We start from the raw sequence: 288,358 nt of genomic DNA on the forward strand, positions 1-288,358 counted from the left end.
GGAAGAAAGAGCATGTTCTCTTGTTTCTTCATCTTGAAGCTGAAGAACCATGGGTTGCAGAGCTTGATGCACGTTCCCTAGCATTTCTTGATTTTCTTGGTGCGCCATTCTATTGATTAAACACTTCTCTGAAAGTTTTGAAGAGACGAATAGGAAAGAGGTGAAGAGTGATGTACAGGATTTCTTTATTTAAAGAGTGAGTTAGTCAGAGCGGGGCAGTTAAGTAGTTATTTCGTTATTCTCCCACTCAAACTAACCGACTGCTAGTAAGGCTAGTTACGGGATTTCAAACAATGAAAAGTGCAGAATCTTTTTTTTTTGGGTAAGCCAAAAGGGGTAAATTACTAATTACCCCCTGTAATTTAATCTATTGCCACATAATTTTCTAATTTTTCAAAATATGCACTTGACTCCCTATGATTTCACATAAACTGAAAATTTAACGAAAGATAAGCTATGTAACGTTAATAGTTGAAATATCAGCATTGTCCTTATTTAAATGTTATATCAAATGACAACTTAACCATTTTATACAAAATTATAAGCGAATTATGTGGATAAATGCAAAAATCACAGGAAAGTAAAATGGATATTTATACAAATCGTAGGGAATTAAGTGGACATTATGATCTAATTGCTGTATCTGGTTATGCATTTTGTTCATTTTTCACTTTATATAAAACCATAGAGGGATTATGTGACTATTTTTAAAATTTTAAGAGAATCATCTGACATTATGCAAAACTACAGGGAGATTATATGTAATTTACCCACCAAAAAAGGAAATGTTGCACGTTGTTAGATGAAAGTATGTTATTTTAGTTAAGATCTTAACTCGAAATTTATTGTTGTTTACTTGTAAAATATATTTTATCCCCTCGTGATTTAGCAATTTTCACATAATTCCTTTATAGTTTCAAAAGCTATACACAACCACTCATGATTTGGATTAAAATATCAAAATAATGGAAATGATCCTCTGTAACAAAACCCACAACAATATTGAGATTATCCTTGTTTAAAAACTAAAATGGTTGAAGTGACCAAAATATATAAACATAATATGTATGACACTTTAACACCATATGGTTTTATTTATCATATATTCCCCTTATTATTTAGTGCATCGCCTCTTAACCCCCTTATAGTTTGCAAAATATATACACACTCTCTTGTGGTTAATAAATAATTTTCAACTTCATATAGAGGTACTTTTGATAGTTTAGTTAATTTCATTAACAGTTTAGTCTAAATTATGTGGGAGTTATGTATAGTTTTTAAAACTACAGGAGAGTTATGTGAAAAAGTGCAAAATCATATGAGGATAAAGTGTAATTTATCCTACATTTTTTTCAAACTGCAAAAATGACACTTTGCTAGTGAAAACAATGGCTTCTCTTCATCAACTCCGACCCCTTTTTGCCCTCAACCATTCTTTTTTTTTCTCATCTTCTGATCGTACCCCATTGGCCATTGCCATGGAACTGCTTCAAATACTGGTGATATTGCAGTTTACCGGGGTTAAGGCGATACCGAAGGCACTTGGAGAGAAACTTGTGACACCAAATTATGCCAAATCGTCATAGTTGCTTTCCTGAATAGATTTGGAGACAATCAGAAACTAGGATTGAACCTTAATAATGGTCATTGTCGTCCCAATAATTGCCAAGCTACTGGCCTCAAATTTCTCATCCCAATTGGAGGCTCGGGTGCAGCCTATACTGTTTCCTCACGTCAAGATGCTTTGTAAATATTCTTTCTTTTTAATTATATTGACATTCAGTTCAAATTAATCAAGATTAGATGAGTTTGTTTTCCTTTGTTGACGAAAACCCATGAAATTCTTGATCCACGGACTTGACTCTAATCAACTCTACCATTCTTTATTCTTGAAAATGGAGAAGAACCCTTGTATCCCATGAAGCTTATCTAATTAGACAACCTAATTAGGCCTTGTTTGATAACTCAATTAAATATTTAAACTTAATGGATTCAGATCTTAATATATTCAGTTGCATTTGATAGAACATCTAAATTAATTAAGTGACGTTAAATTTTCTAGGCAAAACTTAGTCCCAAAAATATGATAAACTATTCACTTATCGTTTAATATAATATACATTTAAATGTATCAAATTTAATACTTAACTATTCAATACCTTAATGAATTTCCACTTTAAATTTTAAATTTCAAATTTCAGACAAAAGAAGAGTGAAAAATTGTTGGGGAAGTGCAGGAAAAAGGACCAAAAGATCAAGGGAATGATTAATTGTTTTCTACACTAACAATGTAGACAATTCTTTGATTAACGTTGGAATGAATTACTTGGCAGGAATGTGGCTAATGATATATGGAAGAGTGAATGACTCAAATGGTCACTCAACTATTCAAAATGGCATCCTTTGGTCATCAACTTTTTTTGTAACTAAAAAAGTCATTAAACTCGCATAAACGCACCAACGGAGTCATTTTACCGAATTTTAGCGGTGAATCATTCGGTTCCAAGGGTCTTGAGTTGAATGAAAATTCTGATATGTGTAAAAATGTCCAAAAGATTATTGGAACAAGTGAACTCATAGATTATTTCGTTCCCAAAGTTGACCAATTGATCACTGAATGGCCGAAATTGATCACTCAAATCTGCCCAAAGTTCCCAAAGTTGACCAATTGATCATTTCCCCAGATATCACCTTCAAATTTGCAAGCCCAAATATTAAATCCTAAAAAATGTCAATTAATACTCACACTAACAAATCTAAATCCACCCTCCGTCTCTGTCTCCGCCTCCGCCCCATCTTACATCTTTCCTTCATTATTTTCCTCCTATTCATGGTCCCCAAATCTGTCACGCCAATCCCCGAAGCGACATCATCCACTAAAGCTTCGACTCGCGGGAGCATCCGAGATTGCACTGATGTCGGTTCAAGATCCGAGTGCTCGTTGAACGCTAAATGCAGGTGGTGCCATAGCGACACCATCGATGACTTCTGCTTCTCCAAATCTGATGCCTTGTGGTTGCCCTCCCAAGTCTTCACTTGTGATTGAATTTCTTCCTTTTTCTGGGGAAAAAAATATTTCCCTTGTCCAGCATTTTTTCGCTTTGAGATGGAATTTTTTTGCTTCCTGTTGAACCTTTTTTCTCTATTCTCCGCTTTTTTTCTTCAATTCCACAGGTTGAAGGAAGATTTGTCTGAGATGAAGGAAGATTTGTCTTTGCATAGATGAAAAAAAGGAATCAATGAACTTGCAAATAAACGCATGGCTTGCGAGGAAGAAATAGGATTGTTATATTTTGTTGGACATTTTTGCCCCCTCAAAAATATTCCTCCACGAGTGAATGCCTTGTAACTGGACAATTAACCGCTAAAATTCGGTAAAATGACTCCGCTGGCGCGTTTAGATGAGTTTAGTGACTTTTTTTGCCACAAAAAAGTTTGATGACCAAAGGGAGCCATTTTGAATAGTTGAGTGACCATTTCGGCCATTCACTCTATATGGAATACTTTCCTAAACAGAGCTTCCGGAGGTTATCGTCCTCTAGGACCAACAGAATTGGATGGAGTTGATTTGCAAATTGATCAAGTCGGCCCACAAAATTTATACGGTTACCATGCAAGTGAAATGCAAGATGCGAGTGAAGGAGAAATAATTCTCACAGTAGCCCAGGATGACACTTCGTCGAGCCAATTCTCGGTCCAACAGTTGAAACCTTCAAGTTCAATTACATTTGGATTCGATTTTCTATATGTGTACGCACGTGTGTATGCGTATACATACAGACACACGCACACATACAAATGTGTGTGTGTTATTTGTTAGGTTTTTGTCGTTAACTAGACAAAAAAATTTCAATAGGTAGTCACCATTTAACCTAATCAATTCTTGTTATTCCTCTAGAACAAAAATACAATTGTTAAATAGAAAAATTAACAATAGTTATAATAATAATTGTAACAATTATAAAATTAACTATAATAAAATAGTTAAAATAATAATATAATAATGCACAAATGTGGATGATTGAGATATGGATATCTTGCTTTCTTTAAGGTGATTCAAGTCTCTACCGAAAAATCAACTCCGGCAATAGAATCTCTTACTTGTCACCCCCAAGATACAACAGCCCAATCACACTTGCTGTCACTCTCATTAATCTGCACAACTAAGAGAGTATAGTTTCACTAACACCAATTTTTCTTGCCAATCTATGATAGAAAATAACAAAAGAGTGAATAGTTTTTCCCTTATGAATTGTAGCTCACAAAACATATATAAGTTCTTGTAACACTTTTTTCTATCTCAACTACATATATTTATAGGTAAAGAAAAGTTAGACAAACATAACCTACGCTACTAATAAGACACCAAATTAATGCTGAAATTATTGGCCATTCAAAACACATTCAAATTTGTATTGTAGGTTACATGGTAATTGAAAAGACATAATTTCATATATTAAGTCTTTAGTCAAAAACATTCAAAGACCAATACATTTCAAAAACATTCGCCAATTTAGTCTCCTTGTAACTTACACCTTTAATTGAGAATTTAACTATTTTATTAAAATACTCCAACAATTCTGACACAATTTTGCTTGCTTAGTCAATTAGTTCTACATAATCCACTTAGCCAATCAAATCTACTAATAATATAGCAATGTCATTTATTAGGACAAGTGATCCTAACATTTGTGAAGTAAGCATGGTGTGGTTGTAATATTTTTGGTCCAGCAAAAATAGATCTTCCCATAATTTTATGGAGATAACAACATATATGACGACATCTCAGATCTTGTATGCTATTGGACTATAAGCTTACAAAACTTGAATTTGATTTTCAACTGGTTTAACTGCCTATTTTAATACCAATTCTTTTCATGACAAGTACCTTTTTCTCTAACCAAAGCCAAAAAGTCTCAAACTTGCCAAGCCTGTTCTTTACACCATCCCCCTCCCCTCCTCCAATCACCGGCAGTTCATGAGATCAAGAAGTAGTTCGTGCAATAGAATTGTGTGTCATGAAGAGCTACAATTTATTCAGTAAACATGGAAAGTACATTCTCCGCTTTCCACCATTCATGCAATTAATGTTGATCTAAAATCACAAGGCTGAATTACTATTGGAAGATGACTATAAATCTCTTTAGTCCTTGAGCATTTTTCAACTACTAAAAAAGACAACGGATGATATTGGAAGATGACTATAAATATTTTCAACTACTATTGGATGTTGATGGACTAATACGTTGACAACTCTGCAACCTTGAAAATATCCAGTACATGCATCAGACGACGGCATGATCTTGGACTGAGAATGAGAGCTTCTAACGTTGCGATATATCTCGTCACTTCCTGTTTCAAGGCATGCAAACCAAACTCATCACTTAATTACGCTTTTTGTCATATATAAGAGAACAGACAGAGATTCTCAGTTGAAATTAATATTTGGCTTCAATTCTACAAATGTGGTTATGATATCCCTTGTTCATTTGGATAGAAAATACAAACTAAACTAACAACGAGGCACTTTCAGATTAACTGTTTCAAGGTTCTTTCAATTCCAACATCAGAATATAGGAAAGCTGAACAAGAAATCTCTTGCTCTGCTAATAAACATATCTGCAATTTCTTGCATCTTGGTGCTTATCCAATGTACTCTATAATTTTTATTAGTAAAACCTACAAGTCTCATTGTCATAACTCATAACTAAGCTTATTCTTTACAATTTAACGGAGAAATTGATATGATCACAAAGAAAATGAAGCATGCATTGAATATTGATCGGGGGAAACGGTTGTACCTTTTTCAAGATACCCTTTGTCGTACGAGAATGGTGCAAAAAATGACTAGTAAGAGAGTACATTTCTGTTTTTGATTAGCATGAAGCTGTAAGAATCAAAATTCCAATCAAAAGCAGATTGAGTAGCAAAACGCTCCCACTTAATTCAACAAGAAAAAATGATGGTAGCAGAAGCAATTTTGAATCGTTCAGGTCAGGGCAATGCCTTACTTTGGAATGAGGCAGGGACGATGGTAGCACAGGAATATGTGAAGTAGGAGTTGAGGAGGGATTCTTCTGGTGAATGCCAAAAAAGTCTTCACGTACAGCAGTGGAAGATGATGAAGGATGAGTTACTTTAGAGTTTAAACCATGTAACCTAAAGCCATTTATGGAAGGAACACTATTACCATATGGTCCCAAATACTATTGAATGAGTAAAGTAGAAGCGGCTTATATGTAAAGACGTAGAATGCTGCTGCATGCTCTTCCAGTAATACTTCAGGAATCCGCGTTCCATGCTGTGATATAGTAGATACGGTTGATTGCATTAAAAGCAAGGAAAACTTAATTAATGGCTTCAACTCTCTTGTGATGTTTTGAAAGCGAGCAAACTGCTCAAAACATGACATGAAGGTTTGAAATTGCTCGTTAATGGCACGAGCATATGTGGTCAGAAATCAGAGGCTCACAAGTTTGGAGGACTCACGTCCATGTCTCATGCCAACCTCAATACAATCTATCACTTCTTTTTTGAGTAGCAAAACGATCCCACTCAATTCAACAGGAAAAGACACAGTGCAAAATCAACCAAGAACACGTTACTAATTAGTACAAAAGTTCCATAAAACCCATATACTGATGAACATCACTCTTTAGGTAAACAAATGAGACGATACCCAACAAATGAAATTCCATTGAAGACAACAACAATGAGTTTCTTGAGCTACAACCCCATATTCTGAATCCACATGCAAACATTTCCCTCAATATTTGACGGTTAAGAGAAGAATATTGGAACTTGACGAAGGTAATAAGACAAGGAAGAAAGAGCATGTTCTCTTGTTTCTTCATCTTGAAGCTGAAGAACCATGGGTTGCAGAGCTTGATGCACGTTCCCTAGCATTTCTTGATTTTCTTGGTGCGCCATTCTATTGATTAAACACTTCTCTGAAAGTTTTGAAGAGACGAATAGGAAAGAGGTGAAGAGTGATGTACAGGATTTCTTTATTTAAAGAGTGAGTTAGTCAGAGCGGGGCAGTTAAGTAGTTATTTCGTTATTCTCCCACTCAAACTAACCGACTGCTAGTAAGGCTAGTTACGGGATTTCAAACAATGAAAAGTGCAGAATCTTTTTTTTTTGGGTAAGCCAAAAGGGGTAAATTACTAATTACCCCCTGTAATTTAATCTATTGCCACATAATTTTCTAATTTTTCAAAATATGCACTTGACTCCCTATGATTTCACATAAACTGAAAATTTAACGAAAGATAAGCTATGTAACGTTAATAGTTGAAATATCAGCATTGTCCTTATTTAAATGTTATATCAAATGACAACTTAACCATTTTATACAAAATTATAAGCGAATTATGTGGATAAATGCAAAAATCACAGGAAAGTAAAATGGATATTTATACAAATCGTAGGGAATTAAGTGGACATTATGATCTAATTGCTGTATCTGGTTATGCATTTTGTTCATTTTTCACTTTATATAAAACCATAGAGGGATTATGTGACTATTTTTAAAATTTTAAGAGAATCATCTGACATTATGCAAAACTACAGGGAGATTATATGTAATTTACCCACCAAAAAAGGAAATGTTGCACGTTGTTAGATGAAAGTATGTTATTTTAGTTAAGATCTTAACTCGAAATTTATTGTTGTTTACTTGTAAAATATATTTTATCCCCTCGTGATTTAGCAATTTTCACATAATTCCTTTATAGTTTCAAAAGCTATACACAACCACTCATGATTTGGATTAAAATATCAAAATAATGGAAATGATCCTCTGTAACAAAACCCACAACAATATTGAGATTATCCTTGTTTAAAAACTAAAATGGTTGAAGTGACCAAAATATATAAACATAATATGTATGACACTTTAACACCATATGGTTTTATTTATCATATATTCCCCTTATTATTTAGTGCATCGCCTCTTAACCCCCTTATAGTTTGCAAAATATATACACACTCTCTTGTGGTTAATAAATAATTTTCAACTTCATATAGAGGTACTTTTGATAGTTTAGTTAATTTCATTAACAGTTTAGTCTAAATTATGTGGGAGTTATGTATAGTTTTTAAAACTACAGGAGAGTTATGTGAAAAAGTGCAAAATCATATGAGGATAAAGTGTAATTTATCCTACATTTTTTTCAAACTGCAAAAATGACACTTTGCTAGTGAAAACAATGGCTTCTCTTCATCAACTCCGACCCCTTTTTGCCCTCAACCATTCTTTTTTTTTCTCATCTTCTGATCGTACCCCATTGGCCATTGCCATGGAACTGCTTCAAATACTGGTGATATTGCAGTTTACCGGGGTTAAGGCGATACCGAAGGCACTTGGAGAGAAACTTGTGACACCAAATTATGCCAAATCGTCATAGTTGCTTTCCTGAATAGATTTGGAGACAATCAGAAACTAGGATTGAACCTTAATAATGGTCATTGTCGTCCCAATAATTGCCAAGCTACTGGCCTCAAATTTCTCATCCCAATTGGAGGCTCGGGTGCAGCCTATACTGTTTCCTCACGTCAAGATGCTTTGTAAATATTCTTTCTTTTTAATTATATTGACATTCAGTTCAAATTAATCAAGATTAGATGAGTTTGTTTTCCTTTGTTGACGAAAACCCATGAAATTCTTGATCCACGGACTTGACTCTAATCAACTCTACCATTCTTTATTCTTGAAAATGGAGAAGAACCCTTGTATCCCATGAAGCTTATCTAATTAGACAACCTAATTAGGCCTTGTTTGATAACTCAATTAAATATTTAAACTTAATGGATTCAGATCTTAATATATTCAGTTGCATTTGATAGAACATCTAAATTAATTAAGTGACGTTAAATTTTCTAGGCAAAACTTAGTCCCAAAAATATGATAAACTATTCACTTATCGTTTAATATAATATACATTTAAATGTATCAAATTTAATACTTAACTATTCAATACCTTAATGAATTTCCACTTTAAATTTTAAATTTCAAATTTCAGACAAAAGAAGAGTGAAAAATTGTTGGGGAAGTGCAGGAAAAAGGACCAAAAGATCAAGGGAATGATTAATTGTTTTCTACACTAACAATGTAGACAATTCTTTGATTAACGTTGGAATGAATTACTTGGCAGGAATGTGGCTAATGATATATGGAAGAGTGAATGACTCAAATGGTCACTCAACTATTCAAAATGGCATCCTTTGGTCATCAACTTTTTTTGTAACTAAAAAAGTCATTAAACTCGCATAAACGCACCAACGGAGTCATTTTACCGAATTTTAGCGGTGAATCATTCGGTTCCAAGGGTCTTGAGTTGAATGAAAATTCTGATATGTGTAAAAATGTCCAAAAGATTATTGGAACAAGTGAACTCATAGATTATTTCGTTCCCAAAGTTGACCAATTGATCACTGAATGGCCGAAATTGATCACTCAAATCTGCCCAAAGTTCCCAAAGTTGACCAATTGATCATTTCCCCAGATATCACCTTCAAATTTGCAAGCCCAAATATTAAATCCTAAAAAATGTCAATTAATACTCACACTAACAAATCTAAATCCACCCTCCGTCTCTGTCTCCGCCTCCGCCCCATCTTACATCTTTCCTTCATTATTTTCCTCCTATTCATGGTCCCCAAATCTGTCACGCCAATCCCCGAAGCGACATCATCCACTAAAGCTTCGACTCGCGGGAGCATCCGAGATTGCACTGATGTCGGTTCAAGATCCGAGTGCTCGTTGAACGCTAAATGCAGGTGGTGCCATAGCGACACCATCGATGACTTCTGCTTCTCCAAATCTGATGCCTTGTGGTTGCCCTCCCAAGTCTTCACTTGTGATTGAATTTCTTCCTTTTTCTGGGGAAAAAAATATTTCCCTTGTCCAGCATTTTTTCGCTTTGAGATGGAATTTTTTTGCTTCCTGTTGAACCTTTTTTCTCTATTCTCCGCTTTTTTTCTTCAATTCCACAGGTTGAAGGAAGATTTGTCTGAGATGAAGGAAGATTTGTCTTTGCATAGATGAAAAAAAGGAATCAATGAACTTGCAAATAAACGCATGGCTTGCGAGGAAGAAATAGGATTGTTATATTTTGTTGGACATTTTTGCCCCCTCAAAAATATTCCTCCACGAGTGAATGCCTTGTAACTGGACAATTAACCGCTAAAATTCGGTAAAATGACTCCGCTGGCGCGTTTAGATGAGTTTAGTGACTTTTTTTGCCACAAAAAAGTTTGATGACCAAAGGGAGCCATTTTGAATAGTTGAGTGACCATTTCGGCCATTCACTCTATATGGAATACTTTCCTAAACAGAGCTTCCGGAGGTTATCGTCCTCTAGGACCAACAGAATTGGATGGAGTTGATTTGCAAATTGATCAAGTCGGCCCACAAAATTTATACGGTTACCATGCAAGTGAAATGCAAGATGCGAGTGAAGGAGAAATAATTCTCACAGTAGCCCAGGATGACACTTCGTCGAGCCAATTCTCGGTCCAACAGTTGAAACCTTCAAGTTCAATTACATTTGGATTCGATTTTCTATATGTGTACGCACGTGTGTATGCGTATACATACAGACACACGCACACATACAAATGTGTGTGTGTTATTTGTTAGGTTTTTGTCGTTAACTAGACAAAAAAATTTCAATAGGTAGTCACCATTTAACCTAATCAATTCTTGTTATTCCTCTAGAACAAAAATACAATTGTTAAATAGAAAAATTAACAATAGTTATAATAATAATTGTAACAATTATAAAATTAACTATAATAAAATAGTTAAAATAATAATATAATAATGCACAAATGTGGATGATTGAGATATGGATATCTTGCTTTCTTTAAGGTGATTCAAGTCTCTACCGAAAAATCAACTCCGGCAATAGAATCTCTTACTTGTCACCCCCAAGATACAACAGCCCAATCACACTTGCTGTCACTCTCATTAATCTGCACAACTAAGAGAGTATAGTTTCACTAACACCAATTTTTCTTGCCAATCTATGATAGAAAATAACAAAAGAGTGAATAGTTTTTCCCTTATGAATTGTAGCTCACAAAACATATATAAGTTCTTGTAACACTTTTTTCTATCTCAACTACATATATTTATAGGTAAAGAAAAGTTAGACAAACATAACCTACGCTACTAATAAGACACCAAATTAATGCTGAAATTATTGGCCATTCAAAACACATTCAAATTTGTATTGTAGGTTACATGGTAATTGAAAAGACATAATTTCATATATTAAGTCTTTAGTCAAAAACATTCAAAGACCAATACATTTCAAAAACATTCGCCAATTTAGTCTCCTTGTAACTTACACCTTTAATTGAGAATTTAACTATTTTATTAAAATACTCCAACAATTCTGACACAATTTTGCTTGCTTAGTCAATTAGTTCTACATAATCCACTTAGCCAATCAAATCTACTAATAATATAGCAATGTCATTTATTAGGACAAGTGATCCTAACATTTGTGAAGTAAGCATGGTGTGGTTGTAATATTTTTGGTCCAGCAAAAATAGATCTTCCCATAATTTTATGGAGATAACAACATATATGACGACATCTCAGATCTTGTATGCTATTGGACTATAAGCTTACAAAACTTGAATTTGATTTTCAACTGGTTTAACTGCCTATTTTAATACCAATTCTTTTCATGACAAGTACCTTTTTCTCTAACCAAAGCCAAAAAGTCTCAAACTTGCCAAGCCTGTTCTTTACACCATCCCCCTCCCCTCCTCCAATCACCGGCAGTTCATGAGATCAAGAAGTAGTTCGTGCAATAGAATTGTGTGTCATGAAGAGCTACAATTTATTCAGTAAACATGGAAAGTACATTCTCCGCTTTCCACCATTCATGCAATTAATGTTGATCTAAAATCACAAGGCTGAATTACTATTGGAAGATGACTATAAATCTCTTTAGTCCTTGAGCATTTTTCAACTACTAAAAAAGACAACGGATGATATTGGAAGATGACTATAAATATTTTCAACTACTATTGGATGTTGATGGACTAATACGTTGACAACTCTGCAACCTTGAAAATATCCAGTACATGCATCAGACGACGGCATGATCTTGGACTGAGAATGAGAGCTTCTAACGTTGCGATATATCTCGTCACTTCCTGTTTCAAGGCATGCAAACCAAACTCATCACTTAATTACGCTTTTTGTCATATATAAGAGAACAGACAGAGATTCTCAGTTGAAATTAATATTTGGCTTCAATTCTACAAATGTGGTTATGATATCCCTTGTTCATTTGGATAGAAAATACAAACTAAACTAACAACGAGGCACTTTCAGATTAACTGTTTCAAGGTTCTTTCAATTCCAACATCAGAATATAGGAAAGCTGAACAAGAAATCTCTTGCTCTGCTAATAAACATATCTGCAATTTCTTGCATCTTGGTGCTTATCCAATGTACTCTATAATTTTTATTAGTAAAACCTACAAGTCTCATTGTCATAACTCATAACTAAGCTTATTCTTTACAATTTAACGGAGAAATTGATATGATCACAAAGAAAATGAAGCATGCATTGAATATTGATCGGGGGAAACGGTTGTACCTTTTTCAAGATACCCTTTGTCGTACGAGAATGGTGCAAAAAATGACTAGTAAGAGAGTACATTTCTGTTTTTGATTAGCATGAAGCTGTAAGAATCAAAATTCCAATCAAAAGCAGATTGAGTAGCAAAACGCTCCCACTTAATTCAACAAGAAAAAATGATGGTAGCAGAAGCAATTTTGAATCGTTCAGGTCAGGGCAATGCCTTACTTTGGAATGAGGCAGGGACGATGGTAGCACAGGAATATGTGAAGTAGGAGTTGAGGAGGGATTCTTCTGGTGAATGCCAAAAAAGTCTTCACGTACAGCAGTGGAAGATGATGAAGGATGAGTTACTTTAGAGTTTAAACCATGTAACCTAAAGCCATTTATGGAAGGAACACTATTACCATATGGTCCCAAATACTATTGAATGAGTAAAGTAGAAGCGGCTTATATGTAAAGACGTAGAATGCTGCTGCATGCTCTTCCAGTAATACTTCAGGAATCCGCGTTCCATGCTGTGATATAGTAGATACGGTTGATTGCATTAAAAGCAAGGAAAACTTAATTAATGGCTTCAACTCTCTTGTGATGTTTTGAAAGCGAGCAAACTGCTCAAAACATGACATGAAGGTTTGAAATTGCTCGTTAATGGCACGAGCATATGTGGTCAGAAATCAGAGGCTCACAAGTTTGGAGGACTCACGTCCATGTCTCATGCCAACCTCAATACAATCTATCACTTCTTTTTTGAGTAGCAAAACGATCCCACTCAATTCAACAGGAAAAGACACAGTGCAAAATCAACCAAGAACACGTTACTAATTAGTACAAAAGTTCCATAAAACCCATATACTGATGAACATCACTCTTTAGGTAAACAAATGAGACGATACCCAACAAATGAAATTCCATTGAAGACAACAACAATGAGTTTCTTGAGCTACAACCCCATATTCTGAATCCACATGCAAACATTTCCCTCAATATTTGACGGTTAAGAGAAGAATATTGGAACTTGACGAAGGTAATAAGACAAGGAAGAAAGAGCATGTTCTCTTGTTTCTTCATCTTGAAGCTGAAGAACCATGGGTTGCAGAGCTTGATGCACGTTCCCTAGCATTTCTTGATTTTCTTGGTGCGCCATTCTATTGATTAAACACTTCTCTGAAAGTTTTGAAGAGACGAATAGGAAAGAGGTGAAGAGTGATGTACAGGATTTCTTTATTTAAAGAGTGAGTTAGTCAGAGCGGGGCAGTTAAGTAGTTATTTCGTTATTCTCCCACTCAAACTAACCGACTGCTAGTAAGGCTAGTTACGGGATTTCAAACAATGAAAAGTGCAGAATCTTTTTTTTTTGGGTAAGCCAAAAGGGGTAAATTACTAATTACCCCCTGTAATTTAATCTATTGCCACATAATTTTCTAATTTTTCAAAATATGCACTTGACTCCCTATGATTTCACATAAACTGAAAATTTAACGAAAGATAAGCTATGTAACGTTAATAGTTGAAATATCAGCATTGTCCTTATTTAAATGTTATATCAAATGACAACTTAACCATTTTATACAAAATTATAAGCGAATTATGTGGATAAATGCAAAAATCACAGGAAAGTAAAATGGATATTTATACAAATCGTAGGGAATTAAGTGGACATTATGATCTAATTGCTGTATCTGGTTATGCATTTTGTTCATTTTTCACTTTATATAAAACCATAGAGGGATTATGTGACTATTTTTAAAATTTTAAGAGAATCATCTGACATTATGCAAAACTACAGGGAGATTATATGTAATTTACCCACCAAAAAAGGAAATGTTGCACGTTGTTAGATGAAAGTATGTTATTTTAGTTAAGATCTTAACTCGAAATTTATTGTTGTTTACTTGTAAAATATATTTTATCCCCTCGTGATTTAGCAATTTTCACATAATTCCTTTATAGTTTCAAAAGCTATACACAACCACTCATGATTTGGATTAAAATATCAAAATAATGGAAATGATCCTCTGTAACAAAACCCACAACAATATTGAGATTATCCTTGTTTAAAAACTAAAATGGTTGAAGTGACCAAAATATATAAACATAATATGTATGACACTTTAACACCATATGGTTTTATTTATCATATATTCCCCTTATTATTTAGTGCATCGCCTCTTAACCCCCTTATAGTTTGCAAAATATATACACACTCTCTTGTGGTTAATAAATAATTTTCAACTTCATATAGAGGTACTTTTGATAGTTTAGTTAATTTCATTAACAGTTTAGTCTAAATTATGTGGGAGTTATGTATAGTTTTTAAAACTACAGGAGAGTTATGTGAAAAAGTGCAAAATCATATGAGGATAAAGTGTAATTTATCCTACATTTTTTTCAAACTGCAAAAATGACACTTTGCTAGTGAAAACAATGGCTTCTCTTCATCAACTCCGACCCCTTTTTGCCCTCAACCATTCTTTTTTTTTCTCATCTTCTGATCGTACCCCATTGGCCATTGCCATGGAACTGCTTCAAATACTGGTGATATTGCAGTTTACCGGGGTTAAGGCGATACCGAAGGCACTTGGAGAGAAACTTGTGACACCAAATTATGCCAAATCGTCATAGTTGCTTTCCTGAATAGATTTGGAGACAATCAGAAACTAGGATTGAACCTTAATAATGGTCATTGTCGTCCCAATAATTGCCAAGCTACTGGCCTCAAATTTCTCATCCCAATTGGAGGCTCGGGTGCAGCCTATACTGTTTCCTCACGTCAAGATGCTTTGTAAATATTCTTTCTTTTTAATTATATTGACATTCAGTTCAAATTAATCAAGATTAGATGAGTTTGTTTTCCTTTGTTGACGAAAACCCATGAAATTCTTGATCCACGGACTTGACTCTAATCAACTCTACCATTCTTTATTCTTGAAAATGGAGAAGAACCCTTGTATCCCATGAAGCTTATCTAATTAGACAACCTAATTAGGCCTTGTTTGATAACTCAATTAAATATTTAAACTTAATGGATTCAGATCTTAATATATTCAGTTGCATTTGATAGAACATCTAAATTAATTAAGTGACGTTAAATTTTCTAGGCAAAACTTAGTCCCAAAAATATGATAAACTATTCACTTATCGTTTAATATAATATACATTTAAATGTATCAAATTTAATACTTAACTATTCAATACCTTAATGAATTTCCACTTTAAATTTTAAATTTCAAATTTCAGACAAAAGAAGAGTGAAAAATTGTTGGGGAAGTGCAGGAAAAAGGACCAAAAGATCAAGGGAATGATTAATTGTTTTCTACACTAACAATGTAGACAATTCTTTGATTAACGTTGGAATGAATTACTTGGCAGGAATGTGGCTAATGATATATGGAAGAGTGAATGACTCAAATGGTCACTCAACTATTCAAAATGGCATCCTTTGGTCATCAACTTTTTTTGTAACTAAAAAAGTCATTAAACTCGCATAAACGCACCAACGGAGTCATTTTACCGAATTTTAGCGGTGAATCATTCGGTTCCAAGGGTCTTGAGTTGAATGAAAATTCTGATATGTGTAAAAATGTCCAAAAGATTATTGGAACAAGTGAACTCATAGATTATTTCGTTCCCAAAGTTGACCAATTGATCACTGAATGGCCGAAATTGATCACTCAAATCTGCCCAAAGTTCCCAAAGTTGACCAATTGATCATTTCCCCAGATATCACCTTCAAATTTGCAAGCCCAAATATTAAATCCTAAAAAATGTCAATTAATACTCACACTAACAAATCTAAATCCACCCTCCGTCTCTGTCTCCGCCTCCGCCCCATCTTACATCTTTCCTTCATTATTTTCCTCCTATTCATGGTCCCCAAATCTGTCACGCCAATCCCCGAAGCGACATCATCCACTAAAGCTTCGACTCGCGGGAGCATCCGAGATTGCACTGATGTCGGTTCAAGATCCGAGTGCTCGTTGAACGCTAAATGCAGGTGGTGCCATAGCGACACCATCGATGACTTCTGCTTCTCCAAATCTGATGCCTTGTGGTTGCCCTCCCAAGTCTTCACTTGTGATTGAATTTCTTCCTTTTTCTGGGGAAAAAAATATTTCCCTTGTCCAGCATTTTTTCGCTTTGAGATGGAATTTTTTTGCTTCCTGTTGAACCTTTTTTCTCTATTCTCCGCTTTTTTTCTTCAATTCCACAGGTTGAAGGAAGATTTGTCTGAGATGAAGGAAGATTTGTCTTTGCATAGATGAAAAAAAGGAATCAATGAACTTGCAAATAAACGCATGGCTTGCGAGGAAGAAATAGGATTGTTATATTTTGTTGGACATTTTTGCCCCCTCAAAAATATTCCTCCACGAGTGAATGCCTTGTAACTGGACAATTAACCGCTAAAATTCGGTAAAATGACTCCGCTGGCGCGTTTAGATGAGTTTAGTGACTTTTTTTGCCACAAAAAAGTTTGATGACCAAAGGGAGCCATTTTGAATAGTTGAGTGACCATTTCGGCCATTCACTCTATATGGAATACTTTCCTAAACAGAGCTTCCGGAGGTTATCGTCCTCTAGGACCAACAGAATTGGATGGAGTTGATTTGCAAATTGATCAAGTCGGCCCACAAAATTTATACGGTTACCATGCAAGTGAAATGCAAGATGCGAGTGAAGGAGAAATAATTCTCACAGTAGCCCAGGATGACACTTCGTCGAGCCAATTCTCGGTCCAACAGTTGAAACCTTCAAGTTCAATTACATTTGGATTCGATTTTCTATATGTGTACGCACGTGTGTATGCGTATACATACAGACACACGCACACATACAAATGTGTGTGTGTTATTTGTTAGGTTTTTGTCGTTAACTAGACAAAAAAATTTCAATAGGTAGTCACCATTTAACCTAATCAATTCTTGTTATTCCTCTAGAACAAAAATACAATTGTTAAATAGAAAAATTAACAATAGTTATAATAATAATTGTAACAATTATAAAATTAACTATAATAAAATAGTTAAAATAATAATATAATAATGCACAAATGTGGATGATTGAGATATGGATATCTTGCTTTCTTTAAGGTGATTCAAGTCTCTACCGAAAAATCAACTCCGGCAATAGAATCTCTTACTTGTCACCCCCAAGATACAACAGCCCAATCACACTTGCTGTCACTCTCATTAATCTGCACAACTAAGAGAGTATAGTTTCACTAACACCAATTTTTCTTGCCAATCTATGATAGAAAATAACAAAAGAGTGAATAGTTTTTCCCTTATGAATTGTAGCTCACAAAACATATATAAGTTCTTGTAACACTTTTTTCTATCTCAACTACATATATTTATAGGTAAAGAAAAGTTAGACAAACATAACCTACGCTACTAATAAGACACCAAATTAATGCTGAAATTATTGGCCATTCAAAACACATTCAAATTTGTATTGTAGGTTACATGGTAATTGAAAAGACATAATTTCATATATTAAGTCTTTAGTCAAAAACATTCAAAGACCAATACATTTCAAAAACATTCGCCAATTTAGTCTCCTTGTAACTTACACCTTTAATTGAGAATTTAACTATTTTATTAAAATACTCCAACAATTCTGACACAATTTTGCTTGCTTAGTCAATTAGTTCTACATAATCCACTTAGCCAATCAAATCTACTAATAATATAGCAATGTCATTTATTAGGACAAGTGATCCTAACATTTGTGAAGTAAGCATGGTGTGGTTGTAATATTTTTGGTCCAGCAAAAATAGATCTTCCCATAATTTTATGGAGATAACAACATATATGACGACATCTCAGATCTTGTATGCTATTGGACTATAAGCTTACAAAACTTGAATTTGATTTTCAACTGGTTTAACTGCCTATTTTAATACCAATTCTTTTCATGACAAGTACCTTTTTCTCTAACCAAAGCCAAAAAGTCTCAAACTTGCCAAGCCTGTTCTTTACACCATCCCCCTCCCCTCCTCCAATCACCGGCAGTTCATGAGATCAAGAAGTAGTTCGTGCAATAGAATTGTGTGTCATGAAGAGCTACAATTTATTCAGTAAACATGGAAAGTACATTCTCCGCTTTCCACCATTCATGCAATTAATGTTGATCTAAAATCACAAGGCTGAATTACTATTGGAAGATGACTATAAATCTCTTTAGTCCTTGAGCATTTTTCAACTACTAAAAAAGACAACATGTGATCTTTCATGAGATGTTTGCTAAAAATTTTGATTGGCATTATAGAGTTTTTCTTCAAGTTGATGAATCCAGAAGCTTTTTAGTAATGCTTTTGTGGGAATAGAGTATGTGTGTTTCTCATCCATTTCTAATTCAGTATTTGTGATATTTGTGGAAAAACAATTTGAGATGCATGCTGGATGCTTAAGCTTTATTTCTAATCTTGTACGAAGATATGATAAAAAATGTCACAATGTTGTTTAAAGTAGCATAATTAGTTCATTCCTCTTAGATTTTCTCAACCAGTGGATTACTAATACCTATGATTTGTTTCAGCAATGATAGTGATAACATGTATTTTGGGAGAAAAATGTCTAACTCATATATTTTGAGCGACCAACTAGTATTTATAATAGTACAAATCTAAAAAATTATTTACAAGAATACCCTTACTAATTTATTTATCTACAAAAGTACTTATATTCTCTTAAAACTCTCTCTCGAGTTAGAGCATATATATCATAAGCGCCCAACTTGTTACAAATGTATTTCGCCCTAAAGCCTCCTAAACTCGTTGTAAATAAATCAGCCAATTGATTTGTAGACGGTACATGAGATGTCTTGATGATTCCATCAAGTAATTTCTCTTGAATGAAATAACAATCAATTTCAATATATTTTGTTCTTTCATGAAACACTGGGTTAGACGCAATTTGAATAGCCGCCTGATTATCACACACTAAATCAACTCACACATATTCTGAGCCATAACGCGGTATTTAGATTCTGCACTTGATCTGGAGACAACTGTTTGTTTCTTACTCTTCCACGACACTAAATTACCACCAACAAATACACAATATCCTGTAGCTGATTTTCAATCTGAGGAAGAACCAAGCTAATCTGCATCACTGTATCCTTTAATATCAGTGTGTCCATGATTTTGATACAGCAACTATTTTTCATCAGCACTTTTAAGATACCTAAGAATTCATGTAACAGCATCCTAATGACTAGTACAAGGAATCTCAAAAAATTCATTCACAACACTTACTGCAAACAAAATGTCAAACCTCAGTATAGTGAGATAATTTAATTTACCCACAAATTTTCGGTATTGCGCAGGATCATCTAGTAATGCACCTTGATCTCCTACTAATTTTACATTAGGATCCATAAGAGTATCCACAGGTCGGCAACCTAACATTCCAATTTCACTCAACATATCGAGCACATATGTTTTTTGACATAAAAAAATTTCATATTTAGACCGAACTACCTCAATACCCAAAAAATATTGCAAGTGATCTAAATTTCTTTGTCTAAAAGTTTACCTACAGATTGGACTTAAGCTGCTGGATCTCCATAACATCATCACTTGTAATCACAATATCATCCATATAAACAACTAATAAAATCTTACCAGCATTAAAATGCTGATAAAATACAGAATGATCTACTCCACATCTTGTCAGACTGAACTCCATAACAACACTACTAAACCGGCCAAACCAAACCCTAGGAAATTGTTTCAATCCATATAACAATTTTTTCGGATGACAAACCAATCACGAATTCTCCCCCTGAACAACAAATTCAGGAGGTTGTTCCATATATATCTCTTCTTCCAAATCTTCATATAAAAACACTTTTTTTACATCCAACTGATATAATGGCCAATTATAAGTTGCTGTCAAAGAGATAAGAAAATGAAAAGATGTATTCTTGGCAACAGGAGAAAATGTCCCTAAATAGTTTATTCCATACACTTGAGTAAATCTTTAACCACCAGACGAGCTTTCAATCTATCAATAGAACTATTAGGCTGCACTTTTATAGTGTACACTCATTTATAACCAACAACAGGTTTATCAGAAGGAAGAGGGACAAGATCCCAAATACCATTTTGCTCCAAAGCAAACATCTCTTCTTGCATAACTAATCTCCAATCAGGATAATTGAGAGCATGGGTAATAGATTTAGGAATGGACACGGAATCAAGTGAAACAACAAAAGAAAAATATGATAGAGAGATACAAGAATAAGAAACAAAATTAGAAATAGAATGAAAAGTACAGTTCCTCTTACCTTTGTGTAAAGCAATAGGAAAAATAGAATGAGAAATACAGTGTCTCTTACCTTGTGTAAAATAATAGGAAGATCTAACTCACAGGAGGGCGTCATACCCAGATTTGAAAATTGAGAGTTAATTGATAAAATGCGTGATGTATCAGGAGGATCTAATAGCACGAGAATCTAATTTATCCACCTCGAGAGTAAGCTGATGAACAAAACACACACATCCAAAAATACGAGAAGGTAATTTAAACACAGATTTATGAGAAAAAGGATGGAGTGAGGTAACTGGCCTCCAAAAATATTAGATGGAATGTGATTAATTAAATAGCATGTAGTTAAAACTGCATCATTCCAAAACTGTTTAGGCACATTCATGTGCAACAAAAATGTTTGAACAGCTTCAATTAAATGTCCAATTTTTCTTTCAGCAACTCCATTCTATTATGAAGTGTAGGGACAAGAGAACTAATGAATAATACCGAATTTAATCATAAAAGAATGAAAAAATATTGTTTCGCATTATCACTGTGAAATATATGTATAGGTACACCAAATTGATTCTTTATTTCTGTAGCAAATGCACAAAAAATGGAATATGGTTCTGAACAGTCTTTCATTAAATAAAATCATGTAATTCTGGAAAAGTCATCAACAAATATTACAAAATATTTAAAACCTTACTTTGAAATGACATGACTAAGACCCCAAACATTAGAATGAACTAACAAAAAGGGTCCAGAAACCCGTTTATTGACTCTAGGGGCAAAAGAAACACGATGATACTTTCCTAACTGACAAGACTCATATTCTAATGAAGATAACTGACTCAAACTAGGAATCAACTTCTTCAAATTTTGTAGAGACGGATGACCTAAATGTAAGTAAATTTCAAGGGAAGAAACAGTAGTAGGACACGCAATCGAACCATTGGAGTTAAGAAAATAAAAACCATTATGCTCATGCCCTCCACCAATCGTTCTCATTGTTTTCAAATCCTAAATAACAACAAAATCAAGAGAAAAAGTAACTAAACACTGTAGAAATTTAGTAAGTTTACTAATAGACATTAGATTAAAAGGCAAATTGGATATGTAAAGAACAGAAGACAGCGGAAGAGATAGGTTAATTTCTACAGTGCCTAGTCCTTTAATTTCAGTTATAGATCCATCAGCTAAAGCAATATGAGAAAAGGAAATAGACTCTTGAATATTAGAAAAATATCTAGAGATATCTGACATATGATTAGTAGTCCCTAAGTCAATAACCCATGAGTCAGAATTAGAGGATGTGGGGAGACAAACCATAGCATTACCTTTTTGTACTAAAGAAGCAGAAGGAAGAGATGCATAATTTGTAGTTTAGTATTGTAGGAATTTAACATAATCTTTCTCTAATATGGCAAAAGTCTTCTGGAACCCTTGTGCTGAAGAACTTGATTCAACTTGGTCAGTGGTAACCGTATTAGCAAATCGAGAAGGTTTTCCAACTAAATCCCAACAAGTAGCACGAGTGTGATTTTTCAAACCACTATGAGTGCACTCATGGGTGCCTTGACCTCCACGAGCCCCATGACCTCCTTTAATTGTTCCTCCATGAGAGTCACATCCAAAATTAAGTTGCTCACGTCCAGAATTAAGTTGCTCTATCTGATTGTTGTTAGCAACTAAAATAAACTTGTCATTAATTAGAGCATTATCACCCTATGCATTATTCTTAGATACAAAACGTAAGACATGAGCATATGCTTTTATAAAGGATGGTAATTATTCACTTGCTAAAATTTAAGATTTGATTGATTCATATTCTAGTTTAAAGCTAGCCAAGAATTTGAGTACAAGCAGTTGTTCTCTTTATCTCTGCATAACTGTAATATCATTTGAGAGAGGCATTACAGCATTTAATTCTTCTGAGATTCGCTTGAGATCAGCAAAGTATTCAGTTACTATTTGTTATCTTGTTGCAACTGAAAATACTCCAAAAAAATATCATACATCTGTGAAAGATTACTGCAGTATAATAACCGGACATAATCCCAAACTTATTTTATTGTCTCACAATGAGAACACATGTAAGCAATTCGTGACTCCATAAAATTTCATAGTGCTCCAAGAATTTGGGGATTCTCTTGAATCCACATTAGTCTCTTGTTATCCTTCATAGGAGAGTCATCTGTGAGATGTTATTACTTTCCTAAACCTGTCAGATAAATCTTAATAGCTTTTGACCATTGTTGATAATTAGTGTCATTCAACTTCCAATTTGTGATTTGAGGTGTCACCATTGTCATAACATTAGTGGTTGTCATGACACTTTAGATAAACTTTCAACCATAACGAATAGCACTTCTAACAAAAAACAATCAAAATTTGTGATAAACCAATACGCGTGAACAGTAATGCGATGAACAGCATCGCGTGAACAAGACTTTTGTTAGATATTTAACCATAACCCTTGGACTTTAGCTCTGGTACCATGATAATATGTATTTTGGGAGAAAAATGTCTAACCCATGTATTATGAGTGACCAATTATTATTTATAGTAGTACAAAACTAACAAACTATATAAAAGAATACCCTTACTAATTTATTTATCTATAAGAGTACTTATATTCTCTTAACAGATAGCAGCACCGGAAAATCAAAGAACCATTAGAGCCACCAAGAGCTGATGAAAGCTGCAGAAAGGCTAGCTAAAACATTGAACGAAGCAAAGATTCGTCTTCTGGTTGGTAATGCGCTGTAGAAAAATGAGGCTGAAGGGTATGTGGCATCCATAGTTAGGTACCATTGATTGTTATAGAGATGGTTTTCCCTTATCTTGGGGTGATCTTGTAACGGTTGAAGGTCATTAAAGGAAGCAAAACAAGAAGAAAAGCTGTTAATTAAGCAGTTGGAGAAAAACAAATGGTAGGAGGCGGAAGAGAAGAGAATGATGGAGCAGGAGCTTCTGAAGGAGAAGTTGCAAAATGTAAGCCCCTGCTTTCGAAGTATTTGTCTTTCAATAACTGTTGTTACAGGTTTAACAAGTAAAAACACTTTTAACGACCATTTGATTACCTATTGGACTGGTCACCTGAATAAGATAGTAACTAAAAATTTGGTTAGTAAGTTTTACATAAAAAATAGTAAATTAACTCGATTTGGAGAAAAACAAATGGCAGGAGGCGGAAGAGAAGAGAAGGATGGAGCAGGAGCTTCAGAAGGAGAAGTTGCAAAATGTAAGCCCCTGCTTTCGAAGTATTTGTCTTTCAATAATTGTTGTTACAGGTTTAACAAGTAAAAACACTTTTAACGACCATTTGATTACCTATTGGACTGGTCACCTGAATAAGATAGTAACTAAAAATTTGGTTAGTAAGTTTTACATAAAAAATAGTAAGTTAACTCGATAAATTAGTAACTTTTATGTCTCAAAAAGTAAATTGGAATAAATATGGAACTTACTTTTTTTTGAGGTAAATTACTACTCTATATCTGAAACTTACTTTTTGGAGAGTAAACTTAGTTTAAGTAATAGTAAGTTTTTATAGATTAATAGTAAATATTGTTGATAGAATAGTAAATTTGGTTAGTGGTCAAAACCTACTAGTTTGTGGTATAAATTTACTATTTTACTTAAAAAACTTATATGAAACAAGTATTAGGAAGTTTATTTGAAATAATGTTAAGATTTTTTATTAATGATTGAAACTTAGTATTATAGTTAGTAATTACTCGTAATGTAAATGTATGATACACAATTGTAGGTATCATTTATAAATGTTACATGTTTTAAGCATTTTAAATATACTATGAAAACTATTTTTTTTGCACATGACCTTACAAAATATGTAAGAATAATTTGTCATATTATAAATTTTGAATTATTTTTGAATTTGTGAAAGGTTAGAAAGTTTGGATGACAATAACAACAAATCTTTCGAGTTATATATAGATTTGCACTTATTTATAAGTCACAATTTCCATATATTAATACCTATGAATATAATAAAATGGTAAAGTTTTAATAAATTTATTTACTGGGTCACAAGTATAAAAGTTAAAGTTGTATTATAATAACAACAAATCTTTTGAGTTGTATATAAAATAGCACTTACTTATACATCACAATTTTCATATATTAATGCCCATGAATTTAATAAAATGGTGAAATTTTAATAAATTTATTTTCTAGGTCACAAGTATAAAAATTAAAGTTGTATTAACGTAGCATAATCTTTGAAAATTATAGTAAAATTACCCATATGTTAAGTTTTGTGACTTTCAAACGTACGTTGTATCATTTACATTATGGATTTGTATCCATATTTTTTTATAATCAAACTCATTTTTTATTGGCAAATGGCATGTAAATTATTATAAAATGACATGTCATTTTATAATAATCATAATTTTTTTATAGATGAATGTTATGTAAACTGTTAAAATTATCAATTCACAAATGACTAAATCTGACTACTTTATGGCATATATTAGTCTAATTGACTAAAAAATTACTATAATGATGTGCACGTTGATTGTTGAATTGAAATTTCCTTTATTAGTAGTACAAGTTCTTCTAATCAAAGCAAAATAAAATAAAATATCTTTTCCTTTTGTATGCAGTAGTTATGCTTAGCAGAAAATTGTTAAACCATTTTTACAATGCATAATTTCTCCTAAAATTAGTAACATTTTCTAGACCTCTAACTTTGTCAATAATACTAACCACCGACATGTAGATAATCTTAAAAGCAAAAGCCATCAATATGACGAAAAAAAGAATATTTTCGTGCTAAACGAAAAAAATTGCAATTCTATGTGGAATCGAAGAAATTCATCATGAATGATAATGAATTGCAAAGTTATCACATTTCTAATTTTATATGCATCCAGAATTTCACGCAGCATTACTTTAGAGGAATTTTCCTTTTTTACACTAAGGATCCAATCCCAATCTCTATGTCTCTTTTTTTTTTCTTTAATCATTAAATGGGGTCAAAGTTGTTAGCAGTAAAATACTAAATAAATTTAATTCCATTTCAAGCTCTAATTAATTGTATACTAATATTTTACACCACAATCAATTGAGCATCAATTTCCTTTTTTTACATAGCTATTATTTATTTTATTACTTAGGTTAAATATTTATATATAAAATAATAGCAATAGAATGCCAATCCTTGGATCAATGGAACTTCAATTATTGTTAATAAAACTAATTTTGCATTGATAAAAATTAGTCTACAGGATGAAAAGTCAATGGCAACAGTTGCTAAAATATAGCAATTTTTAATTATGGGAAAATAAACAACTAAGTTCCCAAAATATTTCACTTTTATTGTTTAAAAAATCTCAACTTGTTGACTAAATTCAAAATAATTCTATTGTCATAAATATTTTTCCTCAAATTAACTTTAATGATTAGATATGAGATACAAATATGGTAAAATATCCCTCATACGTATGTCATGGATATTTGAGACTTTTACTAAAAAAAAAAAATTTGTTGTTAAAATAACATTGTATCATAGTGTACTAATTATTTTAGGACCATTTTATACGTGAACTAAATTTAATTTAAATTATACAATAGATTATATATGCATGTGATTGTCATTTATAATTGTTGGATCCCATTTTTATGAACAATCTCCCAAGGAGAAAAGTCCAGATCATACTGATTTTCTTATATTAATTGTTATACTAATTTTGTCATTTTTATTATTATATTATTTCTCATGTTGTTTGGGCTTTAACTCTTGTTATTTCTTGTGTCCGAGATGTAAATTTATTAAAACTTTATCATCTTATTATATTCATAGGTGTTAAATTATAAAAATTGTGATATATAAACAAGTAATATTCTATATATAACTAGGAAGATTTGTTGTTATTGTTATCCAAATTTGCAAAATTTTCAAAAATTGAAAATGATTAAAAACTTATAATACAACAAAATTTTATTGCATAATTTACGAGATTATGTTGAAAAGTCAAACTATTTTTCATAGTATTTTAAAATATATAAATAAAAAAATTTTAATTATACCTATAATAATGTATTATACAGGTATATTATGAGTACTTACTAACTAAGGTACTAAGAATTAATCATTAATAAAACATCGTATCGTTATTTCAAATAAATTTCCTAATTTATTACTGTTAACTTACTATTTTAGATGGAAAACTTACTTTTTTATTTTTAAATGTTATCCTATTTAGGTGGATAGGAAGTAATCAAATGGTCGTTAAAGTGCAACCACCTATTATATCTGGTAAAAAATTGTTTTGTTATCATAACTGTCGTTACTGAAGCATTGTCCGAATTATTTATAGTAGTACAAAACTAACAAACTATTTATAAGAATACCCTTACTAATTTATTTATCTACAAGAGTACTTATATTCTCTTACCAGATAGCAGCACTGGAAAATCAAAGAACCATTAGAACCACCAAGAGCTGATGAAAGCTGCAGAAAGGCTAGCTAAAACATTGAACGAAGCAAAGATTCGTCTTCTGGTTGGTAATGCGCTGCAGAAAAATGAGGCTGAAGGGTATGTGGCATCCATAGTTAGGTACCATTGATTGTTATAGAGATGGTTTTCCCTTATCTTGGGGTGATCTTGTAACGGTTGAAGGTCATTAAAGGAAGCAAAACAAGAAGAAAAGCTGTTAATTAAGCAGTTGGAGAAAAACAAATGGCAGGAGGCGGAAGAGAAGAGAAGGATGGAGCAGGAGCTTCTGAAGGAGAAGTTGCAAAATGTAAGCCCCCGCTTTCGAAGTATTTGTCTTTCAATAACTGTTGTTACAGGTTTAGTTTTTATACCAGTTGATGGGTTTGTTAGAATTGTGATGCTGTATCTACGCAATGTTTCCCTGGAGAAAATTCATATTTCATTTTGAATTTGATGGAACCTTCTGTAATTGAGACTCTTGAGATCTTCTGTATGTGATACTTGTTATCCACAAGTCTCTTACTCTCTACATCCTCCAAAGGAAAAAGAGCTAGAGCGGTCTCAAGATGAGGCAGACAAAGAGGAGAAGCGTCGTGAGAAAAAAGAATCTGAAATGAAGAAACAGATAAAAAGGCACCAAGAGGAAGCTGAAAAAGATCAACGGCGCAAGGAGAAGGAAGAAGCTGAAAACAAAAAGAAACTTTCTCTGCAAAAGCAAGCATCACTCATGGAGCGTTTTCTTAAACGAGGTGCAAATCCATTTTCAAAAAATGATTAGCCTCCAAGAAGTGCAACTGATCCATCTCCTAAGATGGACAAAAAGAAAACTGACTCAATTACTCTGGCAATGGACTCTGTACTCTCCATGGACACTGAAGTTAAGGTGGAAGATATATCGAAGTGAGGCTATTTTTCCTCATTTGTGCTCATGGAATGAAGCAACCATTGTTTTTCCAAAAGAATAACTAGTTTTGGTTACATTTTGCAGCCTGCATCTAAATTCTGGGCACCGCCTAGGTAATTCAATTCGTTCAAACAGACATGCATTGGGGCATTCGTCAGAAACCTAAGACTGAGCTTGTCAAGAAACTTAAGCTAACTAAAGGACTGGCTCGTGAGGAAGAGATGAATATTGAGAACCTTGTTGGTGGATGGGTTGGTTCTAGTACTGATAGTAGATTGTCTACTGCAAATTCAGACAGCATAACTGCAAGCAGCCGAGCACGTGTATGAGGTAAACAGTCATTGCAATTTGATAAGAGTCATAGGCCTGCTTTTTACAGGTTTAGGTTGAAGAAAAGGTAAGTTTATTGCGGAATAGTAGCCATTACGTTATTTGGTTCTGTGGCTATAGCTGAATGTCATCCAGGAGATTATTAGGTTCAGAGTGGCTCTAATTTCATTTATTGCTCTCTTTTCAGTCAAGTTGTAAGTGCACGTCACCCTTTTGTAAAGGATCCAGAATTGGATTATGAGATTGATAGTGATGAAGAATGGGAAGAGGTATGGTGCATATTTAAGCTTAATTATTGCTTGATTGTCCTGAAAACTATCTGTACAAAATTGTTTGCACAGGGGTGAAAAAGGATGAGAAGAGGAAAGTTTGGATGAAGGATGCTCAAGGGGTGATGGTGATGATGAAAGTGAAGATGGCTTCTTTGTTCCTGATGGATATCTCTCAGAAGATGAGGTATTTCCATGAGCTTTTGCGTAAAAGTTGCTAGTATCTTTGTTGTATTCATTGCCAGAATGATAATCACTAAATAGAGATGATCCTTAATTGGGCATTCAACAAAAGAAATTGAGTATGTTTGTGTGACAAATTAAGAAGTCGTGTTTAACTGACTTGTGAACCAAGAATATCATGCAAGTCGTTTGTTACATTTAGTAAAGAGAGTTTCACCATGATTGTCCAAAGCAATTTTTAACATAAGATTTGCCTACGTTCCCTAAATTCTCCAGTTATTTTTTAATTTTTTTTTGTTTCTTCAGTTTCATTGTTCTTTTATTTTTTATTTGCCATTTTTTTTTTCATTATTCAATTTTGGTGCTTTCATTTGTATGCTTTCAAGGTCTTATCTTATTAAAATTTAGCACTTAGCCTTCTCCTTCTCTCATAAGCAATGAGGAAGTCACCTACCTGTCTTTTCGTAGATCTTCATAATGGAGTTTTTCAAGCTTTGAGATGAGGCTTTTTTTTTAAAAAACAAGTTATATATTATATGTTATTGTATCCCTGAGTTCCTGTGTTGTTAACTGTCCAGTACAGAAATGCCCAGCAGTGGTGTTAATGTATCATCCTTCTTGTATTGAGCTGCTAAATGCTGGTTTTAAGTGTGATAAAACCGGAAAGATGTGAACCAAACTTGCATGGTCAAACAAGGTCACAAGATGAAAGAATTATCAGCTGTTGTTGGATTTTGTTTTTTTTTTCTTTATTTCTTTTTAGGAAATGCATTAGTTTTCCTCCTCCGTCCGAATTTTGACACTCCGTCTTGCAGGGAGTAGAAGTTGACAAATTGGAGGCTAATCACTTGGTTGAGGAGACAAGAAGTTCACCCAGTTCCAAGGAGGCACTGCCGAGTGAGGCAGTAAATCAGCTGTTTCGACAGCAAAAGTGTCTATACAATTTAACAGAGCATGCTCTTCGGAAAAACCAGCCCTTAGTCGTTCTGAATATAATGCATCAAAAAGCCCCTTTGCTTTCTGCTGATAACGTCACTGGTGCAGAAAAACATGAGCAAATGTGTTTGCAAGCTTTGAGTATATGAGCATTCCCAGTTGGCCCATCTGTACAGATTTCAATCTGTGATGACACAGAAGATCAAGGGGCTTGCACCTCAAGTACAAAAACCAACTCCACAACTTTGGGAAGTCCACCAAGCATATTGGACTCTGAATTGGCTCAGATTGGTTTTTTGTATGCCTTTAGCATTGATGTTTTCATTCAAAAGCTTCTAATGCTTTGCTCAAGTATAGTTACCAAGGAGCTCTTGCTATTACAATGGAGAAAGATTGGCCTAATTATGTGGATTGGAGTTTTCTTTCAGAAAATCAATATGTTGATAAAGCTTGCAATGCCAGACTAATTTTCTACTGAATTTTCAGGTATCTGTCATTCAATCATGTTCCAATAGCATAAACAAAGTGGTGGAATGTTTACATGAGAAGTTTCCCACCATTTCCAAGTCTCAATTGAGAAACAAAGTGCGAGAAATATCAGATTTTGTTGACAACCGGTGGCAGGTTGTTTTCAATTATTCATTCAAGCTTAGGAGGTTAAAATTCCCTTTCTGATGATTTTGTCTGTTTAGTTTGAGACCTGACCTTTCAATCTCACAAAGTTTATTGACCTGAAGTGGTAACCATGATTTTCTGTTGCTCTATATGACAATAGATTGAAAAGCTGCTTTACTCTTAGCATGTAACATAATCTTATGGTTACATTAAACTTGTGACTTTTCAAATTTGCTGAATAATAAACAGGCATCTTGAATAATAATAGTTTCTTTTTTAACTTCCGAGATATTTATCTATTTTAAGAGAAATTTCTAATTTTGTGATGAATTTTAAAAAAATTCTACAAAAGGGGTGATTTTGATTGGGTATTCCGTAGGGGGGGTCTTCGCATTTTGCGAATGCGAGCTCAGCAGAGCTCGCATTCGCAAAATGCGAGCTCTGCTTATTGAGCTCGCATTCCACGAATGCGAGCTCAATAGAGCTCACCCTGATTTTTTTTTTTTTTTTTTTGGGCTCTCATTAAATTTTTTCCAGAAAATAGTAAGAGCTAAATAAAATTTTTCAAATAGCTCGCATTTGATAAATTTGACCTCCAAAAATTGTATTTAATTTTTTTGTTAGATTTCGGATTTATAAGTATGACTTTCAGAAAATTAAATTCAAACTTGCTAGAAAAAAAATTTAAAATGAAATTTACGAGCTCCCACCAAAATGTATCTTTTTCAGAAAATGTTGTTTGTTTTGTAGAATTTGCCTTTACTAAAATGCTGTCGGTAGTAAAATCTTATTTTAAAAGCTCTACCAAAATCTTATATTTCGGAGAAATGTTAAAGAAATGTTATTTAAAATCTGTAATTAGCAGAGGAATAAATTTTTTTATTTTAAAACTTGCACGTGCCTAAAGTCATCAAATATGTGTTCTAAAAAAAATCATATTTCTTTTATATTAAAAAAAATTGGTAATTGTACGGTTGAAAATACGTTATTTTATTATAATACATTTAAATGGTGGAAAAAGTACACATGCATAGTTCTTTCTATTTCATATATCAATGAAAAAATAGAATGAAATTGTTAACATGTAAGGTATTGACTATATTTTATGAATAAAATACTAACTTTTTTTCCTTTTTTATCAAATAAATTTTTTTATCAAATTCTAATTTTCCTTTGTTATTAATGAATCGTATTTATTTGTTGACACCGACGAATTTTAGTTATAAGAATCTAATAGTTAATAGTCATTAATATCTGTTACAATTTCAACTGTAATTTTAGAAATTTCATAACGCAATGTTATTTAAAAAAATTATATAAGTTATTTTTATGAAGTGCATGTTATTTGTTTTCTTTGTTTTGCTGTTCGACAATTCCGAAATCTTTGTTTTGATGTTCGGCAGCTATGTTTCGATATTGCGTTCTGCTTCTCCCACTCACTTTTGTCTTTTTTTTTTTTCGAAATGGGTCTTGGCGGTATGTAGTGCGAGAATGCGAGCTCAATGTGAGCTCGCATTCCCGGAATGCGAGCTCAGTGAGCTCGCATTTTCAGAATGCGAGCTCAATGAGCTCGCATTTCCAGAATGCGAAGACCCTCTTTTGTGGAAACAAACCCAAGAACCGCCCTCGTTGTAGAATTCTTTTTTTTTTCCATCATAAACTGAGAATTCACCCAACATTCATGGGAGGAACGGAGTAGAGCAGGGAAAAGCATCTTTTCAATGCTCTTGTGCGGTACCCTCCTGTTGCTGAGTAGAAGATGCAGGTTTCTGGGATGTTTGAGGGGAGGTTTCGTAAGGATTAATAGATTTCGCAGAGGGAGGCAGGCACCTCTTGGAAAAAAAAATGTGGCAATGCTTTTTGTCCTCCCGCTGCCTTTTTCTGCAAAATATCAAGAATCTCGGTCAACCAAACAATACAATGCTGACTACTGGTGCTCTCAAATGCAAAAGAATAATTGAGTTCACAAATTGAGGAATAAGTAACCATAAAGTAACCAACTACCTGGTGATATTGTTAAACCAAGCTTCGCCAATACATCTTTCTTAACCTGCATCAGAAGAGTAGACCAACAAAAACAACAAATTGCAGTCTGAGAAACAAGCTTCAGATTAATTACGCATGTCCCACCAGAGGTTCAAGGACTAAAGTCCAGAACAAAGGTACAAAGTCATCCTAAGGAAGGAGAGAATGAAGCTTAAAAGAACTGTAGAATTGTGTTGCAGTTCAGATTAGACATGGAAGCTTAATGCTATGGACAAACTTTTTTTTTTTGTTCACAACCAGATGAAGGTTGATTATTATCAAAACTCTCTGTCATGCAAAAAACAATTTGGAAAACAAAAAAACAAATATAACCCCATATCTTCTTATTGGCAGGCAGCTGGAGGTGTGGGCAGGCAAGCAAAAGAACCTCCAGAGTGCATGAACTTGCCTTTGTAGTTACCTATTTTTCTTAAACTACTCCACATTAATTATGCAAAGGGATTAAAATAGGAGAAATTTCCAAGTTTGTGATGAAATTTAAAAAAATTCTACAAAAGCGGTGATTTTGGTGAGGTATTCCGTAGGGGGGTCTTCGCATTCCACGAATGCGAGCTCACCAGAGCTCGCATTCCCTCACCAGAATTTTTTGCAATTTTTTTTTTGGAGGGCAATAGAGCTCGCATTCGCGGAATGCGAGCTCAACTTATTGAGCTCGCATTCGCGGAATGCGAGCTCTCCCAAATTTAAGCTTTGGGAATTTAATCTCTCCCAAATGACACCTGCACTGGCTCATGGAGATCTTTACATGTTGCAGCCACTGCCTGCAGTCCTTCATCGCATACCGAGTCAAGCACCTGCATAAATCAAGGGTAAGGAAAACCAAAAGATTGACAGAATCAACATTCAAACGGAAATTCCATTTACTTACCCACAAAGTCTGGAGCTTATGGCAATGATAGATAAAGGATTTCAGTTGTTCAGTACTGATTGTGGCGTAGCTAAGATTCAGAGAGGTAAGGTTAGCACACACTGGAACTATTGCAGGCAGATAATGAGCATTGATTTCTCTGAATCCAGAAAGGCAAACTAGAGATTTGCATGCAGCAAAAGCAGAAACGTAGTCTGGCTCCTGTTCACCCTGAGCAACAATCTCTCCGGGGCCAAATGAACCAGTTCCCAAGTGGGTGAGCTGTGGAGCTCGAACCATCAAACGATAGAGCTGCACAATTGTTACATGTCGATTCAATCTAAGCTTCTTCAAAGACGGTGACTTAACCACAAGTCTCTCCAATGCCTCAAAATTAATAGGGGAGTCCACACAGTCAAATATCAAAGACTCGAGACAAGTTCCATTCTGTGGAAAACATGAAATCCAGTCCACTTCATCTTCTACCAACTCTGACTCAATCAAATCGAGCACTCTAATCTTCCTGAGATCACGTAAAAACAACTCACATTACACAAAAGAAGATCACATTAAATGCGAGCTCACTGACCTCGCATTCCTAAAATGCGAGCTCAGTGAGCTCGCATTTTGGGAATGCGAGGTCAATGAGCTCGCATTCCGCGAATGCGAGCTCACCGAGCTCGCATTTTGGGAATGCGAGGTCAGTGAGCTCGCATTCCCGGAATGCGAACACCCTATTTGTAGAACCCTCTCCAAGAAACGCCCTCGTTGTAGAATTCTTTGTTTTTTTCATCATAAACTAAGAATTCACCCCATGAATGTTCAACTGTGTTTGTTTCGTCCGGCCCACCCCTTTTCCACAGCCTGAAATATTTTAGTATGTACATTAAAATCCAGATCGTATATTCGACATTGGTCATATATATAAGTTTTGCTTTTGGATTAGGATTGTAATTTTGGTTTATCTTATGAATACAAAATTTACTAGTTTGTCTAAAATTCAGTTGACTATTCTTTCTGTTATATTAATGCTGCAATGCATGGCATGTCTGTCTTAATTGTGGGTGGGAAATGTGTTCCTTCAGTCTGTGAAGTTTGAGCATTTTACCATTTTGTAATTCCAGCTTTGAATCCGGATTCTTCATATTAATAAAGTTTTTACTTTCTTAAAAAAAAAGGCAAAAAAAAAAAATGCATAGGTGTAGTTAAGATTGACACCAAGACTCATAAAGAACTATTTCAGATATGATTTCAGGTTTTAACATGTTTAGATGATTTTAAATTTTAACTTGTTCATAGATGCGTTTAATAATAAAAGATAAAATATTTGATAATTAAATAGTACAGAATTTTGAAGCAAAATTTGTTCCAAAAAATAAGTAATAACATATTCATTTATCATTTTAATGCGATCTATACTAAAATTTAGTATTTAACAATTTAATAACTCAATGAATTCAGATTTCAATTTTCAAACTTTAATTTTAACAAATGCACCCTAAGTTGTGGTTTTTTCGTAATCTTATCAAAAATAGAAAATTTGTTAAAATAAATTTTAACATACAAATCAAACCCACTCTTTTGAGATTGGATTTCCCTCAAAAGAGTGGGTTTGATTTGTAAAATGGAGGTTGGGGTAGTCGGCATCCGATAGCAGGTATGTTTGATTGAGGCAAAATTTAGCAGGTATGTTTGATTTCCAACCTTAAATTCTGCCTCAATAATTTTTATCATTTTTTTAGAAATAAAAATTTGAAAGAAGAAAAGTAATTTGGAATAAAGAAAGAGGAGAGACAAAGAAAAAAGAAAAAAAAAAACTTACAGAGTAGAGGGGTATTTTTTGTCTCTCGAGATTTAAGTGATGCAAAATAAAGGTTAGGAGTTAAAGTGAGAATCAGAGTATATCTTAAGGAGATAAATTGCAATTAACCCTTAGTTGGGAGAAGACTTGAATACTAAATAGCTAAATCTAACCAGCCAAGTAGGTAGTGTCCATAAATTCTTTTAATTAGTAATGTCATAGAAAAAAATTAGTCACTTAGCGGAAAACTTTGATGTGTATATATGTACAAGATGAGGCTGGTTGCACAACAAACGGCCACTGCCTGCTGAACTCTAACCTTACTCCGTCATTCTAATTACTCTCGGTATTGATGGTAATCATGTGTGAAGAAGTCCAACAATTTTCGTTTTTGTGTTGCTTTGATATTAGGATATAAATATATTTGTTCCAAATGTGGTTTTGTCAATTTATATGGTACTTTGATTGCAATTGACTTCAATAACTAAAGCTGATAAAATTGACAAGATTTTCAGCTTCAGGTTTCAGCTTTCTTTCTGATCTCTCTTTCTTCCAAGCTGCAGTACCAACTGATTTCTATAAAAGCAAAGCAACTTTGGCACCTCTTTGTAACAAAAATCCCAATAAAGGTGAACTTCACTAATGTAGACTGTAGAGAAGGTGTGCATGCCTAAACGCTTGTTCTCGGTTGATTATTTTAATTGATCATAGATTCTCATTTTGCATAATCAATTTTTGTAATGTTTTCAATTATTTTTGTATCTTGATTATAGAGATTATTTTTAACGACCTAAAAAGTTAAAATCTATAACGACCCAAAGAGTAGCTTTTGCTAATTCCCTAGATTTTGTAAAATCTAAAGCAACAGAAAATCTAAGAGAAACAAAGACAGTTCAAGTTGCCACAAGTCCCTTCTCACTGTTTTTAGCTTGCTCTTGCGTATTAGTCAATAACACTGGACCAAAATTCCTACAGGAGATTTGGGTAAGTAACTAATGTGGACACACACAAATACTCTAACTTGGGTAGAGAAGGAAGTAGAAAAAAAATCCTCATGTTCCCCTATTCTGGGACTTTCTCTACAACATCAATTCTATTATCATTGAAACTTTTGACAATTTCTGAGATCTACTTGACCATTTTCTTGTTCATCTACTTGTAAAAGATTAATGTATCAAAGCATGGATCGGGATTAGCAGCTAGCTAAACCTATTAGATCCAGTATCAACAGCTGCCCACTTTACCATTGTTCTTGCGCGTATCCAACTTCCAACCTTGAGGTGGATAATGCATCCAGAGTTCTTTCTTCCAACTTGAAATTCAGTTGCTGGATCAATGCATATGCCTATTTGGTGGTATTTTGCCACAAGTCCCAAACCAAAGAAATGAAGTTTGTTTTGTTTGGTTTCATCCTCCAAACTGGATGGTAACAAAGTCATTTGTTGTTGACTTATTGGCTCAATAGCCACAATTGTCCATTGTGCAAAACTACAATGGTTGACAATTGCGCACAAACTCTATATCCTACATCGTTAGTTTTGTTAGGAATTCTTTCATTTGTAAACTATAAATAGAAGGATCCTTTGATAGGATAAGATATACCAAGCAAGAGAATTATAACTTGCTTCCTTCTCTCTCTTTGTAATATTTCTTCTAGTGAAATATTAAGTTGTTAGTGGTGTCCGAGAACGTAAGCAAATTAGTCGAATCTCGTTAAATTCTGGTGTTCTATTTTATTGTTTATTTAGTAACTATATTTGTAGGTATATTTGTAGTGAGTTATTGTGCAATTAATTGCATATATAGGTGAATCTATCTAGGAAATTGGTACTTAAGCAGGCCAGTGTCTCACCAAACATTTTCTGGGAATTACCATTTTGCAATTTTAAGTACCATAATTTACTCGTTATACCATAATTTGGTAGAACTTTTGCAACAATTGGTATCAGAGTTCAAGATTTCTTAGTATGCTCTGTGGTTGCAGCATAGTCTGATCTTCCACATCAGAAAAGATTTCTTGGGCTATTGTTATTCTACATTTATGAGCTACTAAATATAATTTGTAGAGATGGCCGAAAGTAGATTTTCATCTACAATGCAAGCATCGACAAGCTCGTCGTCATCTATTATGGCGAGAAATGCTATGATAAATGTAAAATTAAATGTGGAGATATTTGATGGTACTGGTCATTTCGCTATGTGACAAAGTGAGATTTTAGGCGCGTTCTTTAATCAAGGTCTAGACACTGCCATTGAAGAAGAGAAACCAAAAGAGATTGAAGAGAATGAATGGAGGACGCTAAATCGTTTAGCGTGTGGTACAATTCGATCGTGTCTTTTAAGGGAACAGAAATATGTGTTCTCAAAAGAAACTTCTGCAAATAAATTGTGGACTGGATTGGAAGAGAAGTTATTGAAGAAAAATTATCAGAACAGGCTCAATATGAAAAAGCGTTTATTTCGCTTCACTTATATTCCCGGCACAACTCTAAGTGATCACATCACTAATTTCAATCAGTTAATCACTGATCTGATGAATTTAGATGTGACATTTGAAGATGAAGATTTGGCTCTCATGTTGTTGGGATCTCTTCTTGAGGAGTTTGAGTATCTTGAAACAACTCTACTCCATGGGAAAGCTGAGGTGTCCCTCAGTGATGTTAGTTCTGCCCTGTACAGCTACGAGCTCAGAAGAAAAGACAAGCAAAATAGCAGAAATGGAGCAACAGAAGGTCTGGTAACTAGAGGATGCTCACAAAATCAGAGAAAGGGGACAAGAGATAGATCCAAATCGAGAGCTAGACTAAGTAAAGATGAGTGTATTTTTTGCAGAGAGAAAGGGCACTGGAAGAAGGACTGTCCAAAACTGAAGAGTAGACCTGACAAAGAAAAAGCTGTTGCGGATTCAAATGTAACTGAGTGCATTGATCAAGATTCAGACTTTTCATTAGCTGTCATGCCTACTAGTCATTCTAGTACATGGCTATTGGACTCAGGTTGTAGTCATCATATGAAGTCCAATAGGGAATGGTTCTTTAATTTCAAGGAACAAGAAGATGGAGTCGTCTACATAGCAGATGAGACCACATTAGCAACAAATGGGATTGGTTCAATTCGGCTGAAGAATCAGGATTGATCAATTAGGATTCTAACTTATGTCCGATATGTGTCAGAATTGAAAAAGAACCTCATTTCTGTGGGAGTACTAGAATCAATGGGTTATAAGGTGTCAGTATATAATGGAGTGATGAAAATCATTTCAGGTGCATTGGTGCTGGTGAAAGGAATCCGAAAAAATAATAACTTGTATTACTATCAAGGTAATGTAGTTGTTGGAGTAGCGGCAGTGGCTTCCAGTGATAATAGAGAATTGAAAATAACCAGATTATAGCATATGCGCTTAGGGCATGCTGGAGAAAAATTCTTGAATCTTTTGATGAATCAGGAACTATTGAAAGGAGCTAGTGTTTGCAAGTTAGATTTTTGCGAGTATTGTGTCAAAGGGAAGCAGGCAAGGGTAAAACTTGGCACTGCAATTCATGATACCAAGGGTATTTTGGATTATGTGCACTCTGATGTGTGAGGACCTTCCAAAACAACTTCTCTAGGAGGCAAAAATTATTTTGTTACCTTTGTCGATGACTTCTCTCGAAGAGTATGGGTGTATACTATGAAGGCAAAAAGTGAAGTATTGGAAATTTTCATCAAGTGAAAAAAGATGGTGGAAACTCAAACACAAAGAAAGATCAAACGCCTTCGAACAGACAACGGAGGTGAATACACTAGTAATCCGTTCATGGATGCCTGTGAGAATGAAGGCATTGTTCGGCACTTCATAGTCAGGGATACATCACAGCAGAATGGGGTGACAGAGCGTATGAACCGGACATTGGTGGAGAAAGTTTGGTGTATGTTGTCCAATGCTGGGTTGGGCAGACAATTTTGGACTGAAGTTTTAGCATATGCAAATCACCTCGTCAACTGCTTACCATCAACTGCTATTGGCGAAAAAACGCCATTAGAGAAATGGTCGGGAAAACCTACTACAAATTATGATTCCTTACATGTGTTTGGTTCTACTGCATATTATCATGTTAAAGACTCAAAGTTGGATCCAAGGGTGAAGAAGACGCTCTTTATGGGGATCACGACAGGCATTAAAGGTTATCGCCTTTGGTGTCCTGAGACGAAGAAGATAGTTTTCAGCATGGATGTCACCTTTGATGAATCTACCATGTTAACAAAGGTAGATGTACAGCAGAATGATGGTATTCCACAACAGGTGGAGAGCACTCCGAAGCAGGTAGAGTTTGAAAGAAGCATTATCAGACTAGCGATGGATATAGGGGCAGATGAAAGAACTCCTATGGTAGAAGAAAAATCAACTGAAGAAGATGTTCCAGTTGGAGAGTCTTCACAGCAACTTGAATCAATTGCATTGAATAAGCCAAAGAGAAATATCAAAGTACTTATTCGATATGTTAATATGGTGGCTAATGCATCTGCAATTGCAATAGATGAAGTTTCTACCACTTATCTTGAAGCTGTCCAAAGTTCAGAGAAAGAAAAATGGAGGACAGCCATGGAAGAAGAAATGCAGTCCCTTTATAAGAATCAAACTTGAAAACTTGTCAATCTGTCAAAGGAAAAGAAGGCAATTAGGTGCAAGTGGGTATATACAAAGAGAGAAAGATTTCCTGACAAGTTTGGTGTTCGCTACAAAGTAAGATTGGTGGCTAAAGGCTACGCTCAGAATGAGGGAATTGATTACAACGAAATGTTTTCTCCAGTCATGAAACATTCCTCCATCAGAATTTTATTGGATTTGGTTGTACAATTGGATCTAGAACTTGTCCAATTAGATGTAAAAACTATGTTTTTACATGGTGACTTGGAAGAAAAAATCTACATGACTCAGATAGAAGGATTCAGAGTTGCTAGTAAAGAAAAGATGGTGTGCAAGCTTGACATATCGTTGTATGGATTGAAACAGTCTCCAAGGCAGTGATACAAGCGATTTGACAATTTTATGATGGGGCAGAAGTACACAAGAAGCAAATATGATGAATGTGTATATTTGCGCAAGTTACGAGATAGATCCTACATATATGTTCTTCTTTGTGTTGATGATATGTTGATAGCTTCCAAGGATCAAGGTGAGATTGAAAACTTGAAGTCTCATTTGAGTCGGAAGTTCGAAATGAATGATCTCGACGAAACCAAGAAGATTCTCGGCATGGAGATAAGCAGAGATAGAAGATTGGGGAGACTTTATTTGACTCAGAAAGAGTATCTTAGTAAGGTATTAAAGAGGTTTGGCATAAATGAAAAGACCAAACCTGTTAGTACTCCACTTGCTCCTCATTTCAAGCTCAGTGCATCTTTATCTCCAAAGAATGATGCAGAACGAGAATATATAGCAAAGGTACCGTATGCAAATGCAGTGGGTAACTTAATGTATCCTATGGTGTGTATAAGACCCGACATTTCACAGTCAGTTGGAGTTGTAAGCAGGTACATGCATGATCCTGATAAGGAGCATTGGCAGGCTGTGAAATGGATTTTACGGTACATTTTGAACACCGTAGATGTTGGATTAATATTTGAACGGGATGAAAGGATTGGTCAAGGCGCAGTTGGATATTGTGATTCCGACTATGCAGGTGATCAAGATACACGTCGATCAATGACTGGGTATGTATTTACAGTTGCTAAGGCACCAGTCAGTTGGAGGTCTACCTTGCAGTTAACGGTTGCTTTGTCTATTACAGAGGCGGAGTATATGGCAGTTACGGAGGCTGTTAAGGAAGCAATTTGGTTTCATGGGTTGCTTGATGAATTGGGAATCGAACAGAAGTCTCTCAAAATTCATTTTGATAGTTAGAGTGCTATTCATTTAGCAAAGAACCAAGTCTATCATGCAAGGACGAAACATATCGACGTACGGTATCATTTTGTGAGAAAGATTTTGAAAGATAATACAATACTACTTCAAAAGATTCAGACTAAGGAGAATCTTGCTGATATGCTTACGAAAGTTGTGACAACTATCAAATTCCAACATTGTTTGAATTTGATAAATGTTGTGCACAACTTGAAGATTGGCGCTTGACAGCGCATTTGAAGACACCACCAAATGTTGGGAGAAGAGTGAAGCATTGAAGATATAGAGATTTCGCCAAGGTGGAGATTTATTGACTTATTGGCTTAATAGCCACAATTGTCAATTGTGCAAAGCTACAATTGTATTTGTTGACTTATTGGCTCAATAGCCACAATTGTCAATTGTGCAAAACTACAATTGTTGACAATTGTGCACAAACTCTACATCCTACATCGTTAGTTTTGTTAAGAATTCTCTCATTTGTAAACTATAAATAGAAGGATCCTTTGATAGGATAAGATATACCAAGCAAGAGAATTATAACTTGTTTCCTTCTCTCTCTTTGTAATATTTCTTCTAATGAAATATTAAATTGTCAGTGGTGTCCGAGGACGTAGACAAATTAGCCGAATCTCGTTAAATTCTGGTGTTCTATTTTATTGTCTATTTAGTAGCTATATTTGTAGGTATATTTGTAGTGAGTTATTGTGCAATTAATTGCATATATAGGTGATTCTGTCTAGGAAATTGGTACTTAAACAGGCTAGTATGTCTCGCCAAATATTTCCTGAGAGTTACCATTTTACAATTTTAGGTACAATAATTTACTCGTTATACCTTAATTTGGCAGAGCTTCCGCAACATTTGTATGTTACAAAATTTTCAAACGTTAATTTTAGCTTTTGAGAACATCCAAATAATTGCTCACCGAACTGTTAGGAACCATGAATACATGACACCAAAAGGTTAGGAACCATTAGGGGTGTATCAAGTTTGTCTAAATTCTAAAACATCGATCATAACGTAACGTGATTGAGAGAAAACTTTTCACATTGGTATGTTGGAAAGTGTCACTTTATTGCATATGAAATGAGGCCTGGGAATTGATGCCCAATGCTTTCAATTTGGGTAGTGGTCTATTAAGTACTTCAGAGGCCACAAAGTTTTCATGCCCCATTGCCCAAAGTCCCTCTTCAGAATGATGGTTACTGCTGAGACCCTTATTTTTCAGCTGGTTTGTCTACTAATAGTGCTGGTTTTCAGGTAGAGTGTTATTTGAAATAAGTATTAGTTAGCATTGCTGAAAAGTCGTGCTCAGTGGCAAAGTTTTTCTGGGCTTGCTTGCTTCACATGATGCAGCTAGTACTGGCTTTGTTGTTACTGAAACGGTTAAAAGAGTTTCTTGCCAAGAGTCAAGGCGTTCAAGAAATGCAGAGGACTGATAGTTTGGAATAGACAATTTGACAAGCAATCTGGTTGAAATGACTCTAGAGATTGAGTCGAAGATGTTCCATCCAGCCATGGCCGTTAATAAGTTGGAAGTGGAAAAGTAACTGGGAAAATGATACTGAAATGTTGTTACTGTTTCATTGCCAAGTGTTCATTTAATTTTCTCTTGTTTCTTTTTTCTTCAATTACGGGATTTTACCTATCATATCGGTGGTGACTTGAATAATATATCAGCTATAGATCTTTAATTATGTGAAATTTCAGTGGAAATTTCGTACGTGTTCCAAATCGCCATGATTGAAAAGTGCTTCAAAAGAGATGAAAATAAAAACAAGAAATAGCTAGCATGGATTTGAAATAGGCATGGAGTGGTTATAATTCTCTTTTGGCCTGGCAGAAGTATACCTTCCCTCAACTTTATAAAGATTGCAACAGGAGACTTTTCAGCTGCATGATTTCCTATTGATTTCCAACAGCAATCTGTTTTGGGGTGTGCCTCTTCCTTGTGAGTGGTGACTGCTTTTGGCTACGGAGAAAGCTGCTGTAGTTGAGAGGTAGTGCCCATTCTCAAATTATTTTCGATTGTCAAAACGGGTGAAAATGCTTTTCTGTGGTGGATCATTGGCTATCTCAAGGGCCTCTGCTTGATAGATTTTGGTACAAGTATAGTGAAGCAATTTGGAAGCAATCAACAAACATATGAGGGTAGTCAGCCTGCAAGATTGAACTTTTAACTGTTAAATCTGCAATTAATTAAGTTTTTGCAGCCAACTGCTGAGATTGTTTCATGGTAGCATTTCGTTTGATTTGAGGGATGTATTCCTAGACACGCTTTCAATAGTGTGGTTATTATGTATACATCGCTTGAGCGCAAAGGATGAAATATTAAACTGAATTGACTGATATATAGATGGTCTATTCTGGTTATATTCTGGTTCAAGCACGCTTTATGTCATAGAGGAGTTTGGGATGGCATGAGGAATTGGGAATCATTTATTCTTCATGTGCCCTTGTTCTAGTTATATTTGGTCAAGAGTTGAAGTATGATCTATGTTATAGAGGAGTTTAAGGATGGCAGGAGGATTTGGCTTGGCAATCTCATCATTTGAAGCAATATTAATTGGATACATATTATTTGAAATAATATTCGTGCTTACGTCACAAACATATTTGTCGACCGTTTTTTTTAATTTTTCCAATTATCTTCTTATCTCACAGATATCATGTCATAACAAGTACTACAGTACTTATTTTAAATAATATTTCAAATACTATCTAAACAGTTGTTTTGGGTATTTACTAAGAAAACTAGCTAGCTTTGGGAGCTGTCCTCTATCATTTATGGAAAGGAATTGATTAAGGCGGTATTCAAAGAGGTCAGAAATTACATTGCATCTTGGAAGAGGGTCCCAAACACTTCTAAAAATTGGGAACTAAGCCTTGAATGAGATTTTCCCTAATCTATTTTTGAGAAATAGTAGTATGCCTATTTGTGAATGGTTTGTTCTTTCTTATCCATAGTACTATTTGTGCTTGTAAGGCAGCTTAATTACTGCTTATGTAAACTTTCTTGCTGATCAATAAAGAAGTAGGGTAAAGGGCCTTCTGTTAATTCCTAAACACTATAATGCATTGACACGTATCCTCTCTTAACTATCACAAAAAAAACCCTATAAGTGCAACTCTCGTTTAATTAAAGAATCGAAAAACTAAAGTGACACATACTAGACAGGAAAAAAAATCAGTTCCTTCTCTCTCTCCTTTTCGATCCCATTTCTCCTCCTTTGTTGCTTCCAAAATCCTTTTCATAATAAAGAACTTCAGAAAACTTTGCCTTATTGTGATTGAGAGAACCAAAAATCTAAAATTAGAAAAGAAATCTTGTGCTTGTGGTTTCATATTCACAAGTGCAATATGATACCAAAACTTTTTGTCCCTACCAGATGTTAGATAGAATGTTGAACTACAAAAATTTGGAGAAACAGACACAACCTGCGAAGGTTACAAGGCTAAAAGTCATGTATGATGTTTGGATTGTTTCAATTATTCTGTATTAATATAATAGGTGTATTAGTGTAAGATATATAGAATACTCTACCAATTGTACACAATTTCATCTCTTCTAATGATTAATTCAAAGTTAGAGGATGCAATTTGACATCAGAATGAGGGTTTCTTCATTTTGCTTTGATTTTTTTTTGGTGGGATAATTCATCGATCCATGAACTGACTATATGAAACGAAGGCTAGTACTCTAAAGAACAGTTGAGCAAAATTTTGTCGGACCATACTACTGAATTTTGTTGAGAAATTTCCCATTTGGGATAAGAGGATTTGTGACAGAAGGAAGTAGAACCTGAAAAAAAGAAGAAGAAAAGAAACAAGTGTATTCTTTTCTTAATGATGATTGTTTAGATTCACTCAAGAATTAAACTTAACTAGAAATCTTTATTGTGGTAGTTGAGGGAGGACATATATCCAATCATTAAAGTGTATAACACGGTACGTGTCAATGCAGAAAAGAATAATTCCTATCTTATATACTAGTTTACTTTATTTGATATTGTACTTTGCTCTCCTAAAATTCTTTCTACCACCAAAACATATTACAAATCATATACCGTTCATGTCAACTGAAATAAGATCACAAACTTGTTTAGTTAATTATTGTGTGAAATTTCTGTGTTCGTCTTTTGCAATACGAAAATCAAATAATGAGTGAAGAAGGATGTGGCAAAGCATCTCGGCAGTGAGGAAGGAAGTATAAAAGGAAACTACAAGGAAGATTGGTAATGGGAAGAGCACGAGGCTTTGGGAAGATAGCTGGATACCAGATAGTCCAAATAGGAAACCATCAGTAGCCAAGCCACAGGGATGTCAGTTAAGGATGGTCTCTGAGTTGATAAACAATCACAGATGGAATAGAGTGCTGATTCTTAAAACTTTTTGCTCACAAGATGCAGAGAGAATACTGAGAATATCAATCAGTGTAACAGGAAGAGAAGATAGCTTCTACTGGACACATTCACAGCATGGCCAATACACAGTCTAGTCAGGCTATAAGGTGTGGATGAAGGAAAAGAACCAGAGGGACTCTATGACAAGGAACGAGGCAAGAACTAGCTACGAAGAAACCATAAGCAAATCCTGGAAAGTACTATGGAAGCAGAATGTCAATCAAAAGCTGAAGGTTTTCATGTGGAAATCCTTACATGGTGCACTCCCAGTAAGGGAACTGATCTTCAATCGAACAAAGCAAGGAAACCCAATGTGTGCAGGTTGTGGAGAAAGGGAAGAAACAATAGAACATATGATGTTCCAATGTAAGAAAGCAAAGGAAATATGGAAAATGGCGCCTGTTCAGTGGGAAGGACTGGAGCATTTGACTGGATGCTTCATGAAATGGTGGTCAGCAATTCTGGAAGCTCAGGAAAGTAGAGGGGAGGCAGTTCAGGTGAATGTAACCATTAACATCCTCTGGCAGATTTGGAAAGCTAGAAATGAAAGAGAATTCAACCAAAAGGAAAGAGAGCCTCACAAAGCAATTGAGAAGGCTCAAAAAGAATGGAGGGAGTTTGAGGAGGCTAACAAAGGAATGGAACCAAGGAAGATCACTCAGGAAACAGAAGTGCAATAGTGGATTGATCAACACCAGAACGAAGGAGAAATGAGAATGCTACTCAAGATTCATACTCAGCAAGATCAAAATCAGTCAATAGTGGGAATAGGAATCACTGCAACTGATAATGTGGGGCAATTACAAGGAACCTGGGCACTCAGAGAAAGAATGTCGGGGAACCCAGTGCAAGACCAAGCAGAAGCAGTGAGACTAGCTCTACTTAAAGCTGCCAACCAAGGATGAAGGAGAATCAAAGTAGAGCTGGACAATAAAAGACTGGTGGAAGGTATAAAGGAGTCAAGATATAGCAACTGGCGAGTAGCTACTCTTATTGAGGATATCAAGTCTATTTGTAATTTGTTTCATCAGTGCTCTTTCTCTTTTGTGAATTTGGGAAAAGTTGATAGCATTAAACTGAGCATGCATGCTCTTAACATTTGGGTAGATGAAGAGTGGATTAATCCCATTTTTAGATGCTAACACATCAATGACATATGTAGGATTGCTGTCCTTTTGATTGGACCTTTGTTCAGTTACTGTAAAGAATTGAAAATGAAATACAAAGCTAATGTTTCAACAAAAAAAAAAGGTGAAGAAACTTGCTTTTCACTTCCCATTTGTGTCGATTTAAACAATCAACTATTCCTTAGGTCATTATCGTTATTTTGATTTAACACTTCCATTTTACACGTTGCATTGCTCCTTGTTAGTGTGCTACTCAATGTTTCAATAGCTCAAGACTAGCCTGTCAAAAACATAAAATCTTTGTCACTATAAACTTTCTTTTGATCCGTTTGGATTGCTATTTTTAAAAATTTTTATTAAAAAAAATATATTATAGCTATTTGATATATGTGAAATAAAAAAAATAATTCACAAATGTGTTCACGAAAAATATAAATTTTTTTTATAGAAAATATCAATCCAAATATTTTCGAGTAAAAGGCACCAATGGTACCTAAACCTTTCGTGAATGGCAGTTTGATACTCCTCCTTTCAATTCTATCATATCTATTAAAATTTTGGAATTGTGTCTAATTGGTTCCAAAACTCAAATCTAGTGGGAATTGGACGAGCTGGCTAGATGTGGCGAAGAAGGGGTAGTTTTTAGAACAAAATTTAAAAAAAAAATTTAAAAAAACATATGGAAACAAACAAAAGCATATTGCTGTAAATGGTTTACAATGATGAAAGATTCCCTTAATCACAATATGTTGGAGTAATTTTACATGTTCTAATACCGTAAAACCTTTATAATTAACAAATTTTTAATCGTATGTTTCACCATTATAAACCATTTTGTCCAACATGTAAACTGATTATAATCTATTAAAGATGTAAAACCTTCGCAACTGATGGTTAAATTGTATGTATCCCTATTGTACATCATTGTGTGCAACATGTAAATTTTACCACACTATTCTTTTGTTGGTTTCCTTGACCACATAGGATAGACAAACGAGTAATCCGTTAACTTTCATTATCATTTGTTATTTTAACGTTATCTAGCTTTGCAACTTAAAACTTTCTCTCTTCCCTCTCTATACCCTCAACCTTCTCTCTACTCTTCTTCCTCTATAGGAGGGAGATATTGGCGTTTAAGTCAGGTCTTTCTTCCTCTTCCTTTGTCCTATTCCTTCGTTTCTTACTTTGATTTAGTAAAGTCTCTCTCAAACCATCCAGGTGAGAGTTTTTCTTCTCTCTTAAGCTATCCTGATAAGAGTTTTGTTTAGTTTTTTTTGTTATTTATTTTTTCAGATCTAAGAATTTCTTCAGATCTATATGTTAAATCTAAAATTTTTTTGGTCTTCTCATCAGATCTCAATATCAGTTTTGAACTTGAACAAGTTGGATAGCAGATCTAAGGGAATAGATATGCACAGATATCTATGGAGTGGTTCGTTCAATATGTCAGATTTGATGATTGATGATTCACGGTGTAATCTTTTATATTTTGTATCTCTGTTAAATCTTATGATTTTTTAGATCAAATGTATCTATGACATGTTCAATGTATTTTTTGCCATTAGTGCAGATTACTTTGTCAAGCAAATTGTGCTGGCCAATTTCCAGCGAGATGATTAATAATATTGACTTATATTTTATAAAAAAAACGCTTTGCAACTTTGACTTTTAAGAATAATGGCACTAGATAGCCATCACTAGTACTAAAATATACATGAAAGTCCAGAAGAAATTTCAAATGATAAATTGTAGAGAAATATTAAAAAAAAATCAAACTACTGTGCGATCATAAATAAATATTGTCAAATCAAGATTTGCGCTAATTATAAAAATTTACTACAATCAGACATTTGTTGATCTAGTGAGTTCTTATCTATTGGCAAAACAATCAAGGTTGACACCCAAAAAAATTTAAAGATTATGAACTGGAGTCTCACTATATCTTCTAGGTGGGTTTGGATAGGCATTACTTGAACAAAAATTATTTGCTTGCATTACAAATATATTTTTTCATATTTTTTAAATTACTTTTTTTTGGTCTCATATATATTATATCGTAAAAAATATAATAATAATTATTTCAAATAATATTTCAAATAAACTTCTATCTAAACTCACAATGTTCAAAACGTCAAAGATCAAAGTTATTTAAAATTTGAAATGACGCGATCAAGTCAAAAATGACAAAATTAACACGTACAAGAGTATACAGGTCAACAATATTAAGATAGTTGAATGTTAACGTCAAGCCTTGTTTCAAATTAACGAGAAAAGGCTTTGGAGGATCAAAATAGAAGTACCATAGCTTCTCATTAACAACATAAACGTCCACATGGACGCACGACTTCGTTCTCCTCAACAAGTTTTTGAATTGACCAAGTTTATGAATTGACTAATGCTTCGTTCGACCTCCTTGAAAGTGATTCAAGATTTCAAGTGGTCCTCCAACTGAAAATTTTTTTATTTGGTCCTCCAAAGCGGGAACTGTCTCAATATGATCTCTTAAACTGAAAGTGTCTTATTTTGGTCGTCCAAACTAGCAACAAACTTTCTAAAGTTGGTCTTCGAAGGTTACATTGTTAAAGGAATTAACAATTGGCTAGCTTTTGAAGGATTTAACTGCAACAAGAGGAAATAAAAAAAAGTAATTTTAATTATTTTACACAAAACTTTCTCACCTTAATTTCTTTAGTGATATGTGTACTAGAGCTTTTGAAGTGACTTGTGATTTCAATAGCAAATGCTATGGAGGTCGTACAAAAGAAAAAAAAACTACACATTCTAGTTCAATAATAAATTTATGAGAGAAGAAAAGCGCTATTAGCAGAATAAATGCATAACCTAACATGATTTTAACTTTTTTGTTGCTTGATTGTTCTATGATTAGTCAGTCATGTAAATGCTTGGAGGATGAAATTGGAATAGTATTCTCAATTTGGAGATTCAAATTCAAATTTTATACTACTTTGGATTACTTTGGATTGGAGGGACCATATTAAAATATCTTGCTACCTTGGGGGATTACATTCAGTTTAAGGGACCAAACCAATATTTTTAATCATTTTAGAGGGCCAAAATAAAATTATCCCTATTTATGTAATTTTAAACATTTGTAATCCAATCCAAAACAAAAAAAAAAACTTACAATCCAAGACAAATTTAAGCTATAATCACTAATCTTCCATTACTTTTAAAACAATTAACACAAGAAATAAAAGGTTTCATTCTCACAACCCCCTCTCTATTTCCAAAATACCATAAACAAGAAAAAGTTATAAAAAGGAAAACATAAAATCAGGGTCATAAAGGAGATCTAAAAAAGTTTAAAGTACTCAATGAAATAGGAAACAATAAAAATGAAAAAGTTGAAGGGCATTTGTTAAATTACCACCAAAGATTGTCGTTCAAAGGGGTCCCAACTCCCTGATTCACACATCTCCTTCCTCTCAGAACAGAGCGAGAGAGAGAGAGGGAGAAGGCACAAACACCTGGTTGGAGAAAGGTAAAGATTTCGATCTGACAAAATTCCCATTTTGCTTCGTGAATTTCAAGGCGGTGTGACATCACATCTTTTGTGTGTGGTTGCGTGTCCTTTTCTTGAAAATTCTTTAAATGTTCTGTGTTTACGTGAAAAGACCTCCATTCTTTCTTCTCTTTTCTCTTGGTCATATAAATATCTCTTTCAAAACACGCGTTTAGGGATAACCCTTTTCCCCATTTTCCGTGTGAATCTCGTGTTGATCATTGCTTACTCGTTCTGCATCATTTCTGTTTGTAATTTTCGAAATTTTAAGGATACAAGTCGAAAAAGTTGTGTTTTTGGAAGTCACTTGCAGGTTTTCCAGCTGGATTTGAAGATAAAAGGTGAATTAAAGTGGATGTTCAAGTATGCATTTGTTGCATAGTTTGTATTTAGATTTGCATTTGCTAATTTATGTTGAAATTTGGGTTGGTTGGCTCAAATCTTGATCTTTATGAAAGTTCAAGATTATACATCTTTAAATTTTTGTTTCTGAATTATTGGGTTTTTTGGTTCATGATTTATGACTTTTTTCTGTAAAAAAGTCACATAAGTTTTGTGTGTTTTTTTTTTTAGATATATTCCTGTCTATTTTCGCCTCAAAATATTTTTTTCTCGTAATTTATGATACCCATGTCTGATCCAAGCCTGTTTAGCGAATATTAGCGAGCCCTTTTGCGATTTCGATCTAATTGTATTTGCTTTATGGATAATTCGGGATTTGATTAATTTGTGTCCTGTTATTTTTGGTTTTGATTGCAGGGTTTGTGTCTTCTCTTGTAGTGTATAAATACAAATAAATAGACCTTCAAGGAACTCCTGAAATAAAGGGTGAGGAGGTTATAATGGATTACGAAAGTAATAATTGGATGTGGGAGGGGATGTATTATTATCCCCATTTGTTTGGTGGGATAATGTTAACTGCTGCTTTGCTTGGGTTATCTACAAGCTATTTTGGTGGGATTAGTGTTCCTACTTTGCCATATTTGTTGCCTGGTTTTGGGATCTTTCATAAGAAGACACGCGGAAAGAAACCAGTTCGTGTTTATATGGATGGTTGCTTTGATCTCATGCATTATGGCCATGCAAATGCGTTGAGGCAAGCGAAGGCTTTGGGAGATGAACTGGTTGTTGGAGTTGTGAGTGATGAGGAGATTGTAGCCAATAAGGGTCCTCCTGTCTTGTCAATGGAGGAGAGGTATGAGTGCGTATATTGTTCTTCTTGTTGCATATCTGTTTGTGAAAATTTTATTATTTACCATTTATCTTTCAAATGCTTCGACAATTTTCTAAAACTAAAACCTCTTTGCAGACATGTTGTCTGTTAGCTTTCCACACTTTTTTTGGTGTATGTATCATACTCCACTTTGTTGATTAAAATAGTGTATTTTATGTCACGCAAATATATTTATTTGCGGAGTTGGCGTAGTACGTTGGTTGATTATCAACCTGGATGCTTTTGATACCAATTGAGATGTTGAAGATTGGAACTAACATAGTAACGTTCAAGGTAGATGCATCCAAAACAGACCATTTTGAGTTCTTTAAGCCATTATGCAAGATAAGCAACTTGGAAATTTTGAAATTGTGAGGTATAGGTTTCAGAGAAAAATATACGATCTTGACATCTCTCCTATACCCGCGTCCTCTTCTTTTCATTTGCTTCAGTTTATAATTTTCGTACGCGAGAAAGTATACGACCATTTTGAGTTCTTTAAGCCATTATGCAAGATAAGCAACTTGGAAATTTTGAAATTGTGAAGTATAGGTTTCAGAGAAAAATATACGATCTTGACATCTCTCCTATACCTGCGTCCTCTTCTTTTCATTTGCTTCAGTTTATAATTTTCGTACGCGAGAAAGTATAACAGAGGGGGAAGAAAGAGAAGGGAAAAGTGACGAGAAATATTAAGACAGAAAGAAAATAGGTAGTGACAAATTCATTTCTAAGCTTTTTCCAGAGCTAAACTGTCTGATCTGACCTAGGACACTTCTGGAGGTTACCATTACTACAGGAGAATAATGCATTAGGATTCTTAGCTATTGATTATCTATCTACCTTGAAATTGTGAAGTATAGGTTTCAGAGAAAAATATACGATCTTGACATCTCTCCTATACCTGCGTCCTCTTCTTTTCATTTGCTTCAGTTTATAATTTTCGTACGCGAGAAAGTATAACAGAGGGGGAAGAAAGAGAAGGGAAAAGTGACGAGAAATATTAAGACAGAAAGAAAATAGGTAGTGACAAATTCATTTCTAAGCTTTTTCCAGAGCTAAACTGTCTGATCTGACCTAGGACACTTCTGGAGGTTACCATTACTACAGGAGAATAATGCATTAGGATTCTTAGCTATTGATTATCTATCTACCTTTAAGTTAATAGTGTGCCTTAGAAAGGGGCGGCTCCTTTGAATGGCCTAGCTATTTCATTTGCTTACCAAGTCCTCAGGGAATCTTGCTGGATCCAGCTATTTCTTCACTTCATTCATGCCTTCTCCTTTTTAGATTTCAGTAAAGAAGTTTGGATAATAACAATAAATTGAAGATTGGCTTATCAAATTCTCGACTCACAAAGGTATTCAAACGTGTAAACTAACTCCAGAACACCCAAAATAGAATTTTTAGACTCACTAACTTGCGTAACATACACAAAAGGTATTCAAATTGAAGATTGGCTTATCAAATTCTCGACTCACAAAGGTATTCAAACGTGTAAACTAACTCCAGAACACCCAAAATAGAATTTTTAGACTCAGTAACTTGCGTAACATACACATAAGTGGACATGCTGTACTTCAGATTATTATGTCTCTTATTTTAGTTGTTCACAATTACATAATTATTCGATTGTAGATTAAAAGTTGGTAAGCAACCTTTTGCACTGCCAGAAATGGTTGAATACCTTCTTAAGTTTCTCATGATGGATACTGATGAGGATTTAACATGTTTTAGCTGTCAATGATGTCCTGGAAAGATTTATTTTCAAATTCTTCTTGACTGAGCAAAATGGGGGAACTAACAATAGAGATCAGGCAATATTTGTAAACAATTTGCTGTATCGCATAACTTGTGGTTTGCAACAAACTAGAAGCCGGGCGAAGAACAATTTTATTTTGCTGTGGGTAAGATATGTGCAAGGATCAATAACTGAGTGTTCTGTTTAGTTGGAGGGGAGTTGGGAGAATTAACAAAAATAAAGACTTGTTCTATATAAGAGGACTTAAAGTGATGTATTTGTATAGCACTAGATGATTTTTGGAATTTACATCACAGACCCTGGAAATTAATGTCAGTTATGTTTTATATTTTCCTGGACTACTTATCACTCCATAGTATTATTATGCAGATGATTGTTGAATTTGTGGTGAGCTAGCTAATTTGAAGTCATTTCCAGGCTAGCCCTTGTAAGTGGTTTGAAGTGGGTGGATGAAGTTATTGTCAAGGCTCCTTATGCAATCACTGAAGAGTTTATGAACCAGTTATTCAACAAACATAAAATTGACTACATCATTCACGGTGATGATCCTTGCTTGCTTCCAGATGGAACTGATGCTTATGCTCTGGCTAAGAAAGTAGGTCGCTACAAGCAAATCAAACGCACTGAAGGAGTCTCCAGCACGGATATTGTAGGTACTGTTCTTCTATACCTTCTGTGTCTATCAATGTCATGGCCAACTATTTCCTGAAATTGATTAGTCATTCATAAGGTTTGGCTAAATTGTCCTATATGCATTTTGTTTTGTTTTTCTTGGTCAATATTAACTGCACCCTTGATTGCTTTGCCCAAATAAGTGCAACAGTTTCAAATATTTATTTGCTTTTTCAAATAAAAAAGTCAATATTTTAACTGTACCATTTATGAGTTACCCCAACTAAATATTTCGTAACTCTGATATCTGTCCAACTATAGGGAGGATACTTGCATCTGCTAAGGCTGTTAAAGTTCTTGAAGATGGCTTCATATTATCTGACACTGAAAAATCAAATAATGCAAAAGAAATCCCCGTCCAAGCAGGTCAGGCCAAGGTTGGCTATGTATCCCAATTTCTTCCTACCTCCAGAAGAATAGTTCAATTTTCGAACGGCAAGGTACAGCCATTCTTGTGCCTCAATTGTTATCACACTTCACTGATGCATAGTAGTGTTTCTCTTTACAGTTCACAGAGTTATCTTTGACTTGTTTACTTTCTTAAATACATATTTATTACCAAATTGAAATAGCTCAAGAAACAATGCAAAGATAAAAACATGGTAAGGTTTATCAAGCTATGACCACAGAAAGAATGGTGTGGTCAAACCACTGAGGATGAAAGCTTAAATCAAATGAAGGACAATAGCTTTCTTCAGTGATGGGGTAATTTATAAGTACCCATAGCTAGAAAGACAATATAAACCCAGTATGTTAGAAAACCATTTGAACTTACAAAGGCAACAACTTTTTTGTGTTAAGTAAATTAAGTTCATGATAGTTCACCACTACATGAGCTCTCTATGGTCTCCTTTAAAACAAATGTAAGGGAGCTGTTATTTAACTCATCACTTCTAGCTGTATTCTAGATAGTATGACGCTAGTATCTTTCCTGCAGATATGAGAATAATTGCAAACTAATATGAAGTTAATGACTAAAATTTCTTTAGATGGGTGAACTGCAGATATTCCTTCATGTTCTCCAGTGTGACTGTGAAATCAGCAGATAGTAAGATTGGTTGGACTAGCCCACTTTTCTGTAGGTTATATATTTTCTTATGCGGCTCTTTTAGTTGCCTCTAAGTCAGGCAAATTTGGTTAATTTTTAAATTCATTTTTCAATGTGTTGTATCTGCGAAAAGATCATTTATTTTGATGAAGAGGGGGCCTGCCTTCTTATACATCATCATCTAGGATTTGACTTGTACTATGGATACTAATAGGAGCTGAACCATTATGGCAAGGAACAGTGTCTTTTCTTTTGGGCAATATAGCTTGAACATGTCACATCCATTGATTATAGGAATTCAGGCTTCTCTCTGTTCTGTCTGCAATCTGTTTATAGTGGTCTCTGTACTTCAGTAACTTAGTACATTCTTTTTATAATATTTAATTTTAGGGACCTGGACCTAATGACCGTGTGGTATACATTGATGGAGCCTTTGATCTTTTTCATGCTGGCCATGTCGAGGTAAATCCCTAGTCCAAAAGGAGCCTGCATCTTTTACTTGCATAATTTTATTTGCAAGTATCTGTCTGCATGTATTTTTTGATTCTGGATTTTACTCCTGTCTTGTAAAACTTCTCTGGTAGCATACCAGTAGTCCCTTTTCCATTTTGGCTGCTGCAACTGAGAAGTGCTATTTTGGGAGTTATTCAGCAGCCTTCCATTTTATTTGATCAACTTAGTCAGGATGCTCCATGAAGGAATTATTCTCATCATTTGCACTAATTTGAGATCTTTTTCAGCAGAGTAATCTCTATTTCGTTTATCATTCAAGCCAGGGTCATATTGCTTTCAAAAGTAAGATTAAAATCACTAAAATCTCATTGGGTACTGTTGTAGAGAATGTATTTGTATGTGTCCTCTGTGGTTCAGTTTTAGCTGCTAGGACAACTGTTGATGAAACCATGAAGCTGTTGATTAATATTTTGGACTATGCTGCCGGGAAAAAACAGATTGGTTAATGTTTGGCTAAGATGACTTGAATGTTATCATCCTTCAGTATTGTTAGATTCGCAATCCTGCAAGATATGAAGCTTCAGGTTTAATAGACTATGCTACAATGTGGTTCTCTAATTTACTAAGTGAGCAGAGCAACTGAAACTGTAATGGACAATTTGTGTCAGTAATTTATTCACCAGATTAGATTTTATGATTCACATGTTAGGTAGGGTGCCCAACTAGATAGACTTGTATTTCTCATTTCTTGACTATTTATATCTGTCCAACTACCTTTAGAGTAGTTGGCCACCAGGGACAGGGAGAGCCTTGAGGCTCTGCTTGGGTGCAGGTCAAGGGATCGAATCCCTTGACTTGCATTCATCTCCAGGATTTTCTGGAAGTTCCATCAGCAGGTGCAAAGGCACCCGTTTGGTCCGGTGGTTGTTCAGTTCCCTCCGGGTTCTTCCTTGGCCCATTTGGGCCCACCCCTCCCCCTTAGGATAGAGTAGGAGTAGGTAAGAACAGAAACTATTGTGCCAACCAAAAAAAAAAAAAAGAAAAAGAGACTATTTCTATCTGTCAGGATTTGTCCTGTATCATATTTCCTACTCAATGAATTCTAAAGTTTGAGCTTCTCTTTCTGCATGTACAGATTCTCAAGACTGCCAGGCAACTTGGAGAGTTCCTTTTAGTTGGTATTTACTCGGACCAGACTGTTAGGTAAGTTTAATCATCATAAATTGCTTTGCTATCCATAAAAACAGATATTGGTTCAGAATGAATGATAAAGGGGGGTTTTGATGGCATCTTGACCATTATCATACCCCTTTCTTCTAATGAGGACAATATGTAATTAGAATACTCTACTTTCCGAAATTTTATTTAATGAAAAACAATACTTTGATATTGGAGATCTACCATTGTATCCTGCAGTGAACTTCGAGGAAGTCATTTTCCACTTATGAATCTGCATGAGCGTAGTCTTAGTGTGCTGTCTTGCCGCTATGTGGATGAGGTCATCATTGGTGCGCCATGGGAAGTAACAAATGACATGGTATGTTTTGCTTTACATTTTCTAGAGGACTCTGTAGCTAAACCATCAGACATCTGTAGCCATTACGTGTTTTAAAAGTGACACTCTTATCAAACAACAGAAAAGATGAGAACCCATCTCTATTGATCTGATTTAAAAGTCTGAGCATGATTTAGTTTATTGTGGTGATTGTCAACATTAAAGATGTGAACAAACCACGAATAATTCAAGCATGCAAGAAATCACAGTTCTTTATCCGTCAAGAGTCAATAATGATTTGTTTAGATGAATATTTACATGTTAGAATGCTGAACATCCCTTTTTGCTACTCCTTCCCGCTCTTTTGCTTTTCAAATGTTATGTGCAGTTGATGTGTGCTATTCTTTTCTTAAGATTAGAGGAGCATTGGCTTAGTTGAAATTCTAATGTCCAATTTCCAAGTGATTTTCAAAATATGCTGCAACACAAAGATTGTCAAGTGTTTGTATCCTATTTCAGTTTTCATTTTGCAAGAAATAGATACTATTTATCAACAGAACTAATATGAAGGATATTTGGAGACTAGTTGGTCTCTGAGTCAGTGCTTACTATCTCGTTAATTTTAGCTCCATTGTTATTCCAACCTGCTCTTATTCATCTTAGCTTATTTATTACCCCAATCTATTTTGTCAAGGCTTGCTAATCTTGTTTACTTTCTGTTGGATACTTACCTTCACGGCATTGTTATTGATGAGTTTATTAGCTATTAACTATCTTGTTTACGTGATTAGATCAAGACTTTCAACATATCTTTTGTTGTGCACGGGACAGTTGCTGAGAGCAGCTCTGCATTGAATGTGAGTACATTCAGTATGTGCAATGTGGTATTTGCCAACTTCTGTTTGATAATGATATCTTAGGAGAATATTTTCCTCGTGCAGGGAAAATCTGATCCATATGCAGTTCCCAAAAGCATGGGAATCTTTCGGGTGCTTGAGAGCCCAAAAACTATCACTACAAGTTCAGTAGCCCAAAGGATAATTGCCAATCATGAAATTTATGTGGTACTTACTTTTGCTTCTTCACATGCATGACTTTAAGATTCTTTCCAAGTTATTTCATGACATATGCTGAATCATTAGATTTTGCATCTTTTCCTAAGGTAATACTGGATTCTGTTTCACCTTTTAATTAAGAAGCGGAGTAAAAATGAAGAAAGAAAAAGCAAAAGAATGAAGAGAAAGAAGGAAAATTGGTCCATGGAAGATCTTTTACTTTCCCCAAAAATCTATTCCTGTGTGCATGCGCATGAGAGAGAGAGACTTTCAGTTGCAAAGAGAATAGGGTGTTGGCAAGCATGCACACGTCTTTGTGTATGTTTGAGAGAGAGAGAGAGTTTGGATTATGAGGAGAATAGGGTAACGGAACTTATGGAGGCAATTCTTCCGCTTTCCTCTCTGGTTGCAGCTGGTCAAAGAACTAATGACAAGTTCTTTTGGTACATGTAACTTCTTAACAATCTGGCTATTGCTGTCAACAGGCCATACCGAAGAGTCATTTCTTGGCTGTTGGATCTCGTCATTAAAGACTTTGTTCCTTTCCTCCTGTCATTGAAGGCTTCGCCATTTATTAGTTGCTGCTCACAGAGCCAATTAGGAGGGAAATTGAATAATAAATTTGTCCCTTGCTGTCTTTAGAGACTTTTTGGAGATTGACATTGTATCTCATGAGCCAGTTATTGTTGTGATCTTCTATTTATGGTTTTTTCTCTGACTCACGAGCTTCATGCCATTTCCCTTTTCAGAAACGGAATGCAAAGAAAGAAGCAAGCGAGAAGAAATACTATGAAGAAAAGAAATATGTTTCGGGAGACTGAAGTAGCTTGATCATGTAGATAGCTTCCTTTGACAGCTCCACGACAGGAGTGACACTGATGCCATTCACGATAGAACTCAGGCCATTTGCTCTTGAAGGGTATGTAGAAGAGGGAAAAGAACAAGACATAGAAAAGAAAATTAGTTAGAAAAGCAGTATACCATTCCTGTTCCTGTATTTAACAACTCTTAGATTAGGGCGCAGTTCGTCAGCCATCAACTACTAACCTTGGATACATTGCTACGTGAGTTATGTATAATTTGAGAAATGAAGTATCCCAATTAGTTGTATTTCTTACGAAGGCATATCATTAAAGTAGCAATATTTATTTCCATTGCTACTTGACTGTACCTGAATGTTAAATTAGTTCCCAGCGGTGGAGCATATAATCAAAATTTTTGCAGGATGGAGTTGTGATGTTTTTCCTTGCATTCATCCTTTTCTTTCATTGCTATTTTTTTTCCTTCCGGTGAGAAAAAGCATTAATCATCAATGATACTGGAATTATGCAACTGAATCAGACTATTTGGCTACAGATGAGAGCTGAATCCTGAGTAAGGTCCGTTTCATACACCTAGGCTTCCATAGAGAATAGGGCTATCAGGAAAGCCTAGGAGAAGCTCAATCCAATGCCTAATGGTCCTTCGCATTGTACGAGCATAATAGGGCATTGACCCTTTGCAAATAGGAAAACACGTTCAACTGGCACTCTTTCTTGAAATTTGTACAGATGGAGGCTATCTCCCACTGTACTAAAGAGATCAATCTTGCCTTTGTATATTTCAAATTTTCAATCATCCATAAAAGCATCTGCAGCGGAATATCATGGGAGGTATACGGGTCCATTACACGCATCTCACTATTCTAAAGAGATCAATTTCGCCTTTGTATATTTCAATCATCCATAAGATCATCTGCAACGGAGTGTCATGGGAGGTATACGAGCCCATTATACGTATCATTCTGATGATGCGTGTAATAGTGGTCCAGTGTCAGCAACGAACAAATTTTTTTGAAGCTGCAACAGACAAAATTTTTACCAGCAAGTTAAAGTTAGCAACGTTCATATAATTAAGTATGGATTATTATGATATCTTCGCATTTGAGATATCACATATTTGTTAAATAATTACATAATTATTTTTCAAAAAATAACAATATATTATTATTTTTGAGAGATAAAAAAAGATATATTGTTCAAACTTAGAAATTAACAATATTATTTTTTAGAAAATAAAAAATCCAAAAGGTAAAAGAAATATTTTATTCATTTATGGGATATGAGTTGTGCATTATTAAAATAAATATTTGATTTAATTATGAACCTATGCTATTATACCTTGTAGAGTGTAATTCATTGAGAGTGGGAGTATAATAAAAGAAGATAAAGTAAAATGCTGACGTGGCATGTGGATTACACTCCAAAGAATGTAAACCACTATGGATGCCCTAAGAAGGGGTTCTAAAAAAGAGGGGCAAGAATAAAAAACAAGAAGACCTAACTGCTGCTGCTGCTTTTTTAGCCAAAGATCTTGGTGAAATTCCACTAACAGCCCCCCGCAATCGGGTTTGATAGGTACAATTTCATGCGAGTCAAAATTGGATTTACGAAGGAGCGAGATTGCAGTGTTTTGAGTCTAATTTAACTTTTGTGTGAGACATATGTTTTTGCTTTTTCCATCATCAGAAGCCTACATCTTAACCTCCTCCCAAGTCCAAGTTTGCTATGGCTCTTCTGTAACACGCTAATGTGTAACACCATGTTACACATCCTCATGCATTGACATGGATCCTTCTTAAGTATTCAATTTAATTAGAAGAATAATTGTAATAATTTAAAGAGTACACATGTCAACATATCAAAGTATGTAACATGGATGTTACAAAGTTGCCACTTCATTAAAGGGTGAGAAAAATCTGAAATCCCCTTAAGGCATTGTTTTTAAACCCAGGTTTGATCGGTCGGATTGCGAACAGACCATGGCTATAGTTCGGTTCTTACTTTGGATTGATTAGACTTAAGAACCAGTGACGATTGTGTGAACCATGCAAATCACTCGAATTGAAATGAAACCGTTAGGCCGGCGATTTTTTTGTTTTTATCTATTAAACTGAAAAAAAAAAAAGAATAGGTTCTTCTTAACTCTAAAAACTAACCACTAGGTGCAAAATCCGTTCACTTTTTTCTCACATTTTGCCTCTTATCAAGTTTCTTGACTTCCTCCAGGCTTCAAGTTTCTTTATTTTTTTTTATTTAACAAATTTGCAATGTTTAATTCCTAAAGACATGGTTTAAAGTTTAAACTCACAATTTCCAATTCTCATAGACATGAATTTTGTTTAATTTTAGAATAATATGGTGTTTTTGGGTAGGATTTAAGATTATTTTTTAGTAGATACAATTGAGGTAAATTTTATTTGTTTAAACTTATAATTTAAAAATTTATTTGTGAAAATCCAAGTTCTTTGAAAATATTAAACTTTTTATCAGATAAAATCTTAAATTGGTCCATTAAAATGCCTTATTTTGTGCACGTATATTTATATAATTTATTTTTAAAAGAATTCATTAAATTAGGGTGAACCAATCCGATTGATTGAACCACAATCCGAACATCTCACCAGTTCAATTAATGGTTCGAGTTTCAAAACATTGCCTTAATATTTCTATTTACTTAAATTCTTTATTTCAGGTTATTAGAGTAAATGGAGAGTATTCTCATAATACAATGGTGTTTCTCTTTTAACTTTTTGTATTAAATTTTATAGCTACAAATAGCCATCATTCTCACCACGCAAAATTGTGCATGTATTATGCATTATAGAAGGAAAAGTGTGTGTACATATACATATACATATATACGTACATACATACATATATATACATGTATGTATGTATAGAGTTAGGAAGTGTGTTGTAGTCGGACTGTCACTAGTTAAATTGTTAGTTTAAGTGGTAGAATCAATCATATATAAACAAAATATAAAAACAAGTTAGTAAGTTAGATCAGGCGGTATAACCAGCCATGAATTGTTAGTATAAACGGAATAAATAAAACAAGTAAATGAATATGAATATCAGGCGGTTTAACTGACCATTTAAGAGAATTAGATTGAATATAAAAGTTTGTAAGAGGACTTACAAAGTTTGAGAAGCATGCTTGATCTTGATTAAAGCTTGCTCCTAATTTAAAATCTAAAAACTAAAAACTAGTTTGTATTCTAGAGAGAAAGAGGAGAGAATTCTTTAATTTAGAAAGAGAAGTTGAAGTGTAGAGAAGTTGTGTGTTTTTGTGTTAGGATTGAGGGGTACTTATAGCAAATTTTTTTGTGTTGTTACATTACTCGTTACAGTGATTTTTACTGTTTGTTATAATGTACAGTACCGCTACAATGTACAGTTTGTCTTTTTGCTGTCGTGTTTGCAGGGTAACTTGCCGGACAGCTATAGTGACTTTCGGTGCTATAGTTTTTATTTTGTTGTTCTGGTTGAGTTAGTTTGAATGTCCTTAGAAGTATCTGTTTGTGTATTTAGCAAATGGTTGCTGATAATTTTTGTTTTGTTTCCTGAATCATTTCGTCATATTGAAGTGTTTGTATTCTCCATTCCTTAAGCCAATGTTTGTTAAGGATTAACCTCTGAATTTTTCTTCGTTTCATGAAGCTTTGATCTTTCAGGATTCGGATTGTATAGTTTGTTGGTTTTGCCGCAAAGTTGTCATGCTTATATCTAAGGTGTGGAGGGATTCGATCACCAGTTTCTGTGTTGTACAATACAACATCAAAGTATCTGATTATGTCTTCTCTGCATTCCTGTTTGTAAGAATAGTAGTTTTTCGAAATGTGCAAGATTGTATCATCAGCAAGTTTGGTTGGGATCCAGTTGCTGATTTTTCTGGATACTGAGCTTGTCATCTTCCTGCAAAATAGAAGTTGTTAGTTTTAATAGTTTGGAGAAAGGTAGGAGGGCATTAGGATCAAGGAATTGAGATATTATGCCCTCATCTGTGGTTAGTTAAGGAATTAATTGGCGAATAAAAGATATTCCTAATATAACATTGTTAGTTAATTTTTTTGGCTAGAAAAAAGGTGTCTGGGATGGATAAGGAGGAGAATTGGATTTGAACATCTGACAGTTTGAAACTGACTTCAAATTTAGAGCCATTGACTCCCCTAAACCCTTCCTTGATTTTTTCAAAGAATTGGGTGGAACAAGGTTTCCAAGAATAGACCTTTGGTCTGCTCCAGTATCAAATAAGACTTCAGTTTCGATTACATAATTATTTCTAATTAGTAATCGAATTTGGACCAAGTGGTCTTTATCTTTCTTGGTTTTCTTAGATAATTAGTTTAAGAACTTAGTGACATCCTGAGTGTTTGAATTGGTAGGTTCTTCAGCTGGTACTAGGTTTTGAAGAACAAGGCTGTCAAGTTCTTGCTTAGCTTTGATTGCTCTGATATCTTCTTTCAGAAGATCAATTTCTTTTTGGAGATTTTGAAGGGTTAATGGCTTAGTAGGTTTAGAAGGAAACCTATCAAGAATGTCTGTGAGATTATAGATTTTGAGGAGTTTTGAGTCTTTAGTTAACGGGGTTGAAAGGGGTTGAGATTTGGTTCAAGGATTCTTTGAACTTGTTCAAGTAGAGTTGTCTTTTTTCTGTTTCTGGAATATGTTCAATGATGTCGAGAAGAAGATTTTGGTCTTTGGTCAACACATTGACTGTAGGACCTTCTTTTTCATCTTCATCACTGGTGGTTTAGGAAGAAAATGTTGAAATCTCATCATCTAACTGATTAACATAATCTTCTTCTCGTTCAGAATCATCAGTATTGATTCGATCAGAAGATTTGATATTTGGGCTTTGATCTGGTCTTCTAGACCTAAGATATTGATTTTTTAGTTGAATTTGCAATATCGGGCTATATATCCAGATTTATGACATTTGTAGCAAATGATTGGAGGTAGGGCTGGTCCTGTGATTTGAGGTGGTTGTATGGGAGGTGGTTGTTTATTGGACTGATATCCCTTTTTGGAAAAAGAAGGTTTTTCAAGATGTTTAGTGGGTTTAGGTCATTTATGAGATTTTTTGCAATAGTTAGATAGCCTAAATTGTTCATAGAAGAATCCAAGATCTTTTCTTCTCTGGGCTCAATCCTTTGCAAGTTGTCTGAGCATCTTGTCTTGTCGTCATACTTTGAATGCAACTTATTGAATCTGGCTGATTAACTGTCCATAAGTTATTGTTTTCCATGATACAGTCTCGTTGTATTGAGTCCTGAGTTCTTCTCCAACTAGGTCTTGTAGTGATTTGGGAAGGCCATTAAGAAAATTTTCTTTTCAATAGGCTTTGTTGCTGTCTGATCTTGTATATATTTTGGTTAAGAATGTGTCTTTGTACTTTCTGAAGTCTAAGAGATTTTTGCATTTGAGGTTGTTTAATAGCTCTGAATATTTTTGGGTCACCGACGAATGTCTTTGCGATAGTGAATATTAGTGTTGCTACTGCATTTGAGATGGTGTTTTCATCTTGAGGAATTGGTTCACCATTGATATCGATTTTGACTGCATTGAGAATGCTGTCCTTGTCTTCTGTAGTGAAGTGTTCATCCCACCAACCTTTGAATTACCCGGTGAATCTTGTTATTAGAATATGAGCAAATAATTGGTCAGTAAAACCATGTGTTATTCGATAGGTTTTTGCCACCATTGTCATTTGTTGAAGGATTGTAAGAATATTGTATTCGAAATCTCCATCTATGTTCCATTCATAAATGTTGTTTGCATTATATGAATTTTGCATAATATTGAGTTTTTCTTTAAGAAGAACATCTGGATAGGTAACTAAGGAGTAGTATATTGATTTTGCGGCAATGTTGTCATGCTTATATCTGAGGTGTGGAGAGATTCGATCACCAGTTTCTGTGTTGTAGAATACAACATTGAAGTATCTGATTCTGTCTTCCCTACATTTCTGTTTGTAAGAATAGTAGTCTTTCAAAATATGCAGGATTGTAATCATCAGCAAGTTTGGTTGGAATTCAGTTGCTGATTTTTCTGGATACTGAACTTGTCATCTTCCTGCAAAATAGAATTTGTTAGTTTTAATAGTTTGGAGAAAGGTAGGAAGGCATTAGGATCAAAGAATTAATATATTATGCCCTCATCTGTGGTTAGTTAAGGAATTAATTGGTGGATAAAAGATATTCCTAATATATCAGATTAGCAATAAAATAAAGAAAGTTTTTATAGATTATAGTCATACTTGTTTTTCATCTTCTTAAAACTAACCAGGCTAGTTTTTGATTAGACCAGAAAAATCTATTCAGTCAGAAGATATGGATATCTAATCATCCAAACCACCAGTGATGAAGATAAAAGAGAAGGTCCGGCGGTCAATATGTTAACCACAGACCAAAACCTTTTCCAAGACATCATTAAAGATTTTTTTGTCAAAGAATCCCTAAACCAAGCTCCAATCACTTTGAATTCCTTTAACCAAAGATCAAAGTCCCCTCTTTAATATTCCAGAAAAAGACAGCTTCAAAATTCCCAAACCAATTCCTTGTAATCAAAACCCCATAATTTCTTAGAAATTCCTGACAAATTTCCTATTCAACCAACGACCTTCCAAAATCTTCAAAAAGGAACCAACCTTGCAAACCTAAATAATAATTCTCAATTACTTTAGGATTATTCGGTCCCAATACGATTACTAATTAATGACAATTATGTAATCGAAACTAAAGCCCTATTTGATACAGGAGCGGACCAAAGTTATATTTTTGAAAACCTCATTCGAACCCAATTTCCTGAAAACTCTACTGAAAAGAGGTTTAGAAGAGCCAACAATTCCTAACTTGATATCAGAATTAAACTTTCAAATATATCAAACCCATTCTCAGATACCTTCTTTTTAACCAAGTATCTGACCAACAATATCATACTAGGAACATCCTTTCTCAATCAATTAATCCCTTTCCAAATCATCTGTAAAGAATAATATCTTTTAAACTAACTAATTCTTTTTTGCAGAAACATGACAGTAGAAGAAAGCAGTCCATCAGAAACACAAAATTGTTTCTTCGACGGATATTCTAATTGGGTACAAACCTTTCTCGAAGAAATATCCAACAATCAAACTAATGGAGGCCAAACATCATCAAATTGGAATCAAGCCAATGAAGGCCAAACATCAAATTGGATTCCTGATGAATCAACTTCAAATTGGATTTCTGATGAATCAACCTCATATTAGATCCCTAGTGAATCAACTTCAAATTAGATACCTGATGAAGCAACTTCAAACCAATTCCAAACAATTGATGAAAACTCGACAATAAACTAGATTCAGGAAATTGAAAGGAATAAAAATTCATTTTTAATCCCTGAAGATCCTGCTACTCAATCCTTTCAGATCATCATTGATCTATCAAATTTGATTTGGACAGCTCCGGAGGCAAACTGTTGGATGCTTGAGACTATCGTATTTTGTATTGGTTCTGCTGGTGCTACTTCAAGAAGTATCCGACTTTCGAGGAGTGTGATCTAGTTCCATGTGATAGATTTTGTGACTATAATCCGAGATATAGCTAGATCTGTTTGAAATATGATTGTTTCTTCCTTTTGTAATGTTTTTAGGGCATCATCTTCATCAAAAACCAGTATAGATATGCCTAGACACTCAACAACAGGAAGAAGATCAGTTCAAAAAGATCACTAACTTCTTCTATCTCAACTCGACTCCAAGATCTAGATCTCTCTTCCAAAATTTCACAAGTAAGGTATGCAACCAATAGGTCTATTCCTTCAGAAATTCAAGATGGATTCTCAAATGATGCAGATCAGGAAGGACTTCCTAAATCTCCTATATATTCTTTCATAACGGATAGTTGTCCTCAACTTGATGAGTTGAGGGTACTTACTATAGAATATCAAATTGACAAACAAAATCTCATGACAGAGTTTTATGCAAAATTCAACTATGCTAGAAGGACATGATTTTTTGACAAATACAAGGGACAACATCGACAAAAAATATAAGAAGAATTCTATGAATTCTTGATAAGAACAAGACAACACATCTAATTTTTCGATTGCTTTGAAGTATATTCTCAGAGAAACGGAATTGATTATCCCTTCTCCCAAACAGCAAATGTGGTAAAAAAGTGGCTGACAGCTGCAGAAGAAATTCAAGCAAAACTTTTACCACCAAAATCAATCACTTTTTCATACAAATCGACAAAAATAAATGCCAAACCATTAAAACTCAAAACTGCTCAGGATGAAGGAACAGTCAAACTCAAGAATATCCAGGGAATCTATGAACAGAATAACTACACCAACAAGTATTTACAAACACTCGGAGAGTATATTTTGACCCGACCTATTCCCAAAACTCCTTCCATAAACACTTCTTCATCAAATCCACTTTTCAAACCTCACAAAATACCAGCCAAGTTTCAGAAAGACCTCCAAATCAAACCTTTGACCCAACTAGAAAAAAGAATAGCCAAAATAAAACAATCCTTTTCTACCCCAATATCCAAACAAGGATCAAACAACCAAGGATCCACAAGTATTAGCCAATTAGCCTGCACAATAACTAAAGAAGAATTCCAAGAGTCTTTTTGACTTTAAACAAATTACATTAAGGGGGCGTTTGGTAAAAGGGTTTCGGAATGAAGTTATGGAATAAATCCCATGATTCATGTTTGGTTCACTACTATCGGAATTGAAATTTTGGAATGATGTCTAAAAATTTAGCATTCCTCCATTCCTTAGTAAGTCGGTGGATTTTGTCCAAAACCCAAGTCTGATTCCCAAATCTTATAATTATATAATATTAGTATAATTAATATTTATATATATTATATATTTATATTGTAATATATACATATATATAATAAATTATAATTATAATATTTTATTATAATATTAGTATATTATATAAATATATATTATAATTATTTAGTATAATTATAATATATATTTATATAATATATATTATAAATTTATTAATATTATATTATAATATATTTATAATATATATGTATATATATAATGTATATTATATGTGCATATAATTATAATATATACATGTATATAATATTAATAAATTATATAATTATTTTTATTTTTATTTTTTTAAATATAATAATATATAATTATAACTATATTTAATATGTAACATACATTATATTTATATAAAAAATTAGTAAAATTAATATTTATACATTATATAATTATAATTATATATTTATATTATAACATTTGTATAATTATATTTAATTTAATTAGTCACAAACTTATAATAATGATATTATTATATTATATAAATCTATATTATAATTATTTATTTCAATATAATTATAATTATATAATATATATTATAAATTTATTAATATTACATAATAATATATGTATATTTATAAATGTATATTACATGTGCATATAATTATAATATATACATGTATATAATATTAATAAATTATATAATTATAATTATAATTATTATTTTATATATAATAATGTATAATAATAACTATATTTAATATGTAATATACATCATATTTATATAAAAGATTAGTATAATTAATATTTATATATATTATATAATTATAATTATATATTTATATTATAACATTTGTATAATTATATTTAATTATATATAATATTTAATTTAATTAGTTACAAACTTATAATAATGATATTATTAGTTATATTTATTATATAATTTCTATTAATCTATGTAATATAATTGATATTATCAATTATACTAATAATTATACATGTTTACTAATAGAAATTATTAATTAGTTATACTAAATTTACCAATACATTTATACTAATATATTTAATTAGTAAAAATTTCTTATATCCCATTTACAAAGAGCCAATGAACCAAACATCAACTATAGTAATGATATACATTCCTGGCACTGAACCAAACAAATGTATTGTAATGATTGATTCCATTCCAAATCCAGGATGAATGATTTCGAATCCGAATCCGAATCCGATTCCAACATGCGAACCAAACGCCACCTAAGTCTCTTTTTCACAAAACCAAATTTTTAATTGAAAAAATTCCCAAAAGTTATACTACTCCCGACTTACCTATCCAGATATCCTTCTTAAAGAAAAACCCAACATTATGCAAAATTCATATAATGCAAACAACATCTATCAATGAAGTATAGATGGAGTTTTCGAATACAATATTCTTATAATCTTACAACAAATGACAATGGTGGCAGCAGCCTATCAAACATCACATGGTTGTACTGGCTAATTACCTGCCCATATTCTATAACAGGGTTCACCAGGTAACTCAAAGGTTGGTGGGATGAACACCTCACTGTAGAAGACAATGATAGCATTCTCAATGCAGTCAAAATCGATATCAATGATGAACCAATTTTTCAAGATGGAGACACCATCTCAAATGCAGTAGCAACACTAATATTCACTATCACAAAGACATTCGTCGGTGACCTAGGAATATTCAGAGAAAAATCATCAGAGCTATTAAACAACTTCAAATGCAAAAGTCTCTCAGACTTCAGATAGTATAAAGACACATTCTTAACCAGAATATATGCAAGATCAGATGGCAATAAAGTCTATTGGAAAGAAAAATTTCTTGATGGCCTTTCCAAATCACTATCAGACCTAGTTCGAGAAGAATTCAGAACTCAATACAACGAAACTGTGTCATGAAAAACAATAACTTATGGACAGTTAACCAGTCAGATTCAACCGGTTGTACTCAAAGTATGGCGACAAGACAAGATGCTCTGACAACTTGTAAAAGATCGAGCCCAAAGAAGAAAAGATCTTGAATCCTTCTATGAACAATTTGGACTACTTAACTATTGCAAAAAATCTCATAAACGATACAAACCCACTAAACACCTTGAAAAACCTTCCTTTACAAAAAAGATATCAGTCCAATAAACAACCACCTCAAGTCACAGGACCAGCCCTACCTTCAATTATTTGCCACAATGTCATAAATTTGGACATATAGCCCAAAATTGCAAATTCAACCAAAAAATCAGTACCTTAGGTCTAGAAGACCAGATCAAAGCCCAAATATCAAATCTTCTAATCGAATCAGATACTGATGATTCTGAATGAGAACAAGGTTATGTCAATTAGTTAGATGATGACATTTCAACATCTTCTTCCCAAGCCACCAATGATGAAGATGAAAAAGAAGGTCCTACAGTCAATGTGTTGACCAAAGACCAAAACCTTCTCCTCGATATCATTGAAGATATTCCAAAAACAGAAAAAAGACAACTCTACTTAAACAAGTTCAAAGAATCCCTGAACCAAACCTCAACCTCTTTAAACCTGTTAACCAAAAATCCAAGACTCCTCAAAACCTATAATCTCACAAACATTATTGATAGGTTTTCTTCTAAACCTACTAAGCCATTAACCCTTCAAATCTCCAAACAGAAATTGATCTTCTCGAAGAAGATATCAGAGTAATCAAAGTTAAGCAAGAATTTGACAGTTTTATTCTTTAAAACCTAGTACCAGCCGAAGAACCTACCAATTTAAATACTCAGAATGACACTGAGTTCTTAAACCAATTATCTAAGAAAATCAAGAAAGATAAAGACCACTTGGTCCAAGTTCGATTACTAATTAGCAATAATTATGTAATTGAAACTGAAACCTTATTTGATACTGGGACAGACCAAAGCTGTATCCTTGAAAACCTTGTTCTATCCCAATTCTTTGAAAAAATCAAGGAAGGACTTAGGGGGGCCAGTGGCTCTAAACTTAAAGTCAGTTTCAAACTGTCAGACGTTCAAATTCAACTCTCCTCCTTATCCATCCCAGACACATTTTTTCTAGCCAAAAAATTAACTAACAATGTTATATTAGGAATATCAATTAGTTCCTTACCTAACCACAAATGAGGGTATAATACCTCAACTTCTTAATCCTAATGCCTTTCTACCTCTCTCCAAACCATTAAAACTAACAAATTCTGTTTTGCAGGAAGATGGCAAGCTCAGCATCCAGAAAAATCACCAACTGGATCCCAACCAAAATTTCTGATAATACAATCCTGCATATTTCGAAAGACTACTATTCTTACAAACAGGAATGCAGGGAAGACAAAATCAGATACTTCAATGTTGTATTCTACAACATAGAAACTGGTGATCGAATCCCTCTATACGTCAGATATAAGCATGACAACATTGCCACAAAATCAATAAACTATACAGTTCGAAACCTGAAAGATCAAAGTTTCATGAAACGAAGGAAAATTTAGATGTTAATCCTCAACAGACATTGGCTTAAGGAATAGGGAATACAAACACATGAATATGATGAAATGATTCAGAAAACAAAATAAGAATTATCAGCAACCATTTGCTAAATACCTAAACAGATGCTTCTAAGGATATTCAAACTAGCTCAACCGGAACAAGAAAATTAAAAAATATTCTCATTGTATCATCGAAAGTCACTGTAGCAGTCCGAAAAATTACTATGCAAACACAGCAACAAAAAGGTAAATTGTGCATTGTAGCGGTACTGTACACGGTAGCAAACAGTAAAAATCACTGTAACGGGTAGTGTAGTAACACAAAAAAAATTTGCTATAAATACCCCTCAATTCCAACACAAAAACACACAACTTCTCTACACTTCAATTTCTCTCTCTAAGTTGAAGAATTCTCTCCTCCTTCTCTCTAGAAGACAAACTAGTTTTTAGTTTTTAGAATTCAAACAAGGAAGTAAGCTTTGATCAAGAATCAAGCAAGCTTCTCAAACTTTGTAAGTCTTCTTACAAGTTTCATATTCAATCTTATTCTGTTGAACGGTCGGCTGAGCCACTTCATATTCATATTCATTTTCTTATTCTTGTTTACTTATTCTATTTATATTAATGATTCATGGCCGGTTATATCGTCTGATCTAACTTACTAACTTGTTTTTATATTTTGTTTATATATTCTGTTTATATATGGTTGGTTCTACCGCCTAAACTAACAATTTAACTAGTGACAGTCCGATTGCAACCCACTTCCTAACTATTTTGCTCTGTATTTCCTTTACTTTCTTTATTTTCCTAGTTTAAGGGGCTAACCCCTCATCCCGTCTGGTATCAGACAACTCAGCCGACAATTCAACATTATGCAAAATATAGTTGTCTGGTTTAAGGGCATAAATAGTACAACAAATTTTAAGTGGCAAAATATTTTAACCCTAAAGTATATAAATATACATATACATGTATATACATACATAAGATCACCAACATATATACACACACAAGAATACTAATACATACATACATACACATACATACATACTTATATATACACACACACACCTACTATATAAGGAGGAAGTGAAATTATTGTAGCAACCCCAATGAATGTCAAGTGACTCCCTTTCATTTTGACACCTAGAATATTTCTCTTTTGAGAAAACTATCTTCATTTTTTCTTTTCTTCTTTTTGCTTTCCTTTTTTTTTGTTCACCTTGTTTCTTTTCTTCAACGAAAGACAACTAAACAAATCCTCATATACACTGTTGCTTCCTCATTTAGTTTCCACTCTGTACACCTTTATTTTTTTCCTTCATCCTAATCGTTTACTCTACTTTTTTTCTCTATGGGATTAGTTGATACATTTTCTTTCAATTTTGTCCATAATTAACCAAATGAATGGTTTCATTGTAGGAGATCAAGGATGGGTTTGATATTTCCTTTTTTGCTTAGTCCAATAATTATCATTCATGATCTTCTACTCTTACCGTCTCTCTTTGGTATGTACTATTTAATATTTTTTGTCATTTTTTGCCTCCTAATTAGAAACCTTTGCTTATTTCTTTTCTCGTCGCTTCCTCCTTCATCTGACTTTCTTTTTCTCCCTAAAAGAGGCAAGTTGAAGTTTGTATGTGATGCTGTGAATACCTTTTCCCCCTAAATATAAAGAAATGTGCTTTTATTTTTCCATTTTATAATTTTATTTATTCTAAAATTACTTTTTGGCCTTTTATTTTTTTAAAAAAATTCCCTAAGGTTGACAAGAGGACGGGTGGTGATTACATGAAGAATCTTTAGATTGACAATGAAAGAATTGTAACTACTTTTCCCCCCATAAAATAATAAACATCATTGCACATATTCATTCCAATTTTAATTTTTTATTTATTAAAATGTTATTTGATAATAGGGTGATAATGCTAGAGTGGAGGAGGAAGAATCTGACAAGTGAATGTCCAAGGTAAATGATGATCAAGAAGGAAATTGTGAGGCATGTTGAATTAAAAATTAATCAAAATCTCTTAATTTATGGATAAATAATTATATTTTGATATTTTGATTTATATAAAGTTTCTTAATAGTGAAAAGTGCTTATTTACTAGATAAGGTGGATGATATGTAAAATAATTATTGGGGCTAGAAATTTAGGGTGTGAAGAAAATATTTCATATCTCTTTATTTTGAATTACTAGCCTTGTTCATGATGAGTAGTTTATTTTCATAGTCTCTAATTTTAGCAAATGATAGCTTGAGATTAAAAGAAGTATAAAATTAAATTTCAGAATCTTTTGTTTAAACTGGTTCTATATGACTTTCTAATTTTAGCAAATGATAGCTTGAGACCGTTAATGAAGGATTCTCCCGAATAACATTGGATTTTCTAGGCTTCTGGTAGAAGTACAATTCGATTTGCCAAAGTTTGGTGAAAGCAGGGACTTTTTTCTTTGGGATTAAGGATTGGCAGTGGCTTGAGCAAATTTGAAATTTATATATATTAAGATTTGCTTGCGTGTCGACTTTGTATTTGACCAGTTAAAGCCATTTTCTCATGCAGTTGTGGTTACATTAGGCAAAATTGATCTTTACAACTTGCATTTTGACAAATTCAATTGTCTTGAAAGAAGTTGGGTATACCTTTTCTCATCCAATAGAACATGTATCATGAATACTACTTGACATCGACTCCTAAATCATCCAGAGTAAAGTTTAACTCTGATGTTGCACGAATTCTTCTACGACCTGCAATGTGAATTGGCAACGACGACTGACGCCGCTAGCCATGCTGTGGCTGCTTCAAAATAGAGTTGTATAAGGTTTGTATTCCACTATCTGTCAGCCATTTGAGGAATTTGCATAAAAATGTGTTCTTGAATCTAAGTATAATTGCAGAAAAGTTGGTCCAGTACAAGCAGCCTGCACTGCAGAAGAACTCCGTGAAGTTCTTGGTAAATGCCCATCCATACTATTATCATGCAAGAGTAGTACTCGGTCTCTCTCAATTTGAATTGGATGTCTATTGATTTCATATTGCCTCCAGCCTGGATTACCATGGTAAATCAGAAAGGATTAATCTGAATGCGTTGCCAGTATAATGTTTCTTTTGCACAAAAGATCTAGATTTGTGCCACGTTCAAGAATCTCCTAGCACCTCACTTGTGGTCTTTCTTGTTATTTGTCCACTTCATGATATCAATTGAGGTGTTCAAAGAAAAGTTAATTTCTTTCAGCATGATTCCCTTGACTCTCTAGGACATATTTGATAGTACTATATATATATATATATTTAACTCATGGTTGCAGTCTCCTTAATATCTTGTATGTGAAAGGTGCACCTGAAAGTGATTATATCTCAAGTGCTTTTATTTACATAGTTTAATAGTTTTTTTTTTTTTTGGTCAAAAACTTAGTTTATTAGTCAATAATGAAAATGTGTCATGATTCCAGTGTTGTTAGTGTAAGTAGGATTACACTATCCACTATAGCAACCTTCTTTTTTTTTTTACTGACACTGGAATATCTTGACTTATATCAGACTAGTCCCCTGTGATAGTGCAGAACCTGCTCCAAGGATGCATTGTCAACCTAGTGACCTCAAGGTAAAGACCCAAGAGAGGCGCCATCCGAGCTACCTACTAGGAGCCCACTATAGCAATCAGGTGCAGTACAATTTGCATTCAAGCAGTCTTGGACATGGTTTAGCGTAGTGTGTGATTTACCATGTGTTAATTCTGACATCAAATGAGCATATGAAATATGTAACAGCTTTTGAACCCCAATGGCTAGCTTAGATGGGAACAGTGTTTTTCACTGGGAGGAATCAGGTACAATAATATTACAACATAGAAAGAGGCAGAGGAAATACATGTATTCCAAGAAAGAGGAAGTGACAAGGACAATGAAAGTGTAAGGGAGAGAGTATAAAGAATGTAAGTTAGAGAAGACAGTTTGGCAACAGCAACAAATTTCAGGGCCAGGCTGCAGGCAAAGTGAAGCACTTGGTTCAAGACCCCAGAAGCTTGGTTTGTAATCTTTAATTGAATATAACAGACATCTATATCATCTATGCATTTGAAATCTGTCTTTCACAAAAATTAGATCTACTAATTAGGATATGTCATTCTTTCCATAATTCTGTTTTATCAGTCTTACAGGAGATTTGTTCTTCATTCTCTTTGGATATTATGGATGCTGCAACATACAATTACTTTGCTTTTTGAATAATTCAGCTAGATGTATAGAATCCATCACAACTACATTTAAGCATATTCATGAACAGATCTCCCCACCGAATACCTGCAAAGTGTGATCTTGAACATTTCCTTCACATTTGATCACTCCATCTAACTCAACTCATCACTTATGGCACATTTTGTACACAAAATCTGGGCAACCATTTGGCTAAATGTGTGCCTTAGTCAACTAAAACTATAAATCTACAAAAGAAAGTTCATAAGGAAGTTGGCTGATTACTGGACTGCCCGCTCAAAAGTAATCCACCTTAATTCACAAAGAAGATAATCGTCTTTGCAATCCTATGTAATAAAAAATGTTGCAGCCTCTGAACTTTCTGCAATGACCTTAATGCACAAGTTCTCTCCTTCATTGAAATTTTCTTACAAAACTTTCCTTAGCAGGCATTTTCTGCTGTTTAATTTCCAAAATGAGTTTGCTTCTAATCGCTTTCCAACGTAGTAAATTCTTGAGCACGAAAGGGGAACTGAAGATTTCTGAGGCAGGTTTAAGCAAAAAGCAGCGTCACTCAGGGGCAACCAGTTCAATCCTTTGGGTAATCACAACCAGACCAAAAATTAATCACCTAGAGCAGTATAATTACAAATAATGTTTACATACAAAACCAGCAACTGAGAGCATAAAAAGCTCTCAGAGATCAATATGTGGCTGACAATATAACGTTAGAACTGTGATTAGAAATCGCATGTTTTCTCACATCTGAAATTCATCTCAGTTTTAGACACCTTGCCCAAAGCTCACAGAATAATTCCCATTAAAACTTTAGACCCAGTGCAAAGAATTGATATCATACAGCTGCCAATATACATAAACAGATCTGGATCTTTTAACATCAGAAAATGTCTGCTTTTCCTTGGACCCATAGAGCATATTACATGATTCAGTATCAGATGCCTTGGAGACTGTAACTGGCCTCATAATCCAGTTACAGCAGAACAGAATAGCGTACAAAACCAGAATTAGGAAGGAAAACAACTGCGTCCATGCACCTTATCTAACTGCTCTAGTCGAAAGGGAAGCCAGAATTGGGGTAAACAACTGCTGCAGCTATAAGCTAACTGTGCTACTCTTAAGGAAGGATTTCAATTTCTTTTCAAAATCCATGCATACGAGATCACCATTTCGGTGCAAAGTACCAAAGGACTATCCACGCCCACAATAATAATCTGACATTTGGAAGAGGCCACTGCCAGAAGCACTGGATCACAAGTCTTCTCGAAGGAAAATAGAAAGCACCGAACTTTTATATCTAAGTCCTAATGCCTGCTGAGGCATCCTAAAAGGGAACAAGGCATCAACAAAAAATTACGAACTGCCATAGTTCCAAGAACCCAGCCTAGCTCCATTACATCATTGGAACCATACAATGGGAGTTGATATGTTCTGGGGAGGCTGTGGAATCATGCAATGTTGTTGCTGCCATTGTTGTAAACCCTCATTCACATTCATCCCCACTTTCTGCTCGGAACCAACAGTATTATCTTCAACATCCATAGTTGATACCTCCACGTCATCAGCTTCCATCATATCAGAAACATCTATTTGGGGAACAGCTTCATCTCCACTGGATGAGTAAGGCTGAGGTGGTGGCACCCAAGGAACAACCGCTAGACACTCATTTTGTGGACCAGACTTGTTATCATCAGTTCTTTCTTCACTATCTAATGCTCTCCATTGACTAGAGTAATTGGACCACGGGAGTTGATCTGCACAATATTCGCAAACTAGTTATTGATTATTGAAACTTCTATTCAGGGGAAGAAAAAGAAAGAAAATCAACAGCGCAAAGATTTAATTTATCATCAAAATATTTCCATGCATTGAGAAACAGAACGCAATAAAGAATAAAGAAAAGATAACAACTTTACATAGCGCAAGATCAATGACGAACTCTGCTAAAAGCCTATAACTCAAAACAGTCCCTTGTGCTCAATAAAAAACGAAGCAGTCTAACTTGATCCCCTGTTAAGTCAGCTCAAAATTCCTTCTGTCCAAGCCCAGAATTACTACTACTCCAATAAGAGAGTGCAGCAGTAATATAAGCAGACCAAGAAACAAGCAAGTCATTAAACCACTTAAAAGTTCCATCCAAAGCAACACACTACCAAAAACGCATTCCAACAATGAAAGTTCAGAACCCAGGCTCAACCCTCTCACAAAATCAGGGATACTATAAATCATTTCAATAGTAATATTCATGTCGTAATAATGAAACGGAAAAAAAATCCAATCTATCTAAAATATTGCAAAGAAGTATACCAACCTAAAGATGATCTAGCTTCAGAAAACCACTAAACAGCCTAAGCCTAATGCTCCTCAACACCATTATCGTAAATAAATATCCTGCAACAGACCTGTCGGTACCCCAATACTCAGCCCCTAAACAGACTATGAATATGTCCATTTTCTCGTACTTTATATTTACATTTTTTGACATCTTCCATAGACTAACAAACTAGCACTTCAATGCCACACCTCCGTTTTATTCTTCATTTTGACCATTGTTGGGTGATCCTTAACTTCCCTTGAAAACGTATCACAGTCATATCAATTAGGGTTCCCATAGTCATCAATCTAACAAGTAGCAAAGCCAGCACCATCTTCTTAAATTTGCTTTCGTATTTTATTTCTGGCCCACTGATCAAAAAAATTCTCCACAGAGGAAAACTCAACATACATAATACCGAACTCAAGTATTTAAGCATTAATACTTACTTTTCAACCCAGAAATCAACTGAGGACTGACTGAAATCGAGTAATTCGAGGGCGATTGCAACAGGGGTGAGTTAACCGGATTAAAAACCACAATTGCCCTCTCCTCATTCTCCACCCCATTCGGCAATTCTTCAATCAAAACCCCTCCTCCTCCAACTCTGCCATTCCCTCCGCCAAAGCTCCCTTCATTCTCCGGCCGCTCAAAAACTAAAGGAATCTCAGGCTCTTCTTCTGTTATCGGAGCTAATTCAGCATCCTATGCACAAAAATAAAACTAAATAAATAAACAAAAGGATCAATCCTAATTAGTTCACTCAGAAAAACTCCACACTACCATATAAATGAATAATTAGCTGGAAAAATAAATTAAAAATAAGATTGAAAAAATGAGGTAACAAACTTCATACCAGAAGGCGAGTTTTATGAGTACACAAAATAAATTAAAAAAACAAAAACAATCCTAATCCTAATTAGTTCAAAGAGAAAAACTCCACACTACTACACACATGAATAATCAGCTAAAAAACGCCAGAAATTACCCAAAAAAATAATATAAAATGAGGAAACGGAAATCATACCAGACGGCGAATTTTACGAGCGGGAGAAGTAAGGGAGAAATCGGAGAAGTCCTCGTTAACTTGGTCAAGGTCCTTTCTCTTCATCTTCAGAACTGAATTGAAACCTTCAGGCATATTTCTGTTCTTCTTCTCAACCTTTTTCCGGAGAGGAAAACAAAAATCGGAGTGAAATTTACTACTACCAGAACAGGATAATTGGAAGAATCAAGAGAAAAAAGGACAGTGCCACTAGGTGTTTAGTGCGTGTATCTGGAGGAGGAAGAAGAGGAGTGGGATTTATCGAGGGGGGAAGGGGACAGGGGAAGTTTCCGGTGAGGGGTCTGGATGTCTCCAGAAGTCGCACGATTTGGCCCGGACGGTCTTGAGACTCTTTAATTGGTTAAGTAGGCCTTAATAGTGTTTAATTAAGTAAAGGTATGGAAAAGACACGTGGACAAATGGATTGTGGAATTGGGTGTGGGACCCACAGTTGATTATGCTGTCCGATTAGGGAAAAGACATGTGGACAAATGGATTTCAACTAATTGGATTTTTTTTAACAACTTCTTTTTTGTTCTAAACTATTTCCTCTGTTCTAAACTTTTACATAAACTAGAATACCTTAGAATATACAATTCAATCAAACGCCTTGTATTTAGACATTTTATTCTTATTTCAATAATTAATAAATTGGTAATTTATTGAATTTATATGACATTAGTGTTTTTTTTCTTTTACATTTTATGCTACTTCTTATTTATTTTTATATATATGTATAAATATATACATATATGGACACACACGCACACATATTAAATACTAAAAATGAAGAAGTTTAATATTGAATATTTTTTATTAATGAATACACTAGTCAATCTTTCCGTAATCTTACATCATTTTCTTGTTAACCAAATACATGTGGAAAAGTTAGTTTCCTTTTCTTTCGTCTCACTCTTCCCACGGCACACTTTCTTACACGACTTTCCTATCAAACAAAGAAAGCCCAATATGTGTGGGTGCAAATTATAAATTTATGTTTGTTGTAAAAAAAAAAATTGGTTGTAGAGATAAGTGGTTTTATTCTTTAAAAACTTTTTCTTTTGTCTAAGGAATTTATGAAAATAGAAACATATAGATGAGTTGCTACATGATAGTTACGTAAAAGGAAAATGTTATTTGCACTCACATGTTTTGCTAATCAGACTCTCACTATAATTTAATCATATAATTTTCATTTATTAGATTATAAGTGAGATTGCAAATAACAAAAAATGGACTACAAATAACATTTTCCTTACATAAATCGCGGGGGACTTATCAATGTCATTGAAAATTTGAAAAATAATAATTTATTTGAATATAATTAGATCATTTTAACTTTTATTGTAAAGGTAAAATAGGTCTTTCCAAAAAAAAATGATAAGAAAAACAACATCGTAGAGACATTACATAAGAGGACAGGAGAAGTAGAATTTGTAGGTGACAAATAATACAAATTTTTTGTCTGTGAAACTTAAAATTATTACTGCAAATGTGTAATGCAATTTAATTGCTTAGATATTTTGTGTTATCCCAACAAATTTTTTGAAGAGCTCATGAGATACTAAGTGAACAAAATTTACCAGATATAATGATTTACTTGGTGAAATATAATTGATGCTAGTGCACATCATGACAAGATTACATACCGAGCAATGCTTGTGCCTAAAAATGTGCCTTACATAAAGAATTAAACATGCAAGAAGAGTTATTACTTAGTTTTGATTAAGGTCAAGTCCAACTTTGAAGTCGGAACGATCTTGAAAGCCATTCATGTTTCTTTACACGGTACCCCAAAATTCCCTCGGGCACCCTCTTTTTTTTATGCATGTTGGATCCTTTCAATTTGGCATTGGACCTAAATTTTCTTACCCCATTCTTCAAAACAAAAAAACAAAAAAAAAAAAAAAATTCTTACCCCAAAACTGGAGCATGATTCAAGAGAAGAACATTAGCTAGCTCTTTCTTTTAATATCCAATTTTTAATTCGCCAAGCCAATTCCAAGTATATCCATCCGCTTGCTGAAAAATTTTACGTGCCCAGCACATGAAATTCATGCTATCATTTCACAGCATCAAACATATCTTATCTAGAATGCACTATATACGCAGACGCGTTTCAAGGATGAGTTCCTTTTATTCGAGAAGATGAAATACGAATATTTGTTACCGATTCTGTTTTGCAACCATATGTTTTTTAGAATCTTTACCAAGAATGTCGAAAAAATTTCATTTACTTCATGTTGTTTGGGAGTCTGAATATTTATTGTTTACCTTCCAATTGTTTGTGCTCTAACACATAATAATAATAACAACGCACACAAACACGTTTTTGTGTGTTTGTGTGTCTCTCTCTATATATATATATATATATAGCTATCCGATTTCTATTCTGCTTCAAGTATTTGTTTGGATAGAATATTATTTGAAATATTATTTGGAATAATTACTGTAGCACTTTTTATGATGTGATGTATGCGAGATAAAAAGGTGATTGAAAATATAAAAAGGTGAATTGGAAATTATGATGCAAGCGAAATATTATTTGGAATAATTTGATATCCAAACACTCCTGAGCTGCAACTCGAGTTTACCTACACAGAACCACTAAAAGTAATGATATGTGAAGTAATAGACACAAATATAGGAATTCCTAAAATACAAAATATGAACCTTGATTTAATTTATATTTGTTGTGTATAAGTCACATATCGCTTAGTATAAAATTTTTAGATTGATAAATATTGGTTTCCAATTACGGAGACATATTCACACAAATTAGTACAAGAAAATAACAGAAAGCCTGGTCCTTCTGATCTAAGATCATATAAAATATCCTATGGTTAGACAATGGTTAACTTAGACAAACTTGAACTCTGATGAAAAATAGAACAGTCTCCGATTCATAATAAGTGTATTAATTTGTTTTAACAAAACCCTTGCTTGCATTTCCCATCTAGGATTTCTTAAAACATTTCCCGAGATAGTTTAGTTCCCTCCGAATTCTCAATAGCTTAGTCAGATTCATTCCCATCTCCCTCCCCCCTCCCCCCTAGTATAAGGCCAGTTATAAAATGCTATACTCAAAAAATGAAAAAAAAAATTTTTTGTTCAACGAGGTATGTTTGTTCTGGCAGCAACAGCACCCAAAGGTCAAAAGTTAAAAAACGTAGACATCTTATATATAGTGCCCTAAAGAACTGTTTTCTTCAATTTCCAAACAGATTCCATCCATAGGGTTAAAAATGGAACATATATCATCCTCAATCCATTCGATTTTTACATCCATCTGAATGCTTTCCCCAATTTATTTTCTTCCAGTGCTGCAAACGAATTGTGCAGGTCACCATCTCATTCATCTATATATCAAATGATTAACGAGTTCTGCACTGGCTACATCATCTATCCATTAGCTATAAAGATTCATGGACACATGAATATTATACGCGGACGCCACTTACTTGGACGTACCTAATTTCTTTTCCAGCTGCAGCACTACTCTCTCTCTATATACATGTACCCATTTTGAGGGCCTGGAACTGCATCTCAGGACTTACCAATGTTGTTGCTATTTAAGGTAGGAGCTTAGAGTGACTCAAGCACTATCATCAGAAGATAGTAACAGAATAACTGAAGAATAACTAAGCATGGGGTATAGATTGGAATCAAGAAAATGAGCATACTGTTGAATCGCAGTTTCTCTCTCTGGAAGATCATTGGAGAGAAAGTCAAATGGTGCAGGCTTGGCAGCGTCCACCAAGGGTTCCCACCTATAACCCGGCCGTTCTGGCAATGCAATGGTGACAGGTAAATGGCTAGCATTGAAGGCAACATAAAGTTCTCCCTTTACTGAATCAGTCTGTACATCAGAAGAATCAGGTGACGGTTCAATATGAATCCTCAATAAAATCATCTTTGGAAATTCTCGATGATAAAGCTTCAAACCAACGATTTAGTAGCACTTGACACTATGAACCAAATCTCGAGTTTTATGAGCTTTCATATTTAATAAGTTCAGAGACTAATGATTGATCTATGAAATCTACGAGTTTTAAGAATTAAATTCCAACTATTGCCCGGAAAGTAAGAAATTTGTGTTTGAGCTACCATTTTAACTTGAATTTTTCATACTATCAATCCTTGAATTACTATTGCCTATTAGGACCCAATGAAACAACTTTAGCTGATGTACTTCTTTTCATTTTTAGTTTTTTACTTGAGAAGGCGAGGGAGGGAGGAAGCATGCATGCATCCTCATTAGGATGCAAGGTACAAAGGCCCTTAGCCATTGGGCTTTATCTGAACCTTGAGCTCACATACTCGGTAATTTAACAACCCGGCAAGCAATTAAAGAGATTTAAAGCCATTATCTTATCTACCTCTATACTTTCGATTTATAATGTTAAATAAAACATATATAACTGCAAACTCAAAACTTTGATATAAGCCTCCATTTAATTTCAGCAAGAGCTAATTGGAGAGTTATACAATGTTATTGCTATTCACTGGTAGTCTCTTTTTCTTAGCTTAAATTACTCAGGATGGTTTTTAGAAACTAAAACACTCTGAAAGTTTTGTAGTTGTTCATTTTCTTTAATTCAGCAAGGGCAAAGTGTATGGATAACGGCCTATCCTTGTGGGTCAGTTCAGGATCCATATTGAAGGAACAGGACACAGCAATTTGAGCCACAGACCCAGCTTAAGGAACTTAAACCAGCCAAATCCTTTTCTCACACACAAACACATCCTAAATTATGTAAACCCAGAAAATAGCTAGCACGATAGACAGAACATCAGTTTCGGGAGATGGCTGTGAACACAGTCACACTAGATCACGAAAAAAGTTAATAAGGTGCAATTAAATGGCCATAGGAGCACAAACCAGTGTAAAAGCAACGAATCGGCTTGTTTCTGACCAGTCTGGTAATCCAGGAGCATGACCATGCCACTGCAGCCGCTCTGCTGTTGGGAAATTGTTCAAGCCAAGTGACTCACATTCACTACAAAAATTGCAAACACAAAATGAGCTGACCTAGAACCACTTATGCTGCAATAGACCAAAAAGTACTATTTACATCACGAACTTACTGGCGAAACTTGGTTACAAGGCAGCAAAATCTGAAAAAGTCAGATGAGGATTCTTCTTTTTTATCCCACCGGAAGTAATTAATCTACAGCAACAGCCACAGTTGGTCCATAAAGATCAAAAGGTTAACAGAATAAAAGTTTCTATATCAGAAAATCACTATACATAATTGTCATGGCAATATGTGTTGTTGTTTCCTCCTTTAGTGTGACCATACTCATCACCCATATAGATCATTGGAACACCCTGGTTGACAAACAGAAAAGTGAATCATAGTTGCATTAAAAAATTGCCAGAGATAATCAAAAGATGGTCCCAAGGACACAAGCAACGTGCAAGCCCAGCACAAAACTGGATAACAGGCTGGAAAGATAAGTGCTTAAACTAAATGCAGCTATATCTACATCTCTTACGTTAGGACAGGCTGATTGTTGGCCAATTGCTGATACAGGAGGAAATCAAAGAACTCAGATATCCAGTAAACAGCCAAGCCATTTTAACTTGAACTAGTGCTTTTGGTTGCTTTTTTCAAAATATGTATGATTGTAGTTTTTCCACATTATGTTATTACATATCATGGTAAGACATGTACATGTGTATATGAAAAATATATAATTACTACTTTTTCTTTGGAGGAAGTTATTGTATTTAAAATCATGGTGGAGAAAAAAGAGTGGATAGTTTGAAAACTAACTTTAAAGCATATTTTTGGTATAACATAAAGTGATATAAATTGTTTACACCAATGCAAGCTCTCTCCCTCCATATATAATAAGATAATACAATATTGGTCAAGAGGGTCATGATAAACTTTCTTACTTGGGAAACCATAAGACAGAGGAAGAAGTTCCGCATCTGCCGTTTCCTCAGTTTCTTTACAGAGATAGTAGCAAACTCTCCTTCCTGCATCCAGATAAATAAGGAATTTAGGAACTGTTGTTTCAAAATATAACTTATACTACTAATCTGAGAATGCGTCTGATAGAAACCAGACATTAATAAAAGTACATGAATAATTACACAAATATGTCAGATTCTCAAAATTTTTAGATTAGTTGGAGATTTACAAGCCTAAATACATCCTACAACTCCACCCAACAAAGACCTTGGCCCAGTTAGTAAAATGAAATAAGATCCTCTTTCCTGCAAAAACATTTTCAAGACGGAGAGGGGGCAAAAAAAGAAGACAAAGCTGTCTATCCTCCTTAGAAACCAATCAAGCTCTCATTTTTCATTGACTTTCTCGACCCTTATAATTTCAAGATTTGCAAAGTCACTTAACTAACTAAATCAGGCTTGGAAGAATAAAATCTCAATTAGCAAAAAACATTTTCAATAAATTGCATGATTAAATTACTATCCATCTCCATTGTTACTTAGCATGACATTTTTCTCAAAATATTGTGATATTCTCAATAATCAAAAGGAAAGAAAGATCCTTTATCAATTCTTCCCTGCCCCCCCCCCCCAAAAAAAAAAAAAAAGAAAAATGACAAAGTGGAAGAGTAGTTTATCCGATCCAACAGAGACATTAACTAGGGATGTACCAGAATAAGGCCAAGAAATGTCATGATGAAAATTTTTCATTACTTTCCACTAAAATTCAGTGAAACGTATGTGGAAAAATCTTAACAGAGAGCAAAAAGGACAGCTAGACACAAAACGGTTATAAGGAATCAAAAGATTATAAGGATGTATTGCCTAATATTGTCAGCAATGTTGACTGCCGAAGTGATTGAGGCGTGACAAGACAAGGAGTAATGGACATTTTTTTTTTTTCAACCCAATAGGATGACTTAAGGAGTCTAATTCAGATGCAAGGTTATCACTTGCTATTAATTTTATTAAGGAAGGAATATATTGATGTACTAAGGACAAGAGATATGTTGCCTAAATTACAGTTGACAATATATTCTTTCCCTGGTTGTTCTCAGTCAAACCACATTTGACAATATATCCTTTCCCTGGTTGTTCTCAGTCAAACCACATCCAGAAATAACCCTATATGTTTTTACCTAGATCGATATCAACCACGCAGACAGCTACTAACTTCTTCAAAGGGTGTGGATATGGTGCCTATGACCCACCTTTTGAAGTTCAACTATATCTTAAATCTGACTTCGCAAAGATACTTGAAAGTGATTAACCAAGCAGCACGAAACCATTTTCTGGTCCAGCTTGCAATATTAACCTAAAGCTAATCTAGAGTCATTTTTCATCCCCCAAGGGGTGGCAGTCAAAAGATGCATAAACCATTCTAATTAACTCAAAATGTCCAAATTAACCTCAAAAGGGCATCACCTTTGATAAAATGTTATACTTTCACAAGAAGCTGCAAGCTGCTAATGATGAAAATTTAACTTGATAACACATCCTTTTGATACATACTTTACAAGTGAATACTTCGTGTAGTTGTATGCTTTAACTACACATTTGGAAGCCAAATAAACCAACTGCTAAGCACCAATTTCTAATATAGTAAACTTTCTGACATAAAGAAATGAGCTATTGATAAACTAAAAGCAAAACAGGAATAAGGCTCCTTCGTGCTCCCACCCCAGCGAAAATAACTTAATGCATGACAAGATTTATCATCAGAAAAAACATCATTTCAGTGTATTTGAGTAGCCATTGTGGGCAACGTATATCTATTACTATGAGAATATAGACAAACCAATCGTTTATCAGAACTTATAGCAAAGCGCAGCAATCATTTTACAAAGATAAATATGTGAAAATAGACATTTACCTGACCACAGTTCCAACTGTTATTGTGATTCTCCCCATCTTTATTATCTTCTCCATTTGCTGTGTTGTGTTTGTTATTATATGTCACTAAATCAGCCAAAGTAAAGCCATCATGAGCACATACAAAATTAATACTGTTCCATGGTTTCCTTCCACCTTCCTGTTTCAAAATGAATAATGCATGTGTTTAAGTCAGAAAGATTGACAAGATATGATGAAACTTTTAATAGAACTGTTGAGTTGTTAATTGACCATTTAAGAAAAGTATATCAAGTAAGATATCACGGTAGTTGATATTAGATAAGTTTGACTATAAGGTCACAAAAATGCCTGACATGAACTGCATACTGTGACTATGAAACTATTACCATGAATCGAAACAATCCTATAAATACATACCTGATATAAGTTAGGGCTCCCACAAAGACATTCAGCAAAAGCTCCTGCAAACCCATCTGTACCCTTTATGAACTGCCTCACAGTGTCACGGTACTGAAAAGGTTACATTTTAGCTCCGAATTCAGATCAATTGTTCAAAAATCAAAAGAATGACAAAAGGAAGAAGAGAAACAAAAGAAAGACAGAGCACAGGTACCAAGCACAATAGGATGCTAAAGAAGAGGTCCTTTATGAGATTGAAATCATTAACTACAAAAACGAAAATAGATAACAAGAAAAAAAAAACACAAGGATGCTTCGCAACATAGACTGCCAAATTCACTCAACTGCAATATAGGACTTTCACAACTAGATTCAACATGTCAACTAGCAGATCACTTTAAGCTGTCCAACCTTTTGGACCTATTTATGAAGTAGATGAACAAAGACATAAAAATAAAAATAAATGGAGCACTAGTACTTGTTAATGCCAAACATCTGTTGCTATCAGGGTAACTGAAAAAGCTCTCATGTGCATTCCCAGAATTAGGTTAATGTGTTACACTTTGGATTTCAGTTGTTTCCAATTCTTGATTCTTGCAAGAAGTGAGCTCTGCCCATTCTTTAACCAATCCTCATGTGAATTTGGGCCGACTGCTAATCGCTACCCTTTACTCTCAATGAAGTCACACAGAGGGCTATAGTTCTTAAAGAGAAACAAAGCATTTGTTTAACCAGCAGTCTGGAACAGAGATAATGTGTTAGAAGACTAGAAACCCTTAAAACATGGCAACGATTTTCCAAATATGCAAGTCTCTTTTCAGACATCATCCTTGTGCCCTTCATTCCCTAAACATAGCAACTTTAAATTACTTCCAGGTGAGCATATCATGGAAACCAGTTATGGTCATAGTATTTATTTTTTCACCGAAGAACTATGTGTATAACCCAAATCTTCTTTAGAGTACATCAATTAACATAATGAGCAATTAATGACATACAGTATCCACTAACCTTCCCATTCCACTCTGACCAAATACCCCAATGAGGAAACTTGCCAACTTGGTAGAGTCCTCCACAATCCCATGCTTCAGCTATAAGCTGATCAAGCAGACTGTTAGTCTAGGATTAGAAATTGAACATGCTGAAATGCATGTCTATGAAAATATTAGCAGAAATGGAACTACTTAACCTTAAAAAACAATTAAGTAAAACCTATGCCACATAAAAATTTTCAGTTTCCTTTTTTAGTCATGACCGTGCAGGAAGCAAATATAACTAAAGCCCATTAGTTTCAACCAGTACTTGTTTGTTATTGACAAATTTCATTTGTTTGCTCTCAACCTTGTCAAAGAAGCAAAAGGAAACTAACAAACAGAATAACCCACATTACCTTTACTCCACGTAGTATTGGATCGTTACTAATCATATCAATCAACGGAGGGCTGCTGAGAGGAGAACCAGTTGTGAGAGTATCACCTTCAACTGACTTTCCATACACATTAGCTGCATCCCCGAGGCTAGGCAGATCACAAGATGAGGGCAAGAAGATACTAAATCAAACTGATACTCCAAATAAGTTAAACATTACATAATGAATAGCAGAATACCTGCTGCTTCTTGTCAGGATAGAAGCAAGATCAAAGCGAAAGCCATCTACATGCATCTCTGTTACCCAGTATCTGTTGAAATATCAGAATTTTGAAAAAGATAAAGATAGAATAATCATGGGAGTATACTGGTACAACAGACGACATGCAAAAAAAAAAGGAGAGAGAGAGAGAGAGAGAAAGCACGTGTTCCACAATGAAGCTAATTCTAACCTCCCCAACACTAGCCAGGGAAAAAAAATAAAGGGAGTACTTCTAAGTAGGAGATCTACAAAACATTAGCAATTTCTTCTCCAAGTAAAAGGGAAAATTTGATCTAAAAACATAGGTTACATAATTTCTTGGATATGTTTTCCAACTGTGGGGTGGTTGCTCAAGCCAGATTTGTTTCTTCATTTAGCTGAAAACAAGCCTTGGCGAGAGTTAATTACATAAATTTAAGGCAGCAAAAAGTCAAGGTAATGAGCATCCAAAAATGAAAAAGCAAACAGCAGGATCCAAATGAATATTAAGGATGAAAGAGCACAAACAACTGATAAACAAGCTTTATATTCATGTTTAACTTCAGCACTAAAATCATAAATTGTTGCAAAATATAATTCCATTGATGATTTAACAGGATACAGCATCTAACTACATAGTACAAACATGCAGTATCATGTCTTAAAATCTTACAAGAGGCAAGTGCCCCATCTAATCTGATAGGGGTTCCATGCTTCTATGTCTATGAATGTATGAGTTGGTGATGGATCCCTAAGGTTATAGGCCAAGCAGCCTTCTGATACATAAGGAAAGGAGACAGCAGTGTTAAACCCCGCACCTCGCAGTTAGCAGTAAGCAAAGCTACCAATAGCACACTTGACCAGTGACAAAAGACTGACCAGCCTTATAAGCCCTTTGAATTATTGTTCTAAATAAATTTGCTAGCCATTGGTTCAGCAAACTGCGATGGATTTGGCAGAAACGTAATAAAATTCAAGAAAATCTGAAGAACCACTTTCCTGCTGGATATTTTCAATGGGTTTACAAACAGTCTGAGAAAATCAAACAGGAAATCAGATGGAAAGACAGATCAATCTCATACTAAAAGTCTTTATTGCCACTTTTATCCCAAACAGGTACAACAAATCTCATTTAGTTCCAAGTAACAAAAGAAAAACAAACACAAGATACCATTAAACCCAAATATCCACTACTAGCTACAAAATCGAGGAAATCAACACTTAGGCATCTCCTGGATCAATTGTTATTCAGATCCAAGATACTTTCATCCTGCTTTGACATGAAGCCCAAAGGAGAATTAGGCATCAGCATACCGACTCCATACTACGAGGCCCGAACCCAACACATATGAAAAGCCAAAACCATTTAATTCATGTGTGTGCATGTTGTCGTGGATGTATCTGTACATGACAACTAATAAAAAGAAGAAACATCCTTTAATGCAATTTCATCTAGTATATTACATTGTTCAACAAATATTATCTATTAAAAGTGGTTTTTGAGAACACTAAAACATCCTTATTTTTGTTTTCTTTACATGACTTCCAATAGAATAATTTCCATAAGATATACAAAACACAAGATCACAATTATGCTTTTGAATAATCCTTGAACACAGAATGGTTCTGTTATTCAAAGGCATTGCTTCTATTAGATTTACATAGAAACAAAGCTTATATTTTCACGGTTCTCATCTATGTTCAAACAATTTTGAAGTTCTTATAATTTACTAAGACAATATTATTGACACTTGTGGATACACAGTAGGTATCTAGAGCCCTACAAGTCTGAAATCACAGTCTTGAATTGGGTCAAAGTAAATTTTATGGCTCCAAATCTGAGGGTGTGTTTGATAAAACTGAAGTCTGAAATCTGAATCCATTAAGTTATTGAATTGTTAAATATTAAATCTAATACATTTGAGTGCATATCACATTCAGTGATAAGTGAATAGTTTCACTTAATTTTGGGAGCAAGTTTTGCCTAGGAAATTCAGTGCCACTTAATTAATTAAGATGTTCAATTTTTTATTATCAAACGGTCTGAATATGTTAAGATCTGAATCCATTAAATTTAAGTACTAAACTGGGTTATCAAACAAGGCCTGAGTCTAGTACTTCTAGCCAAACCCTGCAATTGACATGCCAAGGTACAATCTTCAGCTTCTCCAGGCCTTATGCTGCCATCACAATGTAGATATGATAAAAGCTAGTGCTTATGCGAGTCCAAAATTTCTGTTGTCTTTCTTTGTTATGCAAGACAAAGATGGTTTTACAAAATTGTCACTACTCTTTTGCTGCCCTCAGTTTCAATCTCAATATTCAATTTTAATTTAGTGCACATGGGGCAAAATCTTAGACCGGTTTATGCTCGAGGATGGTGTCTCACTCGTGACCAAACACACACAAAACTATTGATACCCAAACAGATATGCAGGTAGCGACTTGTTGAATCAACTGTAGAGGAAGATTCATTGCAATACACGTAATCTCATTGCACAAAGAACAAATTAACTAATTTGCAAATATAGACAGATAAGGTGCAATGCATAGTAATATTACCTCAGGCAATCCAATATAAATTGACGGACAAGGGGATGGTTGCAGTTGAAAGTGTTTCCACAACCTGAATAATTATAGAACTCTCCCTGCATAACCAAATATTACAGTTACTTCACAATGATCTTGCTTTTGCAGACAGACGCTTGCTTATTTTACAACAGAAAAGCCAGTAAGGTATAATCCTGTAAACAAAAATCATATATGAGCAAAACAGCACAAAAGAGCCCTAGAGCGAGATCTTTGCAGAAGCCAAACCAGTTTTAAATCTGATGAGCTGCTTTCCAGTATAATGGTTCTGTCATGAATGCAATTCAGTACACTAGGTTTTGACAAACTTAGGCAGATTGCCTTCTTCGTTATATGCTGAGAAAGTAAAGAAGCTAGCAGCCTTTTTTGCAAGATTAACTAAAAATGCATCCAACAAGCTGCCACCAAACAATACTAGCATGAAAAGAAAGCCATTGTGTAGCAACTAACAAAAATCATGAGAAGGTCCAGATCCACCCAATATAAGGCACCATTCTAGTGAGCTGCTGTGTTGTTAGATTATTGGAACTTATCCTCTGATAATGGGTGGTGTTTTACAATATACATTGCATGAATAAGTGAATTCATGACACAAAGTCAGGCATTGAAGAATTCCAGACAATGTGCAATTTGACCTTTTCTTATGCACAGGCTTAGAAGCAACTTAAAGGCATTGGTACTTGAAGTCTACCAAGGCAAAGAAACAAAAGTCTTCTTATGGGCATTAAAATCAGAAAACAATCGACAAACAAAATTAATGCTCACGCATACCTTTGGTGCAAGCATATAAAAGACACTGTTATCTACACCTCTAAAGGATAATATGGGACCATTCTCATTCCCTTCAGCACTGTGGTTAAAAACGACATCCATGATCACCTGTTAAACTAAAGTAAGAGAAAAAGCAGCTAAAAATCAATAAAAAAAAATGCAATATCACACTAAGTAAATTAAGTTGTCACCTCAATCCCACGTTTATGCGCTTCTTTAACAAGGCACTTGAATTCATCTATGGCACCAAGACCACAATTAAGGGCACCAGCCGAAGAATATCTTGTCATCGGTGAAAAGAAATTGACAGTTGAGTACCCCCAGAAGTTCATCCTGAATACGAAATCAGATGAGGACGCAAAGCTAAATGTAGACACCCATGTTTATTTCTCAAGAATTCAGATCAAGCAGAATCTCACTAAAGACCCAAAACAGGTGCTCTATCCATTAAGAAGATGCCACTTGCAAATGACACTAAATTCAAATAGAAAAACATGATCCAAAAGTATTCAGTACCTCAAAGGTAAAACTTCTCTAATTGAAAAACATTTACTCAACAGCTTTTACAATTATAGAAGCCATTTTAGAGTATGACAAGTAAATTTGAAACGGCAAAAGTCAACAACCTTTTTAGTAAATTTAAGGCTACTAAAATCATTGGTTAAAGTTCTCATTTATCCAATAACAAAAGAAAAAGAAACCATTCAATTTAGCAAGATCATACACAATTATATCTACTTATTATCAAAAGACACAATTCCAGGGGGTTCTGCATCCATAAATCAAAATCTACAAAGAGGGAATTCATTCTTAATCTTAATCCATCTTTCTCTCACACAAACTTCACCAAGTGACATGCATTAATAGGATCATTCACATCAAATCATACTGAGAAATGAAAATCTCATGAACATTGAGAAAAAAGTATAAAAACAATGAGATGTGCATAATATTGAAAAGAATTGCAAAAATTTTTTACTTATAGTCGCCTAAGATGGAATTATGGCTGTAATACTCCAACTCATTGAACTCATGACATGGCATTAACTCTATACAATTGATACCAAGTTCCTGCAAGAAAGAACATGAAGGCATATTCAAAAAAATGCTTGAAAAGATTGTTTACCAAAAGATTTTAAGTTCAAATAATACATAAATAGGTAAAACAGATGCAAGGTAGATAAAAGCCATGGCGAGTAATCATAAAGGTCAGATCTTCAAAAGCTGTGTACAACATTATGAAAAAGATACCAATTCATCAGTTCATATCTATTGTTTGCTAGAAATTAGGCAGACTCCTAGATGTTTTGAAAAAATTCAGAGACCTGAATGAAGTGCTTCCCCTAACGATAAATTAATGCTATTTCTGATACTACATCTACAATATCAACAAACAAAACGTTTTGGTAGTTCTCACCAATTACACAGCTCAAGCTACTCTGCAGAAAACCAAACATCTGCACAACTCACTCTTTTGTAGAGTTACAAGTACATGCATACAAAAAATATTGATCAGTCCTTTGAATTTACAGACTTGCAACCATCCAAAACCAAGGATTCATGCCATATTAGAAGCTTTCTTTAATGGCAAAAAATGTAGTATAACTAATTGAGTTCCACAACAACCTATCCTTCTTGTTTTCTTCTTGATATGAATGCGAACCCCTTAAAAAATGCACTAAAAAGCATTTTAATCAGTTTCTTTTTTCAGCTTCCAGTTTGTCTAGATTAACAGGACCCAAGACAAGTGAATGGATTCCCTGCCATGGGTATCTCCAAAGTACTCAATTTCCTCGACAAAATTGACATTCTACAACTAATGCAAGATTCTATCATTTTATCAACTTCAGACAGAAATTCTCTAACCAAGGAATTGGGGACACCTAAATGATTTTCGCCCAAAAACAGTGAAATCATAACACAGTCTGTGTAAGCCCAGTATAGTATTCAACAATGGATAAAAATACAGCAATCAGTTCTTCCTTGATCCCAGAAAAACATCTTTGCCCCAAAAAAAAAAAACATAAGTAAAGCAGCAAAACAGTTTCCATGAAGTCCAAAACTTTCTTTCTGACCTACTGCTAACTTGTATCAACTGCAGCAAAGGCCACATCAATGCTACCCATCTGTCATTGCTTTTCTAGAAGGTGTAACACTTGAATCAATTCAGCAGTTTTCAAATCAATCAGGATCATTTGATTGCTAAATATAATGTCCGATTATTAATATGTATAGTTTGATTACTTTCAGCATATGTTTTCACCTGATGTCTAAAAGTCTGATGAAACTAATCCTCAACGTCCAAATCAAATACTATGATAGGAGATGCTTTAAGAATAAATTAAAAAAAAATTAAATCAAACAAATTGAAGTATCTACAGAAACACAATGTATTCTCAGGTTAAATATAAGTTAGCAATTAGACACTGTAAGGATAGGAATTATTTGGATCTCAACAAAAGACCTTACGTTTGATATTATCAAAGAAATCCTCAAATTTTATAGTTTTTCGTTGACTCATGTTTGTTTTGTCTAGCAACTTATATTATCTTTTTATTCTTCCATACAGAAAGAAAAACCATTTCTTTCTCATCTAGCTTACTATGATATCCTTGAAGGGCACACTATCATGACTAGATGAACATATACCTAGTGCTAAAATTTGTATGTTGATTCTCAATCTCTATTTCTGGAGGCGAGAATAGTCAATCAGAATAGACAACGATACCTGTCTACCCCATTCACATCCAGAACCACCCAACCTAGATTCCACCAGATGCTGTTTCACACTGGACTGAACATGGCAACATATCTAGCTCATCCACAATCATGAAAGGAGAGAACCACAGATTCCTTCACGATAAACGAATTTAACATATCAGCTTTTACCCAAAAAAAGTGTACATTGGTTGATTAGCAAAATTTTAATATCAAAGCAAGATTCACATGTTTCTGGCAACACTATGCACAATTTATTCACTTTTGCTGAATAAATTTATGTGAAGAAGTAGAAGAAACTTGGAGCTTCCTTAAACCCTAATTTCTTGGAAGGATTCAAGACTTAACAATGTAATCCAGTGGTATCTACCTTTAAGTAATCTAGTTTTTCAATGACACCAAGGTAAGTACCAGGAAATTCTGTTCCACTTGACTCATGCCTTGTAAATCCTCGAACATGCATTTCATATATTACCAGATCTCTCTGAGGAAACTTCAGGGGTAAATCACCTTCCCAATCAAACTGAAAAAACAATTTTCAGATAAATGTCAACATCAAAATGAAACCAGTTCTTTCTGATATAGAAGACAACATAAGGAAATAAAGAGAAGAAGGAAAAATGGGATAAAGGAAATCTGCCTATAAAATTTCGATTGCAGAGCAAACAATTTGCTGTCTCAATCCCATCTAAAACAAGAAAAGACGAAAAAGAAGCAAACACTCACAGAAGAGAGTAGGAAAAACGCAAACAAAATAATATAAAGTCCTGAAATCAAACTATGGGCACTTGGGGAAAAACCAAATCATGACCTTTGGCGCACACCCTCAATCCTCCAATTTCTGACTTCCACCAAGAGTAGTTGAGAGCATAGGATACGCAAAAAGAGTTTAAGAGTAAATAGACTAGTTGTTACCATAGTGTGATACTTAAAGGGAAGGGCAATACTAAACCTACTCCATCAGAAAACCACAAACATTTTCTGATTTGACCCAAAGAATAATGGTTCAAATGTTTGAAGGATATGAAGAGGGAAGAGCCCTTTCCACCTTCTGTGGAGTGTAATGCACCTGCACTTTGGTGAATCAAATACACATTTTGGTGATTATGTTGCGCAAAATTGGCATGTATGCTTTTTCTTTCAATCTGTTCTTCTTAGTCAATGAAACAACTACATGAAACTGACTTATATCTTGGAACACTGGTTTCTCTGGTTGTCTGATTATAATCTTAAACAAAAACATGGGAACAAAAATATATGAGCTGTAAAGTTGACATCTGCATTCCTTATTTGCTATCCCCCGCCTCCACTTCTTTTCTCGTTCCTGTTACTATTCCCCCTATAATCTCTTCCTTATTTATTATTTTGAATTTCTCATCAAACTGGGAGTCTTTTGATGTACAAATTACTCATTGCTTCTTTTTGAAGATTGCCATGAACTTTGTGGCATTAGACTTGGAATATTTACTAGCATTTATAAGTATAATTTATGACTAAACATGTGGAATTTAAGTGAAAGCCCTTTTTTATGTAGAATTGCACAATACTATGGAAAATACACCATTTTGAGCTAATTGGAAATAAGCTTCAAGAAACGCATCTAAAAGACCTTGCACTTTGTCACACCTTGCTCTTCTAAATATCGTGAAAAACGCTTCATAGATAAAGGAATGAATCTTCAACATCATGGTAATAATACAGTTTGCGTCCTATAACCATAATTACGCAGCTCAGGTTGCAAGATACAGAACTGGTCAGTTAATTACATTCAGTAGTATAACCAAAGTTGCAGGGTTAATAAACATCCTCGGGTGTTGCCTATCTAAGTCATATCATTACAAGTACAAACTAACTACCTTGTCAGTAAGAGAAGGCACCATGCAGGCCATTGGTGGCCAACATTCATCCTCAAGTCCAAGAGCACCATAGTCCCCTCTACTTACAACAGCCTGAAATGAAATTGAAAGCCACTCAGCAAAACATTAGCACAAATGCCAACAAAACATTAGCACCATATTCCACTCAAAGAAAAAATCATAGACAAAGCTATCTTATGTACCATGAAAGCAAAGTGCAATAACCATATCCACATTCGCCGCAAACTAACCTTAGCATATGGATCCACTAATATTTGAGAAGAATCAAAGTAATGTCCTTCTTGAGGAGAAAATTTCCCATCAAATCTGTAACCATAGAGCATGTCTTGAAAATCTCCCTTCAAGAACACATGCCAGACATCTCCAGTCCTATTCGTTATCGGACTCAAAAAGATTTGCTCAGTAACTCTTTTCTGCAACAGATACAGTAATCCAAGTTGCAATACCCAGCAGCATATAATTTAGAAACTATAAATAATCAAGTGCAGCATCTAATAAACATAATTCACCAAAAAAAAAAAAACAGAGACAATTCTAAGAATATAAAATGAGCAAATTAATTCAATAAACACAGCCATAATTGCAACAATTGGAAGAATTACCTCAGGCAGATCAGAGAGACGAATCAAGCAAAGTGTAGCTGACGTGGCACTGCCAGAAGCAACCGCAAAATTCACACCACCATCCCGAGAAGTGGCACCAAACGGCAACGGATAGCCATCAAACACCTCAAAAAGACTCGGTTTTGCCGGAGGCTTCTCCACCACAACGGCAGTATCCGCTCCAGTCTCTAAACCACCGCCATCACCACTCCTCGCATTAACCACAACCCCTGCAGAACACCTTCCCGCATTTTTGTCCAAAATTTTCCCCAAAATACTACCCAAATTCACCGAATTTAATCTCTTTCCGAACAAATTCGCGCAATTCTTCGAGGCGTTCGTGAATTTTGGGGTGCAATTGTGAACTGGGATTGCTGAAGGGCAATGGAGTAGCTCCATTCTGAGAATTTCAGTGATGCTTGAATTCGTGGTGGAATTTCAGAGTAGAATGCGAAATGCAGAAATGGTGTATTTGTCTGAAGTGAGAGTGATGATACAGTACCGTTGAGATGGGAAAATGGCGTCTTTTTCAGTAACTGTAAATTGAAAGGATTGGATCACGTGCCAAAATCATTAGATCTCTGACTCTGACGTTTTTTCATTTGATTGATGGATGGCTCCGTTTTGGATTTCTCTATGGTGCAAAACTGAGTCAGCTTTGTACGGTAGGAAGAACGAAAGGAACGAGGACAGCACATGACCATGAGCCAAGCAATGGACGGCTGTGGGAAACGGGAGTCCTAAACATGGGACCCACTATATCATGCAAACTATGGCTCCGTCTAGACTATTAATTGTTTTTTAGGGTATTTTTAAAATATTTTATTATAACAATTTATATGAAAAACTATTTATTATAAATATTTTACAAAAGAGATTATATATGGCAATGATACATAAATTAGTCTAAAAAAATCATATGTATGATCACAAATCAAGATTATTAAGCTCTAAATGTTTACCTAAAGAAAGAGTTATGCTGATTTAAACTGCATTGTTAGTTGATGCAGGTGAGTGAATATATACATAATTGACATAATGGCTTTTCAACAAGAATCGAAATTTTAGATAAGTAATCATAAATATAATTAACATAGTATTTAAAGTAATCAAAATTCGTGATTGTGGATAAGTAATCACAAATTTAATTAACATAGTGAATTTCATTCACAAACATAATTACGCAGTTGACATAATGATTTTTAAGCCGATATTGAAAATCAATCTGGAGTCCAATGTACACCTTGCAATGGCAATTGTCCAATTCCAATTTAATTAAGACTGTTACAATTGTTTGATCACTATTGTAAACAAAACTACACTTGTAATTGTTACTTATCAACAGTTTTAATCTCAACTCCTAATTGAGTGACAACATCTCACCTTCATGATGAATAACATCTTAAGCATGTTTTGTCTCGCACGTGTATTAAACATATCCAATCTCTCTTCCGGTTTCAAGTTCATTATGTCAATTGGATTTATCATTAGTCATCTATCATTTTTGGCTCAGATTGAAAGGGACATTTTACATTCTCCCTCAAACATATATTCAAGTTCTCTATGTCAATTGTGTTTATGATCATGCACCCACAATTTTAGTTTTGTTTTTAAAACAAATTTTTCAATTATATTTGCGATTACTCATCTACAATATTGATTTTGGTTTCAAAGCCATGAAATGAATTGCGATTGTGATACATCTTGTAGAATCATAATTCTTGGAGTACAATGTTGATTATAATTTTAGTTTCTTGGTGTCTAATTTAATAATGGAATGAAGATTGTATTTTTTTAAATTGAAATCAATGTAATCACACAAAACTCTAGAACTATAGTTTTGTACAACCGAAAATTATGCATGAATATGAGTAAATGTGAGTTAGAAGCGCAATAAATTTTGGCAAATGGCACAATGGTGAATTGTTATGTCCAGACCGAAAGGCACATTGAATGAATTTCCCGAATGGAGATGAGGAGTGGTAATAGATATAATTACGCCGATTGTAAAGCATGTAGTAAATGTAGTAATAAATAAAATTGTGCTGAGTATTGTTCAAGAAATTTAAAGTCTTCCTGTCTCCTCATTTAATTTGAAAATATGCATGATAAAGTAAATGTGAATGAATGATAAATAAATTCAGTTAGAGGGGCAAAAAGATGAAAATTTATGTGTGAAGGAAAGTCCCAAATAAATTAATATCCCCAAACAGGAAAAAGTGGGGGACTTATGCTAGAATTGGTTAGTCATCTAAATTGAAGCCGATAGTAAATAAATTATTAAAGACCATGCGTTAATGATAGGGTAAAAAAAAAACCGACAACAAGGTGCAGTGACATTTTCTTCCACTATAAATTGTAGTTGTTACTAGGAAGAAGGCAAGCATGGGAGGTTATCAATCTGAGATCGATACTGGTAGTGATGGATTGGCAATGGAGTTGGCGAACGCACTGTGGAAGAGTCTAAAGAGAGGTAACTAGCAAATGCATTTGATGTCTTTTTTTTATTTGTGCATTCATGCTTTCTTTTATGTAACATAGTGCTGAGTTTTGTTTTTTTAATTTAGTATTTGAAGCTGATTACAAGAAGTCAACATATTGTGAAAACTAGAGCAGTGGGTTTTGTTAAGTCCAATTTTATATGATATATAAAATAATAGCGTATCAAAATCATTAGGTGTCTACCTCTCTGACGTTTTTCTATTTGATTGATTGATGGCTCCGTTTTGGATTGCTCTATGGTGCAAAGCTGAGTCAGCTTTGTACGGTAGGAAGAACGAAAGGGACGAGGACAACACATGACCATAAGCCAGGCAAGAGACAACTGAGAGAAATAGCTACCGAAGACCGGGAAGAAGGAGTTCTAAACATAGGACCCACTATATCATGCGAACTATGGTTCCGTCTAGATTATTAGCTGTTTTTTGGGGTATTTTAAAAATATTTTACTCTAATAATATGCATGAAAACTGTTTGTTGTAAATATTTTTTGAGATATTTTTAAAGGTGTTTTTGGAATATATTTTGGGATATTTTTAAAGTTTAAAAACATTTTAGAATATTTTTTAAAAATTAACACTACCACCCATCAACTCCTCCTTCCTCCTCTCTCTTCCTCTTCCTCTCCTCCCTCTTCCTTCCTACTTCCGTTTCCCGCCCCTCTACCCTTCCTTTTTCCTGCCATACCCCGTTCCTCCTCTCCCCGATCTATCCTCGACTAGATCGAGGCCTCTGGTTAGGGAAGGAGGGGAGGAGGAAAGAGAGAGAGGAGGAAGGGAAAGCGAGAGGAAAGAGGAGGAAAGAAAATAAGGAGGAAGAAGGAAGGAAAGGAAAGGAAAGAGGAGGAAGGAAGAGGACGGTGGCTATGGTGGGTGGCGTTGGGGGTGGTGTGTGGTGGTGATAGATGGAAAAAGAAGATGGTGTAGATTTTATTTTTCAATTTTTTTGTATATTTGGAATTGTTTTTAATATATTGTATGGATGTGGTGTTTTTGAAATTATTTTATTTGTGCACTACTATAGTATTGTACACGTGAAACTTGTTATTCAAAAAATGGGGAATCCAAACAGAGTCATTGTAAATGAATATACATCCTCGGACAAGTTGCGGGCGTGTTCTATGAACCCAAAAAATGAGGGACGCACGGGAGTAGACGCTGGATGGCAAATTGGCGCGAAGAGGAGTAAAAAATAGTGGGAAGAATAGAAAAAATAGGACCGAATTTGTTCAACAAAAAACCAAATCAAAATTATGTGTGGGAGTTATCAATCTGAGATCGACGCTGGTAGTGATGAATTGGCAATGGACTCGGAGAACTCACTATGGAAGAGTCTAAAGAGAGGTAACTAGCAAACACATTTGATGTCTTTTTCTTGTGTGTTCAAGCTTTCTTTTATGTAACATAGTGCTAAGTTTTGTTTTTTTTTTTAATTTAGTATTTGGAGCTGATTACAAGAAGTCAGTATATTGTGAAAACTAGAGCAGTGGGTTATGTTAAGTTCAATTTTGTATGATATATAAAATAATAGCATGCTTAGTTGCTTTTTTTTTTTTGGTGTGCATTCCCGCTTTCTTGTATGTTACATAATCCAACAAAATTTAGGTTGTATTTGGATCACAATTTTCTAGAGTTTTTGTAGAAAATAAAGTATAGCGATTTGATGTATGTGAAATAAAAGGTGATTGCGAAATGTGTTCAATGAAAAAGTAGAGATTTTTTGGTAGAAAATCCCTTTTCAAACAAGGCTTTAGAATTTGAAGCTAACTAGGTACATTGTGAAAACTCTAGCAGTGGGTTATGTTAAGTTCAATTTTGTTTGATATATAAAATAATATTGGGCTTACTCGTGCATTGGAGGGTTGAAGCACTATCGTAGTGGGCCAGAGAAGTATGGGAAAAAAAAACTGTCCAAGGGTGGACCCAAGTCTCCATAACAACTAAAATTTGGAATAAAATAATAAGTATTTTTTTATCTATTATTTTTTGTTCACCTTAGCTCTTAAAAAAAATTAGAGAGAAATACCTTATTCTATCCACGAGATATCAACAACTTTATCCATTCAACAATATATAGTATTTCATCCATTCAATAATTATCTTTTCAACAACATATTATACATGCAGACTAGATTATAATTATCTATTTTTAGTGGATCTACCCATCCTAACGATAAGTTTCTTTGACCTATGGTACCTTAATAACATTTATTCACTTCATTATGCATGTTGATTTCTACGAAACTTACATTTTATCCACAAATGTTTCCTCATCTACTGAGATTGCTTATTTTCTTTGTTGTTCTAGGAGTTCATGCTTTCTATTGCAACATGAAATTGCTCCTCACTACACACCATCTACATTTGACAGACGATTCCCTTCATCAAATCTATCAACATTGCAGTGCCATTGCTTTCTTTTGCTATTATATCATTCACCCTCTTTCTATCACCGCCATGGGTCTTCTTTTATTATCGTAGTAACCCTAGATTACTTTGTGAACATTTGGCAACTTGTATTAGGGGTTTTGATTTTTAGTACCTTGAATTTAGCATTACATTGGTGCCCATCATATTCTTGTATTTGACAGTGCAATCCTTCATATTATTTTATAGGTACTTAAACGTACGCTTTTGTATATGCTGATTATCTAGCCTCACTGATGTCCTAGAATCAATTAAGGTGGCCCTATGCTGAGTTGTCAACCTTCTATTGGTTCTATCCATTATAAGCAGAAGATTCTTTCTTTGCATAGTAGAAGCATCCCTCCGTTTAGCGCCCGTGTTTGTTTGTCCGTTTGTGTTAGACAAAATATTATTTTTTCAAACTTTAGGCTTTGTTTGGAAGTCTTATTTTTGGCCTATTATTAATGAACAAAATTTTTACAACTTTAATCTACAATAATCTTTTAAAAACATTTCAAATTTTTATAATACATATTCCAAAATATCTAAAGACACAAAATGTTTTTTCTTTATTTCCTTTCTTCTTCTTCTTCCTCTTTTTTTTCCTCTCCCTCCATCCCTTTTTCTTCATTTCCCTCCCTCTCTTCTCTTCTTCTCCTCCCTCATTTCCCTTCTTCTTGGAAAGGAGGAGAGGGCAGGGAGAGAGAGAGAGAGGGTAATGTAGCAGTAGTCTGTGGTTGACTATGGGTAGGGATAGAGGAGGAAGAGCAGCGATGGTGAGGGGAGAAAGAAGAAGAAGGAAAGAAGGGGAAAAAAGAAAGAAAATGAAAAGGAAAAAGAAAATAAGAATTTTTTCCAAATCTTTTAGATATACAAGAATTTTTCTACAAATTCTATAATAAGTTACAGTAAAATTTTAAACAAACACTCAAAAAACACACCATCCCAACAAACCCTTAGTTACAATAACTTGCTAAAACATGGTGATACTTTTGCACTTCATGACCTGAGAAAGTTGTTGATGTAGTTTAATCTTAGTTTGGTTTGGATTTCTTTGATAAACAGAATCTTGGACTTAGGATTTGTGTTCTTGAGCTTTGAAGCTTTAATTTATTTGAATCTAGTGGTTTGGGGCTTGGTTTTGATGTTTCAAGTCATGTTTAAATGTCGTGGGTAGTCGAATCTTGTAGGAATAATGAGGAAAAATTGAAGATAGCTATCTTCCGATTAGTTTCCCACCATTTTGGCCAGAAAATTTGTGTAATCTAGCAAGAACTCTCACATTTGTCTTGGACTGATTTATTTCTTGATTTGAGTCAGGTTGATGCTGTATATTTGCATCAACCTAGTTCAAACTCCCTTTTTTTGGTTAATTACATCCACCTCCTTTATGTTTCAGCCAAACTATACTAGACCTCTTGTGATTTCAAATATTACAGCGTACATCCTTTGATTTGATAGTACACAACAAAAAGCCCCTTGACATTACTAAACTAATATCTGTTACTATCATTAAGCTAGCAAATTGAGTGAAAGCCTAAAGTTGTCCCTAGAAACTATTTTATTTTAAACTTTTAAAAATTATTAAGGAGAAAAAAGTATGATAAAAAATTAAGGGGAAAAAAATGAAAAACTCATGCTTTTCACAACTCTTAACCACTGTCATCATTTTCCTAAAACACTAGATGTTCTGCCAACTCCACCAGCACCAGATTTCAAGTTCCAAACACCTCAAGGCCAATATCCTTACAACCACACCACTCCTTAGTTACACTACCACTAAACCACAACTATGGCTCCAGATTTGATTTCACAATTTTCCCCCATATAGGCCAAAAGGTTGTAGACTAACAATTCAAATCCACTAATTCTATAACCAAATCATCCTTCGCTTGTCTCATCCTGACCACTTTTTCTTCCTTATTCTCTTGAACTTTTCCTTAATGGTAAGGGTACTTCTTGTTAGCATCTTTCGAAAAAACATACAACATGCAAGGCTCTTTCAATTAACATAAAGCACAAGAAGCCCAACTCACTCAAGTTTGCAAGTACACAGAAATTAGTAGTGTTATCGAAAGTGGTGTCGGACCGCCGATGAGGTATAGGGCTATTCATTTTCCCTATCTTGGGTGGTTTGACATGTAATTAAGTGTAGGTTTCTCAAGTAGGCTGTTTAACTTCTTTCTTTGTTACTATAGGAGGCAATAGGGGAATGGTTTGGATGGTTGAAACGAGCAGTGGAACCGGTTTGGGAGATTTTGAGAAGATGAGAACCTCTTGCAAGTGCTCTTTGGCAGTGGGCTTCTTTGAGAAGATAATTATTAATTTTATCTTTTTGTCTCTCCAAAATTCAAGTAATTTTTCCAATAACAAATATTTGCTGTTGGTGGCCATAGAAGTAATAGTGGGCAATTGATATCACTTGTACTCCTTGTTTCATTTTTTGTTTTTGCTTAGATTGCCAAAGTTTACTTTAGTAATTGCAGGTTAAGATTTAACACCATTTGAAGTGTGTTAGTGATTGACGAATTTTTGCAAACGAGCAGGGTCAATCGTAGTAATAAATCACTTGGAGTATTCCAGGGTCGAACACATAAGGACGAGTTAATTTTCTACTTTAATTATTCTAATAAAGTTAAATTAAAGGAATTATATTTTCTAACTAGGCAAAATAATAATCAATTTAAATAAAGTAGTGATGAGAAAACAATAGACGCAAGCCTAGGGTTTTAGGTTTTAATCCAGTTTTTGAGTCAATTATCTAATTAATTTCTTAACAAATTATAAACGCATCACACAATCACAATTGTATTTTAAATTATCTTTCGATACATCTAAAGTGTGCCTAATTAAATCCTATGTTTCTCTTGAAATCACAAGTATTCAATTAAACCCTTTAAGAACTTTAGTGATATAAGTGCATAATACAAACCCTAACCTACTCTCGTGATTAGACTAAATATGTTTATCTATCTAGTGCATGGCTGTAGATCCCTTTTCAATTCAATACAAACCCTAAGAGCATGTTTATGGTGGCCAAGCATAAGTACATAATTAAATTTGAAATAGATAAATCATAGCAAAAAACAAGAAATTAAGCTAGAAAAATTAATCAAATTCCTTCATAAAAATTCTCACCCTAAAAACAATTTAGGTCAACATGATTAGGCAATTAAAACCATGAATTAAAAGAATTGCTACAGAGATAAGAAAAAGAGTAAGAAAACTTCTCAGCTGCTTGCTTCAATCTTCTCCTTGCGTGCTCCTTGATTCACCTCTATTTGATCTTGATCTCCCAAAAATAAACTATGAAAAGATGCTAAAACTAAGTAAGACTAATGTTTTTCACCCCTAAAAACGTCATAAATAGCCCCTTTATAGTTTCTTAAAGTAGTATCCGAAATGAGGTATGATTGGGCTTATTGGAGCTAAAAAACGATAATTTCATATTTTTCTGATGAAAACTTGTGCAAACACTGGCCTAAACTCTGCCACCTGTGTTTCATCGGATGACTTGACTAGAAAAGCTCTAGTTTCTATGCAAGCTATTAAAGATCCGCGGACAGACCGCTTTGAATCCACGCGCAGATCTACTTCAAGGCCAAAAATCTCCATCAACAAGGCCTAATTAGCTCTTGCTTAAAATATGAAAGCTATAGTCTTTGAATTAGCTTTCCAATGCCATAAAGAACATGTCATTAGACATACCCAAAATACTAAGAACTGGTCAGAAGAACATCGCAGCGTAACTATACTTCAGTATTTTGAATATTTGGCTACGAAAATGTGAGAGCTGGACTTTGATGTCTCATAATAATTGTGGATCGTTATTTTAGCTTCAAATTGAATCAAGAATCATCTCAATCTGATATAGGTAGCTCAAGTTATCACCAAAATACTAAAACATGTCAATCCTGCCACGCCTCTGACTCATCATATTTTGTTCTTCCATTGTTTCTTCATGCCATGTTTTTTGGTTCATTTTCTCTCCAATTGAGTTTCTCACCTATTAGAATAATATAAGAGCAGAACCAAGTAGTTTCTATTCGAGACAAAGCTCAAATAACATAGTTAACTAACAAGTTAGGTCAAGAGTATTTACAATAAAGCCCCTAAACTTTTAAGAATTGCATAAAGGCCCAAATTATTTCTAGAACCCAACAAAATTTCTCCATGACTCCTTAACTTTCTTTCTTGTGTTCATTTACAGCTTTAATTGTTTTAATTGGCATTTGTTTAATTATAATTAGGTCTTGAGTTAAACATATTAGTATTAAAACTTAATTTCCTTATTTTGGTAAAAACTTGATGAATTTTAGTAATTAGTTCTCACTTAAGTTATGCTTAATTTTAGTACTTTAGGAATAAAACTGGCTATTCAATTTAATTTTTTAAATTTGCATTCTGGTCCCAATTTTACAAAAATTGCATCTTTGCCTAAAAACTAGGTCATTTTGCATTTTGGCTCTTAGTAGATTTTGTTCTCTTTAATTAGGATTTTTATTTTTCATTTGATCATTATTTGTGCTTTGTAATGTTGAGTTGTGGATTATTTTTAATTTTGTATTTGTATGCACAAGTAGTATTTATGTCAATTACTTTGACACCTTTATATGCTTGAAATAAGTTTTATTTTTCACTCACTCTAGATTGCCACTTCAAATGGAGATACTCCTAGTATCCTTACAACTCCAATTATATGCTCTTATGTGCTTGTGTGTTTTTTATGTATCCTATGTACCTTTCTTTCGTCATTTTTAATGCTTTCCATTAATTTAGATTGTATTTTGTTTGTCAATGTAATAAATAGAATTGATTTCTTTTTTTTTTTTATCAAATTAGACTGTATTTGGCTAGCAAATGTAATCAAAAGGTTACATTTTCATTTCAGCCTCTCTTAATTTAGGTTCTATTTAGGTACTCTAATGTAATAGATATGACTATGAAGCTTATGCGGCTTACATAGTTACATGTTTAATTGCTGTCAATAGGATTTTGCATCTAGATATCATGATCTATTTGTTATATGTTCAATGTACTTTTATGTGTTTACTTACTTTATCCTATAATTTATTTGCTTTATAATGATGATGAAAGGCTTGTAGAATGAGTTAGTCCAATGCTATTAAGGGCTTGTAGAATGGGTCAGTCCAATACTACACTTTTAAACCTCTTTTCATAGTAGAATCATGCATTTTGTTATGCTAATTTTGCTTTCATATATTTTCCCCATTTTTTAGGACTTTTTTCTCATTTGCATGCCATGATGCCCTTTTTCTTATTCTGTAAGTGTTAATGCATCTCGTTTAGAATAGCACACCATGCAAGAACTAGGAACTTATTCATTTACTTGAAATTAAGTTTGAGAGTCACTCTTTAAGTATGAAAAAATGGTGAATTTGGCTTAACATGCTGTTATCCCTCTTCAAGAAAGAACATTTTATCATAAGGCCTGGCTACTTTGTATTCACTATATTGCATCCTCTTCTTTGTTCATTTATAAATACATGTTTTATTCACTTTTTCTTTGACTTTCATTTTATATTGCTTGTGTCCCCTTTAAGTTGATGCCTCACAATTCATATGTTGTCACCAATATTAGGTCTGAAACTAAAATCTTTTCCCTATTTGATACTCCATACATCCTTATATTTTGCATCTATGTAGACAACGTCCAAAACACGATATACACACACACACACATGTATGTATGTACATACATACATACATATATATATATATATACACAAACATATATAAGGATTATTTTTAAAAAATTTGAACTAACTATTGCACCCAGATTTGGTTAGGTGTGAAAGGGTGTACAAGGTTTGAGCTATCAAATCCTAGTCTTACCTCTCCTTAATTGTGATTCTAGAACTTTGTATTCTTGGTTTCAAAGAGTGAGTTTTTTTAATATTTGAAATTTAAAAAGTCTGTTTAAAATATTTTAGTCACTTGATAAATTTAAATCCAATACCAAATATCAACTCCTATTTTTCAAAGCTCGTTTTTGGGGACAAATTGTCTCAATTTTAAAAATCTTATTTTAGGTCCTTTATATTTTATTTCCAAATCGACAACCACTTTTCAAAAAAATTGATCATTTTTTATTTATTAAAAATCGGGTGCGACATGGTCCACATTATCCTTGAGTTTGCAAATAAATTCGTTAATTTTCAATTACATATGATTAAAACAACAAGATATGCAAAAAATTCGTAATTAATACGTTGGTACCACTTAGATCTTGAAGGGATATTTCATAAAAAAATGCAAAACAATACTAATGGAACTCGTAATATTACCTTTAGTTAATATGTATTTGATGTATGTTAATGGGGTCACAAATATTTAAATTACTAAAATACTTTTAAATCTACCTTGTATATAAGAAAGAAGGGAGGTTTAGTATTTTCCCTCTTATCTGGCTACGTGGCTTCCTTAATTATTTGACAAGTGGCAAGCTCAAATATTTCTTGCAAATTGCCTGAAGCCTTTGTTTCTTTTGCCATTGAACTGTTTCTTTCAAAAAGTCCCGTTGAAGCCTTTTCTTTCTTTCTCTCTACCAAACAGCTATTCTGAGTAAAAAAATTCAAGCGCCAATTCTAAGTAAATCCAATTCAAAGCACCTATTCTACCAAACCAAATTCGAAACGTTTGTTCTGACCAAAAAGTTTGGATTTTTACATGATTTGGGAGATGGGTTTTTTATGAAGATTAGTGAGTTCTTTCTTCAAACGAGTAGGTCAACTGCTCTTGCATACACTTGATTTCATGTTGCAGGGATTGCTGGTCACTCACATGGAGTTTGTACTTCAAAGGAGGGAAATTAGGAGCAGGTGAACTACTCTTGCATACACTTGTCGTGTTTTCCTCTTTCTTCAATATCAAATCAATCCACTTCTATATTGATTTCATGTTGCAGGAATTGTTGGTCACTCACATGATAATTGTACTTCAAGGGAGGGAAATTGGGAATATTTTGTTAGATTAGGTTTGCCATTCTATTCTTATCAGCTTTGCCATTCAATTTTCCCCTCAAATCATTCTTTGCCATTCAATTCTCATTGGTCATATGGTAATGATAAGAAATATCTTTTCAGATATGATATTTTCCTTATTCCAGCTATGATGAGAAATAGGTTTCCTAGCCATTTAGCCTATAGCTTTTCCAGAGAATTACGAAATCAAAAATGGAATAGAGGTATTTATCAGTGCATGGTATTGGCTTCTCTGCCTTATGAATTGAGCTTTCTAAGTGGGGAGATATTGTTGCAAGAAGAAGCATTGTGGTCTTTACACCTTCTTCTTTGGAGTCTCTTCGATGAGAAAAAATCTTTCATTTTTTTGTCAAATTTTGCATGTATGAATAATAGACAGATTAACAAATTCTAATATACACATATGCTTCAATTGATAGGTTCCTTTTTCTACGGTTCATATCATCAGTCAAGGAATCATTTAACTTGAAGGTCAGTTTGTTCTGTTTCTTGAATCTATGAGCAGTTTTTCTTCACTAAGTTTTATTGGGATTCATTTATGTGACTATATTTTCATAAGTAACATTTCGCATTTCCTTTTTCTTTTTAGTAGTTTTCCTTCAGTCTCTACGTCATTTAATTTAAGTTTACTGCTGCTATTTGTTTTGTGTGATCCTTTGTGAAACAAATGGTTGTTTATTTGAGCAGCTAATTGTGTTAATATTGACAGTAGTACTATTTTTGCAAATAAAGCACAATAAATAAAGGGCAAAATTGGTAAGACCTTAAAGCTTGATGTAAGCATTCTTGATCATCCACTCCAAACTCCAGTGGTTGATGACATTTTTAAGAGTCCAATGAGCCCGTCCAAATGTTGCTTACCCATACACTTGCAATTGTGCTGCTGCGACCCTTTGGTAATCTTCTTTTGTGTCCTGCTGCAACCCTTTGCCAATTGTGCTGTTGCAACCTATTCAGCTACCCATTCACCTAAAAAAACAAGTCAAAAGTGGAAATACCAATCTAGCTCCCAATTTAATAATCCTCATTTCGAAATTTGGTGAATTCCTGAAGCAATATATTATTAGTGGCATACTTAGAAAAAGAAGAGATCTATTTGCTTATGTGATTCTGGCCAATTGAGCTGTCCTATTGGTTTGTATATAATCAATGTTCTGTCAAGCAGTCAAATTGCTATATGTACTAGAAAAAGATTGTAGTAATGGATATCAATAACAGATTTTGTGAGCCAAAGTCATTAGCACTAAATAGTTTAAGAATGACATTTAGATCAGTTATACAATCTGTTAAGACAAATGCCATCACTATAGTACTTGAATGATGGTGTAGAAGTAGAACTTCTATGTGTTCACTGATCACAACTTTATGGTGCAACAGTTCATATAGCAAATTAATGCAGGAATTAATATTTACTGTTTTTCTTTGGCCCTTTTTGTCCATGTTCTTTCCCTGATATTTCTTTTTCCCTTGTGTTTTGTTGCTTGGATAATCTCCACTTCATCCTAGACACAGAGCTTTGTGTGTTTCCCTCTCTGACTTATTGTTACTGTTGTTAGGTATGTCTAACACTTCAATGTGACTTTTATATTATATATAATAAGTTTTGCTTTCCTTTTTTTTTAAAAAAAAAAAACTCTTTAGTTAGCTATATTGTCTCCTTAGTTCAAGATTTTTTATGCTTTTATTGTTAGACTTTGTTTGCTCTTTATGTTTAATTTCTTTAAGCTTTTATTAGTCATATGTTTAGTTGGTTTTACCTTTGTTCCGCAGTTGTTTTCTGTCCATTTGGTTGCCTTATATTGTTTGTGTAAGAGTATATAAACAACCATATAATATAGAGCAATTATATGGTTGGCTAAATAGTTATCAAAACGTCTGATAGTTAGCCATTATCCTAGAGAAGTTCTTTTAGCTATTCTATCATGTCTAGCTTGATGGACTAGCATCCTTCTTTTCTTATGTATTTTGTCATAAATAAGGATTTTGACAATGCTACTGCCATTCCTCCATTTGAGCTAACTGAAAAATATGGATAAAGGTAGTTATAGAAAACAAGCTATTCAAAGATGGAGACAAAAACGGTTAGATAGGTTGTCGTGCCTTCGTATTCCGAGAACCTCAAATGTGATTAATATGCCTCATTTGCTTCCTGTGAGCCCAAATAGCAGCTAGCTATCCATGAGTGCATCACTTCCATTTCTAGAAAATCAATTTCTTAGTATAAGAAATAATAGAAGCCAAAAAATTATGAGATATAAAAGCAAAAAATCTCAAAGAGATAGCTTGCTTCACTCCATATCTTTGGAATCATATCAGCCATTTTTTCTTAGACCTTCCAATGTTTATTCTATCCTACCAGTCAATTCCAATGACACGCAAGCATCCATGAATGCATTATTTGGATTTGCAGCGCTAGAGACTTCCAAGTTTTTTAGCATATAAAAGCTAAAAATGCTAGCTCTTCTAGGTTTGTGACTCACTCTATTGAGCCTGGTATGACTCAGCCTGTGAATCCATCTACTTTGCTATTTGCAAGTTCAAATATGGTGCATTCATTTGTCAATGCACCATCTGAACTCTTGGCAACAAAAAATCCTGCTGCAGCAAATAATAGAAGACAGAGATCTGTGATACTAAAAGATAAAAGATGCCAAAAAAAAAAAAACAGGCATCTGAAAGTGCACCTGCCAAGCCTCAACTTCATCCTTCTACAATTGTTGACATTCCTATAGTCGGTATCATGCAACCACAATCAATTCAATATGAATCTATAGGTTCTTGACTTAATCACCCTCATTAATCTGCTATTAAAGTCAAACCAACTCATACATTTTGATAACTATATTTTTTCCATATCATTATCTTCACCAAGTTTTGCATATTTTCCAAGTTAACCATTTTTTTCTTTCTGTAAAAGCTTATGATTTCTATTCGATGAGAACCAAAATAGGTCCATAACATAAAAAACATCATGTAATTATTGTACGCGATTAAAATTTCAAGTCTGCAAACAAAACAAGAAATATACACGACAAATGTGTAATATAAATTTAAGAAAATATGTGAGTACAATCTCTGAGGTTTTCTCGAACTTGTGGAAAGTTTTCCTCGATTCTCCTCCTCGAACGCCAATCCAAGGGTTTCGCAGCTTGTTCTTGGATCCACTACCGATTCGTTCAAATCTTGATATAGAAGATTTGAAGAACTTTAGAAGATATTTGAAGACTCAAGTCTTGATATATGGGAGACTTGGAGAGCTTGAAGAGCCGGACCTTTGTAGCTTGGAGTTTCAATGCTTTGAACGTATGAGATGCCTCTTGGTATCTCTGTGCGTCTCTGTATGTCTGTGTGTCCTTGATTTGGTTGAGAGACCTCTATTTATAGCTGTAGCAAGAGGTAGAAGTTGAAGACCTGTATACCACTTTACTTGGCTTGCAAGACGTGCAGTCATATTAGAACTGTGCTAGCCAAATATTATCTCTTCATTTTAAAGAGATAAGTAATTCCTCGATTGGCCAAACTCGTGGGGACACGTGACGTGGCGCCGTTTGACTGGTCAGGCTATTGCAGTACATAAGAAATATACTTGGATTTAAACAACTCTAAATATTATCCCTTTAATAAGAAATAAATATTTAGATATTTATCCAATAAACATGTGATATGATATGATTTGGTTGGTGGAGATATCCCTGCAATTTGAATTGATCTGGAACACCTCGCCTTGACACGTGGCAAAATATAATTGGCCATTTAATAACCAATTTTTCCAAGTGTACATGCCATATGGCAATATCCGATTGGATAAAAATATTTTATAGACCAATGGTAATTTTAAGAATTAATTAAAATTTCATTGCCTACAATTATATTTTAAACTCATTTTTTTAAAGCCATTTTCCTAAACTTGAGTTTCCTATGACTTCAATTTTACAATTAAATCATATACTCTAACTTGTCATTTTATAAACTATAAAATTAATTTTATACATTTTTCACGACCTTTCATATTTGCAACAATTCACTTGGCTGCTGGAATGATTATCCTTTTACAAACAGTGTTTTCCAAACCTTTAATATGGTATGAAAACATTTAACCTCCCACACCTTAGCCTTTTTGTTTAACTTATACTATGTTCTATCCAATTTCAGTAGCAAACACTGAAGGAATTAGGGGTGTGCAAAATCAAAAAATTTCGATTTACTAACCGAATTCAAATTGAATTCGAAATTTTTGAAATCAGTAATTCGGAATTCGACACTGAAATCGGAAATCGAAATCGAAATTTCAATTTCGTTTTATAATATATATATATTAATATTTATTTATTTATATATATAATAATATTTTTTATTTCAATTTCATTTTATAATATGTATATTAATATATATTTATGTATATAATAATATTTTAATAATATATTTATACATAATAATATTTTTTATAATATATGTAATATAAAATTTATATTATATAACAATACATCTAACAAAAAAGAAAAAAAAAGGGAAAAAAGGTTTATGAATTTGGTGAATTCGGAATTTACAGAATTTCAAATTGAATTCGGAATCGAAATCGAAATCGGAACTGGTGAATTCAAAATCGAAATCGGTTGGTAATTCCTATACCAAAATTTTGAATTCAAACTTCCAAATTACCGAATTCCAATTCGATGCACACCCCTAGAAGGAATAGATAGAGACATACCCCAACCAAGCCAATTAAAGCCTAAGAGAAAGCATACAGGTTTTGTCAACTTTTTAATGTCTTACTAGCTTCAGTTTTTTAATCTCTGTTGGCCTGTGCTGGACAAAATGAATAACTAAATATCTTTTTCTTGTCGATTATAGCAAGAAAGCCAAAAATAGGTCGGGAGGTCTTAAATCACATTCTTGCTGCTGCCAATCTGCTTCCTCGCCAACCAAACTGTCCCCATTGTGGTGTAAAAAAAATTTGCTGATGAAATAGCAAATTTCTGTTGTTCTAATGGGGATATTGTTTGAACTAAAAATTCAATCCCAACTATTCTAAAAGAACTTCTTACCTCATCATCTAAGGAAGCTCAGCTGTTTAGGACCTGTATTAGAACAATTAATAACATCTTTGCTTTCACTTCCTTTTGGAGTAAAATGTGATAAAAATTTGGTTAAGAGAAATAAAGGCATATATACTTTTAGAGTGCAAGATCAGGTTTATCATTTCATCAATAATTTAAAGACCTCAAAAATTTTGCAGTTCCATTTTCATGATAGTGAAAATGAATTAGCAAATCATTTAAATGCCTACCCAAGATTAATTGAGAGTATTTACCAGAAAATCATGAATGTCATGTAGCAAAATCCTTATGCTAGATTCTTTTGCGGCTTAAAGGAAGTTCATAACCTTGACACATATCGCATTGTTTTGCGAACACACTCTGGTTTAGACCAAAGGGTATTTAATAAACCTACAGTGTCTCAAGTTGCTGCTTTATGGATAGAAGGAGAAAAAAATGGAGAAACAAGCCATCGAGATATTCGAATGTACATCCATGGTGGCTATTCACATAATATCAAGTATTACTATGGCTGTCATGACCCTCTCCAATATCCTCTTTTGCTTCCTTTTAGTGAACCTGGTTGGCATCAAGGGATTAAAAAACAAGGAAAAAAGCTGCACAAATAAAAAGACTAGGAAAAAAGATGCTCAAATTTTTATTTCTCCAATGAATGCTTCTATTGTCGAAGAGTTAATACAGATGGAACAAGATTGTAAATAGAATAAATCTTTTCCACCTGTGTTCAATTAACTTTACAATGCCAGCCTCATTAACCTTTTTTCTAAATTCCTTCAACCAGTAATGGCAGGAATAGATGGCGATCTTGATTTCATTTCCATCCATGAATACTATGCCTATAAATTGCAAATGAGAAATGATGATGAATCTTTCTTATTGCACTTTGGTAGGCTGTTTCAGCAATATGTTGTTGATATGTATGTTAAACTTGAATGACAAAGATTAGATTATTTAAGAACCCAGCAAGAGGAATTTAGAAAAAAATTCTTACAAGGCATGGTAGACTTAATAGGTGTTGGTGAAGTCCGAACAGCAAATATCGGCCAAAAAGTATTTTTACCAGCTAGCTTTACTGGGGTACCAAGAAATATGAGAAGAAAATACATAAATACAATGACCTTGGTTTGGTCCAAAAATTTGGCAAGCCGGACATATTCTTGATTATGACTTGCAATCCCAATTTGCCAGAAATAAAAGAACATTTACTGCCAACAGAGGAAGCCCAAAATCAATCAGATTTGGTTGTAAGCTTTCGTGCTAAACTAGAAGAATTAAAGAATAAGCGTTTAAAGAAAAATATTTTTGGAGAAGTGGCAACCTATACTTATGTGATAGAATTTCAAAAAAGAGGCCTACCACATGCTCATTTTCTTTTAATCTTAAAGCATCAACACAAAATGTTCATCCATGATGAATATGATAAAATTATTAGTGCAGAAATTCCAGATAAAATAAAATATCCACATTTGTACAGGATGGTTAAAAAGCACATGATGCATGGCCCTTGTGGTGTGTTAAACCCATCAAATGTTTGCATGACTAAGCATGGCTACCGTAAAAATTCTTATCCAAAAGAGTTCTTTGAGCAAACAATCCAGACACTAGATTCCTATCCAAAATATTGAAGAAGGAACAATGGTGTTAAAATCAAAGTCAAAAAACAAAAGTTTGATAATAGATGGATCGTCCCTTATAATGCATATTTACTTGTTAAGTTCAATTGTCACATTAATGTTGAGATCTGCTCAACAATTTAGTTTGTCAAATACATTTACAAGTATATCTGTAAAGACCATGATTGAATTAGTTTCCATATCAATTATGATAGTCCAAACAATCAGATTGATGAAATTCAGCAATATCAAGTAGCTCGGTGGGTTTCGCCACTTGAGGCTGTTTGGAGGCTATTTCAATTTTTCATGAGAAAAATAAAATCAGTTGTCATTCACCTACAGCTGCACCTTCCAAATTTTGAGCCAATTCACTTCAAGAAGCATGAAATTTAAATAACAAAGTAAAAAATCCAAGAAATAGGAAGACAATGCTAATTGAATTTTTCTATATGAATAGAACAGATTCAGTTACACAAGAGCTAAATTGCACATATGCTCAATTTCCAGACCATTTTGTATGGTTAGCTGACGCAAAACGCTGGAAAATTAGAGATAAGGGAGATTCTGTAGGTTGAATAAATACATCTCATCCATTTGAGGGAGAAAGATATTACCTCAGGCTTCTTTTGTCTAAAGTCCATGGTCCAAAGTCTTTTGAAGACTTAATGACTCACAATGGAGTGCAAGTCATCACCTTTCGTGAGGCAGCTCTTTTGCGCAGCTTACTTGAGGATGATAATAGCCAAGAAATTTGTCTACAAGAAGCGTCTCTATTTCATATGGCTTATGAAATGAGACGACTTTTTGCTATGCTATTAGTTTACTCCTGTCCTAATAACCCCAAATAGCTATGGACAAAATTTGAGGCTGTCATGTCCGAAGATTTCATGAGAAATACAGATTTGTCTCCTAGAGAAATCAAAAGAAAAGTTTTAGAGCAAATAAATGGTTTTCTACAGTCAATGGAAAAAAATATAGCTTCATTTGGCTTACTTCCTAATAATTTCTTATTCTCAGATATAGAGAACCAAACAAGAGAGGTATTGGTTGAAAAAAGCATAAAAGTCCTTAAAGAGGACTTAAATGTGATTTCTTTACTTAATCAAAATCAGAGGCATGCATTTGAAGTTATATTTAAAAGAATTTATGAAAATAAGAGTGGTGTATTTTTTGTTGATGGCCCTGGTGGAACTGGAAAATCTTTTCTTTATAGAGCTTTGTTGGTTGATATTAGGTCAAAGGGTTATATAGCATTAGCGATAGCCACATCAGGTATTGCTGCATCAATACTACCTAGAGGTAGAACCGCTCACTCTCAGTTTAAAATACCAATTGATACCTCAGAGGGTAGAGCATACAAAATTAGTAAACAAAGCAGTTTGGCAGGTATGATTAAGGAATGCAAATTAATTATTTGGGAAGAGGCTCCAATGTGCAAGAATCTGCGATTGAAGCTCTAATTGATTTTCTTAGAGATCTTATGAATTCAGATAAGATCTTTGGTGGGAAAATGATTGTTCTTGAGGGTGATTTCAGGCAAACCTTTCCAGTGGTTCGTAAGGGAAGCCAATCTGAAACCGTTGTTGCTTCTTTGATTAATTTCCCTATTTGGCCAACTCTTGAAAACTTAGAGCTCACACAAAACATGAGGGCTCGATTTGATCACTCATTCATTGATTTCTTATCAAGGGTTGGCGATGGCACTGAATTAGTTGAAGACAATAGTCTCATACAACTGCCTTCTTCTATTTTAGTTAGCAATGGTTCACAAAATGCATCACTTCATGATCTGATAAGATATGGTTTATCCCCACATTCAACATAGATTAGAAAATCCTACCTTGCCATTAAATCGAACAATCCTCACCACAAAGAATCACTTTGTGGATGAAGTGAATGACATCTTAATTGAAAAATTCCAAGGCACAACAGTAGAATATCTGAGTTTTGATCGAGTTTTGAATCCAAACAATCAAGTTCAATATGAAGATTTTTTAAACACATTATCTCCCAGTGGCCTTCCGCCATATAGACTAATCTTGAAACCTGGTGTTCCTATGATATTGCTTAGAAACCTAGACCGTCTTTGCAATGGAACAAGATTAATTTGTAAAAGTTTGAGCAAACATGTCATTCATGCTCAAATAGTTGTGGGAGATTTTGCTGGAAAAGATGTGTTCATTCATAGAATTCCCATACAATCTCCAACTGATGAATAATATCCTATTCCATATACAAGAACTTAGTTTCGAATTTTCTTGTGCTTTGCCATGACAATAAACAAAGCTCAAGGACAAACACTGGATTATGTTGGTATCTACTTAAAGGAATCAGTGTTTTCCCATGGGCAGCTCTATGTTGCATTATCATGAGCAAGAATGGCTTCTCAAGTCAAAATGCTCATTAAACCTCCATTTTTTGACAAACCTAGAATAGATCAGACAAAAAAAATTGTATGTAGAGAAGTTCTTGAAACTTCTAGCATAGCTGCCAAGTAAATATGTCGTTCTGTGATTTAGTTTCAGTTTTGCTGAATGTTCCAGAATTTCTTCTCTTTTAACTTGAAAACTAATTATATGTCTTTCTTATTATTGTAAATAACAATGGCAAGGAGATGCCTTTCAGTGCATGAAGTCCAAGACAAGATGAAAAGGTGGACAGTGCTTGTGCAAGTTGTTGAGAAATCGTATGTGTTAACCAGTAATGGATCACCGCTTGTCAGATTTCAGTGTTTCGTCTTAACAGATTCTGAGGTAATATAAACTGAAGCTAATCTTAGCAATTTAACGTTTCCTAAATCATCAAGATGTCCAGATTGTTAATTTTCTTTTGTGCAACTTAATTTTCAACTAATTACTTTTTAATATTGGTTTCTTTTTATATTTCTTGGGTAATATCGTTTCATTGGAACTTAAAATAGCAACGCTTTCAAATTGACTATAGTGAAGTTCTGATTTAGCTTACATGAATCTGCCTTACAATATTCCAATATTTACTATTAACCAATGATACATGCCTAATCAGTATAACCTTCTACATGAGAGATCATAGATAGTGATTTGAAAATGTTACAGCTTGGGTGCATTTGAGTGTCTCAATTTGCATTCAATGGATGAAACAAAGTATAGAGGACATACGAAAATTCTATTGCTTACCTCCCAAAAAATGAAATTTTCAAGGAGGAAAAGAATTTGGAAAATTTCTACTGCTAACAGGACCAGTAGCTACTAAAGTATCTATACATTAGGTTTTATATACTTGTAAATGACATCCACTCAACTTCATGGAGATTTTTGATATTTCAAATCCTTTGAAAAGTGCTGTGTTTTCTCCTGTTACATATCCCTGCATCTGAAATGCATTTTTTGACTTTAAGGAAAATTGAAGCAAAGGATAGCAGTCTTTTGATAACATTAATTACTTCTATGACAAATCAAAGGGTAGTTTACAGCTGATATTAATGAAATTTGCCTGCTTCCAAAGAATTATTGTTTAATTGTCTAATTCTTTTGTGATTTTTCTACTATTTTTCTTCATACATGTCTATGGTTATTCTTATTGATTGGCTTCTTGCAACTCAAACATTGTTGTTATATGTTTTCTTCCCCCTCTCCCTCCCAAAAAAAAAAAAAAAAACTCTACATACTTGCTGTTGTATGTTTCTTACCTTGAATGTTCTGTTTTAGCCTTTTGGTTAATATTGCCTAGCTTGGTTTTTTCTGTGAACAGGGGACTAAGGTTTCAACAGTCATTTATGGGAACGACATTCGTTACTTTGCTAATCTGCTGTAGCCCTTTAAGCGATACTATATCACTAGTGGGACTGTCAAAAAACAGGATGCAAAGTATAAAATTAGCGACTATCACTTCTCATGGGTAATTCATAACAAGACATTAGTTGAAAAGTATGTGGAGCCAAATCCACCAATGCTACCATGCACTTTTGAATTCACCAAATTTGAGGACCTCTTTAGGTTCGCAGACACGGAAAATGTTCAGAGTAAGTTATATCCATGCTTTACTAATCGAAATATAAATTCATTTTCATAGTTCCTTTATTATTGAAACACAGCTAACCTCTTCTCTTTTAGTTTGTACAAAGATTTACAGGCTATTGTTGTCAATGCATTTGTGACAAAGGAACAGAATAGCGGCTCTACCACAGGAGACTTCATTGTTGTGAATGAAGAGTTAGTTATATAAACCTTACTTTTAATATTTCTATTCAATTCATAAAACTGTTGCATTCACATTTTTTCCTATTTTCCCCCTTCTTTGTAAAGGAAAAGGCCAATGCTTCTTATTCTTTGGAATGAGTTTGAACAAAATCAAGAAACACAACTTGCAAACAACATTGGGAATGCCAATATTATCATTGGCATGAAGCTGAAAATCACAACTTTTAATTGTAAGTGAAGTTAATGTACTTTTAACACCTCATACTTCTATGATAGTCATCCAGTTAGAATAACTTAGCCAATCACTATCCTAAAATTGCTCTATTACTTAACATAAACTATTACTTTTATTATTAGACTTATCCCTAACAACCAAGCCTAGGAGTGGCCTTCTGATTGTTCCTCCCACTTCTAAAGCAAATGCACTCAAAGAATGGTCTGTATGTTCTTCGACCATTTTAGTGCAACTCTTACAGATCCCTTTGACATCTTATGGTCCACTGCATTGATTTTTTGTATAGGTATAATACAAATAAAAAAGAAATTGTAGAGTTGATTCAACAAATGGCATACAAAGATTCATCTAGGCTGCTACCACCTCCAAGTGTTAATGATGTGATCAGTGTAGCTAATGCACTTAACACACTCAAAGATGTAACCTCCTTTTTTGTTTATAACCTGATTTATATGTTTTAGATATCCAAAATAATGCAAAACTTAGGTATTCTTCTTTCTGTTCAAAAAACATCTATTAGGCGAAAACAACTTGGATAACAGGAAAAACCAAGTTGACCCTTGGATAGCAAAAATTCTGGTTTGAAGCATGTGAGAGCTGCCAAAGGGCTATCAATGTTGATGTGGGATGGGATATGAGATGCCCATCTTGCAAAGAAGAGAGCAAAGTTGTAGCAAGGTAATTACCAAATTAAGTTTCGCTCTCATATAATGAAAAATTAGAATATCATGTTTTGTTCTCAATGTGTATTAGGACCCGAATTGGAATTGCTGTGGATGACGGTACAGGCTCCATAAACACTGTTATCTTTGGCCTTGATGTTGAGAAGCTTATACCATTTACAACTGTTCAATTCTGGGAAGCTCATAATGAGGTAAGCTAACAATCTTGCTAACACAAATTTCTACTACAAGTTTAACTCTTGCATGATAATACAACTAGCATCTTAATACGTCTTGCTTAATGTTGTCGATTCTTTTTTTCCCTTCATAGACTTCATCTATTCTTGTTTGAAATGCTTGGCTTGTGGAACTCCAGTCTTCATGAATATTATCAAACAAAGAACAATCACAACTAATAGGTTTATCGCATATAGCTAATAATGACCAAGTAACAAACTAAATGCTAGCCTGGGCTTAACTTTATCAACAAAGTACGAGTATCTATTCTTATATCATTGTTTGAGTATTAGAACAAGTAATAACTAACTAATATTCTGATTTTTATGCTTCTTTTCTTGGATATAAATGCTGCTCTCACCATGTAAAAGTGTAGTGACTATAATCATTAGAATGACTATGTACAAAATTTTAAAAAAATCAAGTACGAAATATATTAATGATTTGTTTGTACTTCAAATTAGTAGTATATTATGTGTTTAGTTGAAGATTTTTTTTTTCAAAAAAAGAAGTTCATCACTGCTCTTTATGACTTAGTTTATTCTCCAGCTTTGATCAAACAATATATCCATTTGATTTTAGCTTTGTTTTAAAGTTGTTTCATTTGTCTTATATTATTTTTCCGGGACCAGTACATATAGAATGAATGCTCTGAAATTGGGCTATATCCATTCTTTTTTTCCTTCCATAACTTATGCTTGGGATCCAATTCTTTTTGCACAATATGAAGTTACTTGTAATTTGCATATCATTGCCCAAGTCAAAATCTACAATAAGAACTTCTACTTCCAAACAAATAGATAATGTTTCAGGATACCCTCAATAATTATTTATACTTTAAAACAAAAAATTGCAGGAGCTTAACTTTTCTCCTAAACTAGCATCTGCAATCGAAAAATATTCGATTGTGTGTCTCATCCGCTACTATGAGGCAGATTATCAAGGCCAGAAGGAAGGCAAGTATAGTATTGTCAAGGCATACACTACTGAGAAATTAGCTCACATTCCAATAGCAATCACGACTGTAGAAACGAATGAAAAAATTCCAGACCTTCATGCTCCTGCAGTCTGCTAAGAAGAATGAATTTTTCAGTCGATCAACCAAAAAACTATTTGTTACCATTGCTGAATCTTCTGCTACTGCAAACAAAATGCCGCCTCTAGTGGCCATAGCAAAGAGAGCCTTGGTTTTTGGAAGTGTGCCTCCTGAAATTGGTTCAAATTCTGTTGAAGTTGATACATCTGCCTCACTATCCACCAATGCATTCTCAACTTTTGCTCCAACTAATATTGCACCTGGAAGTCCTTTGAAGAAGCAGCGTGATGATGAACTCTGAACTTGCTTGAAGCCTTTTGAATTGCTAATCTTGCTAATTTTGAAGCACTTTACAGCTGAATTGCTAATCTTGCATCTTTTGACACAATATTGACATCCATTAAAAAACTATTCTTTTGTGCAACTTAATGGATCTCAATATATGATATTTTGTAATTGTAACTTATCATTCACTTTATATTAGGCAATCAACATGTCATCTCCCATCTCTGTAAGATTGACTTGCACTTGAAGATGTCAAACTGTTTGTAAAACTACTTGCCAATCTTTTGTCATCTTCTCTTATCTTTTGCAACAGAGACGGTTTCCTGGTTTTGTTTAGTCTTATTTGTTAGACACATGCTTGATTGGTAATTTATGATTATAAGAATGCTATTTCACAAACATTACTGTTAATCTTATCTTATACGAAAATATATGACAACAGATTATAGGGGGCTGCTGTGCTTAGCACAGCCGAAAACCTCTCAGTCTTTTACATAAGAATAAAAAGGGCGATTTCCATCCTAGGACTCGTTAAAAGGCCCTCCATTCAACCTTTTGCCACGTGGCCCAAGTACATTGTTCCCACGTGATAATCTTATACTCTGTTTGGTGCAATAATTGCAAACTTCATTACCTTTAATAAATAAATAATTTCCTCAGATTAATATCTCTAATGTCGTGCGAAAGATTCCAATAGTGACAAATCGGTGAAAATTGGTAAAAATTAGGCTGTTGAACCTATTTCCACCCAAATTTCCTTTTTATTTTTTAACTTTACTCCAATCCAAGTTATTCAACATTAAAATAAATTTAAAAAAATTAAACCTTTGACCTAGATAGTTGAATCGATTGGATCATGAACTACAAATTAACGATTCACTTGTCGATTGAGGTATAAGAGGAAGAGGACACATTTATACAATTATCCGCTGTATTGTTTAGCTCTTTTCTTGTTCCATTATATAAAAACAGAGAGACAAAATAAAAACAACCAAGATAGCAACAAATTGATTTGTAAACTTGATTTCATGTTTAATTTTTGGCTAAAGTTTCAAAAGAATGATTATTATATTTGTTATTAGCACAATATACTTAAAAAATAAAATTATTTTTCTTACATTGACAGTCTATACACTGTCAATATTAGATGAATAATAATTATATAAAATTTGAACTTGAAATCTAATTTTTCACATGCGTTATGAATTCAATAGTGATAGCGTCTGAACTTCTAGTATATATAAGATTTATAATTAAAAAAATAAAGTTAAATGAAAAAAATAAAACATATAATAATTGCTTACGTGGATAGTGGAGTGGGGCGTAGAGTGGGATGAAATGATGATGGAAAACTTGTGTAATAAGGGACAAATCGGAAAGGGGTGGTGGATTCGGAAAGACTATTATATACCTTCCAAACCGTCCCGTTGTCATCCTAATCCTAATTGAATTAGTTTGCAAAAGTCTCCTGGTTTGACAAAGTCTCCAGGTTTGACTTGTGATTTTGTAGGTAATAAATAAGATCATAATAATAGAGATAACTGGATAAGAATGATCCTACCGTTTCGACAAAAAAAAAGAATAAGAATGAAAAATAAGATACTTAGATAATAATAAATCTTACTGTTCCAACCATGAGGGTGCTCTCATACGATCATGACTTCTCAACCGACAAGTCTTTCCCGGTTCATTTCAACCGCACCACAATCACAATGATTATGGTGCCCATTTCTTTTTCTTAAACTGCACTCATATTTCTTAACATACACTTTTTACAGTTTATATCCGTATATTTCCAAGACATCCCATTTTAAATAAGCAATCATATTGGACAATCACGTGAAGAGTTATAAAAGAAAAAAGAATCAAATCTTGAAAGATGGATGGGATGTCTTGGCCTTCTCAGTCGGAGGTAATTCTGGGCCTTTTTTTTTTCATATTGTGGTTTGTGTTTGACATATTGTTATTCATTGTGTTTTGATTGAAAGATTTTAGTATAATGGTCATCTGTAGCTGATTGAGTAAAAATGGTAATGTGGGTTCAATTCTTTGAATGATTTTATCCTGATATGCAAATGGGATTTTGTAATGATATGCAAATGATTTTTTCCCATTTTAAATGTCTATAAATGTTTCTGGTGATGGTGAAAAAGTGTTGGTGCATTGAAGTTTGGTGTTGCAATGTTGTCTTTTCTTTGAAATTTTCTACCAGTTTGTTAATGAAATTAATAATGCGGTTGGATGGAATGAGAGAGAAGGTTGCTAAGATGTCTATAAATGTTTCTGGTGATGCTGAAAAAGTGTCGGTGCATTGAAGTTTGGTGTTGCAATGTTGTCTTTTCTTTGAAATTTTCTACCAGTTTGTCAATGAAATTAATAATGCAGTTGGATGGAATGAGAGAGAAGGTTGCTCAGATGTCTGGTGGAGATGCCAAAGAGGTTAGATTTGTCGTATCTCCATACCGGATTTGTCCTTTGGGAGCTCACATTGATCATCAGGTGAGTCCACAATTCTTCCTTTTACATGCTCGATTTTTCTTGGATTCTTGGCCTAGACGGTTAGGGATCAGTTTAAGAGAGTTTTGTAGAGAAGATGTTGCGGTCACTGAACTATCGCGACATGCTTTTAAAAGCATAACAAATGTGCAATTAAAAGCTTTAGGGGTGGTTATGGTGAAGGGACTTTGCCATTCTTCAATGGCAAGGTTGTTTTGTGCTATGCAGGTCATGTGGTTGACGTATAAAAGTAGCTGGCCTAAGCCTTTTCACATTGGTGTTGCTTCATCAGGTTGTGTCAGTCATGAATTGAACACATGGAATTAGCATATTTCTGGCTGTATATGGACATAGCCTGCATTGAGCTTCCCTTTCCATGATATCACAAGAGGTGTTGCTCACTTGCTTGTGTGCTGAAGATGACTTTTAGCTTCTATGAGTTCCATTGGTAGATTCATATGACCAAATGATGGTTTTGGCAATGACTGCTTGGAATTATGCATCTATGGCCTCACTTGGCTAGCCATTTCCCAGTCTAAACCCCACCCTCCCCTTACCCCTATCTGCAAGGCAAAAGGAACGGAAATGAGAATATATCCAATTGCTGAATTTTGAGTTGACTTATGCATCTGGTACCATTTTGCAAAATGTCACATGTTGGTTTTGATTACGTAAAGAATCCATTAATGCCCTAGACTCCTATAAAACTTGTATATCTGATTTTTAACTTTTCTCTTGCACTTTTTAATTAACTTACTGATTGTACTAAGTATGCTAATTAAAATTTTAGTCAACAATTTGATAATCTGTGAATAATTTTATCTAACAGGGTGGAACAGTTTCTGCTATGACAATAAATAAGGGCATTCTGCTTGGTTTTGTTCCTTCTGATGATTCTCAGGTATGATTGTGTCACATGCAGACTTGGTATTTGAACTTCTGACCAGACTCATGTACCATTTGGCTTGATGCTTTCTTTTACTTCTATAAATTTGTTTTGAGCACATATTTGGGTACTGGGACAGAGAAACCTTTTTTTTACATTAAACAATAAAAAAAAGTGCTAGGTAGTTCGTAAAGGAGAATAATTCATATACACTAACATAGACTTGATCATTAGACAGACATGTCATTAATTTCCTGCAGTTACTAATGTTGAAGTCCTGTAATTTAACCATTTATAAATATTAGGTGAATATAAGTTTCCCCTTGATCAAAATCCTATAATTGTTTGACCAGGTAAGTTTATTAGTTTAAACCGCAGGTAACAGGTCCAAGTTTATGAGTTGCTAGTGGTGTACAGTGTAACAAGGTAAATCTCTCTTGTGTAACGGGTTAAATGGCTTTGACAAAAATCGTGCAGCTTTGAGAGTAAGTTTCAAACATGGTAGACCATTCCTTGAAGATTAAAGAACTACATGCAGATGACCTTGTGGGTATAACCATTGAGGACATTAAAAACAAATGTGAAAATATAGTTCTGGTTTCATATCTCAGTTCAATGAAGACTCTAAGCATTACAAGGGGAACGGGCAAGGGGAGGGCTTACGAGTGGAACCAGGGCTTAATGGGGCCCAGTTAATGTACCAAGAAGCTAAGGTAGTACTGAGGGACAATATAGAAATGAAGTTCAGACAATTTGTCGTTTGTTTGCATTTCAAGCTCTGTAGATGGAAGATTTATTCATGTATAGGCCTTGAAATGCGGTGAGAGTTGATTTGAGTGTCACCTTTTTTTTTTTACCTAAATTGAGTCTCCTGGTTTTAAGAAGAGGTCCTATGTCACTTGGCTGCTCCTGGATATCACTTGTTAATCACCTTCTCAGCTAATCCTCGATACGTAAAGCCACGTTTTTATCTTTTCTGGAGTCAAATGATTGTTGAGTTAAATTTAACTCTAATGAGATCAGGTTACAGTCCAATTGAATTTTAAACGCCATTTGGGCAGGTTGGATTACATTTCTCGATTTTTAGTATTACCTATCTTTACTTTTCTTTCTTTTTTTTGTCCTTCTTTCTCTCTTTTTAAACAGCAATAGCCCCTTTCATCTTCTTTTAGGAAAAAGAACTTTTAGATTGTCTTATGTCTTAGCAGTTGGAAGCAAGGGAGAAGCTTTCTTCCTTTCCTTCTGCCACTATAGTGCAAATCTTTTCTATGCTGATGTTTGAGAGATAGATGTGCTAGCTAGCATATGTACCAAATTAGTGGAGCATAACTGAGTTACTAATTACTTAATTTGAACCATTCTCTTTTTTTGACGGTTGCTGAAACTTCTTTTGTAGGTCGTACTCTCATCAGGGCAGTTCCAAGGGGAAGTTAAGTTCAGGTTGAAAATTTGAATGACTTCATTGCAGAGGATCACTTTCCATGATTGAGCTGAAATGTATTTAATCATCAATTTCTTGTCTATTTTTTCATAGGTAAGTTGTGCATAATACAGGGAGATCGATTCTGCAGGATAATGCTGATTACGCTCGTCTTAGTTTTCATTTTCCCATGGTAATATGAAATACTTGAGTTCCATCTTGGTGTTGAGGTCAATCAATATAATCAGGTCTTGGCCTTGTAAAATATATACCAGCGGTCTATTAAAGATTCTTTATGTGCAGGTAGGGATTCTGAGGTATTGATTTTATGTCCAGGAATTGGTAAAAAATCTTTCTTCATCTGTTTCTTGAATGATGATGTCGTCCAATAAAGAAAAAGCTTTCTGGGACTAAAGATCCTAGACAGTTGCCTAGTTGTTGATTAGTCTACATACAAAGTCTTACACTTGTTATTGTAGACATGAAGCCCATATTTCTTCCAGTCAAAATAAGTTTTATATACGTATGTTTCCATGAAATGACTAATGCACTAATTATTAATTTTCAGAATTGATGAAATCCAGCTTCCAAAGTTCAATAATGGTTCAAATAATACAATTCCAGTAATGAACTCATCCAAATCGGAGGAAGAATGTAACTGGGGAAGTTATGCCAGGGGTGCGCTCTATGCCTTGCAAAAGAGAGGAAACTTCCTGAGAAAGGTTACTGATTCTGTCCTTTTTCATGGATTTAAAATGTGTCTGAACTGAGTCATTTAACGTAGTTTTTAAGAAACTGATCGGGATCTGCATGTTTGGTTGAGTTTCTGCAAGATGGTCAATAATCTTTGGTGGAAGCTAAGGGGAAACAATGAGTTCCATAATGTTCGATTTTTTCTAGGAAAAGATGGGTGCTGACATGTGGAAAGATGTACTCCTTTAAGGACAATCTAAGCCTCATTGATAGATACATAATTTAGAGTAATGACATCAGCACTCCTCAAAGGCTTGAGGCACTCCATAAATGAGATTTTTCTCCCTTTTATGACAAAACTACCCTCAAAGACAATTAAATGACCACCTATTCCCACAGAATCGATTAGGCAATGCTCCATTAGTAGCCAAGAATTTCTTCCCCTACAACTCTCACGTCTTTTCATAGCAATTGGTGCATAAACTCTCTTTTGATTTTGAAAAATCATGTACTTCTGCAAAAGCAAAGTAAGAATCCAATGAGTTCTTCTTGCTTACGTTTAAGCTTTCGCTTAGGCAATTGTCTTCCCTCTCTTCACTTACCATAAAAATCAAGGTTTGATTATGTTGTAACGTATGTATAATTTATGCAACTGTCATTCTATGAGATGCAAATTAACAAGTAAATGTCAACTTTTAAGCAATAGAGTAAGACATCAGGTGCAAAGTTTAGTGAGAAAAAAGAAACAAAAACTGATTGATGATTCATAGACTGAACTTTTCTCTACCAAATCTGCAAACTATTGCTCTAGGTTCCAGTTTTAAGATTTTAACGAGAAGACTATGGAGCAATAGAGGTTGAAGTTAAAGCCAAATGAGCCAAGGGCAATTTTGTCATGAAAGGGAGAAAATTTTTCAAGTGGAGTGCCTTTGGCCTTTTTAGGAATGCCAACATCATCTGCTGTGATTTAAGGGTGCATAAAACATCATTTTTGATGACCAGATTTATCATTGTACCAATGGAACTTAGTTGGATATAGATATTGGAAAGTGTGAGTTTAAGTTTCATTCGTATTCTAAAAAACAACTGGATAAGTGAGTTTAAGTTTCATTCGTATTCTAAAAAACAACTGGATAAGGATTTCCCTAGTGTGTTTGTGACTCAAAGCTTGTCCTTCCTGTTTCATCTCATTTGCAGCATTAAAAGTTAAAAGTTCTATTGTTTTGTTAATTGTGTTTAAAGAATAAAGGATTAAACATGGTTAATGTAGAGAAGACATGCAAGTGCTTTCTTAGACATCTTCTTGGCTGGTAGAGTTCTCTTTTTTCTTCTTCTAATTTTTCTTTCTTCAAAACTTTTGAAGACTCTTGAGCCATGAAATGGGTTCTACCTTGCTGAATTATGCGTTTAAATGAAACCAGTGAAGAAGCTAGTAACCAATCCATGATTCCTGATTGACAATTAGCTACTAGGTGGCAATGCATTATCACTGCTGGCAACTTTAATTCATACTGAATGCTTGAATCTTTTCGTGCTGGTACTTTCCTCTTTGAATCTAACTGAAGGAAATTAGTTGGATAATGTAATGTCATAGAAACAGTGAGTTTCAGCACTTCCTCTTGCCACGGCACTTGAAATTGCCTATTATTAGAAAGTAATTTTAGGCCCTTACGCAAATCGCTTTCACTATTTTGTATCTTTTCTTTATAACCTCAAATGAATTTTGAAATGTTATATTATGTCATATATGTCTGGCACTGTTTGCTCAGGATAAACTTTCAATGAAAACCTTGATCATATCACAAAAAGAAGAAGTGTAGAATTTGATTCTAACCTAGAAACCTATATGCTTTGACAGGAAATTGGAAAAAAAAAAAATTCAACAAGGTCACAAGGACCTTCAGTGTTCCACAAAACAGAATATTTGACTTTTTGGGTTTGTCCCGGAATCTGGATTTCTTTCCTGTCTTCTGAGCTCGCCACTTGTTTGAGAAATTATTTTCCATGTCTTTGGTCTTACTTATGCTAAAACGCTCCTCACTCATCTTAAATTATATTTGTGATTTAGAGGGGAACTGGAAATACTTTGATTTGATTGTTGTTTGAACTCAAAGATGTCATCTGTTTGAAATGATTCACAAACTCAATGCTAATTTTATATGGCCTATGTAGTATGATTTAATTCCATATGATCTAAATCACCAAGTCAAATACACTTAAGTTCGAATGATCCTTCTCTTTCACTTTGCCTAGTTCTTACGCAGACAATCTCTCTTGTTTCTTCTATACAGATAAGCACTTTTTTTTATTGGGGTTCTGCATACAGCTGTCTTTAATATGAAACCAGCATGACAATTTTGCAGGGTATCATTGGGTTCATTTGTGGTTCTGATGGTCTTGATAGCTCAGGTCTCAGCTCCTCTGCAGCTGTAAGTTAGCTTTCTTTTTATAGTCAATTTCTTGCATTGTATTTGAAAATGTTGTGGATTCCTTTCTTTAAGTTAAGCCTGCTGTCATTCATCATTTTCTATGTAATTGATTGTCCTGTCATATACTTATATTTTGGTGGTGAATGTGATCAATCTTTTTTTTCCCCAAAAAAAAAAGGTCCTGGTCATGTTGACATACTCTTCTGTTTTACTACCTATTTTAGTTCTACTGCAAAAGAAGTGAGTTGTATCAAGATCTTCATTCTGATTTGCCCCTTGGAGTCCTCTCCAGAAGCCCCTTACGTACTCTTAATAATTTCTGTGTATTTCTCAAATTTCTAGTACAATTGGTGCTTTGATGTATTCCTTTCTTTCCTAAGACCACATCATCAGGATGTAGTCTTCTGTTACTACAATCTTGAAGGACACTTTGTTCTTTGTAAGTTCTTAAAAAATTCATGTTCCACTGGGAATTATTTTCAAGTAGTAAATATTGTTTGTGGAACTTGAACTTTTGTATGTTCATGTTTCCTGGAAAAAATCTCTTAAGATTTCTTACATCACTTTCATGTGTAAGTGGACCTGTATCCTTGGATTTTAGTTGATTCAATGTTGGACAAGGCGCTTCGTTGGAACTTCAGAGCCTCAAATCAATTTAGACTACTACTTAAACAGGACCCAAATCCAGGATGTGAATTAAGTTCCCTGGTGATCTTTAGACACCAGCTGCTATAATGATGATAAAGTCATACCCAATACTAAATCTGCTTTTTCTTTTGTACTTTGGAGAAGAGAATAAAGCTGTACTAACCACATTATAGTAATTCCTGTATCTTTTGTAACTACTGAGTTGTTCAGTTAAATATTGACGCTATTTGTTGTTTGAGAAGATCCTGAGGAAAGGGATTTTGTTTCCACTGAGCTAAACGAATAGAATAGGTTGCTGTCTCTAGTGAACCAAAGTTGTCTTTCAATAGCTACTTGCTTCAATTTTTTTCCTACCAATAAAAAATTGAAGATTTTGTTACAATTCGAAATCTAATCTCCTATCTTCATCCATGGACTCTTTACTCATACTTATGGAAATATTAATCCAATTCAAAAATTATGTTTTGCAATTTCTTAATCCAACTTCTCACTTTCTAAGTGACATTCGGATCCACAACGTATATTTTTCTCAAATCTGTCATTGAGAGGTAAAGGATTAAATCCTTTTTTAGTAATAAATTTGTTACATTATTCAATCCATACTGCAACTTCCTTTAATTTAATCTTATCTGATTGATTTTCTATTACATTATTAACAGGTCGGAATAGCTTATTTGATGGCTTTTGAAAATGCAAATAATCTCGTAATTTCTCCAACAGAAAATATTGAGTATGATAGGTATGCTTCCTTGATGTCAATCTTCTTCTTTCCTTCATCTTATGTATTAGGCCTGTAAGCAAATATGTGGGATATAGCAATTCTCATTGTGTTCAAATACTGTCTTTTCTTAGTTGTCTGATATTAATGGACTGCGAGATACATGTTATAAAGAGTATTAGATGATATACAAATGGAAGTCCATCACATGCATATGCCTAACCAGCAGAAGGCAGCCAACACTCTCTAGTTTTTATAACAAGGTCTCTCAAATTCACAAAATTATTGCATAGGAACTTATAAACCAGAATATTTTAGCAGCCGATGTATCGTATCTGCTATAATCTTGTGCTGGTACAGAAGCCAACAGGTTGTGCACAGGTTGATTGTTTGCAATCAACCAGAATAGTAGGTTTTCTCAGGACTGGTCAGTTGGTTGAATTTTATTTTTGTCATAGAGTTGGATGAATGGAAGATAGTTCGCTAAAGATTGTTTATATGATAGATGTATAGTGTCAAGCATTTGTTTCCCGGAGTTTACAATACTACATTTGGCACATGCAGGCTGATTGAGAATGAATACTTGGGTCTGAGGAATGGAATATTGGATCAATCAGCAATATTGCTTTCAAGCTATGGCTGTTTAACTTGTATGAACTGCAAGGTTGATCACTTAACTCTAGTTATTTTCTGTGTCTAAGTTTTTTGAAGTTACTTCCTTTGATTGCTTCCTTTCTAGTGCCTACTGTTGTTTGGGACCTTGGACATTTACTTTTCCTAGTTTTTTCCATTGCCTAGATATTGTTTTTCTGCATCTTTGACATGAATTTCTCCCTGTTTCCAATGAGTTTGATATGTTGTTCTGAAGCTTTGACATGATTTTTCCTGGTTTGTCATTTCCTTCCTATTGTTTATTGCTTATTTAAATTGATGGGACTTTGTGAAACATTGTACGTCTTTTAACTTGGTACAGGAGCAATAATGTGTGGACTGGATGATAATAGTGCATAACTATATGTTTAATGGATGTGATCATGCTGGGTAGCTTTCCTTTGATGGACCAAGAAAACTTCTTTGAGATCATAGCGCACTATTTTTATTATCTTCTTGTTGTTCTTACTGCTTTGATAGAGTAACAGGGAGATAGTTTGCAGCATTTTAAGGATTACAAACATGTACACTTCTGGGAAGTAGGTTGCTTTTGTTTTTCTTGAAGTTAGAAAATTTCATATTTTCCCCCTCTTTACAACCTCCTTTATATTTCCTTTCTTAATTTCTCTGTCTGTGCTCTTGTTCTGTTTCTTCTTTTCCTGTCCATTCTTTTGTTTCATTTCTCTTTGATTGCACTATCACCATCTAAATTGAATGCATTAATTTATATAGAGATGAGTATTAAGGAGCAATTGGACACATTAATGTTTTCAGAAGTGAAACAATTACGGGCCCTTATCTTGTTTGACTATGCAAAATATCATTGCATGTCATATAAAAACAAAGTAGACATTATTTTTGGAAAAATAAAAGAAAACACCATTAAACTTGGGATGGAGGTATATCATGTTCATCTTTTAAGATCTTTTATTACTAATATTCTGGTTATTGCAAAATTTATTATAACCTATGACAGTCTGTGCAGACCAAAGAATACCAGCTCATACACCCCCCAAATTTGCTCGATGGCCAGAAGATTAGTATGAAGAGTTCATATAAGATATTACTGGCACCTTCGGGCTTGAAGCAGGCCTTGACAACCAATCCTGGATACAATCGTCGAGTCACTGAATGCCAGGAGGCAGCAAGGATTCTATTGCAGTAAGATTTAATAATCCATTATTCTCTATGGTCCATTATTCTCTATGATACTTGTCCCCATTTGTGTCTAGAATAGACTGAAACTACAGGCCCCCAAATTTATGAATCCTAAACTAAGCTGCCACCTTATAAAATTTGAATAACATACTGGCATATTGTAACCTTTGAAGCACTTTAGAAGAAACAACTTAGGCAAAATTAGAGACAGTTTTATGCTGAAACTTTTGATAGTGATTTGTGATTTCATGTAGTATGTCATTGTGGGTATCAAATTGCATAACATATTGGATTCTGATGAGCATCCCATTCATTAGTTGTTGAAAAACAGAACTTAGTCAAATGCCGTATGTATTTTGATTGTTGTGTTCTAGTTAATTAATTTACCAGCCATTTCAGCAAGACTGATTTATATTGTTTTTGTCTTGCTCCTAATAAAAAATTACCTTCCATTTCAGCTATAGGATGATGCACAACCGAATGATGCTTTTTGTGCTCCTAATTGGCTAATTGCCAGCATTTGAGTTATACTATAGAGCACAATTGCACAAGTGCTAGTATCTTATAAAGGAAGTGAAGGTTGTTAATAAATGATGGATTTTAGTTTTTCTCATGAATTTTTCACTGGTTTTAATTTTATATTTTGTAGTTTTGTCATTTCTTTTACCCTATGATTTTAATTTATGTAGACAATAGTCAATTTGTTTATGTAGACAATAGCTGAAATATCAATTTTCACACATTATGTATATGTTAGCTAAGGATTTATTATTTCTTTCTTTAAAGTTTTACAAGGATGAGTAAAGTATAATTGTCATGTTCATTTCGTCTCTCATTTACTGTTACACAGAGCTTCCGGCAAGGAAGGACTGGAGCCTCTGCTGTCCAATGGTCAGTAAATTTCATATATCTGTTTGGTCATTTATAGCCTACGTAATGAATCTGAGATTTTTCTTTTTCTTTTTGATGTTTGTGCAGTTCAACCAGAAATCTATGAGGCTTACAAGGTATGCTTAAAAACAATGCTTTTTAAAATAAGGTTACATTTCTCCTGTAGAATTTCTCAACCATGTTTTAATGGTTTAAAGACTTAGTAATTATTTCTAAATTTATATATCCATTTTGACAAATAGGACTGGTGTTTGTAGCTTTAAGCATGGAAATCTATTTTTATTGATCTCTGGCTTCTGTATATAGTATATTTTATGAGTTGGAAGTCAGCATTTCTTTTGATTATTGTGATATATTATCTATTGTTACCTTTTTAATTTGCCGCTTCAGATCATGTAGTGAATCCTATGAAACATTTGATTGCATTAGATGCTGAACTTGTGAAGTTACTTTCTTGCTGCTATTATGTAGCTCAATATGAATTTATTTGTTGAAATCTTGCATACTCTATGACCTTCTGCAAATAGAGACATAATGACCTGTCCCATTCATTCATCAAGTATTGCAAGGTAGCACAAGGATAGAGCAAAAGAATCTATCTCTTAATTACTCAATAAAGTTATGAACTATATCAGTAACTTTTCTTTTCTACGCACTTAGAAGTGCATTGTTGTGACTTATAGTATTTTATTGTGTTTGTATATTTAAATCTTCTTCATGTTGATGCAGCATTGACTGAAATAATGAGCTTGGCTGTTCTTTCTACTTGGTTTTCCTTCTGCACTTGATCTCATGCTGTGAATGTTGAAAAATTTATGCAGAGCAAGTTGGAACCCAGTCTGGCAAAAAGAGCAGAACACTACTTTTCAGAAAATAAGCGTGTTATGAAGGGTACAGCCTTTTCTATCATGTCATTAACACCCTTATGCTTTGCTGTAATTGAATCTCCACTTTTGAACATTTCCTTCAAATTTGCTTTTCATGATAGACTACTAAAAATCTTTTCTCTGATTGAAGGAGTTGAAGCATGGGCTTCTGGCAGTCTGAAAGATTTTGGGAAGCTTATCTCAGAATCTGGTCTCAGTTCGATAAAAAACTACGAAAGTGGTATGATTTGCTTTTGTTGATATATGTTTTTGTCCAAATTTAAATTTAGCATCCAAATGTATGCTCTTCTAGAGTTGAATTTGTTATTTTGTTCCAATATGTTGATTGTGTGACAATATCTACACGATGTAAAGGACAAGATTACCATAAAGGGACTAGACTTTATTAAAGGTTATACAACCTGCTACAAGTTAGAGGTAAAACTGTAGGTTTTGCCCATGAATTCCTATGACCAAGAGGCAAACTGCCAGATCTTGTTTTTGTGTTGTTCTACAGTATTCTGGACTCTTAAACACCTGATTATTTACCTTCTAGCACCAAATGTAGAAGACAATCTTAGAAAGATGTGAGCTTACTAGAAGTTAGAGAGGAGCTTGCTGCAAACCTAATTTATTAAAATGGAAGTATGAATAATTTTGTAGATGTATAGTGTCTATGTTGGGTTTTTATGGTACAATAGCCTTAACATTTTGACATTAAGGGGCCACACTCTGTTTGTAGGATGAGGATATGAAAAATAAAGATTTGGGACACTCCTAAATTTGGCATATTTGGATGAATTTGTTCTATTTTAGTTGACGTGGGCTGAAGTCAAATAAAATAACAAAAAAGAAAAGGGGAGTTTTGACTATCTGGAGCCCACCCCCCTTTCTACAGTTTTGACCGCATTTTGTCTGCTCTCTAGAAATGCAGTAACATTTTCTGCTTTACAAATCACAACTCTTATTGAAAATTTTTATCTTATAGGTGTTGGCACATTATATCAAAGTTTTATCGAATTATTAGGGAGAATCTTGGAGCTGATTGGATGATCTATAAGCAAATTTCCTTCTTTTTGGTATTTTTGATGATTAAGTGCAGTGATCATATTCCACAACATTGTTTGCAAAAGAACCAGTTCTTGATTTTTGATGTATTGTGTTACCTGAGTCGAATTAACTTATTAGTATTTCTGAAATGCATTCTATTTGTGTTTCTTAATTGTATTTATCTTGTACACTAAGCACTCTTATTTCATGTAATCAAGACACCTTATTTCTTTTGCAGAATTTTCTTATTTTGGTCCTATATACTAGTCAGTATACAATGGTTTTATCCTGACAGAATTAGCTTAAGGTAAAACAGTGAAATCATTATGTTTAAAGGTCACTAGAAGTGATTTGCTTCTTGAGCAGTGAGTGAGTGAGAGAGAAAGAGTAAGCGGGGTCAGCGAGTGAGAGAGAGTGTATTAGCGAATAAATAAACACATAGTGCCCCACCCCCAGCCGCCACCCTCCCAAACCTAAATACAAATGTTGTAGACAAGATTTCTTTCTTGACATGGTCAAAGTTTTCATATCTTCACTGAATGCATGGGGGAGATTGAGTACAGGTGTCGGCCAATGCAATTTTAATGCGCTTTACTAACACTGGAAATGTTTTCCTTCTCTTTAATGTGGATTATGTTGACTTGTTGAATGTTTCATATTCTGCAAGAATCTTAAGGATTTGAAAAGTTCTGCGAGAAACAAACATTACTCTAGCTTTTACTGATTCAAGTACCTTATGTAAGTCTCTATCATCTAGTTTGGCTTGTTTTATGCTTAAGATTATATCAATGGAATGAATATCCAGCTTGATTTGGTCGCTCTGTTTGCTATGCTCGCTTAGAGTTGCATGATCAATAGGCATCTAATTTTCTAAAAGCTAGTAGTCTGTAGGAACATATGAGATTAACTGGATCTGACAATAGTCAGAGTAAGCATTCTAAGATGCAAGTGTGCCAGCTTGCCTCAAACTCACTTGGGGCTTGGTTAATACCTGTCATGAGGCGTGAACCTGCGATTGATCTTTGAAACTTAATCATGAAAATATAAGCTCCTTCTGAGTCTCAATCTGTTAAGGAGGTTTTGCTCAACCTCCTGATTATCATTGAGCTGAGTTGTGCTGACTGACTTCAAATCAACTGATTTGTTTTTGGACTTAACATCAATGGCTTTATACATACACGTACCTCATGCATAATTTGCACTATTGTCATGCCTAGCTGTTAAAGGAAATGGTAGAAACGGAAAAGGAAACAAATTTCATTATTCTCTCCTGTCCAGGTTGTGAACCATTGATACAACTGTATGAGATACTTTTGAGGGCTCCTGGAGTTTTTGGAGCACGTTTCAGTGGTGCAGGTTTCCGTGGTTGCTGTATTGCATTTGTGGATGCAGACTGCGCATTAGATGCAGCATCTTTCGTCAAGAATGAATATCGTAAGGTCCAGCCAAAGTTGGCAAGTCAAATCGACCAAGAACGGGCAGTCATAATATGTGAAGCAGGCGATTGTGCTAGGGTCATATGACTTCTTCTTCGTTTATTATTTGATTCATTCTTCCGTTCTTTTGTACCCAGAAAAGGACACCACTGCATAATATGGTGTTGTATCAGGTCTGTAGCCCAAGGAAATAAAGAGAGGGCACGAATGTGCCTCACCTGGTGATTAAATTGAGCATTATTGGTTCAGCAATGAACAATTGTAAGATTTGTCTCAAGATTTTTACAATGCATGTATACTAGCAAATGAATGAACTGTGTACCAAGATGAAATATAAAACTAATCCAATGATTTTGTTCGACTAGCATGGCAAAACTCTGTAAACCACCCAAAAAAAGGTAAAGAAAAACCGTGACTGGGATGTTATCTCTCAAGTCTCATATTTTATCTTCTTTGCATATTATTTTGTCCTCAAGATATATTCTGTCATTTTTAGTTTCTTGGACCATTTAGACGTGAGGGGAAAGAAAAACAGAATTTGGTCTCTGGCGTATTTCACCTTTTCAGAGAGGTGAGGGGAATGTATCATATTCCAAAATCAGACAAGGTACACCAAGGTCTTAATGTTCTTTCCCTTAGCTTAATAACTAGAAAACCAAAGTGATACCATGAAAACTTCAAGACATATGGTAATAGGAAATCATTTCAAAATCGTACTTAGCCTCTTCCTATTCCTTGCATAGGAGTTTCCATGAGTTTGTGGACACAAGAAGATCATCACCACCATCATCATGCTTGAACATCGGCCTCAATTCATGTAAATCTTTCATCCCCTCTAAAAATACCTCCGAGTTTTGCCTAGATCATGGCAAAGGAAGGACGAACAAACAGTGGAGTCTTGGGCATTTGATGAAAACCCTTTTGGAGAAGAAGGATGGCTTAGCTGGAAAAATACTCACTAAGGCCGGAATCGACACGGCATTGATTTTGTATGCTACTGAGTAGTTTATGTCAAAACAGCCATCAGTAAAGGGCAATACCAGGGTAGATTGTACTGCAGGGAACTTCAGTATTGGTGTTCTTTTGGTTGCTGCACGAAAGAATAAAGAAGCAATGAAGGATTCTGTTGTAACCGCAGAGGTTTTTTTTTTGGTTAGCATTCGCTTCAGAATTCAGATAAGAGATTTAGTAAGCAGTTGTGCAGTATTCTTCGGCTTAGAGAGAAAGCTTTGGGGAATGCTGTTCATGCTGTTAGCCAAAATCTTCAAGTAAATACTGATATTTATCCGACAGGTAACCATGAAACACACTAGCAATATGGCAATGACTCAATTGAATCACCTAGACATGGAAAACTCGATCCTGTTATAGGTAGTGAAGATGAAACAAGGAGATGCATTCTGATCGTATGCCGAAGAATGAAAACAACCCTATTACTAGTGGCGATCCAGGAATGAATTCTGTACATGTTATGGTTCCGTGGACTATAGAAATGTATTCTGTAAACTTTATACATTAAGTGCGAGACGTCCCTTGAGTTAGCCAAGATGGTAGAATTGGTGTCATGCCTTCCTACCAATTCAGGTTTGAACTTCTCCTGAGACATCTGCCCGTCGCACAGGACTTGCCTAGTACGGGTTACGCCTCCGTGTGGTTGACGGGCTATTGCACGATACAGAGTTTTTTCAGTGCGCATTTTCAGGTAGTAGCTGCGGGTTCCCTTGTCAACAAAAAAAAAAAAAAAACAAAGTGGCTAGATATTTGTTAGCAACAATTGAATTCTGCATAAGCTATTGGCAACAGAACAGTATTATTCTTATATCTCATTAATGACTCTTTATCAGAACAATATCAGTGCGTTGTTCAACAGACAATACAGCAAGAAAAGGATTTTCAAAGGAAGTCCACACTTACAACATCTGCATGAGCTCAGGAAAAGCCATCTGAAATGTTACTATTGCAAGTTGCACAGTAAGGAACACCATTGTCCAAATGACTCTGAAGCTGCTTGCTAATTGCTATTCCCATTTAGGTGTAGTTTACAGAGTTCACCACCTAATGTTTACTTGGAAATTTAGCTTCTATGTTTTTAACAGCAAAAATCAGTAAGTGAAGGGTCATTTAATCTTTTTAAAAATGTTGAATGTAGTAATTGATTGACTTGAAAAAGTATGAAAAAAATACCAAAAGAGCATCTTTATCTCAAGCTGGTGAAAATTGTGGACATAATCATCATATATTGCAAGCTACTGAAACAGGAAAATCTCCCCTTAGAGAACATTAGCATGCACCTGTAAGTTTGGTTTGCCAAAATAAAATAAAAAATAAAAAAAAAAGCGTGACGTGGGATTGAGAATTGGGTATGTGTCAATTTTCCCACTATAGTTTATCTCTCTAGATTTCCTATTTTTCTCCTCTTTCTCTCTCTCCATTCATTTTTCTTCCTTTCAATCCTGTGGTGTATTTGAAAATTTCTCTGGAAAATAGTCGTACTTTTCATATAATCTTATAAAACACATAATAAACTTTTTGTTTATTATGCATTCTGAAATATACTTCATTTTTGCAAAATTTATGTAACAATTATTAACATATTTTTCTAGTTGTATACAAAGGGTAATGTAGTAACGTCACATATCACAATTATTAACATATATATATATATATATATCATAATTTCTATATATTTATACATGTAAACCTAGTAAAGTAACAAAGTTTAATAAATTTAATATCTTATATACAAAAATAAGAGTTAGAAAGAGTAATGTAGCATAATATTTGAAAATTTTAATAATTTTATCCGTATTTTTAATGTATTTATATTATTCACATACAAATTTATATGCGAAATTTTGCGCATTTTTACACCAAACTCTTAATTAAAAAAAAAATTGTATAATGCAAGTGCGTAGTACGTACTAATATGTTTCGCCACATGGACTCTTCTATGTTGTCTGCAAAAGTTTCCATCCATAGGCTGAAGTTTTCATAATTCAGTGAATAATAATGTTTGAAATTTATAATGAACTCACCTTTCCTATTTTGCATACTTTCATGTACTTAAGGGTACAAAGTATGTAATAAAAATTAAAAAAAAAATCATTTTGTATTATACTTATCCTACGGATTGAGTTGTGCGTTTGATAAAACTGAAGTTTGAAAATTGATATTTGAAATCTGAAGTTTAAAGTTCGAATCCATTAGATTATTGAATTATTAAGTACTAAATTCAACACATTTGAGTGTATATCATATTATTAAGTGATAAATGAGTAATTTATCATTTATTTTTTTGAAACAAATTTTATTTAAAAAATTCAGTACTAACTTAATTAAATCAAATATTTAATTTTTAATTATTTAAATTTTTAATTATCAAATACATTTAAATATATTAAATTTAAATTTATTAAATTTAAGTATTGAATTAAGTCAACCAAATTCATCCAATCGCAAGTGATCAGGGAGAGACTTAAAACTTTGGTGCAGGCATTCAGCGTTGACCTTTTGGATTCACGCGTTATCCTTTTTCGTTTATCAATTTTGGAGAGGTCCCTTCATTTTTTTCCTTTGTTTATTTTCTCAAAACTCTCCTGCACGGCTGCACCTTTTCTTTCTTTTTATTTTCCCAACTCTCCTGCTCCCAACTCTCTTCTTCTACTAAATCCCTCAGTTTCTAAAATTCTACACTGTCGTGGGAGATAAACTTTTACGCGGAGTTCTAAACTAGAGGTATACAATTGCCTTTTCTATCCTGTTTTCGTCTCCCCGTTAGAATTAATTTTTGTTACAAGTTGGAGAGAAGGTTAATTGATGATCATAAGCCCTAAGCTGTCATGATTTTATTGTTTATTCAGTTGATTCTTATAAATCGTTTTACTCGCATATATTGCGACGGATGAAAATTCTGATAGATGGTCTTGTTTTGATTTTGGAGATTTCTTCGATCAATCCCTCTATTTGAGTTAGGTACTGATGTTTTGGCAAGCTAATTAACCTTTTTGTTTACAGGATTCTCAGGCTAAGGTTGACTGGAGAGCAGTCTAGATTTGTCAGCAGCCCAAGATGGCGAATTATTCGATGATCTCTTGCCTTGGAGATTGCTTATGGTGATTGTTAATTATATGTACTGTGATTCGTTCAAGTCTGGTTACTAAAATGCATTCAGCAGACTCTATTAGTTGTAATGAAAGTCTTGATATTGATCTTATATTCTGGTATGCTGGAATAGGATTTTTTTTTTTTTTTTTGGGCAGATGATTATAGCTTAATAAATTAATTTGCTGTGTTTAATTTGTTTTAGTACTTTTACTTTAGATTGAAGTTTGCAATACTTTGTTCAGTGTTAATTTGCTTTAAATTTGTTCACTCTGTTATGTGTTTATAACTAACTCTAATTTTAAATCTTAGATATTGCATATCCTTTCCACTATTTGACATATTTCAAGTTTTAGACACAATATATATCCTTCTAATCTTGAATAATTTCTCAATAATTATTCATTAATAATTATTTATTTACTTGAATATATATTTGAGTTTTCAAAGTTTGTGTTGCTGTATTTAATTGTACTATGCAGTGCAAAATAGTTCCGTGCATTTGCCCTGGAAAGAAACTAGTGGCATAATATTTTCATGAGTTCTAAGAATCTGACTTTACCTGCACCATAAAAATCTAGAGTATGAGTTCTGTAGTCAACCAGAGCAATGGTTCAGATCGAATTAGTTACAATGTTGCATAATTAAATGAGATGGACAGTCCATATTCAATTTAGTTGGCTAAATGTCCGGATTTCAATCTCATCAGGGAAGAAGATGAAAACAAACAGTACAAGATGGTCGATTTCTGCTCTGTTCTAAATTCTCCAGCTGCAAAAGCAGAAGATGACTTGAAAGTGCATAATCATTCCTCATCATCAGAACCTCCTTCACAGCAACCTCTTCTGGTGAGCTTCCTATAGTCTTAATTGTATCTGTGGTTACAACTGCTGAGCAATTTTTAGTTTTATTTCTTGTGTATTATTAGTGTTTGTATATTAGAACATGTCAGTTCTTTTACTGAATTTGGATTTCTTGACCTGCACTCACTTAACCCTTTTGAAATTTTACACCTTTGCTGGTTGTCTTACTGAATTTGGGGGTTTTTTTTTTTGCTTGAAATCAATTGACCCTTTTGAGGAGAATGCACAATATTCAATATATGTAGAAAAATTGTGGTTTTGGATGGTAAATTATTGCTTTTGTGTGTTTAGCATTCATTTGATATTATGTCTGTGTATATTTGTTGTAGTTTTTCGAAGTTCTGTGTAAGAGGTCAGGGAAGATTAGGCGTTTTTCGAATGGAACAGAAGCTGGTTTTGCAGTGAATTTAATAAACAAGAAACTTGAAGCAGAAGGTGGATTGGAGATTTCATTGGCATCCCATATTGAAGCTGTTAAAGAAGGAGAAGAACCTGTAAGCTTTGGTCCTAATTCACTTCTTGTAGATTATGGGCCTGGTTGGAAATTGCAGACAGTTAATTATATTCAAGGTGCTGATCTTTTCCTTGGTTTTAATTTGTTTGCTAATGATTACTTGACATAAAATTTTGATAGTTATTTGTTTGTTATTTGTGAAGCAGCAGTTGAAAAAGGTATAAATATTGCCACCAGAAAAGTGAAGAGACCAGATGATAAGGTATGGGGTAAACAAACATCTTTTAATCTTATTTTTGCTGCACAGTTGTGGGTATCGGTGTATGAAATTCAATTACAAGCAGTGAGGTTATATCATTAGCACATGAAAATGGCAACTGAGTAGTGGAAAACTTCTGCTAGAGATTTGATGAAGTAATCTATATGCTTGTGGTTTGTGGACAACAGCCATGGGACTGGATCTTGTAGAATTTAGATTCTTTAGTAGCAAACTCTCATGGATGGTTTCATGGGGTGGGTCTTTTCCTTATCATAGTGGCCTAAATCCCTAGGTGGCTTGCTTATTTAGATGGAAGGACTTCATGGAAAGTTTGCAAATAAATGAAAATTTTTGGATCGGTCTATGGCATGATCAGAACTACAACTGATTTGGCAAGTTAAAATTTTACTTGTCAAAGTACATAGGATGCATCATGGTACAAATCAATCCAACAATAGTATTTAAACCAACTAAGAAGGTTTTGTCAGCTAGACCATGCTAAAGATGCATGGCTTATTTAACTTCACAGCTCATTCACAAGAACCACATAGGAACACGAGAGTTTACAGAGATATAATGTCTTTCATGCCCTTAGATGGAGCCCTGTAGAGGAATGCTTGCATTAAAATGCTTCATCCCGAAGTAGTAAATCATCCACAAATAAGCTGCAGGAGTGAAAAAAGAATTATATGCATTCTTTGTCCAATTCTTAAACAATTTACTCAGCTTGGACATAAAGGAAAGAAAAATGCAAAGAAATACTGCAATGTGCCATTTGCGGTGACTTTTGGGTAATAGCCTCTTCCTAGTGTAAATTACTTGATTTTATGTGCCATTACATTTGAATTTGAGCAGTTTATAGATCATCGAAAGTATTATATTCTGAGGTGGAAAGCGGTATTAAGTTCTTGAAGAAATGCACACAAGTATCTTTACGGGAAGAACACGAGGTCCAAGTTTAAATAAAGACTACCACATATTCCCTCCATCCCATTGGAAGTGTTGTACTTTCCATTTTGGGATGTCTCAAAATGTTTCTTTTGTTAAAAAGGTCAAAGCACTTTTCAGTCTCTCCTTCCAATATAGTTCTTCCCTTTAATCATATGTATGTTACCATTCAAATTCGAAATTTGAATTTGTGGGGGTAAGATTGGAAGGAAAAGCACAAACATCACAATCAAACCACTATTCTTAAAACATTTGATTCTTGAAACATGACAAACAAATTGGGATGGATGGAGTATAATAGATCATCATCATGGGTCTTTTTTGATCTTGCATTATATTCACTTTGTGGTTAGCTGTAATTGATTTTTTGAAGGTCTCTCTCACTTTTTGGTTGCTTAAATCATCGGACTTACAGCATTTTACTTAAAAAAAAAAAATTTTGATATCACAGAATGTTACTGCTGTAGTATATCATGATAATTGTTTGTTTCTATGGTGGTTGTCATTGACAGTCTCTCTATCATCATAGTAATCCTGTACGGGTCAATTTTCTGCCTCAATTTTATAGCTGACTGTGTCAAATTTTTGACCTCATGCTTGGATTAGTTTATTATTACTCTACTGGTTCTAGTAAATGTACTTCATCAGAAATCAGATTCCTAATTTTAGTACATCCCACTATTAAGCATCCGTTTAGCATGTAATTTTACAACAAACCTGTCTTCAAAAGAGTTGATGAAATCTTTTTTTATTATATGCTATTCCCTTGCTTCTTATACTGGGCCTTGTAATTGCCGCTGGAAGCTTAAGTATTCTGTTATGAACCCAAGCGGAAATTACATTTAAATTCTTTAGTGCCTCTTTTCAGCCAGGTTTTGGAGATGGAGGATGGGTTTGGCTTGGGGGGTTTGAATGGGGAGGAGGAGCGTAACAGCCATGTGAATATTTTTTGATAGGATTGTTGTAAGGTAGGACAAGGAAACCTTGAAACAGCTGACACTTTGCAATTCTGTCATTTTCTCAGGTTATTGATGATTCAAATACCTCACAGAAAAATTCCCAGGCATCTCTCAGTTTCGTGTATATTGGGAAGATACTGCTGGCTTTTATTTTAATACTCATCTTTGGTGCGATTTTCACTTTGCTTCTCGAAAATCTTCCCGAGCTAATTTTATATGTCAACTCATTGGTATGAATTGCTCATTTTGGTCCCTCGCATTCTCATGCGACCCTATATGTTTACTAGATACTTTTGTATGACAAAGGATTCTACCCTATGTATAAGATGCCATCCTGTAAATTGACAGTTCTTCCAGGTCCTTTTTATGGTTAATCCAAACTATTCGTTCGACAATGGGTTTGAATACGTGGAGCATCACAAAAAATGGCTACACGATGCTGCCACATATTTCTTTTTGTGCTTTTCTACTCTTACTTGACATTAAGATTGGGATTTGAACTGCTTTTCTCGTTTCATTCTTGTTAGTGTGTTGAAGGTGAGTGGAGAGAAAAACATGGTGAAAGCTGCAAGGCCTATCAAACTGCCACGGTTGTGGATGAGCCCCTAGGCTTCCAATACAGAGATTTTTTTTTTCATTGCCAGTGGGAGGGGTTGAACTCGATACCTTTGGCTTACATTCCCTCCTCCCGAATGACCCAATCACCCATTCTAATAGAGTTGAATTTGCAGAAAGATGCCTATCATTTCTTAGACTCATAGCTAGTATTGGCAGCTGCAAATCCAGATGTAGCTTTTCTACTTGTGAGAACTAGTGATTTGTTTCTTCGTGCCTGATTGTTCATCACTTATTATGAGTGGTTTAGAGGGAATACCTCGGAGATGTTTCCCAACTTATTTTCGTGTTCATTGAAGAATGTAAAAAATTTGATCGCAACCCAAAGGATTTCCGGCACGCAGAAATTCTATAGCTTGGAAGGAAGCTAGATTACAAGCTTGAGCTAACTTGACTACTTGCGGCTCGAAAACTTTTTTTTTGAGTGTAGTGGATCCCCAGGCTTGATTTTTATTTTGGAGCTTCATCCACAGGTTCAAGTCTTTGAGCGAAAACTTCAGTTCAACCTGGCTGTTTTGGCGAGTTAACAAGAACGGGCTATTGTATATTATAACTGAAATATAGTCCTCATGGATTTATAATTGCTACAGGGAACCTTCTAAGAGCAACGGAAGGTTGGGGCCAAGGAAGGGGAAAGTCAGAAATTGCCAAAGATTTCATAAACTACACATCTCAAACATCCAAACTGAACCATCAGCAGCGTACGATAAACCAGTCAAATCCAAATTCTAATCGGTGTGGATACAAGCATTCAAACATGGTAAAAGCTCGATTTACAGAGTCGTAGAAGTCGTGCGAAACAAGTTTTGCATCAGCACCCAAGCAGATTCCAATGTAATTGAGGATGTAAAGTGAGAAAAGAACGAAAATTTACATGTTCACCTTGCAAGAGAGAAATGTACCGTAAATTCTATATCTTGAATGCGCATTACGTATACTCAGAACCACAATGGAAAAATATGAAATGATCCCGGAGCAAAATATAGTTGAAATTTTATCTACTAACTGGACAAAATCTGCAGTTACGGAAGAAATAGGAAGAAAAGAGGTTGACTAGCCAAGAAGATGAAAATTAAACATTTTCAAGTTCTGAATACCACGACCGAACACTACTTTCCCAATGGAACTTCAAGTTCTAGGCTTCTTCTGAAAAGCAGCATCTCCAGGCTCAGGCTTCCGTTTACCCAAGAAATACTCAACCTACAAGAGGGAAAACAAAAATGATATACATGAATGCACTACGCAATACACAGAAATACTAGAATCAAGGATGAGTTGCAATTCCACCATGTAAATGCAGCAAGGACATTATCAGATCAAAATCATAGAAAGAGGTACCCAGAATTAGTTGAAACTAAATTATTGTTGTTCTAGTAGTAGTAGTTGCAATTCCTAATATTATTCTACCAGTACTACTACATTAATTACTAATATTAGCATCTCATTTCCCATTATTTTTGTTACTTAATATCTTGATAATTTATATCTTAGATTGCACGGTGCTCTACAGAAAGCTGGAAGTTTGGAAGGAATCGGCTTTAGCTACCTTAAATATATAAAACATGGTAAATAAGTTCCAAATTTGAACGGATCAACCGTTTAAAGATGAGAATCTTTGTACGAATGCCTGACAAACAACCAAATCCATAATGAGTAAAACGACACTTGCCTTTTTATCACCAAGCATAGGGGTCAGGCCGCCAGGGAGGTCCTTCTCAACCGTAGCAAAACCGCTTCTAGGATCACTAGTTTGCCTGGAGATATCAGTAACAACTCGAATGACTTTCAAGCTCAAAAAAGATGCATAGATTACAATCTATCAAATGAAAATGAGCAATCAGTTGACAAGCTATTCATGGGTGTCAGAGATAAAACCTACTCCTATTAGATTGATCTTAAACCCACCTCCCTCTAAAGTCCGAAGCATAACATGCCTGAACCCACCAGCCCCATTATAAAAAGGACTGCTTATGTTTACAAGCAAAAAATGAATATCGCCAAGAGGCCCTGCCCTTCAGTGAATTCCCTACCAAATGTTCGGCAACTAAAAACAAATTGAACTCCATAATCTTCTCACACACCATTAACAAGAACTTCTATGAAAATCTATTGATTGTTATGAAAATAGAAGCTGTTGGCTACAAACTTGCAATTAAGCTTAAACTGAAAGTTGAATTGTACAGTATACACCCTGACCAAGGTACCAATTAGCAGCTCAACTTAATAAATCAGAGCTGTAATATAACTCCAGAAGCAAATGGGATCCAACTTGATGGTCCTTTGATAAAAGAAGAAAAAGCAGCAGGAAATGAGAAGCAAATAATATTTAAGAAAGTTTAGAGAGTTTTGACCATACCCTGGTTTAACATGCCCGCTGAGGACAAGATAGGGTGTTTTCAGTTGAGCCTGAGCCTCCCTCATCCTCTCAACAGAAAGTGATGGTGTATCTGCATTCTTCATTTGCTTAACCTTCAATTCCTCCAGATACTGGCGCATACGCTTTTCTTGTTTCATTTTTCCAGGCCCCTTCCCATGGAATTTATGTGAAAGTATTCGAAAAGCCTCCTTTGGAGTCAACTGGTGAAAACATACAAGGAAATCAAATTACTCATAGAATGATGCCTAATTTTCTCTTCTTAACAAGCAATTGGCAGTTTACCAGCTAAAAAACCTTCATAGATTTCAGAGGATAATGTTTGAAATACAGAAAAAAAATGTTTTTGTGGGTGACAGACAGATGCATCATGAAAATAACAAAGAACTAATATATGATATTCTAATAATACACCCAGAAGAACCCCACTATCTGAATATTAGCTTTCAGAATGAATGCAAAAAAGAGGTGATTATTTCCTCATGCTACAAAAACAAAGTATATCAAGAATTCTGAAATTTGCTAAGAATAGGATCCTTCTAAGAAAAGTGACGTTTCAAGTAATCACCATATGTCAGAGTAGAGCCAATTCCAGTCAGGGAAGAGTTGCACAAAAATTTATCAACTCATCCTTCACCCATGTATCATACGTAATACACTTGGCATGACAGATCATGATTTAATTCTTGACAATTGCAGGAAAATGGGGACAAGATGGGCTAAGTAGCAGGTATATACCCTTAGTATGCTTGGACAATAATAATAACAAAAATTTTCCAGAATTTCTACATTGCACCTATCCTTAAAAAGTCCTATTTTCCCTCTCTCACTCTCTCTTTCACCATTCCCATGGGCCATCTACCTCAATATCTAGGCTTTAATTTGATTTAAAGAAGACATTGAAATTTTTAATCGGGGATCAACATTTGACTTTTTAACTAAGCCAACAGAAACTGGACAGATAAACCTTTGAAGTCAAGACAGGCCAAACATGTTTAGTTTAATTGATGACAGCACAAAGTTAGAAATACAGATGAAATATATCTACACATTCCCCTATTGTCCAATGGTGCTTTAGTTGCTCTCTCATCAAATCCTCAAAGGCCAGAACTTTAAGCACCAAATGAACAACTAGAACGATGACACAGTAACTGATTAATCCTATCCATCAATTTTAGACAAACGAAAACTGTAGACATGGAAACCAAATGTATAACAACTTTAAGCAGCAAATTCTTTTCCATGTGAAATAATCACCAGAAAAAGTAATGAAGCAAAGTGATTGACAAGAGACGTACAATCCCATAATTTCAATAAAGGTTTGTTCATTAAGAAGAAAAACTTACAATTCGTCCATATTCATCTGTCCTCTCAATGTGTATTTCTTTTGGTCCCTCATCATCATGAATGCCAACAAGCTTGCTCTTTTTCTTGTCCATGTTTCGACCACCCCATTCAACAGTCTCCTTCAGTGATCCTCGCTCTTTCAAAAGCTTCAGTGCACCAGATAATCCCTTCCCAACAGCAGCTTCGTGAATTATGGCATCTGGAACTACCTCCTCTTCCTTAATTTCTGGAATTTCTTCTCCCCTGATTTCCTTTACCTCTGACCAACCACCATCTTCTTCTTCTTCAGGCTCCAGCTCTGGAACATTGGGGGCTATATCTTCCTCCATGAAAACATCTTCAGCAACAGTCTTCTGCGCTTCTGAGATTCAAAAAAAGCAACAGTGAGAACTACAAACGAGAATTGCAAAATAGGAATCTCCCTATGTACTCCAACTGACATATCCATGCTAGTAGATTCCAAGATGCCTGGAAAGGTGCAAACCACATTCTGGGTTTGTAGGGAATAGGTAAGGCACTTTCCAGCAACTCTCTATAGGGCAGAGCTCATGTCTACTTCCCTTAAAGAAGGTACCAATCCACTTCGTTCACCACCAAAAGATCAGTCCAACAATACCATTCACTTTGTTAGAAATTATCCAAAAAATCAAGTGTCTCCCACATGGACCCAGTGAAATTGAATTATCTGTGAAGATGCAGAGTACCAACTACCAACTATATGTAGAGCAAATCGACATAAGTTGATACTAACCCCTCAAAATTTGGTAACTTCAACTCCAATAGCAACTACTTATGAGCTTTTGTTCGGTTTACATGCATTATGCCAAGTTCTGGATGGAACCTTTGTCTTGACACAAATAGTTCATGGGAGAAAATCTCGTTATTTGGGCCCTGGAGGACTAAAAGGGACTGAAGGCACTAACGGGATTAAGGTGAGTGGGTGAATGCTTTTCTGATGCTTTTCGTGTCCTTGCATTAATTCATTTTCAGGGTTTCATTTAAGGGCTCAGAATAGGCAAAAGAATAGCCAGAACAACATCAAGGAAGAATTAGAAGAACAACCAAGCATTAACAATCACCTCTAGAAACCTATCTAAGCGTGGATTATATAACACCACCTCAGGCGAGCTTGAAACTCTGCATGATATTTTTATCACCTGAAACATCTCCTAGGAAGTCTCTTTCTTACACAATAAGTCATTTACTATCAGTCAAGGATAAGATCTACTACTAATGCTAATCCAAATAAGTAAAGGATTTTTAGTGGAACTCCAAGACATGATACAAGCAATATGAATTGCCAAAATCAAATAAAATACTAAGAAACAGTAAATTAACTTAAACTATCCTTCATAATCAAGCACCAGAAAATACCAAAAACCCATGCAACTAATTCCCTCTCAAAGTACAGTTATATTAAGAATCTATATACTTTATTCGATCTTCAAAATAAGCTTCTTATCATCCAAGGTGGCCCAACTATGAACTCCACATACCTATTTCCTTTTTCATGAAGTCTTCTCTGCATAGACGAACAAACTCTTAAAGGACATCTACCAAAAGAATAGAACTAATTCTTTAATTTGATCATTCGGGTTTTAATAGAAGTCATCCATCATTAAAAAATGGAAAAACCATGTCCTTGAAACTGAAACAAACTGATATATACCTTCATCAAGCTGCAGACCCCAGACAAATTCTTCCATCTCTGTGAAGACAACTTTGCTTTCTTGTGCCTCTGCAGATGCTGGATTTTGTCTGTCTGCAGCTAAATCATTGGCACTGGAAGAAGCAAGAAGTGCTATTGCCTGTGGACCAGATGCCTCCACACTTTGCTTTTTCAGAGCTAATCTTCTTGCCCTTTCTAGTGATTTTCGGAGGTCCTCGTCATCATCACCAAGCACAGGAGTATCGTCTTCCTCTTTTACAATTGTTTGAGTCTGGCCCAGACGAAGTGCTTTAGATGCCTCACCTGCCTTCGCTAAAGCTGACTGGTATGCACTGCTTCTCATCTCACTCTCATTTCTTTCCTGTTCCTCCTTAAGAGCCTGCCTTCTCCCATCTTTTCGAGAACCAAGATCCCCAAGACCAAGTCCTGCAGATTTAGCTTCTGCCTCAAGTGCTTCAATGTCCAGCTTCTCTTTCTTCCTCAGTGACTTCTTTTTCTTGGGCTTCTTAAATTGAAGCATTTCTTCTTGAGTGTAATAGTCTGACAATATCTTGCCAGAGACATTGAGATCCTCAGCATTATTACTTTTTGAACCCCCTTGAAGCCTTCTCCGAAGCTGCAATGTAGAAAATAATCTATCAATCAACATGATTCCAATAATCTTCAGTAGAACCTACACTAACTACACAATCTTAAAAGAAAAGTTTACCTCTTCCAATTTCTTCTCCACTTCACCAGAGATGCGTCCACTTGCATCAAGAGCTATCCCCTGCAAGGAAGTATCTAATGAGTAAACTATGCACTATATCTAAATCCCTTTTTTTTTGGAACAACAAGAAATGAACTTGACCTCTTCTGTAACTTGATCATCATATTGCGGGAGGATTTTCTTTTCAGAACCAGTCTCGTCATTAAACCTAAAAGTCAACAAATAAAAGAAGTTAGTTATCACAAATGAGTTACCAATGATCATATCTAAAGCTATTGTATACTTACTTGTCATCATAAATTCCTGTTTTCTTTTTTGCAGCTTTATAAGCATCGTCCCTCCTTTTCTGCTCCCCGATTTCAACATTTTCAAGTAGATCAACCTCTGACATATACAACGTAATTGTCACCTTAGGAATCTGAATTCAGAACAACCCCCATGTTGAAGAAAAATGAAACAATGAAGACTAAAGCAAATGGTGGAAAACAAATATTAAAATTCACCTTCATTAACTCCACCATCAGCAAGTATATTCTGGTCTTTGAGTGTCAAAACAACTGCACCACCCTCAAGCACTTTGTCAAGTCCATGCAGAACTTTAACCCCACCTAGGTCATCTGTCAAGACGAATAAGAAAAGAAAAAGATCACATGATCCAAAACTTTATCACATTAAACTTTTAAATTTTGATTAAATGTGGATTTCCACAATAACTCGGCAACTATTAGAAGGCTGAAAGTGTTTAAATCAACAACAGGAAAACAAAGAGTAGGAAGGAACCATACGAGCAGTATTCTGCCTTCCATTGTACTGCCTTTCATTGTCGTCATCACTTTCTCCTTCATTCATGTTGTCCTGCAAAATAAATGAGAAACTAGTTATCCACGTACAGTAAAAAACATTAAAAATGTAAACTAACAAATAAAAAGTCCTTGTAACATTAATATCAAACAAACTGTTCATGTTTGCTTAAAATAAGCATAAATGCAAGAACGTTGCAGCAAAGTAAGACAACCAACATTACCAACCTGCTCTTCAAAAATTTTTGAGAGCTGTAGAGCTTTCTCTCTCTCAGAATTTTTCCTGTCTTCGATCTTGCGGCTCCTATTAACCCATGACAAAACCTCAGATGCACCTTCTGACTTCTTATTCACTCTTTCTTCCTTCATCCTGAGGTTAAATTAGGAACTTCTTTTAAGAGATGGTCTTATTCAATATTCAAAGCATAGAAAACATATAATTAAGAAAACACAGCTGTCTATCCCTCTGAAGGTGCAAGTTTACTTGCATGATAAAGGATATACGTATGGAAAGGCAGCATGGTCAAACAGCCATGTAACAATTATATATCTCAGATCATAAGATGCATGCCAGAAAACTAAATGGTGACCTCAGAGCACAATTCCCCCCATTGCAAGATCTAGGAAGGGTAAAGCACAAACAAACTTAAACTGCAAGCAGAGAATCTTCTTCTGTATATTAAATTCAAGACCTCCCATGTCAAGTGGAGCATATTTACCAATATTCCAAGCCTCATACTTGTAGGCACAACGAATACTTAACATTGAGCTATTCTCCAACTATCCACCAATTGAAGAATCTTCGTATGATTTCTAAATTAGACAAAAAGTTGTCTACCTCAATAGAATAAACCATACTATATACTGTTACTCTTCAACCAGCACAAGTTAGAAGAGATCCAAGTTACACCTCCTTGACCAAAGACAAATTTACAGCCTTCACAAGTTCCATTGTACAAGTTCAATTCTTGTCTGTATTTGCATAAACTGAAATCATCAAGGCGAGTACCTGTTTCTAGGCTATGGACTTGGCAAATAAAAATAATGAGCTAGTCACAAAACTATTGAAAACAATAAACCATCAATCCAATAAGTACAGCACGTTATATTTAATGCAGCCATTTAGAAAATTCTTTACTGAAGCCAAAGTCGAAAAGGTCCTGATTGCTTTCAGACTAACACCACATACATCCTAGAATGCTGTTTACACACGCATTTACACATTGTGATACAAATAAGCATTCAACTGAAATGCAGTTTCATTCTGACAATATCATTCAATGTTAATAATGTCAATGATCAGCAAAAGTTAACCCCTTTTTGAAATAAGAAAAAGAAAAGAAAAGAAAAGAAACGAGTGGCTTCAATTTCTTGATACATGCAATTACAACTATTTCATTTCAATCTCTGGGTCCATTTGGATGGTGTGTATTTTGTGAATTTCTCTAAAACTTTACTGTAGCTTACAGTAGTTGTTTTAGGAATTACTGTAGTTGTATTAGGAAATAGATTGGTGTATTGCAAAAAACACTCCACCGCCCCCCCCCCCCCCCAACAAAAACAAATCCTCCTCCCCTATCACCATACCCGCCACTCCCCTTTCCTTCCCTTTTATCAACCTTCTCCCCCTCCCCCTTGATGCAACATTGAGGAAGGCTGACCATTGCATTATTCATTATAACATCATCACTTGAGCAGCAGGTATGGCAGTTAAGTGTTAATCACTTCAGCAAACTTAGGAACTCAAAACTAATGGCATTATGGGAAAAAAACAATTGTAAACAAAGAGAGCACTAAACTACAGAGAATACGAGTCCGGTAAATTTGGCAACGATATAGCAAGAGACAAAGACCATCTCAATCCTTTTTGACTACTGTAGATAGAAGTTATAAGAATCTTACTTCTTACAATAGTCTGTCTTGACTCTTTAGATTTAGCATCAAAATCATTTGATCAGCATCAACTCAATTGACAAAAGAAGAAAAAGCAGTTTTCTAGATATCTGTACAACTACTAATAGTAAAAATATACTGTGGCTTTTGGGAAGGGTATGGGGTAAAACCACATTTCCGGCAACATCAGAAAAGGACAAAGAGGTAATGAAACAACAGACATTAACTTACTTCATAATGCGAAGTTCCAGCTCCGTTGTAGATGAGTGTGGTCCACCATCTCCACCATCGGCATGTTGTGGATCCTTGACAGCTATAGTTCCATCCTCAGAATCACGATCCCAATTATCTACACTGTCAGATCTAAACTTATCCTCCTTTCTCAAGTCCTTGCTCCTCTCATGACCTTCATCCCGCTGCTTATGACTTGCCCTATCTTTGTCCCTCTGCCTTTCCTTATCTTGGTCTGCATCCCTCTCCTTCTCCCTAGTTCTTTCCTTCCCCTTTTCTTTCTCAACAACATTCTTACTTTTATCCCTATCAGCGTCCCTTTCCTTTCCATGCTCTCTATGCTTCTCTCTTTCCTTTTCTCTGTCCTTGTCCTTATCTCTACTCTTATCTTTTACCCTCTCTTTGTCTCTTCCACGTTCTGCATCCCTATCCAGTTCTCTGTCACGCTCACGCTCTCGTTCCTTTTCCTTTCCCCGATCTTTGCGATCTTTATCACGCTCTTTATCTCTGTACTTCTCTTTTTCAATATCCCTCTCTCGAGCCTTGTCGTGGCTCTTCTCCTTTTCTGGCTTCTCTCTATCTTCATGTCTCCTATCTCTGCCAGATACTCGCTCTTTCTCATCCTTACTTTCTTTCCCGCTATCCTTTGAACCATGACTGGTCTTGGATCTTTCCCTATCTTTATGTCTATGATCTTTATCTTCTCTGCGGTTGCTCTTGCTTTTTTCCCTACCACGATGCTTGCTTGACTCTCTCGATTTGTCAAGATCATCTTCTTCCATATCGTCATATCCACCTACCCACCTTTCACGAGTAGAAGGCTCATCTTGATCTCTCACCTCAACACTCTGACGCCTGGATTCACTGAATTCCACATCCATCGTCATAACTGAAAAATTGTTGCTTAGGAGAAAACTTCAGTGGCTTTTATTTGCTTTCTGGATAACCCGACAAAGTTATTTATATTGGAACCAAGTTTCTAACCTGACAGGTTAAGAACATAATGAATGCTAAATTATTTAGCTCAGCATGAAAAACATGCAAAAAAATCAAGAAGTTAGAAGTACTGCACTGATAAGTAAGTTAATATAAGACAACCCAATCCATAAAATTTGGTCAATATACTCATTTCTTCAAGGAGCCAGAATATATTACCATTGAGTAGGGTAACAAAGACTGAACCTATACCAACCAAAGTACAAGTGAATTTCAAGTTTAAACAACTTCGAACTACTAAATATATCAAGTTGAACCAGTAATCTCTAAATCTAAATCTTCAGCAATATTCTTTCCAGAAAATTAATTATCTTCTGTTCCACTTCCCCAATCCCAAACAAATTTAACACAGCAATACCAACAATATATATATATATATATATATATATATATATATATATATATATATATATATATATATATTTATATAATCAAAATATCCAACTAAACTAATTGGAAATGATGAAGTTTACGATATATTAACTTCTATAGACTTCATAAATTTTTTTTTTAAAAAAAATGGCCATGGAGCTCCACCAGATATTTTCTAAACAATATAAATTTGATTCCTAAACAAAGTAAATGCATCTCTATTCATATCATCATAAATTATAGGCAAACGCATATATCTAAACTACAGCTAGGGTTTCAACTTTTTTTTTTTTTGGGAAAAACCAATCGACTCAACCCTAAATATGAAATAAAAGTTAAAGAAAAACAAACAACTAGACTAACAATTATGATTGTTATCCATGACAGTTGTAAATTAGAAAAATTATGTACCTTTCTTTCGAATTTACGAAGAGGAAGTAGCTGCAAAAATCAATGGGCGATGGAAAGAAGGAGAACGGACTTCTTCAACGAAACAATTGATAGGGGCCGACTCTCTTAATGAATGGATTTTTCCATGTTTTTTTGACGGAAAATTGATAGGGGCCGACTCTGTTAATACTCGGGCTTCGGCTAGGCGAGTTTCTTAGTATATTGTTTTTTTTTTTTTTTTTTTTTTTTTTGTCGACGGAGTGGGTGTCAATTTTTTTTTTCTTAGTATATTGTCAATTTTGAAAAAGTTCACAAAATTGGGGGTATTCGGGTGGGATGCTGAGTAAGGGGTCGCCGAAATTGAGAGTTGAGTCTACAAATAAAAACACTTTTAATTTTCATTTATTTTAGTTTCCTGTATTTTGGGTCAGTTTTTGTAAAAAAAAAAAAAAAAAAAAAAAAAAAAAAAATCTTTGCCCCCCATGAAATGAGCGGCGAAGGAATCTTGGTCAAATTGCTTCGCCGCTCAATTGATGAGCGGCGAAGCTTTTGTCCTTATGTTCTAGTTTTTTTTCTTTTTTTTTTTTCGAAACATTCTTCCTACTTTTTTATTTTTTTTTTTTCGAAGCATTCTTCCTACCTTTTTATTATTTCATATGTAATTTTTAATAAGTGTCGCCGCTCATTCTAATTTATTTTTTTTGCGAAGCATTCTTCCTACCTTTTATTATTTCATATGTAATTTTTAATAAGTTATTTAATGTTTAATAAAGGCAGCGCGACCAAGTTTTTTCCTGCCGTTTTTACATAACCCTTAAATAGATGTAATTAGAATTTTACGTTTTACATGAAATACTAATTTTCAAATTACAATGTAATACTTTTTAAATTAAAATTCTTAAATCATATTACTAAAATTCTATTATAAACCAAAATTATCAAAAATTTAAAATATGATATTAGAATAATGAGAAATTTATAAATTAACATGATAATCGAGTATGCTATTAAATTACTAATAAAATTTACTTAAGTCATATTTTTAAATTTTATAATATTATTATTGCAATCAATAATGATAAATAATACAATATTTACAGAATGTAATAATTACTATATAAACTTAAATAATAATAAATTAGGCATAATTAGAGTTTAGGATTTAAATAATTGGTATGGTATTAAAAATATTCTAAAATTTACCTAAGTCATATTTTTAAAATTTTTAATGGTAATGCTAAATTGAATAATAATAAATAATGCAACATTAAACAATATTTATAGAATGTAATAATTAGTAATAAAATGGGGTCTACGTGTCGACGGATTACCAGTGACACTTATTGATCGAAATAGAAATATTGCATGTTAATTTATAAATTTCACATTATTCTAATATTATATTTTAAATTTTTTATAATTTTGATTTATAATAGAATTTTAGTAATATGATTTAAAAATTTTAATTTAAAAAGTGTTACACTGTAATTTAAAAATCCTAATTACGCCTATTTAAGGTTACATAAAAACGCCAAGAAAAAACTTGGTCGCTCTGCCTTTTATTAAACATTAAATAACTTATTAAAAATTACATATGAAATAATAAAAGGTAGGAAGAATGCTTCGCAAAAAAAAAAAACTAGAATGAGCGGCGGACACTTATTAAAAATTACATATGAAATAATAAATAACTTATTACATATGAAATTAAACATTAAATAACTTATTAAAAATTACATATGAAATAATAAAGTTAGGAAGAATGCTTCGAAAAAGGAAAAAAAGGACAAAAGCTTAGCAGCTCATCTGATGAGCGGCGAAGCAATTTGACCAAGACTCCTTCACCGCTCATTTCATGAGAGGCGAAGGGGTTTTAAAAAAAAAAAACGACCCAAAATACATGAAATCAAAATAAATGAAAATGAAAATTATTTTTATTAATAGCCTCACCTCTCACTTGCGGCGACCCCTTATTCAGCAATTCCCTCTAAATGATCCCAATTTTCCGAACTTTTTCAAATTTAACAATATTCTAAAAAATTCACCCTTAAGCTAAGGTAAATAAAGTGGGCTTGGATAGATGTGAACAGATACTGCGCTCAAGTCCCAGGTATAGTTTTATACTGGAATCAAACTCAATAATGACTGATTTTAAGGTCGGTTTGGATGCCAAGTTTTTTGCCTGTTTTTAGTAGAATAAATTTTTTTTTTACAACTTTATTTGCAGAATATTTAAAAGCACTACAAAGTTTTTAAAATATACTTCTAAAATATTAAAAAATACACACCCTTTTCTCTCTCCTACCACCACCTTGTTCAACCATTTCCACTTTCTCCGCTGTTGCCACCCTTCTTTCTCCCACCATCATCATCAACGTCGCCATTGCCAGCACATCCTCCCTTTTTTTCTTATTTTTTTCCCTCTTTCCCTCTTTCCCACTCTCTCCTTTCCTTCTCCTCTCCCCCTTCCTCTGCTGCCCTCCCGCCTTGACCCATTCTCCCTTCCCTACTAGTCTCATGACCAACATGAGAGAGAGAGAGAAAGAGTGAGGGGGTCCAGTAAAAGGTGAAAGGGGAGGGGGTGACGGGGAAAGGGAGTAGGAGGGAAGAGAGGAGGAGAAAGACGGAAGAGTAGCATGGATGTTCTTATTTGGACAACTTGTTTGGGCTATTGGATTTATGTTCTTAATTTCCTGGCGTGGGTATTGGCAGGAATTGATTGAAACTTTATTCTAAATTAAAGAATTCAGAATAAATCAAATCTCCCCAAGTAGGATTCGAACCTACGACCAATCGGTTAACAGCCGACCGCTCTACCACTGAGCAAAATTCTTCTGATAGATTAAATAATTCAATTTCTCTTTCGGAGAAAGACGGAAGAGTAGAAGGGAAAAAAGGTGGGAAGGGAGATGGTGGTGCCAAAGGGAAGTAGGGTGGGAGGAGTGGCTAGCGATGGGTGGAGTAGGGTGGCAGCAGGAGAGTTGGTGTGGTAGCAATGGAGAGGGAGGTTGGATGGAGAAAAAAAGGGAAAAAAAGAAAGAAAAAGAAATTAAAAAAAGAAAGTGTTTTACATGTTCTTTAAAAACCCAACCACACATAAGTTTTTTTTTTACAACTTTTACAGTAAGTTACAGTAAAATTTATTATAAACACCTAAAAAAGTCATCATCCAAACAGGCCCTTAATTTGGCTTTGATGAAGACATTGATATTACGAAAATTAGTTTAGGAACAACAACTTAAAAAATATTGCACAAAGTTTGGCTCAATTTTGATGGGCTACTTTAAGGATGTTTTTAGAAAACTTTTACAATAGACAAAGTTCCTTTAAAATCTTTGTATATGATATTTTTGGGGTGTTTGAATTTTTTTGAGTATTTTTTCATAGTTGGCATTGAATATGTTTAAAAATGATAGCCAAGTAGTTAAATGAGTGGTGAACAATGACACCGAGAGAAGAGTAGGACGTGATTTCTAGAGGATAATAGACATGTAGTGAAACGTGTCACGAATGATGACACGGAAGGAAGAGTAAAGAGAGAAAATGAGACGTGGCATCTAAAGGAAGGGTGATATGTATTGGAAGGCTAGAGGGATAGGAAAAAAAGATAGGGCCTGTTTGGAACCTTGATTTTTTACCAAGTTTGTATAAAACTAGTTTTTTAACAACTTTTACTACAGGAATCTCAAAAAACTTATCAAAGTTTTTAACCTACACACTTCAAAAATATACAAAAAACTTTCCCTTCAACTTTTCTTCTTTTTCCTCCTCCACCCGATGTGACGCCCCCACTTCTCCCTAAGGCGAACCAAAGGGTATCCGCGGAACGCCTGCCTAGCTCTCGCCAGGACTCAAGCAATTCCATTCAACTTATAGCCGGACCACACAATACAAGCCAATAATTTAGATACAAAAAATGCGGAAGTATTCAAACTTAATAATAGTCATCCATTCTCCAAACCACACGTCAGAATAAAGATTACATTATATCCAAAGGGTCACATCACGGGATACCTATCAGTTTGCCACCCGCACGCGGGCATCCCCTACGGAGAGTTTCGCTTCGTGACTCTTCACGAACGAGAGGCTCGGGGCTTTTCCAGACGAAGGACTTAAAGTCCCAACTGTCGGCATATGGCTCTGATACCAACTGTGACAGTTCTCAGGGTCACATTTCCATACCAAAAGTACAATTCCAAAACCAAAGGCATAACCAAAAGTAATAACAAGCCCTAAACAAAAGTACATCAAGAGGGCTTCTCCATTTTACCTCCGAGTTCAAACCTGTTAAGGAAAACAAATCTACAGGGTGAGCAAAACGCTCGTGAGGCCAAGAACACACATGCAGACACATAGTTCAGATAACAAGCCCAAAAATAATTCAGGTAATAGCTTGCAAGTAATTAATAACGCCGACAAAATGTAACCAGAAACAATTCAAGGATATGGAATCTCTCAGGAGCTAAGTTCCACATTTGCCGATGTCATTTGTATATCTCCCCGTGATGACTCTCCGTCAACCGGGTTGATATTTTCATATCCGTAGTTCACCACTTACTTCTCATCCGTCCACCATACACCACTTCGGGCCCGCACGACATTTATAAGGCGATACTTTACGAGTATGCCAAGCGAGATCTCTCAATAGATCAAGCTTATCATGTGAATCTCATGGTTCACCGAGGTTCCCGATCAAGCCCATGCCGGCTCGAGTTCCAAGGTCGGCCTATGAGTTTGGGCGTCCCCCATGTATCATGTAAATGTCGAGGAGATTCACTCCATCGACGTATGCAATCATAGCATACCATTTCATGTATTCAAGCATTTGACATGTTTAAGCAGGCATTTCAAGTCATGTAAACCAGGCAAATCATGTTAGACATGAGTTATTCGTGTCAAATGAGAACGAGTGCGATTAAGTACACACTCGACTCCATTTTTTTCAAAATCGAATAGACTAAGCATGTAATCAGGTAAGTCAAGCATGAATCAAGACTTTAGAGTTCAAGTAGGTATACACTTGACACTCACCAGTTATGCAAGCAAGTAGGTTGGAGGGAGAGTTCAAACTTCCACGGTAGGGTCCTCTTGGAGGTCCTCGTGCGTGCCTGAACATCGAATAGTAGATAATTACTATAGGTCCCCAAGTGGTGAGAAAGATTGGACACGGGTAAGGTTCGGAAATATTTGAAAACTTCGTTTGACTTGTCTTTGAAGTTGGATTCTCAAAAGGGTGCAGGACTTGAGTAGAAATCGGATTATTATCCTTAAAATCATTGGTTGGAAACGAGTACGAGCAAAACGATTGCAAATCGAACGATCGAAATCGAAAGAGGGCTGGCCACGCCACAATCCGGCCGGATTTCTGGTAAAATTGTTCCTTCGCGGATTTCCAGAATTTTCGATTTTTGGTCAAATCTTTGAAAAATCATAACTTTCTTTCTACTAATCGAAACTTGATGAATTTGGTACCGTTGGAATCGTCTTCCAAAGTACTAAAAGTCCTTAGAAGACACCATTCCATGAATCTAAGTGGAAGGTATTCAAAAATGAGCCTAAAGTTGCTGTTCTAGATTACCAGGATTGAGCCGGGGTTGGTTTTTCGCTAACTTTGGAAATTCGGCAAAAATCACTCGTTGCAAACCGGCCCTTGAAACTTATAACTCAATTAGAAGTACAAGTAAAGTTTCGGACAGAACAAGCGGCTCAAGAATCGGAGTTTCGAGCACCAAGATATGATAGCTCAAAGTTGGGAGAAATTCAAGACTGTTACAAAATTTCCAGATTTGGTTCTGACTTTGGACCTTTCATTAAGTGTCGAATCGGACTTGGATTGACACCAAATTTTGCAGTATAATACTCCCATATGAAAGGTATCTCTCTATCAAATTTCATGGAAAAATACCCTCGGAAGGGTGGTCATTCAATCAACCAAAATTTGGAAAAATCCTTAAGGCAATCTGTCCAAAACTAAGGCTGTGTTTGGATTGAGTGTTTTTGCACCTGTTTTTGAAAAACTGTTTTTCACATTCCAAATGCTACAGTAATGTGTATTTCAAAAACAACTTCAAAAACACCATATCCAAACAATATATCAAAAACAACTCCAAATATATTTCAATTATGTATATTTAATTTGTATATTTTAATAAATATATTTCAATTTGTATATTTTAATTATGTATTTTAATATGTATATTTCAATTATATTTTAATATATTTTAATATGTATATTTCAATTATGTATTTTAATATGTATATTTCAATTATGTATATTATATATATTATATTAATATAAATATATTTATTTCAATTATGTATAATATTATATATATTATATCAATTGAAATAAATATTATATATTTATATAAATACATTTATTTATATATAAATTTATAAATATATTTATTCAATTTTGTTTTATAATATATATTAATATATATTAATATGTATATTTCAATTATGTATATTATACATAAATTATATTAATAATAATGTATATTATATATATATTATACATTTCTAATATTATATATTTATACATACATATTATAAATATTTTATTTTATTTATAATATATTTTTATATATTTATAATATATTTACATAAATATTATATGTTATATAAATTATATATAATATAATATATAATATATTATACATTTATATAAATGTACATTTATACATAATATATAAATATTTATGTATATTTATAATATACATTTATATTATGTATAATATATAATATAATACATTTATATATTTATATTAATATACATAATATTAATTTTACATTTATACATAATATTAATACATGTATATATTTATATTAATTATATTAATACATTTCTACATAATATTAATATATATTTATAATTTATTAATTTATACATTTATATAATTTTCATTTATCATTTATACATTTTTAATAATATACACTTATATATTTAAATATACATTTATATTATGTATTATATATAATATAATACATTTATACATTTATATTAATATACATAATATTAATTTTACATTTATACATAATATCAATATTATATACATTTATATTAATTATATAAATACATTTCTACATAATATTAATATATATTTATAATATACTAATTTATACATTTATAATAATATACACTTATAATTTATAATATATTTATAATATTCATTTATAATTTATACATTTATAATAATATACACTTATACATTTATAAATATATTTATATTATGTATTATATATAATATAATACATTTATATATTTTTTTATGAATATATAAATATATTTATTTATAAATATCTATAAATATATTATAAATGTATAAATGTATATTTATATAAAAATATAAAAATTATAATATTCTAAAAATACTCAAAAATATGTTTCAAAAATACCTCTAAAAATAATCCAAAAAAATCTACAGTAAAAGTTTTTCATATAGTTTTTGAAAAACAATCCAAAAAACAACTAATCCAAACGGACTTGTTTTTCAAATTCAAAATGCTACAGTGGTGTTTTTGAAAAACAAACCCAAAAACAGCTAATCCAAACGGAGCCTAAGGTTTTCAAAAACGAGGCAGTTGCCGTGTATTGATCATAACTCCCTCAATTTAACTTGGAATTGGAAATGGTTGATAGTGTTAGAAAATAGATTCATAGGGCTACAACTTCACAGAAGAAATCGTTTTAAGTTTCAGCATGCAACTGGTTCAAAATCAAGCCTAAAGTTGCAGCATCATCAAATCATTTCGGCAGAACGGAGAAACAGGACAGTCGACTTCAGATGAATGGTGTGGCTTACACACACGAAACCAGAAGGTCCATTATACACCGTTGGAAACATGGGAACGTCTAGTTTCAAATGCCGCTAACGGCACTTGATTTCGACGTCGGAGTACGGAGTTATGGACGAAATACAAACACTGGTCTGGATTACGGCGAAACCGTTTTCCAGATTACTAGTTTTTGAAATAAATTCGTTTGATCAACCAAAACTCAATATTTTCCAACGAAATTTTGTACACAACTTCTGCAACATGTAATCAACATAATCAGGCCATTAAATCCTCAGTTTCTGCATTAAAATGACCGAACAGAACAGGGGTAAAATGGGAACTTTTTACTTCAAGAGTTCAACAACGTTTCTGTCCACAATACACCTTTAATCTACTTCCTTAAGCTCTAATTCAGCAATAAAACCATCATCAAACATCATCACAGCCATCAACCCAAAGTGGGAGTTCATAGAGCCCACGTTTCCAACAATACAAGCTACTAAAGTGAAGATTCCAACTCAAATGTATAGATCAACTTCCATAAGACAAGTTCAAGGTGCTTGACTAGTACCTACTTTGATGACTGGTTTGGACAGATTTTTCGGCCCCTTTGAAGCTTGAAGAAACCGTGGATAGCTCCTTCCTTTTGCAGCTAAGTTGCCGTCCAAGTGAAAAGCTAAATGAATGTGGAGATTGGTAAGAATCTATGGAAGTTTTGGTAAGGATTTGGATGAGTTTTGGAAGAAAGAAATGGTGAAGCCTCGGTTGTCTCTTGCTGTCTAGCCGTCCATGAAGCTTTGCAGAAATGAAATGAGATTGAAATGAAGCTGCGGTTCTGAAGCCTTTGCGTACGAAAGACGCTTGACGTCAAATCTTTTAATACGTCAAATCAATTATAACTAGTACCCTACGCGCGCGTTTTGTGTTCGATTTCTCTTACGTTTGTTGCACTAGTGCACTAAACCTCTAGGGTACTTACATTTATATAAATATTATCCATTCTTAATTGTCCCAAAATAATGGTCCAAAGTCCCTCAATTAAGCGCGCACGTGCAAACACGTATTTCTAATTTAGGCGCAATAAAAATTGAAACCTTCGAGAAATTCTTATAATGATCGTACCACTAACTATCACTTGAGTACTTAAACCTAAATTTACCTATTTTAGGACCATTGTACATATCCCCAAATTTTCGAGCTTAGTGTACTCCCAATTGGCTAAAGTGTTTAGACACGTTTTCACTTTTTCACTAAACAAGTTTCTAAGAAAATAATTTTTGAAACGAGATACTTTAAAAATATAACGAAACTATAAAACCATGTACTTAGGTCTAATAAGGATAGAAAATAATATTCGGGGCAAAAATCCAAATAGATAATTAATTGAGCCAAAATTAGGGGTTTTAACAATAATAATTTTACGAGTCCTCACGTGAATTGAGTATTAATTCCTCCATTAACCTTTCTTAATCTATTATTGATCGTTCTTAATTCTTCAATATTAATACACTCCCTATTCAAGTATAGCCTAGAAAAACATGCACCCGTCGTTCCGGACTAACCAAATTTTCGAAAAGCGAATTTTTCAACAAAACGCTTTAAAATTATAAAGAGGCGTCATTCCATATAAATGGATTTAAAATGGTCGAAATAAATAATTCGAAGAAAATGAGTGAATAATCATTTAAATATTCCAGTAATATTCTATAAAAATAAGAAAATTTTCGGGTCCTCACACCCGACCCACCATGTCCTCCGTCGCCGGCCACCACCGCTGCCGGCACCGGTCACTATTCCGGCAGCCAGTTCCGACCTTCCGCTTTTTTTTTTCTCTCTCCCTTACCCCCTCTGCTCCTCTCCCCTCCCCCTTTGACGGATCTGTTTGGTGCTCTTTTTTTTTTCTTTCTCCCTCCCCCGCCACCCTCCCCCTCCCCCTTTGACCGATCTGGTCGCTCGACCAGATCGCAAAGGGGGAGAGGGAGGGGGGGCTGCGATCTGGTCACGCAGAGGGAGGGTGGCAGGAGAGGGGAGGAGAGAGGGAGGGAAGGGGTGGCAGGGGAAGGAAGTGGAAGGGGAAAGGGAGAGGGAGAAGAGGGATGGCGGGGAAGGGAGAGGGAGGGGTGGCGGGCGAGGGAGAGGGGAAGAGAAAAAAAGCAAAAAAAAAGAAAAAAAAGAAAAGAGGGGTGGCGGGGGAAGGAAGGGGAAGGGGAAAGGGAGAGGGAGAGAGAGAAGAGGGATGGCGGGGGAGGGAGAGGGAGAGGGAGGGGTGGCGGGGGAGGGAGAGGGGAAGAAAAAAAAAGCAAAAAAAAAAAAAGAATCACCTGTTAGTTGCTGCCATGGAAGTCTCGGGAGAGGGAACAGGGGAAGGAAAGGGGAGGGAGAAGAAGCGGGAAGGGAGGAAGGAAAAGAAAAAAGAAAGAAAGAAAAAAAAGAAAAAAGAAAATGAAAGAAAGAAAATGAAAAGGAAAAAAAAAATTTCATCTTACAAACACCCAAAGTTTTTCTTACAAAAGTTTTTCTACAACTTCTACAGTGATCTACAGTAAAATTTTATATAAACACCAAAAAAACTCACCTTCCAAACAGGCCCATAGTTGGGAGTGGGACTACTACAGGATGGCGGATAAGGTCAGGTAAAAAGAAGTTGGAAAGTGGTAGGGTAGGACTCGTGGTTTGGAAGGGTTGGAGAGGGCTAAATTTACCTTTATAACAATATTAAATTTACTTGACAGAAATATTAAATTTATGTTTTATTATCATTTTATGATATTATATTTACTTAAAGATATCAGTTTCATATTTCTATTTTACTTATTAAATTTACTTAATAATATTGCCATAATAACAATATTTTATTATCAAAAGTACCAGATATTTACTGTATATGGACATATATAGACTTGAAATTATACATAATAATAAAGTAATAAGATTCATCTTATTCTCTCATGGAAATATTTTTATATTCTTAACATGTAGCCTGTAGTTTTTTTTTTAGTAATAATAAAACAAAACATATAGCATATGTAAAGTAACATACTTTATTCAATTTTTTTCTTTACTTGTGTTTATAATAATACATTTCATTATAAATTGATATTACATTGACACACTCTTGAACTTTTTACCTTTTACTTGTCATATAAATTTTTATTATTTATTTGAAGATATAAATGCACGGGTCAAAATGCTAGTAAATATATACTAGAATTGTGACCCGTGCACAAGATTTCAAATCAAAATAGTAAAATTATTGTTGTTAAAAAAAATTTGAAAAGAAAGGTGATATTAGTTTTAATACCAATCTCTATAAAAATGTGTTATTCTAAATGAAAGTAAAGGATAAAAAATTTTCATTCATGGAAAGTACGCAATGATACGCTTATCAACTTAGAGAAACTCTGAAATTTTCTAAAAAATTATGTTTATTATGTTTAATTAACATGTACTCTTGTACTTGCCTATAAAAATTTGTTCCATCCTGAAAAAATTCCTTTCTTGCATCATATTGTACCTTAAGAATTTATGTGTATTCTTAAACTACTTATGATTTTGTGAATACCAAAAAAAAAATTTGTAGCTATGGTATTAGATAACATTTTGTTAACATAACTATGATTTAAAAAAAGAATTGAAAACACCAAAAATAAATAGAAAAGCACCTAAATAAGATAACAAATTATTACAAAAGGTCCAAAAGACACATACATCATTATCTTCCTCCTCCTTATTCCTCTCTTCGCTATCTATCTTATGTTGTAACTGCACCATTCTTGCTATTCTCTCCCTTTCTTTTGTCATACTTCCCTAACCGTCTAACCTTACCCCTATCCCTGTCCATCCCCTTCTCCCACCCTCACCGTTGCCCGACCCTATCCTAGCCTATCTCTACTACCTTGTGGATGCATCCGCATAACCCAACTATCACTATAATTTCTATACTTTATGTTATATTTTCTATATATATATATATATATATAACACTAATAATGATTAAACTAATGATTCTTTTAATTTTTAGTAAAAAAATTGAATGTGAAATATTGTTAAAAATTGCTTTGATCTTTTGCATTCATTTTTCTATATTTGATACTACATAAAATCTAAACTAATTGCTATTGTTTCTTTAAAAATAGCATACAATATGTGAAAAAATTAAGTAAATAATTAACATAAGTAATAACAATTTTACCATATTAAATTGATAATAACAATTCATCATTTTTCACAACAAAATAGCACGTTATTCAATTCGTACAATAAATAGATATATATTATATTATATTATAAGTGGAGGGACCCATCCCCAACTCTATCCCTTCATTCTCCGTCCATGATACTATTCTCTTTTCTCTGCTATCTTCTTTTTATTTAGCAACCCTGCTTTCCCCATCCACGAAATCTTTCCCCGTCCTCACACCATCCACACCTTACAACCTCCCTCTTTCATTCAATAACTTCTTCCCCATCCTCGCAACTCTATCTATTCTGTTTCTCGGCATACTTTGTCCATTCTACTGATAGCCCTTTTTCCACCTCTCATCCCTATGTTTTCCAATTCATGATGTATTTCATCACAATCTAAAAGGTTTTAGCCAAATCCAACGTCAAAATTCTAATAAGCGGGATTGATGTAAATCTCATAAAATTTTGCATCTTTTGAATTTTCTATAAATATCCAGTGAAACAATTTTAAAAATTCCTAAAACATTCTTGAAATGTGCCATCCAAATACATCCTTATTTATTTAAGTTTATCTTGGTAGAATTTGTTTATAAGGTTTTTGGTTCAACTTGTATATCTCCCATTTTCTCCTTCCTCATTAAAGGCTTAGTGCTTTACTTTTAGTTTCTTTCGAATACAAAAGAAATGAGATTTAAGAAATAGAAAGGAGGGATGGAAATTTAAAACCTTTAAATTTCAAACTTTCAATCTTAGCTACAAGATCGAGATCTTATTGGCCATTGTAAGGTTTAGAGTCCTGTTTAGACCGAAAAAACAAAAAAAAAAAAAAAGACAAATGAAAGTGACAAGTTAATATCATCTACCGTTGATTGAATGCAAAATCTGGAAGGCTAGCTTTTTTTTTTTTTTTTTTGTCGAAACGATAGATGTCCTATAACCTAATCTAGCCTAGTCTAAGGGGAAGGGGAGGGGGTTCGATGTGAGTACAGACTCCATCGATGAAGGTCAATTAAGACCGCCACAAAATGTGGCAAATTTGTGGGAGGCAGGGATTGAACCCCTGACCTCCAGCATCACCTTTAATGGTGATGACCACTGGACCAAATGGCCAGTGGCTTGGAAGGCTAGCTGATGGAATAAGAATAATGATTGTTCTTCTAGCATGTACAGGCGTGTACGTATGGAAGTGTTTGCCTTGCCTGATATATTGCATTGTTTTTGCGAAAAAGAAGAGATATTGATCCAAAAGCTATGCGCTTTTTATTTGGACAAGTTAAAGTGATCTAATTGATCAATTTGTCTCCACGTGGATCCTTGAATTGGTAAGGATGTATCATAGCTAACGACTCTATTTAGAAAAGAAGATCTTCAATTCTGTGAAGTGGCGACTTCCACTTCAAAAGCTCAACTTTCCAGAAAATAATGTAAAGCATGTTTGTAAGTGGTAATTTGATGCCATATCCAATCTTCATTTTGCACATTGGAATAGAATTTGTTCCTCCTTGGCACTTGCAAACAAGTGTGTTACCTTTAATGGTTCCTGAGTTATGGCTGCAGATTTTGTGTGACGTGGTGCTACAGTGACAGTGGAGAAATTTATTCTGTTCACACCCAAACTTCTAAGCCAAATTGCTTTCTCAGCAGCGAATGATATAAAAGAAAAAAATAAACTAAACAACGAATTACATCAAACAGTTATTTAAGCCTGTTGTTCCTGGGTCTATTAGAGTTCTATTTACTACAAGGTTCAAGTTAGAATCCTAGCAATTGGGGGTGGGAAGGATGTGGGTAAGGTGGGAGGTTAAAAAAAGGGATAATTTTAGAAACCTCCCTCGAGATTTCTGATAATTTTACCTAGTATTTTTGAGATTTTTTAATATTACACTTACCTCCCTTGACCTTATAAAATGACCGTAATAACCTTAGCATAGCAATATTTTTCATGCAATTAAATAATGCTGCTAATCTTGTGCCTATGAATGCATTTTACACTATTAGACGTTAAACAAAAACAAAAACAAGGTTCACTTATGGAACGACCAATTATGTTATAAACGCAATTTTAAACATATTACAATTTAATTTTAGTTTTGCTTGGAGGATCTAAAGATGAATAAACGAAGATGCAGGCTAAAGGTTTATAAAGGACGGGGTTGGTATTGGTATTCCAACATTTGAGGAATAGGGTGTTATAATAGTGCTAATTTTTTTTCTGTTATAATAGTGCTAATTTTTTTTCTTTCTCTTAGATTGAGGTTCTAGAATTTAGGGACTGATGGTGGTGATGACAATGGAGATAGTGGTACTGATTTGGAATGCGGTAAAATGGAAGGTTTAGAATAGTAGAGAGGAGGATTGAAAGTGCATTTGTGATATTGTATATATTCCAAAATTTTTTAAAGAATTTTAGGGGAAAATAAAATAAATTTCACAATTTTATGAGGGTATTTTGTGTTATTCATTTAAAATTTTGACCACTGAATCATTTTTGTCACCTAAATGGTAACCTGAAGGGAGATGTATGTAAATTTTGAAATCTCAAGCGTGAACTTGTCAAAAACCTTAAGGGAAGTTTCTGAAATTATCCCAAAAAAAAAAAGCTCGCTATTATTCCACTTTATGCCCTAAATTCATATTTTATGCATTTTAAATCAAACCTCGGGGTAGTAGTCTTATAAATATTAGTCTCCAAGCCGCAGTCAAGCCGGTTAACTCCAACAACTCAAAATGATCAGCTTTGCCACTTCTGCTAGGTGCATCAAGCTGTCTTTGAACAGCTCAAAGACAAAATTGACATGCTTATACAACTCCTTTTTGCATCTTCTTCATGCTCTTATTCTTCGAGTCAATCCATTTTGGATTGAGTTAAGTTATTATTTGATCTTTTCCCTTGTTGGTTTTTTGGCTTTGAAGGTCTTAAATCCCAAAAATGCCTCATTTCAACCTGCAGATTTTGATATATTCTTCATGTCTGTGTCAGCTGCCACAGTTTCTAGCACCTCAACAGTTGAAATGGAGGTTTTCTCCAATACCCAACTTGTCCTTTTAATCATTCTCATGTTTGCTGGTGGGGAAATTTTCACATCCTTTCTTGGACTTTATCTAATGAAGTGCAAGAGCAGTCAGAAACAAGGTAAAGAAAACAAAATTGACTCCTGCAGCAGAGATTCTGATTCTTCAAATTCGATCCGCATCGATATCCTTGACCAAATCGTGCTTTCCATGGTTTCCCAATATCGGCAATTTATTGTAGATGATCAGAAAACTTATATCAATGAAGAAACTGGGAGAAGAACTTTGGATTGTCAAGAGAAACTGATAAAAAACTGCATTCAACTCCTGGCTTATGTGGTTCTGTGTTATCTTCTGTTAGTCCAACTATTTGGCTTCACTTTGATATCTATCTACATCAGAACTGTCCCTAGTGCAGGAGAAGTGCTCAAGAAAAAGGGCATTAATCTTCCAACATTTTCAGCATTCACAACAGTTTCATCATTTGCCAATTGTGGATTTCTCCCAACAAATGAGAATATGATGGTATTCAAGAAGAACCCGGGGCTTCTCCTCATTCTAATTCCCCAAATCCTCGTTGGAACTTGGAAACACATTATATCCACCTTGTCTGCGTCTCATTATCTGGATTTTGCAGAAAATCACAAAAAGAGCAGAGTTTACTTTCATGCTGAAGAATTCAAGAACACTGGGATACAATCATCTTCTCTCTGATGTTCATTCTATTTTTCTGGCAATGACTGTTTCGGGATTCATGATTTTACAGCTTTTGTTGTTTTGTATCCTGGAATGGAATTCTGATTCCACAGCTGGTTTAAGTGCTTTTCAGAAGCTGATTGGCTCCTTGTTCCAAGTTGCCAATTCAAGGCATGCAGGGGAATCTGTTTTTGACCTATCATTGATCAGTCCAGCCATGTTGGTGTTATTTGTCCTCATGATGTAAGTGTTACTCTCAACTCTTTCTGGAGGTACAAAACCTTATGGACTTCATTTATGTCAAGGCCATGCATGTACTAAAATGACAGTCACAATCTAAAAAAGGACTTCCTAAATTGGAAAAATTGCCAAAATGATCCCTCACATTTTTTAAGAAAACTTTTTTAGCCTCTCACATTCAAAATTAACCAAAATAGTTACTCAAAAAAAAAAGTGCCTGTTTGGTCCTAGATCTCATTTTCGATCAATTTTTTAGCCAAAAAATTGCACATCTCCCTCACGTGCTCACAATTTCAAGGACAAAATGAGAACACAATTCGTTTCCCTCTAACCAAAAAAAAAAAAAAATTACAATCACATAACCACCTCCATAATAGGGAACCCTAATTCTTATCAACCAAGCCCAACTTTACTTGGGAAGGAGATTCTATGATTGCCAAAACTATGGAGTAGGTTTGAACACGTTTCTTTTTTATTTTCATGGAAAAATTGAGTCCTAATAATTGTAGTGTTGTGTTTTACATGAATCGTATGGGTCAGCATTTCAAGTGATATGTGGGTATGTGAGGAAGGTATGCACTTTTTTGGCTGGAAAATTGATCGAAAATGAGATCTAGGACTAAAGGGGCACATATATATATATATATATATATATATATATATATATATATATATATATATATATATATATATATATATAGTTGAGGGATGATTTTTATTGATTTTGAATGCAAGGGACTAAAAAAAGTTTTCTTCAAAAAATGTGAAGGACCATTTTGGCAATTTTTCTCCTAAACTCCATACTTATCTTTTTAATCCACAGTATTTGATTTTATTTCATTTTAAAGTGAAATGAAGAACATAAAATTTCAATACATTTTATATTGACCACCACTTTGAAACCTATATTTCTCATGCTTAAGTGAAAAGATAAATAATATTTGATATGGTGACCAAGATTAACAAAAATGACATTTAATTTCCACTTGGATTCCCTGCAATTGCCCTAGCAATTGGAGAATGGTAAGTTGCCCAAATCAGATCTCTAGATTCTCTCATATCTTATTGCACTTTTACTTTCAGAGAAAACATCTATTTGAAAATATATATTTTCCTTGAAGTCTTGCTAATAATTTTTGTTCTATAACTCAAGCACCAGCTTTGAGATTATCCCACCATTAGCATAGATTCCAATTTAGTTCCTCTATTAATGCTCAATGTATAATAGTTCAGGAATAATGCTTTAAGACTTGCTGGCTACTTGTGGTTCTCTTCAGATTAAGAATAAAATCATGGAAAATTTGGCATAAGCTTCAAAATCTAATTTTAAAGAGGGTTCAATTTGAGTTATTTATAAAAGGGGCCTCTTTATGGAATTATGTACACACTTTTGTGCTCATAATTGTGCCATATATGCAGAAAAAATATTTCAAGGAGCTCTCTTTTGACAAAATTTCCATGAAATTACAATCATATCCGCCTCTTCCTAGTTTTTTCATTTATTTTTATTTTACTTATAGCTCATAATGAATTTGAAAACAAACAAAAAATATCAAGTATACTAGTGATTAAGAATAAAGTTAAATTTAGAAACTTGTTTTCCTTTGTCTATTTGTGTTGATAGGTATCTGCCTCCATATACTTCTTTGGTACCAATCGATGAGGATATTGGAAATACTGTCCAAATTTCGAGAGGAAAGAGCAGAAGTCAAAGAAGGGACATTTTGCATAGCCTAATGTTCTCACAGCTGACTTATTTAGTCATCTTCATCATTCTCATTTGTATCATCGAGACAGAGAGATAAAATGAAGGAAGACCCTCTCAACTTCAACTTATTGAGCGTTGTAGTTGAAGTTATAGGGTAAGGCTAGCTCTTTACTTTATCCTGAAAATTTTGCTACCAGTATATCGGTATTAAGATGATTCTTGTTGGGATTACTCTTGCAATTGAATCCTCCAAACATGAAAATTAAAATTTTCTAAACATGAGATATGAGAATTAACAACTAATATACTTAAATATATATATATATGTTTTAGAATTTTATACTTTTTTTAAATACATGCAATGCACTACAGGGTAGAAGAGAAAACAAATAAAATTTTTGGTTCTTCTAAATTCTGATTTCTTTCTGGATGATCTAAATTCTGATTTCTTTCTCGATTCAATCCCCCTTCCCTCTGGCTGTTTTCTAAATCCTAACCCTCTCTTACTGATAATAATAATAAAAAAGAATGCATATAAGAATGAAGCATTAAAAGTTGTGTATTAGCTTTGAAATGCACAAATTGTAAATGGCCAATAAAGAGAGCCCTAACATTTTTTTTAAAGGGATATTGTAATGTAAAAGGGGACAGACGAAGACCTATTAATTTATTCAAAAAACTTACATTTACCTTGTTAATATCCCTAGTGTTGTTTGTGTCATTGCTTCGAGCATGGTAATATCTTAGATTCATTGGTAATTTCATGCTACACTTCAAGTGGAGATTTTTGTTCAAGAGTTTTTACATCTCATCTATGTTCGGAACTAAAAACATCTCAAGCCCAAAATTTCAAGGTTTTCTGTGCAATGTTGAAACAAAGACCTAAAGAGACAAAATGGCCGAAGCTCAGGCACCAAATTATTGACAATAAACTTACCTTAAAAATACAATGGGCTTCAAGTACTTTTGATATGGCGGACCTTGTGGGAGGAGCCGGAGGGGGGGGGGTCTAGAAAATTTGATTTGCCTCCAATAGATAATTAAAAAAAAATTTAAAAGTATTCTTTCAAATATTTAAAATTATATTATGTTATATACTTAGTTTTAGATGTATTAAAATCCGCCCCTTAATATAAACCTTCTGTTTTCATCCCTTTTGAACTATCTCGTGGGAATACTCATTTGATAGATTACCTGGTATAAAAGATCTTTGCTTAATGTTTAGGAAATGCTCATTTCATAGATTACCTGGTGATAGGGATAGACTCAGTGCTAAACTGAGTAGATTAGCCATACTTCTTCTTTGATGAGGAACCTGAAGCTCATCAGTGGCCTAGTCCACTTTTGTAAAGTCAAATTTGAGCCCTTGCTCATGCAATGTAATTTTACTTCCTTATTATGAGAAAATTTCTATCGTTTCAAAAAAAAAAAAAAAAAAAAAACTATCTCGTCGGCATTTGCAACAGAAATTATGAAGTCTAGTGATTTAGAAAATAAATTTTTCATTGGTCATATTAAAGATAAGTATGTAAATCTGGCACGTCCATTGAAAGGGTTATTTATATTTCTCCTAAATTTTAAGTTCATTTTGCTACAAACTTTGATTTTCTTTTCGCTGTACTTTGATCATTGACAGGGCGTATGGAAATGTTGGCTTCTCAATGGGCTATAGTTGTCAGAGACGAAGTAAACCTGATGCAAGTTGCAAAGACGCATCATATGGGCTTGCCGGAAGATGGAGCGACAAGGGAAAATTTATTCTCATCATTACAATGCTCTTCGGAAAGCTTAAGAAATTTAATGTGAAAGCTGGCATAATACTTAGTAATCTCGTTAATTTGTATACCTCTTTTTTTCTTCGTTTTTGGTTTGCTTGTTGGCAAGATCAATATAAGGGTGCACGGATACTTCCATTAAGATTTCAGAAATCGAAAAGCATTAAGTTGTCCAATTAAAATTAGTGTAAATCTTCAATTGGCACAATATGCTGAGACGTTACCTGCAGATGGTGAGAAGTTATCCCTTTACAAGGCTGGAAACTAAGCAAAGCCACGAACCTGGCTGACTATGCTTGAGCAGAGTCCAGGCCCGGAGGTGGTGGCTGAACTCCGCGCAAAGTTCAGGAGCGAGCAAGACTATCTTTTGTAAATACAATAAGAATTAGCTGCTCGTTGTAGCAGGGTGCTTTGCCCATGTTGTTATCCGCAACTAGGGTTATCAATGAATTGAGAGAGTGTTTTGCAAATAATTGTACTGCATCATATGAATTGTGTTTTGTGTTTAATGCTTGTTCTTAATTTGTAGGAATTCTCAAAAACTCGTTAGGTTAAGACTCATATACTGACAGTATATAGAAAATACTCTTACGAAGTAATTCATATAAATTCTTGGCCTCCAATGTCTAAAGGCCAGTATGCTCCAACTAGGTAAGATTTTTAAGGTTGGCTAGAACCACCGAAGAAAAATGATCGAAGCCAATAAACATGGAAGATGATGAGCGTGAAGAGTTGAAATTGAAGTGTATAAGCCCGAATTGCCTCTTTATTAACAGACAATTGTGCCGAAATTCAAGAATTCCCTTGTGGGTTTTACATCTGTCCCTGATTTACTTCAAGTACTCCCGGAAACTACACCCAAACTTTATAAAATTTTTTGAATAGGTTTTCTTAGTCACCAAACAGTTGTAATATCTTGCCTTGTCTTAGTATTATTAAAGGGAGGTGGTCTCGCTAGTTTTTAAGGTTTTTTTTTAAAAAAAAAAAAAAAAAAACTTGCCCCTCTTTTAGGTATATATTAACTGCCAAAAGTAACTGAAAAGTACATATAGTATTAGTACTTATGTTAATTACAAATGAAAATTTATAATTAAACATTTTACAAGTTGACAAATAACATGTATAATTAAATTAAGTAAAATTTTCAATCACATCGCAAGTAGCATATTAATTTCGATGTGCGGATATTTTGAGTGCACTTGCATTACTAGTGTTATTAAATTCACAAAACTTCAAGTTGAGAGATCAACTTGATCGCTGAATATGCAAATTACCGTAATGAATTGGTAAAATAAATTTACCCAAACCTTCTTCTACTTTACTAGTAGCATGAAGAACACTTCAAAACAATTTTTTTTTTTTAAAAGTGAAACACAATAGCAAATTAGATTTTCTTTTTTGGGGTTATAATAATAGACGTGGTACTTTAATAAAAATTAAGAAATTAAGTATAAAAGCTTAGAGCACATACTTGATCTTGGGTTAATCCAATTAATTAAGTGAGTCCAGAACGAGCCTCGTATATTATGAGTTTTGGTGGGTTGAGTCTGGTGAGTTTTTGTGCCAGAATAACATTTTATTATTGTTTCTCAAAAGTACTCCTGAAGTGATACTATCCAAATTATTTTCCCTCTGTAATCAAATACCTTCACACACTCACTTTCTTCTCACCATCTCTTCCTCCTTTCCTATTTTTCTTACTCTAACCAATAAATGAAAATAAAAAAAAAAACACCATAACTGAGAGTATCCTCAATTTCCAACCTTGCCATGGATAATGAACTATCCATATTTCATAACCTCAAGCAGACATCCAAAAGCATACAATCCCACATAATTTTAAGAGCAAATCTCATATATTATCACTAAGCTATTGAGGATTCCGTATTCTTTCCACTAAACTTTTTATTTAGCTAAAATGATCATTTTACTAATTAGAACATACATCTTATGTCTAAAAAGTCTATGATTTCATAAGTTAAGTGATTAAAAGTGAAAGTTTTTTTAATTGTGTGACAAAAGACATTTCCTTTTATTTTTTGAATGACTATGTTGATATAACAAAAAGTTTAGTGACCAAGATAGCGAATTCTAAATAGTTTACAGTCTTTTTTTTTTGGTCGTTTACTCTAATTTTTAAAGTAACAGCAAAAGACAACCAAATCTCAATTGACTCTAAATAGTCATTTGGTCCTTCAAGAATTCTTGTTGAGTCCACAGAAAATTTTTAAAATGTTAAGAAGGTAAAAACACCAACGGTGCTATTGTTGGTTTCGAAAAGACATACTGGAAAAAAAAATCAATAACAAAGTTAAAAGAGTAATTAGGCAAATTTAGTGGTACATGGATGTGTGTTTATTTTCTCCATCATGTCAAATTGTCCACCTTTGAATTTTGATTCTGAAATTTTGTAACCTGAAAAAAGAAAAAGACAAAGAGGATGAAGAAGAAGAAAGTTGCAATGCAAAGGCAGGAGAAGCAATTTTAAAACTATAGCTCGCTTGGAAAATTTTGCTGTAGAAGTGAACAATGAAATCCACTTTTCAACTTTTTTTTACCTTTTTTTTTAAATTTTAAAGAATGAAATCCATAACTAATTGTCTGCAGGAGTAGATTCCAGCTTTCAACTCCATGTGGCAATAAAACAGTTATCAAGGGAATATGATTTGGAAGAGCATTACTCTAGAATTTTTTTTAATACAAGATTATTTTAGCAAGATATATATATATATATATATATATATATATATGTGTGTGTGTGTGTGTATGTGTGTGTGAGTGTGTGTGTGTCAAAATACTACTCCTGAAACCTAGTTAACACTAGCACTTTTTTCTTTCAACACTAAACTTTTATTGATAAAGTACTAAAGAGTTCACACTTGGTTTACCCCAAGTGCAACCTTAAACAGAATCTAACAACACTAATTAAAGAAAAATATATTGGTCAAAATTCCAATCTCTACTAATTTTCCGTTTTTCTTTACTCCTCCCCACTCTTTTCCATCTAGCTAATAGCAGTAGCTTGCACATCTTGTATAATTCTTCTAGTAATCATTTCAAACACCTAGATGAGTATTGCTGAAAGTTTTCAAATTTCTTTCCACCACAGATGATACACAGTTGCTGCCAAAGATAAGCTGAGCACTTGACACACTTTAATGTCTTCTTCAGTGGGTGAACTCAATGAACTCAGTAGACCATGAGTATATGATCCCCAAAACAGAGCTCAAACATTCTATTTGGTGCTATACTTGGTACGTAAAAGGACAAGCAAAAAACAAGAGATTAGAGGCTCACAAGTTGAACTCTATCTAATTCAAATCGGTTTATGTAATTATTACTACTTGTAATGTAAACTTGTATAGTTTTGATGTAATTGTCAATTTAGTAGTATGAATTAAAAAGTTCAAGTTTATACGAGTTCATACCAAAAATTATCAGAATTATATCAATCAGTTTGAACTGAATAGAACTCAACTTATAAGACTCCTGATCCACGAAACAAGCGTTCACAAGTTTCTACAGCATTTCCACAACATACACAACCGTCATCTTCTATCATTCCCCAAGCTTTCAATTTGTTTATGGTTCTAAGCCTTCCTCTACATAATAGCCCCCAATAAAAAGGCGAAATGAGGAACAAAAGGTCTCATCCATACCAGTTTGTACCTAGTGTGATGCTAAGCTTTGACAGCCTCCTTTACTATAAATAGGTTGTTATTGGAAAAAAAAACTTGTTGTATAGTCCTTTCGTTTGTTTTTTATAGCAAACAACTGATGTTTCATGTTGACTTTTTGGCATAAGTTTTTGTCCCACATCGATGGGATAGGTCTTGGGGGGAGTGCTTGAGAGTTATAAATTAACACTCTCCCCTAACACACCAAAAATTTTGTATTCTTTGTTCTCCCAAATTAATAAGAGCAGGTTGCTTGGGCAGTGCTCGGAGATTGGGCATATTTGGCCGAACTCCGTTATCAATTTCGTTCTTTTCTTATCTCTTTTATTATGCATTTATTTGGTAATTTTTGAGTGGAAAATTAACTGGTTTCCCTGACAAGTGGTATCAGAGCCGAAGGTTCGTCCTTTGGCTTGTGTGTAATTTGTTATATTGAATACTACCATTTGAGTCTGAAATGGAGTTAGACAATTCACCGATAAATGAGTCCATGTCAAAAATTACATCTGGGGTATCGGTTTCCTTGTTTACAAGGTCGAGAATTGCAATGTCAAGTTTGAAGCTAACGGTGGAGATATTTGACGGTACTGGCCATTTCGGCATGTGGCAAGGCGAGGTCATAGATTCTCTTTTCCAACAGGGTCTTGACATTGCCATTGAAGAAAAGAAACCAGATGATATAGAAGAGAAGGAGTGGAGTACCATAAATCGATTGGCATGCAAAACTATTCGATCGTATTTGTCCAGAAAGCAAAAGTATACTTTCAAGAACAAGACTTCTACATGAAAATTGTGGAAGGCATTGGAGGAGAAATTTCTGAAAAAGAGTGGTCAGAATAAACTCCTTATGAAGAAAAGGTTGTTCCGATTGGATTACCGACCAGGTACTACTATGAATGAACATATCACTATGTTTCATCAGTTAGTAGCAGACTTGTTAAATTTAGATGTGAAATTTGAAGATGAAGATTTGGCTTTGATATTGTTGTCATCCCTTCCTGATGAATTTGAATATTTGGAAACTACGTTACTTCATGGGAAGGAGAATGTGTCTTTAGATGCTGTATGTTTTGTTTTGTATAGTCATGAATTGAGAAAGTATGATAAAATGAAAAATAAAGTAGTTACAACAGATGAAGCGTTAGTGGCAAGAGGTCGTCAGCAAAGCCAATCAAAGGGGAAAAGAAGAAGGTCCAAATCAAAAAACAGAGTTGCCAAAGATGAGTGTGCTTTCTGTCATGAGAAAGGGCACTGAAAGAAAGACTGTCCAAAGTTGAAGAAGAAAGGAAAAGCTCCTCAAGACGTAAATGTTGCAGAGTGCAAAAGTGATGCGGAATCAGATTTCTCTTTAGCTGTATCACCTTCAATATCCCATCCAGATGAGTGAATTTTGGATTCAGGTTGTACCTATCATATGTCTCCTATGCGAGAGTGGTTCTTTGAATTTGAAAAACTTGATGGTGGAGTTGTTTACATGGAAAATGACAATCCATGTGAAACAGTTAGAATAGGTTCAATCAAGCTGTGAAATCATGATGGATCCACCAGAGTCTTGAAGGATGTTCGGTACGTGCCGAATTTGAAGAAAAATCTCATTTTTTTGGGGGCCTTGGAGTCAAAAGGCTTGATTGTGATGATGTGAGATGGAGTTCTTAAAACAATTTCGGGAGCACTTGTGATGTTGAAAGGTGTGAAAAAGAATAATCTGTATAACTACCAAGGTAGTACAATTGTTGGGACAGCAGCAGCAACAACATCTTCCAGTAACAAGAAGGATGCGGACGCAACAAAGTTGCGGCATATGCGGTTAGGACATACTGGTGAAAAATCCTTACAAAATCTTGCCAAGTAAGGATTGTTGAATGTAACAGCCCCACTTTCCCCTAAGGCGAACCAGAGGAGTCGGCGGACCGCCTGCCCAGCTCTCGCCGGGACTCAGTCGATCACTACACTCACAGCTCTAAAGTACGCGTGATAAAAATCAAAGGAAACGAACAATTCGGAAGCCACCAAGTTAAATAATAACTGACCAAGCCATAAGCTTGTCGAAAACCCCTGCCACACTTGTTTCTCTTCCTTTTCATGCCTGAATACTAAACTCGTACGAAACTTCAGTAATTACAATAACTCCAGGCAACCATAACGAATGAACATGTTGGAGAGGGGTAACACGTGTATATGAGCAAACACTTTTATATATACACATGATCAGAATTTTACAAATCAAAAGGGAGTTGTTTGGTCAAAATACATTCAAGGTTTCCATCTATCGAGGAGCTATACAAAAGAAAATATATATCCAACTCAACTCATGCTTCCAAAAGATTTTCCTGTAAGGAAAACAAGGATAACAAACGGGGTGAGTTATAAGCTCAATGAGGTACCAAAATAAAGAAATACAGTCAAGGACCAAATAATTCCATGCTCAATTAAACACATACATGTACCCAACAGGAAGATAAGTAAACAATCCAGACAGAAAGGATACAGCTAGCCCTCAGGAGCCAATTTCCCGTTGCAGTACTTGATCCGACTACGTTGACCCTCCGTCAACTTTCGAATAAGAAAAACCCGTCCAGTAGAACACCGCTTTAACGCCAAATCCCGTCCACCATTCATACCCCTTGCCGGGCCCGAACGCCAAATAGAAACAGGAATGGTAATACTCGAGTATACCGGGATTCAAGAGTCTCAATACTCAAGAATTCCATAAAGCAGGCACCCACGGATTGTCAATTTCCTCGACCAAGCCCTTGCATGGCTCGATTTAATTAACTCCCCATGAGGTTGAGCTCAGGTTTAACCAGGAAGCCGTTGGACGCATCCAAACGACATTATACCAAGTGCAGGTAACAGGTTCAAGTTCATAACATGTACAAGTGATAGTTTGCAGTTTATACCACACAGGCAAGAGTACGAGTGTGATAAAGTACACCCTCGTCTCAATCACACTAAACAGGATTCACAGTCATTCATGTCATAGATTTCACGTACAGATAACTCAAGTAGCAACAATACAAGGGGTGGTACACTCACCAGATCAAACAAGAACAGTTTCAAAAGTTTCCTTGCCAAATGTGGTTTCACTCGTTGGCACCTCCTAGAACAAGCAAGGCAAACACTTAAGACTTGACATTACAATTGGAATCAAAGAAATTTGCAAGTAACTCGGTTACAAGTCCTGTGCGTATCCACATAAACCATTAATGCAAAGACAATGCGACTTTGGAGTGAAAAGGGGTAACAATCGGTCTTAAAGGCATGAACAACCTCAATACTCTACCTATCATAGGTAACCAACTCCAAAGTTGAAGTAGAAAATGAATGTACAATCATTACTCGGAAAACAAGATTTTTCCAGTTTTGCACAACCCTATAAGAAAAATCGTATCTCAAGTTTTGTAAGTCCAAAATTGATAAAATTTACACCATTGGAAACTACATTCAAAGGGTTATAACTTTCCAGAAAACACCATCTTAAGATTCAGAACGCAAGTCGGTCAAATTTAAGTCGCAAGGTACTGCTTTAACCATCACAAGACAGAACAGGTTACAATTCCAGTTAACTTTGCAAAAACGCCATAAATTGCACAGATAGAAACAGGGTCTGAAACTTACATGGTTGATAGCCCTATGAGTCTAGTTTAAAACGCAACAAACGGAACTCAATTCCGATATTCCTACATCAAGATATAGAAATTTTCCTAAGCCTGCGTAGGAGCTCTTACGAAAATTTTGACAGCACTTCCTTTAGTTTTTCCTTACTTTTCCAACCAAACCTCAATACCAATTCACTCCTCAAATTCACCACAATCTTTCCCACAAACAACAAGCTATTAAACACCTTGAATTAAGACCACAATATCCTTCAAATGCCACCACATAAAGGAGCAAAATATAAACCCTAAAACTGGAAATTTTGCTACAAAAGCTGAAATTCTTTGAAGACAAGTAAAACCAACATTCTCAAGCTCAAACTTGCTCTTATCAACTACCAAATCATGCCCAAACATTAATCATCATTTGAGGACAGAAATTTTTGCTATAAAACAGAAATTCACTATACTTCTACTCAACCCATAAACTAAGCTACAAAACTACACATGTAATCTCTCCAATCCACTACTTTGCAAGTATAAGGAGTAAAAGAAAAGTTCTAGATAATTTACCTTGAAACTTAAGGAGAAATGATAGCTTAGAGCTCCAACTCCAAAACTCACTCCACCAATCCCTTAAACCCCTCCTAGCTAGCACTTGTATGGAAGGAATTAGAAATCAAATGGTGAAAACTCAAGATCAAAGAGAAAATTGAAACTAGAATTGGAAGAGCTTTGCTTGGTCTTTTCTCTCAAAAGCCACGGCTGAGCAAGGAAGAAATGAAGATATTTTTGGACCAAAACAAGATAAGAAGGAAGAGAAATCGCCGGTCAAAGCTGCTGTCCCATCAGAATCCGGCCAGAATCTGGCCGGATTTCCGGCCGGATTCTTGGCCGGATATGAGGCAGAAGCTAAACGTTTTTTTTTTCAAAATTGCAAGGCAATCCGGCCAGCTATCCGGCCAGTTTCTGGCCGGATTCCCGGCCGGATTCGGCCCCTGTCTTTGTTTTCAAAATTTTTCTTTTCCAAACCCACACGCCGCATTCGTCCGCACTTCCCACAGCTATATATATATATACTTTCACACAAAACACTTAATGCCACCAAACGCACGTTCATATGTATGAAATGAAACCCTCCTTAATGATAGGTAACAAATTCCTTTTATTTTCAAAAGAAAGAAAGAAGAAAGAAAAAAAATAAGCATCAAGAAATGCAGTGAAAAGATGAAAATTTAGGGTTCTCACATTGAAAGGTATGAAACCTTGCAAATTGGAATTTTGTGAGTATTATGTTCTGGAAAAACAAAGAAGAGTGAAATTTGGCACTGACATCCATAATACCAATGGTATTTTGGATTATGTGCATTCAGATGTGTGGGGACCGGCCAAGACTTCATCCTTTGAAGGGAGATACTATTTTGTCACTTTTGTTGATGATTTTTTCAGAAGAATTTTGATATTTACTATGAAGAACAAGGATGATGTGTTAGGGATTTTCCTTAAATGGAAAGCTCAGGTTGAAAACCAGATGGGAAGAAAGATCAAGATTCTTTGAACAGACAACGGTGAAGAATACAAGAGTGATCCCTTTTAGGAGATATGCCAACTGTGTGGCATAGTTCGACACTTCATAGTTAGAAGAACACCGCAACAAAATAGGGTGTCGGAACGTATGAACAAGACACTAGTGGAGAAAGTTCGTTGCATGCTGTCTAATGCTGGATTAGGCAGAAAGTTTTGAGTTAAGGCTGTAACATATGCTCAACATCTAGTCAATCACTTGCCATCATCTGTAATAGGTGACAAGACTCCGTTAGAGGTATGGTCTGAAAAACTTGCAACAGACTATGATTTTTTGCATATCTTTGGATCCACGTGCAAATAAATCTCTCTTTATGGGCTTTAATACTAGAGCGAAGGGATACCGTTTGTGGTATCTAGAAGCAAAGAAGACCATTATCAGCAGGGATGTTACCTTTGATGAATCTGTCACATTGAATAAGGTAGCACAAGATGGGACCAGTGGTACTCCGCAACAGGTAGAGTGTACGCCGAAATAGGTGAATTTTGAGCAAATAATGATGAGTCCAACAAACAGCACCATTAGTGACTCTCCCATGGCAGAAGAGGAGTCAGATGAGGAAGAAATTTCAACCCAAGAACCTCAACAGCAGCAAGAGTCAATTGCCGTCAATAGGTTAAGACGAGAAATTCAAAAATTTGCTCGTTTTGCTGATATGGTGGCCTATGCACTTCCAGTTGTTAATGTTCCGTCCACTTTTCTTGAAGCAGTTCAAAATACAGAGAATGGTAAATGAAAAGATGTTATGGAAGAAGAGATGCAATCTCTTTAGAAAAACAAGATGTGAAAGTTGACACAACTACGAAGGGCAAAAAGGCAATTGGATTCAAATAGGTATTTGCAAAGAAAGAAAGATTTTCTGACAAGAATGATGTTCACTACAAGACGAGATTGGTGGCTAAAAGTTATGCTCAGAAGGAGGGAATTGATTATAATGAGATATTTTCTCCAATTGTTAAACATTCCTCTATTAGAATCCTGTTGGCCTTGATAGCAAAGTAGAATTTGAAACTAACTCAACTTGATGTGAAATCCGCGTTTCTTCACGGTGACTTGAAGGAAGAAATCTATATGTCTCAGTCAGATGGATTCAAAGTAACTGGTAAAGAGAATTGGGTTTGTAAACTGAGCAAATTATTGTACGGATTGAAGAATTCACCGAGGCAATGGTACAAACGATTTGACCAGTTCATGATGGGTCAGAAGTACATAAGAAGCAAATATAATCAATGTTTGTATTTGCGCAAGTTACGAGATGAGTCCTATGTCTACTTACTCTTGTATGTTAATGATATGTTGATAGCGTCAAAGAGCCAAATTGAAATTGACAAATTGAAAGCTCAGTTAAGTAAAGAGTTTGAGATGAAAGATTTGAGAAAAATCAAGAAGATTCTTGACATGGAGATAAGTAAGGATAGAATGAGAGGCAAGCTTTGTCTCACACAGAAGCAGTTTTGGAGAAGGTACTACAACGATTTGGTATGAATGGAGATCCAAAACCTGTAAGCACTCCGCTTGCTACTCATTTGAAACTTACCAGCTGAAAACTAAGAAAAAGGGAGAGAAAATACTTTTTTTCATATCTTTGGACTACACAATATACATATATATATATATACACAAGTGTAACTTAATTTAGATCCTAAAATCATGCTAATCTAAATCAATCTACTACCTAATTAATACATGATACTATAATCATATGATACCTAATTAATATATGATCCTATAATCATATGATACTATAATCACATCTTTCCTAAATATCAGATCACATATCTTTAACACTCCCCCTCAAGTTGGAGCATAGATGTTGCTTATGCCCAACTTGTTACAAAGGTAATCAACTCGAACCCCATGTAGAGTTTTCGTAAAGAGATCTCCCAATTGTTCTCCAATCCTTACAAATCCTGTAGAAATCAAGCCCTGCTGTATTTTCTCACGAACAAAATGACAATCTATTTCGATGTGTTTTGTTCGCACATGAAATATGGGATTGGATGCAATATGAAGAGCCGTTTGGTTATCACACCACAATTTTGCAGGTATTGAGGTTTTGAAACCTATTTCAGTTAGAAGTTGATTTATCCACATGATTTCACATATCGATTGTGCCATAACTCTATATTCTGATTCTGCACTCGATCGCGAGACAACATTCTGCTTCTTACTCTTCCATGAGACCAGGTTTCCTCCAACAAAGACACAAAATCCAGTTGTGGATCTTCGATCTGCTTGGATCCTGCCCAATCAGCATATGAAAAACACTCAATCCTAGTATGACCATGATTTTTATACAGAATACCACGTCCAGGAGCTCCTTTTAAATAACACAAAATTTGTTCTATAGCTGCCTAATGATTAACAGTAGGATTAGACATATATTGACTAACAACACTAACTGAATACGCGATATCTGGACGAGTCACTATAAGATAATTCAACTTTTCAACCAATCTTCTATACCTCCCAAGATTTTCTAACAATTCACCTTCTTTTGTGAGCTGCAAGTTAGGAATCATTGGGGTACTAGCTGGTTTAGCCCCCAATTTTTTCGTTTCAGATAGTAAGTCAAGAACATATTTTCTTTGAGACAGGAATATTCCCTTCCTACTCTTTACTACCTCAATACTAAAAAAATACTTTAATAGTCCCAAATCCTTTGTCTGAAATTGACTATGGAGAAAAGTTTTAAGAGATGAAATACCTGCAGTATCATTTCCAGTGATAACAATATCATTCACATATACTACCAACAAAATAATACCAGTTTCAGACTGTTTGTAGAAAACAGAATGATCAGATTTGCTTTTCTGCATCCCAAACCTTTCAACTGCTAGACTAAATTTTTCAAACTAAGCACGAGGACTTTGTTTCAGTTCATACAAGGACTTTCGAAAATGACAAACCTTCCCAGACTCCCCCTGAGCAACAAATCCTGGTGGTTGTTCCATATAAACTTCCTCTTGAAGATCTCCATGAAGAAAGGCATTCTTGATATCTAGTTGATACAAAGGCCAATTATGAGTGACTGCCATAGAAATGAATAATCTGACAGATGTTAACTTAGCAACAGGGAAAAAAGTGTCAGAATAATCCTTTCCATAGATTTGGGCATAGCCTTTGGCAACAAGGCGAGCATTTAACCGAGCAACCGACCCATCAGGATTGAATTTAACTGCAAAAATCCACTTACTCCCAATGGCCTTCTTCCCTGCAGGTAAATTTACTAAGTTCCAAGTATCATTACTATCTAGAGCATTCATCTCCTCTATCATATCATTGCGCCATCCGGGATGGGATAGGGTTTCATGAACAGTTTTAGGAAGGGAGATAGAATCAATAGATGTAATAAAGGAACAGGAAGAGGTGGGTAAATGATTATAAGATACACACGAAAACACAGGATAAGTGCATTGATGCTTACCTTTGCGAAGAGCAATAAGAAAATCATCACTTGAGACATGATCTAATAATGAAGGAACTGGTTCAGGACATGCATCAGGAGACTTTTGTCATCGAAAATATACTTGAGTAATTGGAGGTTTAGCAGGGGAAGAACTTGAAGATGTGACAGTATAGATTAACAAATCATCATCCTCCTCCTGACATGAATGAGATGAGGATGGGGTAAAAGGTGTATTTTCAAGAAAAGTAATATCAACTGACACAATGTACTTGCCGAGACTAGGACAATAACATCTATATCCTTTTTAGACACGGGAATAACCAAGAAAAATACATTTCAATGATTTGGGGTCTAATTTAGTGACTTGGGGATGAGAGTCGCGGACAAAACATGTACACCCAAAGATTTTAGGTTCGATGGAAAACAAAGGTCTATTTGGAAAAAGAGTATTATAAGGAGTCCCACCATTCAGAACAGATGAAGGCAGATGATTAATTAGAAAGCAAGCTGTGGACACTGCATCAGTCTAAAAATGTTTAGGAACATGCATTTGAAATGATAAGGCTCTTGCAGTTTCGAGCAAATGTCTATTCTTTCGTTCTGCGACCCCGTTTTGGGATGGTGTATCCACATAAGAGATTTGATGAATAATGCATTTTGCACCATATAAGATTGAAAAGGTGCGAATAAATATTCTTTGGCATTGTCACTTCGTAATATTTGTACAGAACGCTTAAATTGAGTCTTAATCTCAGCACAAAAAATACAAAAATGAGAAAATAACTCTGACCGATTTTTCATTAAATATAACCAAGTCATACGAGAATGGTCATCGACAAAAGTAACAAAATACTTGAATCCAGTTTTAGAAATGACTACACTAGGTCCCTAGACATCTGAATGAACTAATGCAAAAGGAGCATCCGCTCATTTATTGACTCTAGGACTCAGATTAACACGATGATGTTTGGCAAACTGACAAGACTCACAATCTAATAAAGACAAATTTTGAAATTGTGGACAAAATATCTTTAACAACGGGAGAGAAGGATGACCCAATCTACAATGTGCTTCAAATGGAGTTACAATTCCAGAACAACCAATAGACTTTGGTATCTATGTGTTAAGAATGTAAAGACCTCCAGATTCATGCCCTTTACCAATAATCTGTTTCGTCGTAAGATCCTGAAACAAACAATAGTCTGGAAAGATTTGGGCAAAACAATTGAGGGCACGAGTAAGTTTACTCACAGAAATTAGATTAAAAAATAACTCAGGCAAACTTAAGACAGATGACAATGAGATTAATGGAGTGGGGTTAACTGAGCCTGATCCAAGAACACGAGATTTTGACCCATCAGTTAAGATAACTGTAGGTGCAGATTTGTGTGGTTGAAAGGTAGAAAATAGACTAGAATTACCTGTCATATGATCTGTGGCACCAGAATCAATTACCCATTTGGAAGACGAGGACACAAGGCATGTGTTTGGTTTACCTGACTCAGTGATAGCAGTTACGGGAGTAGATGAAGATTTTAATGATTCTTGATACTGAGAAAATTTAGCAAATTCATCTGCATAGATCATAACAGACTTTTCATGGTTAATAGCATTATTGGTAGAAGCAATATGTGCGGATTGAGTTCTCTGGTTCCTGTATTGCAATTTCTTACAATCATGCTTCATATGACCCGGCTTATGATAATAGTGACACACAACCACTTCTGCATTCTGTCCCCGAGTGTCAATTCCTTTACCACCACCTTTGTATTGCTGTTTTTCAGGACCAACAAGAGCACTGCTGGACTGAACAGACTGGGTATTCTCTGTGTGAAGCACCCTACTAAACACATCTTGCAAGGATGAGATTTCAGGACTGGAAAGAATCTGAGATTTAGCAGCTTCAAATTCAGGTGAAAGACCAGCCAAAAAACTCATAATTGCCATCTATTCCCGTTGAGTTTGTTGAACTTTCACATCAGAACTAAAAGGTAATAACAGATTAAACTCCTCATAAGTTTTCTTAAAATCCATAAAATAAGTCATGATTGACTTATTTTGTTTCTCTGCACGATAAAAGACTTGACACACCTCATATATGCGAGAAATATTCCCTTTACCAGAATACAAAAATTCTAAATACTCCATTAACTCCTTAACAAATTCACAGTGATTAATTAAACTAATTACCTCACTGTCAATAGAATTCCGTATTTGCAGGAACAATCTAGCATCTTTCCTTAGCCATATCTGTCTTGAACCATCTTTTGGAGGATCATCAGTCAGATAATTATCTTTATCAATGCTTCGCAGATAAAGAGGAACCGCTTTGCTCTAATCAAAATAATTAGAATTGTTGAATTTGTGGTCTGTGATCTTAGACATCACAGGAACCACATCAAACGTAACGACAGATTTCGTTTCTGCCATGGGTTCAGAATTAACAGAAAAAAATAAAAAAAAGGACAGATCTGAACTCTTTGAAACAAGAGTGAAGAATAGAACACAGATGTGTCCTATACAGAGCCAGATGAATCGAATGATGACTAATGAATTTTCTCGCAGTGGACAGAGACCCTAACCTTGATGGTAGGGCTCTGATACCATGAAAACTAAGAAAAAGGGAGAGAAAATACTTTTCTTCATATTTTTGGACTACACAATATACATATATATACACAAGTGTAATTTAATTTAGATCCTAAAATCATGCTAATCTAAATCAATCTACTATCTAATTAATAAATGATACTATAATCATATGATAACTAATTAATACATGATACTATAATCATATGATACATAATTAATACATGATCCTATAATCATATGATACTATAATCACATCTTTCCTAAATATCAGATCACATATCTTCAACAGCAGCCTATTATCTCCAAAAATGGATGAAAAGTGAGCATACATGGCGAAAGTCCCGTATGCTAATGCAGTTGGTAGCTTGATATATGCAATGGTGTGTACAAGACTGATAAGTGAATATTTAACGTACATTTTATACGAATTTGGCATGAATTTTTGGTATGTTTTGAGAAGATTAAAGCCATATTTGAACTCTTTTGGTGATAATTGCTTAAATATTGTTTAAGGGTTAAGAAATTGATAAATGAGTGGATTAATGCGTTAATTTTATGAAATTGTGAAGGTAATTGATGTATGAAATTCATGCACAAGTTGAAAGAAATGTCAGGGTCATCCAGAGGACAAAGTACACAAGAAATTGGGACCAAAAATGTAGAAAAAGGGAAGAAGTGAAAAACTGGAAAATTGCTCAACACGGATCCGAGCTCGGATCCGTGTATACAAGAGGGATCCGACCCCTCGTCTGTACTTCTGGCGGAGTGTATCCGAGGTCAGGACGATCCGACCTCGGATCAATCATGGGAAGTCCTCGGATCCTCTAATCCGAGCTTGGATCCATTTTTCAGCCCTCGGATCCGTGGCTCGGATCTGTCTCTCTCTTCAGCAAGTGGCACAGCCGTTTTTCTTTACCTTTCTCACAACTTTTCCAGCTATTTTGAGGGACAGAAATCGGTGGCACATGCTTCTGCAATAAAAGAGAAGACCAAATGAGTGTGGACAAAAGGAAACATCATATCTTTGACTTCTTTTTACAAAATCTGAGTGGAGGAAATTATGAAGTGAGAGGAATGGAATTTCTACCACCTTTTATGCAGAAACACAGGGGAGAAGCCTGGCATTACCATACGTAGCTAGTTTTTCATTTTGTAACATTTTTTTCTCTCTAGATAGGAGTACTTGGAGAAGCATTTTTTGGAGAGTTTCACTTGTAATCATATTGTGCAAGAACATAGCAGGAATTGGAGAGATTCATCTTCAATTGGCTAAGCTTTCTTTTATCTTTCTTATACTTGTACTTTATGATGTTTTGCATTAATAAACTTGTGAGTTTGATTGTTAAATCATTCATGAGTAGCTAAACTCCTTCATCTAGGGAGTAGATGAAACTTATGGCTAAATAATACTAATTGAATGTGATTTACACTTGTTATATCTTGTATTAACTTGTCTACTTGTGTAGCTGTTATTACTTGTTATTGATTGATCACCAATAGCATGTTTATAGTGTTATTATTCAATGAGAATTGGTAATAACAATTGAAACACATGAGTAGAGCTTGAGTTGTATGTTCATGAAAATAGAGATACACTTAGGTGGATTATTGAGCATTTCATGAAATAAAACGGAGTAGTAGTAGTATTTCACCATGAAAATAGGGAAATCTATATTGCTCTAAGCCATTTCACCATGAAAATGAGACTTGGTAATCTTGGAAATAAATCTCTGGTTAAGCAAGAATAATAGCAAGAAGTAAATCCATTCATTTGTGTAGTTTATGCCATAAGTGGAATCTACATCCCTAGAATCTTCATTAAGTGAAATTTCTCTATTTGCATTCAGCATTTGTTAAACTAGATTTGTATATCAGATTTGTAGATTACAGCATTAGACTTTCTCTGCTCAAAATTAATTGTAAGTCTAAATAATAGAGAGAACAAGGGCTTAGTAATTGTTTAAATTGCTCCTCGTGGGATCGACCCGATACACATCTTGTACTACAATTGCGACCTGTATACTTGCAGTCCAACGGGTGTAAAATCGGAATTAAACTTGCATTGATACAAAAACCCCGTCAAGTTTTTGGCGCCGTTGCCGGGGAGCGGCAATATTAGGGTCTAATCATCTCTATTAATTTAGATATTTTTCATTGTTTTTTATTCAAGTTGTTGAATTAAAACTGAAAAATTTCTCTTGTTTTTGTTTGTAGTATATGCACCGATCAAATCGAGAAGTTGCACATTTCGATCCTGAAATTGAAAGAACATTACACAGAAAAAGGAGGAGTACATCACATCAAGAGGAACAAGAGGTGTGGCAGCCAATAGAAGATATTTTGATAGAATTACAATTTGAAGAAGACATGGCAGAAATTGAAGCAAATAGGCGAGTTCTACGAGATTATGCTCTACCGGGAACACAAGGATCTCAAACAAGCATAGCAAGACCTGCGGTAAATGCTAACAACTTTGAGATTAAACCATCACTTATCCAAATGGTTCAACAATCTCAATTTGGAGGTAATGCAGTAGAAGATCCTAATACACACTTAGCTACATTCTTGGAAATTTGTGATACAATTAAAATAAATGGAGTTAGTGATGATGCTATAAGGCTAAGATTGTTCCCATTTTCATTGAGAGATAAGGCCAAACTTTGGCTACACTCTCATGCTCCTAATACTTTCACCGGATGGGATAATTTATCAAGAGCATTCTTAAATAAGTATTTTTCACCAGGAAAGACTGCTAAGCTTAGAATGGATATCACTAGTTTTAGTCAATTGGAGGGAGAATCATTATATGAGGCATGGGAAAGGTTTAGAGATTTGCTTCGGAAATGTCCACATCATGGACTGCCGGAATGGTTAATCATACAAACCTTCTATAATGGTTTAGCTTTTTCTACTAAAACTATGATCGATGCAGCTACAGGTGGAGCTTTAATGGGTAAATCACCCCAAGAGGCTCATAATTTGATAGAAGAAATGGCAGCAAATAACTACCAATGGGTCAATGAGAGAGGGAATACAAGACGTCACGCGGGTATGATAGAAATGGACACTCTCAATATGCTGAGTGCTCAAATGAATAATGTGATGAAGTTGCTAAGTAGACAAGGTGGAGTTGGTCCAAGTTCATCTAATGCACATGTAACATGTTGTTCTATATGTGGAGGTGAACATGATACTAATGAGTGTGTTGATTCTGAGCAGGTACAATTTGTCAATAATTACAATCGTAATACTCAAAATAACCCCTACTCGAATACTTACAATCCGGGGTGGAGAAATCATCCAAACTTTGGATGGAAGGATCAAGGAAATCAACCAAGGCCAACCAATCCACCGGGATTTCAATCAAGGCAACAACAAGCTGAAACTAAACCTGGTTGGGAGATGGCAGTGGAAAAACTCGCAAAAGTTACTTCAGACAGATTTGAGCGAGTAGAAGGAAGGTTGGACCAACTCACTACAATGTACAGGAATGTAGAGGTCCAAATTGGTCAAATTGCTAGTTCGTTGAATAATCGAAACCAAGGCGAATTACCTAGCAAAACAGAGGTCAATCCTAAGGAGCATGTGAAAGCCATTACTCTTCGTAGTGGTAAGCAATTAGAAGATCCTCCAGTGATGGAAGTTGAGAAAGATGAGAATGAAAAATAAGAAGAAAAGCAGAGGAACCAAGAGGCGATAGTGGAAGAAAATAGCCGGGAGGAATCAAGAGAAAATCAACCATCATCTTCCGCTACCATTCCAATACCCCCTGCGGTTCCATTTCCACAAAGATTAAAGCAAAATAAGTTTGATAAAGATTTTGAAAAATTTGTTAAACTTTTCAAACAATTGCACATTAACATTCCTTTTGCCGATGCTATTTTGCAGATTCCGTCTTATGCGAAATTTCTCAAGGAAATCATGACTAGAAAAAGAAAGTTGGAAGACTGCGAAACAATAGCATTAACGGAGGAATGTAGTGCAATTATTCAAAATAAGCTACCACCGAAGTTGAAGGATCCAGGGAGTTTTTCTATACCTTGCATCATAGGTAACGTTGATTTTTCTAAAGCATTGTGTGATCTTGGTGCTAGTGTATCATTAATACCTTTAACGGTGGCTAGACAATTGGGTTTGCATGAGCTTAAACGCACAAATATTACTTTGCAACTAGCGGATCGGTCTATTAGATATCCATTGGGAGTGTTGGAGAATGTATTGATAAAAGTTCAAAAATTTATCATTCCAGTGGATTTTGTGGTATTAGATATGGAAGAAGATATATCTATGCCAATTATTCTAGGTAGACCATTTTCAGCTACTGCAGGTACTATTATTGATGTAAAAAATGGCAAGCTTAAGTTTCAAGTAGGTGAAGAAAAAGTAGAATTTAATTTGAATGAAATGGAAAAATACCCTTCTTTTACCGATCATGCCTATTCTATTTGCACAATTGATAAACTAACCCAAGAGATGAGTCAAGTCAACCTTGACTTAGATCCTCTTGAGCATTGTTTAATGAGTTTAGGTAAGCAAGAAGATGTTTGTGAAGAAATTGAAGAATTGGCCAAGTACTTGGATTTTCAAGCACCTTATAAACGGGGTAATGTATACGAGAGTCTTGGCCAAGGAAAAGGGTTTTCACAACCTTCAGAAATTGAACCTCCAAGGTTAGAGCTTAAGCCACTTCCAACTCATCTAAGGTATGAATTTCTTGGAGAAAATAGTACTTTACCTGTAATTGTTAGTGCTGATCTTGATGATGAACAGTGTACAAAGTTGCTAAGAGTTCTAAGGAAGCGTAAGAAGGCAATTGGATGGACAATTTCAGACATTAAAGGTATAAGTCCTTCTATATGCATGCATCGCATTTTATTGGAGGACAATTGCAAACCAGTGGTGGAAACACAAAGAAGACTCAATCCAAACATGAAAGAGGTGGTAAGAAATGAAATTCTTAAGTGACTTGATGCAGGTATAGTCTTTCCTATCTCCGATAGTGTTTGGATTAGTCCAATTCATGTGGTACCAAAGAAAGGTGGAATAACTACAATCGTGGGTAAAAATGATGAATTGATTCCATCTAGACTTGTGGTAGGGTGGAGAGTGTGTATTGATTATCGTAAGTTAAATACGGTAACAAGAAAAGATCATTTTCCCCTACCATTTCTTGATCAATTATTGGAGCGAATAGCTGGATATGAATTTTACTGTTTTCTTGATGGTTTTTCAGGATATAATCAAATAGCTATAGCTCCAGAGGATCAAGAGAAGACCACATTTACATGTCCTTATGGCACTTTTGCCTTTAGAAGAATGCCATTTGGTTTATGCAATGCTCCTGCAACTTTTCAACGATGCATGATGGCTATTTTTTCTGATTATATTGAGAAAATTATGGAGATATTTATGGATAATTTTTCTGTGTATGGTTCATCTTTTGACCATTGTCTTCATAATTTGGAATTGATTTTGCAGAGATGCGAGGAAACAAATCTTGTATTGAATTGGGAGAAATGCCATTTTATGGTAAAAGAAGGAATTGTCTTAGGGCACAAGATTTCCTCCAAGGGAATTGAGGTGGATAAAGCCAAAATAGAAGTTATCGAAAAATTGTCATCCCCAAGCAATGTCAAGGGGATAAGGAGTTTTTTAGGACATGCTGGCTTGTATAGACGTTTTATTAAAGATTTTTCTAAAATAGTAAAGCCATTATGTGATTTATTATGTAAAGATACTCCTTTTCAATTTAATGACAATTGTTTGGTTGCATTTGAAAGGTTGAAAAAGGAATTGATTTCAGCCCCAATTATAACTTCGCCCGAGTGGTCACTACCATTTGAATTGATGTGTGATGCAAGTGATTATGCGGTTGGAGCAGTTTTGGGACAAAAGAAAGAAGGACGATTGCACGTCATTTACTATGCTAGCAAGTTGCTAAATGAGGCACAACTCAATTATGCAACGACAGAAAAATAGCTATTGGCAGTGATATTTGCTTTGGACAAATTTAGATCCTATTTAGTAGGATCTAAAGTTATTATATATACGGACCATTCAGCTCTTAAATATTTGCTGCATAAGAAGGATGCAAAACCTAGACTAATTCGGTGGATTCTTTTATTGCAGGAATTTGATGTGGAGATAAAAGACAAAAAGGGATCGGAGAATCTAGTTGCAGATCATTTATCACGTTTGGAATATATCCCAATCAAAGATCAGGTTCCAATTCAAGAGAATTTTCCGGATGAGTTTGTCCTAGCACTTAGAAATTCTCCATGGTATGCAGATTTTGCTAACTACTTGGTCAGTGAAGAGATTCAAAAGGGGTTTAATTATCATCAAAAGAAGAAATTCTTACATGACGCCAAAAGTTACTTTTGGGAGGAACCATTGCTATACAGACATTGTGCCGATGGTATGATACGTAGATGTATTCCTGAAGATGAGGTACATAATGTTTTATATCATTATCATAACCTTGAAACAGGTGGTCATTTCAGTACTTCAAAGACTGTGGCAAAGGTATGGCAATCAGGATTTTATTGGCCAACTATGTACCGAGATGCTAGGGAATATGTTAAAAATTGTGATGCATGCCAAAGAACTGGAAATATATCTCGAAAAAATGAAATGCCCCTGACTACGTTCTTGGAAGTTGAGTTATTTGATGTATGGGGTATTGATTTTATGGGACCATTTCCTAGTTCTTTTAATAATAAGTACATCTTAGTAGCAGTGGATTATATTTCTAAATGGGTTGAAGCAATCGCTTCACCTACTAATGACTCTAAGATTGTACTTAGATTCCTTAAAAAGAATATTTTCAGTAGATTTGGTATACCCAAGGCCATAGTAAGTGATGAAGAGAAACATTTTTGTAACAGACAATTGGATTCCTTATTGTTTAAATATGGTTGTAGGCACAAGACATCACTTCCATATCATCCTCAAGCCAATGGACAAGCAGAGCTAGCTAATAGAGAGATAAAGCTCATTTTGGAGAAAACTGTGAATAAATCACGCAAGGATTGGGCTACAAAGCTAGATGATACACTATGGGCTTATCGAACGGCATTTAAGACACCCCTAGGGATGTCACCGTATCGTTTAGCCTATGGGAAAACTTGTCACCTACCTGTGGAGATTGAGCACAAAGCTTATTGGGCAGTTAAATCTATTAACATGGATTTTAATTCTGCAGGAGAAAGGCGATTACTTGAGCTAAGTGAATTGGAGGAACACCGACTACATGCATATGAAAATGCTAAAATTTATAAAGAAAAGATCAAATATTGGCATGACAAGCATATTATTCCAAAAAAATTTCAGGTAGGGCAAAATGTACTTTTGTTCAACTCACGCCTGAGGTTATTTCCAGGAAAATTGAAGTCAAGGTGGTCGGGACCATTTGAAGTTACTCAAGTATTTCCTTATGGAGCAATGGAAATAAAAGGAGAAAATGGTTCTCCATTTAAAGTAAATGGCCAAAGATTGAAGCCCTATTTGGCCGGAGAAAAGGTTCCTAAAGGAGTAAATTACTCCTTAGGAAATGCAATGGAGAATTAAAGAAGTTATAGGAAAGTCGAGCCAACGACTATAAACAAAAGCGCTTGTTGGGAGGCAACCTAATAATAATAGTGTATTTGTGTGTTTTTATGTGTTTCTTACATTTTGGTGTAATTTAATTGACTAATTAGATGTATTTCACTTGTTTGTAGGAGATACGGGAGTTTTATCATCCATCTTGGAGGTGCACTTGAAGAACATGTTGGCAGGGAGTTTTCTTACCAAATTGTGTTTTAAGTGTTTAAAATTTCTATGCCTATACATACATTGTGTATTTCAAGTGAGTTTTGGTGATATCATGGTTATAAAGGTCCATGGATTCATTTGATGTGTATTTAAGGCTCAAAACTGCCATTTTGATGTAAAAATGCAAAAATGATCAAAGAACCTCACCCCTCGATTTTCAATGTAATAAACCTTGGACAAACTTTTGCCCCTCAGCCGATGGCTGAAGGGCAGCCATGCCAACTAAGTGATCAATTTGAGGGGGTTTGATCTTCAAAAACTAGAAATAGGGCAGCACTGTATTTCTTCCATTTCGGAGTGATTGTGGGCTTGTTTCTTCATCATTTTTGCATCATTTTCATCCTCCACCATCAACCTACACATTTGAGGTAACAATTTGCGAATTTCTTTGACATTTCATAATTTCTTATTCTACATATTTCTAGTTTTTGGGAATATTATGATAAATGCATATTTGTTGGAATTTCTTGATACAATTGTGCTACATTGTGCTTAAATAGATTGTTACAACTATCTTCATGCTTATTTTTGAGAAAACTGTGGATTTGGTGATATTTTTAAGAATTTTTCTCAATTTTTAGGCTTGAGCATTTTAGTGATTTATACTCTTGAATTTTGCTTTTATTGAATATATGAACTTGTTCCGAGAGGTATAAATCACTGTTATACCAATTGAAAATGATATGCTATCACTAGAGCAATAGCCCATGGGGTAAAAGAGTGTGTTCCCAATTAAGTTAAGCACATTGAACCACTTTTACTTGAGTTAATTAGTATTTGTTTGGATGAATTGGAACTCATGTGTATGTAAATTGAGTGTTATGAGTGTTATGAATTGGATTGGAGATATTCTCAAGTGTTTGAGTGTTCATTCTTGCAAATGGATATAATTTTCAATTGTTTGCACTTAATATGCATAAAATGATTTCCTTATTGGTAATATCCTTTCTAAATGTGGGAATTGGATTTGAGAATTGTTAGGAAATTTATTTGTTTAATTTTGGGTACATTTTGGCAGGGAGTTTAGCCCTTTTTCAAGGGGAAATTCTGCCGAAATTTTCTTAAATTCCTATTTAACATGTATGAGAGAGTTTCTATCTTTTCTAATAAATACTCATCTTGTTTATAGGTGCTATGGCTCGTACAAGGAGGGCTCGTATTCGTACTCCTACACCATCGTCAAGTGAAGAACATACACCTTCTTTGCATGAGGAGTCGCCTGAGGAAGAATCTCCTTCGCCTGAGCCACCACCTCGGTCTCGGCGGAAAACCGCATCCACTAGCCGTGATGAGCCACCGCCAGACTACGATATCACACGATTTACATCGCTCAAAAACCAAGAGTGGTATGAAGCTGGCCTGGCCAATGAGATCATCATTGAGAAACACTTGGCACCGGAGGTGGATGCGCACTACCACATTTCGACAGCATTCAAGCGACTTGGATGGGAGAACATCCTTCAGTTGCCCAAGTACTACTACCCCAACTTGGTCCGGGAGTTCTACGCCAATGTGGAGAACAAGCAGAGCCACAGTGGCAACCTCATCGTCTCGTGGGTTCGAGGCAGGAAAGTGGTTCTCAATCGAGAGGCACTGCGACGCTTCGTTCAACTAATTGACGAAGGCGAAGATGTCAAACTGACCAAGGAATTCAAAGCTCGAGACCCTTGGCAAGTGGGAGAAGCCGTGGAGCGTCTAAAGGGTCAGTACCGTGAGCGAGGAACTTCGAAAAAACTCACGGTATATGCCGACTCCTTTGAGCATCGTTACCACCTGATCTTCTATCTTTTTGCCTTCAATGTGGTGCCGAAAAAGAGTGGTAAACGGGAGATCCGAAATAGCGATCTCTATGTTTTGGATAAGATGATACATGGATTGGGTAGGCAGTTGACTGGTATTCCTCTACCCAGCATTATCATCAGTTATATGCGGACCACAGCTCGCATGAGGGCCGACGAGACTTGCTTCGGATTTCCCCGACTGCTATCCCTCGTTTTTGAGAAGTTCAAGGTTCCTCTTGGAACCGAGAGATCGGTGGTAACTAGGTCGGCCGAGGAGGTAAATGCTTCTATACTCAAATCCTTGGGTATTTCTACGGATTTTGGAGCTGCTTTGGTCCGGGACACAGGAGAAGCATCGACTTCCACTCAGCCTCCGCCTCACACTGAACCACAAGCGGAAACTCAAGAGACGGAGGCACAGCAGACTCTTCCTCCTCCGATTCCGCGACCACCTCCTCAACCGCGCTCCAAGTGGCAAGAGCTTCTCAATGCTATTTGCTGTATGGAGACGCGAGTCGTCGAGCGCATTGACCAGACGGAGCGGATGATGACTGAGCGCCTCGACCGACATGATCGCCGTCTTCGTGCGATCGAGGATCATTTCCATATCCGACGGTCCCCTACTCCGACAGCTCATCAGGAGGAGGGCCATATTGGTACCTCACATGGTCCTCATGGAGCTGAGGAGGCAGTAGACCCTCGTTCCGAGCAGCCATGATGCTCTTTAGCGGATTAGATCTTTTATTTCTTTATTTTTCTTTTCTTTTGTTAAGACAAACTTTGTGATTTTAGTTTTCTTTTATTTGAATCATCTTGTGCTACTTATGGTGTTTGGTACCCTTGTTGTCTCATTTTGGGCAGAATTTGGATGATCGTGATGATTAAGGGCTTCAAATTGCATCACCACCTATTTGAGGGAAGTTTCAGTTCTTTTACCTTCCTCTACAATGAGGACATTGTAGATTTTAAGTGTGGGGGAGGGATTACTTTATCTTATGGGCGATTGTGTCTTGAAATGCATGATTTTAGTTGTTTATAGCTTAAAAATATTGGAATTATATTTGGAGATATTGTCATGAGGATAATTTTTGAGGATAATTTTTGTGAAATTGAGGTTGTTGGCAGGGAGTTTCATCTATTTTTATGGGGAAACTCTGTCAAAATTTTTCTAAAATAATTTCCAATATTTCATTGCAATTCTTCCAATTAAATGGCCAAAATGTTAAAATTTTAAGTGTTTAATTCTTCCATTGGATAAAATGCTATGTGTATTTTGGAAAAGTTTAATTCTTATTTGGCTTGGAATGAATTATTATGCAAGTAAGATTTTTACATTTTAGAAAGTATATTTGGTTAAATAAGAAAAATTATGCTTAGATTTTTGCAAGATTAATGATATTTATCATTTTTACTTAATTTTATAAGTAAGTGATTGATATAGTCAAAGAAAAGGCCAAATTCTTCCTTTATTTATATTTAGAGGGAAAAAGAAACGGATTTTTAAAAAAAAAAAAAAAGATGAAGAAAAATATTATTATTATACTCCAATGATTCACATACTGAGTAACCGGGGGTTGGCATTTACAAATGTCGACATTCGCGTAAAAAGATATTGGAATTAAGAGTAGGCTTAGCAATTTAAATAAGTGAAATGTCGAGTAACCGGGAATTTTCACCTAAAAGTGTTGATTTTCGCGTAAAAAGACGTTTTCACTATTTAAATAAAATGAAATGAGAATAAATCCCTCTAAATTGTTGAGTGTTGGAATGAGGAAGGACATAGAATTGACTATGTGATTTACTTATTTGTAAAATTATGATAGAATGAGAGATTGAGTTGAATTTGTTAAAATTAGGGCATAATTATTTTTCTTTAATTGAATATTATGAGTATTTAGTGTAATTTGAGAAATGGCATAATGATTGGTTTCTAGGTTTTTTAGGAATTAAACTTGACAAAAGTATGTATATTGCTTTATCTATTGAATCATTGAAGTAAGTTTTGTGTAAAAGTACTTGAGGACAAGCAATGATTCAAGTGTGGGGGAATTTGATAAGTGAATATTTAACGTACATTTTATACGAATTTGGCATGAATTTTTGGTATGTTTTGAGAAGATTAAAGCCATATTTGAACTCTTTTGGTGATAATTGCTTAAATATTGTTTAAGGGTTAAGAAATTGATAAATGAGTGGATTAATGCGTTAATTTTGTGAAATTGTGAAGGTAATTGATGTATGAAATTCATGCACAAGTTGAAAGAAATGTCAGGGTCATCCAGAGGACAAAGTACACAAGAAATTGGGAGCAAAAATGTAGAAAAAGGGAAGAAGTGAAAAACTGGAAAATTGCTCAACACGGATCCGAGCTCGGATCCGTGTATACAAGAGGGATCCGACCCCTCGTCTGTACTTCTGGCGGAGTGTATCCGAGGTCAGGACGATCCGACCTCGGATCAATCATGGGAAGTCCTCGGATCCTCTAATCCGAGCTTGGATCCATTTTTCAGCCCTCGGATCCGTGGCTCGGATCTGTCTCTCTCTTCAGCAAGTGGCACAGCCGTTTTTCTTTACCTTTCTCACAACTTTTCCAGCTATTTTGAGGGACAGAAATCGGTGGCACATGCTTCTGCAATAAAAGAGAAGACCAAATGAGTGTGGACAAAAGGAAACATCATATCTTTGACTTCTTTTTACAAAATCTGAGTGGAGGAAATTATGAAGTGAGAGGAATGGAATTTCTACCACCTTTTATGCAGAAACACAGGGGAGAAGCCTGGCATTACCATACGTAGCTAGTTTTTCATTTTGTAACATTTTTTTCTCTCTAGATAGGAGTACTTGGAGAAGCATTTTTTGGAGAGTTTCACTTGTAATCATATTGTGCAAGAACATAGCAGGAATTGGAGAGATTCATCTTCAATTGGCTAAGCTTTCTTTTATCTTTCTTATACTTGTACTTTATGATGTTTTGCATTAATAAACTTGTGAGTTTGATTGTTAAATCATTCATGAGTAGCTAAACTCCTTCATCTAGGGAGTAGATGAAACTTATGGCTAAATAATACTAATTGAATGTGATTTACACTTGTTATATCTTGTATTAACTTGTCTACTTGTGTAGCTGTTATTACTTGTTATTGATTGATCACCAATAGCATGTTTATAGTGTTATTATTCAATGAGAATTGGTAATAACAATTGAAACACATGAGTAGAGCTTGAGTTGTATGTTCATGAAAATAGAGATACACTTAGGTGGATTATTGAGCATTTCATGAAATAAAACGGAGTAGTAGTAGTATTTCACCATGAAAATAGGGAAATCTATATTGGTCTAAGCCATTTCATCATGAAAATGAGACTTGGTAATCTTGGAAATAAATCTCTGGTTAAGCAAGAATAATAGCAAGAAGTAAATCCATTCATTTGTGTAGTTTATGCCATAAGTGGAATCTACATCCCTAGAATTTTCATTAAGTGAAATTTCTCTATTTGCATTCAGCATTTGTTAAACTAGATTTGTATATCAGATTTGTAGATTACAGCATTAGACTTTCTCTGCTCAAAATTAATTGTAAGTCTAAATAATAGAGAGAACAAGGGCTTAGTAATTGTTTAAATTGCTCCTCGTGGGATCGACCCGATACACATCTTGTACTACAATTGCGACCTGTATACTTGCAGTCCAACGGGTGTAAAATCGGAATTAAACTTGCATTGATACAAAAACCCCGTCAAAGACCTGACATTTCACAAGCAGTTAGTGTGGTAAGCAAGTTCATGCATGATCCGGGTAAGGGTCATTGGCAAACTGTTAAATGAATTCTACGGTATATCCAAGATACTGTAGATGTTGGATTAGTATTTGAGTATGATGTATCACTTGGTCAATGTGTAATTGGATATTGTGATTCTGACTATGTAGGTGACTTGGATAAGCGACGTTCTACAACTGGCTACTTGTTTACGTTTGCTAAGGCGCTAGTTAGTTGGAAAACTACTTTGCAGTCAACAGTGGCTTTATCTACAACAGAGACAGAGTATATGACGATTACCGAAACTGTGAAGGAGGCAATTTGGCTTCAAGGGTTGCTTGAAGACTTGGGAGTTGGTCAAAAATACATTGACGTGTTTTGTGACAGTCAGAGTGCTATTCACTTAGTGAAGAATCAGGTCTTGCACACAAGAACAAAGCACATTGATATTCGCTATTATTCCGTGCGGGAAATTCTCGAAAAAGAAGAGATTTTTCTCCAAAAGATTCGAACTACGGAGAATCCAGTAAATATGCTGACCAAGGTGGTTACCAGATCCAAATTTGAACATTGTTTAGATTTGGTCAACATTCTGCACATTTGAATTGGCGTCTGAGGGCGCAAATTTGAAAGTACCGCAAGAACCGTTTGTTATTTTGTTTGAGTGAGAAGGTTTGTATATGTGGTGGGACTAGAAATTATGCCAAGGTGGAGATTTGTTGACTTTTTGATATAAGTTTTTGCCCCACATCAGTGGGATAGGTCTTGGGGGGAGTGCTTGAGAGTTATAAATTAACACTCTTTCCTCCCAATTGTAACACACCAAAAATTTTGTATTCTTTGTTCTCCCAAATTAATAAGAACAGGTTATTTAGACGGTGCTCGGAGATTAGACATATTTGACCGAACTCCGTTATCAATTTCATTCTTTCTTATCTCTTTTATTATGCATTTATTTGATAGTTTTTGAGTGGGAAATTAACTGGTTTTCCTGACATTTCAATCATTAAACTGACAAGTCTTTGCATAGCCAAGCTCTTATAAACGATAGAAACCCCTTAATCCCATTCCATAAAGTCAGCTGCATTTCTTGCATTACGACCAAACCCATGAGCTACTTTATTAATAGAGCCCACAAAGTCAGATTTATTTCTTGTATAACAACCAAACCCCATTAGCTCTTTAATTATTTGCTGCTCTACTAATCCACTGAATGTTCTTAAGCTGAGTTCGTTGTAGAAGTGATTTTGCATCATTTAATATATTTGTCATGTCAGATTCAAACCTGCTGGAAGGTTATGACCTGGTTAAAATTAGTTGATCTCTCATAAATTTGACGTGGTAATTAAATCCTGTATCAAAATATAATTGCTATCTTGGATAAAGGATTCATTTATGTCGAAGGGACCTTAAACGATCAAGTTGGCTAAATGCTCATACACAATTAAAGAACACGCATTTTTAATATTCAGAAATTGAATTAAAAGCTCGAGAAAGTCAAGAGACATCTACAGTAATTTACCATTTCAAAGCAACTAAACAAAATCAAGTCCTCCCTTTTCCCCTTTCCCCCTTGTAATGCTTGTAGTTTTCTTGAATATTAATTAAAAAAAAGCCCACTTCCATTAATTGTTGATAAGTTCACGGCGAATCCATTATAACGATAAAATATATATAAAAAAAAGGAATGGCATTGTAATGGAAGAAATGCTCCAAAGTCCAAATCAATCCACTGCCACACGAAAACAAATAAACAATTAAGCCAATAAACAAAAAGGAAAGTGCAGTAATTTTGTAGCACTTGATAATGTTGTACATTAGCTTAAACGAATCTCTTATCCAAAATCACTATTTACTATAATTCTGTTTAATGGACATCATTTTCCATCTTTGATAATTGAATCTGGTAAAAAGTAAACATGCATGCAGGTCTGTTTGTTTTGACCGAAAAATTTTTTCAAAAAATTTTTTCTGTAATTTTCGCTGTTTGGTTCAATTTAACACCGGGAAAAAGATTTTTCTAGTAAAATCTTTTCCATAAGTGGGTGTAAAATAACTTCAGCTATAAACTTACTGAAGATATGTTCCACCCTCTAATCCTGTTCCTTTTGGCCTTAGTTGCTTTTTATTAATACTAGTGCTAAAGATACACTCAATGTATGTGGAATTAGGAAATAATTAAAATGGATCAATTTTATATAAATTTTGTTTGTTACATACAAAAAATTTATATAAAATTTTCATGAAAGAGTTTTGATTTATAGTAATTTGGTTGTTATAATACTTAGGGTGGTTTTAAATAGTTATATTCACAAAATGTGATTAAGTGATTAGGGCAAAAATTAATTTTTATAAGAGTAAACTTAAAAGTTCAAAAGATTGACAAAAAGTATTTATACCAACTACCATGACTGAGGCATTATATATTGTAGTACAGATAATAAGTTTAAGGCTCATAGGAAACTGTTCTGGCAGGCAAAACACCAATCCTTTTCCGCCCCCTCTTTTCATTCCATATTATTTCTCTTCTTACACAAACGTCATTTGACCTATTGCACATCTCATTGCATCTGCATCGGACTTATGGAAACAATTAAGATCTATGGAAATAGGTAGGATCTAGAGAGACAACAAAAAAATGGATTGGCAGCACAGAGAAAGATGAGATCTCAGGGAAACTTTTACAGGAGGGAGAAAGTTTTTTATAGATTGACCATAGAGGAGGGAGCTGAACAATTCTGTATATTAACAACGATGTCCAACTTTTGATTCGGAAATTTCAATCCGTGGAAGAATTTTGGCTGTAAAATATTATTGTGCGACTTGATTTTATTTCATTGTCATCTTTAATTTCTTATGACTGATTATGATTAAATTGGAAAAGTGAAATTGATCATTCATGTGGCTATTACTTCGATCTCTTCTTGGTCGGAGAATGATGGCAGGGGTTTGCGTATCCGGTGGAGGAAAGTTTTATTGTGGTGGAGACGGGAGAGTAGTGGTTGATTACTTGGTATGATGAGGAATTGAATTAATTCCTCATAACGACAAATAGTTTCCAAAAGTAACCAAACAGATGAAAATTTGAAAGAGAAAAAGAACTTTTTTCAGAAAATAACTTCCAATGAAATTGTTTTCCCAAAGAAAATGTTTTACATCCTAACAAACAAAATGTTTTACATCCGACCAAACAGACCACGCAATCACATCAACTTTTCATACTTTTTCCTGTATATAATATGATTGGGATCTTATCTAAAATACTGCACTTGTCAATTGATAAATAATTTGACACCCTAAAATTTGTAACTTTTATGAACGATGATCAGATGTGGTACCACTCTAGCATACCTTCGTAACATAGGGTGGAATATATCTAACAACAAAACATAAAGTAACTAAAAATTGATTACAATGCTTTTGTGATCTTTTCTATATTAATAGGAGACTTCAAATCTTTAAAGGTGAGAGGGGGAAAAGGAGAGGATTTAAAAGTCAAAATGGAGATCTCAGAATTACTTGATCAATGTTCCTGTGAACCCTAATTAGACTATTCACTCCTTGACAGTATCAACAATTATCAACGCTATTGTGTTTTTAGTTATTTAATGTTTGTTAAAATAACAATCATCCCATTTATTTGATTCTTGCACGATGCTTGATTCAAAGGAAGACAAAAGGAGAGACAGGGAAGTGAATTAGATTCTTTTATTTGGCCTTCCCCCGGACCATTATTTGATTTTTATCTTGATTTTATTCTATTTTGAAAACAGGGTGTTTCTATTTTAATGCTTTACCTTAGCTTCGGACAACCAACATCGGATAGTGGAGGCCCTGAAATGGCATTAATAATGTTTAGGAGAACTGACGTGACATTTCACATAAGCAACGTAGATTAACCAATTCTGTAGATCAAGGTTTCAAATCTCTATGTCCAAAATATAATAATATTACTCTTCTTTGATCTAGACACTTCTTTGGTCTAGATGTGGATTACTAAATCTCCCTCTAATCCCCTTTTACCCTCTAATTGTTCTTTGTGGTTGGCTTCTGTCTTATCATGCATTCTTGAGTTATTCTAAGTGGGGAGGCCAACACGGCATAGAGCGTCCAACATAGGGCACGTTTGCACGTAAATTCGTTTCCAACTTGCCAAGTGTATGTCATTTTCTGCCTTCACCACCAAGTTATCTTTTCAGATCAACACTCTGTGCTGTTTTTCAATGTGGTTGTCCGTTACCTGACGATGGATACTACAGTATGTTTGCACTTTAAATATGAGATACAACTAGACATTCACTTCCGTATGTTCAGTGTTTATACAGTTCTGATGCGTATTGAAGTATTGATAACTCAAGCAAACTCGATCAACAAGTCAAATGTTTGTTTGAGTATCAATGTATCAATACACATAATAGCCGTATAAGCACGGGATGGACAGGACAGAAGATAAGTTTGGGACGAGAGATTCTAAGTGCTAGACATTGCCCTCCTTCATTGAGTGTATCGTAAACATATTCTTCAATGATTTTTATCTATCAAATCACCTTTTTATCTCATTTGCGCCACTTAAAAAAGGTGTTATAGTATGATTCCAACAAATTTTTCCAAATAATTTTCCATCCAAACATACTCAGCTAATTACACTTGAAATACAACTACATACCGTCCTCCATTACTTGATTAGTCCTAGACTAACTCTACATAGACTATCGAGCGTGTACTACATGTACCTTAAAACTCATCCATGACAAGTTACAAGAATGGTCTTTTACCTTGTGATATATAAAAAAATTAAAAAATTTAAAAGAAAAAAACAAAAATCTTCTGCAGTCAGTTTCACTAAATTTTGACGGACAAGTTGTACTAAATTTTCACCTGTAAGAATGTTAAGGGAAACTGGAATCCTCTCCCCTTACATAGTATAACCCTCACACTCAAACTCCTCACTGAGAGTGTACTTATGTGAAGTTATATCCAAGAAGAGAGACACTAAAACTCACAAGTGCTAAAGGCTAACTAACATTTTTTTTACAGGTAAATGAGGTTTATGCGTTCTACATTATTATATCTTTTAGAAACAGAGAAAGAAAGAACACCCAATTGCCCACAGACAAGAGTTATTTTGGTCTTTCAAAAAGCAAAATATTCATAAAGTTTTGGCACTCTCCTAAAATATTGCAGATGTTTTCTCCTCCTTAGTACGCATTGTATAATCGTACTAAAAGTTGACTAGCATAATTTAAAATTTTAGATGTGGACTAAACTTTCTTTATTGGAGACATATTCTATTGCATGGATAATTAAAATAATTTTACCTTGATGCAGACTATTAAGAACTAAACTAACAATTTTCACAAGTGAACATGCACGTACAATGTTCGCCGATAAGGACATCTATGGTGTGGCTTAAGTGGTGAACCCCATGAATAGACAGAAGATCATATTAGTGTTTAGATAATTCCCACTTCTAGATTAGATAGCTCAGGGTCCCCATACTAGTTCCACAAGAGCATGTTTTAAAGGTTTTTATTTCTTTGGTAAGAAAAAGTTTGGATAGATTCAACTCCATTTACTATTACACATCATGACATGTTTCTACAACTTTTACATCAATAGCAATATTCGAATGCATGCATGCATGACCTTTTATGAAGAATTTGTCGGTTTTTTTTTTTTATCAATTTAACCAACTTGTGATGTTGCATGTTTTAAAGCCGGTTAATGTACTTGAGACCACAAAAAATCTGAAATTGCACTCCCGCTGCGCTTCCACATAGTATCATTCTTCACTAGAATAATTTTATTGTTCAAAGCAACTATGATATTAATTCCTGTTCCGTGGCACATCGAAGTCATTCGACCTCGTTAATGGACTAGACATACAGTCAGCACAAAAAATTTATTCTGTTCATAACCTACCCTAACACCGGAAGTGGGATGAAATTGTCCAAGTATCAATTGCTGTTTAAAAGTTTAGAAGTAAATGGTTGTCTCTAACATATGACTGGTTTTTGAGAGGAGGCTAAATTGTATATATCCAAGGTTGTGGAGACCCCAATTCATAGTTCAAGGGGGGCAAACCATAGTTATTAAAACCCGGCCCGGCTTGATGGTTCAACCGGTCAATCCGGTGAACCAGCCATGAAACTGGGTTGGGTTTGTAATTGGATTGTTTGTGCAAGAAGCCCGTTGACTTTTCAATGGATCGGCCGTTCAACCAGTCAACTCGGTTTGTTTGGAATCTTTTAATAAAATTTTATTATTCCCTAAATTCCATAAATTATGAAATGGATTTAAAAATAACATATTACACAATTCATTTTAAAAATAAATATTATTCTTAATAATCTTTTGCACTTAAAATTCGTAAATAAACTAGATAATTACACTTAGATAAAATTTTATACTTGAAGTTTGGTGGATTACTAATTAAATTTAGGTTTTGTTAATTCTTGTAAGAATTAATGATTCTATAATAAATTGGACTAAATAAGTATTTACTATAACATAGTTTATTATAGCTTTAACCATATCAAAAATTATAAAACATAATATTTAAATATATGTAGTGACCTACCAGTTGAACCACTTACCCACTGGTTGAACCAGTAATCCGTTGACCCACCTCTTTCACCGGGTTCCTCTCCGGGCCGAGTTTAATAACTATGGGGCAAACACGTGGTTTTTTCTTATACGGATCAGGTCTGGGCAAAACACGTAAGCCCTACATGTAGGATCTATACTAGAAGTGGCAAAATGGATTCATATCCACCAATCCATCCATATAAACCAACCTTAAATGGATTTGGATGATCCATATAAATTCAATGGTTTTAAATGGATAACCATTTAAATCCAATTATATTAGTGGAGTTAAATGGATTATCCATGTCATCCATATATATCCACTTAACTTAAAAAATAGAAAAAACACATAGTGATTGAAAATATTTATAAAAAAAGTGGGATAGAATCTTGTGGGACCATTTATTCTTTTCTTCATAACTTCCTCATATGTCAAATTAATTTTATGGGATCACCTATTCTTTCCTTCATAACTTCCTCATATGCTAAGTTGCCAATAACATTAATTGCATTTTATTTGCTTCTAGTTCCTAGACTTCTTCCATCCTTTTCAAAATTATATTTTAGTCTCTACTCTTTTTTTTTTAATTAAACTCTTATGTAGTAATGATTGCAAACATTTACATTCTTAAGTAAAGAAAAAACGAGAATGCATCATGCAGTGTCAAAATGATTTTTTATTTTTTAATTCTTTTATTTATAAAAAGAATTTTTCTAACGAGTGTCCGCAACATTAGTTAAGATACGTAAATGACACCTTTTTTTTATTTTAATAAGTGGAAGGTTTTGAATCCAAATCCTCATACTTACAATCCCTCTCCCCTTATCACCCAACCCAACTATCCAAAAAAAAGGACACCTAATTCACTAAGTAATATAAGATAGCTTGTATATCAATGGTATAATAAGGAGTTTCATACATTTTTAGGTACTACGTGCACATGTGATGAAAATATTTTACTTGTCAAATAATATAAGATTTCTTATTAGAATTCCACTTTTATTCAAGGCATCCCTCTTGAACAGGAGTGCAAAAAATTGGAAACGTAAACTTTTTTTTACTGTAAAGCCGTATTCAATTCACCCAAAAGTTATAAAAATGTAGCAAAGTTCTTAATTGTCCATTACTTTACAAAATGATACTTAAAGTAATGATGAAAGGCTAAATTGACCACAACAGTTAAATTTTCTTGGAACTAAACTAATTTTATGAAGAACTGAAATAGAGTAGTAGTACAAGCATTTGTTATTACCAAAAGGTTTTAGGTGATTTAATGATAGAACTTTGAGGATCTGTATTTTTTGGAAAAAAAATTTGGATCTCAAATTTAGGATTTGGGAGAGTAAATGGATGGATCATGGTTTACACTATTTATTTAAATGACATCCATTTATTAAATGGTTTTAATTGGATTGGATCAATTTGATCCACTATCCATTTAACTAAAACCATTTATCAACCATATATCCATTTTGCCACTTCTAATCTATACGTTAGGCCGCCATACTGTGAGATGATTCATGGGTGGCATGACACAAGGTCTCGGCAAATACTCCAAAAAACATGTGCACTTCTAACGGTGACGGTGCATACACACCATATATGTGCAATTTATTTGACTTGATCCATTTCTTTTGTTTGTCAAATGTATTAGTTTTTTTGTTTTAAGGAATAAGAATACAAGAAACATATAATAGTGAGAGTATTATAAATAAATTATAGTTCAAAAGTATTACTTACAAATTAACCTAAAAATGATGCAATGAATACTAAAATATAGTTAGAGATAAATTTTAAAATATAGTTGTTATACTTGATTCTATAATCTTTAATTCTTTGTGGGCTCAATTTTAACACTAGATCAAAGCCTCATCAAAGTCTAATACATATGTTGTAATAGCTCGTATGTGTGAGATTAATTGGTTATAAGTTATTTCAAAGGAGTTTGCCCAAGTATACGGCTTTGCTTATGCATTGCTTCATGCCATTGTTATTAGATGGAACTAGATTGATCAACTTGACCTGTTGAACCGAGAATTAGGCAGCTGTTCAATTTGAATTAATCAGGTAAACTGGATAGTGATTGACCCGATCAAGCCTGGTAAATTAGATTTGATCGAGAAAATTTGGAAAGAAAATCAGTTTCAATACCTTTTTGCCTTTTTTAAATTTATATATGATTGTTATATGTATATAAGGTCATGATACTGTCATCTGATTTTCGTATCTTTTTTTTAATATGAGTTCACCAGTCAAACCTCTTAACCACAAACCCCTGATTTGACCAAGTTAATGCTTGGTCTGATTTTCAAAACACTGCTTCATGCATTAGTTAGGTTTGGCCCCCCTCTAATTCGCTGTACTCTTTTCGGATATAAATAAATTAAGGGATGGATCTCTATTTTAAAAAAAATGCATTAGTTAAAGGTCTACTACATTATACACAACATATATAATAGAGTAAATGGTGATAATATTCACTAAACTATCTAAAATGACATGGTCTGGTCATTGTACTTTTTTTTTTAAAGTTAAAAATGGTCACTTAATTCCTTAAAATGGACCTTTTGGATCATCCTTTACTAAATCAACCGTGCTTGACCTGCAAGCCCCCAAGTCTTTAGCGGCAAAAATGCCTGAAAAGATTTGACTTTAATCTAATTTCTGTTTTGCCTTAAGTTTTTCCCTTTTTACATATTATCTACTCTCACGTTTTGCCAGTGGGCGGATATGCTTCCACCATCTTTCGTGATGTGTTGCTGATCCAAGGAAAATTCTTAACCACATCAATTACAATTCAAATATTATAAGCAATGGCAAGATGCATTCCATTCTTGCATTTTCTATTTAGGCACTTGTTGCCAAATTCATCGTTGCCTGTAAAAGTAGAAAAGCATTTTGACAAAATATTTTTAATGTGAACATGAATTTTATCCAGTCATGCATTAGCACGGAGCAGAAAACACATAGATGGGTTTAAAGCAAAATAGTAACTACCTGAGATTGATTCCCCATGCCATTGATGGGTTCCTGAAGTTGCAACCGGTTTTTCTGATGAGCATTCTGCTGAGGTTCAATTTGCTGCAATGGCTGCATGGCTGCATATTAGCACCATTCAAGGAAAATCCCATTATACCTTTTCTCTAAGAAGATTAATAGTGATTTCCCACTTATTTCTTTGATCAGTTAAACTTGTGACCTATAATTACAGATAGAGCGTTTTACCAACTGAACTATTATTTATTGTCAAATTTTATATTGCCAATGTAATTACAAGAATAATAATATATATCCTTCCATGTGCCAAACTATTTTGAAAGAAATATCAATTGCAATATAGCATTTAAAAAAAAAAATTTCCTGTTCCCGTTAGATTCATAAGAACCACAATATGTAAATATGCTTATTGTATTTATTGGATTAAGTTAGATGAGCCACATATCCAGAGTCGAGAAACTATAGTGAGCGTTCGAGGAGAATTTGTAAAAGATTCGGGACCACTTTCATTTTGGTGAAAACTTTGGGGACTATTTACAAGCATTGGTCAATAATTGGGGACCAAATTTGAAAATTTCTCAATTTAAGATGTTATTGCTGTGCTTTTAAACTAGGATTGGATTGGCTGGTTTGACTAGTCAAATGGGGATTCGACAGAGCATCCAATCTGAGTTTGTCATCAAAATCGTGTGGCTCTGACTTGATCAAAACTGGTCAAAAATCCAATTAGATGGTAGGACACCAATTAGAAGTATCTGATTTCATATTAGTCCAACTCTCTGCGAAGTCTTCGAAAATTGCATCTCGTACGGCACCTATTCAAAACATAAATGGCACAATACACCTTTTCTATCCAAAAAGACTTGGGAATACTTTTGAAGTGCACTAGAGCTCACCATGTCGATTACAATTTTATTATTTCTTTCTACCACATCATTCTGTTGAATTTTATATCTATCTCTCAATTAGGTTTTATACCATTTTGCACCAAATAATCATCGCAACAAGATATTTAATTTCTCAAAATTTTAATAAAATAGCCACTCTAATTCTCTATATAATACTTGAACTATATGAATACATCACATGCATCAAATTTATTTCTCAAGAAATTCACCCAAGTCTTCCTACTAAAATCATCAATAAATGTAACAAAATACTTACTATCATCATTAGAAGGGGCTTCAACTATGCATAAATATGAATTGATCAACTCTAGTGGTCGATTAACCCTCTAACCCATGCCTTTTGAAAAAAGATCCCTGTGCTTCTTTTTCAAAATACATGACTCATATTTCTTGTTAGGAAAATCAACATAAAGCAGCCTAAGAATCAATTTTTTTTCTTGCAAGAAATTTCAAACTTCTAAAATTTAGATGCCCAAACCGCATATGCCATATCCAAGAATCATCACAGGTCATAGAACTAAAGTAAGGTAAATTACTACAATTAAGAGAAAGAGGCCACAAACGAATACGTTCATTTATATCTTGGCAATTAATCCCAATTCTTCGTCACTAATTGTGCCAACACCATATTTAAAATATAGATCATAACCTTTTTTCAAATAGTTGCCCCAAACTCAATAAATTGTTATACAAACTTGGTAGATATAAGACATTAGGTACATAATTCAAAGACTCATCTTACAAGATAATTCTAATCTTTCCCTTTCCTAGGATAGCCATCTTTTCATTATTTCCCAATTTCACAAATATACGAAGAGACTCATCCATATCAAAAAACATCTCCTTTTTACCATGCATATGATTACTATAACTAGAATCAATAAATCAGTCATTCTTCTTAGATTCTTCAGTTGCAGAACTAGAGAACAACAAAGTCTTCTAGACTAGTAATATCTATCATCACTATTTTCAGCCACTTTAGCGCGCACCATTTTGTTAGACTAATATCCATTCTGGTAATGACCAATTTTACCACAAGTATAATATTGAATATTAGATCTATTATCTCTTTCAAAATTATTTCTTTGATTCTACGACTGATTATTTTGCTAGCCCCCATTAGAATTATTTCTAGACTGGTAAGAATAATTATTTCTACCATGACCACAGAAGTTACCTCTATCTCCTCGTCCTTTGCCTCCAAAGTTCTGGCCCTTTTGATAGTATTTGTGCTATTCATTTCATCTCTTCCTTTTGGTCGATCTACCTTGGCTTGTAACATCCTCCACTGTATCTGATGGCTATTGATTCAAGAACATTTCATACATCAACAATTCACCTTGCAATTCGGCAAGTGACAATGTATTAAGATTTTTTATGGCTTCAAGGACCATTTTCTAGGTGTGAAATTTGGTAGTTAGAGATCACAAGACTTTTCAATAACTCTACCTTCTTCCAAATTCTCACTATTGGAATCCATATCATTGACAATTCATTTAATTCTACCAGCAAAATCTTTAACTAACTCCGAGGTTTCATTTGGACCAATCCAAACTGTCTCCTGAGTTCCTACAATCTTTTTTTCTTATAGTAGCAGCACTCCGATTAGAGTTCACTAAATTTTTTGAGTACATGCATTTGGAGTTTGGTACTGAAATAGTAAAACGCTTTGTAATCCAACTGTTTATTACTCTCCAATTCTTTAATTGCATTACTTGATGATTCCATGCCTTCTCTTGGATAATATTCCAAATTCCAATTGCACTAAAAAAATTCTCTATCATCATCCTCCATTTTTTGGAATTATTTGTACTATCAAAGATAAAAACAGTACAATCTTACAAATAATACAGATCCATATTTCAATATCTCAAGATCTCACATAAAGCTCTGATACCACTTTGTAGGAAATTTATCCACAAGAAAACAACAAACAAATCTCACGAACGCTAATAAGGAAACCGAAAGTTTCCTTAATAACTAACCATGAGATTTGCTATTAAGGAAACTAGACTTGCATCTCACGGCCCGGCGGTTCAACCGGTCAACCCGGTGAACCGGCCATGAAACCGGGCCGGGTTCTTAATAGGATCATTTCTGCATTCAAACCGTTGACTTTTCAACGGACCGGCGGTTCAACCGGTAAACCCGGTGAACCGATCGGTTTTATGAGGAACCCGGTCCACATGGAAAAATTTTGTGAAGATGCTAAATTTTGTGGAGATTCGAATGCCCAACCTCAAGCATATGAGTTGAATACAATTCCACTGGACCAACCACATACTTGTTTGTTATTTTGTCATTCTTATATTATATATTATACTTTTGTTCTTATTTTATTTCTCCAAAAGAAAATTTATTTAGAATCTTTTAATAACATTTTATTATTCCCCAAACTCTATAAATTATGAAATTGACTTAAAAAATAACATATTACACAATTTCTTTTAAAGGACAATATTAGTCTTAATAAACTTTTGCACTTAAAATTCATAAATAAACTAGATAATTATACTTAGATAAAATTTTATACTTGAAATTTGGTAGATTACTAATTAAATTTAGGTTGTTAATTCTTATAAGAATTAATGATTTTATAATAAATTAGACTAATTGAATATTTATTATGCCATAAAAAATTATGAGACATAATAATTAAATATATTTAGTGACCCACCGGTTGGACCACTCACCCACCGGTTGGACCCGTTGACCCATCACTTTCACCGGATTCCTTCCCGGGCCGGGTGTAATAACTATGCTTCTGTCAGAAACCTCGGTTAGAGCTTGCGAGATTGTAGGGAAAGAGAGGAAGCAGGGGAGGTTGAATTGGGGAAAAAGAATGAAAGAGAGAGAGGAGAGAGTAGACAGAAATAAGAGAGAGGAAGTATGAATCTGTCTTTCTTTTCATAACCTTGAGTCTGTTACAAGTTTACTATTTATAGCCTGGCTAATCAGAAGGAAATTAATGCAACGTGCTAAAAGAATGAAGTAACCTAACTAACTACCTATATTATTCCACGACACCGTTTTGACATACTGGCTTATTTCTGAAACGCACGCTTTAATGAATAAAACGACACAATTCATCAAGGTCCTTGACAATCCCCTCCTCATAAAGAAAGCTTGACCTCAAGCTTTAAAATTTGGAAACATTTTATCAATGAAACTCTTATCCTCCCAGGAAGCTTCGGAGTCTGGTAGATGATTCCATTTGATCAGATATTGAATAACAGGTTGAGAATCCCTCATGATAACCCTGCGCTTCATCACTTGCTCAGGTTGTAGCAAACACTGATTTGATGCACCCAATTCGGGCAAGACTGGTTCAGGGGTCTGTGTGTCACCAATTTTCTTCTTAAGAAGCGAAACATGAAATACCAGATGAACTCTAGCTCCAGGTGGTAATTGTAACCTATAAGCTACTGTCCCCACCTTCGCAATGATCTGAAAAGGTCCATAGAACTTGGCGGACAGCTTTAGGCTTCTTCTAATAGTTACAGTTTGCTGCCTATAAGGCTGCAACTTCAGGAAAACCCACTCTCCCACTTGCAAAGTCCTTTCTGTTCGATGTTTGTCCGCGTAATGCTTCATCCGATTCTGAGCTTTGGCCAAATTTTCCTTGATCTGTGACATGATTTGTAGTCGTTCTTGCACCATATCAGCCGCAACAGATATCATACTGTCATGGAAAGACCCAAGGGAATATGAGCTGGCTTGTACCCGTATAATGCCTCAAAGGGAGAGAGTTGTAAATTGGTATGGAAGTTGGTGTAGTACCAGAACTCCGTTGTAGACAACCACACACTCCACTGCGTTGGATGCTCACTGCACATACACCTTAGATACGTTTCCAGGCATTGGTTAACTCTCTCACTTTGCCCATCCGATTGTGCGTGATAGGAAGAGCTATAATGAAGTTTAGTTCCCAACAACTTGAACATTTCCTGCCAGAATCCACCGAGAAACACCCTATCTCAGTCGGACACGATAGCTTCAAGTAAACCATGAAGTTTATACACATTATCAAGAAAAACCATAGCTACCTGTTGAGCTGAATAAGGGTGAGAAAGTCGCATAAAATGGCTGAACTTAGTGAAACGATCTACTACCACGAATATAGTATCAAACCCCTGAGATAAGGGTAACTGTTCGATAAAATCCATAGTTATTTGGGACCATGCGTGCTGAGGAACTAGTAATGGTTGTAGCAACCCGGGGTAAGAAACGTTTTCGTGCTTACTCCGTTGATACACGTCGCAAGATCTCACAAACTGTATGACATCTTTCTTGATTCCCGGCCAGTAAAACAGCGCTTGTACCCTTTGTAGGCACCCTCTTTGGCCGGAGTGTCCCCCAATAGCAGATGCATGCAGTGCCTTGATAAGGTTATCCCTGATTCCTTTAGAAATTCCCACATACAATTCACCCTTGAACTTCTGCAGTCCCTTGTCCAATTGATAGTCCCAGTTGGAGGTAGGCTCCAACAACAGTTGTGGAATAAGTTCTTGAGCCATAGGGTCCCCTACGTAGCTGTCTAATAGTTCTTGTACCCAGGCTGGCTGTGCTGACGAGATAGCATTCAAAGTACCATGCTTGGTTGGACACACCTCACTGTGATAAGCTATTGTTCGTCTAGATAATGCGTCAGTCACTCCATTGTCAATGCCTTTCTTATATTGGATCTCGTAGTCCAAGCCTAACAACTTGGTCAGCCATTTGTGTTGCAATGGATGTGTGAGTCTCTGCTCTAGTAAGTATTTGAGAGCCTGATGATCCGTCCGATGATAAAGCGATGGCCAACCAGATAATGTTTCCATTTGGTGACAGCCAAGACCAACGCAAAGAGCTCTTTCTAGTAAACCGACATTCCCAGATTCTGGTTTGCTAGAGCTTTGCTGAGGAATGCTATGGGGTGTCCCTGTCGCATCAAAACTGCACCAGTAGCCATTCCACAGGCATCCGTCTCGATGATGAAAGGAATCTCAAAGTTGGGCATGCTCAGTACTGGGGCTGTTGTCATGGCTTTCTTTAAGTCTTCAAAAGCTATATGAGCTTCAAAATTCCATGCAAACCCGTCCTTCTTCAACAATTGTGTCAATGGTTTACTGATTACCCCATATCCTTTAATGAATCTTCTATAATACCCCGTTAATCCCAAAAATCCTCGCAATTCCTTCACTGTCTCGGGTGAGAGCCAGGAGAGTATGCATTCTATCTTAGACTTGTCCATGCTCACGCCTTTTTCAGATATCACATGTCCCAAATACTCCACAGAAGTTTGGGCAAAAGAGCATTTAGATCTTTTACAGAATAGTTGGTTATCTGCCAGGACCCCAAGGACGATTTGGGGATATTGCATGTGTAACTCAAGGGTGGGGCCGTAGACTAGGATATCGTCAAAAAAAACTAACACGAATTTCCTCATATACGGCTGAAAAATTCGATTCATCAAGGCCTGGACGATAGCTGGAGTGTTCGTCAATCCAAATGGCATGACTAGAAATTCGAAGTGACCATGATGCGTCTGGAAGGCAATTTTGTGCGTGTCCATTGCCTTAACTCGTACTTGGTGGTAACCAGCTCTAAGGTCCAGTTTAGACATGTATTTCGTCCCATGTAACTCGTTCAGAAGTTCATCTATATTCGGTATGGGAAATCTGTCTTTAATAGTCAGCTCGTTTAGCTTCCGGTAGTCCACACATAACCTCCACGAGTTGTCTTTCTTTTTGACCAGCAAAACAGGAGATGCAAAGGGACTACTACTGTGAGTAACAATACCACTAGAGAGCATCTCAGCCACTTGCATTTCGATTTCGGTTTTGTGTGCATGAGGGTACCTGTAAGGCTTTAGTTTGAAGGGTTCCGCTCCAGGTTTGAGAGTGATTTGGTGATCCAGCTCTCTCTCAGGACGAATACTTGCGAGTACTGTTGCAGTACCGCTTCTACCTGCTCAGGAATATCTCTTTGCAAGTACTCCTGAGATTCAGCTTGTAAGGCAGCACAATGCCTATGCTTCTCTTGTATAAAAGACCTGAGGTCCTTACCTCTTACCAGCTCCATCAGAGGTTGGTTGATAAGCCCTTGTAAGTGGAGCAAACTTCCACTACTGCTGAGAGCAATGTTGAGACTATGAAAATCAAACGTAATGGGACTGAATTGGTACATCCAATCTACCCCTAAAATGATGTCCCAATTCCCTAAATCCATCACCTTCAGGTCAAATTGGAATTGATAGTCCTGTATTAGCCACTTGACACTTGGACAAACTGCACCACTAGTAATATCCGTACCATCTGCTAAGGTGACTGTGAAAGGAGTCACCTCTTGAGAAGGTAAGTACAAGGATCTAGCAAGACCGAAGTGAATGAAGCTGTTCGAAGCTCCAGTGTCCACCAAGATTTTTATTGGTAGTCCTCCCATATTACCTAACAGAATGATAGACTTGCTGCTCATGGCTCCATTTAAGGCATTCAGTGAAACCTCAGCCAGTTTTCCTACTCGCCCCGTACTCTCATCTTGCTCCCCTTCAGCATCTTCAAAATCTGTGTCATTACCTTCTTCCAGGTCAATGCTGTTCAAGTTCCCTGGCTTACAACAATGTCCTGCCCCAAACTTGTCACCACACCTGTAGCACAGGCCATGTTTGCGTCTATATTGTATTTCCTCGGCAAAAATCTTATTGAACTCCCTAGCCACGTTTTCCTACTTGTTAGTGTTCGGAGTGATTGCAGGAATACGATAGGAACTGGAGGACTTCTGATTATTCTATTGATTCTTGAACAATCCAAATCTGAACTCTAACACACTTTTACTAGAATTTCGTGATTGCTTTGCTTGCACTTCTAAGGAGCACTCTTGTAGTTCAGCTACTTCGAAGGCCTTCGCTAGTGTTTGTGGCTTGAACATCTTCACCATCGGTCTAATTTCCTCTTTCAAGCCACTGACAAAACCGGAGACAAAATTTAGCTCATCTAGTTTAGGATTTCTAAGTAGCATGAGAGTTTTAAGCTCCTCAAATTTCTCCTCATATTCTTCTACTATCCTCTTTTGTTGCAGTTTATTGAATTCCTCCACCACATCTCGAGAAGCCTTACTGGCAAATCTTTCACACAGCAGGTCACTAAACTCTGTCCAGGAGAGGTTAGGCCTTTCGAGTTTCACTCCCTAAAACCAGTTGTCGTCCTTCCCCTCTAGAAACATTTCTATCATTTCTACCTTTTGATTATCAGGAATCTGGTAGTTCAAGAAATATTTCTGACATTTCCTAATCCACTCCCTAGGGTTACCAGTAGCAAACATAGGCATTTCCAGTTTAGGCAAGATAGGATTGAAATACTTACTCCTGCCCTCTGGTGGAGCGAGTTGAGCACCATTCTGATGTCTGAGTTTCGTATGTGGAAGTGGAGTTGGTAGTAGCGGTTCTGAGATCCTCGATTCCGGCTCTGAACAGCCTTTCTCCTTCATCATCGTGTTCAGTAGGCTATTGAACTTTTGCTCAATGGAGTCGAACCTCTGATTCAGGCTTCCCACTAGTGCTTCCAATCGCGAGCTTTTCTGCTCCAGTTCATCCTGAAACCTCCGTTGGCAAGCGGCCTGCACATCTGCCATCGACTCCACCACCTCCTGTAGGCAACCTTCTTGCTTCTTGAGCTGATCTTCCAGAGTGCGATATCTAGTGCTCTCCGCCATTTCCAGTGTCTAAGCAGCCAAGGATCGGCTGCTCTGATACTAGATGTCAGAAACCTCGGTTAGAGCTTGCGAGATTGCAGGGAAAGAGAAGGAGCAAGGGAGGTTGAATTAGGGAAAAAGAATGAAAGAGAGAGAGGATAGAGTAGATAGAAATAAGAGAGAGGAAGTATGAATCTGTATTTCTTTTCATAACCTTGAGTCTGTTACAAGTTTACTATTTATAGCCTGACTAATCAGAAGGAAATTAATGCAACGTGCTAACAGAATGAACTAACCTAACTAACTACCTGTATTATTCCACGACACTATTTTGACTTACTGGCTTATTTCTGAAACGCACGCTTTAACGAATAAAACGACACAATTCATCTAGGTCCTTGACAGCTTCACACACCAAATACGAGCACACGCTACACTAATTTATAAACTAGCCAGTTTCCTTAATAGCTAAACATGACGTCCGAGCTAACTAAGGAAACCGAATACTATTCAGACTTTAACTACCACTAATCATCAATCAAAGACAAAAACTATTACCAAACAGTTTAGGAAACTACTAAATGATAATGTGAAACTTTGATTTAACTCCTAAGTTCTTTTCAAACTTCATCATGCCTGGCATTTTTTTCAACTTATGAACATCGTGAACTTAAATGCCTACCCCAGAATTTTCTTTTGGTGAAGAAAGAAAATAAGACAAAAGATTTTAAAAGTTTAAGAAAAAAAAGAAAGTAAAGAACATAATAGGAAACTTGAATGCTGTAGCCTGGAGATGAAGAAACGATGAAGACGATAAGTGACTGCGTATGGTCTTCCTTACAGAAGTGAGACTAAGAAAGAAGCAAAGAATTAGACATTGGTCCGCAACTTTTTTATTATCCTGCTTTGGCCTCTAAAGTTTTTGAACAACTGTAAAGGATACAGTAAAATTCTTTATTTGTTCAAATAAGTCGCACATCAATTTGAATTTAAAGCTTAAAAGCATTCAATAAGAGTTAGGATTTGAGGATGATAAAATTTAGCATATATAACAATATAAATAGAGAGATAAAAGAAACATGTTTATCCATATTAATAATACACTTATGTATATTTTTGTGTATACATATTAATAATACAGTTATATATATTGATATATTTATGACATCATGATGACATCATCCAATTCTTAGACTGACTCAAACTTGATTGAATCCATTGACCTCTGTTACTGAATTTGGTCAAGTCATTATTTGGCCAGAGTTTCAAAACATAGAGTGTTATTGTGCATAGCTGGAAACAGTACTCTGTCTCTGGCCCCCGGCTAGAATAAGCGTATTTGGAGTATATTTGATAGGAAGAAACATCTCGAGAGAGTCCACCAAATCTAATATGTAAGTCAGGAGCCCAATTCTAATCTAAAAATTTAAACCATTAAGTCTAGGGCCCTTACTTATATATTAACCGCTCTTTCTCTATCTCTCGGACCAATGTGAGACATAATTCTTTACTTATAAATCTAACAAATTTCTCCCTTCATGAGTAACTCCTCACATTAAATCCAAATTTACAAGCCCTTCTTTGAACCCGTTTTAATACTCAACACAAGTCCACCTTATCACCTAAGGTTACTTCTTCTCCCAATTATGGATCCATTCTTCTTCAATATCCAAATTGCATTATGGACCCCTACCAACCTTTGGTTCCTTGGTCTAACACCAATCGGACTCCCTGCCAAACTCATGGCGCACCTAATCCAACACTAGCCAAATTCCTTAGCACTTTGGCACTTTGGTCAGTCTAACTCCTAGAAGAATCCACTTGCCCATAAATAGTCCAGTCTCGCAACTTGAAACTCTGATACTCCATGAGTAGTCCAGTCTCGTAATCTGAAACTCTGATATCAATTTGATAGGAAAAAACACCTCGAGAGAATCTACTAAAGAGCCCAATATGTAAGTCAAAAATCCAATTCTGATCCAAAAACTTAAACCATCGGGTCTCAGACCCTTATTTATATATTAACTGCTTTTTCTCCATCTATCGGTCCAATGTGAGACATAATTCTTTACTCATGAATTTAACAATATTGTTATGTTATTCTTGTAGAATCCAAATATCGCACTTCTGAAAGTTCAGATTGTGCAAGGAATTCGGGTAAAATCCGGCTCAAGAGGTCAAGAAAGGGACAAAGCTTCAATCATCAGAAATTTCGTTATCTATAGGGAACTTCCACTAATTAGTTTTCAACTATAAATAGACGGTTTCATTCCAAGCTTGAGTCATACAAGCCACTCACTCCAAATTGAGCACTTAAAAACATGATGCGCTTTGTTAATTTTGGAAAGAGTATGAAATACAATTTCAACCATTTGAACACAAAAGCATGCTTATACAAGTCCCTTTTAAGCGTCCTTCACTTTCTTCTTTTTGGAGTCAATAAATTCTGGATTGAACTCAGTTATTTTATTAGCTTTTCTGTTATTGGGTATTTGGCTTTGAAGATTTCAAGTCCAAAAGATGCCTCGTTTTCTCCTCAAGATTTTGACATATTTTTCATGTCTGTGTCTGCTGTGACAGTTTCTAGCATGTCAACGGTAGAAATGGAGGTTTTCTCCAATGCCCAACTCATCCTTTTAACCATTTTTATGTTTCTTGGTGGGGAAGTTTTTACTTCTTTGCTTGGACTTCAGTTAATGAAGTTCAAGAGAAGTCATCAAATTCAGAAAACAGAAAATAAAATTGACAGATTTAGCACAGACGCAGATTGTTCGACTTCTATTCCCACAAATGCTTTCGATCAAATCGAGCTCGGTGTGACTTCTCAGGATCAGCAATTAGGAAATGATCAGAAGCCTGATTCCATACCTGAATCTGGAGTAACATCATTTCAGGGTCAGGAGTCTATAAATAGGGCCAGTGACCTTCTGGCTTTCAGCATTTTATGTTACCTCTTAGTGGTTCATCTTCTTGGATCTGTATCAATATCCATCTACAACAGTACCATTCCTAGTGCTAACGAAGTGCTAAGGAAGAAAGGGCTTAATTTGATAACATTTTCGGTATTTACCACAGTTTCTACGTTTGCCAATTGTGGATTTGTCCCAACAAATGAGAATATGATGGTTTTCAAGAAAAATTCTGGCCTTCTCCTGATTATGTTTCCACAACTTCTCCTAGGGAACACATTATACCCTGCATGTCTTCGTTCCTTCATCTGGTTCTTGTCAAAAATAACAAAAAGATCAGAGTTCGCTTACTTGCTGAAGAATCCAAGAGCACTGGGATATGATCATTTGTTCTCTGATCTTCACTCTATTTTTCTTGCAATTACTGTTTTTGGATTCATATTGGCGCAGTTCGTACTCTTCTCCCTGCTGGAGTGGCATTCTGGTGCCACGGCTGGTCTTAGTGCCTACGAGAAGTTGGTGGGCTCATTGTTTCAAGTTGTCAATTCCAGGCATGCTGGTGAATCTGTTTTTGATCTGTCCTTAATCACTCCGGCCATCATTGTGTTATTTGTGCTCATGATGTAAGTGCTCTGAACCTCCACTCTTTGTCTTTGTCAATTTTACATACTATGTGTTGCAAAATGTGATATTCTTTATAAATCCGAACCTGTCTTGGTATAGTTTAGCCATATCTGCTCCCTAACTTGTTTACAAAATCATATGATTAATCAAAATTTTGTGCAGTGGAGCCAGAATCCTTGCTTGGATAGAATACCATGTATCGTGAATCGTGATTAATCTCTATGCAAAAAGCATGCACTATTGGCTATTTGTTATTTTGAAACATACTAGTAGATTTTAGCAATTCAATAAATGTTTTCAAGATTGACAGAAATACATGCTAAGATCACACCACGTAATTTTGACACAAATGAAATATATGCATTACAATGAATTATACCTGCATAAAAAGTGTTTTTTTTAAAAAAATATATCATACCTATATATTACATCTATAACAGAATTGTCCGACTTTTTTTTAATAAATAACTATTTATTTAAAACATGTTACACTGTTTTGAGACGAAACACAACTGTTCCTTCCTGTCCTTTCATCATAAAAAGTGAGTCAAATATGTAGACCAATTTTTCTTTTTTGAAATGTGTAATTAATTTCAGCCACGAAAAAAGATTTGGTAGAATTGTCTATCTAATGCTAGTATTAAAGACAATTTTTTATATAAAAAAAAAAGGTTAGGAAAGTGCTAGAGACATGTTGCGTGGAATTTTAAGAAAGACATGCACGTTGTGTCACTGTCGATGGATAACGTGAGTACCCTCATCGTACCACTCTAAAATGTTTTTTCAAGTGACTCGACTACTACTATTGTTTGCCACTCTCTACAAAATTTTGCCAGTTTAAATCATAAATAATCATGGAAATTGTCAAATCATTTGAAAAAAGAAATTGGGATTGCCATCTATATTTTATAGGCAAGTCTTCCTTGTTTGAACTTCTTCATGAGCAAATAATTTGAACTAGCAAGATAGATAATCATAAGAAAGAGAAAAAAAAAAAAGAAATAATATACCATGAAACTCGTCCGCTCACAGGCTCACTGCAATTATGATCTTTTAATTTAATCACTAGCATTGAAATTTTTGGAATTAGAAGTTCTAAATTCAATTTTCCCTTTATTCCTTTTCACTTCTTAAATTCCACCCTCCCTTGCTGAAAAAAATAATTAATATTCTATGCCAAATGATGTTCTTTCACTCAGATTATAAATCATGTCATGTGGTTGGAGGATATTAATCTTTCATGATTCATGAGACATCATGATCTCAATGAAGTGGATGAGTAGAACATAAACTAACATAGAATCCAAACTATAAGTGGTGGGTCGAACTTTCAAATTTCTTACTCAAAAAGCCTCTAAAATATGAATTTATGAGGCGTGTAACTAGAACAAGAAATCCAACCATGTTTAAATTTGATTAAAGCTAAGATACGAATGCTCTCTCTTTTTTCGTTTTGACAAGTCTAAGATAAGTATAGAATGGAATAGATTGTAGAGATCAAAAGCAATGTGCTGAATAGGTAATGATGTTCTCTAAGTAGGCCATAATGCGAAAAGATGCAACACGTACATATTCTATTATCTCAATCTTTGCAGATTTTGTGCAGTACCAGCCTTACCAAATTTCTAATAACATCTACATTTTTTTTATATAAACAAAATTATTTTTAATTAATTTGCACGTCCATAGAATGTGCATCTCTCACTAGCATCAATAATTTTATTAATGTTAACTTACCGTTTTTGTTTTGTTTTGTTTACACGCCCCTATCATATTTTAGGGCCTAATGACAAACATACATGGCATGCAAAATACATAATAAAGGTGTGCAAGATGCTAAAAACGGTGTACAAATATTGTTACCCTAATTTCAGGTAAAAATTTCAATACGAATTCAGACATAATTAGTTGCATATATATTCGAGTGTGGAAGCTGACCCAGGTTTCACTTGCACACCCAATACCAAGAAATGTCACCTAGTTTTTTATTTAATTTTTTGGTTAAACCACGACTTAGGACATATTTTCGGAGTCATAGATCGTTTACAGAAATTTTTACAAATTATCTATTAATATAATTTTTATATTAATAATAAAATTCAAATACACAATCTTTCTTTCGTGAGAAAGAGATCCTAACTAACTGAACCTAACTTGTGTTACTCAGTTGGCAAATGTCACCTAGCACTCATAAGCTTCTATACTGGCTTCACCAGGATTTTTGTTTCCCATGACTTGTTTTTTTTCCAACCAAAGTGAGACACCGCATCGGCTTCTGTGTCCCCACTTCTTGCAGTGGTCGATGTACGAATTCCAGATGGATTCCAACTGAGTTCATCTACCCCACTCCTGGGGATCTTCTGCCACACCCCCTCCCCACGCCAAACCAAAATAGTCCACTTGTCCTTTCTCCCTTTCTTTTGCGGGAATTGTTGCACAAACCTCCCCTAAAGATGGAGATTCGACATAAAAAGTAAGCATAATGCCCTTTAGAATACTCCTTCCGCCTCACTTTGATAGTTCTGTTTTCCTTTTTTGTTTATCCAAAATTGTAGTTCATTTTCCAATTGAAGAATGTAGTTGTATTTTAATTTTCCTAAAATACCCTTATTCAATGTAAGTTATTGTTACTATAAACCTACCCTATTTAATGAGAGTTGATTCTTTTTTTACCATCAATTCAAGTTCTTATAAAGTTGTACTCTAATTAATGTGAGGGTATTTTAGGAAAATAGCAACCTAAATTGATTGTTTCAACAAAGTTAACTACTTTTTATTAAACTGTGTGAAAAAAGAACTAGAACTATCAAAGTGGGACGGAGGAAGTATGTTTTATTACCCTAGTCCAACAAACATGGACGCCCATGTTCCCTGCAACAACTTTTAACCGCTTATCAATTAAGGGTATCTCCTAAAATAGTCTTGACCATTTTACACTCTCCGTTGCTTATTTAAAAAATTATCCATCGTCATTTTTATATTATTACATTTTTCTAAAATTAATGAACTATGAGATGATTGCAAAGAATGCCACATGCACATTGCAAATGCATATCCTCTGAATTTATGAGTTAAAATTATAGATTGATCTTAGGTTCTTAGCAGCTTTGTTAGTGTTTATGTGTAACTCTTTTATGATGAGGGCTTGACCTTTAAGGCATGATCACAATTTTGTTAAACTTTTTATAAATTAACCAAGCTATGAATTTAGTCCCCTTCATTTAAAGAATTTCTTCTTGAAAATAGTATGTGTAAAACTTTCATAAACTGACGGAAGCAATATTAAATAATCTTATTATGTTTGGAGATTTGGTCTGTCATTTTGAGAATCATTTGTCTTTGTGTAACAGGTATCTACCTCCATATACTTCCTTCTTACCAATTAAGGATGGGAAATGTTTTCCGGCAACTGAAAAGAAAACTAGAGCCAAAAGAAAAAACATTCTAGATTACCTACTATTCTCGCAGCTGACTTATTTAGTGCTGTTTGTAATCCTCATATGCATCACTGAGAGAGAAAAATTGAAGGAAGATCCTCTCAACTTCAACTTATTGAGCATTGTAGTTGAAGTGATTAGGTAAGCTCGAAATTTATTGAAACTTACATTTTCTTACTATGCTACTTATGCTAAGATTATATCATATTTGTGTGTTTTTATACACACAAATTAATTGTGGATTTTTTAACTTGTTGAGTGGAACCAATTTTTAAAAATTTTTCTTTTGGTTTAAAGAAGACTATAAACCTTGCAAGGGGGAGTAGAAAGGGGAAGACTTGAGAGTTAAATCTCGTTCTACAAGCTCATGTCCTTAATTACTAGTTGAATTAGGTATTGGAAACATATTTTACTATTTATTTTCTTGTTATACAACATAGAATAAAGAGTAATTTTATCTAGTAAAAAAAAAATGAATTGGCCGACCCTCACACCACCCTCCTCCCAAAAAAAAAGAAAAAAAAGGCATTTTGCCTATGGCGTTGAATAAGTCTTTGTTTTTAAACTTGGGCGGTCGAATCAGGAATCAGCCAAGTGTTTGGTCCGATTGGTCGAACAGAGAACCAACCAAGTGTCCAATCCGAGTTATTCTGAAAAATTGAATAGATAAAAACTCGGTCAAACCAGGTCAAAAACCTGATTTAACTGGGTTTGACCGAAAAAAATCGGAAGAACACGAAGAACCCGTTTAGTGTCAAAGTTTTTTTTTTTTTTTGAAAAGGTCAAAGCATTTTCAATATTATGTTTTGACCCCTAGGTTGTTAAAAATTATTAACATACCTCAAACATTTCATACTTTATAAATGTTGTCCTAAAGTTTGGTGTTATTTTTCAATTAAGTCCATAATTTTGATTCTAAACTTGTTAATGTTCATTGAATAATATAAATTGCTACTTGATTGTTCTAATTTCTTTGTATTTTCTTGTTAAATATATTTGAAACATCAGATATATATGAATATACTTTTATTAATATTAACATGCTCTTAGGTATTTTACATACAATATTTTAATTTTTAAATATTTTTTTATTTATGATGTCATATGATTCAATTCTGATCCAACCCGATTGAACCATGACCCCTGAGCTCAACCGAGTCAATATCCGGTCCGAGTTTGAAAACATAGGAATAAGTACTAATTGCAAGTTGTCATTTCAGCTTCAGAATTCTATTTCAACTTTTAGTGTGATTATTTCCAGTGGCTATGGGAATGTTGGCTTCTCAATGGGCTATAGTTGTGGAAGACAAGTTAAATCTGGCAACAATTGTAAAGATGCATCCTACGGATTTGCCGGAAAATGGAGCACCCAAGGAAAGTTCATTCTCATCATTGTCATGTTCTTCGGAAGGCTCAAGAAATTTAACACAAAAGGTGGTAAAGCTTGGAGACTTTCATAGCTTCAATAATTTGTAGATCTTTAATGTAAAATAGTGTAAATTGAAGTTATTCAGCTCCTTTTTTATGCAGCATCTGGATAAGCAATATAGTAAAAGATGTATCAACATTATCTAGAAAAACTTCTTTGCATATTATCATCTGAAAATTTTCTAACCCTCTATTCTTCTTTTCATCTATTTTTTTTTTATTTCACGCGTATCAAATCATTTAACTCATTTATTTTTTTTCACATGTATCAAATCATTTAATTTGTCTATTTTTTTATTTCACATGTCTCAAATCATTTCAGGTACTATAGTAAATGATACAAAACATTTATTCAGATAATCTTTAATCCAAATAAACTTCTACAATGAGCTAGTACGAGAAGTATAGTTTTCAGAATTGATCCACCCCTATGACTAAATTTTATCTATTTAATTCAGTCATTTTGATCAAAATACTATGAGTTAGTATATTCTGGCAATGATAAACACAGATTCCCAGCTCTTAAATGAAACATCATCATATAAAAGTTAGCTCGTGGATCGTCAAGGGTTTTGAATTTCACAATTTATGACAACAATAGGATGCTAGTGCGAAAAACATCTTACTATTAAAGCAATGTGAAGATATAAACAAAAATTTTCTATGGTGTATATTTTTTCATCATTATGGATAAATTAATCCAAGTATAAATTATAACTAAAAAGTGAAAAATGCAAACTGTTGGTCATTTTACAAGCCCTTTTTTTTGGTTAAATACAAAAAACTCTCTTATAGTTAGCGATTTTATATGTTACTCCTTCCATTCCATTGAAAGTGTTATACATCTCATTTTATAATGTCCCAAAATGTTTGTTATTTTGAGAAAATCAAAGCAATTTTAGTATTTCTTTTCAATATAGTTCCTCCCTTTATTTATATGCATGTTAAATTCAACGATGAAAAAATGTTCCTCTTGACCACAGCTATGCCCCAGGGACCATTATAAGTGTGTCTTTGCACATTATAAGTGTTCAGATAATCAGATAACATCATATAACAAGGATACAACACATTATAAGTGTGTCTCTGCATCCTATAAGTCAGTGGTACGTCGTATCAGAAAACTATATACCATGACCGTCCCTGCACAATTCATAGCCAGGATTTGGCCACAAAAAATTATATGGTCCAGATCACGTCTTATACTTCAATTTTCACAATGTGTGTAGGACTTACAAAATTTTGTTCTAAAATTACACGTTGTGCAAACAAAATTACGTCGTGTGCAAACAAAATTACGCGGTGTGCAAAATGCACAAAACCGCCAGGAACGGTTGTGGCAGATGATATGATGTTTGTGTCTACCCAAAATCGAATTTCATCACCTACAATTCGATATGCGAGTGGGGAACCTTTGGTGATATGATGCAGATCCATACTTCATCCTACTGATACGAATCTGATGCTTATTGGTTTTGGATTCGTTTGCATTTTTTGGGTTGCATTTGGGGTCAGCATTCAAGAAGATGATGGAATAAAATATGATTTTCATTTTGACCCTACACATATTTTTTTAATAGCTACATCTTCACCTTGTTTCAAAGGGCAATTCAATGATTTCATCATTATTATAAAAAAAAATGATTTCATCATTGTTTCGTTGAAGTAATTTGACTATTAAATTTAACCGGAAAACTACCGGTTTGGCTTTGATGCGAATCATAGGGGTTTAATTGTAGGCTTTCAAAATATGGAGAGTTAACTTGTACAATTGTCTTATCACATGAAATCCTCAGTTGCCTCACTTCGATAGTTACACGGTCCCAACAATTCACGTAATAATTTAAGTAAGACTTTTACGTTGTCAATAATAATTCACTTAAGAATAGGATTTTTTCTATTTTATAATTTCTATCAGTTAAAAAAGTGTGTGCTCGGTTCCTGATGATAAGTTCATGACGGACCTTTCGTCTATCATCTTTTCACTATCCAAATTGTTTCTTATTGTTTACTTTCAAAAAACTAGAGATTAAAACTTGGGCAGCATTTGCTTTCTTATGAAAAACCACCCAGCGCCCGAGAAGGGTGAAGAAACAATGTCTAAATTGATAGAATTTATTCAAAGTTTTGGTTTAAAGAGTCAAGATCATCATGGAACTTAAGAACTAAGTTTCTGGGTATGTAAAACAGTTTTTAATTTCATTTCTTATTTTTGGCTTGAGTTTCTTATTTAATTTATGAGAAAATCAAATAATTTTTTTTCTTCTTTTGGTGGGGACTGATAGAAATTTTACAAATTCTGCAATTTTGAGATTTAGGGATTAATCTCTCACACTTTGCATATTTGCCCTTGGAGTTTGTGGAATTTCTTTCATTCCATGAACGGGCTTTTGAAAAAAAATTTCGGCCTCTAATTTGTTCAGCAATAAAAGAACTAACTATTATCCTTTTTTTTTTTTTTTAGTTCAGTAATAAAGTGTTTTTTTTTTTTGTCAAAAAGTTCAGTAATAAAGTTAACGTAGCAATTTAGTCTATGTGCAGTCATTCATTTTGCACTTGCCAATGGTGTCTGTCACTGCAAATAGCTTTAGCTGCACTCATTCTGAAGGTGCCTTGATAAAATTGCTGTGATTTATCTTTGACCATGCCTCCATCACTCCATGTCCATGTGGTTGTTGTGCCTATGTAAATAGAAAAAAGAAATAATAAATGCATCATAAAAAGCAATTTTTTCAAACGCACTTGCTAAAATCATCTACAAATTTGTTGAATTTCTTAAACACTCCACCAAGATGTTTAGCAGCATTTTGATAAATGTGCTAAACACAAAGGCGGTGGAATTTGTTGGGCCATATGGAATTCAATGCTTTAGCCATTGCTACATCTTTATCTATGAGAATGGTTTTTGGCTTTTTACCACCCATAGCCCTCGCAAAAAGCATCAAACAACTACTCAAAAGTTTAAGTTACATCATATAACAGTGCAGCTCGAAAAACTGCAGTCTGCTTGTGATTGTTTATATCAACAAACATTGCAAAGGGATGACCTTCATTATTTTTCGATAAGTAATGTCAAAGCAAAAAACCATCTCCAAAATCGTCATAATCTGCCTTCGTCCTTCCATCGGTCCAAAAAACGTTGGTAATCAAATCATCCTCATCAACTCATATATCATGAAAGAAGTTAGAATCTTCTAATTTCATTTTTTTGTAGATATTCAAGTATACCTCCTGTATCCCCGGTCTTCATTTCTCTTATTCTCTTTGATCGCAAATAATTTATGCAACCTTCAGGAATAAATCCAAGATTCTGTCTGCCACCTGCTCGTTTTGCCATAAGTTCATGAGATACTTGTGGTGGTATCTCAAGCTTCTTTTTTTTTTTTTTGTTGATATATGGGTATTCTGAAATCACCCAAACTAATCCCCTGCGGCTCTTAGGATGCCCAGCGCATTAATTCGGCAAAAGTCTAACTGTGGGTCAATGCTGTAAAGACAGACGACACGATCAGGTGAGCTGCACAAGGGGCATCCCCAAGCTATTTGTCATAACAATTTTAGCATCATATGTAGGTGTTATCTTTTAGTGTGCTCTGTGCAAGTGCGTCTTACTTGGAATTGAAAGATAATGATTATGTTCTGGCAAAAATTCAACCATTCAATATTTATCTATTTTCCGACAATTGACCTTCAATCTTGCCAAACAACTACACCTTGTTTTAGGACGAGGGTCCTGACATTAGCATTTCTTTTATCTTTTCCTCTTTTGCCTTCAGCGCTATAGCAAAGTATTCTATCTGTCATCTTACCACTATCATCTTTGTGTCCTTTACTTCGTTTAATGCCAAAACCAACCTCTTTTGCGTATGTCAAATGGAACTCATAAGCTATTTCTTCAATTTCGAATTTCATACCAACTTCTGATATTAATGCCTTAGCAATAAATGAGTGTATTTTGTTCAAATCTTTGCCTGCATGCAAATTTGTAGAATCAGAAAAGTCATCTTTTCCATTTTTGTTCAAATTTTCAGAATTTAATTGTTCCTTGCAAGCGTTTTCAAAATCTAAACAATGATACGGTGAAGTTCCACTTTGTATCAAATTGTTATTGCTCATATTTTGCAATATAAGAATCAAAAGTCAAATTTGATTACTACATGATATGGTGGTGGTTCTTGTCCAGCATTCTTGGCCGTTAAGGTAGCAAAGGAGAAACTAACATAAAAAAAAACGTTTTACTAGATCATGCCCAATATCTTTAGGCATGTCAATGGGTCGGGTCTTACCCAAATCCAATCCAGACCCAATATATTTGGGTAGGGTTTGAATTTAATTTCTCAAATCCAGACTCTACCCAAACCCAGACCCTATGAGAGTATCGTGGGTCTGGGTAGGGTCTTTTCTAGAATCCATTTCCAAATTCAGACCCATACCACACCTTACCTAGACCCATATATATTTAATTAAATAATATATATTAGAAAATTTATAAAATAATATAATATTTTATGGCTATTAGATCAAATACGGTAAGATTTTATGGCATCAGAATTTGCAATTAATGTTGGTGGTTGGATGATTAATGAGACTCGTGCCAAATTGCTTCTAGATTTGGTTGAAACATTAGTGACTACTGATAACTGGATTGAATCAAAGAAAAAATGAGTAAGTGTTTATAAATCTTCTTATGCTATTATTTATTTGCCATCGGTATTTAATCAAATGATTTTTATCTCATTCACTATTTTAGTGTTAGATTGCAAGACATCTGCCATCATTGAGGTTTAAATAAGCAAAAGAGGTACAAAATTACATTTTTTTAATAAAACTAAATATTTATATATGTTATGGTTGTTTTCTTTTTTAAAAGCTAATCCTAGTTGTCATTGTAATTGGTATAAACTTTTTCAAGAAAAGGAGAAAGGTAAAGACAAATAAATGAAATATTGATGTGGATGCAGTTGAATCTTTAAAAATATATAGAAGTAGTCTATAATAATTCTTTCTTTGAGTTCAAAATATTGCATTCAATTTGTTGAATGTTAATTTTATTATTTGAAAATAAAAATTGGATGATATTTCTATTATTTATGAACTCTATATATTTTTAATACATTTTTACTTTAGTATTTTCAAAAAATACCCATGGATGCCCATTGGATACCCAAATCCTTAAGGGTCTAGATATGAATTTACTTTTTCAGACCCAAAAGGGTCTAGATCTGGATCTGGGTCTAACTAAATTAAATGGGTTTGGATTTGGATCAAAGGGATCCAACCCAAACCCTACCCATTGACATGTCTAAATATCTCAGAATCATGTGCTGCAGCTACTGTTGCCATGGAAAGACCACGAAATTAATATAAAAAAGTTCTACTAGGCTGCAACAAGTAGTACTATAACATGAATACACAATGATAAATATTTCATCCATAATAAACAATTTGAGAAAATGCCATCCATGCATGAAAAAATTCTTTAATAAATTAATAAATATGAGATGTAACACGTTTCCATTTAATATTAAAAAATGATTTAATTCTTATTCAAAAATTAATAGTAATTTTTCTTTCTATGAATCTTATTTTACATAATCGCAACCCTTTTAAAGGATCAATTTTGGATTTTGCAATTAATGCATTGATATCAATTAGATTTTGAAAGGACACTTTGTCTCCATATACCCCTATGAGAAAAATATCCAATTCAAAACTTTGAACTCCAATTCAAGTTAGAATTTACTAAACACCGAACTCAAACTTAGAATCTTCTGAAAATCTTGTTGGTAGCTTGCCCGACCGGTTTAACTCAATAACAAAAGCAATTGGCCATTATATACTACTCGAAAATAAGAATGAATAGTCTTGAACCCATAATAGGAAGCACGGAAAGTAGAGGAGCGTTTCCAAGTCTATAAAACCTATATATACTAGTTATAAACCAACATAAACTTTTTTTCTACTTCTCTCACATCTCCACGGAACTCAAGATTCTGAGAATTATAACAACTTTTCTGTGATCGTTCCTTTTTCCTTCCAAAATTTTGAAAAGGGACATTATAATGCTGCCATATGGAACTCAACCACGATGGTTAGAACATTTGCTTCAAGTAGGATTCCATGAAGACGATGATACTTGTAGCGTTCAAACCCATCGGTGGAAAACAGTTTTCTGTAAAACATGTATGGATGGGCTAATTTGATATAAATGTTGTTGGACAAATTCTCACAAAAATCATGATATTCTGCGGGTACGTTTAGTTTTTATTTCAACATGCATGCATGTGTATTTATTTAATTTTTTTTTGGGTCTGGTTTGGAATAAACTTTTGCTTATCATGTATTAGGTTTGCAAAGCATCTCATCGAGTAGCTGTACCAAAAGAGGACATAACAAAAGATATGGATGTTGATGGCATTCAGCCCTTCATAATTAACTTCAAATTGATTTTCTTTTTGCATGAAAAACTTAACAAGTCAGTGCAAAATTGTCCGAAGTGTCAGATATGTCAAGGATATATCAAGGATCCAACTTATAGGTTTTGTTCAATCGCCTGCAAAGTAAGATTTTTTCCCCTTTTCTTTTTTGAGATTTTATCTTAGGCCTCAGTTGTGTTAAATTTACTTATACATAACTTATGTTCATTTATAGGTTAAATCAGTTCAAGGAATCAATGGCAAAGTTGATCTGCAACCAAGTCATGGCCTGGAAGTCCAGCAGCTTCGTCCAATTAGAAGGCATGGGAGAAAAGGAGTACCTCGTAGATCACCACTCAAATAATGGATAGATATTAAGTTTTTATGGTTATTGAACTCTCTAATTTACATGTATTTAGGCAGATCCACTAGAAAAAAGAAAATTAGTTGCTAATTTTATCTACTATTTCATTTAATTTTTGAATTATAGTCATGTATAAGTTTGGTAAGTTTTTAAATTGAAATTGTATGTTATGTTTTATTTAGTTAATTGACTTTAGGAATGTTGCTAATTGATAAATTCAATGTGGTAAGTGTATAATCTTAACATTAAATGTTGATTTATCTAATTAAAATAAATCAAAAGTCCAAGAGAAAAGGATAGGAAGTTGGGAGATCCCTAAGAGATCGAATTTGAAAAGTTGTCTTCAAATATGTAGATATATAGATTAATCAAGAAATGACTAAAATATTTTATATATTTAAATTAAAAAGAACATTGATTCCTACCCTTAATCCAATTTTAAAGATAGAAATTCTCTTTGGCCTATTTTCTTTTTGAGTAAATTTTATATACACTGACAGTGTATACACTATCAAAGTTAGATATATGACACATAAGCAAAATTTGAAATTCAAATTTAAATTTAGATGAACGAGAAAGGCATACAATACCAAAATGGATATGAGTATATCCCTGCTACTTCCATTGTCTTGGAAAATCAGGAGACCCAATGTTTACCATTGATAACATCCCTCCATCCAATTGGACAAGGAGATTTCAAGAATTCCAAGCATGGATGTCTACAAACATCAATGGTATATCTACTGTCAATGTATAAAAATTAATCTTTATATTTTTCGAATTTGATAAAAATAGATAAAATCGGTGCATCTACTTTAAAAAGGTAAACTTTTTTTTTGCTAATTAATGTTTATTCCAAACAAATTTCTTGCTTACAAAATTAAAATGGATATGAATGTGGGTTATATCTGTAGAAAGTTTACGTACAAATTTTGTCTCACGAGTCACGAGTGGGTAATGAAATTAAAGCTGCTCAATCCTTTGGCAGTGCCTGTGGAAATGTGAGCTTCTCTTTTTCTTTTTTTTTTTTTCAGAAACGATAGAAATTTTATTTCATGAATCAAGGAAGTAACACTACATGGTGTGAGCAAGAGCTCAAATTTTGACTTTACAAAAGTGGACTAGGCCACTGAGGAGCTTTGAGTTCCTCATCAAAGTGTATGCATAGCTAATCTCCTCAGTTTGGCACTGAGTCTATTCATTTCAACAGGCAAGCTATCAAATCAGTATTTCCTAAACATTGAGCAAAGATCTTTTATGTCCTCCAGGTGAGTGGCCAGCCTTAGGTTGCTAGAAGCTTGATACCGTATCATATTTAGGACCTGAGTGCATGGCATTTGGATCTTGATATGCTGCCACCCTTTCTCCTTTAGCTTACAAAGTGCCAGTTTGATGGCCAAAAGATTATCCAGCACTGCTGATCTAGTGCTTCTCTCATTCAGCATCCAAGCTTCACATTTCTGGCACAGATTGTTTTTTGTTGTAACTCCAATTCCCATATTTTGCCCTTCTACATGTTGCCCCACCTCAACGCTAATGTTCAGCAAGTTATCATCCTCCCCCATCCTTTCCTACTCATCTTGTGCTATTTCTGTTTCTGAGATGCTCATTCGATGTTCAATCTGTTGTGATTGGTGATACTCCTCCCAGTCCTTGGTTGCTTTCCTGATGACTTCCATTGGATGTCTATTCTTGCCTTCGAATTCAACTTCATTCCTGGCTTTCCAGATCTGCCAAAGAATTTCCACTGTTAAGGTTATGTGTTCTCTTCCATCCTTTCGCTTCTGCATTTCCATTAACATACTCCACCATCTTCTAAAATCAGCAGTGTGCTCCTTAAGTCCATCCCACTGGAGGGGTGCCATCCGCCATATCATTTGTGCTTGTTTACACTGAAAGAATATATGTTCCATTGTTTCACTATTTTCCCCACATAGCTTGCAGATTATATCACCATTTCCTGTTCGTTTATGTACTGCTTCCCTACTTGGCAAGGCTTGGTTCAGGCATTTCCATACAAACAGCTTTTGTTTGTGCTTTATCTTCATCTTCCACAGCTGTTTCCAGACTTTCCCACTTCCTCCTTCCCAACTTGTCTCTCCCTTAGCTTTGTGGAAATGTGGGCTTCTCAACAAGATATAGTTGTAAGAAGCAGCTGAAGCCTGATCCAAATTGTCAAGATAAGTGGTTTGGAATTGCTGGAAAATGGAGTGATGAGGGCAAACTAATTCTTATTGTGGTTATGTTCTTTGGACGACTCCTCAAGAAGTTCCACATGGATGGACGCAAAGCCTGGAAACTCCTGTAATCAGAAGCTGTCATCCGTATGTAGAGTACATGTAGGTATCCCATTGAAGGATACCAATTGTAATTAGTAATTACCATGTCGATAAATGCATTGGAAATTACTCTTTCAAATCCAACTTGGCCAAAAAGAAGTTCAATTCAACTTTGTCACATGGTGGATTTGCCTTTTTTTTTTGTGATAAACTGAATTGCAATGGATAATAGAATAAACATGATAATACCGAAAAAAAAGACATGACAATATTATTTTTCCATTTTCAGATTTTTTTGCAAGTAATAAATGAAGCTGTGGTTGTAATAGCATGGTTAGAAAATGCGACTATAGATTCATTGCAGCGAAAGAATATTTTTTTAGAAGTAATAATAAAGTAATAGTGCAATAGTATAGTTACCAAATGAGGTACAACTTCATTGTTTGTTTCTCTAATTCCTTTACCCCTTCCCCACTTCTTCAGTCCTACTCCTCTACAAAAAAAAAAAAAAAGAAAAAAAAAGTCACATTTATTGTTTCATTAGTATTTAAAATTAGTCTCAATTTAGATATATTTTTCCAAAAAATAACACCTATTATTGTTCTTAGTGTCCTCTTTGTATTTAGATAATTTCTTGATTTAAATTCATTTTTCAAGAAATAACACCTAAAAATTGAATTGAGTAATTATTAAAGTTATTAAACCCAGCAAAGGCACCCGATCTTTGAATCACTGGTTCAATCGTAGGTGAGTGGTTGAACTAGAGGATGACTGAAAGAACATTTAAAAATACAACAAATATATTAATTAAAATAGTACATGTAAAGTTTATAAATAAAATGTTTTACATATGAGAGCAATTGCACTATGTAATTCATAGTTCAGATGTATTTAATTTGAATTCAGATAAATAAAATTGAAATTAAATTAAAATTAAAATGATATGGCGGTACATAAAACCGTCAATGTATACAATGATAATATAGGAAAGATTAATCTTTCTTGTTTATATTATTATTTTTTATTTTTTATTTTTAGATTCATTAAATTACACATAAATATCAAGTTGAGTTAACCAAATGATCTATCAATTACACCCCCAAAATTTGTAATCAGGTTGATTGGTGGTTTGATTCAAATTGAAATTTGGATTCAGGGATGTAATAATTTCAGTTTTTAAATGTCAAGAACGAAATTGATTCATTTTAAAAGTGAGGGACGAAAAGAATATTTTTGTGAACTATGAAGGATGAAACCGATCATTTTCTAAAAAAAAAAAAAAAAGGTGGCTAAATTCTTCTTAATCCCGGCCCGTACCCATTAGACAAATTCAATAGCCAACACTAGACGTCCACTAGGTCGAAGTGTTCATCCCATTCTGCCTCATTCTATATTCACAACCCAGCTGCAGGCCCAACTTCGATAGTTGAACAGACCAAGCTACATCCTTCAAACAAACAGAATCCATCCTAAACATTCAGCCCAATTCCAAAACACCAATAAACTTTGAAACACAGCTATTGTGGTTCCGCAAGGCAAACCGAAAGGAGGAAGAGATATCTACCAACTAGATAAGAGAACAATTGAAGTTCTCCATTGAATGCCAAGTGTCACTATATTGTTAGAGAAAGGAGTTTGTTTTCTGGTTTTTTCGGGTTTTTTTCTACCAAAAAGTAAGAAATGTCTATTTCAGCCATGGTCTTCAAATTCAAAGTCTTAATAGTTCCTTACTATTTAGGGGCTAATTGGTAACAATGGTTTAATTATTTGCATTTGTTCCTTTTGTTTGGTTTTTAATTGATGTGAAAGGTCAATTGAATCCTTTTATGAAAACTAGCTCATTAAATAGTTGCTAACTATTTAAGGTTATTTTTGTATATTTGAAAATATTTCTTTTATAATTTTCTGATCAAGTGCAAGTAATTGTAGACTATTTGTGGGCCCTTTTATCACATGGCCTGTTTTGAATTAGATTATATGATTAATTATATAATTATATAAATTAATGGAGTTATGTCCGTTAGAAGTAATGTGCTTGCCCGTTAGTATATGACTGATGACTGATGATGAAGTTAGTCAACACCACCTTAATGGTCTTATTAGTCATTGAACTTCCTTCTTCTTGATTTAGCCAGAATTCCCTTCTCCTTCTTTCCTGTCGAATAGCCTTTTTCTTTCTCTCGATTGAATAGGTCTCTATACTATATCGGCCTGCAAAACTTTCAGTTTCTCACCAATTCCTTCAACAACTAAATTGTCCTTCACTTTGATTGCAACCCAGAAAATCCTCCACAAGCACGTGAAGTTTTGTCCTGCCCCAAAAATTAGGTCAGTAAAATTTCTTTTCCCCAAAATCTACGACCCTGCAAAATCTTCGATTTTCTGTCAATTCCTCGAGCAACTAATTGTACTTCCTTTCGATTGCCTCTTAAAAAGTCGCCCAATTCGCGTCAATTCTTCTTTTGCCCCAAAAAATAGCTCACTGAAATCTCTTTTTCCCCAAAATCAGTTCATTTTAGGGATGGCTGCTCTACCGACTTATGCTATGATACAGCTTTCAAAATCTACTATTCCCAGCCCTATATATACTTTTGTTTCTCAGTTTTGCCGGTCTTCAGCAGACGAGCGAAGAAAATCTAGGTATTTTCTATTCTGTGTCTTTTTATTTCGACCTGCAATTTTTTAGTTTGATGAATGTTCTTACCTTCTGTTTATTTATTGCCTTCCGTTAATTAAAGACTGCCATGTCTTTTATATTATGCATAAAAGAATAATTATGATGCTAATTTTTCGATTAGCTTACGTTTACTTTTTCCTCTGTTTTTATATTAATTTCAAATGGTGCCGGACTTTTGCCAACATTCAGGCGAGCAAAGAAAATATAGGTATGTTTCTATTTTCTTGCCTTCTGATTTGAACTACAATTTTTTTCCCACTGTTGTTGCCTCTGTTTATTGCTTTCTCTTAATTATAAGAAACGCGATGTGTTTGATGTTATGCTATGATGGTTTACTTTTCCCTCTGTTTTCAATTTCAAATGTTGCATGATGTTGTTAGGTGTTTATCTATTCAATAATTACATCATTTAGTATCATTGTACTTCGGGTTAGCTGTTTGATCTTAAGGTTGTCATTTTATATATATTAGTTAGTTTTAGCTATTCTAGGATGCTTTGATTCTGTCATTTTGTGTGCCTTTGGTTTAGTATCTTGCTTTGTTTACAGTAAAATTAGATTTTGATGTTCTGTGTTTCAAAATGAAGAAAAAAAGAAAATTTAGTACAGGTTTTAGATTGATAGATGAGATGTTTGATGATTCCCTTGATCTAACAATGTTGGAAAGAAACAAAAAGACAAACTTAAATATGGTGACGGAGCATATGAAGTTTACTCTTGATTCTTCTGTTTCTCAACCATATTCTCCTTTTGTAATCAACTGTGAGAATGACATGCGTGAAAAGCACTCTGTTGAAACATGTGCTTCACAAAAAAACATCGATAGGAATGCAATTCTGCCAAATGACTGCAGAGGTAAAAATGTTTACTTTCCTCCAAAAAATACTGGAGAAGTTCATTATACCTCTGATTCTACTGACAAGCATTGTTTGCCTACAATGAATTCATCTTTAATCAACCTCTGTGATGTTGAACCTGCTGGTTCATCACAAGTGAACTGCAATGAGGAACCATTTGTTATAGAAAATCAGTTTCAGAGTGAACAAGTTGCAAACGTTAAAGGAAAAATTAGTTATTCTGAAATATCAAATCTAGATATGGAACTAGCTAATTATATTCCTCCCCTTTCTGTGAATAGGCATATACCTATAATAGGTAGTACATCTGTTATATCTTATGATAAGAGACCTCTTGAATATTCTGAAATATATCATGAAGAGGTGATAAATAAGAAAGAATATAGGAGACAGACCTACTTTAGATGGAAACAGAAAAAATTGAGAGGAAAATCTAGATCAATTGGTTCTTATGATAAGAGCCCTCTTGAATATTCTGAAATATATCATGGAGAGGTAATAAATACGAAAGAATATAGGAGACTGGCCTATTTTAGATGGAAAAACAAAAGATTGAGAGCAAAATCTAAATCTATTGCTTCTACAAATATAATTGAAAATCGAACAAGCATCACGATTGTGAATGAGTGTTCTTCAGTTGTTGATGTTCAGCGTACTTCTCGATCTCGTTCGAAACATCGCAGATCATCTCTGAAAAAAACTCAGCCAGGTCTATAGTTAATACTTTTAAGTTTTCTAATATCTGTTTTTAAACTAGCATTAAAATCAATTGAATGATTTGACTACTAAGTGCTCTAAAATAATTATATTTTAGGAAGAGGGTGCAAAACAGGAAGAGCTTTGTTGGATATAATTCCTGACAAAGCTGATATCCTACCACGCCAACTAGATTGTCCTCATTGTGGAGCGAAGAAGTTTTTTCTGAGACAGCATATTTTTGTTGCCAAGATGGTGAAGTTGTTCTAGCTCAAAATAAAATTCCAGATATCTTTAAGGAGCTATTGACTTCATCTTCACAAGAGGCACAATCTTTTAGAACTCTTATTAGAACGTATAATAATCATTTTGGATTCACTTCCTTCGGTGTTAAAGCTGATCTGACTCTCTCAAAAAGGAATAAAGGAATTTACACTTTTAGAATTCAAGGACAAATATATCATTTTCTGAATGATTTCAATTCAAGCAATGGTCATAGTAATAATTTACAGTTATATTTCAATGATTTTGAAGCTGAAGTAAGCAATCGATTAGCAGCTTGTTCTAGATTATCTGAAAGTGTGATTAGAAAAATTATGCAAGTTCTTGAGTGTAATCCATATGCAAAATTTTTTTGAAATTTGAGAGAGGTACCTAATTTAGATAACTACTACATTGTGTTAAAAACTCTGCCCGGTGTTGATCAAAGAGTTTATAATCGACCAACAACTTCACAAGTTGCTGGTTTGTGGGTTGAGGGGCAAGAAAATGGAGAAACCGGCAGACGTGATATTAGAGTTCATACCCATAGTGGTGCTTCAAAAAATATACAGTACTATTATGGATGTTATGATCCACTCCAATATCCAATACTTTTTCCTTTTGGTGATCTTGGCTGGCACCAAGGAATACCAAAGAAAGGAGCAAAAGTATATGGAAGAAAGAGGAAAAAAAACAACATGTAGCAGATTTGATTTCCCCTGCAAATGCTGCTACAGCAGAACAATTAATCCAAAATGAAGAATATGGTTAGTATAATAACTATATACCATGATCTTTCATTTTACATATTTATTATTTATTATGATTAGACATTTAATGATGTACTATTATTATTTGCACAGCAATGGAAAGCATACATGAAGATCCAAATTTTGTGTCCCTTCGAGAATATTATTGTTATAAACTTCAGATTAGGGACAATGATGAATCTTGGTTATTACATTTTGCTCGACTTCTACAACAATATATTGTTGATCAATATGTGAAGCTTGAGACACAAAGACTTGACTTCTATAGATTACAACAAGAGGAAATTAGGAGAGAGTTCTTGAAAGGCATAATAGATGCTTTAGGATCAGGTGAGAGTCAAGCATGTAATGTTGGCCAGCGTATCATATTACCACCATCCTTTATTGGAGGGCCAAGAAATATGAGACGTAAATACATGGATGCAATGACATTAGTACAAAAGTATGGTAAACCAGATATATTTCTGACCATGACTTGCAATCCTAATTGGCCAGAAATAAAAGAACAGTTAATAGACAAAGAAGAGGCACAAAACAGACCAGATTTGCTTGCTAGAGTATTTCATGCTAAGTTAGAGCAACTTAAAGATGAACTTTTGAAAAAATGCATCTTTGGTGAAGTGGCAGCTTACACTTATGTCATTGAATACCAAAACGTGGACTGCCACATGCACATTTCTTGCTAATTTTAAAGTCAAAATTCAAGATGTATACCCCTGAAGAATATGATAAAATTGTCTGTGCCGAGATACCAAATAAAGAGAAAAATGAACATCTATATAATTTGGTCATTAAACATATGCTTCATGGACCATGTGGTTCACTTGATCCAACAAATGTATGCATGAGAAAAAATGGAACTTGCAAGAATAATTTTCCTAAAAATTTCTGTGAGGAAACTATCCAAACTCTTAATGCATATCCTGAATATCGAAGGAGAGATGATGGAGTTCAAATTAAGATTAAATCAGCTCTTTTAGATAACAGATGGGTTGTACCATACAATCCATATCTTTTGGCTAAATTTGATTGCCATCTTAATGTTGAAATATGCTCTACAATTAAGGCAGTCAAATACATTTATAAGTATATCTATAAAGGTCATGATAGAACTAGCTTCTCTGTAGTAAATAATAAATCTGATTCAGAAATTGATGAAATTAAACAATATGTATCAGCTAGGTGGGTTTCTCCACCTGAGGCAGCATGGAGAATTTTTAGATTCTGTATGAGTGAAATAAAGCCACCTATTATTCATTTACAATTACATTTGGAGAATTATCAGCCAATGAGTTTCAAAAAAACGGCTAATCTTCAAAATGTTGTCAATAACTATCATTTGAAGAAAACAATGCTCACTGAATTTTTTTACATGAATAGGACAGATAAAGCAGCTCAGGATCTAAATTGTACTTATGTAGAATTTCCTGATCATTTTGTCTGGTTACCTAAGCAAAAATACTGGAAATTGAGAGAAAAAGGTGAATCAATAGGTCGAATAATGACTGCTCATCCTTCTGAAGGAGAACGATACTACTTGAGATTACTCTTATCAAAGGTTCGATGTCCAATTTCATTTGATGACCTAAGAACCTTTAATGGAATTCAAGTAGAAACGTTCCAAGAAGCAGCATTAATTCGAGGCTTGTTACAAAATGATAACAGCCAAGAAATTTGTTTACAAGAAGCCTCACTTTTTCATATGCCCTACGAAATGAGGGGACTCTTTGCAACACTTTTGGTTTATTCTTGCCCTAATGACCCAAAGGCATTGTGGAAAAATTTTGAATCTTCTATGTCAGAAGATTTTGCCAAATGTTCAGCAATGACATCTGCACAAGTGAAAAGAAATGTCTTGCAACAAATTGATGGATTTTTGCAATCGATGGGAAAAAGTATACATTCGTATAATTTGATTCCCACTGGATTCTCTTATGAAAATATAGAGAATGAAACTCGAGAATTAAGAGCAGAAAGAAACATTATCATTTCAGAAATTGACTTAAATTCAATTGAGCTACTCAATGAAAAACAGAAAAAAGCATTTGTAGTCATATCTGAGAGAATTTACTCAGATAGACCTGGTGTTTTTTTCATTGATGGCCCAGGTGGTACTGGAAAAACATTTCTGTATAGAGCTTTGTTAGCTGATGTTAGATCTAAAGGCTATCTTGCTCTTGCTACAGCTACATCAGGAATTGCAGCTTCCATTTTACCAGGTGGAAGGACTGCACATTCCAGATTTAAAATTCCAATAGATATCTTTGATGGTGCAACATGTCGGGTTAGTAAACAAACTTCTTTAGCTGCAATGATCAAAGAAGCAAAACTCATAATCTGGGATGAAGCACCAATGGCTAAAAAGGCAGCAATTGAAGCTTTAGATAATCTTTTAAGAAATTTAATGAATTCAGAAGAAATATTTGGCGGAAAGGTAGTTGTACTTGGTGGAGATTTTAGACAAACAATGCCAGTTGTTAGAAAGGGAACAAAAACTGAAATGATAAATGCATGTTTGATAAATTCTCCATTATGGCACAAACTAGAGAAATTGCAATTAACAGAGAACATGAGAGCAAAATTAGATCCTTCATTCACGCAGTTTCTTTTAAAAATTGGAGATGGAACACAAGAAACAGATGAGAATGACATAGTAAAACTTCCATCTTCAATTATAGTTAACTATAATAATGAGACTGATGCAATTGAAAAGCTAATCAATATTGTGTATCCTGAATTTAAAGATCCTTCAAAGAAACTGCATTGCTCACAAAATAGAGCAATTCTAACTACAAAGAATAACTTTGTAGATGAAATAAATGATCAATTGATCAAAAAAATTCCAGGAGATTTGACTGAGTACCTAAGCTATGATGAAACACTGAATGAAAATCATCAATCTGAATATATTGATCTTCTGAATACTCTTACACCTAGCAATTTACCTCCACATAAGCTATTGTTAAAATCCAATGCCCCAATAATTCTTTTAAGAAATCTTGATCCTACTGAAGGATTATGCAATGGAACTAGACTGATAATAAAGAGTTTGAGCAAGAATGTTATTTGTGCTAAAATTGCAGTTGTTGATTTTTGTGGCAAAGAAGTTTTTATACATAGAATTTCCTTGCAGCCACCAAGTGATGAACAATATCCAGTTCCATATAAGAGAACACAATTTCCAATTCGTTTGTGCTTTGCAATGACAATAAATAAAGCACAAGGCCAAACTTTAGATTTTGTTGGTATTTATTTGAAAGAACCTGTGTTTTCACATGGCCAATTATATGTTGCACTTTCAAGAGCTAAAACAGCTTCGGCTGTAAAAGTACTTATTAGGCCAGCTTATTTTGATGAATCATGCACTGATCATACTAAAAATATAGTATATAAAGAAGTTCTTGAAGCTTCCCAGATTACATTATCAGGTTTTAATATTCATGGCCTGTTTTGTTTTCAACTTTATTATTTTGTTTAATTCACTATCTAATTTCTCTACGAATACAGGCCATCATACCTAGACATATATCTTCAGTACTAGACATTCAGAAAGGAGCAGAAAAGTGGACTGTTCTAGCCCAAGTTGTTCACAGAAGCCATGGTCAATTAACTCGTGAAGTTCCACCTAGGCGAATTATGCGCTTTCTGCTCACAGATTCTGAGGTCAGCAAGTACTTTCCTATTTCTCTGCTCATTAATTAAATTCATAGATGAGAACATTTCAGATTCTATATACGAACATTTCATGATTTGCCTCTTCATTACCACATGGTTGATACTTTCTGAAGCTGAGAATAAGGATGATTAGCACCACTTTTGACATAGTAATCAGTGAATTTAGAGCTCTGATATCTTACTTATATCAGCCTACTCCTGAAGGGAATCTTGCTGTTCATTAAAATTTTCTATCCAGCTAGCAAGTAGGCTTTGTTGGTCCAGAAGAAAAAGAAGAATGTTCTCAATCTGTGACACCAAAAAAAAAAGAGTGAATGAGAAGTCAATTTTCAAACTTATACCAAAAAATTTTACCTTATACTGAAGTTATTCTTGCATTACAAACCTTTGTTATGAGTATATCACAAACATATACATATGGAATTCCAGTTTACCCTGTTACATTATTGCTTATTACATCTCACAAAAGACACACACACTAAAGAGATAATGGAATTGTAAAAGCTTAAGGGGAGAAAAAATGAATATTTCTGCTGGTCATCAAGACAGGCTGTAGTAGACAGCATGTGGGAGTGTAATATGTTAATTCTCTAAATTTACACAGGACTAATGAACTGCAATAATTGACATACTTATGGCAGTTAACATTTTCATCTATACAAACCATAGTTTCATCTGCTGATATCAGAACTATAGTTTCATTACAAGTGAATACTCGCCTAACTATTAAAGTATTCATTCCTATAATTTTAATTTCTGTGTCATAAATATAATGTTAGCCATCAACATGATAGTTATAGCTATAACTCATAATATATATAAAACTAACTTTTCCTAATCCTAATCAGGGAACAAAAGTTTGTCTGCTGATTACATTTGCTTAAGAAAAAACCCTTAGTATTCATGTAAGTTTCTAATATAAAACATGCCTGGCTTCATCTTATGAGTTTAAAGCAAACACATTATTGTGCTTGCTGGAAAAGACCAAAGCCTGGTCAATGATCATAATTTCTTGGTGAATTGTTTTGTTTCTCTCCCTATTGAATAGATAGGTTATGTCTTCATCTGCAAATGATCTGCAAGTAGTTGAACATGAATGACTTTGAATCAATAAGATTGGTGTTGTTGAATCTTTGTTCTATAGCACTTGCTATAGTGTTCAATATATTATGTTGCTCTATCTGCATATCCACAAATACAACTTATAAGCCAGGGATCCATTTCATTTGGAGGATGACCATCATCATAGTCATACAAATGAAATTCCATAAGAATGATAATAAAAATCCAATTAGTGTTAAATAATTCTATAAGAGTAAAAATAAAAATTCAGAATTATGCTTGAAGCTTGAAGAGATTATTTATGAACATCTCTGAAAGGGGTAGGATAATGCAGTACCAGTAATTCCACAACAGCATAAAATCAGAAGATTGACTTGGGATCTTGCCATTCATGATTTGTTTCTCAACTGTTTCAATAACCTTCTGCTTACTTTGTGCATGAAATAGGTAATTAATTCTTATCTGAGTTTAGATGATATTTGTTACAACCAAAGTTACTGGGAACTAACTTAGTGAACATACATACTATCATAGCACAGCTATAGCTTCATTGTCAGTGTAATACATACAAAACTGACTTTTTGTAATCCTAATCAGGGAACAAAAGTTTCTGTTGTCACCTATGAACAACACATCAAAGTCTTCAGTAAATTTCTCCAGCCTTATCAAAGGTATTATGTTTCCAATGCCATTGTCGTTCCTGCTGACCCAACATACAGAGTTGGGACCTATGAATGCTCCTGGATTTTGAACTACAAGACTTTGATTGAAAACTATGCTGAACCTGTGCCACCTATGTTGCCTTGCATATTTGAGCTGACAAACTTCTCTGATCTGCACAAATATGCTGATTCAGATAATCTTTGCAGTAATTTTTCTTACATTATTTTTCTCTTTACTTCACAATCATTTGATATTTTATTGATTCCTTACATTCATATCAATACTTTTATTTCAGATATTAGAGGCTTTGTGATTCAGGCATTACCAGTAAAACAGACAGATCCAGATTCTTCTTCTAGAGACATTATAGTAGTCAATGAAGAGTAAATCAAATCTGAAAACTATCTTCTTATTAAGTCATTTTAGATTAATGATAGTAGTTACAGCTTTTTGTTATACCTGACAGGAAGAAACTGATGCTTATGACTCTCTGGAATGAATTTGAATATGATGAAGGGAGCAAAATAGCAGACATGATTAGCACTGCCCCTCTAATCATAGCTCTACGTGTTAAAGTGACCATATTCAATAGTAAATTTTTCATTATGCATTATGATTTCTTTACTGTGTGTCTTTTAAGTACTTGATGTGTTCTACTACTAAAACATTTCATCATTTTTACAGCTTTGTCATTCACTACTAGGTACTTATCTGGAATTCTGATAAATCCTCCACTCCCAGATGACCTGTCTTTCAGGGAATGGTAAGTATAGTTTTCTTTTTAGTTTTTTCCATAAATAATCAAGTTATTTTATTGATAAATTTTTTATTTGTGTTTTAAACATAATCATTCAGGTTCAGCTTGAACAAGGAAGAAATCAGGAATTTGCTTGATGCAAAAACATACAATGATGCAAGCTGTTTACTTCCTCCTCCAAATGAAGAAGATATCAAAGCAATCAGCAATTTTCAGGCATCATTTCCAGTTGTAAGTGCCATATTATTATTCTAAAATTTTGCTTAAATATAACTATTTTGTGTCTAATTCACATTCAAATACCATTCATGGTTGCCTGCCTCAGCAAAAGGCAGCTTGGGTGCAAGGAACTGTCAAACTTGCATATGGATTCACCAAATATTGGACTACAGCTTGTGCGAATTGTCACAAAATTGTGAATGCTGACATTGACTGGATCATCCACTGTCCTTCATGTAAACAACAAAGTGAAGTTGAACTCAGGTTAGATCATTAACTTATGCTTCTAAATTAAACATTATTCGCATTTGTTACCATATATTAATCTTAATTCCTCCACTCAATTAAAGGGCTCGCATTCCAATTATATTAACTGATGCTTCGAGCTCAATACATTGCATTATATCTGGAGAAGATGCTGAAAAATTGATTGAGTTCACTCCATTGCAGCTTAAGCAAGCACAAGAAGATGTAAGTATGAATTTTCTGTCTTATATTCAGCCATAAATACAAATATACATAGAAAGGAATTCACTGAACCTAACTAAAAAAATTTTTTAGTGCAGGGCTTTCAAATAGATACTGAACTTAATGATGCCTTGAAAAAGTACACAGTAGTCTGTTTTCTGAAATCCTATGTGACTCCTTTCCAAGGTCAACTGCAGAGAAAGAATACTGTCATTAAGGCTTATACTGCAGCTGAACTATCACACCGTCCCCTTCCACTGGAACTTCCAGAAAACACTCAAGTTTCTTCTGCACTTGGCAGCTCATCAGCAAGGCATGCAGAAACATTATCAAAGGATCAATTGTTCACACCAAGCACAAAATTGGTACTTGAAGAAATTGCTGGAGCCAGTTCTTACAAAGACAGCCAGACATCTGCAACCAGTGGAGCAAAAAGAAGCCATGAGTTTCTAGAAGATTTACCAGCAGACACACATGCTAAACAACCAACAAAGGCTCCTGAAGAGTTTGCCAAAAAACCTGCAAACCGTATGGTCCACCTGCAAATATCAAAGACAGTCCAGCCAAGAAAGCTAAAGCAAAGGAAGACTGATATGGCCTATTTCTGTACTTTTGTTAAATCTTTTGTTCATTGCCTTCATCCTTGCCTCCATTGCTAAGACAATATCTTTTGAATTATATTATGATCCATTATTCTTTTGACTTAAAAAGTAATGGATCCTAATATACCTATTAATAGTTTAACCACCAATGCTGTACTTCAATAGGCAATGAAGTTTATTTAAGCCTCCTAATATGTAATTGTGGCTAGCACCCAAGTATCTATTCTACTAAGACATGAATGATTGAGTTTATGTAATGTATTATTGTGATTTGCATAGTATTTACCTCTTCAGCCTATATATACATTATGATCTTTTAGGAAATTATCCTCATTAGTCATACCAGTGGGTAGGCCGCTGCATAGCGCGGCCAGACCCATGCTAGTACAATTACTAAAAGTTTGAATTCGGGTGAATGGACACATATTTATTGGAATGAAATACTGTTGTTGATTTAAAAAAAATTTTGAGTGAAAAACACATATTTTATTTAAATGCTCAGAGGTCCTCTAACATTTTATTTGCACATATTGCTAATTACTGGACAGTCTATAAGTACTTAAATGTGAATGTTGACTGAAAACAAGGTATTTTGGTTTTAACTTTACGTGGCAATTATTTCATTTAAAAGAGTTATCCTATATGATAATCTTTAAATGCAATAAAATGTTTTGATTCCTAATGTCCTCAATTTTGTAGTAGGCTTGTACATGAATAGAATGAAATTGAACAAGTTTTAGTTTCCTGTACCCGTTATATTATATTTCCTTTTCTTTGGTCATTTACAACTATGCACACCGATAGTAATTTTTCTTTCTTTGAATCTTATTTTACATAATCGCAACCCTTTTAAAGGATCAATTTTGAATTTTGCAATTAATGCATTGATATCAATTAATGTGGATGCAGTTGAATCTTTAAAAATATATAGAAGTAGTCAATAATAATTCTTTCTTTGAGTTCAAAATATTGCATTCAATTTGTTGAATGTTAATTTTATTATTTGAAAATAAAAATTGGATGATCTTTCTATTATTTATTAACTCTATATATTTTTAATACATTTTTACTTTAGTATTTTCAAAAAATACCCATGGATGCCCAAATCCATAAGGGTCTGGATATGAATTTACTTTTTGAGACCCAAAAGGGTCTGGATCTGGATCTGGGTCTAACTAAATTAAATGGGTCTGGATTTGGATCAAAGGGATCCAACCCAAACCCTATCCATTGACATACCTAAATATCTCAGAATCATGTGCTGCAGCTCCTGTTGCCATGGAAACACCACGAAATTAATATAAAAAAGTTCTATTGGGCTGCAACAAGTAGTACTATAGCATGAATACACAATGATAAATATTTCATCCATAATAAACAATTTGAGAAAATGCCATCCATGCATGAAAAAATTCTTTAATAAATTAATAAATATGAGATGTAACACGTTCCCATTTAATATTAAAAAATGATTTAATTCTTATTCAAAAATTAATAGTAATTTTTCTTTCTATGAATCTTATTTTACATAATCGCAACCCTTTTAAAGGATCAATTTTGGATTTTGCAATTAATGCATTGATATCAATTAGATTTTGAAAGGGCATTTTGTCTCCATATACCCCTATGAGAAAAAAATCCAATTTAATACTTTGAACTCCAATTCAAGTTAGAATTTACTAAACACCGAACTCAAACTTAGAATCTTCTGAAAATCTTGTTGGTAGCTTGCCCGACCGGTTTAACTCAATAACAAAAGCAATTGGCCATTATATACTACTCGAAAATAAGAATGAATAGTTTTCAACCCATAATAGGAAGCACGGAAAGTAGAGGAGCGTTTCCTTGTACTACAATGAAATTGCAGAGACAGGAAACAGTTCAGAAATTCTATATTAAATTGCTAATCTCTTGTCCCAATTATAGTAAACTTCGGATACAGTTCATAATTGTAAAGAAACTACTAGTAACGCTTCCAATTTTTTCTTAACTTCCAAGTCTATAAAACCTATATATACTAGTTATAAACCAACATAAACTTTTTTCTACTTCTCTCACATCTCCACGGAACTCAAGATTCTGAGAATTATAACAACTTTTCTGTGATCGTTCCTTTTTCCTTCCAAAATTTTGGAAAGGGACATTACAATGCTTCCATATGGAACTCAACCACGATGGTTAGAACATTTGCTTCAAGTAGGATTCTATGAAGACATTGATACTTGTAGCGTTCAAACCCATCGGTGGAAAACAGTTTTCTGTAAAACATGTATGGATGGGCCAATTTGTGATAAATGTTGTTGGACAAATTCTCACAAAAATCATGATATTCTGCGGGTACGTTTAGTTTTTATTTCAACATGCATGCATGTGTATTTATTTAATTTTTGTTTGGGTCTGGTTTGGAATAAACTTTTACTTATCATGTATTAGGTTTGCAAAGCATCTCATCGAGTAGCTGTACCAAAAGAGGACATAACAAAAGATATGGATGTTGATGGCATTCAGCCCTTCATAATTAACTTCAAATTGATTTTCTTTTTGCATGAAAAACTTAACAAGTCAGTGCAAAATTGTCCGAAGTGTCAGATATGTCAAGGATATATCAAGGATCCAACTTATAGGTTTTGTTCAATCGCCTGCAAAGTAAGATTTTTTCCCCTTTTCTTTTTTGAGATTTTATCTTAGGCCTCAGTTGTGTTAAATTTACTTATACATAACTTATGTTCATTTATAGGTTAAATCAGTTCAAGGAATCAATGGCAAAGTTGATCTGCAACCAAGTCATGGCCTGGAAGTCCAGCAGCTTCGTCCAATTAGAAGGCAAGGGAGAAAAGGAGTACCTCGTAGATCACCACTCAAATAATGGATAGATATTAAGTTTTTATGGTTATTGAACTCTCTAATTTACATGTATTTAGGCAGATCCACTAGAAAAAAGAAAATTAGTTGCTAATTTTATCTACTATTTCATTGGTTTCGCCCGTTTAAGCACAGGCAGCTTACTTTAAGTCATATTTTGAGTGCATATTCTAGTCTGGCTAGTCAAGAAAAGGTACAAATTGCCTTAAATTGCCCTTTGGTTTAGGGTTTCAACGAAAAAACCTCCTTGTGATTTTTAAAGTACCTTTTAGCTTCTTATGTGAAATTGTTATATTCAATTTTTTTGGGTTCAAAATTCAAGAACAACGTATATACCATCAGGATAGAAGAAGATGATGAGTTTGTTTGGAAGGCGCCATTGTTTGGGTAGGAAGGACTAGAAGTTTGCACGTGCAACCTTTTGGGGTGAATTTCATGATTTAGATTTGGCCAAAATTGTGAACTTTGAGAATGTGAATTTCCAATTTTCGGGTTCCAGATTTTAAAGTTTTGATGTAATCGTGAGTTTTACACTAATTCAATGATAATTCATGTTTATATCAAAATTATTCCGGTTTACATTGCAAACTGGACAGAATTGAAATGGGAGAGGTCCCATCTCTCCCAATTTTCATGCGATAGTTGGAGGTCCTTAAAGTGGTTTTCTTCATTCATACGTACACATTGGTAAAATTATTGTTTGTGTGCAATAGCCATGGCGGCCATTAAACACGGTTGGGTACTATTATCACCAACAATTGTTCATGTACCACATTCGAGTGGGATACATGGGGATGTTGGCTTATGAAATTGCTTGAAAGTACGGATTGAGGCAATTGAGGGGCATGGCTGGCTAAGAATGTCATATTCTCACAGCTAGCCTGTTTAGCTATCTTTATTGTTCTCATTTGCATCACAGAAAGCAGTGGCGGATTTAAGGTGGGGCACGGGCCCCACTCTCCCTTTAAATTCCTATAATACTTATACAATTTCGAAGACATGGTAGAGAATATAGTGTTAAATTGGGAGTGCCCCACTCCCCAATTTCATCTTTTTTGTTTTTGTCTTTGCTCACGAGGTTGACATGGTCTCCACTCCCCAATTTCCCTTCCCTCCTCTAGTCCTCTATTCCCTCCCCCCCAACACAACCGACAGCCACTCTACCAAGTACCTAGCCACTCTTTCTCTTGATCATCTCATCCAATCATATTATTCACTTCCTTTGTCCCCACTTCCCAATTTCCCTTCCCTCCTCTAGTCCCCTATTTTTCCCCCCACAACCGAGAGTCACTCTTCCTTCCACAACCAAGTAGCTAGTTACTCTTTCTTTTGATCACTTCATCCAATCATATCAATCATTTTCTTTGTCCCCACTTCCCAATTTTCCTTCTCTCCTCTGGTCCCCTATTTTCCTCTCACAACCGAGAGCGATTCTTACTTCCAAATCAAGTTAGTTACTCTTTCTCTTAATCACTTCATCCGATTCAAATATTGTAGCAGAATCAGTTGATCTCCGGGGTCCACCACCATTGCAACTCTTTTCTAAACTTCTTACCAACTTTAGGAGATCATCAAAATCAGGTTCTAAACAATTACTTCTTATTATTATTATTTGAATTTGTTTGCAAATATATTTCTAGAGCATGAGACTATTACTGTTTTAAAGAAATTTGAAAACTGATTAGTTAATATAATAACTAATAAATGGATTATTTGATAAATATTTTAACTTGTGAAATGGTGCTTTTATGGATTTATAATTTATTTTTTATTTGCCTTGATTAGTTTCTTATATTGGAGTTAATGTAATGATGAATAGAGGGTCATTTGACATATATTTTAACTTTCAAATTATTCTTGTATGGATCCTTTTGTCTAATTAACATGATTAGGTTCATATGTTGCGATTAATGATTTGATCTAGTAATGAATAAATAAGTCATTTAATAAATAACTTTAACTTGTGAAATAGTTATTGGATAGATTTTATTGTCTATTTAATATTTTAATTTCATTAGTATCTTATATATTGATTTTAATTTCTTTAGCTGCGGGAGATATTTCAAGAGGAAGTCAATGGAAAAAGAGTCATCTAATAAAGAAGAAGCCAAGGATAATGAAAATGCAATAAATGACAATAAAAAAAAGATGCTTGGGGATTAATTTAGATGAATTACCTGTAGATCCAGCCCAAAGGAAAAAAATTGGGGATTATCATCCAAACCTTCAAGATGAAATTCGGAGATATTACTTACAAAAGGGACCATGTCAACCTCTTGAGCATGTTTTTCCACAATAAAAGATAGGAAAAAAGATACGTCGATTTCTTCGGGGCTGGTTTGATGATTACAAGAATTGGTTAGAATATAGTCTTGAAAAAGATGCCGCTTGTTGCTTATGCTGTTATCTATATAGACCAGATGTGGGCGAACAATCTGGTGGTGATAGTTTCATTAAGGAAGGATTCACAAATTGGAAAAAAAAAGGATAGATTTGATGTTCATGTTGGTGGTCCTAATAACGCACACAATCTGAGTTGGAGTAAATGTCAAAGTTTGTTAAATCAAATCAGCACATCAAAGGGGCATTTTTTAAGCAATTAGAGAAAATGAAGGTTGAGTGTCGGACTCATTTATTAGTTTCAATAGATTGTGCTAGATTTCTCCTACGCCAAGGTTTGGCATTTCATGGTCATGATGAATCTGATATCTTTGAAAATCAAGGAAATTTTCTTGAACTTTTGCACTTCCTTGCGGGTCATAATGATGATATAAAAAAGGTTGTTCTTGAAAATGCCCCTAAAAATCTCAAACTCATTGCTCCAGATATTCAAAAGGATATTTCAAATGCTTTGGCAAGTGAGACTACAAGTATTATTGTAAATGCCATTGGACACAAATTGTTTGCTATTTTATGTGATGAATCTCGTGATGCATCAACAAAGGAGCAATTAACAATTGTTATACGTTACGTGGATTCACATGGATATGTGATTGAGCGTTTTCTTGGCATTCTACATGTAAGAGATACTACTGCTCTTTCACTTAAGAAAGCAATTGATGTATTATTTTCAAAGCATGGTTTGAGCATGTCACAAATCCATGGTCAAGGTTATGATGGTGCTAGTAACATGCGAGGTGAATATAATGGTTTAAAAACTTTGATCCTGAAGGAAAATTTTGCATTTTATATTCATTGTTTTGCACATCAGCTTCTGCAAAGAAACATGTCCAAGTTGGCCAAGTCTCTTCTATGTATAATACACTGTCTACCTTAGTGCATGTTCTTGAAGGTTCATCTCAAAGACAAGAAATTCTTAGAGAACAACGACTTAAGAAAGCGTTGACGATCTAATGACTGGAGAACTTGTGAGTGGTCGGGGCTTAAATCAAGAAACTAGCCTTCAAAGAGCTTGTGATACACGTTGGGGTTCACATTTTGGCTCGTTGTTGAAGTTGGTTCTTATTTATGATTCTGTAATAGATGTTCTTATGATACTTGAAAATGATGGTCTTGTGGAGCAAAGAGGTCAAGCATATGCACTTCTTAATTCTTTGCAATCTTTTGAATTTGCATTTATTTTACACTTGATGAAGAAAATCATGGGAATAACGAATGCACTATCTGAAGCATTACAAAGGAAGGATCAAGATTTTGCGAATGTAATGGGTCTAGTCAAGGTTTCCAAGCAACAATTACAAGCTACTAGGGAATATGGATGGGATTTTTTACTTGATGAAGTTTGTTTGTTTTGTGAAAAACATGAGATCATCATTCCTAAAATGGATGAAATATTCATTAGTAGTGGGAGACCTCGAAGAAAAGTTCAGCAAATTACAAACCATCACCACTATCGAGTCGAGCTATTTTGTGCAGTGATAGATTTACAACTCCAAGAACTCAACAATCGTTTCAATTAATGAAATCAATATGGAGTTGCTTCTTTGCATGGCATGCTTGAACCCAAGTGATTCCTTTGCAGCATTTGATAAGATAAAGTTGATTCGTCTTGCAGAACATTATCCTTGTGAGTTTTCTAAGTTGGATATTCTTGCACTTGACACTTAATTGGATACTTATATTAATGACTTGAAATCAGCTAAGGAATTTCTAGATTTAGGGAAAATCTCTGATCTAGCTCAAAAGTTAGTGGAGACTAAGAGAGATATTGTGTATCCATTGGTTTATATGCTCCTAAAGTTGGCTTTGATTTTGCCTGTTGCTACAGCTACCGTAAAAAGGGCTTTTTCAGCTATGAATATAGTGAAAAATCGGTTACGAAATAGAATGGGAGACACTTGGATGAATGATTGTTTAGTTACTTACATTGAGAAAAATATACTTCGTGAAGTTCAAAATGAGAAGGTTGTAAACCGTTATCAAAATATGAAAACTTACCGTGAGCAATTGTAAATAGTTTAGTTTGTTTATGAAATAAAATTATTATTACATTAATAATTTTGAGTTTGTCTTTTTATTTTTTTTCATGGAATATATACTTCATTTGTACTTGTTGGTGATTTTTTTTTTTTTTTGCTTAAAAAACTAAAAAAAGAGTAGGTAAATAATTATAGTATTACTTTTGCCCCCACTAAGAATTTTTTCTGGCTCCGCCACTAACAGAAAGGAAAAGGTTGAAAGGGGATCCACTAAATTTCAATGTCTTGAACATCACTTTGGAAGTTATAGGGTACTTGCTATAGATTATATATCTTTCATAGAGTGTATATTGGACTTTAAAAGCCAACCACTTCGTATTAAATTAAGCTTGATTGACAGCCTCCACAATCAAGTGAATGATAGAATTTTTGTCTTTTAACGCCATAAATATACTGTTGCTAGCATTTGACCATGCTATGCGTGAGCTTTTATTTGAATTATAATAATAATTATTATTATTATTTAAAATAGTTATATGCAAAAAAGGCTAAAAATTCAAAAGAATTTTATTTCAGCATAACTTATTTTAAAATGTCGTACTAAATATATATTATGGGTAGATTTTGATCATCCACATTGACCTAATTAAATTAGATATAAATTAAACTTAATCATTAGTGGGTGTTAAATAGGTAAGTTTAAATCATTTCTAATCTAATAACTATATTCTAATATTTGTAAAGACGTGTTTAGCTTTCCTTACCTTTTCTTTAATTTTTATTTTTTTTCATTTTTTTTATCATACTTCCTTCTTCTATTCTGTAAAAGTTTAACAAACTCTTCGAATGTTAATTGATTTCTTGTATTAACATCTATATATTTTTTAGATTCTTGTAAAAGTGGCAATAGTTGAACTTACTATAATCACCATTTTTTGTTCCTCTGTGCAATTTTTTTTTATTTTGCTGTTTATTCAAGTAAAATTTCACTTACTTTTTTGGTGTTTTTTACAAACATCCATCAAAAATAGGTTTTGAATCAAATTTTGGTCTAAAAATCATCCTAAAATACTCCCAAAGACAACCATCTAAATACAATCTATTGATTTAAATTCATATATTAATTTTTTAAATGCACTTTTTGATATACATGTGTTGTACGAAAAATTGTCCAGATGCTTGTAAAATATCAATATAGAATTTATTTTAAGTGCAAATGAAATGTTAAAATTAATTTATATACTAAAAGTTTAATGTTAGAGTATAAAGTCCAACACTAAAATATAGAATATAGGAAAAACAAATCTACTGAAGTGTCTTAAGCTCACTAACTACAAAAAGAAAAAAGAATTGAAGAAAACAAATTTCTTTAATTAGCTTATAATAGTGTTATTGGCTACCATTATTCACCATTAATATGTATGTATCAAATTTTTTATTCTACGGATATTTGAATTATAAAATAAAGAAATTCAATGAGTCAAGAAGCTTTTTTAAGGAGGAAAACATATTTACATACTTAAGTCAAAATTATCAGAAAAAAGGTTTGGAATTTTCCTAATATGCTCTGTTACATTTAACTTTAGTGTTGCCAAATTAAATAGTTTGGAATATTGTTATTTCCTTTTTGGTTATGGTGATTTATATAATTTTTGAATTATAGTCATGTATAAGTTTGGTAAGTTTTAAATTGAAATTGTATGTTAGGTTTTATTTAGTTAATTGACTTTAGGAATGTTGCTAATTGATAAATTCAATGTGGTAAGTGTATAATCTTAACATTAAATGTTGCTTTATCTAATTAAAATAAATCAAAAGTCTAAGAGAAAAGGATAGGAAGTTGGGAGATCCCTAAGAGATCGAATTTGAAAAGTTGTCTTCAAATATGTAGATATATAGACTAATCAAAAAATGACTACAATATTTTATATATTTAAATTAAAAAGAACATTGATTCCTACCCTTAATCCAATTTTAAAGATAGAAATTCTCTTTGGCCTATTTTCTTTTTGAGTAAATTTTATATACACTATCAAAGTTAGATACATGACACATAAACAAAATTTGAAATTCAAATTTAAATTTAGTTGAACGAGAAAGGCATACAATACCAAAATGGATATGAGTATATCCCTGCTACTTCCATTGTCTTGGAAAATCAGGAGACCCAATGTTTACCATTGATAACATCTCTCCATCCAATTGGACAAGGAGATTTCAAGAATTCCAAGCATGGATGTCTACAAACATCAATGGTATATCTACTGTCAGTGTATAAAAAATTAATTTTCATATTTTTTGAATTTGATAAAAATAGAGAAAATCGGTGCATCTACTTTAAAAAAGTAAACTTTTTTTTTGCTAATTAATGTTTATTCCAAGCAAATTTCTTGCTTAGAAAATTAAAATGGATATGAATGTGGGTAATATCTGTAAAAAGTTTACCTACAAATTTTGTCTCACGAGTCACGAGTGGGTAATGAAATTAAAGCTGCTCAGTCTTTTGGCAGTGCCTGTGGAAATGTGGGCTTCTCTTTTTTTTTTTTTTTTCAGAAACGATAGAAATTTTATTTCATGAAACAAGGAAGTAACACTACATGGTGTGAGAAGGGCTCAAATTTTGACTTTACAAAAGTGGACTAGGCCACTGAGGAGCTTTGAGTTCCTCATCAAAGTGTATGCATAGCTAATCTACTCAGTTTAGCACTGAGTCTATTCATTTCAACAGGCAAGCTATCAAATGAGCATTTCCTAAACATTGAGCAAAGATCTTTTATGTCCTCCAGGTGAGTTGCCAGCCTTTGGTTGCTAGAAGCTTGATACCGTATCATATTTAGGACCTGAGTGCATGGCGTTTGGATCTTGATATGCTGCCACCCTTTCCCCTTTAGCTTACAAAGTGCCAGTTTGATGGCCAAAAGATTATCCAGCACTGCTGATCCAGTGCTTCTCTCATTCAGCATCCAAGCTTCACATTTCTGGCACAGATTGTTTTCTGTTGTAACTCCAATTCCCATATTTTGCCCTTCTACGTGTTGCCCCACCTCAACGCTAATGTTCAGCAAGTTATCATCCTCCCCCACCCTTTCCTCCTCATCTTGAGCTATTTCTGTTTCTGAGATGCTCATTCGATGTTCTATCTGTTGTGATTGGTGATACTCCTCCCAGTCCTTGGTTGCTTTCCTGATGACTTCCATTGGATGTCTATTCTTGCCTTCGAATTCAACTTCATTCCTGACTTTCCAGATCTGCCAAAGAATTTCCACTGTTAAGGTTATGTGTTCTCTTCCATCCTTTCGCGTCTGCACTTCCATTAACATACTCCACCATCTTCTAAAATCAGCAGTGTGCTCCGTAAGTCCATCCCACTGGAGGGGTGCCATCCGCCATATCATTTGTGCTTGTTTACACTGAAAGAATCTGTGTTCCATTGTTTCACTATTTTCCCCACATAGCTTGCAGATTATATCACCATTTCCTGTTCGTTTATGTACTGCTTCCCTACTTGGCAAGGCTTGGTTCAGGCATTTCCATACAATCAGCTTTTGTTTGTGCTTTATCTTCATCTTCCACAGCTGTTTCCAGACTTTCCCACTTCCTCCTTCCCAACTTGTCTCTCCCTTAGCTTTGTGGAAATGTGGGCTTCTCAACAGGATGTAGTTGTAAGAAGCAGCTGAGCCTGATCCAAATTGTCAAGATAAGTGGTTTGGAATGCAGGAAAATGGAGTGATGAGGGCAAATTAATTCTTATTGTGGCTATGTTCTTTGGACGACTCCTCAAGAAGTTCCACATGGATGGACGCAAAGCCTGGAAACTCCAGTAATCAGAAGCTGTCATCCGTATGTAGAGTACATGTAGGTATCCCATTGAAGGATACTAATTGTAATTAGTAATTACCATGTCGATAAATGCATTGGAAATTACTCTTTCAAATCCAACTTGGCCAAAAAGAAGTTCAATTCAACTTTGTCACATGGTGGATTTGCCTTTTTTTTTTTTTGTGATAAACTGAATTGCAAGGGATAATAGAATAAACATGATAATACTGAAAAAAAAGACATGACAATATTATTTTTCCATTTTCAGATTTTTTTGCAAGTAATAAATGAAGCTGTGGTTGTAATAGCATGGTTAGAAAATGCGACTATAGATTTATTGCAGCGAAAGAATATTTTTTTAGAAGTAATAATAAAGTAATAGTGCAACAGTATAGTTACCAAATGAGGTACAACGTCATTGTTTGTTTGTCTAATTCCTTTACCCCCTCCCCACTTCTGCAGTCCTACTCCTCTACAAAAAATATGAAAAATAAAAAAAAGTCACCTTTAATGTTTCATTAGTATTTAAAATTAGTCTCAATTTAGATATATTTTTCCAAAAAATGACACCTATTATTGTTCTTAGTGTCCTCTTTGTATTTAGATAGTTTCTTGATTTAAATTCATTTTTCAAGAACTAACACCTAATAATCGAATTGAGTAATTATTAAAGTTATTAAACCCAGCAAAGGCACCCCGTCTTTGAATCACTGGTTCAATCGTAGGTGAGTGGTTGAACTAGAGGATGACTGAAAGAACATTTCAAAATACAACAAATATATTAATTAATATAGTACATGTAAAGTTTATAAATAAAATGCTTTACATATTAGAGCAATTGCACTATGTAATTCATAGTTCAGATGTATTTAATTTGAATTCAGATAAATAAAATTGATTTGAAGAGATAACTTTCAATGAGTGATAATTTTGCTGTGTTTCTACACGTTATTGCTTTAATATCTAATTTTATTGTGTTAGTACATGTATCATAAAAGTTACTATCTCAAAAAAAAAAAAAGGAAAATGATCTGTTTCATCCCTCACATTTTGCAAAAATATTCTTTTCGTCCCTCACTTTTAAAATAAACAAATTCGTCCCTGATATTTAAAAATTAAAGCTATTACATCCATGAACTTAATTTTCAATCTGAATCAAACCATCCAATAACCCAGTAATAAATTTCGGAAATAGAATTGATAGATCAATCGGTCAATTTCATCATATTCACATGACATTTATTAAACCAAAAAAATAAAAATTATAAAATAAAAGGTCATTCTTTGTCTTGGAATAATAGAGTTTTTTTTTTTTGGTAAATCTTTTCATGCACCGTTAGTATATCCGCTTGCGAATCTAGATGTGTATCATAAATATAAAATTTGGTGTTTAAATTTAAATTAAAATGATATGGCGGTACATAAAACCGTCAATGTATACAATGATAATGTAGGAAAGATTAATCTTTCTTTTTTATGTTATAATTTTTTATTTTTTATTTTTAGGTTCATTAAATTTCACATGAATATTAAGTTGAGTTAACCAAATGATCTATTAATTACACCCCCAAAATTTGTAATCAGGTTGATTGGTGGTTTGATTCAAATTGAAATTTTGGATTCAGGGATATAATAATTTCAGTTTTTAAATGTCAAGAACAAAATTGTTTCTTTTTAAAAGTGAGGGACAAAAAGAATATTTTTGGGAAATGTAAACGATGAAACCGATCATTTTCCTAAAAAAACAAAAAGGGGCTAAATTCTTCTTAATCCCAGCCCGTACCCATTAGACAAATTCAATAGCAAACACTAGACGTCCAATAGGTCAAAGTGTTCAACCCATTCTGCCTCATTCTATATTCACAACCCAGCTGCAGGCCCAACTTCGATAGTTGAACAGCCCAAACTGCATCCTTGAAACAAACAGAATGGATCCAAAACATTCAGCCCCAATTCCAAAACACCAATAAACTTTAAAACACAACTATTATGGTTCCGCAAGGCAAACCGAAAGGAGGAAGAGAAATACAATTGCTAAAGTTTGAATTCGAGTGAATGACACATAATTACGGGAATGAAATAATGTTGTTTATTTAAAAAAAAATTTGAGTGAAAACACATATTTTATTTAAATGCTCAGAGGTCCTCTAACATTTTCATTTGCACATATTGCTAATTACTAGTCGGTCTATAAGTATTTAAGTGTAAATGTTGACTGAAAATAAGGTATTTTGGTTTTAACTTTAAGTGGCAATTATTTCGTTTGAAAGAGTTATCCTATATGATAACCTTTAAATGCAATAAAATGTCTTGATTCTTTCTTTCTTTCGGAGCCCAAAGAGCTTACGTCAATTTTTACAAACCTAAACCCCGAGGGAACCCCAAAATGTCTTGATTCTTAATGTGCTCAATTTTGGAGTAGGCTTGTACATGAATAGAATGGAATTGAACAAGTTTTAGTCCCTTGTACCCATTATGTCGTATTCTCTTTTCTTTGGTCATTTACAACTTTGCACACAAATAGTAATTTTTATTTCTTCGAATCTTATTTTGCATAATCGCAACCCTTTTAAAGGATCAATTTTGAATTTTGCAATTAATGCATTGATATCAATTAAAGTTTGAAGGGACATTTTGTCTCAATATACGCCTATGAGAAAAAAAAAATCCGATTTAAAACTTTGAACTCGAATTCAAGTTTGAATTTACTAAACATCGAACTCAAGTTTAGAATCTTCTGAAAATCTTGGTGGTAGCTTGCCCGACCGGTTTAACTCAATAAAAAAAGCAATTGGCCATCATATACTACTAAAAAAGAATGAATAGTCTTGAACCCATAATAGGAAGCACCGAAAGTAGAGAAGTGTTTCCTTGTACAGTGAAATTGCAGAGACAAGGAAACAGTTCAGAAATTTCTATATTAAATTGCTAATCTCTTGTCCCAATTATAGTAAACTTCGGATACAATTCATAATTTTAAAGAAACTACTAGTAACGCTTCCAATTTTTTCTTAACTTCCAAGTCTATAAAACCTATATATACTAGTTATAAACCAACATAAACTTTTTTCTACTTCTCTCACATCTCCACGGAACTCAAGATTCTGAGAATTATAACAACTTTTCTGTGATCGTTCCTTTTTCCTTCCAAAATTTTGAAAAGGGACATTACAATGCTGCCATATGGAACTCAACCACGATGGTTAGAACATTTGCTTCAAGTAGGATTCTATGAAGACGTTGATACCTGTAGCATTCAAACCCATCGGTGGAAAACAGTTTTCTGTAAAACATGTATGGATGGGCCAATTTGTGATAAATGTTGTTGGACAAATTCTCACAAAAATCATGATATTCTGCGGGTACGTTTAGTTTTTATTTCAACATGCATGCATGTGTATTTATTTAATTTTTTTTTGGGTCTGGTTTGGAATAAACTTTTACTTATCATGTATTAGGTTTGCAAAGCGTCTCATCGAGTAGCTGTACCCAAAGAGGATATAACAAAAGATATGGATGTTGATGGCATTCAACCCTTCATAATTAACTTCAAATTGGTTTTCTTTTTGCATGAAAAACTTAAAAAGTCAGTGCAAAATTGTCCGAAGTGTCAGATATGTCAAGGATATATCAAGGATCCAACTTATAGGTTTTGTTCAATCGCCTGCAAAGTAAGATTTTTTTTCCCCTTTTCTTTTTTGAGATTTTATCTTAGGCCTCAATTGTGTTAAATTTACTTATACATAACTTATGTTCATTTATAGGTTAAATCAGCTCAAGGAATCAATGGCGAAGTTGATCTGCAACCAAGTAATGGCCTGGAAGTCCAGCAGCTTCGTCCAATTAGAAGGCAAGGGAGAAAAGGAGAACCTCGTAGATCACCACTCAAATAATGGCTAGCTATTAAGTTTTTATGGTTATTGAACTCTCTAATTGACATGTATTTAGGCAGATCCACTAAAAAAAAGAAAATTAGTTGCTAATTTTATCTACTATTTCATTGGTTTCGCCCGTTTAAGCACAGGCTGCTTACTTTAAGTCATATTTTGAGTGCTTATTCTAGTCTGCCTAGTCAAGAAATAATACAAATTGCCTTAAATTGCCCTTTGGTTTAGGGTTTCAACCAAAAAACCTCCTTGTGATTTTTAAACTACCTTTTAGCCTCTTATGTGAAATTGTTAACGAATGCATGAGCCAACCAAGCATAATTTCCACGCAAAGTAATATATATATATATATATTCAAATTTTTTGGGTTCAAAATTCAAGAACAACGTATACACCATCAGGAAAGAGGAAGATGATGCGTTTGTTTGGAAGGCGCCATTGTTTGGGTAGGAAGGACTAGATGTTTGCACGTACAACCTTTTGGGGGAATTTCATGATTTAGATTTGGCCAAATTTGTGAAATTTGAGAATGCGCATTTCCAATTTTCAGGTTCCAGATTTTGAAGTTTTGATGTAATCGTGAGTTTTATAGTAATTCAGTTATAATTCATGTTTATATCAAAATTATTCCGGTTTATATCGAAAACTGGACAGAATTGAAATGGGAGAGGTCCCCATCTCTCCCAATTTTCATGCGATAGTTGGAGGCCCTTAAAGTGGTGTTCTTCGTCCATACAGATACATTGGTAAATCTTTTATACACTGATAGTGTATATTCTAACGGGTCTAGATATATGTCACACATACAAAATTGCTCATTCGACACCCATTAGTAAAAAATCATTTTTTAGATATGTTATACTCGTTAGTATTTTAAAATTTGGTTTGTATTTATTCTATGCTTCATGTAATTTTTGTGAACTCACAGTCCCACCACTCTAATCGCAATCCACACCTCCGAATCAGCCAACCTCAATAGCAAATGAGCACCCTTTTCTTCCTTTTCCTCGCGACCTCCTCCAATTGAGAACGGACATAGAGAAAAATTACTTCAACAAGTGCATTGTTTTCGTGTTTAATTTCAAGGAAAAAGATTGAAATTATGTTAAAAAGTCTTTTGTGGTCAGCATGAAATTCATTTCATTTTATATTTTCTTTTTTGTGGATAAGAAAAGTAATTATTGTTTGTGGTTCAAAAGATTGAAATATTCAATTATTCATAACACTATAGTACTTTTTATGATAGTATATATATAAAATAAATAAATAATTAAAAAATATGTTTATGATATAAGCAGAACAAAATTTGAAATTTTTATTAAATCTTGATAACCAAACAGACCCACTTTATCCGTAGAATTGGACCTGTCGGAGTCGGACTCGGACTCCCTATCACTATTCAATGAGGAAACTACATCTTTCTTATACGAACATTAAAACTCAATTTTATACGAACAATAAAACTCAAAATTCTGAAGACTAACGACTATTCTGTGGTTAAAGTTTTTTTTTTTCTTCTAAAAGTTCTGGGAATCATGCTGCTGCCACTATGGTTGAAATATTTACTTCAAGCAAAATTCTATCAAAATGATGATTTTTGTAACATTGAAGGCCATCGTTGAAAGACAAGTTTCCGTGAAAAAAAAATGCTTGGATGGGCTGATTTGTGACAAATGTTTGAAGGTTTCGCACAAAAATCATGATATTCTGCGGGTATATTTCCTAATTATAACAACCTTTATAAGTATGTTTTTTTTTCTCTTTTTTTTTTAATTATTTGATTTGACTGCATCTCAATTACCTAAATAATATTGTTTTAGGTTTACAAAGCATCTCATCAAGTAGTCGTGGCCAAAGATGATACAATGGAAGATATTGATGTTGATGGCATACAACCCTTCTTAGTTAACTCCAAGTCAATTCTCTTTTTTGCACGGAAGAGTTAATAAGTTGGATCAAAATTTTCCCAACTGCCAGATATGTGAAGGACGAATCATAGATCCAACATATGACTTTTGTTCAATCGCCTGCAAAGTGAGAATCCTATATTCGTTTAGGATTCTATGGTAGGACTTCAATAATGTGAAAATTGCTTAAACATGAATTTTGTTCCCTTGTAGTTGTAGGTTCAATCTCTTGGAGGTGTCTTTCTCAATGACAAAGTTGATGTTGATCTGCAGCCAAATAATGCCTTGTAAGTCCAGCTTTAACATCCAAGCCAAGGTGTCCAACCTCCTAGAAATTGTAGTTGTGGTATTTTAACTGTCTAGAGAAAGTGTGATGAATTAGAATTTTTATTCGTTACTTCTGTTTTTGCTCTTTTGAACACAAACAGCCTTTAATTTAAGTCAAAATTTTGGGAGGTTATTATTCTCGTCAGGCTTGTCAAGGAATTTGATTTAAAGTGCTTAAAATTGTCCCTTTGATTTCGAGTTTCTTATGTTTCAGGTCAAAAACTGGTACTGATAAACACATGAAGGTACATTACATCTGTATAAATGCATATGAATATGGAGCAAAGATATCTGTCTTTTTGCCTTACTTTGAAAAGTTAGACAGCCAACTAATTCACATTAGACGAGTAATTGAATCTGATGCAAGAACTACATTCTGGTTTAAACTGACACAGTTAAGAGCTATTGTGTATTACCTCAGCCATTTTGGTTCTATGGTCTCCAATATTTATTTCGTCATTCGATCAAAAGTTGGGGGTTTTGCAGCATATCCACATACATTTACATAGATGATATGAATCCCCAACTTCTCTTCTAGCCCTTTATTTATTATTCAGCAGAGCACTCTTTTACTCTCGTATTGATTAAATCAGGGGACATTTGACCTCTCAATGGGATTTTTAACAAGCTCTGCGATTAAATTCGCCAAGAACCACATTGAAAGATTGCAAAGTAGTTTCAATACTAGGAAATCTTCATCTTGATCCAGCTAAAGTCATATGGTTAATTCAAGCACTTGGATTAAATTTCCCCTTGACATCAAACTGTTGAACACCAAGAACAAGCTTAACAATGGTTGACACTTGACAGACATTCATTTGCTCCAAAGCAAAGAAAGCGTACCATTTGAGTAAGATAACAATATAGATCACCTCGATGCACAAAGAATTTCAGTCAAGAACATGTTCTGCACCAATAGCAAAGGATATACATAATAACTAAACACAAGCAAGTGTTTCCAAGTGCTTGTGTGCATCAATCCAATCATACAATGTAAGATTCTCTCCAAAATAAAGAGCACCTGGAGGATTTATTTCCACATGCTCAACAACCTTCTTTGTGATAATGTCATATGAGATCAACTTACCTGGCAATGACAACACAAGCTTTGCCTTGTTTTCTTTTTCATCTGCAACAAAACTCGGAACTCTAAATTGATATCTTTCCACTTCATCAGGATCAAATGCCTCATTGACAATCAACGGGTACTCAGCGATCAAAAAATCAAGATCAACACGATGCTTGACATACCACTTCGAATAATCACTCTCCATCTCCAGAACATCAACCAATGTAGCTCGAGGACTGTACGTCTCGATGAGATGTAAATGCCCACCAGACTCCCCAAAGTACAAGATATTCCTTCTCCACTGGTCATCAGGAATCAAAGGACTTGGCATTGGCTTGAACCTCTCACTCCACAAATCAAAGCACAAAAAATCCCCATCAGCATTCGCCCAATGCATAGCATCATCCAAATAAGCCCCATACTTGAAAAGAACATTTATACTATTGAACATGGAACTCAAGTTGTCATCCTCGTCAAGCTCCTCATCCCACTCAAAATCAAACTCATAGGACTCATCTGTCTCCTTCCAAACCCCAGTCTCCGAGGAGTACAATGAAAACCGGAGTACAATCTCCGGCAACCTCATCCAAACGCATAAAATTTTGTAGTGGTCGGGTTTTAAAGGATCGAAAGCCAAACTCAAATCCCTAATTGAATGGCGATCCTCGGGCGAATCCGGAAGCTGAATAAACCGACTCTGATTGGTAGTAGGATTATACATAAAAAATTTTGTGCTTTCATCATCGTACGGGTCCAAACAGATCAACCCATTACAGGAGTGAATCCGCCATGGAAAACCCTCCCTTCGATTGCTCAAATTAGAAGTTATAACACGCATGGAATTGACATCTTCCAAACTATTGCTAAGACAAAGGAAATTGAACTCAGGAACCCAACAAAATACCCGGTAAAAGAAGAGGTTGGTGGCGGCGGCGGAGGAGGTGGGATTGCGGCGGGCGTGAAGGCGGCGGAAATTGGGCCTGGAAATGATTGAGAGCCATAGTTTGGAGACGCATTGCAAGCGCAGGAGGGATTTTGGTGGTAAGCAGAGTAGAATTTCGGTTAAGAGGTCTTCGTTGTTGATGATGGACAGGGTTGATGGAGATGGTGGCGGCGGCAGTGGTGAGACGGCGGAATGAAGTGGGGTGGTGCCGGAGATTTTCGAGGTATAATGGGTGAGACGAAGTTGGGGTTTGTCTTCTTCGTCCGCCATGGTAAATGATTCGAAGGCTGAAGCAAAAGAACGAAATGATGATATTAGTATAGGGTATATCACTCGTACCTGGTTTCAGAGTTATGGATCATAATCTTACTGGGCTCTTGGCATATCTAGGAAGCATGGAAAGCCCATCTGTAACCTTTACGATGTCAGTTTGGCCCTTTCATGCAGCATTACGTTTTCCTCCACGCTAGTACAAAGCGATAAGTGTGATTGTCTATTCATCCCGACCATTGTACGTTAGAACGTTCGGACTAGGCTTCTCTTCATTGTGTTAAAGAGAACGTCAGTCCATTACACTCGAATAAAATTAATTTAAAAATTATTTTTGAAAATCAACACAGTTCATAATATATTTCATTGCTTATACTAGTTATACATGAATAAAGTTTCGTATGAAATTGATCAAGTTTTGTCGCCTGATTAATTATTGCAAAATTTTCATAATTTTAATCCATTTTTTATTTTCAAATGTTTCGTGTAAATTTAATATCAAAATATTTTTAAAACAATATCATTTTTTAGTATGTTGATCTAGAGATCAAAAGAAAATTAATGACTCAGTTACGTGATTTTATAACATTATATAAATAAATGAAGAGGCCAATGGAGAGAAATCTAATGGAGAGGATCTTAACCCTAGAACGTTCATCCTACTTCAAGATTGAATGATACATTGGAACATTTATCACTCCCTTCAAGATTCATTATTCATTGTTACATTGGTCTTCCAAGATGATACATTAAGGGTCTGTTTGGTTGGAAGTAAAATGTTTTCCTTGGGAAAATATTTTCCGTGGAAGTAATTTTCCATGAAAATCATTTCTCTTTCATCATTTTCAGGTGTTTGGTTAGCTTATTGAAAATATTTTCTTACTTCATTTTTCTGGTGTTTGTTTAACTTTTGAAATATTTTCACTTTTATCTCTATTTTTACTTTCTACACATTATAACTATATACTTCTTCCCATGCAAAATAAGAAAATTTATCTCATTGTTTACTTTAAAAAATCTTGGAGAAATGTATATATGAATAAAAAATATCTCCTTAAGCAATAAACAAATTGCTGGTCATTTAGTGTCAAATATCAATCACATGCAATGCTTATTGTGACATATATCTTGCACTCTCACTGCTGAAAGTTTCTCTAGAAAAGAATGTCCCTATTATACATAATTAATTACTAGCATAGGATTAGCAGGATGAGATTTTTTTTTTTTTTTGAATATACTAGGGGGAGGGTTGGGTTGGGTTGGGTGGTAAGGGGGAGGGAGTGTAAGGAAGAGGTCTTAGGTTCGAATCCTCCTGTTTACACTAAAAAAAAAAGAACATACTACAAGATGTTTTCAGTAAGTTTGGAACATACTACAGGCGAGATGCATGCATTTCGGAAAATAACTTCAGTAAGTTTGGAAGGGAAGTTGTTTTCCATAAGATGAGTGAAAATATTTTACATAGGAAAATGTTTTCAGTAACTTTTGTGCAACCAAACACGGGAAATTAGGAAAATATTTTCCTGGAAAACATTTTCACCCGAAACAAACGGACCCTAAAACATTCGGTTTTCTTCAAGGTATTGATCCCTCAAGATGAAACATTAAAACATGTAGTTTTCTGTGAGGTTCATGGATACATTGATGTACTTTTTTGTGATTCATTAGTTTTTTACTTTTTATAGAATTTCTAAATTCATATATTTATATTAATGTTGGTACGTGTATAGTTGGTCTTGTATGATGTAAAAATAGAATATTGAAAAACATCATTTGTAACTTTAGAAACATTGAAAGAAAGGTGGAATGATAGATATATTCTCGCTAATCTTTTGGTCTTCATTCTACTTTCTCTTTACTGTGTAGTTTTATTAGTAATAAATCTACAATACGAATCACCAAATCCAGAACATATATTACTAGATTTACAGCATTACTTTTCCTTTTTGTCAAAGCACCTTGACGTTATTTATTTTACTTATACTTTTTCAACCATTGATGTATTTTGTTTACCTTTTCCCTGTCTTTCAGGCAAAAATTAAAGATGGACCAACAAAAATGACAAATTTTCTCTCAGAACCTTCATATTTGTTTATTGATAGAATTTAGGCTAATGGAATATAGTTCTGTACCTAAGGCTAAGGAGTACCAAATTACCCACACTAAGGTTGTTCTCCTTCGCATGCAAGAACGTGGTTTTTAATCACCTTCTTAAAGTAAGCAAACTGCCTTAGTGTTCTTTAATTACCTTCTTAAAGGGTGTGTATAAAGGATAGGATATTGATGTATAGTTTTGGAAATCCTTTCCCATCCATTGGGATGGGATAGAGCAGCTGAAAGGAAAGAAAGAGAAGAGGGTAAAGTCCACATTGAAATGACTGCAAACTTAGTTTGGCACATAAGGAAGACAAGGAACAACTAGAACTTTAAACAGGGAGGGCCATATTGTCTCACAACACGCTATGGATGACTGGATTGAGCTCAAAAAGGCCAACTTGCTGTGCAACCGAGAAGGACAGGAGAACAATGCTTGATTTAAACATTCATGGCACAATTGGTGAGCTCCAATTAACACTCTTACCATCATCTGTACAGATGCAGCAATGAATTACCAATGGAACAAATATGGTATTGGGAGTGCTGTCAAAGAAAAGGGATAATTTCAAAAAACCTCCGCTGAGGTTTTTGACTATTTCACTAACATCCCTCCAGGTTTTAAAAATTATACTAACCTCCCTTGAGATTTATTATCTTGTACTATTTAGGTCCAACCAACAATTAAAAAGTGATATTATAAGAGAGGAAAAAATATGATTCCACTAATGCCTCTCATCTATTAAATTATTTAATTAATTAATATCCGCCCAAACATTAAAGAAAACACTAGCATTTATTGTTTATCATCAGGGATTAAATCACATATGACATAAAAAAATAATATATTATTCTATATATTTTATTTAATATAAGATCTAAATTGTTGTTTTTAATTACAAATTCGTTATAAAAAATGATCAACAACAAATAATCAAAAATTTTTGTAATCAAAATATTTTAAGGAGTGAACTTTAATATCATAAAAATTCAGCAACTAACCTTAATATGTTGCCAAGAGTATTTATGATATTAAATTTGTTCTCTATAATATTTTGGTTGCAAATTTTTTGATTATTTGTTGTTGATCATGTTTGACAATGGATATGTAACTGAAAAGAGTAATTTGCATCTTGTATTAAGTGAAAAATATAAAATGATATACTATTTTTTGATTCTATATGTGATTTGATCCTTAATGATAAACAACAAATTTAGTGTTTTTCCTTAATGCGTGAATTGGTATTAAATTAATTAAATAATATAATAGATGAGGGGTAATGATGGAATCATATTATTTTTTCTCTCTTAACATTATTTTTTAATTATGGATTGGATCTAAATGTTATAAGATAATTAACCTCAAAGGAGGTTAGTGCAATTTTTGAAATTTGGAGGAAGGCCAGTGAAATAGTCAGAAATTTTAGGGGAGCTTTCTGAAATTATCCCCGAAGACAACTGTGGGAGACTAATCACAACCAGGTCCATATGCCATCAGAACTGTCCTGCTCAAAGCACCAGAGGAAAATTAGACATCAATACTGATCCTTTCTGACGGTAAAGCTGTGGCTGATAAGCTGAACCAGAGCGCTAGTGATCTATCTGACATTGATTTCCTTGTAAATGATATTAGATTTTTGAGTAGATTATTTTGGCGCTGTACTTTCTCTTTCATTAATAAAAAAGTCAACTTGTGTAGTCACGATTTGGCAAAATTTGCCATCAATCTCATTAACCAAGTAGGTGGAAGGATTGTTTCTTGTGTTATTTATGAAAGTTGCACATAGTGATTCCATGATAGTTGCTAGTAAGTTAGTATTCGACTTTGTAAGTATCAAGATTAATCCCATATATATATATTTATTTATTTATTTATTTTTAAATAAAAATAACGTAAAAATGGTGGGGTTAGACATTGACGGCATATTATATATATACATACATATATACTTATATGCACATACATATATATATAGACACACATATATATACAGAAGTATGCATATTTTAGTCTGCTTCACATTGGATAACCCCTTCAACTACAGATAAATGGAACAAATTGAGTATTTTTTTTTTTTTTTTTGGTGTAAGAACAAATTGAGTATGTTGCCTTTGGTTGAGAACTATGACAGGTAGCTTACAATTATGCTCATAGCAAGAAGTATATGAAACCAAAAATATATAAATAAAAAAGTTCTGAAATGATTGTTAATTAACCTTGAGTTTGGCATGTTTCAATGCTTTAGTTCGTTAATATTAGACAATGCTCGAGGGGTGATGATCTGTTTAAAAAATTGAAAAAAAAAAATCATACGATGCTAGCTTAGTTAGAACGTTGATACATAATCAATACTTAAAATACCTTCATTTGCTATATTAAGAGCCTCTGAATCTACTGTTTACTATTCGAATCTATTGTCAACAATGCATTTCTCAGATCTAGAAAGGGGAAGTGCTTGTTGTTTTATATTTGAAGTCATTGAAATTCAATACGCATCATGACGTTCAATGAAAGGTCTAAGGAAGTTCCAATAGGAAAATTTTGAAAAAGAAAAATACTTATTACTAAAAGCTAAAACGAAATTTCCATCCTCTTTTCTTTTTTGATAAAATAGACGTCAATATTATTACTAAACTAGTTAAAAATGGTCCAGCACGACAAAATGATCTGCACTAATGACGAAAAGAATACATAGAATATATTGCAGATATATCTGATGTAAAAAATCATTAGAATTAATGGACTTACCAAAATATAATCGATTACACTGTATTCTTTTATCTTTGAGACGTGAATTCTTTATGTAACCTAAACAAACTTTACCTATGATTGTAACAACATTTTAAGGAGCTATTTGGTAATTGTTCATTAATCACTTTCACTATCACTTTCATTAACTAGTTAATGGTAATGGGTTTCAGTTGAAACCTATAGAGTGTTTAGTAAATAAAATTTAAGTATAGGTTTAACTTTTTTTTCCTTTTCCCTACTCTTTTTTCTTCTAAATTTCCCACTCTCGAAATTTTCTGGTATTTTGTAACTTTCTATTTTTTAATAAAAAAATATGAGTTACTTGAGTAAGTGAATAATGGTTCCCTATAAAAAAAATTACTTAATCACTAAATCCATATAATGGATTTATTATACCCATTAACTCATTTCAATTAACCTTAAGCAAATGATAAGTATCATTATGATTAATTTTGAAACTCATTCCTTAATATGAACATGAATCCCAATTAACAAAAGCTGCCTAAGTTTGCTCTTTCCTATTATTCGCTAAAGGTCATGGGAAAATGGCAACACTCAATTCCTTATTTTATTTCTTTTCAAGATATCACTGTGAGGTGTGATGGGCCACCTTGAACAACAATTACATGAAATGGTGAAAGGTCTCAAGTCCCTAATGAAATGATTTTGACAAAGAAAGTTTACTTTATACAGCCATCTTGAAAATCAGGCCTTGGAAGATATTTTTGGAGCAAGGCAAAGGATCTTTAAGATCTTTTCTTTGACCAAAAGCAAAACAAAACATGTCTGTTGGCATGGGTCCATATGGAAAAAAGCTTGACACTCGTGAGAATATTTGACTGGTTTTGCAAAATGTCATCATCTCCGTTGGATTGCATTTTTCATGATTTTTCATGAAAAAATTATTGTAACGATTTAATACATGTGAAAGAAAAAATAATAGAAAATGTGATCACGAAAACGACGTAATTTTCTGACAGAAAATGACAATCCAAACAGGGCATCTTTTCTGTTTTTCAAAAAATAAAAAAAAAAACAGATCTTTTCTGTTCATTTTGTCTTCTTTTCCATGCAACCACACAATTATGTCATGCACAATGTTAGACACCAGAATCAGAGAATCTTCTTTTTGACGGTAGAAGAGAAAAATTTATTGTGTGGACGGGGAAAAAATTACAAGCAAGGGATGTACGGATTTAAGGGTAGAATGGGGTGGATAAGAATTGAAAAGTCATAATCCAATGGTCCGTGATTTTTCTCAAAAAAATTTTACATTTTTTGTGAATATATTTTTTAATTAATTTTTTACATCACATACATCAAATTATTAAGGTATTTTTTTTATACAAAAACTCCTAAAAATAGCAATCAAAACAGGCTCACTTGAAAGAACCATTGAGAGGCAAAGATGGTATACCAAAAGTTGTTTTGTATTGATCATTTTACAAAGCGTAGAAAAGTTTAATTTAGGGAGAAATAAAAACAAGATTTGAGCCAAAACCTCAATGTAAATAATATCACGTTAATTAATTGAAGAAGGCAAAATATTCTGGCAACAAATGTGACTGGATACTGTTCATTTTATTTCCTATTTTTCCTAATGCGATCTACAGACTTAATAAGTATTGATTTCCATTAATTACCATAAAGGGAAGTCTGTTACTTACCCGTCAATAAAATCTTAATACAGCCTATGATAAAATCTCCTTATCTTAATTTATCAATTTCCATTTAAAATCATTCTTTTTAGGAGAAAAAGAAAAACAAAGAAAAATTCCACCATATAATAACAGCTAAGCAACACTTGTTCACTTCTGCCAGCACGTGGCAATAAAACAATATAATGGATTCAATAAGAGTATAGAAACAAAAGCAATTATGTTTTCTTTCCCAAAGAAAACTTTATTAAATTAACCTGTTCATGAGAATGCTTTTAATAACCCAAAAGAATTGAAAAAGAAAGCAAGGATTTTAGGGAATAGTAAAGTCAATTTTCCAAAAACAAATGTACGAGGATGAGTTTTTATTGATTTTTGAAAAATATTTGTAACACATCTTCCAACCACCCTGTTATGACACATGTACTTTTTCAAGAAAAAAAAAAGGGACTATAATAAAAGTTCTCTAAAAATACCCAAGAAAATTATTTTTTTTTCTCTTATTTGCTTTTGTGCTAGAATTTAGAATTGTCAATAGGAGGAGAAAAGTAAAATCTACAATATACCAACGAATAGCTCTTGCTGATTCTAATTAATTAACTTTTTGCAGAATCTTATGCAGCTGAGAACAATCCTTGAAACATACCTCATTGCAACAATGAAATGTGTATAAGAAGAAAACTTCAAAAGAAAAAGAAAGATATTACTTATAGGACAAAAATCATTTAAGAGAAACAAATGAGTAATATATCTTTTGCAAAAATCATTTAAGAGAAACAAATGAGCTGTATTATTTTTTTAGGTTGCATAACTGACAAAATACTAAATACTCAATTAGTTTATCTTGTGTGTCCTTTGTGATTGTTGGCCTAATCAGCAACATCCCTCAGATCCCGGTTCGACGGGACTAACCGCCCAGCCCGTGGCACCCAGGGGTGCAGACCCTCATGCTGGCCGAGCGTGGTACAGTGTTTTGCGCTGCCATTGTGGTTAAGGAAATAAAGTTGCGCCTTCACTAAAAGCTATAGCTTTTGGTGCAATGGTAAGCGCTTGATCCTGACAAGTGGTATCAGAGCGAGGTCGCGGGTTCGAATCTCCCTGGCTGTTGCTGGGGGAGGGATTGTTGGCCTAATCAGCAACATCCCTCAGATCCCGGTTCGACGGGACTAACCGCCCAGCCCGTGGCACCCAGGGGTGCAGACCCTCATGCTGGCCGAGCGTGGTACGGTGCTTTGCGCTGCCATTGTGGTTAAGGAAATAAAGTTGCGCCTTCACTAAAAGCTATAGCTTTTGGTGCAATGGTAAGCGCTTGATCCTGACAGTGATTAAGGGTGTCAATTGGTTTTTTTAAGTCAGACTTTAGCAAGTTCAAGTTTGACTCACACATTATATGAATTTTTGGGTTTCGAGCTCATATTAAAAGACTCAAATTCAACTCACACTATGATATGAATTTTGGTTTCAAATCGGGTTTGACTCAAACTTATAATTAAATATATAGTTATATATTATATATATTTTATAATTATGAATTAATACAAATATTTATATAATTCATTAACATTTTATGTCGTAATATGTATAATTATAAATTATAGATATTATTATATATATATTATACATATATAAATATACTCATATATGGATCGAGTTTTAATCGAGCATGAGCCTAATATAGTTCAAACTCGACTCACATTTAATTCGAACCTAATATTAAGGCCCAAGCTCTGCGTGGCTCAATTAAAGCTTAGATTCAGTGAGTTTTTTCAGGCTAAACTCGAGTTTACCCGACCTCATTGATAGTCCTACTTGTGATTAATGCTGCAAAATGAATATTCAACTTATAAAACTAGTTGGGAGACGCGTTGAGTGATTGAGGAGAAGGAGTGTAAGTGAGAGGTTTTGAATTCAATTCCTCCCACTTGCACTAAAAAAAAATCTTATAAAACTAGTTGATGTTTGTTACCAATATAAGATGAAACAGATCAGGTGGCGTAACATGAGTGCAAGGTTTTGCTTTAAAAGGTTACATTACCTACCGATCTTTCACGGATGCAGGTGGTGTAACATCCTCGCAATGTTCTTTGAGCAGTATTCTATAGATCTTTCTATTCTATTAACCACAAACAAACCAACAAAAGCTAAATTGTAGAAAAAACTTGGAAGAAGCTAGTTGTAAAGGAGAAAGTAGCACGCAATATAGTTAGCAGTTTTTCTTTTTCTTTTCAAATTTCTTATAGTAATGTTGTTGGTTGGTGTCAACTTTTACTAATTGTAACTATACTTTTAAGGGAAAATTGTCAACTTTTATTAATGAACCTAAAAATAAAAAATAAAAAATTATAACATAAAAAAGAAAGATTAATCTTTCCTACATTATCATTGTATATACTGACGGTTTTATGTACCACCATATCATTTTAATTTAAATTTAAACACCAAAATTTATATTTATGATACACATCTAAATTCGCAAGCGGATATACTAACGGTGCATGAAAAGATTTACCAAAAAAAAAAACTCTACTATTCCAAGACAAAGAATGGTCTTTTATGTTATAATTTTTATTTTTTTGGTTTAATAAATGTCATGTGAATATAATGAAGTTGACCGAATGATCTATCGATTCTATTTTCGAAATTTATTACTGGGTTATTGGATGATTTGATTCAGATTGAAAATTAGGTTCAGGGATGTAATAGTTCTAATTTTTAAATGTCAGGGATGAATTTGCTTTATTTTAAAAGTGAGGGATGAAAAGAATATTTTTGCGAAATGTGAAGGATGAAACATGTCATTTTCCCTACTTTTAAAGCAAGAAACTACTCCAAAAGCACTTACTCCTCGTGGTATATATTTAATCGTACAGGGACATAAACCAAACAATTTTTTGTACAACTCTTGTAATCTACTTTAGCATTTTCTTCTCAACATTTCTCGTTGCAGAATATAAGCCTTATTTTAACTGATTTAGCTCCGGTAGCTAGCTTGTACATGTGAGATGGACCATCGGAAATGGAGCCTCTCTAATTTGAGTTTTGTACTTCAGTTGTTTGAATTGATAGAACTTCAGTGTAAACTGATACAATTTTGATATAAACATGAATTATAACTGAGTTGGTATGAAACTCACGATTATACTAAAAACATATTAGTTTACATCAAAATTATACTCCCTCCGTCCCACTTTGATAGTCCCGTTTTTTTTTTCACACAGTTTAAGAAAAAGTAGTTAACTTTGTTGGAAAAGTAAATTTAGATTGCTATTTTCCTAAAATACCCTCACATTAAATATGGTACAACTTTATGGGAACTTGAATTGATGGTAAAAAAAAAATCAACTCTCATTAAATGAGGTAGGTTTATAGTAACAACTACTTACATTGAATAAGGGTATTTTAGAAAAATTAAAATACAACTACATTCTTCAATTGGAAAGTGGACTACAATTTGGGACAGATGAAAAAAGAATACAGGACTATCAAAGTGGGACGAAGGGAGTATCAATTTATGTTCTGTACTTCAGTTGTATGAATTGATAGAATTTTCGGTGTAAACTGATACAATTTTAATACAAACATGAATTATAACTGAGTTGGTATGAAACTCACGATTATACTAAAAACAATATTGATTAATCTTTCCTACACTGTCAGTTTTGGATGATTGATAACCATGCAAAATTTGAATTTAGAATCCAACTTTTGCACATGTATCATGAATCTAACGATGATAGTGTATACACTATTAGTATATATAAAATTGTGTCAATTTATACAATTAGACGGCTAGATAGAAATAAACAGAACCTCAAAGAGGCCCTGACCCTTGGAGGATATCAAAAACTCGTCAAGTTATTTAATCCACACTTAATTCAGTGTCGTAATAGAAACAAATTCTTGTAGTTGTTGGTGAGAAGTGTGATTACAGCAGCATAACACTACAAAAACATGTCACGAGATGTTACAAGACAAATGCCAACCTCTTTCCATGAGTCCTCTCTGACTCAGTTAATGCCCTTTTTCCTAAGCCATTAATAGTCGCCTTACAGCATTCTTCCCCCACCCCCCCACCCCCCCCCCCCCCCCGGGGGGCGCCCAAAACCATATTATTCCTATAAATCAGAGCTTTTAAGCAAACCAAAGCTTCCATTTACATTTTTTTCTGCAAACTCACATCTTCAATGGCTTCTACTCCCCATGAGTCATTGAAGTCAGCAGCAGCAGCACAGCTTCTCACATTTTTGCTTTTCACCCTTCAGTTTTCTGGTATTCCGACTAATGCACTGAATATTGGTTTGCAATTAGATCCAGGCGTCAAATTGGTTTGCCCTCCAACTTCCTCCTCTGTTTAAATCACCCCTTTTGCTTCTCCTTTCAATAATTCCTGTTCTTGAATTTTGTAGAAAAAAGAGTGTAGCAGTACATGTGAATCCACGTTCTGTGGAGGTAAAGAATCTTCCCTCTCAAATCCCTCTCAGCTTTTGTTAAATTTTTTTCAAGAAAATCGATCAATTTCTAAGTTTTCTTGGAAATTTTATTGAATTTGCAGTTGCTCCATTTCTAAGATATGGGAAGTATTGTGGGCTTCTGTATAGCGGTTGTCCAGGGGAGGCGCCATGTGATGGTTTAGATGCTTGCTGTATGGCGCATGATAAATGCATTCAAAGCAAAAACAGTAAGCCTTCTTATTTACTCCCTCCGTCCCACTTTGATAATCCAATTTTTTTTTTTGGTCTGTCCCAAATTGTAGTCCATTTTCCAATTAAAGAATGTAATTTGATAATCCAGTTTTCCTTTTTTCTGTCCCAAATTGTAGTCCATTTTTCAATTAAAGAATGTAGTTGTCTTTTAATTTTTCTAAAATGCTCTTATTTAATGTAAGTTGTTATTACTATAAACTACTTTATTTAATATAGATTGTTAGTATTGAATATAACCTATCCCATTTAATGCATTTAGATTTTTCAAAACATATTGATATATGAAAAATCAACTTTATTTAATGTAAGGGTATTTTCTAAAGTTAACTATTTTTTCTTAAACTGTGTGAAAAAAAAACTAGAACTATCAAAATGGGACAGAGGGAGTATCAAAAAAGTGTAATTATAACAATTTTGGTAGTGGGGTATTTATCTTGAATTGCAAGATTAATAGCCGAAAGGGGGGGGGGGGGGGGGAATAAAGGCTCTGTTTCAGTGATAGTTGGTCAAATTTTTTTAATTAGTATTGATTTTTCAAGAAAGATAATAAGGACAAAATAAAACACAGAGCAGGTATGTGTTTAAGCAAGTATATACTTTTATAAATTTATTGTAGATATAAATATTGTTCTTGCACAGTAACTCAATAAATAGAAAAAATAGATATACACAAATCTAAGAAAAATACACAATTCCACGAAATGATGACCAAACGGTTTAAACCACTAGCTCTTAGCTTAGTGGCCACCACCAAAGTTGATGGAGTGGTGGGGTGGGAGGTCAGGGGATCAAGCCCTACCTACCTAACCTCCCACCATTGGCCCCAAAAATGTGGCAAGCCACTTCGAATGGCTTTCTAGACGAGTGTATCGTATCGACAAAAAAAAAAAAAAAAAAAACCAAACGGTTTAGCCTGAAAGCATTCAGCATAAAAAAGCACTTTCGCTAAGATTTTGGAATCCTTGAAAAACGTGAACAACTTGGAGTGAGTCAATTCCCTTTTATGGAAGAAAGAAGGCACCTTGGTTGAGTCTGAGAGCCTGTTGCAAGAAAAGACCAAATTGCTGTTAAATGCCAATTTTCGCAACACAAGTAATGTTCAAATTGCTATTAAATACCAATTCCTTTTTATGGAAGAAAAAGGCACCTTTGGCTGAGTTTTGAATCAGATGATTCTCACTCTGATATTCTTATTGAAGACGTTATTTTTCATTTGTATAATTTCTTAGCTTGGGAGGTTTCTTGGACTTTTAGAAATAACAATACAGTCGCTCACCTTTTAGCTGAGAATATATAATGAATTCCAAATTCTTGTATGTGGAATGACTCTCTATCTTCCTTTGTTATTTCTGCTCTTGAAGCAGATATAGTATGCTATTAATAAAATTTGCCTCTCTTTATTTATATATATATATATATATATATATATTGCCTTTATCCATAGAGTAGCATTTTTCATCAAACTGGATCATTGATCCATAGACAATTCTGCATTCTTGTGTTTGTCACCTGTTGTTTATTATTAGTATTTTTCCAGAATGTGCTGTAATGCTATCATACTGCAAAGAACAGGTGCATAAGGTCTGAGTACAATTATATGACTTTTACACCAACTTCTGTGATAGCTACTAAATACAACAACTAAACAAAATTGAATTGAACCATGGCAGCAAGGGCAAGGCCCAGACAGACACAAAATTTTACCATTCAAATCATAGTTTAGTGCATTAAATTATGAAGCCCACAAAGGAAAATCCCAAAAAAAAACAAAAGAAACTAATTTATCGCGTGTCCCTTTTTTGTTTTTTGGATAAATTATATTTTACCCCCCCTGTGATTTAGCCTTTTTTTTACTCCGTTACTAATGATCTTTCCCGTCACTTTGACACTTTAATCCAAACCATAAAGGGGTTATGTATAGTTTTTGAAACCATAGAGGGATTATATAAAAAACTGCTAAATCACAGGAGGGGTAAAGTGAAATTTACCCTTAGTCAATCGATAACATTTACACTTATACTAGCCTGTACTAGGGGAGGGTCCAACTTTAGAAACTCATATTTTTACATTATATTTTTTGTATTTGTATTTGTATTGTGCAGATGACTATTTTAGCCAAGAGTGCAACCAAAATCTCCTCAATTGCGTGAATGGATTCTACAAGTCAGGTGCACGAACTTTTAAAGGGAACACTTGTTCAGTGGATGAAGTTGTTTTCCTTATGAGAAAGGTGATTGGTGCAGCCATATTGGCTGGAAGAATATTGCATCATAAACAAGATGGAGTGTAGAAATCTGTTTTAACTTTGTTGTTAATTGTAAACCTTAGTATCCTTTTGCTCTCTTTTGGTTCTAATTCTTTTATTTTTGTCAACAACTGTTATTAAAATGAAATCCAAATGGACTGAAGTTTGTTTTTCCTTACTTGTTTCACAATTTTGTGACCCTTTGAGTGAAAAATGAAAATAGGAACAAGTTTCAACCAAGTTCTGATAGACAAAGTTCATAAGGAGGAGTGAACTTTGAGAAACCTTTGCTGTTTTTCTAGCTTTCGAGCCATTGGGAGTCTTGGGAAAATTGCCAAAGTAGTTTCTCACATTTTGTTCTGTCGATATTTGTGGTTTGTACTTCTATAACACTTCACTTTTAAAATGATGAATTGGTCCCTCACAGATCCAAAACCTTCATCCCAAACTTGTTTTTGGTTACATTTGCCTAAAATTAATAAACACGTACACCAATTTTTTGGACCATGAAAAGAGCATCCACCCAAATTTTAAACGCAAAAAGTTGCATCTTAGTTATACATGGTTAAATTATCGTTAAAGAATACCATTACCAATCAAGCTTGAAAATCTTCTAGTTCTAAAAATTAAGACTCTAGAATCCTTCCTTGTAATCTGTGATTTTTTTCCTTCAAAACCACTTAAAAGGAATCAACTCACAACAATCTGGATTGTCAACACATCTAGCTTTTTTGGGTCAATTCATCCAAGGTACATTTGAGTCAGAGATTGAGCTCTCGCAATTCCTTCAAAGTTGCTCGTTTCATTGCCTTCTCTTGTGGAAGGTTTACCTTTTCCTCTTTATTCTTTGAAATCTTGAATGCTTCAAGTTAGTTATCATTGACTCTTTCATATTTGAACTTTCAATGCCCACTATGTTAAATTCACGTCGACTATTGGGGTTGGTCCAGTGATTTGTTGTCAGCTTTAAGGTTCGAATCGTGGGCTTTTTTGCCGTCTTTATGCCAGCAACGATGCTAAACTCCATGTTTTACACATCTCAATATAAAAACTCATTAGAACGGCTCAATTCACAAGCCGGCACATTTTAATGGGTTTAGAATGAAAGAAATCAGATGTGCATTTTTAACAATTTAATACCTTAATTAAATTTCACAAAAATAAACTTCTTACAAAAACCAAAAGAAAAAAAACAGAGACATCTGTACATCTGTTCGATGCAGACGATGGACATAGTAGCCGAATAGAGTGCCAAATTTAATAGCGGGTCCTCCGGGGAATTGTCTCTTTTGAGAGCCCTGCTCTAAATTTGCTTTATAGTCTGTGGAAAAAATCAAAGAGTACTAAGAAAGGAAGAAATGTTTCCTACTTGTGTTGATTGTGTATTGAAAACACTGGAACTGCAGCTGGCCGATCCATGCTTAACTCTTCCAAGGAAACATCCAATCCAAAATCTTCAGATGGAGTTAAGGTTCCTGAAGTGCTATTTCTGGTGCTTTTCAACGCTTGCAGGTGCGGATTTGAACTTTCCCATGAACAATGTTTGGGCCGGAATTGATTTTAGTCTTTCTATAAACTACAAGAGATATTATACACATTTCGATAGTGCTGTGTCCACAGCACTAGCAAAAGTTCAGCTTTATAAGCCAAAGATCAGAAAATCCTGTATTGCTTTTTTAGAACGCTCATCTGTATTAATCCAGCCTCGCAAGATTTATGATATGGTTGAATTCCTAGACTGCATCATCGAGAATCTGGAGTATCTTGTCAGCTCAAAATACAACATGAATCTTCGGGTGAAGGAGCAGATGGGAATGGGATCCTCGGAAGAGAAGCTCAGGTTGTTGAGATCACTTCTTGTTCTCGCGGAGATAAGGTGCAGTAGGCATGAAATTTTGATTGATCATCTCTTGGTTCACAATCAAGCTTGGATTAATAGCATTGCTTGCCAATCACTTTTGCTGTGGATAGATCCTATGGATCAGAACAATCAGAAGGTGATAGAAATGCATCTCCAACATACTTATAGTTCTGTGACAGCTAAAGTCGTTGGTAGCTACATCGATATATTCTTACGAATTCTACCAGCTTCCATTAGAGATTATAATTACAGAGAAATTCTTGATGAGGGGCTTATATTCTTGATTGCTCTTGTGATGGAATCACCAAAGAAAGGGGTTCTGATACCAACAGGTGTCTCTGTCGATGAGGTTAGATTTCTCATGCACTCATTCCTTTCAGGGAGGAGGAAAGAGCACATTGCAAAAGATAGGGATGTTTTTCCAGATTATGTAGAAGAATTCTTATTGGAGATCAATAAAGTCAAAGCAAAGGCAAGGGAGTTTTATACCCAAGATATTCATAAGTTGAGGTGGTTCAGGTCTCCCTTGACAAATGGAATTGGATTTATTGATTCTCTGTTGGAAAAACTGAAGGAAACATTGGAGGGCAAGGCAAAAGTGCTTTCCTTTGGAAGACATCAAGTTGGAGTAATCCAAGAGGAGCTGAAATCCGTCAGGCCAGATCTCGACAATATATTGGAGCTGAAAAATGACTCTGAGGAACTCAGTGCTCTTTGGACACAAATTGTCAATGTGGCATACCGGGCAGAACATGTTATTGACTCTTGCTTGATTGGAGATGGTCAAATTTCCTACCATGTTATATGTCTTTCTGATATCATAGAAGAAATTAAGCTCATTAAAAATGAGTTTAGGAAAATCAGAAGGAAGGAAGTCTACATCAGAAAAATCAGTGGCAACAAGGACTCAAGTAGGACGCTTCCAGCTCGAGCTAATACTTCAAAACTTGATGAAATTGTGGTGGGGTTTAAAGATGTAGCAGAAACAATAATGGATAAACTCAGGGGAGGATCAGCACGGCGTGACATTGTTACAATTGTGGGCATGGCAGGACAAGGTAAGACAACTTTGGCTAAGACAATTTATAATGATCCTTTAATTCAGTATGATTTTCACATAAGTGCCTGGTGCTGCATCTCTCAAGT

General features: G+C 34.3%; 17 protein-coding genes, 3 long non-coding RNA genes, 1 other non-coding gene and 2 pseudogenes across 34 annotated transcripts in view; 15 read left to right on the plus strand and 8 right to left on the minus strand.

The window, feature by feature from the left end:
- Positions 1-23,793: 23,793 nt before the first annotated feature.
- Positions 23,794-30,420, plus strand: LOC113696866 (chromatin assembly factor 1 subunit FAS1-like; annotated as a pseudogene).
- Positions 30,421-45,665: 15,245 nt separating this feature from the next.
- Positions 45,666-46,232, plus strand: LOC113696868 (uncharacterized). Its single transcript, XM_027216254.1, has one exon. It carries the CDS (start codon positions 45,666-45,668, stop codon positions 46,230-46,232), a length of 567 nt encoding a protein of 188 aa, XP_027072055.1.
- A 3,825-nt stretch (positions 46,233-50,057) lies between these two features.
- Positions 50,058-59,141, plus strand: LOC113696204 (ethanolamine-phosphate cytidylyltransferase). 3 transcript variants are annotated; one of them, XM_027215590.2, is made up of 10 exons: positions 50,058-50,181; positions 50,962-51,397; positions 53,595-53,830; positions 54,111-54,289; positions 55,288-55,359; positions 56,486-56,553; positions 56,767-56,887; positions 57,637-57,702; positions 57,787-57,909; positions 58,650-58,872. In XM_027215590.2, exons 2-10 carry the CDS (start codon positions 51,045-51,047, stop codon positions 58,719-58,721), a joined length of 1,290 nt encoding a protein of 429 aa, XP_027071391.2. In that variant the 5' UTR covers positions 50,058-50,181; positions 50,962-51,044; the 3' UTR covers positions 58,722-58,872. The 3 variants fall into 3 exon arrangements, with proteins under 3 accessions (XP_027071391.2, XP_027071393.2, XP_027071392.2); XM_027215591.2 differs by lacking the exon at positions 50,058-50,181 and adding an exon at positions 50,350-50,543 and having other exon boundaries at positions 58,650-59,141; XM_027215592.2 differs by lacking the exon at positions 55,288-55,359.
- A 16,916-nt stretch (positions 59,142-76,057) lies between these two features.
- LOC113694755 (uncharacterized) lies at positions 76,058-78,948 on the minus strand. Of its 2 annotated transcripts, none has more exons than XM_027213621.2 (3): positions 78,570-78,948; positions 77,992-78,247; positions 76,058-77,000 (listed from the first exon to the last, which is right to left on the minus strand). In XM_027213621.2, the coding sequence occupies exons 1-3, from the start codon at positions 78,681-78,683 to the stop codon at positions 76,627-76,629; spliced, it is 744 nt and encodes a 247-aa protein (XP_027069422.1). In that variant the 5' UTR covers positions 78,684-78,948; the 3' UTR covers positions 76,058-76,626. The 2 variants fall into 2 exon arrangements, with proteins under 2 accessions (XP_027069422.1, XP_027069423.1); XM_027213622.2 differs by having other exon boundaries at positions 76,058-76,982; positions 78,570-78,946.
- Positions 78,949-81,747: 2,799 nt separating this feature from the next.
- Positions 81,748-97,679, minus strand: LOC113696985 (isoamylase 1, chloroplastic). Of its 2 annotated transcripts, XM_027216373.2 has the most exons (18): positions 96,969-97,679; positions 96,597-96,779; positions 96,346-96,438; positions 94,860-95,012; positions 92,751-92,842; positions 91,963-92,104; positions 91,772-91,879; positions 90,974-91,059; positions 88,410-88,481; positions 88,193-88,319; positions 87,814-87,900; positions 86,821-86,913; positions 86,423-86,581; positions 84,493-84,576; positions 83,839-83,919; positions 83,676-83,758; positions 83,470-83,587; positions 81,748-82,446 (listed from the first exon to the last, which is right to left on the minus strand). In XM_027216373.2, the coding sequence occupies exons 1-18, from the start codon at positions 97,365-97,367 to the stop codon at positions 82,183-82,185; spliced, it is 2,424 nt and encodes an 807-aa protein (XP_027072174.2). In that variant the 5' UTR covers positions 97,368-97,679; the 3' UTR covers positions 81,748-82,182. The 2 variants fall into 2 exon arrangements, with proteins under 2 accessions (XP_027072174.2, XP_027072175.2); XM_027216374.2 differs by lacking the exon at positions 83,839-83,919.
- Positions 97,680-99,752: 2,073 nt separating this feature from the next.
- LOC140009680 (uncharacterized) lies at positions 99,753-102,213 on the plus strand. Its single transcript, XR_011817197.1, has 2 exons — positions 99,753-100,810; positions 101,775-102,213. It is a non-coding gene; the product is annotated as an uncharacterized lncRNA (long non-coding RNA).
- Positions 102,214-108,397: 6,184 nt separating this feature from the next.
- LOC140009681 (uncharacterized) lies at positions 108,398-109,864 on the plus strand. Its single transcript, XR_011817198.1, has 2 exons — positions 108,398-108,714; positions 109,296-109,864. It is a non-coding gene; the product is annotated as an uncharacterized lncRNA (long non-coding RNA).
- A 3,411-nt stretch (positions 109,865-113,275) lies between these two features.
- On the plus strand, positions 113,276-122,469 carry LOC140009682 (uncharacterized). Of its 2 annotated transcripts, XM_072055878.1 has the most exons (7): positions 113,276-118,299; positions 119,276-119,546; positions 119,638-119,736; positions 119,830-119,954; positions 120,480-120,637; positions 120,713-120,833; positions 121,715-122,469. In XM_072055878.1, the coding sequence occupies exons 5-7, from the start codon at positions 120,594-120,596 to the stop codon at positions 121,931-121,933; spliced, it is 384 nt and encodes a 127-aa protein (XP_071911979.1). In that variant the 5' UTR covers positions 113,276-118,299; positions 119,276-119,546; positions 119,638-119,736; positions 119,830-119,954; positions 120,480-120,593; the 3' UTR covers positions 121,934-122,469. The 2 variants fall into 2 exon arrangements, 1 of the variants encoding a protein (XP_071911979.1); XR_011817199.1 differs by lacking the exon at positions 119,830-119,954.
- A 1,303-nt stretch (positions 122,470-123,772) lies between these two features.
- LOC113697080 (galacturonokinase) lies at positions 123,773-137,882 on the plus strand. 3 transcript variants are annotated; one of them, XM_072055879.1, is made up of 14 exons: positions 123,773-124,091; positions 124,565-124,678; positions 125,505-125,576; positions 126,958-127,001; positions 127,550-127,703; positions 130,038-130,103; positions 131,411-131,490; positions 132,034-132,133; positions 133,097-133,281; positions 134,129-134,169; positions 134,257-134,285; positions 134,991-135,060; positions 135,187-135,276; positions 136,024-137,355. In XM_072055879.1, the coding sequence occupies exons 1-14, from the start codon at positions 124,059-124,061 to the stop codon at positions 136,086-136,088; spliced, it is 1,143 nt and encodes a 380-aa protein (XP_071911980.1). In that variant the 5' UTR covers positions 123,773-124,058; the 3' UTR covers positions 136,089-137,355. The 3 variants fall into 3 exon arrangements, with proteins under 3 accessions (XP_071911980.1, XP_027072334.1, XP_027072335.1); XM_027216533.2 differs by lacking the exon at positions 136,024-137,355 and adding an exon at positions 137,364-137,882 and having other exon boundaries at positions 123,776-124,091; XM_027216534.2 differs by lacking the exon at positions 136,024-137,355 and adding an exon at positions 137,364-137,882 and having other exon boundaries at positions 123,778-124,091; positions 133,106-133,281.
- Positions 137,883-141,045: 3,163 nt separating this feature from the next.
- On the plus strand, positions 141,046-145,500 carry LOC113694484 (uncharacterized). Of its 4 annotated transcripts, none has more exons than XM_027213296.2 (6): positions 141,046-141,256; positions 141,536-141,633; positions 142,332-142,470; positions 142,815-143,055; positions 143,143-143,201; positions 145,171-145,500. In XM_027213296.2, the coding sequence occupies exons 2-6, from the start codon at positions 141,590-141,592 to the stop codon at positions 145,339-145,341; spliced, it is 654 nt and encodes a 217-aa protein (XP_027069097.1). In that variant the 5' UTR covers positions 141,046-141,256; positions 141,536-141,589; the 3' UTR covers positions 145,342-145,500. The 4 variants fall into 4 exon arrangements, with proteins under 4 accessions (XP_027069097.1, XP_027069100.1, XP_027069098.1 ...); XM_027213299.2 differs by having other exon boundaries at positions 143,149-143,201; XM_027213297.2 differs by having other exon boundaries at positions 141,049-141,256; positions 143,146-143,201.
- Positions 145,501-146,617: 1,117 nt separating this feature from the next.
- LOC113695612 (SART-1 family protein DOT2) lies at positions 146,618-156,758 on the minus strand. Of its 2 annotated transcripts, none has more exons than XM_072055880.1 (13): positions 156,523-156,758; positions 154,744-155,632; positions 152,848-152,989; positions 152,605-152,674; positions 152,323-152,436; positions 152,107-152,203; positions 151,961-152,027; positions 151,820-151,879; positions 151,111-151,726; positions 149,441-149,802; positions 148,077-148,297; positions 147,390-147,474; positions 146,618-146,920 (listed from the first exon to the last, which is right to left on the minus strand). In XM_072055880.1, exons 2-13 carry the CDS (start codon positions 155,628-155,630, stop codon positions 146,849-146,851), a joined length of 2,793 nt encoding a protein of 930 aa, XP_071911981.1. In that variant the 5' UTR covers positions 155,631-155,632; positions 156,523-156,758; the 3' UTR covers positions 146,618-146,848. The 2 variants fall into 2 exon arrangements, with proteins under 2 accessions (XP_071911981.1, XP_027070539.2); XM_027214738.2 differs by having other exon boundaries at positions 154,744-155,727.
- Positions 156,759-160,426: 3,668 nt separating this feature from the next.
- Positions 160,427-166,410, minus strand: LOC140009684 (uncharacterized). Of its 2 annotated transcripts, XR_011817200.1 has the most exons (3): positions 164,852-165,160; positions 161,533-161,609; positions 160,427-160,785 (listed from the first exon to the last, which is right to left on the minus strand). It is a non-coding gene; the product is annotated as an uncharacterized lncRNA (long non-coding RNA). The 2 variants fall into 2 exon arrangements; XR_011817201.1 differs by lacking the exon at positions 161,533-161,609 and having other exon boundaries at positions 164,852-166,410.
- A 4,782-nt stretch (positions 166,411-171,192) lies between these two features.
- Positions 171,193-176,369, plus strand: LOC113695536 (sodium transporter HKT1-like; annotated as a pseudogene).
- Positions 176,370-193,509: 17,140 nt separating this feature from the next.
- LOC113697683 (small nucleolar RNA R71) lies at positions 193,510-193,616 on the minus strand. Its single transcript, XR_003449958.1, has one exon. It is a non-coding gene; the product is annotated as a small nucleolar RNA R71 (small nucleolar RNA).
- Positions 193,617-217,735: 24,119 nt separating this feature from the next.
- On the minus strand, positions 217,736-218,284 carry LOC140009976 (uncharacterized). The gene has a single exon (XM_072056328.1). The coding sequence runs from the start codon at positions 218,282-218,284 to the stop codon at positions 217,736-217,738; it is 549 nt and encodes a 182-aa protein (XP_071912429.1).
- A 6,291-nt stretch (positions 218,285-224,575) lies between these two features.
- Positions 224,576-230,858, plus strand: LOC113697554 (sodium transporter HKT1-like). Of its 2 annotated transcripts, none has more exons than XM_027217229.2 (3): positions 224,576-225,806; positions 229,158-229,385; positions 230,491-230,858. In XM_027217229.2, the coding sequence occupies exons 1-3, from the start codon at positions 224,596-224,598 to the stop codon at positions 230,702-230,704; spliced, it is 1,653 nt and encodes a 550-aa protein (XP_027073030.2). In that variant the 5' UTR covers positions 224,576-224,595; the 3' UTR covers positions 230,705-230,858. The 2 variants fall into 2 exon arrangements, with proteins under 2 accessions (XP_027073030.2, XP_027073031.2); XM_027217230.2 differs by having other exon boundaries at positions 230,506-230,858.
- A 14,838-nt stretch (positions 230,859-245,696) lies between these two features.
- LOC113696871 (uncharacterized) lies at positions 245,697-251,157 on the plus strand. Its single transcript, XM_072056329.1, has 6 exons — positions 245,697-248,318; positions 248,498-248,653; positions 250,325-250,595; positions 250,686-250,773; positions 250,857-250,981; positions 251,075-251,157. Exons 1-6 carry the CDS (start codon positions 245,697-245,699, stop codon positions 251,155-251,157), a joined length of 3,345 nt encoding a protein of 1,114 aa, XP_071912430.1.
- Positions 251,158-257,906: 6,749 nt separating this feature from the next.
- Positions 257,907-258,652, plus strand: LOC113696872 (uncharacterized). Its single transcript, XM_027216258.1, has 2 exons — positions 257,907-258,435; positions 258,591-258,652. Exons 1-2 carry the CDS (start codon positions 257,907-257,909, stop codon positions 258,650-258,652), a joined length of 591 nt encoding a protein of 196 aa, XP_027072059.1.
- Positions 258,652-259,366, plus strand: LOC113696873 (uncharacterized). Its single transcript, XM_027216259.1, has 2 exons — positions 258,652-259,042; positions 259,281-259,366. Exons 1-2 carry the CDS (start codon positions 258,652-258,654, stop codon positions 259,364-259,366), a joined length of 477 nt encoding a protein of 158 aa, XP_027072060.1.
- A 2,980-nt stretch (positions 259,367-262,346) lies between these two features.
- LOC140009977 (uncharacterized) lies at positions 262,347-263,515 on the minus strand. The gene is made up of 2 exons (XM_072056330.1): positions 263,449-263,515; positions 262,347-263,356 (listed from the first exon to the last, which is right to left on the minus strand). The coding sequence occupies exons 1-2, from the start codon at positions 263,513-263,515 to the stop codon at positions 262,347-262,349; spliced, it is 1,077 nt and encodes a 358-aa protein (XP_071912431.1).
- A 6,919-nt stretch (positions 263,516-270,434) lies between these two features.
- On the minus strand, positions 270,435-271,950 carry LOC140009685 (F-box protein At5g07610-like). The gene has a single exon (XM_072055882.1). The coding sequence runs from the start codon at positions 271,897-271,899 to the stop codon at positions 270,556-270,558; it is 1,344 nt and encodes a 447-aa protein (XP_071911983.1). The 5' UTR covers positions 271,900-271,950; the 3' UTR covers positions 270,435-270,555.
- Positions 271,951-282,490: 10,540 nt separating this feature from the next.
- LOC113695292 (phospholipase A2-alpha-like) lies at positions 282,491-285,525 on the plus strand. Its single transcript, XM_027214328.2, has 4 exons — positions 282,491-282,728; positions 282,810-282,852; positions 282,956-283,081; positions 285,209-285,525. The coding sequence occupies exons 1-4, from the start codon at positions 282,588-282,590 to the stop codon at positions 285,394-285,396; spliced, it is 498 nt and encodes a 165-aa protein (XP_027070129.1). The 5' UTR covers positions 282,491-282,587; the 3' UTR covers positions 285,397-285,525.
- A 1,184-nt stretch (positions 285,526-286,709) lies between these two features.
- Positions 286,710-288,358, plus strand: part of LOC113696874 (putative late blight resistance protein homolog R1B-17) — a 6,228-nt gene continuing 4,579 nt past the window's right edge. The window contains exon 1 of the mRNA XM_027216261.2: positions 286,710-288,358. This exon is cut by the window's right edge and continues 422 nt beyond it. Within this exon, the coding sequence (XP_027072062.2) occupies positions 286,710-288,358 (1,649 nt within the window).

Source organism: Coffea arabica, chromosome 6e (assembly GCF_036785885.1).
Source record: "Coffea arabica cultivar ET-39 chromosome 6e, Coffea Arabica ET-39 HiFi, whole genome shotgun sequence".
Classification (NCBI taxonomy): domain Eukaryota; kingdom Viridiplantae; phylum Streptophyta; class Magnoliopsida; order Gentianales; family Rubiaceae; genus Coffea; species Coffea arabica.

Bases quoted from the DNA above. Each gene is read 5' to 3' on its own strand.
- LOC113696873 (XM_027216259.1), top strand. From the start codon at position 258,652: ATGACTGGAGAACTTGTGAGTGGTCGGGGCTTAAATCAAGAAACTAGC. The intron at 259,043-259,280 runs GTTTGTTTTGTG...ATTCCTTTGCAG, and splicing joins TTTTTTACTTGATGAAGTTT to CATTTGATAAGATAAAGTTG.
- LOC140009977 (XM_072056330.1), bottom strand. From the start codon at position 263,515: ATGACAGCTTCTGATTACTGGAGTTTCCAGGCTTTGCGTCCATCCATG. The intron at 263,357-263,448 runs GTCCAAAGAACA...AATTTGGATCAG, and splicing joins GTGGAACTTCTTGAGGAGTC to GCTCAGCTGCTTCTTACAAC.
- LOC113695292 (XM_027214328.2), top strand. From the start codon at position 282,588: ATGGCTTCTACTCCCCATGAGTCATTGAAGTCAGCAGCAGCAGCACAG. The intron at 282,729-282,809 runs GTTTGCCCTCCA...TGAATTTTGTAG, and splicing joins TAGATCCAGGCGTCAAATTG to AAAAAAGAGTGTAGCAGTAC. The intron at 282,853-282,955 runs GTAAAGAATCTT...TTGAATTTGCAG, and splicing joins TGAATCCACGTTCTGTGGAG to TTGCTCCATTTCTAAGATAT.
- LOC140009976 (XM_072056328.1), bottom strand. From the start codon at position 218,284: ATGATATCTGTTGCGGCTGATATGGTGCAAGAACGACTACAAATCATG.
- LOC113695612 (XM_072055880.1), bottom strand. From the start codon at position 155,630: ATGACGATGGATGTGGAATTCAGTGAATCCAGGCGTCAGAGTGTTGAG. The intron at 152,437-152,604 runs GTATGGTTCCTT...TCGTCTTGACAG, and splicing joins TGGAAGGCAGAATACTGCTC to ATGACCTAGGTGGGGTTAAA. The intron at 151,880-151,960 runs GTCAAGTTCATT...ACTTCCTTGCAG, and splicing joins ATGATCAAGTTACAGAAGAG to GGGATAGCTCTTGATGCAAG.
- LOC113694484 (XM_027213296.2), top strand. From the start codon at position 141,590: ATGGCGAATTATTCGATGATCTCTTGCCTTGGAGATTGCTTATG. The intron at 142,471-142,814 runs GTGAGCTTCCTA...TATTTGTTGTAG, and splicing joins CTTCACAGCAACCTCTTCTG to TTTTTCGAAGTTCTGTGTAA. The intron at 143,056-143,142 runs GTGCTGATCTTT...TTATTTGTGAAG, and splicing joins GACAGTTAATTATATTCAAG to CAGCAGTTGAAAAAGGTATA.
- LOC113697554 (XM_027217229.2), top strand. From the start codon at position 224,596: ATGATGCGCTTTGTTAATTTTGGAAAGAGTATGAAATACAATTTCAAC. The intron at 225,807-229,157 runs GTAAGTGCTCTG...TTTGTGTAACAG, and splicing joins GTGTTATTTGTGCTCATGAT to GTATCTACCTCCATATACTT. The intron at 229,386-230,490 runs GTAAGCTCGAAA...TTCAACTTTTAG, and splicing joins ATTGTAGTTGAAGTGATTAG to TGTGATTATTTCCAGTGGCT.
- LOC113696868 (XM_027216254.1), top strand. From the start codon at position 45,666: ATGAAGGAAAAGAACCAGAGGGACTCTATGACAAGGAACGAGGCAAGA.
- LOC113696871 (XM_072056329.1), top strand. From the start codon at position 245,697: ATGTATACCCCTGAAGAATATGATAAAATTGTCTGTGCCGAGATACCA. The intron at 248,654-250,324 runs GTCAGCAAGTAC...AATCCTAATCAG, and splicing joins TTCTGCTCACAGATTCTGAG to GGAACAAAAGTTTCTGTTGT. The intron at 250,982-251,074 runs GTAAATTTTTCA...TCATTTTTACAG, and splicing joins TAAAGTGACCATATTCAATA to CTTTGTCATTCACTACTAGG.
- LOC113696204 (XM_027215590.2), top strand. From the start codon at position 51,045: ATGGATTACGAAAGTAATAATTGGATGTGGGAGGGGATGTATTATTAT. The intron at 56,888-57,636 runs GTATGTTTTGCT...TTACGTGATTAG, and splicing joins GGGAAGTAACAAATGACATG to ATCAAGACTTTCAACATATC. The intron at 57,910-58,649 runs GTACTTACTTTT...TTCCCTTTTCAG, and splicing joins CCAATCATGAAATTTATGTG to AAACGGAATGCAAAGAAAGA.
- LOC113694755 (XM_027213621.2), bottom strand. From the start codon at position 78,683: ATGCCTGAAGGTTTCAATTCAGTTCTGAAGATGAAGAGAAAGGACCTT. The intron at 78,248-78,569 runs GTATGATTTCCG...TTTTGTGCATAG, and splicing joins CTCGTAAAATTCGCCGTCTG to GATGCTGAATTAGCTCCGAT. The intron at 77,001-77,991 runs GTAAGTATTAAT...ATCAATAACTAG, and splicing joins GTTGATTTCTGGGTTGAAAA to TTTGCGAATATTGTGCAGAT.
- LOC113696872 (XM_027216258.1), top strand. From the start codon at position 257,907: ATGAAGGTTGAGTGTCGGACTCATTTATTAGTTTCAATAGATTGTGCT. The intron at 258,436-258,590 runs GTGAATATAATG...ATGTTCTTGAAG, and splicing joins TGGTGCTAGTAACATGCGAG to GTTCATCTCAAAGACAAGAA.
- LOC140009685 (XM_072055882.1), bottom strand. From the start codon at position 271,899: ATGGCGGACGAAGAAGACAAACCCCAACTTCGTCTCACCCATTATACC.
- LOC140009682 (XM_072055878.1), top strand. From the start codon at position 120,594: ATGAGATGCCCATCTTGCAAAGAAGAGAGCAAAGTTGTAGCAAG. The intron at 120,638-120,712 runs GTAATTACCAAA...AATGTGTATTAG, and splicing joins GAGAGCAAAGTTGTAGCAAG to GACCCGAATTGGAATTGCTG. The intron at 120,834-121,714 runs GTAAGCTAACAA...AAAAAATTGCAG, and splicing joins TCTGGGAAGCTCATAATGAG to GAGCTTAACTTTTCTCCTAA.
- LOC113696985 (XM_027216373.2), bottom strand. From the start codon at position 97,367: ATGGAGCTACTCCATTGCCCTTCAGCAATCCCAGTTCACAATTGCACC. The intron at 95,013-96,345 runs GTAGTTAGTTTG...TTGTTTTTTCAG, and splicing joins TGCCTTCTCTTACTGACAAG to TTTGATTGGGAAGGTGATTT. The intron at 87,901-88,192 runs GTAATGTGGGTT...CTGCTTGATCAG, and splicing joins CAATACTACGTGGAGTAAAG to CTTATAGCTGAAGCATGGGA.
- LOC113697080 (XM_027216533.2), top strand. From the start codon at position 124,059: ATGGATGGGATGTCTTGGCCTTCTCAGTCGGAG. The intron at 124,092-124,564 runs GTAATTCTGGGC...TTAATAATGCAG, and splicing joins CTTGGCCTTCTCAGTCGGAG to TTGGATGGAATGAGAGAGAA. The intron at 134,286-134,990 runs GTATGCTTAAAA...AAATTTATGCAG, and splicing joins AAATCTATGAGGCTTACAAG to AGCAAGTTGGAACCCAGTCT.